The sequence below is a fragment of the Aquarana catesbeiana genome, linkage group LG08, assembly GCF_042186555.1.
Source record: "Aquarana catesbeiana isolate 2022-GZ linkage group LG08, ASM4218655v1, whole genome shotgun sequence".
Classification (NCBI taxonomy): Eukaryota; Metazoa; Chordata; class Amphibia; order Anura; family Ranidae; genus Aquarana; species Aquarana catesbeiana.
Genome location: NC_133331.1, coordinates 256,429,224 through 256,657,232, shown reverse-complemented (window position 1 = coordinate 256,657,232; position 228,009 = coordinate 256,429,224). Strand labels below are relative to the sequence as shown.

The following is a 228,009-nucleotide window of genomic DNA, read 5'->3' as shown; positions in this document are numbered from 1 at the left end:
TCTGCTGCCTGAGCTCCAGGTATTCATCCTCAGACACAATCCTGGTGTATGCTGAAAGGACGATCTGCAGCAGCCCCGGGAACACTGATGTCAGGTCCATATCTCCGCTGGGGTGACCGAAGTCTGCTATCCTGATCTTGGATGCAGGTGGAGGTTTGGATATCCCAGACTGTAGAAAGCGTCCCACTGCTTGCCACCAATTGTGATGTAATGTCCCACACTCCGCTTGAGTGCTTCCGTCAGTAGATCGCTTCCTAAGTCCTGGAACACTAATCCAATGGATCTGGCTATAGTAACCCCCAAGAACCAGACAAAACCAGTCTTGGAGTACATCAGGAATAGCCTTTTATTTGAGATCTCACACAAATATATACCGCAGGATGACAATGCAAACTGTAAGCAGAAACCTAATTAACATGAGCCAATTATCTAATCCTTTAGACAGCCCAGGTGACTCAGAGACATGAACTTTAGGACAGACTTGCCGTCTTTTAGCTCAGAAGACACAATCAACATTATCATAAATAGAAACACAGAAAACCTTCACACAATAGCAGAGTTAATTAACACAAACAACAATGGGTGAAATACTCTTAGAGCCCACACTAGCCTTATTTATAATAAATACATTATAGCAGACAACAGGTGGCTGGAGTTGATGACATCAGCATCTTCTATGAGCCCCAACATTATGAATCAGTCACTATTTATAATATGGCATATACAGGGTTCCCAGAGTTTTGTGTTTTGGTGGGACATGGACTTGAATCCAAAGTAACATTGGCTAGAGGCTAGTATTCAGTCCTCTCCAAAAGCCTCTGTCCCAACTAGGTCTGTCACAATGATTATTAACCTGTACTTGATGAAAATAGTGTAAAATAAATTAATAAAAGCTGCTGTGTCAGACACCCTATGATGTCAATAAACACCTCAAAATGTATACATCATAAATATATACAGGACTAATTACATACTGTATATCTTAATAAAGTGCAACATTTAGGACAATCAAAATGAGCAGTGTTTTATTGCTTTATGTTATAAATTGGGGGGTTTCATCACCAGATAGTTAAATTTTTTTGGAAAGGGACAGGTTATTTATCAGATATTTTACATGGAAAATCAGGTTGTTGACCCTTCTCTCTGTTTACAGACGTATATTGAAGGTATTTCAGTTTGGTAAATATCACCCAAGGTTTTTTCTTTATACTCTGTTTGGAGACGTGTATCCTTGCACATAGCGGAGGAGAGTAAAAAAAATCCCACAAAATTCTTTAAGTACATAAATAGTAAGAAAGGGAGGTCAGATCATATTGGTCGCATAAAGAATGATGAAGGGAATCTGGTTACTAAGGATGGAGAGATGGCGAAGGTATTGAATTTATTCTTCTCCTCAGTTTTCACGAGGGAATCGGGGGGCTTCAGTGACCAAAACTGCAATGTTTATCCTCATGGCATGTCACAGGAAGCACCCTCATGGCTAACAGAGGACAGAATTAGAAATAGACTTGAAAAACGTAACATTAATAAGTCACTGGGACCAGATGGCTTGCACCCGAGGGTCCTTAACCACTTCAATACAGGGCACTTATACACCTTCCCGCCCAGACCAATTTTCAGCTTTCAGTGCTCTCACAATTTGAATGACAATTACTCAGTCATGCTACACTGTATCCAAACAACATTTTTATAATTTTTTTTCTCACAAATAGAGATTTCTTTTGGTGGTATTTTATCACCGCTGGGTTTTGTATTTTTTGCGATATAAGCGAAAATAAAGAGCGACATTTTTTAAAAGACTAGTTTTTTTTAGTTTCTATTGTAAAATTTAGCAAATACGTAATTTTTCTTCATAAATTTGGGCCAAAATGTATACTGCTACGAATCTTTGGTATAAAAACCCAAAATAGTGGATATTATTTAGTCTGCGTAAAAGTTATAGAGTCTACAAGTGAAAGAGTCTACAAGTTATGGTGCAAATCACTGAAAATTCTTGATCACATCTGATCACACCTGATGTACTGAAGGCCTATCTCATTTCTTGAGAAACTAACAATCCAGGAAACTACAAATACCCCCAAATTACCCCTTTTTTGGAAAGTAGACAGTCCAAGGTATTTAGTAAGAGCCATGGTGAGTTTTTTGAAGTTGAAATTTTTTCCCACAATTCTTGGGAAAATTAAGAAATATATATTTTGTTTTTGTTTTTTTTACACAAACTTATTGTATTGACAGGTTATTTCTTGAACCCAGCATATGCATGCTTGCAACTACACCCCAAAATTCATTCTACTACTCCTCTCACATGTGTGATGCTTTTACACAGCCTGGACACATACAGAGGCCCAACATTGAAGTAGCACCTTCAGGCGTTCTACAAGCATAAATTACACATCTAATTTCTCAACCCCCTTTTAAACTTTTGAAGACCCTGGAGCATCAGGATAATAGAAACGCCCACAAAATGACCCCATTTTGGAAAGCAAACACCCCAACATATAATCTATGTGGCATATTGAGTCTTTTCAACGTTTCATTTTTTTCCAGAAGTTTTCGGAAAACATGGGAAAAAAATGAAAACGCATTTTTTTTTTTACACAAAGTTGTTCATTTATAAGATATTTCCAAAACATAGCATGTACATAGCAAAAATTACACCCTAAAATACATTCTGCTACTCCTCCTGAATATAGCAATTTCACGTGTGTGAGACTTTTACACAGCCTGGCCATATACAGAGGCTCAACATTCAAGTAGCACCTTCAGGCATTCTAGGAGCATAAATTACACATATAATTTCCTGACTACCGATCACATTTTTGAAGGCCCTGCATATTTCTAACACAGGGCATGTATATACCAAATAACAAAAGATTACCTGTGGTTTTAGTAGTGCACAGGTCCACAGAGGAGAGCATCGGTCCAGGCAACAGGCAGGGATGTGGTCAGCGACAGCAAAAGCAATCATACAGGCAGCAGGCAGGAATAACTATGTCCATAGTTAGTATAGGCAGAGATACTGTCAGCACAGCCAAAGCATTGGTCCAGGTAGCAGGCAGAGATATCCAGGCAGAAATACTGTCCATATTCTGTTGAGGCAGCAGACAGAGATATGGTCAACACAGCCAAAGTATTGGTCCAGGCAGCAGGAAGAAACATAGTCCATAAAGTCCTGGGTCATTACTTACAGCGATATGGTCAGCATAGCCAAAGTATTGGTCCAGGCAGCAGGAAGAAACAGTCCATAAAGTCCTGGGTCATTACAGGCAGCGATATGGTCAGCACAGCCAAAGTATTGGTCTAGGCAGCAGGAAGGACCATCAAGCTTAGGGCCAGGGGGACAGGGGTAGAGTCTTCTCCCACCCAAATCTCTTTGAAGCCTCAGACCCTGTTCTGGGAGCACAGAAAACCAAAAACAAATTTTTTCTACTCAGAACGCTATTCTGGAGCCCCTCACATATGTGAGACCCCTGTGTACTAAAGTAGAAGGGCAAAAGGTCAGTCCAAGTAGTAGGCAAAAACATGGTCAATTAATAGGCCAAAGTCGGTGCACGTGGAAGTTAGAAACGTGGTTGAAACAGCAGGCAAAGGCATCGTCGGTAAACAGGCTAAGGTTGGTGCACATGGAAGTTAGAAACGTGATTTAAACGGCAGGCAAAGATATCGTCGGTAAACAGACCAGGGTCAGTTAACATGGTAGGTAGAAACATGGTAGCAGGCGAAATGATTCCACACAGGTATTTGAAATGGGGAAATGGCAGTCTGTTACTAATAAGGGGAACTAATATCTGATGGATGTGTGATAATTTTTGAAGCAATCACCGATACACAAGCCTTGTTGGGAGGGACATTGGGGACAATAATAACTTGTATCTCTTCTAACTTCTCCACTTGTGCATACACGACATCTCTTTTGGTGTCTTCTTCTGGATTCTGCGGGGGGAATGTTATAGGGAAAATGTCGCTCTGAGTCGACTCACACTATCAGAGCGAATGCTTCCTGGAGCGGGTCCTTGCTGTTAAATCAGGGTAGTGACGATGTCTTCAATATATTTGAGGTAGGTGGTGGGTTGGTTTTCGGGTGATTTTTGATAACAGACAAACGAATTGAACAGGGCCATATGAAACAGATGAAATGCAACTTTCTTATACCAATAACGGGACTTGTGGGTTGACAAATATGGTTGTAGCATCTGATCATTTAAATCCACCCCCCCTCATACAGATTGTAGTCATGGACACATTCAGGCTTTACTATGGGGCCACGTCTTCTCTGAATCTCCACCAAGGTGTCATTGTGGATGGTAGTCATCATGTGAACATCTTTCTTGTCCCATCATGGCCAACACCTCCCCATTCCTCATGAATTCCCCCTTTTGTAGCCATTTTGATAGTAAACTCTGTAGGAAGCCCTTCCTATTTTTTGGAAGGTACCGCAGGCCAGGGTTTGTTTACGATACAGGTGACGGAAAAGGGGCAAGCTGCTGTAATAATTGTCTACATATAAGTGGTATCCACAGGGGGTATGCAAGGTCCCAGACAATTTAACCACTGGTTCCTATATATGTGGGGCACTCAAGGGGCTGGGAGTCTTTGTAAAACTGGGTAAACCTACCCAGTGGCTCGATCACACAATTTGTTCAATTTCAACCCATACCTGGCTCTCTTACTTAGGATATACTGCTTGAACTGCAGCTGGCCAGTAAAATGTATAAGGAATTAGTCTACACAAATATTTTGGTCGGGGATAAACACTTCAGAAAATCGTTTGGTAAAAGAATTTATTAGGGGGCAAATCTTATACAATTTATCATGGTTGGGATGATCTTAGGGAGGGCACTATGAATTATCGTTAAAGTGTAGAAAACGCATAATCATGTCGTACCGTGTCCTGGACATGACAGCAGAATATATCGGCATGTGGTGGATGGGGTTGGTGGACCAATAGGCAAGCAGTTCGTTTTTCTTTGTAAACCCCATATTATATCTAAGGCCCAAAAACAATTTGAATTCGTCTAGTGTGAGACGTCGCAAATGGAACATACGGGCGTAGGACGAATTGGGGTTGGCAGCAATAAAAGGCTCTGCATAGAGATTTGTTTGGTCCACCATGTACTGCAACAAATCTAAGGGGAAAAAAAAAAAAAATTGTGAAAAATTTGAACGGTTGGGCTGCACACCTGGTTGTGCGGTGAAAGGGGGGATTATAGCGGATCCTGAGTTGGCAGGCAATCATAAGGGGTTTGCCAGGGCATCGGGAAGGTAGGACTGGGCCTGAATTCTTCGGGTTGGGCGTGTACTTCCAGTACTGGTACTGGGCTCCTCTTCCTGGAGTCTGGCGCTGCTGGTGTTAGGCAGGTCTTCTGATCTTGGTCCCGATCTTCTTTTTCTTTAAGGCCCCATTCACACTAGCGCGTTTTTTGATGCATTTTGCATTTTGCAGAAATGCACGGGAATTTTTTAACATGGGTTCCTATGGAACATGTTCACATCAATGCTTTTTTGTATCTCAGCGTTTTTGGAAAGGGTCGGGGACTTTTTTTCATGCAAAAAGCAGCGTTTTGCATGTAATGGTTTTCAATGGACAAGCATCAAAAACGCAAGTGCTGCGTTTTTGCTGCGTTTTTGATGCGTTTTTGATGCGTTTTTGGTGCGTTTTTGCCGTTTTTTTTTTTTTTTTTTTTTTTTTTTTGTAATTTTTTTTTAAGACTGTAAAAAAAAATGAAAAAAAAACAAAAAAACGCAAAACGCAAATCGCGGCAAAAACGCCGCAAAAACGCTGCAAAAACGCGGCTCAAAAACGTGGCAAGCATGAAAAAAAAACCTCCAAAAACGCTCAAAAGCAACATGCATAGGTGTGAATCGAGCCTTAGGAGGGACGGTTTCCTCCTCTGACTTGGACTCCGATCCACTACCCTCCACTGGCTTGTATTCCGAACCAGAAGCAGATAATGGGAGCTCCCCACTGCTCTCATCATTCGACATGGTAAGGATGTTATATGCCTCCTCAGCTGTATAAACTCTGAGACATGATGGCGGGCCTGTGTGACGAACTGCTGGTGCTACTAACAGCTCACTGATGGCAGGCCTGTGTGACGGAACTGACAGGTTACTGATGGCCTGTGTGACGGTATTTATGGCGGGACTGTGCAGCAGTACTGATGGCAGTACTAATGATGGGCCTGTGTGACGGTAGTGATGGCGGTACCGATGGTGGTGTGACAGATGGGCTGTAACAGATTCAGATGGTACTGATGGCAGCCTGTGTGACAGATTCAGGTGATGGCGGTACCGATGGCGATACTGGTGGTGGCCTGTGTGACAGATGGGCTGTTACAGACAGTAATGTAGGAAAAATGTTCACTTAAAGATCACAGATCTCTCCTTCTCTCTCCTCACAGGATCGGTGTGTGAGGAGAGAGAAGGAGAGATCCCTGGAAACCGCGCACAATGTTTATACTTGTGACCGGCTGTGATTGGACACAGCCGATCACGTGGTAATCAACCAATTTAATTGGCTGTTTACCCTGAACAGGAATACACTGTGTCCGAGGGACACGCGCGATCCCCGGCGGTGCGCATTGCGCGCGCATCTTCTTTGTTTTGACATGTGACCGGCTGTGATTGGACACAGCCGATCACTTGGTAAACAGCCAATTTCATTGGCTGTTTACTCTGATTGGGGATGCGCTGTGTCCGAGGGACAAGCGTCATCTCCGATCACTGCGGCGCTTCCTGACCGAGGTCATATGACGTCTGGTCAGGATAACTGAACCACTTTGCGCACATCATTTTGTAATATGCCAGGCGGGAAGTGGTTAGGGAACTCAGTCAAGTAATTGCCAGACCATTGTTCCTAATTTTTGCGAACACTCTACTGACTGCAATGGTACCAGCTGATTGGAGAAAAGCCAATGTAGCACCAATATTTAAAAAAGGACCGAGATACATCCCTGGGAATTACAGACCAGTTAGCCTAACATCAATAGTATGCAAGCTATTGGAGGGGACGATAAGGGACTATATACAAGATTTTAGTAATTACAATGGCATCAGCAGTAAGCAGTATGGATTCATGAAGAATCGTTCATGCCAAACCAATCTATTAACCTTCTATGAGGAGGTGAGCTGCCATCTAGATAAAGGAAGGCCCGTAGACGTGGTGTATCTGGATTTTGCAAAAGCATTTGATACAGTTCCCAATAAACGTTTACTGTACAAAGTAAGGTCCGTTGGCATGGAGCATAGGGTGAGTCCATGGATTGAAAACTGGCTACAGGGGTGAGTTAAAAGGGTACTGATAAATGGGGAGTACTCAGAATGGTCCAGGGTGGAAAGTGGGGTCCCCCAGGGTTCTGTCCTGGGACCAATCCTATTTAATTTATTCATAAATGACCTGGAGGATGGGGTAAACAGCTCAATCTCTGTATTTGTGGACAATACTAAGCTAAGCAGGGCAATAACTTCTCCGCAGGATGTGGAAACTTTGCAAGAATATCTGAACAAATTCATAGGGTGGGCAACCACATGGCAAATGAGGTTCAATGTAGAAAAATGTAAAATAATGCATTTGGGTGGCAAAAATATGAATGCAATCTACTCACTAGAGGGAGAACCTCTGGGGGAATCTAGGATGGAAAAAGGACCTGGGGGTCCTAGTAGATGACAGGCTCAGCAATGGCATGCGATGCCAAGTTGCTGCAAGCAAAGCAAACAGAATATTGGCATGCATTAAAAGGGGGATCAACTCCAGAGATGAAACAATATTTCTCCCACTCTACAAGACTCTGGTCCGGCCGCACCTGGAGTATGCTGTCCAGTTCTGGGCACCAGTCCTCAGGAAGGATGTACTGGAAATGGAGCGAGTACAAAGAAGGGCAACAAAGCTAACAAAGGGTCTGGAGGATATTAGTTATGAGGAAAGGTTGCGAGTACTGAACTTATTCTCTCTGGAGAAGAGACGCTTGAGAGGGGATATGATTTCAATGTACAAATACCGTATCGGTGACCCCACAATAGGGATAAAGCTTTTCCGCAAAAGGGAATTTAATAAGACACGCGGCCATTCACTAAAATTAGAAGAAAAGCAGTTTAATCTTAAACTGTGTAGAGGGTTCTTTACTGTAAGAGCGGATAGGATATGGAATTCTCTTCCACAGGAGGTGGTCTCAGTGGGGGGGCATCGATAATTTAAAAAAACTATTAGATAAGCACCTGAACGACTACAACATACAGGGATATACAATGTAATACTGACATAAAATCACACACATAGTAGGCGAGGTTGAAAAAAGAAAAAAGTCCATCAAGTCCAACCTATGTAACTATGCAACTTTATCAAGGCACTGTATTTCTTCACCAGGGTTCTGACACACTATAATATTAATTTATTTGCAAAAGAATGTACTAATATATATATACACATTTGTTGTGCTGCACTATGAAGGTATAAATTATTGTTTTGTGTTGTGAGATCACTAAGTGTTCAGCTTTCAACAGTTTTGAAATTATTTTGAGCTACTTATCTGAGTTATATAGTTTTTTAAGTTCACATATGTTGAGATATTTTTGATTGTGCTGATTGTCACTATATACTTGGTTTTAATAAACACACACTCACCTGTCCCACGATCCAGCGGTGCGCACTCACCCCAGTCGTTTTCACCTTGTGTCCTCCCTCGGGGGTGCCACCATCTTTACTATAGGCACCCAGCTGTGACAGCTTGCGGATTCACAGCCGGGTGCCCACTGTGCATGCGCGAGTGGCGCTATGCTCTGTGACTGGTCCCAAAGTCTTCTAGGACCTGTCGTGTAACAGAAGACTTTGGGAGGGAGGGGGGAAGGAAAACTTCTGCTTCCAGTGGGAGCGGGTACCTGTCAAAATCGGGTACCCACTCCCCACCTCCTCCACTTTTGGGTGAAACTCCGCTTTAAGCTACGCAGCAACACAGGCATTGAACGCGTTCAATTGAATGGGTCATGTTCAGCAGGCAGTACTGCCTGCTGAACACAACAGAGGGGATCATTTTTGCAAAGCCATACAGCATACATCTACACCTAAACAAAAGCAGAAATTCAAAAGACAGTCTTGTTAAAGAGCTGTATAAATTATGTATACACACACACAGGGCATCCGCAAAGCATTCACAGCGCTTCACTTTTACCACATTTTGTTATGTTGAAAATTAATCCAAAATGGAATAAATTCATTATTTTCCTAAAAATTCTACAAACAATACCCCATAATGACAACGTAAAAGAAGTTTGTTTGAAATCTTTGCAATTTTATTCAAAAATGAAAAACAAAATCACATGTACATACAGTGCCTTGAAAAAGTACTCTTAACACCTTGAAATTTTCCAGATTTTGTCATGTTACTACCGTAAATGTATTTCATTGGGATTTTATGTGATATGTGCCACTTGGTCTAATTGTGTCCAGTTGGTCTAATTGTGCAGTGGAAGGAAAATGATAAATGGTTTTCAAAATTTTTTACAATTAAATATGTGAAAAAAGTGTGGCATGCATTTTTATTCAGTCCCCTTTACTCTGATGCCCCTAACTAAAATTTAGTGGAACCAATTGTCTTCAGAAGTCATCTAATTATTAAATGGAATCCACCTGTGTGTAATTTAATCTCAGCATAATTACAACTGTACTGTGAAACCTTCAGAGGTTTGTTAGAGAACCTTAGTGAACAAACAGCGTCATGAAGGCCAAGGAACACACCAGACAGATTAGGGATAAAGTTGTGGAGAAGTTTAAAGCAGGGTTCGGTTATAAAAAAATATCCCAAGCTTTGAACATCTCACGGAGCACTGTTCAATCGCTGAATACTTTTTTAGGGCACTGTAAGTATTCACAGCCTTTGCCATGACACTCAAAATTGAGCTCAGGTGCATCCTGTTTCCACTGATCATCCTTGAGATAATTCCACAACTTAATTGGAGTCCACCTGTGGTAAATGCAGTTGATTGGACATAATTTGAAAAGGCACACACCTGTCTATATAAGGTCCCACAGTTAACAGTGTATGTCAGAGCACAAACCACGCCATGAAGTCCAAAGAATTGTCTGTAGACCTCTGAGACAGGCTTGTATTGTGGCACAGATCTAAGGAAGGGTACAGAACCATTTCTGCAGCACTGAAGGTCCCAATGAGCACAGTGGCCTCCGTCATTCATAAATGGAAGATGTTGGAACCACCAGGACTCTTCCTAGAGTGGGCCACCTGGCCAAACTGAGTGATCAGGGGAGAAAAGCCTTAGTCAGGGAGGTGAACAAGAACCTGATGGTCACTCTGCCTGGGCTCCAGCATTTTTCTGTGGTGAGAGGAGAACCTTCCAGAAGAGAAACCATCTCTGCAGCACTCCAACAATTAGACCTGTATGGTAGAGTGGCCAGACGGAAACCACTCTTCAGTAAAAGGCACATGACAGCCCACTTGGAATTTGCCAAAAGGCACCTGAAGGATTCTCAGACCATGAGAAACAAAATCTCTGGTCCGATGAAACAAAGATGGCGTGAATGTCAAGGGTCATATCTGGAGAAAACCAGGCACCGCTCATCACCTGGCCAATACCATCTCTACAGTGAAGCATGGTGGTGGCAGCATCATGTTGTGTGTATGTTTTTCAGTGGCAGGAACTGGGAGAGATCTGAAAATGGCTGTGAACCGATGCTCCCCATCCAATCTGATGGAGCTTGAGAGGTCCTGCAAAAGAAGAATGGGAGAAACTGACCAAAAATAGGTGTGCCAAGCTTGTAGCATCATAGTCAAAAAGACTTGAGGCTGTAATTGGTGCCAAAGGTGCTTCAACAAAGTATTGAGCAAAGGCTGTGAATACTTATGTATAAGGGAATTTTTCCATTTTTAATAAATTTGCAAAAAATTCAAACAAACTTCTTTCACATTGTCATTATTGGGTTTTGTTTGTAGAAATTTGTGGAAAATAATTAAATTAATCAATTTTGGAATAAGGCTGTAACATAACAAAATGTGGAAAAAGTGAAGCGCTAAGAATACTTTCCGAGGGCACTGTATATTGGGTAAAGTTGGCGAAGAGAAAACGAAACCAAAGTGATGTTTTTACTCCATTAACCAATTCAGTTCAATATTTTATTCTCTTGTAACAAAAATGAATAAACAGCCAGACTGGTAGTTTATGTATTTTAGTTAATTTTTTTTTTAAAAGTATTTTTCATTTATATATAGTATAATAGGATATAATTTAACTGCAGTGCAGCTCTGATTCTGACCATTTGTTCAGGGCTTCCACTCTTTCTATGCTGCACCTACTCTGCAGCACATTATTTCTGTGCTTGTTATATATATTAGATGAATAGATGTATATTTTTTCCAGGTATTTGTGGGATTTATTATACAAAACAGTGGTGGTAAAGTTCTGCAACCATCTGAAGTTGAAGTTCATGTACTTTGCCCCACTCCAGAAAGACCACGACCCAGCTTACATGGCACAAAGTGGGACCAAGAACGTAACAGATTCCCCTGATGTGTGAACTGAATAATTGCTCAACAATTCATTCACGTAAAGGATAAGATTGGCCGCTCACCTCATCAATATGACCCCTGTGTAACAGGATGGTCAATAAGCGTTTTTTTTCCCTACAAAGGAGATGAGATAGACCTTGTTCCTGGTGGAGGTAGTGTACTGGTTATTGACACCAGCATGAGAGAGTGGAATGCACATCTTCACAGCAGCTGTTATCTCCGTGGTTTCTTCAGAAATAGACTTTATGTGGACTTTTTAGCTATGGATTTTTAATCTGAATTTTATTGCGCTACACTATTGTTTGAGTGTTCCTTTTTAAAGTGTTGTGTTTTGGCCTTGAAGTGTAAGTAAACCCCCCCTATCATTTTCAGCCATTGAAGCTGCAATCTTTGCCTCTGTTTAATTTACAACTGCCATGATGCTGCACATGTGATCAGTTATGACCCCAGCCATTGGATGATTTGACAGTTTGGTTGAGAGCACAACCAATGGGAGTGTTACATTTCCGGCACGTGCCGTAAATAAAAATGTTTTATGGATGGGTTTACTTCTTCTTTAAGTGTTCAACTTGAATTTATATGTCTCAGGTTTGTTTGCGCTGAATATTTACATACATTTTTAGTTTAGGTTTTAGTATTATTTTTTTGTTGCAGGACACTTTCCTGTGCCCTGGAAAGTTGTGTGAAATTTTGTGGAAAAGGATATTGGGTTTTTTGGATGTACTAAATTTTCTGTAAAAATCTGTAATGTTCAATAAAAAAATTTTGAACACAATAAGCAGTTGTATGAAGTGCATTCAACAATATCGTGCCCACAACAAGAATAAAGTGCTTCCAAAATAAAGTGTCCACAGTGACTAAATTAATAAAGTGCTTTTGTTGTCCTCCAATCTCGTGCAAAGTTTCAATAACCAATCTCTTCCACATGCCAATCCCAACGCCCAATACACTTGTTTCCTCGGTGAACCACATCCAGGGCCAGTACTGCAGTTTCCTCTAGATTCACCTTAATCATATATACCACAGAAGGAATAAAACTTTACAGCTTCCTCAGTAGGAGGTAGCCTATTGGAGAGTGCTATGCATCTAGGAAGGAGAATCCGAGTCTATGACATCGCGCTGCCACCGATGTGTACGAGGAGAGTGGTGAGCTAGCTAATTGTAGATTTGTTACAAGTGCTTTTTACTCTTTTATCTTGTAAGTGTATTCCATTGGGAGTTTCAATAAATAGTTAAAAACGGGAAAGCCCTAAGTACCTGCCTCTTTGTTTCCTATGGTCTGGTTGTTGAACGTGAACACAAGGGTGAGAGATAACCGAGACTCAAGAGGAAAGACAGCAGTTCTCCCCAGGAGCAGAGTGATATTTGATGACGGGTCTGATTATTTATATTTTGAGGTGAGCAGGTTTTTCACCTGGTGTTGGGAGCACATGCAACACAAAAGGAAGGGTTTATCACTGAACACTGTTGGTGGAAGACGAGATTTAGATGTTGTTGTAATCTATAATCTATATTATTTATTTATTTGCAAGAGAATGTACTTGTGTATATATATATATATATATATATATATATATACACACATTTGTTGCGCTGCACTATATAGTTACATAGTTAGTCAGGTTGAAAAAAGACACAAGTCCATCTAGTTCAACCAATAAAAAATAAAAATAATACAATCCCATATACACAATCCTTCACCTACAGTTGATCCAGAGGAAGGCCAAAAACCCCAACAAAGCATGAACCAATTTGCTACAACAATTTGCTTCCTGATCCCCCGAAAGGCAATCTGACTTTCCCTGGATCAACTTCACCTTTAAATGTTAGGACTCAGTTATATTATGTACATTACGGAAAGAATCCAGGCCTTTTTTTAAAGCAATCTACTGAGCTGCCCAGAACCACCTCTGGAGGGAGTATATTCCACATTTTCACAGCTCTTACTGTGAAGCAACCTTTCCTTATTTGGGGATTAAATCTTTTTTCCTCTAGATGTAAAGAGTGCCCCCTTGTCCTCTGTGATGACCTTAAAGTGAATAACTCCACACCAAGTTCACTATAAGGCCCCCTTTATGTATTTGTTCATGTTGATCATATCCCCCCCCAATCTCCTCTTCTCAAGAGAGAATAAATTCAGTCTCTTTCCTAACAGCCGAGTTCCTCCATGCCTCCTATCAATTTGGTTGCCCTTCTCTGCACTTTCTCCAGTTCCCAGATATCCTTTTTGAGAACTGGTGCCCAAAACTGAACTGCATATTCCAGATGAGGTCTTACTAATGATTTGTACAGGGGCAAAATGATATCTCTCTCTCTGGAGTCTATACCTCTCCTACTACAAGAAAGGACTTTGCGCGCTTTGGAAACCGCGGCTTGGCATTGCATGCTATTATTAAGCTTATGATCTATCAAGACCCCAAGATCCTTCTCCATTATGGATTCCCCCAGTTGTACTCCCCCTAGTATGTATGATTGCATGCATATTCTTAGCCCCCAAGTGCATAACCTTATATTTATCAACAATAAACCTAATTTGCCACACAGTTGCCCAATTAAACAGTGCATTAAGCTCAGTTTGTAAGTTGAAGACATCCTGTAAGGACGTTATTCCGCTCCATAGCTTGGTGTCATCTGCAAATACTGAAATGGTATTTTTAATCCCAGACCCTATATAATTTATAAAGATATTAAATATTAAAAAGTAAGGGTCCCAACACTGAACCTTGGGGCACCTCACATAACCTTAGAGTCTAGACCATTCAGAGTAAGAATCATTAACCACTATTCGTTTTTTTTTTTTAGCCAGTTTTCTATCCATTTAAAACTGATCTTTCCAAGCCTGTAGACTACCTTTCCTAGCAAGAACTCATCTATGTGGTATTTTATTAAACTCTCCAGTATCTTCCCGACTATAGAAGTTAAACTAAGAGGTCTATAGTTACTTGGTAAAGACTTTGATCCCTTTTAAAATTTGGGCACCACATTGGCCCTACGCCAATCCAGTGGTACTAATCCAGTCATTATTGAGTCCATAAAAATTAGAAACAATGGCTTTGAAATGACAGAGCTCAATTCTTTTAGGATACGTGGTTGGATGCCATCTGGTCCAGGTGCTTTATCCACCTTTATTCTGTCTAAATATTTCTGGACCATATCACTTTTGAACCATTGTGTATCATTTGTGGCTGTGTCACTACCACCCCCATTATGGGCATGAGCATCCCCATGCTCCTTTGTATACACAGAGCTGAAAAAAGTATTTACAAAATAATCAGGAGTGGGTGACTGGGGACAAAGAGAAGGCAGTTTTTTTAACCACTTCCCGCCCGCCGGCCATTATATGACGTCCTTGACTTTGAGCGGGGATATCTGAATGATGCCTGCAGCTACAGGCATCATTCAGATATCGTCTTTTTAGAGCCAGCGCCAGCACCATAAGAATGATCATAGCAGCTATTCAGCCGCTTGATCCTTCTTACGAGCGGCGAGAGGGGACGTCCCCCATCCCACTGCCCTCCGGTGCCATCGGTGAGCCGGATAACGTATCCGCCAGATGTTGACTATAGAGATTTCTGGCAGACCAGATGGTCCCCGGAGTCTCTATGATTGTTCGGACGCCGGGCACGATGTTATGACGTCACGCCCGGCCTCTGCATTCGAAAAAACGGCGGCGCCTCGGCTGGGAAGCTGAGATCGTTTCTCTTTTTCTTTTTTGATTTCAGGCTTTCCAGCCTAGAGGTGAGATGTGGGGTCTTATTGAGCCCATATCTCACTGTAAAGAGGGCCTGTCATGCTTATTCCCATTACAAGAAATGTTTACATTCTTTGTAATAGGAATAAAAGTGATCAAAAAAAAATGTAAAAAATATAAAATAAAAATGTAAAATAAAAAAAAAAAATAAACGTAAAATTAACAATACATATATATATATATATATATATATATATATATATATTTTTAAAGTGCCCCTGTCCCCGTGTGCTCGCACGCGACGCGAACGCATACATAAGTCGTGCCCACATAGGTAAACGGTGTTCAAATCACACAGGTATCGCCGCGAACGTTAGAACTAGAGCAATAATTCTAGCCCTAGACCTCCTCTGTAACTCAAAACATGTAACCAGTAAAAACATTTAAAGCGTCGCCTATGGGGATTCTTAAGTACCGAAGTTGGGCGCCATTCCACAAGCATGTGCAATTTTGAAGCGTGACATGTTAGGTATCTATTTACTTGGCGTAACATCATCTTTCACATTATGCAAAAAAATTGGGCTAACTTTACTGTTTTGTTTTTTTTAAAGCATGGAACTGCTTTTTCCCCAAAAAAAACACGTTTGAGAAATTGCTGCGCAATACCGTGCAAGATAAAAAGTTGCAATAAACGCCATCTTATTCTTTAGGGTGTCTGCTAAAAAACATATATAATGTTTGGAAGCTCTATGTAATTTTCTAGCAAAAAAAAAATGAGGATTTTTACATGTAGGAGAGAAATGTCAGAATTGGCATGGGTGGCAAGTGGTTAAAGGGCCTACATGCTCAGACCTGACCTTTTTACTATTAATATGTTTGAATTTTTGGGGGTTTGTCTTACTATCCTTTGCAATCTGTCGTTCGATTTGAATTTTTGCGCCCTCAATTTCCTTTTTACATATTTGGTTATATTCTTTATAACATTTAAACGATGATGGCGTTCCTTAATTTTTATATTTTTTAAAAGCTCTTTTCTTATTATTTATAGCTTTTTTAACTTTGGCCATGAGCCACGTAGGTTTTATTTTTATCCTTTTAAACTTATTGCCCATGGGAATATACTTTGCAGTGAGTTCACATACAGTCTTTTTGATGAATTCCCATTTCTGTTCTGTGTACATCGATGCCAATATTCCCTCCCAGTCTTGGAGAGCAGACCTCATCCTTGGAAAATTTGCTCTCAAAGTTGCGTTTTTACCTTTCCTGTATGTGTTTGTTGCTTACAGCTAACATTAAATTAAATCAGGTTATGGTCACTGCTACCCAGATGTTCTTTTATATAAATATTGGTAATAAGCGCTGCATGGTTTGAGATTACCAGGTCCAGCAGAGCGTCATTCCTAGTCAGGGCCTCAATAAACTGGACCATAAAATGGTCTTGTAATAGGTTTATACATTTTTGCCCTTTAACTGTCCCAGAAGTGCCATTACTATCACTGTCCCAGCCCTTTCCATCTATGCAAGGAGCTCAGTCTCCACCCCCTCATTAACACTGGGAGGTCTATAACAAACACCAATAACCTTTGTAGGATGAACACCCATGTACAGTTCCAGCCATAATGCTTCAGACTCATCGCACTCCATCAACTAGGTCCTCTTTCACACTTGCTTTGAGATAACTTCTCACATAGAGACAGACACCACCAACCCTCTGTTTTTCCCTGTCTTTCCAAAAGAGAGCATATCCAAGAATATTAATAGCCCAATCATGTGAAGAATGAAGCCAAGATTTCAGCAATACCAATTCAATCATAATTCTCACGCACCAGAGCTTCCAACTCACCTATTTTGCTACGTTATGTACACCATCCACAATAACACCTTGGCAGAGATTCACAGAAGACGCAGCCCCATTGTAAAGCCTGAATGTGTCCACGATTATAATCAGTTCATGGGGGGGTTGATTTAAACGACCAGATGCTACAACCACATTTATCAACCTGAAAGTCCTGTTACTGGTGTAAAAAAGTTGCATTTAATCTCTCATATGGCCATGTATAAATCGTATATCTGCTATGAAAAGTCAACAGAAAGCCAACCCAGCACCTACCTCAAATATATTGAAGATATCATCACTACCCTGATTTATCAGCAAGGACCCACCCCAGGAAGCATTCACTCTAATGCCCCGTACACACGGTCGGATTTTCCGACGGAAAATGTGTGATAGGACCTTGTTGTCGGAAATTTCGACTGTCTGTGGGCTCCATCGCACATTTTCCATCGGATTTTCCGACACACAAAGTTTGAGAGCAGGATATAAAATTTTCCGACAACAAAATCCGTTGTCGGAAATTCCGATCGTGTGTACACAAATCCGACGGACAAAGTGCCACGCATGCTCAGAATAAATAAAGAGATGAAAGCTATTGGCTACTGCCCCATTTATAGTCCCGACGTATGTGTTTTACGTCACCGCGTTCAGAATGTTCGGATTTTCCGACAACGTTGTGTGACCGTGTGTATGCAAGACAAGTTTGAGCCAACATCCGTCAGAAAAAAATCCTAGGATTTTGTTGTCGGAATGTCCGATCAATGTCGGACCGTGTGTACGGGGCATTATTGTGTGAGATGACTTCATGAGCAAATTTTCCCTATAACATTCCCCCTCACAGAATCAGGAAGAAGATGCCAAAAGAAATGTTGTTTATGCAGCAGAGGAGTTAGAAGAGACACTAGTGATCATTGTCCCCAATGTCCCTCCCAACCTGGCCTATGCATCGGAGAATGCTTCAGAATTTATCACAAATCCATTAAGATCCCCTTATTTTTAACAGACTGACATTTTCCCATTTCAAATACCTGTGCAGATTATTTGCCTACTACCACATTTCTACCTTTCATGTTAACTGACCTTGGCCTGTTTACCGATGATGGGCTTGCCTGCCGTTTTCCAAACACGTTTCTGACTTCCATGTGCACCGACCTCGGCCTGTTGATCGACCATGTTTTTTGCCTGCCACTTGGACTGATCTTTTACCCTTCTACTTTAGTACACAGGGGTCTCACATATGTGAGGGGCTGCAGAACAGTGTTCTGAGTAGAGAAAAACTTTTTGGTTTTCTGTGTTCCCAGAACAGGATCTGGAGCCAGAAGGCTTCAAAGAGATTTGGGTGGGAGAAGCCTCTACCCCTTGTCCCCATTCTTTCCTGACAGAGGCCCTAAGCATGATGGTCCTACCTGCTGCCTGGACCAATACTTTGGCTGTGCTGACCATATCTCTACTGATTATGGACAGTATTTCTGCCTGGATTCCTTTTGCTGCTGCTGACCACATCTCTGCCTGCTACCTGAACCAAAGCTTTGGCTGTGCTGACAGTATCTCTGCCTGTACGGACTATGGACAGTATTCCTGCCTGGACGATTGCTTTAGCTGTCACTGACCACATCCCTGCCCGCTGCCTGGACCGATGCTTTCCTCTGTGGACCACTGCACTACTAAAACCACAGGTAATCTTTTGTTTACCCTTTGCTCAGCAGAATGTATTTTGGGGTGTAATTGGTATGTACATGCTATGTGTTAGAAATATGAAGGGCCTTCAAAAATGCAATAGGTTGTCAGGAAATTAGATGTATAATTTATGCTCTTAGAACGTCTGAAGGTGGCTACTTGGATGTTGGGCCTCTGTATGTGGCCAGGCTGTTCAAAAGTCTCACACACGGGGTATCGCCATACTAAGGAGTAGCAGAATGTATTTTGGGGTGTAATTTATGCTGTGTACATGCTATGTGTTAGAAATATCGTATAAATTGACAACTTTGTTTAAAGAAATTTTTTTTCCAAGCATGAGTGGAAAAAAATGACATAATGCCTCATAGAATATACGTTGGGGTGTTTGCTTTCCAAAATAGGGTCATTTTGTGGGCGTTTCTATTGTTCTGGTGCTCCAGGGCCTTAAAAAGTGTGATAGGTCTTAATGAAATTAGATGTGTAATGTATGCTCCTAGAATGTCTTGAGGTGCTACTTACTTGGATGTTGGGCCTCTGTATGTAGCCAGGCTGTGTAAAAGTCTCACAAATGTGGTATCGCCATACTCAGGAGTAGAATGTATTTTGGGGTGTAATTTTTGCTAAGTACATGCTATGTGTTAGAAATATCATATAAATTGACAACTTTGTTTAAAAAAAAAGATGCAATTTTTTCCCACAAGTTTTTGGAAAACTTGGAAAGAAAATGAAAACATGTTAAAAAGACTCATAGCGCCTCATAAAATATACGTTGGGGTGCTTGCTTTCCAAAACGGGGTCATTTTGTGGGTGTTTCCATTGTCCTGGTGCTCCAGGGCCTTCAAAAGTGTGATAGGTCATCATGAAATTAGATGTGTAATTTATGCTCCTAGAACGCCTGGAGGTGCTACTTGGATTTTGGGCCTCTGTATGTGGCCAGGTTGTGTAAAAGTCTCACACATGTGGTATATGTGGCCAGGCTGTGTAAAAGTCTCACACATGTGGCATCACCATACTCAGGAGGAGTAGCAGAATGTATTTTGGGGTGTAATTGCAAGTATGCATATGCTGTGTGTGAGAAATAACTTGTTAATATGACAATTTTGTGTAAAAAAAAAAAAATTTCTTTATTTTCCCAAGAATTGTGGGAAAAAAATGACAACTTCAAAAAACTCACCATGCCTCTTACTAAATACCTTGGATTGTCTACTTTCCAAAAAAGGGTCATTTCAGGGAGTATTTGTACTGTCCTGGCTTGTTAGTGTCTCAAGAAATGAGATAGGCCATCAGTACATCAGGTGTGATCAATTTTCAATGATTGGCACCATAGCTTGTAGACTCTATAACTTTCACACAGACTAAATAATATACACTAATTTGGGCTATTTTTACCAAAAATATGTAGCAGTATAAATTTTGGCCCAAAATTTATGAAGAAAAATGACTTATTTGCAGAATTGTATAATATAAACAAAAAAGTGTTTTTTATTTTTTCGAAAAACGTTTGCTTTTTTCGATTATTTTGCAAAAAAAAAACAAAAACCCAGCGGTGATTAAATACCACCAAAAAAGCTCTATTTGTGTGAAAAAAATGATAAAAATTTTGTTTGGGTACACTGAGTAATTGTCATTCAAAGTATGAGATCACTGAAAGCTGAAAATTGCTCTGGGCAGGAAGGGGGTATAAGTGCCCTGTAATAAAGTGGTTAAAAGTAGTTTGGTTCTTACTGAAAGCAACATGATTAATAATTTTTGTCCAGATTTATGTTAAAGGGACTCCGTCACTACCCTAGGCCTATTAGGATGCTATATAAATCTACTTACAAAAATATTGCTGCAACAGCCTCTTTTTTTACATTGTGTGCTTATAATACACAAGATATACACAGATGTTATTCTTGCAGGTGCCCCAAACAAGACAAATGAGAGCAATTTTTACAAAGACCACAATTCCAAGGTTATAGAGAAATATTCCTGAGAGGAAACATTAAAGCTGCCATAGGTCTCATTCTACAAATGCAAGTATTCTGAATGTTATGCTGAAGCTCTGGCTTTATCAACCCAAAACAGGTATTTAGATTACGACAACTGGCTTTACTCTGACTTTTAAGAATACTTGTTCAGCTCAGTAAGTCAGTTTTGAAACCAAAGGATTAACATAAGTCAGGCAATTAGCATTTTCAGATGGTCAGCAATGGGAGTACTTCTATTTCACTTTGGAAAGGTTTACTTTAAAAAGGTAATGAAAAGGCCTTTAGGGAAAATAAGATTAAATGGAAAGCTCACCTAACACATATTTCAATGGATGCTGGTGAGTATAAACATATCTCTCTCAGGGTATTTGTTGCTGTGACCCTCTTTCTGAATCCACAACTCTACCCCCAATCTAGTGTCCACTTTGGCAAGCTACCAGGCTTTCCTGGAGTTTATGATATCACTGTCCCCCACTTGACAATGTTCATACCTGGTGATTGGCTGACCAAGCCCAAGCACTGGTACATGGGTCACATACTTCGTTATTCCCAGAATCCTTCACACCCTTAAAGCAATGGAGTAGTGAGAAGGTGAGGAAGTGTGGATGGAAGAGTATACCTTTCTGGGGTGGCACTGTCTTGAACGGGCAAAGTGACAGTGGCTCTTTATGTATCTTCCTTCCATTTACACTTTGAAGCAATCATGGAAAAGGTCTACAGGAAGAGGCTGCTGTATAATGGGCAGAGCTGGGAACACAGTTGTGGTTGTAAAGCTGGCCAGATACTGATCGAAATTCAGTCGGTTCAGTAGGGACTAGCTGAATTTCGATCAGTGTGTGGCCATCCCTATTCAACAGAAGTGGATCAAAGAATCGACCTTCTGTTGAAGTGACTTGTTAAGAAAATCTTTCCAGATCAGACAGCATTTAATACATGACAGTGCTTCTAACCCTTCACCATTGTCTTCAAAAGTAAAATTAGTTTTGCCTAAATTTGGGCTTTACCTGTGCTGGGCCCATGCAGATCAAAAGCAGAAAGTTATCTTTAAAGCACATCTAAACCCTCCTAAAAATGTAATTTATTGCAGCTTAAAAATCCTTAGATGTGACTGCATCAGTTTTATATTTTTAGGCTTTCCCCTCCCTTTATTTTGACCTGATGACCAAGCTAGTAAAAAACTTCCTGTCTTGGCTAAACTCTATGGAGGGGCAACTGAGCCACCCTTGGACAGAAGCATTTTCAAAGGACAGAGAGGGTAGTGTTAGATTGAGTAGAAAACGGTGTAGAAGGTAGTGTTAGATTCAGTGGCAAGTGGTGGAGAGGGTAGTGTTAGATTCAGTAGCAAAAGTTCAAAAGCCGTCAGTGTTGAATAATTTGTCTCAACTCTGTAACTGCCACTTTTGCTGGACAGCCTGGTCTGTTAGGCCCCTTTCACACTGGGGTGGGGGCGGCGTCTGTGGTAAAATGGTGCTATTTAGTTTTAGCGGCGGTATTCGGCCACTAGCGGGGCAGTTTTAACCCCCGCTAGCAGCCGAAAAAGGGTTAAAACTGCCCGCAAAGCACCACTGCAGCAGCGCTATGCCGGCGGTATAGCCGCGCCGCCCCATTGATTTCAATGGGCAGGAGCGCTCCTTCACCGCTCCAAAGATGCTGCTAGCAGGACTTTTTTCAGCTTCATGCCAGCGCACCGCTCCAGTGTGAAAGCCCTCGGGGCTTTCACATTGGAGAGACTGCAGCGGCTGTTTGAGGGCACTTTGCAGGCACTATTTTTAGCGATGTAGCGCCTGCAAAGCGCCCCAGTGTAAAAGGGGTCTAAGAGGAGGTTGAAAAATAACAGACTTATTGGCTGGATCACTATGTAAAAAGAAACAAATCCTAAAAAAGAATAAGTAATGCAGCCACTACCTTTATGGATTGGTAACCTGAAATATATACATTTTTTGCTTTTAAGTTTAGATATGCTTTGGGGTCCTCTCCCAAGAAACACATACTTCACTTTTATTAATTCTGTTCAACCACCAGGAGTTATCACCTTTTTCAACTGGATATGGGAGAGTCAGTGACTTGTTATTCTGCCTGTCATGTGACAACACTAGTGCTTGGGGATTGGCCTAGTGCTGTCACATAGGAATGGGAAGGCTACACAGCCCTGTGTGTGTATGATTGAAGTGACTTGGAGTTTAAGCTGGGTACCCACGGGCTATAAATCAGCCGAAAACAGTCAGTTCGTCAGGAACCGGCCAACCTTCACCCCGTGTGTACAGCTCCTCATCCAACAGAAGTGGTTGAACGGGGGGAGGCAGTCCCGCTGTCAGAACACAATAGCTCAATGGAGAGATCCGCCGCACAAACATCAGATGTGTTAATACGGCGATCTGTTTTTTTTTTTTTTTTTTCATTCACCCCGCTGAAATGAATGAGAAAAAAAAAAATATCCTGTGTGTACCCAGCATTACAAAGAGCCTGCTTTTCTTGATTCCAGGAGCTGAATGGAGTAAGGTGGGGTGAAGCATGTTCTGCTGGGGACAGGGGCATTAAAGTGAACCTGTTTCTTTTGCCAGATTCACTTTATAGCAAGTTCCAGAACCTTGTATCGTTCCATAATAAATTCTCACACAGAGCTCACGTTGAACAATATCTACAGGAAAACAAGTAAAGTCAGTCTCTCTCTACCAGCAAGTAAAACATTCAAAACAAGGAAAACAAATCTAATTTTTTTTCAAGTTTAAAAAGTGAACAGGAAGAATAAGTGCAAGAGGTCACGTGTAGAGTGATAACAGTGCATAGTGCAAAACAAAAAGGACTGCAAATCCTATGATCACTATTCGTGCAAAACAAGATGCAAAGAGCAGGTGTACAAAAGAAAAGCACATGGCTGACTGTTACAGTGCAATGGGAGTTGTAAGGGCAAGATGTCTGAAATGATCTAAAAGAAAAAGCGGCGCCCTTGCCAACTGCTTAGCTTTTGATTTTTGTTAATCTGCTATAAAACAATGAATTATAGATGTCAAATTGGGTGCTGTGGGCAAAACAACTCTTCAGGTACTTCAGAGGCCTAGTCCTCCTAAAACTCATGAAAGAACTACTAGTTAAATTCAGGAAGTGAACTTGCTGTACCTGGGTTCCCAGCTCCTCCCACCTGCAAGAATTGCACTGCCTGGACTACAAGGCAGTGGAGGTTTTCCTGTTTATCTGACATCATAAAAAAACAAAGTAGGCAACAAGACTCTCGCCAGTGGCGCTACTGCGTTTTAAATTTAATAGTAAGCTTTCGCCACTAAAATACCCAGGATATATATAAGAGGCTGATGGGGGATTTAACCAGCTAGTACCTGCTCAAAATTAATATATATATATATATTTTACTGGATGGACTGACCCCTTCATGGAATCAACTTTTAAACATTTTATATTTAATATACATCTGAATATGATCTGCTTAAAATTCATATTATTTCAAAAACTTTGCCTCTTATGTATTTTTTTTTTTTACATAGAGATGTTCAGATGTTTTTGCTTCATAATACTAAACAGTGATTGCGCTCTACTGTCCCTCGCTCTCAATAAAAGTGCATCAGTCCGCTCAGACTGATGAGAAACGACAGGCTTTGTGCAGTTAATGGATCTTATCTCAGCAGTCATGGAACATGATAGCTAACTGGGCTCCTATACAGGTAGCTGCTAGAGGTAGAAACCTACAAACCTGCGCATGAAATGCAAAATATAAAAACAGCAAGCATGTGAAAACAAGTCTAATCAAAAATAACTTTCAGGTAAATGTTACAAGGAGGTGGTAAAATTTGTACCCACTGAAAATACAAGGCTTTTTCCCTTTTAGAGCAAGAGGCCCATGATGTCCTGAGCTATGAGCACTGCACAATAACAGCTGTATTTGTGAAGGACAGGAGAGTGCTTAGCGTACGGTGGGGGCTGGTGCAAACAAGTGAAAGTCAACCAACAATTACAGGTGGAAGCAAGCAAACAGAGCATTTAGTGACTGGACACAAGCTGAAAGAAAACAATTTTAGATATTAAACTGCCCTCTGAACATCACTCTAAAGTGCAAAGATTTACTCACCCAAAACTACCAACTTAGTTCTAAGAGGAGGAGGATTAAAGAATAAACATGCTATATGGCCCCACTGCATCAAACTTCCCTTCTCTAACACAGATCTTGGATGGAGACGACATATGCTCCCATTGCTCAGGTGTACATCAGTTAGGACAGAGAACACTGGCTGTCTGCTCTCCATCTGGGTGTACTCAGGACGACTTTTTCCCTTTAGGACAGTTTAGGTAAAAATTTTATTTTTCGGTCAGGTTTTTTTTTTTCTGCATGTGACCCTTTTAGGGTTTTTTTCCCTTGTGACACACATCAAAGAAACAGGAGGGGTTTGGGTGGTTGTCACTGGCAACGACAGCAATAAAAATGTCAGAGGTTCTAACGTTTGTATCTCTCAAATAGTCATAGAAAGAATTTTGACTTAACCTGTAAAAGGTTGATATCCTGGAGTACAGTACAGGACACAGGTTAACCACTTCCGGACCGCCCGCCGTCGTTATACGTCGATACTTTGAAGAGGATTATCGCTGTTATGGCAGCAGCCAGCTGCGATAACCCCGGTATTCTCTTCTTTAGTGAGCGGTCAGCTTCAAGGTAAAAGTGGTCTCTGAGATCACTTTTAACAGCGGCGGGAGAGGCCCTCCTGCTGCGCTCCAGTGCCTACCGGAGCTGTCGGCAGCGACGGAGGTGATCGGATCCTTTCCCTAGCCTGACATGGAGACGAGTGAGGGGAAAATGGCCCCCACCCGTCTCCATATCATTGCAGGTCGGAAGCGACGTCAAAACGTCCCTTCCGCCCATAGCTCTTAAAGGGCCATTTTTTTTTTTGTATTTTTTTAAATGTCGTTTTTTTTTTTTATTGCATTTTAGTGTAAATATGAGGTCTTTTTGACCCCAGATCTCATATTTAAGAGGTCCTGTCATGCTTTTTTTATATTACAAGGGATGTTTACATTCCTTGTAATTGGAATAAAAGTGACATTTTTTTTTTTTAAAGAACAGTGTAAAAATAAAAAATAAAAGGTAAAATAAATAAGAAAAAAAATTAAATACATTTTAAACACGCCTCGTTCCGACGAGCTCGTGTGCAGAAGTGAACGCATACGTGAGTAGCGCCTGCATATGAAAACGGTGTTCAAACCACACATGTGAGGTATCGCGGCGATCGGTAGAGCAAGAGCAATAGCCCTAGACCTCCTCTGTAACGTAAAACATGCAACCTGTAGAATTTTATAAACGTCGCCTATGGAGATTTTTAAGGGTAAATGTTTGTCGCCATTCCACGAGCGGGCGCAATTTTGAAGCGTGACATGTTGGGTATCAATTTACTTGGCGTAACATTATCTTTCACAATATAAAAAAAAGTGGGCTTTACTGTTTACTAACTTTACTGTTGTCTTATTTTGAAATTCAAAAAAGTGTATTTTTTTCAAAAAAAAAGTGCACTTGTAAGACCGCTGCGCAAATACGGTGTGACAGAAAGTATTGCAATGACCGCCATTTTATTCTGTAGGGTGTTAGAGAAAAAAATGTATAATGTTTACGGGTTCTAAGTAATTTTCTAGCAAAAAAACATGTTTTTAACTTGTAAACAACAAATTTCAGAAAGAGGCTCGGCCCTTAAGTGGTTAAGCAAGTATTCATAGACCCTGGGTTATAGGCTGATACTTGCAGGTTATTGGACATTGGCGTAGCTTTGAGGACACGCCCACTGGGCATCCCTCCTATACCCTACATCATTCCATGAGTAGCTGAGTATTCATAGACCCTGGGACATAACCAAACAATATATGAGGGCAACAACTAGGCAAACAAAATTGTGCCAACAGACCCAAAAGCACGGGTCAAGCGACCCAACTTCAGAGTGCTGCTACAGGAACCTTTTTACCAAAAGCTGTGTCTGCAGAAGATTGGACACCCACCTGGTAAAAAAGTATACCAAGACAAAAAATACACACAAAAGAACAAAAATAGCAGGTGCGCTGATCAACAGCTTGGTATAGCCCTCCAGCTGGCTATTGGTTATAGACAAGTCAAAGGGTGCTACTGCTCTCTATGGATCCTCTGGGTGGCAGGAACACATCTAGACAAAACACAAAAGAAGAGAGCGCAAAGCCGCCCTAAAGTAACTTGGCTTTAATGTGGTAGAGTTAAAAACACAATGGTCAAACTCACATTGTGTGACGATAGATACAGCAAAATGATTCCACTCTTGCCGCACTCATATAAACACCTCAAGATCCCGACAAGGGAAGGGGAAGCCGTGGACTTTAACCTAGCTGCCTGGATCCTGGCAGCACATCGAAGGCTATCCACCAGCACGCTCGACGTGCAGATCCTAATGCGCATCCACAGTGGAATCCTTATGCTGTATCTATCTTCACACAATGTGAGTTTGACCATTGTAGTATTTTTAACTTTACCATATTAAAGCCAAGTTACACTAGGGCAGCTTTGCGCTCTCTTCTTTTGTGTTTTGTTTAAAAAAGTATACCACCTGTAGAGTGATCTAACATCTGGTCATCCACCTGAGACTAAGCTCTGAGTGGTTGAGCGGTCAAGTTTTTTTGACCCTGTCTTCTCACTACATGTTGCTGGATCTGTATAGGGTCCAGGCTTCGTCCACCATAGTGGGCATACCCTCCCGGAGAGGTCTTCAGGGTCTGGGTTCCATAGGGATGGACCATGGTCCTAGACCTATATAGCACCCTGCAGCTAACTACATGCATTGCATAAAGAGCCAAGGCGAGTGCCCACACAGGATTCAGTGTCCAAAACCATATTAAAGCCCTTCCCCACAGAGTGCGGTCGAAATATGGCTTCCATTGTATTACCAAGTTTGCACTCATCTGGATATACTGTTTCTATAATTGATAGGACACTAGTAAAAAAACGAAGGACTCACAGAATGGGGTAGGATTATAGGGGGAACACCCCAGGGTCATGTCAAAGCTTTTCCAGTATCTAATTACCTGAAGGTACCAGCCTATAAGCCAGGGTCTATGAATACTCAGCCTTTGTTCTGTACTTTACTGTAAGACTAATGTCCTGTACACACGATCGGACATTGATTGGACATTCCGACAACAAAATCCATCGGATTTTGGGCCAAACTTGTCTTGCATACACATGGTCGCACAAAGTTGTCAGAAAATCCAATCGTTCTGAATGCGGTGATGCAAGACACGTACGTCGGGACTATATACGGGGCAGTAGCCAATAGCTTTCGTCTCTTAATTTATTCTGAGCATGCGTGGTACTTTGTGCGTCGGATTTGTGTACACACGATCGGAATTTAACCGATCGGATTTTGTTCTCGGAAAATTTTATATCCTGCTCTCAAACTTTGTGTGTCGGAAATTCCGACGGAAAAAGTCAGATGGAGCCCACACACGATCAGAATTTCCCACAACACAATCCGATCGCACTTTTTCCGTAGGAAAATCCGACCGTGTATATAGGGCATAAGATATGTTGTTTTATCTGCGTCCCCATTAGAGAATCTTCCAATCACTTCCTGTCCTAATAAAAAGTAAGGCGGACTCTCCCCACTGTAAGGGGACAAGTGACAACAAAATCCTGACAGAGGTTCTAACCCTTTCTAACTTTATCCAAACCAAAATAAAAACTTTTGGCTGGAGTTGGGTCTTATAGCCTGCTGTGGTCAAAGGGGAGGTAATCACTGGTCAGTCTCACCCAACTTGGAGGCACTGGGAGTATATATTGTCCCCTTGGGCGGTTTGTGCTATTCAGATCAATTATAAATCAAAGGTTGTTAGACTTTAAAGGCATAAAATCATACCAGTCTTCATAGCATCAGAGACAGATTATAGTAGAATGGCGCAAAGTAGAAGCTTTGCAACCCCCATCCCTTTAATGGACTTTGATAAGGACTGCAATAGACCCAGAAAAAGCCCCCTCATCTACATCCCCTGTACTGGCATGCCCCATCAGACACCAACTGCCTACAAGCCAGGCCCTAGTCTCCTGCCTATGACGCTTGATCCAGCTCTGCATTACACTAATAATTTGCCACCGCAATATTACTTCTGTAATCTTCTTCACCTGACAGAGCAACAGAATGTTTATTACTGAAGTCAAAAGTCCTCACACAGGTCTGCCAGACACAGTGAAAACAGCATTGGGGAAAGGAAGTCAGAAAAACAAACGTTAGAGAGCAGTGCGGTTTAGAGGGAAAAACCTCCACCACATGATCCCATTACCTTCTGCTTAGAACTAAATTATGAGTTTTGGGTTGAGCTCTCCTCTAATGGGGTATTCCAGAGTAAACTAAAACTTGACCTCTGTTGGAGACTCCATGGACAGTAGGTTACCTTCATTTTAACTCCTCTTTTCTAAGAATCAACTGATTTTCATGGCCAACTACTGAGCTCAAGCAGCATTATTATACCCTGTAGATATAAATACCAAGTTAAGGCGACCCTATTTTGTTCTTAAGAGGTGCAGAAGGGGAAATATATCTCTCTAAAGCCAAAGACATACCCAATTCCTGATCACTCAATACCCCCAGATCTACTGACACGTGCCAACTTTTCAACAACACGCTGCTGGTCGTCAAGAGGCTCTGACCATTTTAGGGTAAAATGTTGGGATGGAACGAAGTACAGGGTGGTCCCTTTATCTTACTACATGGAAGGGTCCACTTTTTTTTATTATTACAACCTGGAATATCCCTTTAAAGGATAAGTTCACCTTGATAAAAAATTATAAACGCACATTTTTTTTGCAGGTAAAAAAATTGCATTTACTATTTTTTTGAAGGAGCCTGGAAAGAATTGCACCTGTGATTAGAAGATTGCGAGTGCAATGCCGAGCTCCTATAGACTGTCAGTGTAAACTGTCGGCTCGTACCTTGTAGGGGCAGGCAGTTACACAATGACAGAAAGAATCAATGAACTACCTAGAGCTCTCAACAGTGCCCTGGCAGTTCATTGAAGACTACAAGCAGTCAGCAGCAAAGGCTGTTGTTTTTGTGTAGTTCATTCATTGACAGAACTCTCATTTCAAATAGTGACAGCAGGTGTGGGGAAAAGATCCCCTGCCCGCTGTCATAAGGAGGGGGAGGAACGGAGAGCGGCAGCAAGAGTGGGAACATGTTCCACCCCAAAAACGGGTGGAATATGCAACATGTTCCCAAAGGTGAACTCATCCTTTAAGAAGTGGGAAGGGCTGGTAATTCACATATTACAAGAGAGACCGCAAGCAGCGCTCCAAGTAACACCAGCAGCTTTGCTTGGGGGACAGGGTTCCATATGAGACAGAACAGCTCAGTTTTATTCTTTAAACATATTATATACAGTGAAAGTGCAGGGCACAGCACCCAAAGAGAGGAAAAGGAGACATGATGGGGCATAGAGAAAAAGGAAATTAAACAAACAAAAAAAAGAGGTAACAAAGGACTGAATAGATTAAAAAAAACATGATTTAGAGGAAAGCATAACTGGTTAATGGTCAGAATTATGAAAGAAAGTCAGAGAAGTCAAAGAAAAATGTTGATGGCCCCAGATGGGTCAGATCTTTGTGCCTGGTCATAGCCTATGCTGATATTACAAGGAAAGAGAGAGAAAGCATTGGTAGAGTGAGACAGCCAGCCAGCTGGGAGGGGAACAAGGAAACAGTCTAGGTGCTGTGCAGAGGGATCAGATTCTCCCTTCTAAGGTCCTGCAGAGTCCGCATCCTCAATAGGAACCTGTGTGTTAGAAGCCAGTCCTCCTGCTGACTGCGTAGAGCAAGCCACTAAAATCTTAGAGCTGGAGGTGGTGTAGATGGTCTGGGGTGGTGCTGGCTCTTCCTGGGCCTCTGTGGTGGCTGCATCGGAAGCGACAGAAGCCACAAGAGCCATGGGGGCATCAAGAGCCATGGGAGCCCCAGGAACCAAGGCAGCCGGGTTCTCTGGCAGCAGCAGTTCATTGTTGGCGGTGATGAGAGCGCCAGAGTTGGCCGCCAAGGCTTCGGCTAATAGGATCTCAGGATGGCTCTTGGCCTTGTGGGCAACAACACTGTCCTTCTTCTCAAACTTCTTCCCGCAGATGCCACAGGAGAACTGATAGAAGGAATCAGCGTCATGTTTCTTCATGTGCCAATTCAGGGAGGCCTTCTGTCTGCAAGTGAACCCGCAGAACTCACATCTAGAATTAGGGGAAGGAGCAAAAAAAGATTGGTAAGTGCAAGCCGAGGGAAGTATGCAAAACTGCAACACATCAAGAGGGGATTTCAGCACTCACTGTAAGGGCTTTTCTCCTGTATGGATCATGCGGTGCACAGCCAGGTTGTGAGAGCTCTTAAATGCTCGGGCGCAGTATTCACAGATATAATCTCGCTGGTCTAAGAACAAAGATAGAAACAGAAATTAAAGTGGTCTCTCCAACAAACAGACAAGAGACACCTGCTTGGTATCCCTGAGTAGATTAGTAAAATCTTATGTGGTTTAAAGGTACAGCTATCCCTTTATGTCTATAGTATTTTAAATATGTCAATATAGAATATGTTGATGCGCTTATCAAACTATCCCCATCTGTTGGAGTGGTGCTTATATATAAAATCCTAAACATAAGAATACCCTGATATCATAATCAGTAAAGTGAATAAGTGCAAATAAATAATCAATCAATAAAGTGAATAGATGCAAAAAAAAATGCATCAAAAAACATATACCCTTATATCACAATCAGTAAAGTGAATAGGTGCAAATAAATATATCAATCAATAAAGTGAATAAATGCAAGTAGATGCATCAAAAAACATATAAGGGAACACACATCCCTAGATATATGTAGACGGAAAGAAAAAAAAAAGCAATAAATAGCGTCTGTTTGTGTTAATCCAGGTCTAAATGTCCAATCAATTGCCTTTGATGAACTTGCTTATATTTCAATTCTCACAGATCACAGTTGCATGATGAATTACATTTGAATTACATAGCCACGCCCCCCACAGTTAGAATCACTCCCTAGGACACACTTAACCCCTACACTGCCCCCTAGTGGTTAACCCCTTCACTGTCATTTACACAGGAATCAATGCATTTGTATAGCACTGATTGCTGTATAAATGACAATGGTCCCAAAAATGTGTCAAAAATGTCCGATGTGATTGCCATAATGTTGCAGTCCCGATAAAAATCACAGATCGCCACCATTACTAGTAAAAAAATATTTTTTGGGGATATTTATTATAGCAAACACTAAAACATAATGTGCTTTTATCAAAATTGTCGCTATTTTTTTGTTTATAGCGCAAACAAGAAAAACCGCAGAGATGATCAAATACCACCAAAAGAAAGCTCTATTTGTGGGGAAAAAAGGGCGTAAATTTTGTTTGAGAGCCACGTCACACGACTGTGCAATTGTCAGTTAAAGCAACGCAGTGCCGAATCGCAAAAAGTGCTCTGGTCTTTGGCCAGCCAAATGGTCCGGGGCTTAAGTGGTTAAAGGAAAATGCCACTTTACAGATGTAGCATATATAACTACTACACCAGTCTCTTCCTTGCAATAATACTGAATTTGCAGATGGGACTTACTGTAAGCCGAATCATTTTTCTCATGTATATAACACACTGCTTTTCCTAGGACAAATGTTCAAAGTTCAAATTAAAGGCATCCACCACAATGTATAGAACTTGAAGTTTCAACTTTAATGAAATGTTGGCTCAAAGTGCTATTCTACATGCCATGTTTATGATAGCGTGATTGACTTTTCCCCTTAAAAAACAAAACAAAACACGTTAGCCATGTAAAAATAATTTAAAAAATGGAATTTGAATTCAATTCCTTATCTTGGAACAGTACAGGACACAGGCATTGCATTCATAGACCATGGGATGTACCCTAGCAATAAACCCACGGTTGGGCAATAACAAAGCAAACAAAACTGAAAACAGGCCCCCCCCCCCCCAAAAAAAAGGTCAAGGAACCTGAAAACACTCTGATGACAGCTTGAAGCACCCTTGTGCCTAAGCTTGCATCAGCCAAAGCCCGAAACGCCACATTGTAGAACCTGGAAACGTGTGAACAGAGGGACCAGGTGGAAAGCCTTAAAAATCTGGGATACAGGGGGGCGTGGCCTGGAGATGCATGACGTAGGGCGTGCAGAGTGAGAGCTCCGTCTGAGAAATCATCCTTTACATTGATCCTGTTGGGTAATTCTCCCTTTAATACACTGACAGGCTGCCCGTAGTGTCTCCCTGCTCTCATGTCACCTCCGAAGCGGGTCTCCGAAGCTCTGGCCAAGCTGGATAAATATCGCCATGAGGGACGAGAACAGGCGGAGGAAGATGGCGTCGCTCCCATTCAGGAAGCAGAAGAGCTACCCTCCGGAGACACGGCCAGAATCCTTGAGGGTTTCTCCCTGTGCCAAACTACCCTCACTTTTAAAATAAAGGAGGTAAAGGTCGACATCTCTCTCATCCACCAGGACATCCACAAATTGAGGGAGAGAGCGACAGACTGAACGCAGGGTAGGTTGCATGGAGGCTAAAATCCCACCATTGCAAGTGACCACTGAACGGCTGCAGCATCAGCTCAGTGTCGTCCTAAGTAAGCAGGACAACATAGAGAACAGACTCCGCAGATGCAATCTCCGCTTTGTGGGTCTGCCCGAGAGAGCAGAGGGCTCTGAACCCCCCACATTTCTTGAGAACCTGCTTATAAAAACTTTCAGCAGAGAGGCCTTCTCTACAGCGTTCGTGGTGGAGCGTGCTCATCGTCTGGCCGCTCGCCCTCCGCCGTCTGGCGCCCCGCCGATCACCTTTATTTTGAAAGCTTCTAAACTACCGTGACCTAGACACTGTTCTGCATCTAACCCGCGAGAGAGGGCAACATCCCATTCGGCAACGTGACTGTCGCTGTGTTCCCGGATTTCTCCGCCGAAGTACAAAAGAAGAGGGCACAGTTCACAGTGGCTAATTGACAACTCCGCATCCACCACCTAACCTATGCAATGCTGTTTCCAGCAAGGCTCCGCGTAGTCTGTGACGGCAAGGCCCAATTCTTTGAAGATCACACTGCAGTCCTGTCATTGCTGGAACATCGCAACGCGGCTGGCCCTGCAGCTGCCTAGGTCTCCAATCAACTTCCCTCTTCCTCCGCATATGAACAGGTCCTCTCGATTATGGCCCCACAGTTTCGGCTCCGGGCCGGTCAATTATCCACGAACCGTGAGTCAGGCACTGCCTGTTATTTCTCCCCCCGTGCCCATTTTGATCCTTCTCGGCCAGTCCTGAAGCTATCTTGTGCCAGTGTTGTAATCTGGATCACCACCCCATCCCCTTCTACTCCCTACTCTATTGATCCTAACTGTCCTCAGACGCACCGTCTGCACCCACCTGAACTGTCGGTAAACCTTCCATCCCACACCGTTGTGCGCTTTTCAGTTACTAGCCACCCCCCTAAGGTCACACTTAAATTCATGTTTCCTTTTTCTGACCTGGGGAATACTGAAGCTTTTTCAAGTTTTGTTTCCCTGGCCAGCCGATACCCCACGGCCGTGGCTAATAGTCGTTTGTTTATTCTGCCACGCTGGTCCAGTGTAGGCAAAGTTCATGTGTTCTGTGTTTTAAGTTACTTACATGTGACTTACCTCATACCTTAACCTCACTGTATCCACTATATACTGAATTCTCGTGGTCATTTACTACCCTCCTTGGCTCTCTGTGCAACCAGTACTAACAGACCTTTGGCCCCTGTCGTCTGCTTGCACAGACCGGCCGCACTTGCATATCTAATGCTTTTTTTCTTGTACTGCATGCTGTTGTGCACTGTATTTGAAATGTTTGACTGCTCTATAGGAGGCTGCTCCCTGTGGGTCTGACTGCATGCCCAAATACCTCCGAAACTGCCATGGCTTCTCTCAAATTAGTTCTCTCAAGTTAGTTATTAGTGGAACGTGCGCGGACTACGCGCTAAACCCAAACGCATATTTGTCCTTTCCCACCTCAAACCTTTGCGCGCGGACGTCTATGTCCTTGTTGAGATTCAAATCACAGGATAGATGCAGATGGCGCTCAAAAAACCCTGGGTCGGCTGGCTTTATCATGCCCCCTACACCTCTAATTCCCACGGAGTAGCTACTCGCTACTCTGATCGCTAAATCAGTGCAGTTCCAACTCCACTATCTGCAGTCGGATCCACAGGGTCGGTCTCTATTTCTTTGCGCCACATGGGTGGCTTGGAGGTTCTCATTATGGCATTTTATATCCCACCTCTGTTTCAGTTTGCTATCTTGCAGGAGGGAATAGCCTTCATGGCCAAACATCCCACAGTGCCCACTATCTGGATGGGTGATTTTAATATGACGATTAACCCCAGCCTTGATAGACTTAGCTCATCTGCCCAGATGTCATCCCAGCTATCCCTCATCAGATTTGGGAGGTTTCTCTCAGAGTTCGCCATGATAGACACTTGGAGACACAAACATCCAACCACGATAGCCTACTCCTGCTTTACTCTCTCACACTCTGCCATGTCCCGCATTGACCTGCTGTTGATCTCCCCCGTCCTAGTGCCCGACCTCCTGGATGTGGGGTTCGGCGTTAGGGTGCTCTCTGATCACACCCCTTACTGGGTGACTCTACACATACCAGCCGTCCCCTTGGTCGGCATGTGGCGACTGAACCCGTTTTAGTTCACCATCATGTCGGACCTGGATGCTATCCAGCGGGAATGGGTCTTTTTTCACTCCAATCTGAACTCGGCGTCGATCGGGGCGGTGTGGGAGGCTTTCAGGTTACATGCCCGCATGATCCTATCTGCACGCTTTAACAGACATAAAGCCTCATCCAAACTTGTACTACAACAGGCTGAGGAGCATCTGAGCTCCCTCGAATAGGTATTCCTCGCGAAGCAGGGAATCTTTTTTTAGCAAGCAGCGCATTTTCGAACATGGCGAACGCGCAGGTAAATTGCTTGCCTATATGGCCCACCTTGACCATAGGCCCCTGGTCATGGTTCAGCTCCAATCAGCCTCTGGAGATACGATCACAGACCCTGTCCAGGTGGCGGACGAATTCAGGCGGTTTTACACCGACTTATACACTTCCACTGCTGGTCACACACAAGAGGTACTGACCCTGTTCCTCCAGGACATAGACTTCCCTACTCTCACCCATTCTCAAACTGCTCAACTAGAAGCGCCTATCACCACAGACTGCATAGTAGAGGCATTGGCGCACCTCCCACCCTCAAAGACACCTGGTTCTAACGATCCCCCCCCTAGAGTTTTATAACCAATTCCAGGAGGTCCTTATCCCCAAATTACAAGCTCTGTACACCCACATCTTCGATTCTGCTACACTCCCATCATCCATGGGTGAAGCTCTCATTGTCCTAATACCCAAACTCGGCAAAGACCCTCTCTTCCCAGAATCATACCGCCCTATCTCTCTCCTACAATTAAACGTTAAAATCCTTGCTAAAATCTTCGCCCTGCGGCTAAATAAAGTGATACTTAGTTTAATTCACTCAGATCAGACCGGGTTCATGCCCAACAAGAACACAGCATTCAATCTCTGAAGACCCTTTATGAATTTACAGGCCGCACTGGATCCATTGGATCCAGGGTAATGGTAAGCCTGGATGCCGCCAAGGCGTTTGACTCAGTGGAGTGGAACTAACTGTGGGAGTGCCTCCGCAGGTTTGGCTTTGGCCCAAAATTTGTCAAATGGCTCCAACTCCTTTACCAGGCCCCCACTGCCCGGTTCCAAGTTATTGGTAGGATATCTGACTCATTTGTGCTATCTAGAGGTACCTGCCAGGGTTGCCCTATATCCCCCCCTACTGTATGCCCTAGCTGTGGAACCTCTCGCCATTGTCATTAGGGCACACCCCCCACATTAAAGGCCTCCGCATGGGACAGATGACCGAGGTTCTCAGTCTCTATGCGGACGACATGCTTCTCTCCCTTGAGGATGCCTGCCCTTCCCTTGTGGTGGCTCTACAGTTGACAAAGCAGTTTGTAGAATATTCTGGACTGCAGATCAACTGGTCTAAATCACAAATCCTCTCATTGGATGTAAATGCACTCCCCCTGGTCAGAGCAAGCCGGATCAAATATCTGGGTGTGCAATGCTCAAGAACCCCCACGGACTACATAGGCCTAAATTTAGAGCCCCTCTTTGACCTTCTTAAAACCAAGACCCAGGTCTGGTCCCGACCTCCCCTTGGAATTATGGGCCGTATTAATTTAGTAAAAATGATTCTCCTCCCCAAGTTGCTCTACCTGTTCTGGCACGCCCCTTAATACATCCCCTCCCGTGTCTCCAAGTCTGGAATCTTTTCTTAATACATTTGTGTGGGGCTCCTCCCGTCATAAACTTTTGTGGCGAACTCTGAAATGCCCTGTCCATCTGGGCGGTACTGCCCTTCCCGACCTTGCCCTCTATTATATTGCCTCGCAGCTGCCCCACTTTTACTACTATAATCAAGTAGATAGAGATCGGTATTCTACTCTGGTATGCTCCTCTGTTACTAGCTTGGTTACCCATCTGTTTCAGGTTCTACTGAATAGCACCCACTGGTCCCTACAGGTGGGCACTAGAAGCCATATGGCGTTCCATCACTGCAAGGTATGGCAGCTTGCCATGGATATCACCAAGGCCCCTGCACTCCACACACCATTGTGGAACAATTCCCAACTGCCCGAACTGCTTACCATCCCTGACCATAATCTTTGTATTGCCAAGGGGGTCTTGTTTGTCTCACAGGTCCTGGACAGTGGTACGGTTAGGTCATCCCAAGCCAGGATGATTTTGGTCTACCTAATCGCATGTTTTTCCGCTACCTCCAGCTCCGTCATGCCCTTAATTCCCAATTTGGAGACTCCATTCCCAAACTGGAGTCGATATTCCTGATGGATGTGGTTCTTGGTCAGGACCCCAAGAAGTTGATCTCCTCTTTCTATAATCACCTCATGCTACCTACGGCCACTTCCCATGCTTACCAACTGAAATCCAAATGGGAGACAGACCTGGGGTTGTGGAAGACGAGGACTGGGAGGATCCGCTGGCCTCCTGTAGGACGGTTTCCCCCTAAACTATCAGACTGACTCACATACCACTATATCCTTCATAGATCTTACCTTACCCCGATTCATCTCTCTAAATGTAAACCTGACTACAGCCCAACCTGCCCCAAGTGTGGGGACCCAGTGGTAAATTTTACTACCTACTGTGGACTTGCCCTCATCTTCAGGAATACTGGTCGCAGGTGGTCAAGTTCCTCCACGACCGCGTGTGCACCCCCCTAACCCTGTGCCCCTCCGTCAGTGTTTTGAGCTGGGAACATATCAGCTATCTTGGCTGTATGCCCAGGCTTCACTGCAGTGCTAACCAGGGAGAGAAAATCTAACAGGATCTGAACTTTCTAAACAGTATATAAAGCTGAAGACAGCAGATAGACATGTAAAACTTATGTAGGGAGATTTGTTTCATCCCTGTGTATCATCTGAGGCTGTTCACTTCACTGAGTATATGTGAGGGTTTACATCCACTTTAATTGTATAAGCTGACTAGCTAGCTAACTCCCATGCACAGCTGCACAAAATTTTGTACTCTCCAATTTTAGTGAATCAATCCCAATGTCCTCATGGAGGTGGAAGACAGAGACCACCTAGAATGGTAAAGAAGGTCTTGGTCTCAGAACCACCTTGCCCTGTGCAAACTGAGAAAAAGCTCTTTACATGTAAGAGCTGCCAGCTCAGAAACACACCTAACAACTGTAATGGACATCACAAGGAAAACCTTACATGTGAGGTCTTCCAATGGGATATCGTTAATTGCCTCAAAGGGGGCATCTCTGAAATCCAAAGAGCACAAGGTTAAGATCCCATGGCAACACAGGGGGCTGAATCAAAAGATTTATATGAGCAATTCCCTGGAGAAAAGCCTTGACTATTTTGGTTTTAATACCACTTTAAGGGTACTCCTGAGATACCCCTATCCTTCAGAACCTCGGTTTCAAACGCCATACTGTTAAGGTGACCGACAGAGAAGCAGGGTGGAACAGGGGGTCTTGTGGCCAAGGCTCACCTGCCAGTCTGAGCATTTCTGTGTGCATCTTTCTGGGCCTATTCAATGCAATGAGGATCACTGGAACCTTTTCCTCTACATTTTGTGTAGTGGTCAAGGGAGAATTTTTTTAAGAGCAAAGCCATATATCAGCTGGAATAGAGTCCAAGGAATCACCAGGGCATCTACTGTGAAGGCCAAAATATCCCCAGTACTTGCTTTAAATCTGTTCAGCTTGTTGTTGAACCTAGAGGTCGGGATGACAATAGGCTTCCCCCACCTTTGACAGAGATTCTGGAATATCTCAGGTGCAGATACCACTCCCCTGAGTCTAGGCATTGGCAGCACAGAAAGTCCACCTGCCAATTGTCAACACCAGAAATGTGGATGGCAGAGGAGGCTGGAATGTAAATGTCCACCCAGGAAAGTATCAAGTCAATTTTAATAGTTCTCTCCACTTCTGATGCCTCCCTGATGGCACTGTCGAACTGCGCCCTGACTGGTTAATCTTGTAGAAAGGTCCAGTGTTGTGGAGTTAATTTGATGTCTCTAAGTTCCAGAATGTTGATGGGGAGTCTTGACTCTTCTGAGGACCAGTACACAGTAAACGAAAATGCAATTATTTTAGTAAAGATAAACTGCTAAAATACCTTATGTCATCAGCAGTATATAGAAGTATTGTGACTTCAGTTGTCTGATTAAAGCTTGTAGGAGTTTTCATTCTACTCCGACTGTCCTATGAGGCTGCAGGACCCCTGACCCTCTGTCTGGACAATGCTGATTGGCCCTGCATGGATCATATGCACCTCTCCAAAGAAAAACTCTCTAGCAATACACACCAAACTGAGCATGTGCAGAGTGACTCCAAAGGTTCTGTGCTATCAGGAGATGGATTGGGGACAATAAATGAAGGGGAGGATCAGAGAAGACAGGATCAAACCGCCTTTTTACGCAATGCAGAGGATTAACCCCTTAGGTTACACAGTGAGTATTAACAAGCATGTTTTACTACATATTCAGACTAATTTTACTATTGTGGGTTTAGTAACTCTCCCTCCAGCCTTTAAAGCTGGCATCCATGGTCACCAACTTCCAGGCCATGGGTAGGAACAACTTTCCCAACTCCAGGGCAGAGTTGGAGATCCACCAAGCCAGGAAGCCATTTGGCTCTATAGACTCATAAAATAATCCAGAGAGTGGATCTACTTGTTCCATAGTGCGGGAATGTTGAGCTGAAATGTCCCAAGGTGAAACTGAGTAAAGAGAGCTGTCTCAAAAGAGGCTACCTGCAAAAGTGTCCAGAGGGATGCTTTTTGGATTTTAAGGTCCACTTGTGTTATCCCTTTGCTGAGCAGAGGTAGTAGCTGTAGGAGTAGGAGACATAGTCTTCTTCTAGTGGGGTAGAAGCACGTTTTCCCCCAGGAACTTTCTTTATTAAGTGGTTAAGCCAGGGCCCCTAGAATGACAGGAATGTCTTCTCGCTTTATCCTCCAACAACTGGGGTAGGAGCTTCAGGGGAGGGAAGGCATAGATCCTTTAGTACCTGTCCCATGGAGCCACCAGCACATACAACCAGACATTCCTCATCCTGCCCACAAACCTTGGAACTTTCTGATTGAGTCTGGATGCAGAGACATTCACATCTGTCTTGCCCCAGCATTGACACATCCAGTCAATCCAGGTGTAGAGACCACTTCCCCGATCCAGACATTGACGACTGAAGTAGTCCGCCTGCCAACTGTCTACTTCCGAAATGTGAAGAGAACAAGGCTGGGCATGGAGTTTGTCCAATTAAGGATCTGAGCTACCTCAAGCGCACCCGCCAAAATCTTTTTACCACCCTGGTGATTGATGTAGGCCACAGCCATGGCGTTGTCTGACTGGACCTAGATCAGGTAACCTGGTCTAATGGGAGAAAGAGTGGAATCACTGAGTTCCAGGAGTTGATAGAAAGTCTACTCTCCTCCAGGCACCACGGGCCTAAACCGACAGATAACCCATCACCCCCCCACAGCTGAAAAGACGCATGTCGTGATAATTTTTCAACACATGGGAAGAAAGGACTTTTCGGACAGGAGAAAGGGATGTGAAGCCACCAAGTTAAAGACGCGATTGATAAATGAGACAGATAAATGATCCTGTCAACAGACCCTGACGCCTTGTTCCATTTGGTCAGAATCTCCTGAAGACGACCAGAACCCTCATATGCCAGTGGAGGAAGACCATCCATAGAGAACATGATGCCAAAGCTTCTGAAGTTTCTCTGGTAAAATAAATACCCTGGCCACCCAGGTGTCCAAAATCAGGCTTAGGTGTGAAGATTTAGGATATATCCAAAATTTTCCAGCAAAAGAACTGTTATAACAACATTGCGTTCCCATAAAAGTACTACAATACTGCTTCTTCCACTTCCTCTATTTTCCAACTTTAATCTGCAGATCAACTTCTGTGTCTGGGAAGGGGCCTGTATTCTAGGTACAGCCTGTACGCAGGGCCCCAACTTCTGGCCTAGTGGCGACAAAGCACCTTCCCTGTTACAGAGTCATCAAATGGCAGATCATCTCATCAGTGGCAAGGAGAGGCTCTGCCACTTGACAGTTCACTGACAGGGGAAGGGTCATAGCATAAGGGTGTGCGACTTAGATATAATGATTAAGGTAAGCAGTACAAGATTCCTGTATTTCAGCTGTGGTGCAAAGCTGGCCACACACTGTTGTTGTTGTTTTTTTTTTTTGGGGGGGGGTCATTCAGTCAGTGGGTCAAACTAAAAAAAACATAAAGATTCCACCATCCACACAAACAAGGTGGATGGAGGAATCCAAACAGGGAAGGATCCTGAAAAAGAGAGGTACTCTAATAGATCCAGGTAGTTTGACTAAAACATTACTTTATTAAAACAGTATTAAATAAAAAATGGTTAAATGATAAATGCAAAGTAGCAAATGCCAATTTTGCAAAAACATCCACCCAACACCATAAATGGCAATGGCAACGTTGTCAGTGATACCATTTCGCCTGCACAGTTAACGCAGGCTTCTTCAGGAAGTCCTGAAGAAGCCATTGTTAACAGTGAAGGCGAAATGTGTTGAAGCTAGGCTACAGTGTCATCTAATCCGGATGGTTGGACTGCTCTTTTGACTGCTGCTAACAGATCCGGAGCGGCGCCACCTCATAAGTGTGGTCGGCACTCACATCCAGGCTTCGGAGAGCTGGTGTTGGCAGGAGTGAGAGTAGGAGCGAGAGCAAGACCGCCCGATTGAGAGTTCCCCTGAGCATACTGGTAGAGGCAACAAATCTGTAAGATAATTTCATCTATACATCATCCTGAGGTCTCTTTACTACATTAGCCTCCCAGTATTACATTCTGGAGCCGTGTATGTTTACTTCATGTTACCTATGCACGTGGCGGTAGCCACATCAGTGGAACTCTTTACTTAATACAGCTCTGACAGGGCTATCCTTACACGGTCTAACACAGGGTGGATAATTATGCTGCAGTCTATGTATGAACCGCTTTCATGCTAAAATCGCTCTTCTGCTTGTGGCTCTTCACCGCTCTTAATTTTTTAGTCAAACTACCTGGATCTATTAGAGTCCCTCTTTTTTCAGGATCTTTCCCTGTTTGTACACAGTTCTACTTTAGGTACTAGATCCACAATGTATATCAGTGATCTAGTGGACTTTATTAATATTCTCCTATTGGTGCCGCCTTTCTTAGTGACACGTTTTTACTATTCCTCTGATTTTGGATGGAGGAATCCCCCCCCCCCAACTGAGACATTGTGTTCTGATAGCTGCACCAACTGCTGTCAGAATACACTGATCAGCAGCTGCAGCCGATCAAATGATTAACTTCTGTAGAGCAGGGATAGCCAAACACTGATCAAAATTTAGCCACTCCCTGCCAAACTGCCCAAATTTCAGCTTTAGATTGGGTACTTTTCAGCCCAAGTAAATTTACTTTAAAAATAGCTCCAAGAAAGAATGATTCTTAAGCTCTGTAAGTTTGTTCACCTCCAGTCTTCTTTTCATATGCAAAATGTGTAATATTTACCTGTGTGGTGCTTTGCGTGGCGCATCAGCTGCTTCTGCAGACGGAACAGCCTCCCACAGGAGGGATGCGGACACACATATTTCTTCTTTAAAAGGTGCTGATATTTAATATGGTGCTAAAGACAAAAAGGCAACAGTGTCATGTTCAAAGTCCTCTCCAATTTCCCCAGTGATTCATCCAATCCCCCATAACTACTTACAGGTGGTTTACACTTTCACGTAAGAAAAGCTAATTAAAGCTGAACTCCAGCCCTACCTTTTTCCGCCACATTTGTAGCAAGTCATATCCTGTGTAAAAGTAGGAAGAGATAGCCTAGCTACCGCACACCTCGCCCAAGCCGGGTGGTTAAAAGCAGCCTCAGCTTGATTCATTCAAGCCATGCTCCCCAATATGTTTTTCCCCTGCCCCCCCATGATTAAGCCCCAGGGGCAGGGCGAAACATGTTGGGGGCATGGCTTGGATAAATCGAGCTGAGGCTGCTTTTACCTGCTAAACACTCGGACGAGGTGTGTGGTGGCCGGGCTATCTCTTCCTATTTCTGCAGCGTGCTTTGGGTCTGGATGAACCTTTCCCCAGCCTGCACCCTTACTAGTCAGCTGCATCCAACTCACGGGACCTTGTTAGCCTGAGCAGGGGCCACTAAGCATTTATCGCAAGTCTTTTCCTGTGTTGAAACTGTTTGCTCTCATTTCCCTGGAAACTTGCATCTCCACAATATAACCCCCTTGAAGCTGTAGTAGCTATTTTGAACATGGCTTAATTTTCTGTTTGAATTACGTTAAAGTGATTGTAAAGGCAGAAGGTTTTTTTATCTTAATGCATTCTATGCATTAAGATAAAAAACTTCTGTGTGCAGCAGCCCCCCCCCCCCCAAAATACTTACCTGAGCCCCTTCTCTATCCAGCGATGTCTACAAGTGCCTCAGCCGTCCGGGACTCTCCCTTCTGATTGGCCGAGACACAGCAGTGGCGTCATTGGCTCCTGCTGCTGTCAATCAGGAGAGAGAGGGGACAGGGCTGAACCGCAGCTTTGTGTCTGAATGGATACACGGAGCTGCAGCTCGGCTGGGGTGTCCCAATAGCAAGCTGCTTGCTGTGGGGGCACTCAACAGGAGTGAGGGGTCAGGAGCTCCATCCAGGGACCTGAGAGGAGGAGGATCTGGGCTGCCCTGTGCAAAACCAACTGCACAGAGCAGGCAAGTATAACATGTTTGTTATTTTAACCCCTTCCCGCCGACCGTACGCAGATGTGCGTACTTGGCTTTCCGGGGTTATACCGGGATGATGCCTGCAGCTGCAGGCATCATCTCGGTACCGTTGTTTAGAGCCGGCGATCGGCTACCCGAGTACAACAACCGATGCGGCTAAAAGCCACTCGGCTGTTATACCGGAGGAGCGGGAGGGGACATCCCCCCTCCCGCCGCTCTTACCGGGCCTCCCGTGCGATCGGGAGGCCCGGTGTCCAATCGGCTGCCTTCGGCGGCTGGGGGCGGGCTGGAATGAAGCTGTGGGCGGCTTCGTTCCAGCCTACTCATTGTAAACGCGGAAGCAACGTCATGACGTCACTTCCCGTTTACTCGGCTGCCAATGGCGCCAGTTTTAAAAAAATATACAGTGTTCAGAATCGCCGTTTTCGGCGATCTGAATACTTTGAAGTGCAAAGGAGGGATCGGGGGTCTTTTAGACCCCCGATCCCTTCATAAAGAGTACCTGTCATCATGTATTACTGTCACAAGGGATGTTTACATTCCTTGTGACAGCAATAAAAGTAAAAAAAAAAAAAAAATTTTTTAAACACAATTTATAAGTATAAAAATAAATTAAAAAAATTTTTTTTTAATGCGCCCCCGTCCCCGCGCAGCGAAGAAAACGCATACGGAAGTCGCGCCCGCATATGTAAACGGTGTTCAAATCACACATGTGAGATATCGCCGCGATCGTCAGAGCGAGAGCAATAATTCTAGCCCTAGACCTCCTCTGTAACTCAAACCTGGTAACCGTAAAAAAAATTTAAAGCGTCGCCTATGGAAATTCATAGGTACCGTAGTTTGTTGCCATTCCACGAGTGCGTGCAATTATAAAGGGTGACATGTTTGGTATCTATTTACTCAGCGTAACATCATCTTTCACATTATACAAAAAAATTGGGGTAACTTTACTGTTTGGATTTTTTAAAATTCATGAAAGTGTCCCTTTTCCAAAAAATTGCGTTTAAAACACCGCTGCACAAATACCGTGTGATATAAAATATTGCAACAATCTCCATTTTATTCTCTAGATTCTCTGCTAAAAATATATATATAATGTTTGGGAACTCTAAGTAATTTTCTAGCAAAAAATACGAATTTTAACTTGTAAACACCAAATTTCAAAAATAGGCTTAGTCATGAAAGGGTTAATAGACTTTACAATCACTTTAAGCAATCATTCTGCCCTCCTACTGAACCACACTCTCACTGACTGCCTCTCACAGCTATTAGCTTTCTCTAAAATCAATCATTTCCTGAGCATTAAGAACAAATCCAGACATCCCTTCAGATGTGTATGTGCAGCTGATCAGCAGATTGCACAGCTAAACTCTGCAGCACCAAACTGGCCAGCAGAGAGGGATATGCATGTCTAAAGAAGGGATGGCAAGAATGTGTTCTTTCAGATAATGCTATTGAAAGAAGATATGAGGCAGGGTGCTGTGACATTTACCTAAGCCTGCCAGGAAAGTACCTTACACGCCACCCTTAAAGTGGATGTAAACCCGATTCATGAAATTTGACCTAGGCACATATATTTGTAGTGTTTACTTATCTCTCGCCAAAGCACTGTGTCTTGCTTCTGCTCTGTTCCTCTGTTATCAGCATGATAACTTCTGACAAGTTCTCTGACACAGGAGATAAAAGCAGCTGGAAATTTGTGTCGGGGTGGGTGCTATAAATAGATTAGCAGAGAGCTTGTCTATTTACAGCACAGCTCTGCATGATTCCTCGTTCCTCTGCCTATGTGATTGGGGGGGGGGGGGGGGGGGGCAGGTGCCTTTCCTCTAATCAGCTCACACACAGTGTATGCCAAGACTCCCCTTCCCCCTCTGGAACAGGAAGAAAAATTCTAACATGATGTGCACTGGAATATAGCAAGCTGAAGACAGCAGATATACATGTAAAATGTATATATAGGGAGATTTTTTTCATCTCAGTGTATCATCTCAGGCTGTTCACTTCACTGGGTATATGTGAGGTTTTACAAGTGTTACTAAACCCAGTAATATGAAAATAGTTCATCCACCCCCACAGTGCCCACAGCTTATAAATCTTTTTATATTAAAATACTGCCACTATATACCTTTTGGATGATCCGTATACCACGGTGATTAACTGCACAGTTTCTCCAGTGCTGAGAGTTCAAGTAGGAGGGGATTTCCACTACAGCCTGTATACACACCCACATATGTGATGTCAATATCATGTGACCTGGCTAGCTCTGAGAAGTAAATGTTCTTTCCAGCATAAAAGACACAACTGAGCATGTGCAGGTCGGCTACCCTGCCTGTGTTAGCTGGCCTTCCCCAGATAGTGCAGGAGGGAAGGATCTGTGCATACAAGATAAAACAGCCTTTTTACACAATGCAGAGGATTAACCCCTTAAAGTGGTTGTAAACCCACTTTGAAAAAAGAAAAAAAACTAACACCTGCAAGACAAAAGCGCAATGAGCTAGTATGCACAGCATACTAGCTCATTATGCAATACTCACCTGAGATCAAAGCCCAATCTGCGGTGCCCGTACACTGCTCCGGCGGCCATCATCACTCCTGAGGGTAACTTCTGGGTATCGCGGCTCCGGCGCTGTGATTGGCCGGAGCCGCAATGACGTCACTCCCGCACGTGCACGCGGTAACGGCACACTCACTGAAGCAACGGCACATAGTTGCTTCAGTTTGTGTCTGTGCGCATGTACAGATGACGTCGGCACATGCAAATACAGGGGATATCTCCTAAACCGTGCAGGTTTAGGAGATATCCTGGGTAGCTACAGGTAAGCCTTATTATAGGCTTACCTGTAGCAAAAAATAGGATGTTTACAACAGCTTACCTGTAAAATCCTTTTCTTGAAGTACATCACGGGACACAGAGCCATAATATTAACTATATGGGTATATAGGCACCTTCAGATGATGGACACTGGCACACCCAAGACAGGAAGTTCACTCCCTATATAACCCCTCCTCCTACCAGGAGTACCTCAGTTTTTGTGGCAAAGCAATACACACAAATCCCAAAAGAGCGGAGGGACCTCTGTGTCCCGTGATGTACTCCAAGAAAAGGATTTTACAGGTAAGCTGTTATAAAAATCAGATTTTCTTTATCGTACATCACGGGACACAGAGCCATAGTATTAATTATATGGAACGTCCCATAGCAATGCTATTTGAGGGGAGGGAGACACAACCGGCAGGGCACCCCCAGGCTTTAGGACCTATACGGCAGAAAACTTGGACGAGGACGTAACATGACCCTGTCCTCGTAAATAATCAAATATGGCTTTTTACAAGAAAGAGCAGCCAATTCCGAAACCCTCCTTGCTGAGGACATAGCAACCAAGAACACCAACTTCCTTGTCAGCTGAGGCTCTGGGACACCTTTGGGGACAGCCGCATTGGCAAATCTAGCACTTGAACTGCTTTGTTCCAAACAGACAGGATACTGTTTTGCAACAGTCTCAAATCGAACTGGGCATAGGGGACCGCTTCGAATGAAGCCACAATCTTTCCTAACAACCTCATGCAAAGGCGAATGGAGGGATCTCTTTTCGACCTAAACATCTGCACCAGCTCTCTTATGGCGTTGATGTTTGCCTGTGGCAAGAACACTTTTTTCTGGGCTGTGTCTATAATCAGACCCAAGTACTCCAGCCTTTTTAGTGGTTTTAAGGAAGACTTCTCTAGGTTGAGAATCCAACCTAGATTTTTCAGGTATTTGGTTGTAATGGGCACACTTGGCTCCAAACGGGCCACCGACTGGTCTATTAGCAATAGATCATCCAGGTATGCCAGGATTGAAATGCCCTGCGCCCTTAGCCTTGTTAGAGGAGGAGCCAGAACCTTTGTAAATACCCGGGGTGCTGTAGCCAGTCGAAGGGCAAGGCTACAAACTGAAAATGATGCTGTTCTACCTCGAACCGCAGAAACCTTTGGTGAGCGGGGAATATAGGAACATGCAGGTATGCATTCCTGATGTCGATAGAAGTTCTCCTCCTTGTAGGATAGAAACCACCGACCTGATCGACTCCATGCAAAAAGAGCGTACCTTCAGGAATTGATTTAGATCTTTCAGATCTAGAATTGGTCTGACATCTCCATTCGGTTTTGGTACCGTGAAGAGGTTTGAATAGAACCCCAACCCTTGCTCTTCTGTGGGGATCTGCATGATCAACCCTTGAGCCAGAAATCGGTCTAATGCCAGAAACAGAGATTGCCTTTTCCCTGGATCTTTGGGAACGTTTGACCTCAGAAAACGAGGCAGTGGAAATTCCCAAAACTCCAGTTTGTACCCTAGAGCTATCGTGGAGATGACCCATCTGTCCTGAATTTCCTCCTGCCAGACTTCTGAGAACTTCCCCCCACCCTGACGAGCGGGGGTGCCCCTTCATAATGAGGCTTTAGAATTCTGTTTTGCAGGTTTCCGCCCCCAGGACTTCTTTTGTTCCTGGGCCTGACCCTGAGGCTTTCCTCTAAACTCTGACAGCAGATGCCGTCGCGACTGCCTACAGGCAGATGTCCCTGGCGCTGGAGAAAGAGCCCGCTTAAATGAAGGGCGTTTATTCCTTCTTTTGACTGGTAAAAGAGTACTCTTCCCACTTGAAATCTTTTGGATGTATTTGTCCAAATCATCCCCAAATAGCTGATCCCCATGAAAAGGAAAACCAGTCAGGAGCCTTATGCATGGTGCTTCAGCTAACCAATTTTTCAACCACAGGATCCTACGCATGTGTACTAGCACAAGCGCAATGCGAGACGCCTGGTGAATAGAATCTTTAATGGCGTCTATAGCAAAACATAATGCTCTTGGCAGTTCGGCCAAATCCCGGGCTTGTTGTACAGGAACCTCCTTAAGGGCTTGTCTAAACCGGTCCTTTAGGGATTGACAGATGCCTATTGCAGCGACTACAGGCTGAGTAACTGCACCTGCCAAAGAAAAAGAGTATTTTAACAGGAATTCCAACCTTTTATCTGTTGGATCCTTAAGCATTTGAGCATTGTCTATTAGACAAGTTAGACTTTTATTCATACTGGATATAGCAGCGTCAACTGCCGGTACATTCCATCTTTTGGTGAATTTCTCCTCCATGGGATAAAGTACTGCAAATCTCTTTGGAGGGAGAAAATGCTTACCCAGATGATCCCATTCAGCATAAATAAGCTGTTCTAGTAATGCATGGACGGGAAACGCATGCAAAGTCTGCTGAGGTTTTAAGGAACCCAAAGAAGAAACGGAACTTTCAGCTGACTCAGTTAGGGGCAGCAGTTGCGAGGCTGAAAAGGGTTCATCCACCCTTGTTTCCTTCCGAAGAGGAGTCATTGGATTGCCTTTCCTCCTGATCCCCTGAGGGTAATACCTCATCCTCAACCCACTGTTCCCTTGATAAAGGGTCTGAGTTGGGGGAGAGGGATGGAGGATGCGATTAAAGCCGCTAGTCTTTCCTCTAGCCCTAACAGGGCGGAGGAAAACGCATCTTCAGTCACGTATACAGGGGCTGAGATGTTAGAAGCAGCTGCAACACCCACAGGTTCCAATGACTCACCCTGGCTAGCCACTTCTGGTATTTCAGAAGACAATGTGGAGACATGATTAAAGTCCTCAGCGCCTAGGGGTAATGATTTAAGAACCTTTTTTGAGGTGTTTGCACTGACCTTTTTGGGAGGCATAGTCCTAAGCACAAAAGCAGAGGCACTAAGTAAATGCATGTCATGACCTTGCAGTAATACATTCATGACCTGTCTGTCTCTTACCTGGTCTGTGTATCAGCCTTGAGGCTTGTACTCTCACACCTGCATGCTTAAGTAATCTTCCCTCTGTGTGGCTCCACCCTAGACTCAACAGGAACCACTATTTAACACCGTATTCTCCAAGCCTGCCTTGCCGTGCAATATTGTGTGTTTGGCTTCCTGTTTGCCGTGTGATCTGAGTTTGTCTCTGTTACCGATCTTGGCGTGTTCCCGACTATCCCTGTCTGCTTGTGACCCTGACCTTTGGCGCGTTCTCGACTATCCCTGTTTGCCTGTGACCCTGACTTTTGGCGTGTTCTCTGTTATCCTTGTCTTCTAGTCGCCCCGACATTTGGCTACCTCCTTACTATCCCTTGCTGTCCTGGGCTGCTGTTTCCTCTCCATCCTCCTGTAGCCTACCGTGAGCGTGAGCTGGGAGACCCTGGGGGCCGCGACCTGGAGAAAGTTGCAGCCCAGTCCATCCTCACCACTAGAGGCTCTGGTGAACACCTGGTGGCTCTTAGACTCCACGCCCTGGGGAATCTATGCTCTAACTCACTGTGGGATCCGTGTTGGTGCTCCAGGGGACCTGCCTTCCTGAACCACCCCGAGTTCCGTCCGCAGCAGTCAGCCTTAGGCCACTATCATAGCTGTGCACTCCTGACCCCAACGGGGTGCATCTGTCTCCTGGATACAGGTGACCTGACAATGCACTACTTGCTGAACTATAGTCTAGCAATAGAATGACACTAATAAAAGTTCAGCCTGGTGCTGAGTAAAATTCGTTTTCCTCAATTTGGGAATGCCTGCATGCAGTGCCTTATGTGCCCCCTACGCTCCTGTGTGATTAACATCTGTACTCTCCAGCTGCTAGCTGAGGAGAGTCTGCTTTCTGGGCTCCGCTTCCCCCGCTCTTGCACCGTGTGTCTTCGTGGACGCTATGTCCCGCACACGGCGCCGCGCCTAGGCCACGCCCCCCCCATTCGTCACCCGCCCTCTCTCCTGCTTAAAGGTCAAAATAGCTTGTACGTGCAACATTCGGGACTGCCAATGGCAGACCCAGCAGGCGGGGAGGGAGGAGAGGCCGGCCTTATGGTCTTACATGACCTGTGTGGGGAAATATAGAGCAAGGGGAAGCCGCCGCACCCCCTGCGGGAGGGGGGGGTTGTAGGGGGAGTACCAACTACTGTTGAACCTCCCAGCCCCTTAGTCCCCCCAAGCAAATCTTTTCCCTGAATGAGGAAACCCCCCTGAGAAATGCTACTGGCCGAGCCCACACACATGCTATCATCTGTGACACTGAGCTGAACTGAGAGACAACTTACTAAGGTATGTGCATTTACTCCCTCTAGTGGAGACTTTAAGGCATGACAACATTTTACCCAAGGAAGAAAAACCATAGGTGCACTTTTTACAGTTCCTAAGCTTCTTCCCTTACCTTATCCCCGCCGCAGGATTTCTGCTGATATCAGACAGATCCAATCTTCACCCATCACGGCGGGCTGTGTTTAGCAAACTTTCAAGGACCGGGTCCCTTTTTATTGGGGTACCACTCCCTTGGACCCGTATAGCACCCCACCAGGAAAAACTTATGGTAATGTGAGAATGACCAAAGCACTGGGTCCCGGGGTCCAGTTACAGGCAAAACCTTGTTCTTCTTATACGAAGTCCGGGAACCATCCACCTTGGCCTCAGTGGCACTTTGGATGGATCCGGTCAGTGGAGGCTGTTTAAATCCAATAGAGAGCACTCCAGCGGAGCTCATCAGAGAAAATCTACACTCGTGACCAACACCTTAGACACTGGCGAAAAAACTGTGGTACTCCTGGTAGGAGGAGGGATTATATAGGGAGTGAACTTCCTGTCTTGAGTGTGCCAGTGTCCATGACCTGAAGGTGCATATATAACCATATAGTTAATACTATGGATCTGTGTCCTGTGATGTACGATAAAGAAAGTGGTCTGTAAGGGTTTACAACCACTTTAAGTTCCACAGTGAGTATAACAAGCATGCTATTCTGCATATACAGACTGATTTTACTGTTGTGGGTTTCGTAACACTTTGAGTATCTTCCTTGTTCTGCTCAATGGGGCTCACTATAATAACAAATTTGTTTCCCATGTTCATTCCTGGTTATGACACACTATAACCTGTCCCTCAAGACACCTCAAATCACATACAATACATCTGGCCATCCTTATGACCGTAGTCCTGGGCCCACCGCTATTCCAGCAGAAATTACATCAAAACAGTGGAAGCAGCGCAATCACAGATGTCAGTATTCAAGCAAATAGGGGTTGACGTGGGGCTGGAACCGCTGTTAAAAGGTAGCCAATCATTGTATGGCATCAGTAAGGTCTGGGGGTGGTGTAAAAAAAAAAAAAAAAACTCTTTGAGTTACACATGTGTGAAGTTGGAAAAACCCTGTTGTGGCTGGAGCATATAATTCCATCGTCTACTCCCATTTAGAGACCTACCTACCTCCCTCATGATCCGGGTAACTGAAACCTTTGTCACCAAACAGAAAATACTGGAGCCAGAGAATCAGCAACACATCCAGGAAAATCACAAGAAATCATCTAGTTCTGCCATTATCTGTTTAAACCTCTAAACCTCATTCACGCACTGCTTTGCATGCCTCTGGTAATAACTATCACAGTCGCCGGTACACTTCTGTCATCTCTCAAACAAACTTTAAGCCCTCAAATGGCTGATGTCAAAACCGATCGCATGTGCAGCACCATGGCAAACTGCAGTCTGAATAAAAGCTCAGGTGGCGCCCTCCTCGGTTGTAAAGGAAAGGAAGGTTTACTTCTACTTTAAATAGGTTTAGGAGGGGCTTAAGGGAATCCTGTACTAAGAAAGCATGGTGGCTGTCATTGCTAACCTTTTCTTTTCAGAATAATACCTGAGCAGTTAAAGGTTTAGGCTGACCATAGATGGATAGAATCTCGGTCAGTTCAGCAGGGATCGGCTGAGATTCGATCCATTTATGGGCAGGCCGTTTATAATTAAGTCAATCCATGGATCGACTTCAGTACAACCAACCTGCTTTTTTTTTTCATACAATCATTGTTTGTGGCTAAAGCAGCCAGGAGTGATCAGTGTGTTAGACTGGCAGGAAAGGCGTCTCGCAAGCAGAACACAACAGCGCTGTGGGAGAGATTCCACCCCATCAACGTTAAATCAAGCGAAAATTGTATAATCTATGGCTTGCCTAAATCTACCTTTAAAACCATGTTACACCCATATTTAGGGTGTAACACGGTGCCATGCAGACAGCAACCACCCTACCCCAACAGCTTGCAGAGGTTCTTCTTCCCTGCAGCACCTGTCAGATTTGAAATGGACATAATATGCAGAATGTAAAAATCTGAAAAGAAATACATTTCTGTTTTCTGCTGTCACTCCTGATTGGGGAAGAAGCTAATGGTGTGCAAAATCAACACTACAAGAATGTTGGTATTTTGCAGGATCTTCAGTCGCCAGTTTCTCTCTGCTACTGCAGAGATCAGTGGCACAGGCAGCAGAAGAGGTGAGAATTCTATGTATTATTTGCAGGGGGCACTTTAATTAGAAAGATTTATTTTTGTGACAGAATCGCTTAATTATTACTCTGTGAAGAGCATCTACTTACCTGTAAGTATCTAGGGTGTGCCAGAACTGTGCCACATCCTTCCATCTCACAGCGCACATACTGAAGAGGGGGCTTCTTTCTAAACAGGGCAAAAAGGAAATAAAAAAAAAAAAATCTGTGTTAAAAGAAGAACGCTGGCAAAGCAGCCTAAGGGCTAAAAAATAAACGCACATATTTATGCAGGAAAAAAAAATTGCATTTATTATTTTTCCCACAGGAGCATGTAAAGCATTGCACCCCCAAGGTACTAGACATGCTACAGGTTACATCCTAAATACCAATATAACATGCAGGTGAACTTATCCTTTAATACACACACAATGCTTTGTATAAGCATTCACTCTTTACCTTGGACTTTTCCAAGGTTTCTTCACAGTAAGAGCTGTAAAAATGTGGAATAGACTCCCTCAATAGCTGGTTCTGGCCAGCTCGGTAATTGCTTTAAAAAAAGATTCTTTCCTAAATGTACATAATATACCTGGATACTAACATTTATAGGTAAAGTTGATCCAGGGAATATCCGAGTGCCTCTCGGGGGGTCAGGAAGAATTTTTTTCCCCTGCTGAAGCAAATTGGATCATGCTTTGCTGGGGTTTTTCACCTTCCTCTGGATCGATTATGTGTATAGGATTGTGTATACAGGATTGTGTATAAAGGATTGTATTTTTTTTTCCTTTTATCGGTTGAACTAGATGGACTTGTGTCTTTTTTTCAACCAGACTATGCAACTAAAAGCACGTTTATGTCATAAGCACGTTATACTAGGCAGGTTTTTCATTTTTTGTTTGACAATGTTCAATCCTTCTTTAGGTGGCAGCATATAATGAAGGTGAAAGACATTCTCTCTGGAGAGGAGACACTTGAGAGGGGATATGATTTTAATTTATAAATACCGTACTGGTGACCCCACAATAGGGATAAAAAATTTTCGCAGAAGGGAGTTTAACAAGACACGTGGCCACTCATTAAAATTAGAAGAAAAGAGGTTTAACCTTAAACTACATAGAGGGTTCTTTACTGTAAGAGCGGCAAGGTTGTGGAATTCCCTTCCACAGGCGGTGGTCTCAGCGGGGAGCATCGATAGTTTAAAAAAACTATTAGATAAGCACCTGAACAACCGCAACATACAGGGATATACAATGTAATACTGACATATAATCACACACATAGGTTGGACTTGATGGACTTGTGTCTTTTTTCAATCTCACCTACTATGTAACTATGTAACTTCCTGTGTCCCTCAACAGACAAGAAACAAAAAAGCTTACTGACTAGGAGTCAAAACTCAGCCTGCCTAGGCTCCTCCCTCTAATGTGTTTACCTCTGCAAAAAAGAGTTTAGTCGCAATGACATTGATTTCTAGTCAACTAGTCAATAAAGTTTTACTTCTAGTTAATACTTTTTTTTTTAAGCAGAATTAAAACCTGAAGTGCGTGTCGCATGTCTCTGCATGTGGAGGATTTAGCACACTGTGACATTGTCTCTAAAATTCCCATAAGTTCTGTTTTATTCACACTAAGGGCTGTGTAAATGATACATTTTGACGGTGTGGTATTTTCTTGCATGCTTTTTATACACAAGGTCAGCTAAAACATTTTTCTGTGACAGACCTATCACAATTTTTTTTTCTCTGTGGGGTGAACTGGATGGACCTGTGTCTCCTTTTCAACCAGATTAAGGTATGGTTCACACATCTGTGGGTGATTCCTGCTGCGGGTCCACACCTGTTTATGCAGCTGCAACCACCCGCACAGAAAAATGCAGGAGATGCACATGGGTGCCAATAATCCTACTGGAAATCGCAGCAGCTGCTTCCTGCTCTGGAAACTGCACTGCACTTGTGGCTTCCATGCAGGCTGCGATTTAAAAAATGATGCATGGACCTTTTCCCTGTGCAAAGTGTGGCCCCTGCAGTAGGGTGAACCAGACCTAACTATGTAGGTCTGTGAAGTCTCAGGAAGCACAGCGTGTGTGCCATGGCATACTAAAACTGCAGTTCAGTTCATTTTCCCACACAAGCATCTACTCACCTCCTCTTTGGGAGCTTTGGAGTTTTGTCATCCTTGCGCTTGCGCCCCCTCCTGTGAGAAGGGATGCAGGATAAAGAAAATTTGAATTACCAATATAAAAAGACTTTAGGATGCAGGTAAACACTAAAGTCTTGACACCTACAAAAGCTTTCTAAAGTGATACTAAAGTCTTTTTTTTCCCCTAAAATAAAAACACGTTATACTTATCTGCTCTGTGCAAGGATATTGCACAGAGTAGTCTCTTATCTCCTTTTCTGTGGTCCCCTGCCAGTGCTGTCCACTCCTCCTCTTTTCCAAGAGCCCCCCCAACGTGCTGTGCTAAGGGGGCACCTATGTGGGCACGCTTCTGAGCCAGGTTGCATGCGCCCATAGACACACAGAGCGCGGCTTGGCCACGTCCCCCTTCACAGTATTTAACTGACTGCAGCAGGAGCCAATGACTCCCACTGCTGCCTGTGTTTCCTGTAAGAAGAAGGGGAGGAGCAGCTAGGGAAAGATTTTTTTTTACCTTAACGCATAAACAAAAAATGTTTGACTTTAGAACCACTTTAATGTTGTACAAGTGGAAAAAAGCATAAACTAACCTTTCCTGCCAACCCCTCCACCGCCGATCTGAAAATCTTTCCTGTGAAGTCTTGTTACAGAAAGCAACACTTCCAGGAATGTCCATCTTCTGTAGACCCTGATGCGTGCTATGGTTCCTCTCACTGATTCCCATGTCGCTACAGGACACAGTGGTGATGTAGAAGTTGGTGTGAGGAATGGGTAGGCATGGCAGAGGACCAGTGGTTTACTTCCCCTGGACAACTGAAGGCAGTATGATGGCTCCAAGGGCTAAACCTGCTCTGAATTCAGCTGTGCTGAGGTAGAATGGATCCCAGAGTAATTGTTCTAGCTTTAAAATTGCCATAAACATTCTTTTCTTACTGGCAAGCGGTCACGTGACCATTTCTTCTCTCTTGGTGCTTAGCCTTGCCAGGGCAGTGGGTGAGCAGTAGCAGCATCATAAAGTTGCATAGGTTTACCTGTTGGAGTCATCACATAGTCTTGTAGTACAACAGCAAATGTGTAGGCCAAAAAGTGACATTTCCCCTATGTTTCTAGCAGGATCTGTTTAGTAGTAGTAAAGCAATGGCTTCAAAAGCACTTCAAGCTACAGGGCTTTCTTATTTTACATCACGTATTATTTTGATCCTGCCTGTGCACACATGTCAAACCAATAAGTTGTACAATCTGCATGTAACGTACCCCCTCTACCATACAGACATTTGTGAAGTGCTGTACATCTCTATGTCCACAACCCACTAGGACACCCTCCTTAAAGTGGTTGTACAGTCTATGGCTCTGTTCACATCTAGGCATTGCTATTTTACAGGCATTTTTGCAGTTTTGCAGTGTTTTTGTACAGGCGTTTTCAAGGTTAAAAGATCGTCAATGTAAAAGCAGTAAAACGCCTGTAATCTGCCAAAAGAGAAGCTCCTCTACTTTTTTGAGCGATGGGCGTTTTGCTTCAGGTGACAGAACGCTCAGATATGAATAGGGACCATTGAAATGAATGGGATTTATCTTGTTAGGTGTTTTTAGAGCTGAGGCTTACAGCAGAAAAATGCCTAGATGTGAACGGAGCCTCAAGGTTTTATACCTTAATGCATTCTATGCATTAGGGTGAAAAACCTTCTGTGCTGCAGCTCCCCCCCAGACCCCCATTTTTCTTACCTGAGCCTGATTCGATCCAGTGATGTGCACAAGCACAGCAACTCCACCTGCTGTCTCTCTCCTCATTGAACAGATTAATAGCAGCAGGAGCCAATCAAATCCTGTGAAACGGGGGTGAGTCCCCGTCAAAGGATGCAAGGGCTCAGGAGCGAGCCCATGGGGGCACCCATTGGAGAGGAAGGGCCTAGAGCGCCGTTGGGGACCCCAGAAGAGGAGGATCGGGGCTGCTCACAGCAGGTTTGGTTTTTTTTATTAAAACAAAAAGAATCTAAAGGATTACAAACACTTTAACTTGGTTGACATTTTTCCAAAAAAACTACTGCCAATAAAGCCCAACCAATTCCTATAAAAACACTCCACTCTTTTTTATAACCATGAGTGCAAAATGCAACACTAAAACATCCATATCCATCCATAACATTTGCTCCTTTCCATCCAGTAGGCTTTACAGTTTTCTCACATCATTCTAACATTAAAAGGTTCCTCCCTATGAAATGGGCTTTAAACCACTCACTTTCTAGGTGCTTCTGGGCCTGGAACTGGATTCTCCTCCTTCACTTCCATCTTCACTTCCACAGTACCCGACTCTTTCCTGCTGCGTGGACCTCTGCGCCTGGGTCCTCCAGATGACCTAAGAGAATACATAAATGTTACTAGGACAGCCAGAAAGAACCAAAGAAGCAGAAGAGAATGCAGGGTAACTTTTCTGCTTCAGGTCACCTTTGCAAGGTTCAGGTGTAATCGTTGGCACAGTATTCATTGCGGCCCGTGTCTTTGTTTTTGGCACTGGGAGTATGGCGCTGATATTTCAGCATCCAAAACGAAGCGGTCTCAAAATGTTCCTAAACTCTCCAGTACTTCTAGTCATTAGTCCGACCCTAACCTTTAAAAATGAATTCCTAGAATTTAAGTGAAGTTTAACACGTATGCGGAACTCAGAACAAAAAAGCTTTTATTTAAATATTTTCAAAAAGATATAAACCCGCTTTGTGCGCACCCAATGACTTTGCAAACCTAGATATTACCTTGTTATTAATAGCAGTGACATCATCATTGTGCTGCACATAGTCTGTGCAGAAAGTAGAGTTATAACAGGAACCCAGCAGGCTCACCCTTTACAGCCTACAGGGACCAGTCACCCTGTGTAAAGAGGCTTTGAGGAAGCTGCTGGGTATAGGCAAGGTGTACAGGGCCTTGAAAAAGTATTCATACCCCTTGAAATATTCCACATTTTGTCATGTTACAACCAAAAACGTAAATGTATTTTATTGGAATGTTATGTGATCAACACAAAGTGGCACATAATTGTGAAGTGGAAGGAAAATTATAAATGTTTTTCAAAATTTTTTACAAATAAAAATCTGAAGAGTGTGGCGTGCATTTGTATTCAGTCAAAACTTTGTAGAATCACCTTTCACTGTAACTACAGCTGCAAGTCTTTTTGGGGATGTCTCTACCAGCTTTGCACATCTAGAGAGGGACATTTTTGGCCCATTCTTCTTTGCAAAATAGCTCAAAATAGCTCCAGCTCTGTCAGATTGCATGGAGAGTGTCTGTGAACAGCAAGTTTCAAGTCTTGCCACAGATTCTCAATTGGATTTAGGTCTGGACTTTGACTGGGTCATTCTAACATATGAATATGCTTTGATCTAAACCAATTGCTCCAGAGCAATGTGAAAGACTCATTACTAGTTATCGCAAACGCTTGATTGCAGTTGTTGCTGCCAAGGGGTGGCACAACCAGTTATTAGGTTTAGAGGGCAATTACTTTTTCACATAAAAAGCCAGGCAGGTTTGGACAGCTTTTTTGCCTTAATAAATGAAACATCATTTAACCACTTAAGGACCAGCCTCGTTTTGGAATTTAGGTGTTTACATTTTTAAAACAGGTTTTTTTGCTAGAAACCCCCCAAACATTATGTATTGTTTTTTTTCTAACACCCTAGAGAATAAAATGGCGGTCATTGCAATACTTTTTTTCACACCGTATTTGCGCAGCGTTCTTACAAGCGCGCTTTTTTTGGAAAAAAATTCACTTTTTTGAATAGAAAAATAAGACAACAGTAAAGTTAGCCCAATTTTTTTTTCTATTGTGAAAGATAATGTTACGCCGAGTAAATTGATACCCAACATGTCATGCTTCAAAATTGCGCCCGCTCGTGGAATGGCGTCAAACTTTTACCCTCAAAAATCTCCATAGGCGGCGTTTAAAAAATTCTACAGTTTGCATGTTTTGCGTTACAGAGGAGGTCTAGTGCTAGAATTATTGCTCTCACTCTAACGATTGCGGCGATACCTCACATGTGTGGTTTGACCACCGTTTTCATATGCGGGCGCTACTCATGTATGCGTTCGCTTCTGCGTGCGAGCTTGTCGGGACAGGGGTTTTTTTTTTTTTTTAAATTTATTTTTATTATTTATTTTACATTTTTTTATAAAAAAAAAAATTGTGTCACTTTTATTCCTATTACAAGGAATGTAAACATCCCTTGTAATAGAAAAAAGCATGACAGGAACTCTTAAATATGAGATCTGGGGTCAAAAAGTCCTCAGATCTCATATTTACACTAAAATGCAATAAAAAAAAAAAGAAACATTGAAAAAAATGTGCCTTTAAGACGTATGGGCGGAAGTGACGTTTTGACGTCGCTTCCGCCCAGCAGTGTCATGGAGACGAGTGGGCGCCATCTTAGCCTCACTCGTCTCCAGGCACAGCACGGAGAAGGATGCGATCGCCTCCGCCGCTACCGACGGCTCCCGTAAGCGGCGGAGGGCACCGGATCGCGGCGGCCCTCTCCCGCCACCGATAAAAGTGATTGAATGTGATGAATCCTCCGCAGAGACCACTTTTATCTGAAAGCCAACCGCCGCACGAAAACGGGGATACCGGGATTATGGCAGCTAGCTGCTGCCATAACAACGATATCCGCCGGCAAACTTTGGACGTACATCGGCGTGCAGCGGTCGGCAAGTGGTTAAAAGGATTTCTACATGTTATTATACTATCTGCATTTGGACTTTTTCCTTTCTTTGCTGCACTTACTCCTATAGAGACTATTGCTTAGCATTTGAAGTCACATTAGTCATCCCTGTGAATTTTATATACTGTATATACATTCGAGTATAAGCCGAGTTATTCAGCACATTTTTTTGTGCTGAAAATGCCCCCCTCGGCTTATACTCGAGTCAAGCACTTTTCTGCAGCATAGAATGACATTTTCCGAACCGACTTTGGGCCCCCATATCCCGGGGCCTATTGGGGCTAGGAACCCCAAATTTGGTGTGCAAAGCAAACCCAGTGGAACTAGCACTACAACATATCCAAAGCTGGGGTTCCTAGCACCAAGTGGCCCTGAGATGCAGGGCCCCAAAGTCCGTTCGGAAAATGTCAAGCACTTTTCTGCAGCAGAGAATGACATTTTCCGAACTGAATTTGGGGCCCTGTATCTCGGGGCCACTTGGTGCTAGGAACCCCAGCTGGATATGTTGTAGTGCTAGTTCCCCTGGGTTTGCACACCAAATTTGGGGCTCCTAGCACCAAGTGGCCCCGAGATATGAAAATAAAATCGGTCAACTGTGTCCATCTGCAGCAATGTCATTTCGGGACCCTTTGGGTCCAGAGACCCCAAATTTTGGCTGCAGCTAGGGGGCATCTAGGAACCCTTAACTACTGAGTTTGAAGTTCGGGGGACCTATGGCTGCAAATGGGCACAGTGAGGCTGCAAATGGGCATTGTTGACCCTCTTTTGCACTTACAGTAGCTGCGCTTTTCTCACCCTCGTCTTATACTCGGGTCAATAAGTTTTCCCAGTTTTTTGTGGTAAAATTAGGTGCCTCGGCTTATATTTGGGTCGGCTTATACTCGAGTATATACAGTATATTGTTTTGATGTCACTATTATTGCATTTTTTTTGCATATTGAGAAGTGAGATTGATATAAGCACTTTATTATTAGCACTTTAAACTGTAAGATTGGTCCAGAGATACTCGGGAATAGTATTAGCACTTTATCATTATTAGTAATTTTTTATTTATTATTTTTGTAGAGGTATTTAGCGCTGCTTCACCACAAATTACATTTACCTTTGGTGCTGGCAACACTTCAGATGTCAGCTGCTTTATATTTATCTGCTGCACTTGGGCACTTTACCACTTATATTGTTTATACGTTTAGTGGCGCATTAGTACTTCACGTTTTACATTTAAAAACTGCATTTTGTATTTGCTCAGGGTACTTTGTGTAATAATAACATTTTTTTGATGATCTATGTCATTCAAGTGTGACAAATATGCAAAAAAAAAAAAAATCAGAAAGGGGGCAAATACTTTTTCACACAACTGTATATTATGTGTACGTTTGCGCAATAAAAGTTCCAGTTTTGCAGCCAAACGAGTCCTGCCCAGTTCTTGGTTGCAATATGCAAATAGAATATCTGATATCTATGTTCAGACAGGAGGAAGCGGTATACTGACGGAAGCACTCAAGCAGAGTGTGGGACGGGTCCATCACAACTCCCAAAAAAAGAAAGCTAATGCAGCCACCACATCTTTGAATTGGTAAGCTGCAATTTAAAGTGGAACTAAACCCATCTTTTCAATGGTTTCAAAGCACAGTTACATTTCCACATGACGGGAATGTAATAGTCACATTTGCTTATGCTCTCAAGCAAACTGTCAAATCATCAAATGGCTGGAGTCATAACTGATCACATGTGCAGCTTCATGGTATTTGCAGATCAAACACAGACTAAAATGGTAGCTTCCTTGGCTTAAAAGGATAGGAGGGTTTAGTTGTGCTTTAATAATTTTTTGTTTTTGGGTTTAATACTGCTTTACCTTTCATGGGACAAACTCGGGGCTCTATGATTTCTAAAACCAGATCTAAAATAAACCGTGGCAAGAACTGGTTAGAGGGTTTGTCCACCTTAATGACTTTTGCTAAAATCCTGCCTATGTAATACCATGTATTCAGGAGATTAACATGCAGAGCTCAGTTTTGCAAAGGAATGCTTAATTTTTCAGCTGCCTATTTCATAACCCCCCCCCCCCCGCCCAAGAGGATTAGCATAGTAGCAGGGCAATTTGTATTTTCAGATGATGATCAGCAACAAAAGTCTGCGTATGTCTGTTATAAATAAACAGAGGGCTGCTTATCACTGAACACTTGTCCCATTAGAGGTTTCCTCTTGATTAAAAAACATTTTCTGCTTCTTTCAACCCTGGCTGCCAATTGAATGGACTGTCCTACTCAGAATACCTACCTATACCAGCACTGACGACCCATATGTTTTCATTGTATGCTCTTAAAGTGTTACTAAACCCTGGAGCCCGCATTCACTATATCTGGTCTCCTACAGTACACAGAACATGCAATTATTTTCGGAAATATAAGTAGCTAAATACCTTTTCTCATCAGCAGTATATACAGTTATTTCCATAAATATTGGGACATCGACACAATTCTAATCTTTTTGGCTCTATACACCACCACAATGGATTTGAAATGAAACAAACAACTGCAGACTTTCAGCTTTAATTTGAGGGTATTTACATCCAAATCAGGTGAACAGTGTAGGAATTACAACAGTTTGTATATGTGCCTCCCACTTTTTAAGGGACCAAAAGTAATGGGACAGATTAACAATCATTCATCAAACTTTCACTTTTTAATACTTATTGGCAAATCCTTTGCAGTCAATTACAGCCTGAAGTCTGGAACACATAGACATCACCAGACGTTGGGTTTCATCCCTGGTGATGCTCTGCCAGGCCTCTACTGCAACTGTCTTCAGTTCCTGCTTGTTCTCGGGGCATTTTCCCTTCAGTTTTGTCTTCAGCAAGTGAAATGCATGGTCAATCAGATTCAGGTCAGGTGATTGACTTGGCCATTGCATAACATTACATTTCTTTCCCTTAAAAAACTCTTTGGTTGCTTTCGCAGTATGCTTCTGGTCATTGTCCATCTGCACTGTGAAGCGCCGTTCAATGAGTTCTGAAGCATTTTGTTGAATATGAGCAGATAATATTGCCCGAAACACTTCATAATTCATTCTGCTGCTTTTGTCAGCAGTCACATCATCAATAAATACAAGAGAACCAGTTCTATTGGCAGCCATACATGCCCACACCATGACACTATCACCACCATGCTTCACTGATGAGGTGGTATGCTTTGGATCATGAGCAGTTCCTTTCCTTCTCCATACTCTTCTCTTCTCATAACTATGGCACAAGCTGATCTTGGTCTCATCTGTCCATAGGATGTTGTTCCAGAACTTTGAAGGCTTTTTTAGATGTTGTTTGGCAAACTCTAATCTGGCCTTTCTGTTTTTCAGGCTCACCAATGGTTTACATCTTGTGGTGAACCCTCTGTATTCATTCTGGGGAAGTCTTCTCTTGATTGTTGACTTTGACACACATACACTTACCTGAAGGGAAAATGCCCCAAGAACAAGCAGGAACTGAAGACAGTTGCATTAGAGGCCTGGCAGAGCATCACCAGGGATGAAACCCAGCGTCTGGTGATGTCTATGCGTTCCAGACTTCAGGCTGTAATTGACTGCAAAGGATTTGCAACCAAGCAACCTATGAGGCTGCATGACCCCTGACTTTCTGTCTAGACAGTGCTGATTGGCCATGTGCTGATCACATACACCCTCCCAAAAAAAACAAAAAACACTTGAGCAAAATACACCAAACTGAGCATGTGCAGAGTGCCTCCAGGGCTCTGTTCTATCAGCAGATCAATTGTAGATGGTGAAAGAAGGGGAGGATCAGAGTAGACAGGATCAAACAGGCTTTTTACACAATGCACAGGATTAGCCCCTTAGGTTCTACAGTGAGTATAACAAGCATGCTTTACTGCATATACAGATCAATTTATCTGTTGTGGGTTTAGTAACCATTTAAGATCAATAATCTTTCTTTTTATGCACTTGAGATCCCATTACATTTACAGTAGATGAGTTCCTAGGCTTAAATGATCCCATCTGACACTTTTTTCCATGCTGGCAACCAATGCATTTCGAAAAGGGGTCTGTTACGTCCTAAAGATGCTCAGCAGTGCTGCCAAATGCTGGCAGTCTCAATTGTGCAGTGCTAGGTGAATAGCTAATCTGCTGGGTTACGCTGCTGACACAGAGGCTTCTCTATGTACCCACATCAAGTGGAAAGCTTACTTTACTCTTTCTGAAGAAACGCTATAAAGAGAACCTGTCAGGATATTATACCAGCTGCCAGTGCTAACTTGTTTATGAACATGCAGCAGGGCCATCTTCCTGATCCTGGCTTCATTGACCTGGAACAAGCAGCCTGCAAAGCCTAAACTGCCAATCTTCATATCCGATCCATGTGTCACTAAGAAGTAAAGCCAGGATGATCCTAACAGGTTCTCTTTGGGAAGCAGTAAAAGATGAACACATGAGCACTCTACCTGTTCATCTGGGGTCTGTAGCTCTTGTCTCTGGGGTCGTCTTTATAAATTTCTTCCTCACTAAAGATATCCTCATCGTCTTCTTCATCCTCACTGAGGAGGAGCAAAGGAGAGAAAAGAAGCAAAGTGAAAGGGGTGGAAAGGACCAAAAAAGGCCCTGTCAATTTAGAGATTAATTTATAAAATGCCTGGCGCTAAATATTCAAAGAGGGAACCTGTTACCTCAACTATTCAGACGTATCTTCAGTTTATTATATTTTATTTTACAAGTGTTTTTGGTGGTTCTCCATTAAAGGGAAATTGGGATTATCACCACTCTGTACCTAGTAGGTTAAACATACATAGTGTTTGGCCACCAAGACCTCCAATGGGGAGAACGTGCGCAACCCTGTGAATGCTCTAATTTACAGAGCTTTCTCGTGTTGCTCCCGATGGCTGAATGGAAAAGTAGGAGAGCAAAGGAAAGAATACGTGCATCTGGGGTGGTACAAATTAAGTGAACCTGTACCGGTTCTCAATTTACAGTAAATAAGAAAGACAATAAAATATACATGTGAGCATCTGCAGGTGCTTGAACATACCTTAAGATGAACTCCATAGCACCAAGGGGTAGCTAAAACTGGAGTGCTCAATTATAAAGACAAATATTTTAGGTTATTAAAGCCGAACTCGGTTTAAAAAAAAAAAAGTACCCGTGCAGCGTAGAGGAATAAGATGTAATACTTTTTACAAATATTTACCTTTTTCCTTACTCCGGCAGGCTTCCGGCTTTCTCCTCTTCTCTCTGACGATTCAAGTTGTGGGTGGGCCCTCGCCATCCTCACATACAATGCAGGACTATATATCCTGCATTGTATGTAATAACGTCAGAGTGCAGCTGCCAAGCATGGAGGAAGCCTGCTGGAGCGAGGAATAAGATAAGTATTACAGCCTATACCTCTACCCCTATACTTATCGAGCTTTTAACCCTTGCAGTGCAGGGAGGCTCCAACTGCAGCTGCGTATTTTTCTGGACTTTAACCACTTCTGATATTTCTCTTCTACATGGAAAAATCTAGAAAATTACTCAGAACCCCCAAACATAATATATATTTTTTACGCAGAGGCCCTAGAGAATAAAATGGTGGCTGTTGCAATTGTTTATGATGCATGATATTTGCGCAGCGGTTATTCAAACGCAAATTTTCTGGAAGAAATACACTTTAATGCATTTTAGTGAACACATACACAATACCCAATTGTTTTGGAAAAAATATAACAGATGATGTTACGGCAAGTAAATAGATACAATAAAACCTTGGATTGCGAGCATAATTCCTTCCAGAAACATGCTTGTAATCCAAAGCCCTCTTATATCAAAGAAAATTTTCCCATAAGAAATAATGGAAACTCAAATTATTCGTTCCACAACCATTTATTCATAGGTCCTTCAGTTTAAGGTCCATATAAAAAGATTATAGCAATGTGACCAGGTTGTGTAACCATAAAATGTCCATCCACAAATGGAAGCCTCCACAAGGGGATTAGAAGCAAAATCCAGCAGGAGCTACAGAGTATAAAAGAGGAGAGAGGTGCCTCTAAGTGTACCAATATGGTTACATTTAATGAAGGTACAACATTTAGTAACTCACATGGTTGATGATTAAAAAAGAAGCACATGTAAGTATGCAGGCATCCGGGGTAAAGCTGTCCACATAGGTCATCCTCCGCACCACTATTTCTCACCGCTGTAAGTCTGCAATCGTGGCCGGGAAGACTACCCTGCAGTAGAGCGATCTGAAAGCAAGGCTTGAAACGCTCGTACAGCACAGTGTGGAAGGGATGACGTCGATGGCGGTGAGGAGGACGGTCTATGTGGACAGCTTTACCCCGGATGCCTGCATACTTAGATGTGCCTCTTTTAATCATCAACCATGTGAGTTGCTAAATGTTGTGCCTTCATTAAATGTAACCATATTGCTACACTTAGAGGCGCCTCTCTCCTCTTTTATACTCAGTTGTGACATGACTCTACTTGTATATCAAGACATCACTTGTATATCAAGTCAAAATTGATTAAAAAAATGTTCTTGTCTTGCAAAATGCTCTTAAACCAAGTTATTCTCAAACCAAAGTTTAACTGTACCAAACATGTCATGCTTTAAAACTGCGCACACTCGTGGTACAGCGCTAAAGTACAGTACCTAAAAATCTTCATAGGCAAAGCTTTAAAAGCCTTTACAGGTTACCAGTTTAGCTATACACAGGGAGGTCTGGTGCTAGAATTATTGCTTTTGCATGGACGTTTGTAATTATACTTCGTGTGGTGCGATCGCCATTTACATATGCATTTACGATTCATGCATGAGCACAGGGGGATTGGGGAACGTCACATTAAAAAAAAATATATATATTATTTATTTTTACACTGTGCCTTCATTTATTTATATATTTTTTGTATTAACTTTATCATAAGGAATGAACAACATCCCCTGTGATAGCATGGGCCATGACAGGCTTGTCAACAAACAAACCCAAACCGAAAGTCACAGAACAGGGGCGGGAACATCTGTTCCCGCCATTCTTACCAGGGTATGCAACCAAACTGGTCACATAGTTACCAGGTTTCCTGATGGGAAAGCCTGGTAAAGGTGGTGGCAGCAGGAAGGGGGGGGGGGGGGTAGACCTCCTTCTGCCACCTGTTGAAGTGATCCAGTGGCTGTATAGCCACTCAGATCACTTTTACATAACAGAGAATCGCCTCCAGAAAAAAACAGTAGTACTGGGGATTTTCTATATATATATATTTATATTTATTTATTTATTTTTGAGATGGTTAAAGTAGAACCCCACCAAATTCGTTTTTAAGCACCTCACCCCTGGAAGATTTACCCCCCCAATGACCAGGCAATTTTTTGCGATACAGCAGTGCGACAATTGCGTGGTCGTGCGACGCTGTACCGAAATAAAATTGACGTCCTTTTTTCCCCACAAATAGAGCTTTATTTTGGTGGTATTTGATCACCTCTGCGGTTTTTATTCTTTGCGCTATCAAACTAAAAAAAGATAGACAATTTTGAAATCAGTTTAGGCCAATATGTATTCTTCTACATATTCTTGGTAAAAAAAAAAAATAAAAAAAATCGCAATAAGCGTATATTGATTAGTTTGCGCAAAGGTTATGGCATCTACAAAATAGGGGATATATTTATGGCATTTTTATTATAATTTTTTTTTTTTTTTTTTACTAGTAATGGCAGTGATCAGCGATTTTTAGTGAGACTGCGACATTTCGGCAGACAGATCGGACACTTATGACACTTTGTTGGGACCAGTGACATTTATACAGTGATCAGTGCTATAAAAATGCACTGATTACTGTAGAAATGACACTGGCGGGGAAGGGGTTAACACTAGGGGCGATCAAGGGGTTAAATGTGTTTCCTGGGAGGTGTTTCTAACTGTGGGGGGAGGAGACTGACAGGGAGTAGAGAGAGATCACTGTTCCTAATCACTAAGAACAGATGATCACACTGTACTCCCCTGATAAAACGGGGATCAGTTTGTTTACATTGACAGATCCCCGTTCTGACTCTCTGTGGAGCGATCGCAGGTGGCTATGGTAATATGGTTGCATAAGTGTGCACACCCTTAAACTAATACTTTACTGAAGCACCTTTTGATTTTATTACACCACTCAGTATTTTTTGGGTATTGATCTATCAGCATGGCACATCTTGACTCATCAATATTTGCACACTCTTCTTTGCAAAAACACTCCAAATCTGTCAGATTGTGTGCACAGCCCTCGTCAGATCGTCCCACAGATTTTCAATGGGATTCAGGTCTGGGCTCTGGCTGGGCCATTCCAAAATTTGAATCTTCTTCTGGTGAAGCCATTCCTTTGTTGATTTGGATGTATGCTTTGGATCGTTGTCATGCTGAAAGATGACGTTCCATTTCATGTTCAGCTTTCTAGCAGAAGCCTATAGGTTTTGTGCCAATATTGACTGATATTTGGAACTGTTCATAATTCCCTCTACCTTGACTAAGGCCCCTGGTCCAGCTGAAGAAAAACAGCCCCAAAGCATGATGCTGCCACCACCATGGTTCACGGTGGGTATGGTGTTCTGTTGGTGATGTGCAGTGTTGCTTTTGCGCCAAACATCTTTTGGAATTATAGCCAAAAATTTCAAGCTTGGTTTCAACAGACCATAATACATTTTCTGACATGCTTTTGGGAGACTTCAGATATGTTTTTGCAAAATTTATCCGGGCTTGGATGTTTTTCTTTGTAAGAAAAGGCTTCCTTCTTGCCACTCTACCTCTAGCCCAGACATATGAAAAATATGGGAGATTGTTGTCACATGTACCACACAGCCAGTACTTGCCAGATATTCCTAAAGCTCCTTTAATGTTGCTGTAGGCCTCTTGGCAACCTCCCTGACCAGTTTTCTTCTTGTCTTTTTATAAATTTTGGAGGGACGTCCAGTTCTTGGTAATGTCACTGTTGTGCCATAATTTCTTCACTTGATGATGACTGTCTTCACTGCGTTCCATGGTATATCAAACGCCTTGGAAATTATTTTGTACCCTTCTCCTGACTGATACCTTTTAACAATGAGATCCCTCTGAAGCTTCAAAAGCTCTCTGAAGACCATGACTTTTGCTGTAGGATGTGACTAAGAAAATGTCAGGAAAGACCTACTAGAACAGCTGAACTTTATTTGGGGTAAATCAGAGGCACTTTAAATGATGGCAGGTGTGATTGCTTAATTCTGAATACAGCTACATCCCCAGTTATAAGAGGGTGTGCACACTTATGCAACCACATTATTTTATTTTTTATTTTTACTTCCCCTCCTAAAAGATTTCCGTTTGTTTTTCAATTGAGTTGTACAGTTTATAGGTCACATTAAAAGGTGGAAAACGTTCTGAAATTATTAATCTTTGTCTCATATTTTTACATCACAGAAACCTGACATTTTAACAGGGGTGTGTAGACTTTTTATATCCACTATATATATATTTTTTTTAATAAAGAATTGCCATATTTATGAATTGTTTCATTTGTCACTTTGTTGTACTTCAAGTCCTTATCTAAGGTGCCCCTACTGTATGGTGGGCACCTGCGTTCTGAACACAAAGCTTTTTCAGATCCAGCTTCACTTCCAACCTAATTTAGCAATAAAAATCTGAAAGATGTTCTAACATGTTTTAATTGATGTTGACACGCCATTGTTTATTTCACCTAAAAAATGCACATATACGAATATAGGTTTAAAAAAGGTACTATCTGCTTCCCTAAAATGAAGGAAGATGCAAACAGGAGGAGATGGAAGAAAGAGTGATACGAAATGAATGGGACATACCATACCTTTCTAACTGAGGAGGCCTGTATGTCTCATCAGTGGGGTCATCCTTGAATGGAACGTCTTCCTCACTTATTAAGATGTCTTCCTCCTGGTCTTCTGTCTCACTGAGGTAAGGAGGAAAGGACAAGGAGGTGGATGAAGAGGAAAGAACTGCACACTTAGTGAAATGATTGTACAATTTTATATAAAAATAATCCCAATTCTGTGCTCATACATATCCTTCTCTAAATTTGTCCCAACAAAAAAAAAAAAATGTAAAACACGATCAAAAAGCTGCTGTGTTCGTGAATCAAATAAGTGAAAACAAACAATGTGACAGCATTCACTCCTACATACTGTATGTGAGCTTAGATATACTACTACTCATACTATTGCTCCTTGCTCCTTAGCAAACTATCTATTCCCATTAACTTCCAGATCTCCAAAACTGCAGACTACACGAGTACATATAAATGCAGCGTGATGATGTCATTGACCCCCCTCCACTTACAGTGTTTCCTCATTAGAGGCTCTCTCAAGAGTGTGCTTTAGACCTTCTATATATGTAGAGGTCCTTATCACCTAGTAAGTGCCTGGCCACATGGGAACATGGTGAGAAGTTGCTAAGCATCAAAGACTGCACTTTTATGCTTTTTTAATTATAATCACTGCATCTCTGCATGTGATATAGAAAGTCTCAGTGGATGGACTGGAATAATTTATATATACTTTTTTATTCATTTATGTTGCTATTAATTGGTTGATGAATTGTAATTTAATTTATTTTGATACAAATTTTATTAGGAGAACTGACAAGGGAAGTCACGTATGTGGGAGTGAGCTCTGTTTCAATATACACACATAGCTTGTTTGCACTGCTAAAATTTTGCAATGCATTCAATAAAATAATCAAAATCCATTAACAATTGTTAAAAGAGAAGTATGGCCAAAGCTTTTTTTGGGTCTTGTGGGTCACTGGAGTGCTCCCGTGATCCAGATTTGACCAACAATGGTCTGTAATCAGCTAAAGTGGCAGCCACTCCAGGCTCTGGAAGGATCCCAACCATACTGTTGGGATACACCTAACTGCCTGATTGACAGCTGGAGAGCTGAAGCCAGCTGTGCCGCCTCATCTCCAGCCCGGCGCTCCAATGGCACAGTGGTGTAGTGGGTAGCACTCTCGCCCAGCAGTAAAAAGGGTCGCTGGTTTGAATCCCAACCACAACACTACCTGCCTGGAGTTTGCATGTTCTCCCTGTGCCTGTGTGGGTTTCCCCCGGGTACTCCGGTTTCCTCCCACACTCCAAAGACATGCTGGTAGGTTTATTGGCTTCTGTCCAAAATTGGCCCTAGTATATGAATGTGAGTTGGGGACCTTGGATTATGGGCTCCTTGAGGGTAGGGACCGATGTGAGTGTGCGATGTAGGTGTGCTGTGCTGCGTAAAATTGACGGCACTATATGGGTACCTTAAATAAATAATCATATAATAGATGAGCATCTTAATGGGATACAATGTACATGGATAGGGACAATTGTAGACACCTACCCACACTCACTCAGGTTGAACTGGATAATTGCTCAGTTCTCAGCCTTAGAGCTGGTGTGAGTGTCAGGGCTGGGCTCAGCCCTTTCTTCTCTGAGCTGGCCGCTCAGCTGTCGGCTAATTGCCAGCTCCCATCTCTCTCCACAGTTCCCCAGCTGTTGTTGATTCTGCTCGTTAGTCCTGCCTACTTAAAGCCGTCCAGCTCACTTGATCTCTGCCTTCGCCTTTGTCAACATAACAGAGACTTTCTCCTGCGTTCCTGTTGAAGACTTACTTGGCTGAAGTCCCTTCGGTTCCTGATCCTGCTTGCTATACTACTACATTCATCTCTGGCTCTCTGACATTGCCTTGGCTGACTACCCGATCCGGTTACTGAACTCTGGCTTGTTTTGACCACGCTTACTCTGTTTACCTTTTTATTATTACTATTAAACAAGTGTAATTTAACTATACTTCTGTCTCGGTCTGATTCATGGTTCCTGATAGTGAGGACAGCTGCATGCACAAACAACAATTGAAATTGTGGCGCAAACAAATGCTAATGCACCATCCACATGACTTAGCTTCTACCCACTGGATAAAATGTGAAGATACACTTGTGTAGCTTGGGTAGTTCAAAAAATGTTCATAAGACGTTCATAAAAATCCCAATATGTTGTACTTCCGTATATAATTCAGAATAAAAAAATCTATTTATGTTTGATTATACAAGTGTCATAGCAAGCGATTCTGAGTCGGCGCATCATATCTGATGGTTGCATGCATGGGCTGTATAAGGCTAAAAATATGCAACAACTTAATATATAATGTTTTGTCAATAAATCCTCAGAGAGACAACCCTTTTTATCACTGGATCTGCATGCTTACAAAACAATCTAAAACATTGTAAACCCAACTTGCGCAAAAGAAACCACAGATTGCATTCAATACCTGGAGGGACAGGCTTACTTTAGGAGTTTGATTTCTCACCTCATGTCAGCTGTGTACGATGACGGTCCCTCATCTATCTCTGCAAAACACAAAACAAGAATCATGAACTCACAAGCATTCCTTCATAGAGCAAACCAAAGTATTGTGCATTCTACTATAGTAGTAAAATACATTTTAAAGGAACGTTCATGTCCGTGTCATGTCAGCACCAGCTGTACTTTCGCCATGAATTAACATAGTATTTTTACCTTACACCACAGCGATCTAGACCTGGTATAAGCAATATTAGGAGATCATTTGTTTGTAAACACCTCAGTTTATAGAAATCCAACCGATAAGCCCCATCTGTTGCCAACATCCCAAATTGAACAATATTATATAAAAAAAAGGTTAGTATAGCCCCACTACGTACATGTTTTTCACAGCTCTGGGATGCAATGCTGCATCCTAAGAAAAATTAGCTGTCACACTTAGAGCTTCTGCCTGTTTACCCTAATGCCGCGTACACACGAGCGGACTTTACGGCAGACTTTGCCCGGCGGACTTTTCAACGGACTTTCCGAATAAACGGACTTGCCTACACACAATTCACCAAAGTCCGTCGAATTCGTACGTGATGACGTACGACCGGACTAAAACAAGGAAGTTCATAGCCAGTAGCCAATAGCTGTCCTAGCGTGGCTTTTTGTCCGTCGAACTAGCATACAGACAAGCAGACTTTTCGACCGGACTCGAGTTCGACGGATTGATTTAAAACATGTTTCAAATCTAAGTCCGTCCAACTTTTGAGAAAACAAAGTCCGCTGGAGCCCACACACGATTGAATTGTCCGACGAAATCCCGTCCGCCGTAAAGTCCGCTCGTGTGTACGCGGCATTAGGGGAACTTTCATCTTTTGTATGACCCTCGGATTATTATATATACCATTCAAATTCACTTACCTTGACTCTAAAGCAAATATGCATGGTACTCTTAATCAATGAGCACCAAATGCTTTTCCTATGTTAATATTGTCTTGGTTTGCTTGTATGGTTACATATTTACAGGCATTGTATTTATGAAATATATTTGTGCTTTCTCTTAGGGTCCCTGCTCTCCCCTAAGGGCACTGATTGATACCATCATCACACAGCAGCACTGTTCGGGTCTCCACTGTGGGTGCAATAGCGTTTTTTCCCCCTACTATCTTTTAAAATTTTTTCTTAGGCCCTGTACCTACCCAAGACCTTTTTGCAGCAGCCGTGCTTGTTTCTACCTTCGGCCACACCACATGTAGCAGTTTTTTGTTGCATTTTTTTCTATTTGACTGGTATGTTTGTTTTTACTTGACTTCAATGATGCTCATTCCTCTGACCTCGAATATGTATCTGATGTGTGACTTTGTTTCATTGCAGAGTATAAGTATAGCAGCACTACCTTGTATGAAATGTCCTTGGAGAAAGGACTCTGCAGAAACGTGTTGGGCTTAACATTGAAGGATCTGCATCTTTATATTTGTTATATGATTCTGTTTATGTCGTATTGTGCAATTTACTGTTGGTGTTGTATGCACCATATATTTTACATTAATACATTTCTATATTTTTTTTCTAAAAATTTGCTGATTAGTTGCCTCAAAAGTCCCTTAGTATTTCCTCGGGGGGGTAATTGTTATATAATTTTGTACACACCTAAAGTCACAAAAAAAAAAAAAAAAAAAAGAAAAAATTCCTGGGAGCTCCACAGTCCACTTTCATATTTCTATTGTTTTCGATGTAGGCATTGTAAATAAGCCAGTGCAATGCTCAAAGCTGCCAATGGAAATTGTGTTTCTGTCTATCCAGTTCTGAGATCTACACAGCTCTTTCACACAGTACAGCCCTGTCTTTTCTGCTGCCATTTTACTTTAAGAGGTCTCTTCTCCATCCCCAATCTTTTCTCCAACTGTTTTCTCACTAAAGGGGACCCTACTTTTCATGCATTTGAAAAAAAATCTATATTCTTCTATATAGTCTATCAGAGTTCACTTGCACAGTTTAAGAGATATTCACTATATACACTGCTGCCGATGTCATCCGCGCATGTGCACTGAAGAAATGGCCCGCTGGTGCAGTTTCTTCAGAACTTGTGCCGTAAGCTGCGGCTCCCGCACGAACCCGGAAGCAACTCCGGTGAAAGATGTCGGCCAAGGGAGCGGAGTGCGGGCGGCACTGCAAGGCATTAATCTAAGGAAAGTATTTCATAATGAGCTAGTATGCGATGCATACTAGCTCATTATGCTTTTGTCTTGCAGGTTTTTTTTTTTTGTTTGTTTCGTTTTTTCGGAGGTTTACAACCTCTTTAAGTAAGTATGTGGACATTCCTCTAAATGATAAAGCTCAGGTGTTTTTTTCAGTGTGCTGTACTGTTAATGCTACAACATAAAATACATTTTAGACAATTGCGTACTTTCAACCATAACCCCTTGTCCAACAGTGGGTGCCAACACCGGGGGGGGGGGGGGGTGTAGGTGCCTTCCTGATCAGGTGATCACTGTGATAGGCTGTCACATGTTCAGGAGCCAGTCCCGCTGGTCCGCTGGTTCCTGACCAAAGTGACCAGCAGCTGTCAGTGATAGCTCAGCCAGTGTGCTGTGAGTGCTCTCATAACAGAATCTTGGAGCCACATTACCGCATATGTGCAGAAGCTTGGCAATAAGGCCCACCCACCTGCAGCATTTAGGCCTTACACCAGTGACACAAGTCACAGCATATGCTTTTATTTTATAACCTCAGTAATGCAAAAAATTGTTTTTTTTGGCATTCCAATTTATGTTGTGAGTGCTTGCTTATCTGTTGCCCATCTCTTGCGATACCTTCCTGGATTGAAGCCACTTCTGCTCATTTCTCTCCTTTCACTTTCTAAGCACTACATATCCGTTTTGCCTACAAGCAGTGATGACATGTGGTGTGTTTCCTGCAGTGACTATGCCTCCTGAAACTCTTCCTCTTCAGCACTTCTGCAGTATAGTCGGAGTTCGGACAGCAAGCCCAGTGGAGTAGGTGACACAAAAGCACAGGAATACAAATGCGCTTTTGGTCAAATGAGCCCAAATTCCCATACACACACTTGTGGAAAGCCTTCTCAGAAGAGTATGCACACTAGGAGCAGAAAAAAAAAATGCCAGAACCTCTGGCAAAAAAATGTTCACGGTGGCTCATATTGCACAAGACTTTTAGGAGAGTCTATGGGGATTTGTTTTTAAGAGCTTTTTTCCCCCAAAACATTCCCCATTTGCTCACTTGTCACTATAATCAATGCACACTTGAAAACGCTGAGTGCTCCTAAACGTGCGTGTAGGATCCATGCACACTAGCTTAAAAAAGTTTACCCTTTTTCATGTAGAAGCAATAGCAATTAATGTTATCCTATGTGTCTATGCACATCAGGTCATCTAGAGGCGCTTTTTTAAGCTCAGCATTTGGAGGAAAAAAATAAATAAATAAATAACCTTCTTTTTTGCGTTTTTGAGAGTGTTATTCTGGCAGAAAATAAATGCTAACTGCTCCTAAACTCTAGTACAAATAACATTCAATATTAGAATTTTCTTGCCAAGAGCACTGCCATTATTTTAAGCTAACGTGCATGGAGCCTTAGGCATGTTTATGAACATTTAGCATTTTCTGCCAGAAAACACCTCTCAAAAACGCACTTGTGATGTTTTTTTTTTCTGCCTCTAAACTCTCCCCTTGAAATATGTCTCCAAAAGCCATAATGTGCATGGACACATAGGATAACATTGAGCTGCTTCTACAGGCAGGAGAAAAAAAATAACGTAAAACTCCTGTAGAAGCAGTGTTTTTTTTAAGCCCAGTGTGCGTGGACCTCTTAAGTTAATGTTCAATAGATTTAGTTATTGAGGTGAGGCAAAGTGAAAATTAACCCATGTGCAAGAAAAATAATAAAAAAAAAAACTGTATAGTTTCACTGACCAAAGTGAATTTTCACGTTGTAAAGTGGATGTTGACGTAACTTATTAAATGTGGTGAATCTTTAATGACTGCAATCATCCAATCAATATGCAAGCAAAAATTCTGTTTTTTTTTTTTTTTTTTAATTTTCCTCATGATATCCAGAATGACCACAGTTTTACCTCATTCACGAAGCTAAGTGAAAACTCCCTTTGCAATGTGAATATGCTCTACTCCTTTATTAAAAGAGAAGTTTGGGCTTCCAAATTTTTTTATAAATTGTATATACTGATATATATATATATATATATATATATATATATATATATATATATATATATATATACACACACACATATATATATATATATATATATATATATATATATATATATATATATATATATATATGTATATATGTATATATATATATATATATACATACATATATATATTTATTTATTTATATTCATCTAGGTGGATGCAGCATTTGTCCCCCGCTGCCTCTGCACTGAGGACTGAAGATCAAACACAGTTGACTGCTCAGCCCCCCCCCTCCGCTCTGAGCAGAGAGCCGTGACTGTCAGCCACCAACTCTCTGCTCTGCCTCTCCAGCGATCACTGGAGTGCTGGGCTTTGGAGGGGGTGGGAGCGACTGTCTCCCAGTGGCTCTCTGAGAGGCTTAGCCAGCTGCCAGTCTAGGCTTCTGGATGGATCCCAGCTGTAAAGTTGGGATCCATCCAGAGCCTGGAACGGTTGAGTGATGACAGCCAACAGCGGACTTTAGCCCGCTGTCGGCCAAAAACAGGAGAGCAGAACAAACTCATTCCTGTGATCCACAGAAGTACAGCGAAAATAGCTTTGGCTATACTTCTTTAATTTACTCCAATGGTTTCCCACCTCTCTCTGTTGAAGATATCAATGGTTCTTCAGTCTCCTGGTGCACTCTGTCACAGGGGACCCAATTTCTGTAAGTGTAAAACTAAGCCTTGTACACATCTTACCTCAGGTCCAATACATGTGTCTCAGTGGTTAAAAGAAAACTCCACTTTTGTAAAAAAAATAAAAAAAATAATGATATACAATATCTCACAAAAGTGAGTACACGCCTCACATTTTTGTAAATATTTTATTATATATTTTCATGTGACAACACTGAAGAAATTACACTTTGCTACAATGTAAAGTAGTGAGTGTACAGCTTGTATAACAGTGTAAATTTGCTGTCCCCTCAAAATAACACAACACACAGCCATTAATGTCTAAACCGCTGGCAACAAAAGTGAGTACACCCCTAAGTAAAAATATGTCCAAATTGGGCCCAAAGTGTCAATATTTTGTGTGGTCACCATTATTTTCCAGCACTGCCTTAACCCCCTTGGGCATGGAGTTCACCAGAGCTACACATGTTGCCACTGGAGTCCTCTTCCACTCCTTCATGAGGACATCACAGAGCTGGTGGATGTTAGAGACCTTGTGCTCCTCTACCTTTCGTTTGAGGATGCCCCACAGATGCTCAATAGGGTTTAGGTCTGGAGACATGCTTGGCCAGTCCATCACCTTTACCCTCAGCTTCTTTAGCAAGGCAGTGGCCGTCTTGGAGGTGTGTTTGGGGTTATGTTGGAATACTGCCCTGAGGCCCAGTCTCCGAAGGAAGGGGATCATGCTCTGGCTCAGTATGTCACAGTACATGTTGGCATGGTTCCCTCAATGAACTGTAGCTCCCCAGTGCTGCAGTGCTGGCAGCACTCATGCAGCCCCAGACCATGACACTCCCACCACCATGCTTGACTGTAGGCAAGACACACCTGTCTTTGTACTTCTCACCTGGTTGCCACCACACACACTTGACACCATCTGAACCAAATATGTTTATCTTGGTCTCAGGACATGGTTCCAGCAATCCATGTCCTTAGTCCGCTTGTCTTTAGCAAACTGTTTGTGGGCTTTCTTGTGCATTATATTTAGAAGAGGCTTCCATCCATGGCACAGCCATGCAGACCAATGTGATGCGGTGTGCAGCGTATGGTCTGAGCCCTGACAGGCTGACCCCCTACCCCTTCAATGTCTGCAGCAATGCTGGCAGCACTCATACGTCTATTTCCCAAAGACAACCTCTGGATATGACGCTGAGCATGTGCACTCAACTTCTTTGGTTCACCATGGCGAGACCTGTTCTCTGTGGAACCTGTCCTGTTAAACCTCTGTATGGTCTTGGCCACCGTGCTGCAGCTCAGTTTCAGGGTCTTGGCAAACTTCTTATAGCCTAGGCATTCTTTATGTAGAGCAACAATTATTTTTTTCAGATCCTCAGAGAGTATTTTCCCATGAGATGCCATGTTACATAGTTACATAGTAGGTGAGGTTGAAAAAAGATAGTCCAACCTATGTGTGTGATTATATGTCAGTATTACATTGTATATCCCTGCATGTTGTGGTTGTTCAAGCACTTATCTAATAGTTTTTTGAAACTATCGATGCTCCCCGCTGAGATCACCGCCTGTGGAAGGGAATTCCACATCCTTGCCATTCTTACAGTAAAGAACCCTCTACGTAGTTTAAGGTTAAACCTCTTTTCTTCTAATTTTAATGAGTGACCACATGTCTTGTTAAACTTCCTTCCGCAAAAAAGTTTTATCTCTATTGTGGGGTCACCAGTACGCCATTTATAAATTGAAATCATATCCCCTCTCAAGCGTCTCTTCTCCAGAGAGAATAAGTTCAGTGCTCGCAACCTTTTCTCATAACTAATATCCTCCAGACCCTTTATTAGCTTTGTTGCCCTTCTTTGTACTCGCTCCATTTCCAGTACATCCTTCCTGAGGACTGGTGCCCAGAACTGGACAGCATACTCTAGGTGCGGCCGGACCAGAGTCTTGTAGAGCCGGAGAATTATCGTCTTATCTCTGGAGTTGATCCCCTTTTTAATGCATGCCAATATTCTGTAACTTCCAGTGACCAGTATGAGAGTGAGAGTGATAACACCAAATTTAACAGGCAGATGTGTGAAAATGTATCTATAATCTGTGTGATGAAATGACTATGCTATCTATATATGTATGAATATATATATATATATATATATATATATATATATATATATATACACACATACATACACACACACCGTATCTCACAAAAGTGAGTACACCCCTCACATTTTTGTAAATATTTTATTAGGTCTTTTCATGTGAAAAGTATATATATATATATATTTTTTTTTTTTATTAGGTCTTTTCATGTTGCTACAATGTAAAGTAGTGAGTGTACAGCTTGTATAACAGTGTAAATTTGCTGTCCCCTCAAAATAACTCAACACATAGCCATTAATGTCTAAACCGCTGGCAACAAAAGTGAGTACACCCCTAAGTGAAAATGTCCAAATTGGGCCCAATTAGCCATTTTCCCTCCCCGGTGTAATGTGACTCGTTAGTGTTACAAGGTCTCAGGTGTGAATGGGGAGCAGGTGTGTTAAATTTGGTGTTATTGCTCTCACTCTCTCATACTGGTCACTGGAAGTTCAACATGGCACCTCATGTGAGGGGTGTACTCACATGTGAGGGGTGAACTCTTTGAGGATCTGAAAAAAAGAATTGTTGCTCTACATAAAGATGGCCTAGGCTATAAGAAGCTTGCCAAGACCCTGAAACTGAGCTGCAGCACAGTGGCAAAGACTATACAGCGGTTTAACAGGACAGGTTTCACTCAGAACAGGCCTCACCATGGTCGACCAAAGAGGTTGAGTGCACGTGCTCAGCGTCATATCCAGAGGTTGTTTTTGGGAAACAGACGTATAAGTGCTACCATCACTGCTGCAGAGGTTGAAGGGGTGGGGAGTCAGTATGTCAGTGCTCAGACCATACGCCGCACACTGCATCAAACTGGTCTGCGTGGCTGTCATCCCACAAGGAAGCCTCTTCTAAAGATGATGCCCAAAAACAGTTTGCTGAAGACAAGCAAACTAAGGACATGGATTACTGGAACCATGTCCTGTGGTCTGATGATACCAAGATAAACTTATTTGGTTCAGATGATGTCAAGCGTGTGTGGCCACAACCAGGTGAGGAGTACAAAGACGTGTGTCTCGCCTACAGTCAAGCATGGTGGTGGAAGTGTCATGGTCTGGGGCTATATGAGTGCTGCTGGCACTGGGGAGCTACAGTTCATAGAAGGAACCATGAATGGCAACATGTACTGTGATATACTGAAGCAGAGCATGATCCCCTCCCTTCGGAGAGCGTCGTTATCCAACATGATAACGACCCCAAACACACCTCCAAGAGGACCACTGCCTTGCTAAAGAAGCTGAGGGTAAAGGTGATGGACTGGCCAAGCGTGTCTCCAGACCTAAACCCTATTGAGCATCTGTGGGGTATCCTCAAACGGAAGGTGGAGGACTGCAAGGTCTCTAACATCCACCAGCTCTGTGATGTCTTCATAGAGGAGTGGAAGAGGACTCCAGTGGCAACCTGTGAAGCTCTGGTGAACTTCATGCCCAAGAGGGTTAAGAAAGCGCTGGAAAATAATGGTGGCCACACAAAATATTGACACTTTGGGCCTGATTTTGGCATTTTCACTTAGGGGTGTACTCACTTTTGTTGCCAGTGGTTTAGACATTAATGGCTGTGTGTTGATTTATTTTGGGGGGACAGCAAATTTACACTGTTATACAAGCTGTACACTCACTACTTTACATTGTAGCAAAGCGTAATTTCTTCAGTGTTGTAAAAATCAAAAGTAAATAATAAAATACTTACAAAAATGTGAGGGGTGCACTCACTTTTGTGAGATACTGTATATGTAATATATATATATATATATATATATATATATATATATATATACATACATACATACACACTGTCTATATAACATACATAGTTGACACATAAGCTATTTTTTTTTTTTTTTTAATTTACTGCATAGTACCTTTTTATTTTAATCTGCAATTGTTATAATTTTCTGAAGCTGTCAACAGGCGTTTCCTTCCAATATGACAACCTGAAAGCATGCCACACATCATTGGTGTATGGAATGCCTGCATAAATGTAATTTCTAGCTAGTTTTCCAGCTTTGTTTTCCTAAAAGTATGTACTGAGATATAAGTCCCATTTTAAGAATCGTGTGCAATAGAAGTTTTATTTCTGGTGAGATTCTCCCTAAAGCTAGTTCTCTTCTTTAATCAGGATTCTGTCTGAAAAGAACACAGTGACAAAAATGGCTATTATTTCATTACAAAAAAAGGTAGAAATCTGCAACAGTGCTAATGGCTGAAATCTTTGAAATGTATACCAAGAGGGGATTGGGTTTTTCTTAACAGTGAAATTACACTTTAACCCCTTTCGGACCGCCCCACTCATATATACTGCGGCAGGGTGGCCCTCATGGGTGAAATCATGTACCTGTTCGCGATTTCTAGTTCCAGGTCTGGGGCACGCACGTGCGCCTGCGGCCCGCTCCCGCTGTGATTGGACACAGCAGGAGGCAATCTGTGAGAGGGGAAGATGGAGATCTTGTGTTTCTGCTAAAAGTTAAGCAGTTAGAAAGCACTCCCAAGGAACATATTTAATCCTTTGATCGCCCTGATGTTAACCCCTTTCCCTGTCAGTGTCATTTGTACAGTGACAGTGTATTGTTTCAGCACTGATCACCGTATTCGTGTCACTGGTCCCCAAAAAGTGACACTTAGTGTCAGATTTGTCTGCTGCAATGTCGCAGTCCCGCTAAAAATTGCTGATCGCCGCCTTTACTATTTCAAAAAAAAAAAAATGAAAACAATAAAAAAAATATACATCTATCCCATAGTTTGTAGACGGTATAACTTTTACTCAAACCAATCAATATACACTTATTGGAATTTGTTTGCCAAAAATATGTAGCAGAATACATATTGGCCTAAATTGATTAGATTTCTTACATTTTGTTTATAGCTCAAATAAACAAAAATAAAATGCAGAGATGATCAAATATCACCTAAATAAAGCTCTATTTGTGGGGAAGAAAAGGACAAATATTTTATTTGCGTACATTGTCACAATTGTCAGTTAAAGTAACGCATTGCCTTATTGCAAAAAATGGCCTGGTCATGAAAGGGGTAAAACCTTCCGGGGCTGAAGAGGTTAAGAAAGTTGTTCTTATTTGAATAGTAGAATGACTGGTAGGCAACGCCTTAGCTCAGACATCACAGAACAGAAGATCGATTTTATCACTGATCAAAGAATAGCATTCTTAACCACTTCCCACCCATAGGACATCATATGATGTCCTTAGGTTGAAGTGGTAATGTGTGAATGATGCCTGCAGTTACTGGCATCATTCAGATATCTTTTCTTTTCAGCCAGCGATTCCATTTTCAGCCCCTGGATTGCTTTTACAGGAAGCAGGAGGGGCCGTTTCGTGTTCTCCCATGCGATCAGGTTACCTTAGAGCTGGCCATGGGCCGGATGGTCCCTGGCCATCTCTATGACCCTGGGAGGCCAGAAGCGACATCATACGGCTCTGGCAGATGTAAACACTGCCAGTTTTTTTCCTGGAAAACTGAAATTGATGTTTTTATTTTTTTGATTTAATGCTTTTCAGGGTAGAGGAGATGTCTCCATAAAGAGGACCTGTCATACCTTATTCCTATTACAAGGGATGTTTACATTTCTTGTAATATGAATAAAAATGATCAAAAAGAAAAATTAAGGGGATAGTGTAAAAAAAAAAAAATATTATATATATATATATATATATATATATATTTTTTTTTTTTTTAAGCGCCCTCTTCCCCTTGTCCTACGTATGCGAACACAGAAGTAGGTGGCGCCTGCATATGTAAATGGTGTTTGCACCACACATATGAGTTATCGCCACGAACATTAGAGTGAGAGCAATAATTCTAGCACAAGACCTCCTCTGTAGCTCTAAACTGGTTACCTGTAAACATTTTTAAAGTGTGGCCTATGGAAATCTTTTACGTACCGAAGTTTGGCGCCATTCCACAAGTGTGCGCAATTTTAAAATGTGACATGTTAGGTATCTATTTACTCAGGATAACATCATCTTTCACATTATACAAAAATTGGGGTAAATATTGCGTTTGAAAATTGCTGCGCCAATACCGTGTGACAAAAATTGCAACGATCGCCATCGCCATTTTATTCTGTAGGGTCTCTGCTAAAATATATATATATATATATATATATATATATATATATATATATATATATATATATATATATATTTATATATTATACACACACACACACACACACATATATATATTTATTTATTTTGGGGTTCTGAGTAATTTTCTAGCAAAAAAATTATGATTTTGGAAACTGACGCCTACTCATGAAGGCATGTGATATTGGTAAACCTCTTCCCAAGAGCCAATCCACTGCTTGCATCAGGGCTCTTGAGATGAGTCCTGAGGCAGATTGCTGTGATGTTTCAAGGAATCTATGTACAGTACCCTGTCAGTCCCTCCCACCAGCCATGATCTGACTGGATTGCACAGAGAAGCAGAGAGATGTCACAGGGTCTAAAACGAAATATGAGATGAAAACGGAACAGTTTTATTTAAACATTTTATTAGCATGTTGATGAGGGGGGATGAAAGCAATCAGAGAAAGCAAAATATAAGCAGAATAAATTTCAGTTTAACATCTTCAATCTGCTATAAACCGGACGGGACTTTCCTCCTGAGTGGACGTCTGACCGGCCCCACTGTCAGTGTCATGTGATTGCTGTGACCTATTACAGCAGATCACATAGCAATTGTAAACAATGGATGGCTTCCTTTCAAGCCATCCATTGTATACAATTGTGTTGCTAGCTGTGATTGGTCACAGTGATCACATGGCACAGACAGGCAAATCACAGCCCATCTGTACCATGTGATTATCTGTGGCCAATCACAGCTAATCACAACAAAAGACACTGAATGAATCAGTTTCATTGCGTAAAAATGGTTGCTTATACCAATGAAATTCATTGGTATAATCAAGAAAAACGTGTAATAAAAAAAAATCCTGATCACTTCACTGTACAGAGAAGCATGATCATAAACACAGTGGAGTGTGACCTGTGTCTTTCAATGGACTTCAAGAAAATTAATTTACGTATTTTCTCTCGTCTATTGAAGGACACAGGAAGACTTAACTTTCGGACATCCAAAATCAGTGAGGAGTAGGCAACACAGCAATTCTTAACAGGCCCAATTAAAAAACAACAGAAAGAAGAACTTGAATGCTTGAACAGAAGGTGGCTGCCTTACAAGTCCAAAAAGCACTTAGGCTAGGGTCACACATGTGCGGCTCAGTGCTGTGCCTCCTGAAACGCAGGGAAAAGGTCCCTGAGGCATTTTAGAAATCGCGGTCCGCACGGGAACCACATGTGTGGTTCCCAGTGCGGGTGCAATTTCCAGTGTTTGCGGCGTGTCATTAGGATTAATGGCACCCACACGTATCCAGCGCATTTGCGGGGTGGTTGCGGCTGTTGAAACAGATGCAGACCCGCAGCGGGAGCCACCCGCACAGCAGTGAACCTAGCCTCACAGAACTGGTAGAGTGCACCTTGACTGGAAGCCAATCCTTGGCACCAGAAGCTTGAATGTGGGCTCAAGCAACATAGGGACATCTAGCGAGAAGCTAGGACGCCTTTCAAGGGGCCATTTAAAATGACAAAAAAGGGAATGTCTTCCTAAAAGATGCAATGCCTGAGAAGTAGACTGACAAAGCTTGAACTACATCCAAACAAAACAGAAAAAAAGCCTTCACAGTTACATAGTCTGGTTGAAAAAAAGACATAAGGCCATAAGCAATAAAAAGGGGGGGATTTGTTTTTTACAATACTTTTTGAAGCAATCTACTGAGCTGGACAGAACCAGATAAGCAGGGAACAGACAGGAGTACAGTGGAACAATATCCTGGTTAAACTGAAAGGCAGAGACTACCTTAGCCAAGAAGGTCTCAATATCACCTAATATGCAAGATCAAAAGAGCTCTTTGCAAGAGGACACTTCAGATACCCATCTCAAAGAGGTGATAGCTACATAAAAAGCAACCTTGTGGGTGAGAATGAAGTGAGAAATGTCTCTAATGGGTTAAAACGGCAGCTTGTGAAACAGAGAGAACCAGATTAAGAAATCAATTAGTCACAAGAAAATGGATGGTGGGGACTGCATGGGACAAAGGTCATAGTCAAAGAGTAAGGATGGGCTTGGGCCTGTTCGCACACTCCACGCGCAGAGCCCACCAGGAAGTCGGCATGGCGCTGTGCTAATCACAGGCAGTGAGACATTTTCCCGATGTGCGGCTGCAGAGATCGGGAAATGTCTCACTGCCTGTGATTAACGCAGCACTGTGCCGACTTCCTAGCGGGCTTTGCACGTGGAGTGTGCGAACACGCCCGAGCCCATCCTTATCAAAGAGTGAGAGGGCAACTGTCTCTGAAACAGAACAGAAAGATCAGAGACTTGACCCTTGAGAGTCTCAACACTCTGGTCTAGACCCAAATACAGCAAGGAGAGGACTCGCCCCATGAAGAAGCTTCTGGGGTTTAAAGCCCCTAGACTTACACCAAGTGAAGTAAAACTTTTAAGTCCAATGATAGACCTTGCTGGAAGCAGACTTCCCAGCCTGGAGATTCATAGTAATCATAGACTCAAAGTCGTACCAGATCTGTTTACCATATCTGCCAACTTGGAGCAATAAGGATCACCAGAATGCCCTCCATCTCGATCCTGCAAAGTAGGCAGAAGTTTCAGGGGAGGAAAGGCATACCTGTGGAGCCCTGCACCTGGAAACAAACCCTGTCTCTTATATTATTAAAAGTTCTGCGTAGCACATGATAATCACGTTGTGAATGAAATGAAACCAAATATTATTTACCCCTTTCACTGCTAGGTCCATACATCGTATGGACCTGACAGCGGGGGGGTTTTACACACATTCCCGATGTGTGTGTGTATATCTGACAAGCTGAATCCTGCCTGTCAGATGCAAGCATTCTGGTGGCTTCGCTGCTGCCCCATTGCTTTTATACCCCCCCCCCCCCCCAGTAATGTACATGCATGCCCCCTGACATCACACAGGTGACTTTTTTTTCCCCCAATGTGATGGGAAAAAAAAAAAAGTTAAACTTTTTTATTAAACCGTAAAAAAAAAAAAAAAAATTAAAGCTACACCCAAGCACATAAAATCCACCCCCACATATACACACACATATGAATGTATACGCATGCATCGGGGGCATCTACGCATAAAAACGTTGAATGCGATACACGTTACATATCGATGTGCACGCCAAAGCGAGAGCAAAATTTCTAGCACATACTTCCTCCATAACGCTAAACTGATGACCTATAGGGAGCTTTTTAAAGCATCGCCTATGTAAAATATAGGGTACTGAAGCTTGTCAACATTTCACGGGCGCACGCAAATTTAGGGTTTGACATGTTGGCTATCTATTTACTCGGTGCACCCTCTGACTTTTATATTTTACCAAAAAACTGAATAATTAATTGTATTTGTGTGCCCCAAAATTAACTTTAATGCATTTTTTACTGAAACTTTGTGTTTCATAGATCTGCGGTAATATCGTGTCACATAAAATACTACTACTGTTTTTTTTCTCTATAACTGCTTTCAGAAAATATATGTTTTGGGGGTTTTATGTAATCTTCCGGCCTAAAATGATTTTTTAAATGTGTGCAAAAAAAAAATGCAAAAACAGCTCTGGCAACGAAAGGGTTAAAATAAGCCACTATGTTTGTATCAACTTGAATCATAATAAAACAATTATACATGCAATTGTGTTAAAATCAACAATAATTATCTGTTTAGTCCCAAGAATAACTGTGCAAACATCACACGGTATTAAAAGTCCTTTGCCTTCACATTAAGCAAATACTTGACATTATGTGCTGGTGCTAATTATTATCCTTTGCTCCGTCACCTTTTACCTTGTGTGGTGTTTGCACAATTATTCTTGGGACTAAACACAAATAATGACTATTGATTCTAGCACATATGCATGCATATATGTTTTTTTATGATTCATACAAACATAGTGGTGTTTTGTATATAATATTTAATTTCATGTCACTAACATTGTGATTATCACATGGTTGTGCAGCACTTTTATAATATAAGTAACTAGTGGATGTGGGAGCACATATTAGTGTTAGCGGCAACTATAGGATACATATATAGGTTTTATATAGTAAGGCACCGATTGCGCAGAGGGTATTTGGTTACCTTATAAACCGGTTCAGTTTGTTGTTGAACACGAGGGCCAGGAGGTCCACATACGGCGTCCTCCACTAGTCTGCCTGCTAATTGTCTATACCTAGAATGTTCATGGCTGACGAGGCTTCTGCCCAAGACAGTGTTTGTTCTACCTCTCTTGCCACAGCTAGACTTTTGGTTCCTACCTGATGATTGTTGTTCCCTATTGCCGTGGTATTGTTTGACTTAATCTGGATCTGATAACACTCCTTCTGGGGAAGGAGCACTATGCCCTAAGCCATGTCAGGATCAGACCCAGATACTTTCAAGTAATGAATAAGTTCCAAAAATTATTTCTGAAGACTCAAGTTACATATTACATAGTAGGTGAGGTTGAAAAAAAGACACAAGTCCATCCTGTGTGTTTTTAATTATATATGTCAGTATTACCTTGTATATCCCTGTATGTTGTGGTCGTTCAGGTGCTTATCTAATCGTTTTTTTAAACTTTCGATGCTCCCCGCTGAGACCACCGCCTGTGGAAGGGAATTCCACATCCTTGCCACTCTTACAGTAAAGAACCCTCTACGTAGTTTAAAGTTAAAGCTCTTTTCTTCTAATTTTAATGAGTGGCCACGTCTTATTAAATTCCCTTCCGCAAAAAAAGTTTTATCCCTATTGTGGGGTCACCAGTACGGTATTTGTAAATTGAAATCATATCCCCTCTCAAGCGTCTCTTCTCCAGAGAGAATAAGTTCAGTTCTCGCAACCTTTCCTCATAACGAATATCCTCCAGACCCTTTATTAGCTTTGTTGCCCTTCTTTGTACTCGCTCCATTTCCAGTACATTCTTCCTGAGGAATGGTGCCCAGAACTAGACAGCGTACTCTAGGTGCGGTCGGACCAGAGTCTTGCAGAGCGGGATATTTATCGTTTTTTCTCTGGAGTTGGTCCCCTTTTTAATGCATGCCAATATTCGGTTTGCTTTGTTAACAGCAGCTTGGCATTGCTGCTACTAGGCATCTACTAGGACCCCCAGGTCCTTTTCCATCCCAGATTCCCCCAGAGGTTCTCCCCCCAGTGTATAGATTGCATTCATATTTTTGCCATCCGAATCCATTATTTTACATTTTTCTACATTAAACCTCATTTGCCATGTAGTTGCCTACCCCATTCATTTGTTCATATCTTTTTGCAAGGTTTCCACATCCTGCGGAGAAGTTATTGCCCTGCTTAGCTTAGTATTGTCTGCAAATACAGGGATTGAACAGTTTATCCCATCCTCCAGGTCGTTTATGAACAAATTAAATAGGATTGATCCCAGCACAGAACCCTGGGGGACCCACTACCCACCCCTGACCATTCCGAGTACTCCCCATTTATCACCACCCTCTGAACTCACCCTTGTAGCCAGTTTTCAATCCATGTACTCACCCTATGGTCCATGCCAACGGACCTTATTTTGTACAGTAAACGTTTATGGGGAACTGTGTCAAACGCTTTTGCAAAATCCAGATACACCACGTTTATGGGCCTTCCTTTATCTAGATGGCAACTCACCTCCTCATAGAAGGTTAATAGATTGGTTTGGCAAGAACGATTCTTCATGAATCCATGACCCACCTCAACCGCAGTAACATTTGCATAGTTAGAGATACACTGTTCAGCAGAGCCCTCGTCGACTGCTTGCTCAACAGTAATCAGAGTATCCTAAAAAAAAGATGCCATGAGTATGAAACAAGGCCAACAACTTGGTGAAAACCTGAGGGACCAAAGATAGGCTAAATGGCAGAGCTGTGAACTTGTACTGCAGTGGTCCTACAGGAAACCTGTGTGCTGGAAAGATGGGGATATGCAAGTAAGCACTTTGATATTCATAGAAGCCAAAACATCTCCCTGATGAAGGAAGGCAATGGCAAATCTAGTGGATCCCATTAATCACCCCATCTTTGATGTCCAAGATGGGGTGACCCTTTTAGTTTTAGGAAAGTGGACAGGTTGAAGTAAAACCCCCTGGAATCATTCAACAAGAGGGACTGGAGCTATGACACTTATCCAGAAGGCCCTAAGGAACCTAATGGGACTAATAATAATAATAACTTAATGAGCCTAATAATCATCTGTCAGTCTGTGAGGAGGCACAGGAAGGTTTAAAAGGAAAATGCTAGGAGCAGGCAGGGAAAGAAACTTGAGTTTGAAGCCCTGGGATACCACCTCCCACTACCAACCATCTGGAATGAAAGATGTTCAAGTGTCAGCAAAAAGGTCAACAGATGTCCCCCATCTTTGAAATGTAGGGGTGCACCTTCATGACAAGAAAGTTCTGTATGAGGATTTGGTAGACTTGCAGTGCAAGACTCTGCAGTTGGAATAAGAGTCAAGCTTGTGAGGTCTCAATGCTGAAGTCAAGGGAAAAGGAGAAACGAAGGGGATGTTTCTTGATAGAGAAGGAAATTACTTTGTAGTCTGCTCCTTAAAGGGTCAGTTTGCCTTTACCAATAAAAACTGCCTATACAGGATAAGGGGAATGTGTAGATAAAAACAAGCTGTGCAGCTCTGACCAAAATTTAATAATGCCCTTCCTATAGGTGTAGGCCATTTACGTACCTCATAAAGCCTGACTGGAATACTTCTAGGACGTTCAGAAAGAACTCGGTCCTGTGCCGATGTAACATTAGGCTTCTCTTAGCAATGTCCTTAGCAACATCCTAGAAGTAGTCCAGTCAGATTTTATGAGGTATGTAAATGTCCTACATCTAGAGCAAGGGCATTATTAAACGTTGGTCAAAGCTGCACAGCTTGTTTTCATCTACAGACGTCCCTTATCTGCATAGGAATTTTTTGGTAAAGGTGAACTATGCTTTCAAGCGCCTTCCACTAGAGAAAGGAAGTGCTTTTATCACCAGTAATATCCTTGACAAGAATATCTAGAGGTAGTACAAGGAGGCACTGTCCCTCAGAGGCGAATCAGAGTGCGAATCAAGCACTTCTTACAAGTCAGTTCTGCAATCCAGGACATTAGCCAAGGTGCCCTATACATGTGCATCAACAGGATACTCACACGAGCGGAAACTGAATGCTACAGCCATCTGCTCCACATATTTCACAAGCAGAGAGTCAACAGCAGTTATGGACAGATCCTTTTTATGGGATTTTGACCAGTTAGACATTGTCTGAAAAAGTAAAATCAAAGCAAGAATTGGGTGCGAGGTGCAACCCAAATTTCTGGAAAGGACATCCAGTGACTCACTGATAGGGCCTCTAAGGCCCCTTTCACACTGAGGCGTTTTAGCGCTAAAATTACCGCCTAAATACTGCATGAAAAACACCCCCCATGTATCTCAGTGTAACCTTTCACACTGAGGCGCTGCGCTGGCTGTGCGTTGGAAAAAATCCTGCAAACAGCTTTTTTGGAGCATCTTTGGGGTGCATAAAATAGCGCTGTAAAAACGTCTATTCAATTGAAATGAATGGGAAACGCTGTAAAAACGCGGTAATAACATGGTAAAAACGCTTTAAAACCACCCAGAAACTGTGGGGAAGATCACATGACCGCATGGTCACATGGTCAGGTTTGCTGACGCTAACGCTTAAAAAACGCTATAAAAACGCGATTAAAACGCATGGGCGTTAGCGCTATTTTTACCGCTAACGCGGTAAAAACGCGCCAGAAGCGCGGTAATAACGCTCATCGTTTTTACCGTGGTTTTGCAACGCCTCAGTGTGAAAGTAGCCTAAAGCAGGTACACCCCCCACTGGAACAGTATTCGCCTTGTCATGTGAGACATGGTCGGATCCACAGAGGGAACAGACCACTTGTCAATAACATCCAAACCAAATGAATACAAGGCCAGCAAGGGCTTAGGGGAGAAAACAACCAATCAGGACACATCCAATCTTCATATAAAAACAGTTGGAAAATTGAGTGCAACGGAAAGGGCTTTGCTTCCTTAGAGCCCTTTCACACTGGGGCGGTTTGCAGGCGCTATTGCGCTAATAATAGCGCCTGCAAACCGACCCGAAAGTGCCGCTGCTTTCATTCCAGTGTGAAAGGGCTCTTATTGGCCCTGTACAACCCAAGGCTGGAAATGGCAGTAGAAGTTGCAACAGATTGATATTTTAGTTTCAGAGTGATGGGCACTGAATCTTCAATTCAACAGGGATTTAAACAACTTAAAATCACACACAAAATATGTGAGTGTGCTTATTGTCCCATTATAAAGAATAATTTAGGTCATAAAGTCCTTCATGACCGTAGAATAAAACCTCAGCCGAGGGGACAAAAGACCCCGTTACACCCGACAGAGCCAAAAAGAACCCTGAAGACGAAACCAACAAAATTGAGTGAGCTTCCAGTGCTCAGCCTGACTAGTCCACTTACTGAGTTTTCAGAGACAAGGCAAGCACAGTGGCAATGTCAGTGGCTCTGGACCTGAGATGTACTCTGCAGCTGACATTTACCACAACAAGGTCTGGAAAGCGCCCCACACGAAACCCAGTGCCTGAAGGGCATTCAGTATTGCCAACCTACCAGATTGAAATTTACTGACACAACACCCAAACTGTACTGGCTCCCCTTGGGTAAACTCTTGAGTTGCATGAAGTTCAGAGTTTTGCTGCTGTTGTTGCATCATGAGCCCGTGGGCGTTTGTGGTTTGCCTATCCCACAGTGAGATTGCTTGACCAGCTATAGGTTAAAGTGGTGTCACATTTGACACCTTTCAGGGGGGGAGAAGATACCTGTCTAATACAATAATCGATAGATCGCCGCAGTCTGGCCCCTCCTCCATCCCAGGTCTCAGAAGACAGCAGGGACCAGTCAGGATGCGCAGCGCGACTCGCGCATGCGCAGTAGGGAACAAGGCTGTGAAGCCGCAAGGCTTCACTCACCGATTCCCTTACTAAAGATGGCAGCGCCTCCATCCGGGAGCCGAGGGGCAGGTCGGCTTCGGGTGAGGACATCGCAGGTGCCCTGGACAGGTAAGTGTCCTTATTTAAAAGTCAGCAGCTGCAGTATTTGTAGCTGCTGACTTTCAATTTTTTTATTTTCGGCGGAACTCCGCTTTAAGTAATCCCACAATACATCCAAATCTAGAATAGCACACTTTGAAACAACAGTTACTAAGGTAGCCAGAACAACTATACCTAGTTCATTAGATGCCAACAAGGGTAGAAGGCGCAAGCGCACTATTGACTAAAGTTAATTCAGGGAGCCCACTATACAACTGTGCTGCAGCCACTGTAAGTAATTGCTGCACGTTCGACCAGCAGCATCGGAACACTGTGGGCATCTTATGCAAAGGTGTTAACCGACACAAGAGTCAGGACAGCCAAACAGATCCTCTCATGGCAAGTTTCTTCAGCACTATTAATGGGCTCAGTAGTGCTCACTACAGCTAACTTTGGCGGGAAGGTGGTTGCTTACTCACTTTCTCATAATATAGGACTTGCTTATGTTTCCTACTCTGTTAGCTAGTGTTTGGTCTACCAAATGTATGCTGCCATGTTGGTACCAGGTTGTATCACATACTTATCATAATTGTACTTTCCTGGCCCTAATCAATGGCAGGATACTAAACCCACCCAGTTTGTTCCTAGCATTGTACTAGGAATAGGTTGTTGTGTGGGTGTCAACACTTTATAGCCCTGCTCTGGGGTGGAAGTAGCAAGGATACTGCAGCAGCATGTATGCTGCCATGGATTGGGACCAGGAAAAAAAAATGTACAGTATTTGATCCAATTTTCCACTTTTGTACTGACCACATCTATGATCCTGAGACTCTCACCTATTTGACAGTGTTGGGCCAAGCAGCCATAGAGGTGTGTGAACTAGGACTTCAGAGACTTGTAGCTTACACTAGGCCTTCCTTTCTCTCCCAGTGGCTGAAAGAGCGAAATGAAGGTAAGCATATACACCAGTGGAGGTCTGCGGGTAAAGGTAACCGATTACTTTGCCCAGTATGGTAAAAACATACATTAACTTTACCCCTTTCGTTGTCTGCCATTTCTTACTTAAGGTTGCTGAACATTGCTATTTTTTTTACAAGTTAGCTACGGCTTGAAAGGCTTTCTCGAAAATACGTACAAGACACTTGCAACTTCCAAAACTGTAATTTTGCAAACTACCATAATAGGTGTGCAAATGTTTATGAAAGTTCATAGAGCACTTCTGCATTGTGGACCCTTCAAATGCTGAGGATAGAATACGCTGACCAAATAGCTGGAAGTAGCACTAAGGCTGCACTTCTAAAAGTAGAAGAAAACTCTGGCGGGAAAGAGAAGAAGGTGCCCCCAAGTGCAGAACACCAGCGATTTATTATAAAACTCAGTATAAAAACACTTACAAGTAGCAAAAAATCATGATCATAATCTTTCTCCTGTTGCTCTCTTCTCTCGCTGTGCCGGCCAGCAGCTGCAGGGGGAGGCAGAAGCGCAAAGTAAAGGTGTCTGTCGCAATTCCAGGATCGTGGAGCGCATTCCGTCTGCGTGAAACACCATACCAGTGTCCTAATCGCTGCCATACCAGTGTCCTGATCATTGCCATACCAGTACCAGTGTCAACAGAGCAGGTGTTCGCAACTGTTTCCACTATTCTGATGCTGCAGGGCCTCCAAAAATGTAATAGGAAGTCAGGAAATTAGATGCATAATTTATACACCTAAAAAGCGTTAAGCACCTTGGATTTTGGGCCTCTCTGTGTGGCTAGGCTGTAAAAAAGTCTCACACATGTGGTATCCTCCTACTTGGGAGAAGTTGTAGAATGTGTTTTGAGTTGTAATACTAAGTATGCCTATGCTGTGTATAACAAATATCTTATTGACAGTTTTGTTTTCTTTCCACATTTTTCAAAAACGTGTGGCAAAAAAAATGTTTTTTTCAAAAGAATCATTATGCCTCTTGGGAAATACTTTGGGGTGTTTTCTCTCCAAACTATGGTCATTTTGTGTTTCCACTTTCCTGGTGCTCCAGGGCCTCCAAAAATTTGATAGTCAGGAAGCTAGATACGCAATTTGTGCGTAATTTATGCCCCTGGAAGGTTTGAAGGCGTTTCTTGTGTAAAGAATTTTTTTTCAATCTTTTCAAAAAAATTCACCATGCCTCTTAAAAAATACCATGTGGTGTTTTCTCTCCAAAACTGGGCCATTTTGTGGGTGTCTCTACTGTCCTGGTGCCCCAGGGCCTCCAAAAATGTGATAGAAAATAAGGAAATTAGATGTGTAATTTATGCCCCTAGAGAACTTGAAGGTGCTCCTTGGAAGAGGTCCCTCTTTGTGGCCAGGCTGTGAAAAAGTTTCACACATGTGGTATTGCCACACTCGGGCGGAGTAGTGGAATGTGTTTTGGGGTGTATTTCTAAGTATGTCTATACCAGGGATCTCAAACTGGCGGCCCTCCAGCTGTTGCGAAACTACAAGTCCCATGAGGCATTGCAAGGCTGACAGTTACAAGCATTGCTCCCACAGGCAGAGGCATGATGGGATTTGTAGTTTTGCAACAGCTGGAGGGCTGCCAGTTTGAGACCCCCGGTCTATGCGCTTTTGTACAAAGTAGCATAGAAAATGCCTCCTGTGCATAAATGTGATAGCCCAGTACAAGATTTGGAGATTACTTCATGTCACGGGAATACAACTTCAAGCTTTGCTCCTATCTAGGACTGACCAGAAGCCACTACAAAAAGCGAATAAAGGAGGGAGCACCAGCCTAGTGCATCATCCCACATTTAATAGGAAATTTGTCATAAAATATACTCACAAACAGGTGAAATAAAAACACTCAGTGGCTCAGATGAAGAAGGTGCTGCCTTTGAAACCCATCAGCCAGTTTGGACCTCAGCAAGGTCCCCCTGAACCCTGGAGTGTACTCAACCTAGGACTTTAGGGATATGGACTCATTTTTAATTCAAATGTTTGCGAGTATATTTTATGATAAATTTCTTATTAAATGTTGTGGGATAATGCACTAGGCTGGTGTGACCTCTTTTGGTAGTTTTGTGTAGTATGGCAGTTTTTTTAGAAATATCCTATTATTTGACAACTTTGTGTTAAAAAAACATTTTTTTTCCCCTACATTTTCCAAAAACTTTTGGCAAAAAATTTGTTTTAAAAGACTCACTGCGCTTTTCAAAAAAAGCCTTGGAGTGTTTGTTTTTCAAAATGGGGTCATTTTGTGGGTGTTTCCATTGTTCTGGTGCTCCAGGGCCTCCAAATATGTATTAGGTAGTCAGGAAATTAGATGCATAATTTGTGCGTAATTTTGCCCCTGGAACGCTTTAACGTGCTCCTTAGATTTTGGACCCCTCTATGCATCTAGGCTGTAAAGTCTCACACATGTGGTATCCCCATACTCAAGAGGTGTAATAAAATGTGTTTTGGGGTGTAACTAAGACTGCCCATGCTGTGTGTGAGAAATAGCTTGTTAAAATGACAACTTTGTGAACCACCAGTTCACAAAAAGTATATTGGGGAGCTGCATACGATGGCGGGTGCATGCATCTGACACCGGAGGATCCACACGGAGGGAGTCTTTGGCTTATTACATGCCTGATTTTTGAAACTAATATACCCTAAGATTTATCTCAAAACCTGAAGACTGACACATTTTTATGTATGCCTCTGACACTGTGGTTTCTATTAAGATTACACACTCTGGAGAGTCTCTCTATACAATTTGAGTGTACATTCCTTTGTGCGACATTCGTTGCTGCCCTATTGGGGGACTTGTGTGGATGTTTGGTGACCCATCCGGTACAACAAATGTCCTTGTGACATCAGTGGTGTATGTCTGCGATGCTATTGCTGCCCCCAGTTCAGCAGTGAACTTACATGATGACCATTCAGATGTAATTCCTTCCTGACTATTGCCCCTGACGAAGGGACGCTTGTGTCCTGAAATGCGTTGGGCCGTCTGGACCATATGGGAATTTCATCATCATTGTTATCTATTTATAGTGGTTTGATATTTCATATTTGTGTATATATGTATATTTTGGTAAATAAATTATATTGTATTTTTATATTTTGTTGCTGTTAAAGTCCCAGTTTTTTTTGGGGGGTATCTCCTTTTCTAAATTAAACTGTACAAGGGATGTTGGTAACCTCAAATTGGTATGGTTGAATGTTCTCTTTTTATGTCTATATTGGGGAACTGGAGAAAGTGCAGAGAAGGGCAACCAAACTGATAAGAAGCATGGATGAACTCAGCTATGAGGAAAAATTAGAGGAACTGAATTTCTTCTCTCTTGGGAAGAGGAGATTAACTGCTTGCCGACCGTCCGCTGCAGTTATACTGCAGCAGAATGGCACAGGCAGGCGAATCGCCGTCATTCGATCAGGAACCGATCAATCCCCAGGCCCAGGCCAATGATATCTGGCCTGGACCTGGCAATCGGTCCTGACGAATGAGATCCTTCCCCTGTCTGTGTAACTGTAAACACTGACGGGGAAGTGATGTCATCTCTCCTCTTGTCGGTCTCTTCGTTCCAGACCGAGAGGAGAGAAGACATACAAGTGCACCAACACTACACTGACACCAGGTCACGTAGGCACACAATTCACCCCCCGATCAACCCCTTTACCACCTGTCACTGTGTCACCCAGTTGAGCAATCAGATTTTTTTTTGATCGCTGTACTAGTGTCATTAGTGACACTAATCAGTGTTAGGGTAATTAGTATTAGGCTCATATAGGTTTAGGGACCCCCCCAATAAATGTTTAACCCCTTGATTACCCCATCACCTGTGATCACAGTATAAGTGTCCGGGTGACGCAGTTTTGCTAGATTTTTTTTTATAGCGTCAGGGCACCCGCCGTACGTTACCCATTAAAGGTTTAACCCCCTGATCACCCGGCGGGTGATCAAAGTTAGGTTTTAGTGTCAGATAGGGTCTGCGTCGCCCCAGGCAGCATCAGATCAGTGCCAGTACCGCTAACACCCACGCACGCACCATACGCCTCCCTTAGTAGTATAGTGTCTGAACAGATCAATATCTGATCAGATCTATACTAGTGTCCCCAGCAGTTTAGGGTTCCCAAAAACGCAGTGTTAGCGGGATCAACCCAGAAACCTGCTAGCACCTGCATTTAGCCCCTCCGCCAAGCCCAGCCCACCCAAGTGCAGTATCAGCGATCACTGTCACTTACAAAACACAACACACATAACTGCAGCGTTCGCAGAGTCAGGCCTGATCCCTGCGAACGCTAAAAATTTTTTTAGTAGCGTTTGAATCAGTCGCTAACAGTCAGGAGCTTTTTTGCATGCGAGTCTCACTACTGTACCAGTAAATTTAGAGCCCAAAATGGCAGATCGAAGGTACAGTAGTGAAGAGCCTACACGTTTCTGAGCATGACAGATAGTGAAGAGGAAGTCACTCATCTGTCAGGTTCAGACTCAGAATACGATCCTGTAGACGACAGCGGCACCCTGACAGATAGCTCTGACAACGGAGTTGTGGTCCCTGCCAAGGTCAGGCGTACCGGGCCCCGATTTTCTTCTGCTGTCGTTGAGGTGCAAGAACCACAGGTCCCTCATATGGAGCAGAGAGCCAGTACTAACGCTGCTATTCCTTCTGGTGAACTGGCAAGCACCAGCGGCCTAGTACACCCTGGTCGTACATCCAGCACTGCAGTAACACTTGGTGACGTGGCGAGTCCCATAAGTGCAGTTCAAGCTGGCGAGGTGGCAAGCACGAATAGTGTCCCGCTGCCACCAAGAAGACAAAGACAGGCCCGTCGAGCCCATAGTGCCCTTCCTGCTGCATTCGCCAATCCTAATTGGGAACCCACCATTTCTGCAGCACCCGTACTTTCCCCATTCATTGGCCAACCCGGAATTCAGGTGGAAACAGTTGATTTTACGTCACTTGATTTTTATTCGCTGTTTTTCACCGAAGATCTCTATAGATCTATTGTGGACCAAAGCAATTTACATGCTGGTCAGTTCATCGCCACTAATCCCCAGCTGACCCTTGCCAGAGATTGGAGACCAATTACGGTCTCCGAATTTAAGATCTTTCTGGGCCTATCCCTCGACATGGGCATAGTTAAAATGAGTATGTTGCGGTCATATTGGTCCACTGACCCAATTTACCATATGACCAGGTTCTCTGCCTCCATGACCAGGACACGATACGAGCAGATCTTGCGGTTCATGCATTTCAACAACAATGAACTCTGTCGTCCTCGGGGTGACCCTGAATTTGATCGACTCTACAAAATTTGGCCCCTTGTAAACCACTTCAACCAACGTTTTGCAGCCTTGTTTATTCCCCATCAAGCTGTCTGCGTTGAGGAGTCCCTGATTAAGTTTTCTGGCCGCTTGTCATTCAAACAGTATCTTCCCAGCAAGCGTGTCAGATATGGGGTCAAGATGCATAAGCTCTGTGACAGGGCCACAGGCTATACATGTAGTTTTATGGTTTACGAGGGAAGAGATAGTTCCGTAGAGCCGGAGAACTGCCCTGACTACATAGGGAGCGCTGGTAAGATTGTGTGGGAATTAATGTCACCCTTATTTGGAAAGGGGTACCACTTGAATGTGGACAATTATTACACAAGCGTGCCACTTTTTAGTCACTTGTTTAATCATCAAATTGGCGCATGTGGCACCATGCGATCTAATCGCCGGGGCTTACCCCAGAGGCTTGTAGATTCCCGTCTTAGGCTGGGGGAGAGAGCCTGCTTGAGATTAGAGAGAGTAATAATTTGCTCGCTGTGAAGTAGAGGGATAATAACAATGTTTTCGTTCTTGCCTCCCTTCACGCAGACACGACTCTCCAAATCACTACAGCGACTGGTGTTGTGGGGAAACCCCTCTGTGTCCACGAATATAACCTCAAAATGGGAGGGGTGGACCTCAACGACCAGTTGTTGGCGCCGTACATAATTGCCCGTAAGGCCAGACGCTAGTATAAAAAAGTGTCTGCATACTTATTTCAGTTGGCTTTGCTGAGATTCAGGACGAACTGGATCCTTCCTTAAATTCCAGGAAGAGATCATCAGAGCCCTTCTGTTTCCAGAGGGTGCTCTGGCCCAACTTCCCAATGCAAATGCAGTAAGCCGGCTGCATGAGAGGCATTTTCCGCATGTCCTCTCTGGTGCCCCTACCCAAAGAACACCCCAAAGAAGATGTCGTGTCTGAAGAAAGCGCGGATTTAGGCGTGACACCCGCTTTTATTGTCCCTCCTGTCCTGACCAACCTGGTCTTTGCATTGGTGACTGTTTCAAACGCTATCACACACTAGTTGAGTATTAGCGTAGGCTACAGCACCACACAGTCATAGGCACATGTACACAGGGTCTCGAAAGATGTGATGGCCATTACATTTTGAGAGACCCTCATCTGCAACGTTCAGTTTATAGTTTTTTTTTTAGTTTTTACAAAAGTGAATAAAAAAAATAAAAAAACACACACAAAAACACAAAAAAAAAAAAAAAAGAAAAAGCCAAAAATAGTTGGGGTTGTATTTTTCTTCTCTCTCTATTGTTCTCTCTCTTATGTTCGCTCTCAACTTTCCACTCTACTGTTCGTTCACTATTGTTCTATATCTATCGTTCTCTCTTGGTTTTATTTTTACTATGTTTATTGTATTTGCTTTGCAGGTATTGTATGTTATACTGTAATGTTTGTTTTATTGTTAACCATCATTTGCTTAGCAGGTACGCCATTCAGCTGCAGCGTGGATTTATTTATCTTGACAGCAACAGCGTTTTTTCCCACGATAGATAAAGCCGTGACTCTAGCTCTGTAGGAGGTGATTTCACCACCACAATTAAAAAAAAGAGCATATATGCCGAAGCATGGGGGCAGCAGGGGTGGAGGAGTGATTTTCTCCTAACTTTTGGGGTGGATGCCCCCATGCTTCAACATATATATATTTTTAGGCACAGATTGCGTTAAAAATTTTTAAATTTTTTTACTATTTTTTTTTATTTGCTTTGCAGGTATGGTATGTCTTACTGTTATACAGTAATGTTACTTTGTTTTATTGTTAACCATCATTTGCTTAGCAGGTACGCCATTCAGTTGCAGCGCGGATTTATTTATCTTGACAGCAACATCGTTTTCTCCCACGATACATAAAGCGCTCCAGCGCTGTAGGAGGTGATTTCACCACTACAGTTAAAAACAAAATGGTGCCCCCCTCCCATCATCTTCCATGGTTTTCTCTGGCTCTCCTGTCCCAACTGTAAACCTGAGAATGTAGCCGATGGTTCTGCCGGCTAACCATAGAGCTGATCAGAGACCAGAACGGTTCCAATCATCTCTATGGCCAAGAGACCGGAAGCTACAAGAATTTCATGACTTAGATTTCGCCGGATGTAAACAGCGCCATTGGGAAATTGGGAAAGCATTTTATCACACCGATCTTGGTGTGGTCAGATGCTTTGAGGGCAGAGGAGAGATCTAGGGTCTAATAAACCCCAATTTTTTCAAAAAAAGAGTACCTGTCACTATCATAAGGGATATTTACATTCCCTGAGCGAACAATAAAATGATAAAAAAAAATTTTTTTAAAAAATGAAAGGAAAGGAACAGTTTAAAAATAAGATAAAAAAGCAAAAAAAAACTAAAAAAACAAAAACAAAAAACCACTGTCCCCCCCTGCTCTCACGCAAAGGCGAACGCATGCGTCGGTCTGGCGTCAAATGTAAACAGCAATTGCACCATGCATGTGAGGTATCACCGCGAAGGTCAGATCGAGGGCAGTAGTTTTAGCAGTAGACCTCCTCTGTAAATCTAAAGTGGTAACCTGTAAAGGCTTTTAAATCTTGTGATAGGTAGTGAGGAGTGAAATCAAAAATTTACGCCCTTAGAAATCCTGAAGGCGGTGATTGGTTTTCGGGGGCGGCTAGGCTCCCAAAAAGTCCCACACATGTGGTATCCCCGTACTCAGGAGAAGCAGCAGAATGTATTTTGGGGTGTAATTCCACATATGCCCATGGCATGTGTGAGCAATATATCATTTAGTGACAACTTTGTGCAAAAAAAAAAAAAAGTTTGTCATTTTCCCGAAACTTGTGGCAAAATATAAAATATTCCATACTACTGAGAGTACTACCAGAAAATTGGACTTTGTAGGCCAGGTAACAATAGAGAGATGCCAAAAAATATACTTCATCACATTTATTGAAAAAGACAAAATATAAACATAATTCAAAAAGGGATAAAAAGCATAGTATCCATGCATATGTTACAATTTGTACAGTGAGCCCTTGTGTGTCTACGCGTTTCGCCATTAGGCTTCTTCAGGACACGACCAAGGTTCAAAGATATAACAAATAAGAGACAAGAGAACGAATCTCACTATCTTAAATTTGGAGTACGCTTAATATGCTGAACCCAAATAGGCAGAGAATTTTTTTGTCAAAATTGTGAACTACTAGTAAGTGAATTAAGGTATTTGAACAGGGGCAGGTGAGACCTTCACTCCAAACAAGTAGGGAACCAGCAAGGCAGTAATATAGATGGTCCAACATACACAGAGGGAACAAGCAGTGCTAATAGCAAATAGAGCCTACACTAGCATGCTATACATGGAGGATAAGGCAGATAGATGTGCCCCTGGGAGACAGCCAAGTGCTGCACTCGGCTGTCTATTTGGGTTCTGCATATTAAGCGTACTCCAAATTTAAGATAGTGAGATTCGTTCTCTTGTCTCTTATTTGTTACGTCTTTGAACCTTGGTCGTGTCCTGAAGAAGCATAACGGCGAAACGTGTAGACGCACAAGGGCTCACTGTACAAATTGTAACATATGCATGGATACTATGCTTTTTACCCCTTTTTGAATTATGTTTATATTTTGTATTTTTCAATAAATGTGATGAAGTATATCTTTTGGCATCTCTCCATTGTTTCCTGGCCTATAAAGTCCGATTTTCTGGTAGTACTCTCAGTAGTGCTCCCTTTTTTTCAGCCTAAATCTACGGATGTGGCAATTTAGTGCTTCTTTTTTTAAATTTACGGCCTTCAAAGCTGTGATAGGTATTGAGGAATGAAATCAAAAATGTACGCCCTTAGAAATCCTGAAGGCGGTGCTTTGTTTTCAGGGCCCCGTATGCAGCTAGGCTCCCAAAAAGTCCCACACATGTGGTATCCCCATACTCAGGAGAAGCAGTAAAATGTATTTTGGGGTGCAATTCCACATATAACCATGGCATGTGTGAACAATATATCATTTAGTGACAACTTTTGGTAAGAAAAATTTTTTTTTTGTCATTATTCAATTACTTGGGACAAAAAAATTAAATAAATATTCAATGGGCTCAACATGCCTCTTAGCAATTTCCTTAGGGTGTCTACTTTCCAAAATGGGGTCAGTTTGGGGGGGGGGGGGTTGTACTGCCCTGCCATTTTAGCACCTCAAGAAAGGAGATAGGCAGTCAAAACTAAATTCCAGAAAATGTACCCAAGTTTGTAGACACTATAACTTTTGCGCAAACCAATAAATATATGCTTATTGACATATATGCTTATTGAATAAATATATGCTTATTTACCAAAGACATGTGGCTGAATACATTTTGGCCTAAATGTATGACTAAAGTTTCGTTTATTGGATTTTTCTAATAACAAAAATGAGAAAATATCAAATACCATCAAAAGAAAGCTCTATTTGTGTTTTAAAAAAAAGATACAAATTTCGTTTGGGTACAAGATTGCATGAACGCGCAATTACCAGTTAAAGCAGCGCAGTGCCAAATTATAAAAAGTCCTCCACTCATTGAGCTGTCAAATGGTCCGGGGCTGAAGTGGTTAAGAGGGATATGATCAACATCTATAAATATATAAGGGGTCCATATAGTGAACTTGGTGTTGAGTTATTCAGTCAGTCAGGCTGCACCTTATCTAGGAGAGCACGGCTTCTTTCCCCTACCTTCCTTCCATTGGGTTGTCCATAAGAGGTATTGGCCTTTTGAGCCCTCAAAACTTTTCCCTCTTTGATTACTGGACATCAATACCCACTGACCCTAAAAACAGTGACATCTATCCAATCACATTACTGTGATAGACTATCCTTTATCAGTGTGTGCTCCCTACTATGCTCCCTGGATTTTGTGCTCATCAGCTACATATGGTGTTGAATATTTGCCTGCATTAACTACCCAATATTTTTTTGATTATCTGGGACAACTTGGTTGACCAACATCTTTACGCAGTTTTCATGTTGCGCTTTGAAATTGTTTTGTTATATCTACAAGCTCCTGAAGAAGCACACGTGTGCGTGCAACATATAAAGTAAACTCCCTGTATGACCCCACACTGTGACTCAACTATTCCACGCACTTTATTTCCATTGGATGCTACTACTGGTTACCCTTTTTTTCCAATTGCACCAATTTGGATTCATATATAATTTTTGGAGGTGTTATCTGAGTCTCAGGTGTTGTTGAATAACATTATGTTTTTTAAAATGTGTTTGTAAACCATGTTTTTAACTTTATCCAATTAAAAAACTTCAATTGTTTTTACCTATCCTAAGCATGTGCCTAAAAAGTCCATCTTTCATTCTCTTAAATTTCTCTCAACAATAATTAGGACGTTGGCACACATCTATTTGTGTAACCCTGTGAGGATACAATTCAGTTTGTATATTTCCCATATAGTGAACTTGGTGTTGAGTTATTCAGTTTCAAGGCCATCACAGAGAACAAACTGGCACGCTATTACATCTGGAGTAAAAGAGATTTCGTCTCCAAATACAAAAAGGTTTCTTCACAATAAGAGCTGTGAAAATGTGGAATAGACTCCCGCTAGAGGTGGTTCTGGCCAGCTCAGTAGCTTGCTTTAAAAAGGCCTGGATTCTTTCCTAAATGTACATAATATAACTGGATACTAATATTTATAGGTAAAGTTGATCCAGGGAATATCCGACTGCCTCTTTGGGGATCAGGAAGGAATTTTTTCTGGAGCAAATTGGATCATGCTTTGCTGGGTTTTTTTGCTTTCCTCTGGACCAACCGTGTGTATAGGATTGTATGATTTATTTTATTTTTTTATTGAACTAGACGGACTTGTGTTATTTTCAAACTATGTAAAAAAAAATGTATTTAATTTCTTAATTTTCAAAAAAACTGAAAAAATGTACAACTTCAAAAAACTCACCATGCCTCTTATTAGGGGTCATTTGGGAGGTTATTTGTACTGTCCTAACATTATAGGACCTCAAGAAATGAGATCATCAGGCCATCGGTATATCAGGACTGATCAATTTTCAATTATATATCAAAATAGTTTGTAGGCCCTCTAACTTCAGACTATCACAGACTAAATAATATAAACCGTTTTAGGTTATTTTTACCAAAAAAATTTAGATGAATACATTTTGGCCTAAATTTATGAAGAAATAATATTTAGGAAATAAATAACAAAAAACGTATTTCTTTTAAAAAACGTTCAGTACTTTTTGTTCATATAGCAGAAAATAAAAAACCCAGTGGTTAATTAACCACTTGCCCACCGCTACACGCCGATATACGTCGGCACAATGGCAGCGGTGGGCAAATGGCCGTACCTGTACGTCCCCTTTAAGAGCCGGGGATAGCAGGGGCGTGCGCGTGCCCGCTGCGTACAGCGTGACTGTGCCTGCGGAATCGGGGGACTAGATGTCCGCTGGTCTCCCGGCGAATGTGTCACGGAGCCTCAGAACGGGGTAGTGCCTATGTAAAGAAGGCATTTCCCCGTTCTGGCCTGTGTCATGACAGAGATCACCGATCCCTGTCATCGGGAGCGGTGACCTCTGTCATGTGACTTGAAGCCCATCCCCCCCCACAGTTAGAATCACTCCCTAGGACACACTTAACCCCTTCATCGCCCCCTAGTGGTTAACCCCTTCAGTGTCATTTACACAGTAAACAGTGCATTTTTTTTTTAGCACTGATCGCTGTATAAATGACAATGGTCCCAAAATAGTGTCAAAAGTGTCCGCTATAATGTCGCAGTCCCGATAAAAATCGCAGATCGCCACCATTAATAATAAAAAAGAAAATTTTTAAAAAAATGCCATAAACTATCCCCTATTTTGTAGACTCTATAACTTTTGGGCAAACCAATCAATATACGCTTATTGCGATTTTTTTTTACCAAAAAATATGTAGAAGAATACATATAGGCCTAAACTGGGGGAAAAAAAAACGTTTTTATTATATATTTTTGGGGGATATTTATTATAGCAAAAAGTAAAAAATAATGCGTTTTTTTCAAAATTGTCGCTTTTTTTGTTTATAACGCAAAAAAAAATAAAAACCGCAGAGGTGATCAAATACCACCAAAAGAAAGCTCTATTTGTGGAGAAAAGAAGGACCTCAATTTTGTTTGGGTGCAATGTCGCACGACCGCGCAATTGGCAGTTAAAGCGACGCAGTGCTGAATCGCAAAAAGTGCTCTGGTCAGGAAGGGGGTAAAATCTTCCGGGGCTGAAGCGGTTAAAAACCTCTATCTCTGTAAAAAAAAAAAAAATGATATAAATTTACTTTGGGCACAGTGTTGCATGAGTCAATAATTCTCTTTCAATGTGCGACAGCTCTGAAAGCTGAAAATTGGCCTGGACGGGGGTGAAAGTGTCCGGGCTTGAGGTAGTTACATTTTCTTTTTTCCATTTAATTTTTTTTTACTTCACTTTATTACTGTTACCAGGTGGCTCCTGTACACAGCAGGTGATAGGTACAATTTAAAGGGCCATCAGGAGCCCCCCTTGTGTAGTAGTAGACAATCATTGACACAAATCCTGAATCTAGATTTCCTGGTCTGTGCAAATACTTAGATCACTTCTACGTTCAGTGCAGAGACCACAGTTTGAAATTAAAACTAGATTGCTTTAAACCGTGAATGGTCACATACATACGTCGCTGGCCATTTGAGTGAGGTTATATTTAATCCACATGCACAAGTCCTTGGCAAAGGACACAGTTTGTTGTCACAGCGATATTCTGAAGTGGTGAATGACATTTGCGTCTGTCGCACGCTTTAACTAAACCGATACTGTTGCCATAGTAACAAGAAAGTTATGTTTTGTAATCATGTTTCTTGTGTTAGCTGACAGCATAGTGCATAACAATAGAGCCATGATTGGTTTAGAGCAGGGGTCTCTAAACTTTCTAAAGAAAGGGCCAGTTTATAATCTATGTGTGTGACCTATAATCACACACATACAGTAGGTTGGACTTGATGGACTTCTGTCTTTTTTTCAACCTCACCTACTATGTACTGTCCTTCAGACTTTAGGGGGGTTGGACTGTGCCCAATGGGAGTAAACGATGCCTGATCTTTGATATTAGAGGGAGACATAGTTGGTGTCAATGGAAGGAATTATGCCCCATAGTTGGTGTCAGTGGAAGGAATAGTGCCCCATTATTAGTGTCAGTGGCAGGAATAATGCCTCCAGGGCCGACCACTTGTTTAGAGTGATGCTCCACTCTTTCCCAGTCTGACTGATGCTGTGCAAGGAATTACAAGTCATATCAAGCCAAATTTAGGAACGAATTTGTGTTCTATTTAAAAATATATTAAAATAATTTACTTATGAATACATGATTTCATTAAATTGTGATTTTTGTTTTTAAACCAGCCTGGAGTGTTAAAGGAAACCTGGTCTGATATGAATACAAAGGTTGTCATTGCAGATTTCTTTCTGAAGATGCATTCTTGTCTCAGACCACAGAATCAAAAGAAATTAAGACACAGGGCCAGCCTGAGACGTTAACAATGGCAACCTCCATTTTTCTCTTACTGTGCATTTCTTTTAAAGCTGGACTCCAGGTAAACAGATTCACATATGAAACACTAGTTCTATTAAAATTCCGGTACTTACACTAGTTGTATTTAAAATACAATTCATTATTTTAATGCATTTAAAACCATTGATTAACAGTAGGGCAGAGTATACTGTCTACTTTCCCCACAGCATTAGTTAAAGCGGATCTTCACTGCATCCGAGCACCACAAACCAAAAACGCGAATTAATTCATTTTTATTATTCAACGCAAACCCCCCCATCCATCTACGTCTCCATGCTTTATTTTGGTGAGAAATCAACTTGAAAAACACCCCCTAGGATTTCTGGCCGTGGCCATCTTGAGTAAGGGCAAATGATTCATGTAGCATTTACTTCCTGCCCCTTGCTCAAGTATGCATTCAGGAGAGTGTGATTAGCTGAGAAAACCCCTTCTCCTCTTCTGAAGACTCCTGGGATGTATGACATTAATTTGCCTAGGCAGGAAACGAGGAATTAACTTAAGAAATGTAAAAAAAAAGTTTAAAACAAGTAAATATGATATACTTTCCTATCTATTTACTAATGCTAGCAGCATGAGGATAAAAAATAATCAATGTTGATTGGGAGAGTGAAGTTTCACTTTAACCAATAAGTTACAGGTGTTTTCACATGTGAAGAGACCAGCTCCCACCTCCGCTGGACAATGATGATGCATTCTGTGCTTACCGTAAACCAAATCAACCGGATTAGGTTCAGATTTGCAGATGAGCTCCAGCGTAGGAGAATCAGATCGCGTGCTACGCAGGACCCCTTCCCTCACCACCGCACGGTGCTCCACCACTTCTATGTGCTGATCCTGAATTAAAACCACCGGCTCCATCTGCTGAACCCCGACTTCCTCCACCTCACACTTTGGTGCTGAAAGGTAGAAGGAAATAGGGTTAGGTTATAGAATGGGCAGGAAAGAAAACCTGTTGGAAATATGGTACCATGTTAAGATTACTCTCAATTTGGTAACTATTTTGGGTCAGCATGATCTAATTTAACTTTTCATGCTGTTATATAAACATGTTAAAGATTAATTCTGGGAAGCTGGATTTGCTGAAAGTCTGATGTGGGGGGAGGTGTCGATGGGGACAGATATATGCTGTAAACCAGGGGTTAGAGATGTGAGCTAAGTGGGGCTCCAGTGTGTCATATCATCCACCTGTCTTGCTCACGCAGCGTATGATTGGGATCTCCTAGAGCCAGGCAGAGCAGAGGTGTATGGGAGGGAGAGAAGGATTTCAGGTCACCTGGTTCCTTTGCATGCCAACCCCAGCACCTTGGCTTTCAGGAAGCTTCAGGAGCTTTGAGGAAGCCCAGGATTTGTGCAGCAGAGAGCCAGAGAGAAGCGCGGCATAGATGAATGTGCAGGAAAGCCAGGAGTCAGGTTTGGTGTATGTTTAGGGGTACACTAGTTGTGCTCCTCCAACTTGGAAACGGCAGGTCATTAAGGATGGGGGGTTGGTGGGGCAGTCTCACACCGCAATGATGGAGATCAGGGGCGTAGAACTTTGAGAAGGTTTATTGCTGGGAGGGGAGAGGAGCTAAAGCAAGGAGTACTGCCGAGAGGGGAATTGAGCTACAGGGAGGTGTACTGCTGGGAGACAGGTGATGGTGCTGGTCAAACTCTTGCCTGTTAGGGCTAGGGAAGTGCACAAAGTACCTTTCTGCTTTGTTGCCTTAGGACCTGCAAAACGAACACAATGTTACATTTGTCTCCATTTTCATTCTCCCAATTGCAAAATTGATGTAGTACTTAATTATTATATTAGGGATATCATGCTAGACACAGCCTTTGGTTATTATTAAAGTCTATGACTAGGGTTTTTTTTTAATTCTATATAGGACTATAGGATTACACACTTCTACACACACCTATGTAATCCAGCGGCCCTAGAAGGTATTAAAAAACTGGTAGCTTTGTAAAAATGGTCAGTGATATTATTGTCATACCTAGAAGCTATTTGAGCCACAATGAAATCTGGGCAAAAAGATCCCAGAAGTGTCCTGCCTTTTTGCAAGGATTTGAAAACCATTGGACACTCACGCACTACAGGAGTGAACACCAAGGGGCAGGACAGGGGATGGCCATCTGGGAGTCTTTCAACAAGGTTTCAGGGGCATCCAAATGGCCTACAGCAGGGATAGGCAACCTTTGAGAGATGGAGATCCATCTGAATAACATTAAACAGATTGACGATCACCGGGGGTTCAGTGCTTTTTGTTTGTTTGTTTTTTAGAAATTAACTTGCAAGGCCTAACTAAATAGTATGGAAAACTTAGAAAAATAACATTAAAAAACTCCCAGCCATGACATTACCTGCCTGGAGTTTGCATGTTCTCCCTGTGCCTGCGTGGGTTACCTCCGGGTACTCCGGTTTCCTCCCACACTCCAAAGACATGCTGGTAGGTTAATTGGATCCTATCTAAATTGTCCCTAGTATGTATGTATGAATGTGAGTTAGGGACCTTACATTGTAAGCTCCTTGAGGGTAGGGACTGATGTGAATGTACAATGTATATGTAAAGCGCTGCGTAAATTGATGGCGCTATATAAGTACCTGAAATAAATAAAATAAATAATAAAATAAAAAAATCCAAACTTGACCTACCTTAAAAGTGGACAGTGTCAGGGAGTAGAGCAGTGGACAGTGTCAGTGGGGCAGAGTACTGTGTCATTTTTTTTAGATTATTTTCTACAATTTTTTGGGCAGTCCTGTTGGGGGGCTTTGGTGAAATATCAGGAATCTAAACAGACCCCTGTTGTCTCACTTTTGAGACAAAGAAAAGAGATTCTGGACTGTGTTCTCGGCTGCACAACAACGTGAACGGCAACAGGGGCCCATACACTACTAAAGAAAAAAAGAGTTTTTACTTCAGTCTGAGTTGCTTTCGGCTATCCCCCCCTCACCCCTGTCTGGTGAGAACGTTGTCACAGGACAAAAAGTGAGGGGAAATCTGTGTAAAGGAGCCCTGGATAGCAGTTTAACCACTGCGTACCTGGGCCAATTCTGACACTACGCTCCTGTAAAAATGTACTTTTTTTGGTAGAAAATTACTTAGAACCCCCAAATATTATATATTTTTTTAGCAGAGGCCCTATAGAATAAAATGGTGGTTGTTTTTTATAATTTTTTATGTCACACGGTATTTCCGCAATTTTTTTATTTTAATACAGTTGCATTGAAAAAACAAAAAAACAACAGTAAAATTAGGCACATTTTTTGTATAATGTGAAAGATGATGTTACGCTGAGTAAATGGATACCGAACATGTCACGCTTTAAAATTGCATCTGCCTGTGGAATGGTGGAAAGCTATGGTGCTTAAAATTCTCCATAGGCAACGCTTTAAATGCCTTTACAGGTTATAGGTTAGAGTTGCACAGGAGGTCTGGTGCTAGAATTATTATTCCTGCTCTGTCGTTTGTGACAATACCTCACGTGTGGTGCAATCATCGTTACATATGCATGCGGGAGTAATGCGTGCATTAGAATTTGCGCGTAAGCATGGTGGGACAGGGGCGCTTTAAATTTTGATTATTTATTTTGTATAAAATGTTTTATTTTTTTTTTCAACTTTTTTTTGCTGTATTAACTTTATTGCTATCACAAAGGATGAATAACATCCCTTGGGACAGCATGGCCCGTGACAGGTCCTCCTTATGGAAAGATCTGGGGTTTATTAGACCCCAAATCTCTCCTCTAGTCTCCCGTGCAGCCGATCAGATACAGATCGGTCTAATCGACTGCTTTCCTGGATACTAGTGGCCAGGTAAACAAAGAGACAGAACCAGAAATGACTAAATACTCGTCACTCTCGGTTTCCGGGGTAACAAAGAGAGAGGAACAACGTCAATTCCTCTCTCTCTGTTCTGTGCAGCAATCGCGCACGGCCTCCGCGCTGTGATGGTAAAGCCAGGGAAAGGCGAGCCACTTGAATCACTTCTGATAGAAAGTGAATCGCCGGCTGAAAAGATCCATACCAGGATGATGCTTGTAGGTGCAGGCATCATGCCGGTATAACTACTGAAACCCGAGGACGAAATCCTACACGACAGAGGCTAATCATGCTAATCAAATTTTATCATGCCTTTGCCTCTAGGAGTCATACCTGTGATTGTCAGGGTCTTGCAATGTCTCATGGGACTTCTAGTTTCACCACAGCTGGAGGGTCGAGGTTGCCTACCCCTGTTCCAATTCTTCCCCACTCTATTAAAAAATGCTTTGGAAACCATGATCGTTTTAGATCAAATTTTTTTATGGATACAATCTATAAAGATACTATCTAGATTTTTTTTAAATCACTTTTTTTTTTTTATTTACACATACACACAGTCTTTGTTTTAAAAATATTATTTATTACAAGGCGCACTCATGAAACACGTTTCCCAAAGCAGATCAGAGCAGAAGCTGTTTTGTTTCAGGCCCTCTTTCTCTAATTGAATGCCCCATACAAAGAAGAATGGAGGGGGAGGAGCCACTGCTCTGGCTGCTCTCTGTATGTAAACTTCAGTTTGATGTACTGATCTCTATTAGATTTTTCATCATGAGGAAAAGAGCAACTGAAAACATGAAAAAGTCTGAAGCTCCCCCTGGAAATGAGAATACTAGCAGACAATGTTTTACAGTTATAGTAGAACTCTGGTCAAACAATATTGCCTTGCCCAACATTCTCCAATTTTTAAAAACAATAAAGGTTCTTTAACCCAGTAATACTTACCTTAATTCACGGTCTTGTGATCTTCTGCCTTGATGGTTCCAATCACCAGTCCGCTGAAGACATTCTGCACACTGACCAGTCTTGCTCCTTGCCCCTATCACGGATGTCATCACACCTGCACTGTAATCTGTACAGGTCCAATGTCAATGTCATCCAGATAAGACTGCCATAAGCATCTGCCCACATTCCAAGCTGTTGCAGGACTATGATTTAAAGGCTAAGCTCATCTTTTAGGAAAAAATAATAAATGCATATATTTTAGCAGAAATAAAAATGTGCATGGATTACAGGACCTCTAAAGCATTGCACCAGCGATCAGTGAAAGAATGCATTTAAACAACTGTGGTATCAAGCTGAAACATAACAAAATTTTAAAAAAAGTGAAGGGGGTCTGAATACTTTATGAATGCGCTATGTATGATGTATGTATGTATGTATGTATGTATGTATATATATATATATATATATATTTTTTTTTTTTCTTATTTTTTTTCCCCCATATACACAGTATACATAATTTTTTTAGATCGCTGTGGTTCAGTTTTTTTTTTGTGACTGTAATAAAGAAAGAAAATCTACACACACCACTGTACACACCTTTTACCCATTTCAAGGCTGGTGGTTGGGTGGCCCTCTAGCGGTAGACAATTGTTTACAATGTATTTCTATAATATGGCAGTTTACAAAAATAATACATTGTGCTTTTAGCTGTGAAATAAACAAGTACACATACAGTGGGGAAAATAGTAATTTTATCCCCTGTAGATTTTTTGCAGAAGTTTGCCCACTTACAAAGAAATGAAGGGTCTATAGTTTTTGTGACGGGAGGGCCCGTGAAACTCAGAATCCCTTGGAAAGTAGGGGATGCCCTTGTTTCAGGTCCCCATACACCTCTTATGTCTAAGTCACCCTGTGCTATGCTGGCACAGGGTGAGTGAGAAAATATATCTTGGACTACTTAAAATGGGACAGTAATATTTGTCCACAATATCTCCCAGGATGTATGTAGAGACTATTATTGGTTTGTTTGATTCTGAACTTAACCTGTTAATTGAGTGAGCTGGTCACATTAGCCTCCAGGACTGGCTAGGAGACGAACAGTCTAGTCTTGGCTTACCACAGGTTCTAAGGGTATTCCACACATTGTTGTTTGTTCTAATTAACCCTGTGTTGATGTTTATGGTAATGTGTATTGAATAGTCACCTAGTCTGGGTAAATGATTTAGTAAACTAGCTCATGTTAATTAGGCTACAGTTGTATTGTCAGAGGAGGTTCCAACGGCATATAAAGTCTTGTAATTTTGATTCTAAATAAAACAGTCCATGTTAGCATCTAAGCAAGTCTTGTCTTGTTTTGTGCTTGGGAGCGGTTGGAATATCTGATATCTGTATCCAGACCACAAGGAAGTGGTATACTGACGGAAGCACTCAAGTGGAGTGTGGGACGTTCCGTGACAGTTTTTATCATAGGTTTATTTTAAAGCGGTTGTAAACCCTGTAAAAAATAAATAAATAAAATCAAAAAGACCTGTAAAACAAAGGCATAGTGAGCTAGTATGCACCGCATACTAGCACATTATGAAATATTTACTTTAGAATGAAGCCCTGCAGCGGCGTCCGGTCACCTCTGAGGGGGCTGACATGCTCCCCCGGCATTACTTTTGGGTTCCTGGGCTCCGGCGCTGTGAGTGGCCAGCGCCGCAATGAGCTCACACCCGCGCATGCACACAGTAGCCCTTGGTTCCGAGCAAGAAGCTCTGAAGTTCCGGCACAATATGCCGGACCTTCAAAGTGCATGCGCCGCTGACATCAAAGGCTGTATGCAGGGTGAATATCTCCTAAACGGTGCACATTTAGGAGATATTCATTTTACCTACAGGTAAGCCTTATTATATGCTTACCTGTATGTAAAAATCATGAAGCGGGATATACAACCACTTTAAATGATAGAGACAGAATATCAACCAAAATTCCAGAAAAAACACATGATACAAATTTATTTGTCATGCTGGAAGACCCATCCACGACCCATCTTCAGTGTTCTGGCTGAGGGAAGAAGGTTCTAACCCAAGATTTTACAATACATGGCCCCATCCATTGACCCTTCAATGCAGCAAAGTCAGCCTGTACCTTTAGCAGAGAAACAGCCCCCAAGCATCATATTTCCACCTCCGTGCTTGACTGGTGTTCTTAGGGTCATAGTCAGCATTTTTCTTTCTTCCAAACGAGTCGAGTTAATGCCAAAGAGCTCAATTTTGGTCTCAACTGACCACAGCACTTTCTCCCAATCCTTCTCTGAATCATTTAGATGTTCATTGGCATGACTGTACACGTGCCTTCTTGAGGAGGAGGACTCGCCGTGTTTGGAGGAAGAAAAATGCTGTCTATGACCCTAAGAACACCATTCGTACAGTCAAGCAGGGAGATGGAAACATTTTGCTTTGGGGCCTTAATCCTATAGAAAATTTACGGAGGAAGTTGAAACTTCGAATTGCCAAGCGACAGCCAAGAAACATTAAGGATTTAGAGAAGATCTGTAAAAAAAAAAAAAAAAAGTGGACCAAAATCCCTCCTGAGATGTGTGCAAACCTGGTCACCAACTACAATAAACGGCATACCTCTGTGCTTGCCAACAAGGTTTTCTCCACCAAGTACCAAGTCATGTTTTGCTTGGGGATCAAATACTTATTTTTCTTACTGAACTGCAACTCAATTTATATAACATTTGTATCGTGTTTTTTCTGGATTTTTGGTTGATATTCTGTCTCTATTATTTAAAACACACCTAAAAATTATAGACCCTTTATTTCTTTGTAAGTGGGCAAACGTACAAAATCTGCAGGGGATCAAATAATTATTTTCCCCACTGTACCATTAAGCCCGGATTCACACCGGTGCGGTATTGAAATCACGCTACTTTGGCGTGATTTCAAAGCGAGACATCAGTACTATTTGCACTGCCGATTTCATTGCGACTTTAAAAGAATTCTATGCAAGTAGCAATAAAATCGGTAAAAAGTAGTGCAGGAACCTTTTTCATAATTGCTGTGACATGAGTCGCGGTGATATGAACGGTTCCATTGCCGGCAATGGGGTGCCACTTGTCATGCAATTTGGAACTCTCAAATCACATGACAAGTCGCACCAGTGTGAACAGGGGCTAAACCTGTGCTTTTCCCTCATTATCTCAACACTAAAATTAGCTTGTTGATACAATGCATGGGGAAATGATTTATAAATGATACGAAAAAGTGTTATTCTTAATTTTGTAGTCTTGCAAAGCACACCACAACATTAAAAAATTTGGTAAATTTAAAAACAACAAATCGGGAGGGGAAAAAACGTAAGGAGAGGAAGAGGTTAATATGGGGTTATACAGTATAAGGTTAAGTGGCTGAAACATATAGTTTAATAAAACTGAGCAGTTACACTGAATGAAGCCTGCAGCAGGCTGTTGAAGTTATCATTCAAGCTGAAGCCACACCAAATGGCTCCTGCTTCTAAACTGGGACCCGGGTGTGCCCAGGAGTGCACACACAGTGGAAGTGGAAGAAGGGAGTGCTTGTATCCAGGGGACTTAATGTTTACCAGTCACAAGAGAAATAGAGACTGCCATTGCTAACTCACACTTTGGCCATTCAGGTCCTCTTGACAACCCAATCCAAGCTGACCTGCTGATACTAACTTACCACTGTAGTTCTCTTTGTCTATGAGATCTCTGGGACTAATCTGTGTGTAAGCTCAGTGTCAGGGGTTAAACAGAGTTACAAACCTTCTCTCCTGTTTGGGCCTGGCAATTGGCCATTTAGGCCCAAGCACTGTATCCTAATAGGAACAGGAGGTGATCACGCACTCTCTCATACCCAGAAGTCTTGGGTATTTCTGAGGGTTTTTGGCAGTTGAAAAGAGCAGAAATGGAACGCAACAAAAAGGTATCAGTGGGGTGGTAAGGTGGGCTGTTGCATGTAAATGGACTTTTGACTTGAAAGATATTTAAAAGCAAAACAGTGATCTGTATCGGGGATCAGTCTAAAGCTGAATATACACTACTAGAATTCTGTGTGAACTTTTTCATTTTAGGAACATTCGTTTTTCTTTTCCAATGTATTTATTGAATATATTCCAAAAAAGGTACAGAAGAATCGCAGATTAGTTCAGACAGCTCAATACAACATTCTTTCAGTATAGTTAAATGGGTTTTAAAGGGTTTGTTTTTTTGTTTTTTTTTTAATAAACATGTTATACTTACCTCCTCTGTGCAAGGGTTTTGCACAGAGCGGCCCCGATCCTCCTCTTCTGGGGTCCCCCAGCTGCGCTCCTGGCTCCTCCTCTTCTCAAGTGCCCTCACAGAGAGCTGCATTCCATGGGGGGAACTCATGCGGGCGTGCTCCCGAGTCTTGCTGCTGCGTCTATTGACACAGACAGGACTCAGCCCCGCCCCCGTGTCACTGGATTTGATTGACAGCAGCAAGAGCCAATGGCTCCTGATGCTATCAATCTATCCAATGAGGATCCGAGACAGCGGCTGAAGCTGCTGTGCTCGTACCCGTCACCGGAAAGATCGGGTTCAGGTAAGTACAAAGGGGGGCTCTGGGGGGCTGCTGCACTACAGAAGGTTTTTCACCTTAATGCATAGAATGCATTAATGCATAGAATGCACGCTGTAGCCACCTTTTGGCTATAAATAATGATATTTGAAGCGCTTCACAATGTGCATGAAAATGAATATATAAGAATAAATATAAATAGTCAAATAAATCCAGCGGTGAGTAAAAATTCGTGTGCCTTATAATGATAAAAAAAAAAAGTCACGTGACTGTGATGTAACGCGTGGGAGGAGCCAAGGAAGCTCTGTGCAGATCAGCAGTTTCACACAGTGTACTGCACTGAATCTGCTCCTGTCTAAGGCGGCTGACTGCTATAGTAAAACCTGCATATGCCTTATCATTATAAGGCACACGAATTTTTACTCACCGCTGGATTTATTTGACTATTTATATTTATTCTTATATATTCATTTTCATGCACATTGTGAAGCGCTTCAAATATCATTATTTATTCTTTTTAAGTGACTCTGAAAACACTCTCTTTTGATAGCAGCCTCACTTGGTTTTATGTGTAATTATCAGCTATTTAGCATCACAGCGCTTTGTGTTTTATATATATTTTTTCCACCTTTTGGCTATAGCACAGACGTGAGAAGGTTTATTGTGGAACAGAACCAGTCGGAATGACATCAGCACTGAGACTCTGTCCCAACTAGTTTCGTCCAAACAAACATTCTTAAATTGATTAAGAAGGCTCGGTTTTTTTTTTGTTTTTTTTTTAAAAAACAAACATGTTATACTTACCTCCTCTGTGCAGTTGGTTTTGCACAGAGCAGCCCAGATCCTCCTCTTCTCGGGTCCCTCTTGGCTGCTCCTAGCCCCTCCCTCCTTTGAGTGCCCCTCAGCCAGCAACTTGCTACAGGGGGCACCCAAACCAAGTCAGAGCTCCGTGTATCCATTCAGACACAGAGCCCCGACCTGGCCCCGCCCCCTCTCTCTCCCCTGATTGGCTGAGAGAGCAGCAATGCTATTGGCTCCCAAGGCTGTCAATCAAAGTCAGTCAGCCAATCTGGAGGAGTGTGCTGGATGGCTGAGGGGGATAGTGGACATTGCTGGAGAGAGAAGGGGCTCAGGTAGGCAATTAGGGGGGGTGCTGGGATGGCTGCTACACACAGAAGGTTTTTTTATCTTAAACTGGAACTTCAGTCATTTTTTCATCTTTCCATCTATTAAATCTTCTGCCCTTGTTGTTTTAACCTTGGATAGTAAAACTTTTTTTCTGCCAGTAAATACGGCCCACTTCCTGTTACTTGTCTGATAAAAAGCCTAGGCTTATGACATCATACACAACTCTCTCACTCCCAGGAAGGGAGGGGGGATGAGTAATAAGAGGGCCAATGAGAGCTGCAGAGCTGGAGGTGTGCCTCTGTGTAAATGCAGGTATTGAACAGGCTTCAGCTGCCCACAATTAAAATGGATGCAGCCAGACTCAGTGGAGGGAGATTTCTGCAGCATATTTGGCAAGTACAGAATTACAGTATATATAAAATAATATGCAAAGTGGTTGGAGGGAAGCTTCAGAATGGCAAAGATGTTTTTATTACAAATTATGTGACCAGACTGCAGTTCCTCTTTAATGTATAGAATGCATTAAGATAAATAAAAAACCTTCTGCCTTTACAACTCCTTTAAGGGAGAGAATGTTAGTTTGGACGAAACTAGTCGGGACAGAGTCTCAGTGGTGACATCATGCCTCTGTACAAGAATGTCCATTTGGGCTAAACTAGTTGGGACACAGCCTCAGTGCTGGTGTCATGCTGCTGTACAATTCTAGGTCGTCAACAGCTTTCTTAGTGACTTTTTATGTTTTTTTCGCTGTCACATTGTTTTAACTGGATGACTGGTTCTGTTCCACAATAAAACTTTATTTAAACTACTACACTATCACTGGCTTTATGTTGGCTCCTTGGCGAGCTCTATCTGTTCCAGTGGGAGTTGCCCTTTGCTATTACCTAAGTGAAGTGATTCCAGAGTGGAAGTGCATACACCTGGGAAGAAGTGCCCAAGAAACGTGTTGTGTCCACTGCACCAAGTGCCGGCCACCCCCCCCCTAATTCATGCACCCGGCCCCTAATCTAGATGCAGGATGCCGGACATGGGGATTTTTATGAGGTTTTCTTTTTTGAAGCACACGATTAGAGCCTGAGGCTGGGAGTCTTAGGACGGTAGTGCAGGATAGGGGGGCAGGTTTGTTTGCAGCCCCCCCCCCCCCAAAAAAAAAATATTGAGCACCAGCCGCCACTGGCTGTACCCGTTACAGCTCATGATCTGGTGAGTGTGCATTTGGAATAAGGTGGTGGCACTCAGTGTTTTCCTTACACTACAAAGATCTGCTGGATAGTGGAAGATCTATTTTATTTGAATATATATGGACTTTAAGTTAAGAGAGACTTCACACTTGGCACATTGAATGCTGCTTATTTATTTTTTGTACATTTTTATTATATTTTCGCTGGCACTGCATCATTACATATTAAAAATCTACTAGTGTATAGCCAGCTTTAGTTCAGTTTGTGATGCGTTATTGACTTGTATGGAGGAATAAATACAAAGAAATGAGGTCACCACAGCCCTCCCTAAAAACCATGGTACTTTTGTGTATGGAGATGCATCTGCCACCCACCTGCCTTGTCACTGTGCAGCACTGAGTGCCCAGTCACCAGGTCCCAGAGGGGCATCATACTTGTAAATTACTATTTAAGCCTCAATAATAGAATTTATGATTTACACTTTGCATTAATAAATAGGACACTGCATCGCTTTTGCTCTGGCTGCAAGGCTCACTGTGGGTGTTTTATGTCATTAGAACCTGCAAAGTATATCATTACAAATATTAGCAGACTGTGCACAAATTTGAAAGCGCTATACAACTCAAAGCTCCACAACCAAACCAGTAGGCCCCACCCCTTGTAACCACGCTGTCATGGGTACACCCCAAACTACTATGACATACAGTACCCATGATTGTGTCAAAGGAAAGAGATGCCGCTGTTTGAAAAAAAATCCTAGAATTGCACAAGTGACAAGTCAGCTGTTTAACCCCTTCCTGCAAATTGTAAACATATGCAGAATAATGGAAGTGGGTCTTTATCCGTGGGGCTGCATATACAGTATGTGTACCTGTGTTTGTGCTGAGAACATGCTGCACAGCTTGCTTCCAGCATAGAGACCGGGCTCTCACTGAGAGCCCTGGATCCTGTACTAACAGGAGGCCCTGTTCCTGATCACTGTGATAGCCTCTGATTGGCCTCTGATTGGCACAGTGATCAGTCACTGTACTGCACGTCCCTGTGTTTTTTTTGTCCTCTTAAATGGAGAAAAATATCATTTATCTTTTTCTCCTTGCTAGAGGAGAAAAATGTAACGAAAGAAGTGTGTGTAAAAAGTTTTTTTTAAAAATTAAAATAAAAAATAGGTAGATCAGGGTTTGATCTATTTCAGTGTCGGGGTCAAGGTTATTATTATACAGGATTATTACAGTGCCAACAGTTTGCGCGGCGCTTTACAACATGAAGGCCCTGCTCGTTAGAGCTAACAATCTAGGAAAAGTTAGGTTCAGAAATCATTGTCAGAGTCAAAGGTCAGTGTATTTTAGGTACGATAAAAAAAAAAAAAATAATATTATTATCAGTGTCAGTGTGTTTAAAGTATAACTAAAGGCAATTTTGTTTTTTTTTAGTTTTGGATAGAGTGAAGAGAGATTAGAATACCTGTCAGTTTTTATTGCTGTCAGGAGATTCAGCCTCTCTTCTCCTGTTTACTATTATCACTGAAAGTGAAATAAAAGAAAATCCCAAATTTTGGGTTGTCCCCAGAAAAGTAATAGAAAGGAAATCTTCTCATGGGGACACGAATTCTGAAGACCTGGGGTTCCCTAAGAAATTCCCTTAATTTGCAGGGATTTCCTCTCACTTCCTGTTTGGCTATGGGACAGGAAGTGAAGGGAAACCTCCACAATGGGACACAGATGGCCAAAAAAAAAACAAACTGACAGGAGTTATAACCCTCCTTTACTCTATCCAAAATGAATAAAAAAAAAAAAGAAAATAGAATAAAAAAAAAAAAAAAAAAAAGCTAAATGTGCATTATTGTTTCTGGGCCCTATTGTAGGAACAAACAACATAGACATATGTGGTATTGCTGTGATGGTCAGGAGCAGGAGAATTTATCCTTTGTCCTTTGGCGGTAGTTTATGGTAACTGCAAGAAATATACAGCTACATTTTTTTTTTTTATTATCTTATTTTTTTTACTATTTTGTGCCAGGTTTCATTTGATAATAAAAACAAATAAGGAGATATTAGGCAGCACAGTGGTGTACAGGCAGTCCCCGAGTTTTGAACGGGTTAGGGACTGCCTGTTTGTTCTTAAGTCAGATTTGTTCATAAGTCGGAAGCGCATGCGTAGAACGGCAGAGACATCGTTTTCTGATGTTCTGTCAAGTAGCCGCGCATGCGCAGACATCGTTTTCAGATGTTTTCCGCTGTGCCTGCCGTCAAAAAGTGGCCGTGCATGCGCAGAACGTCACGCCACCTCCCGTTCGTAAGTAGGAGTTGTTCGCAAGTCGGAGGTTCGTAACTCGCGGACCTCCTGTAGTGGGTAGTACTCTCACCTAGCAGCAATAAGGGTCGATGGTTCAAATCCCAACCATGACACTACCTGCCTGGAGTTTGCATGTTCTCCCTGTGCCTGTGTGGGTTTCCTTCAGGTACTTTGGTTTCCTCCGACACTCCAAAGACATGCTAGTAGGTTAATTGGCTTCTGTCTAAATTGGCCCTAGTATGAATGGGAGTTAGGGACGTTAGATTGTAAGCTCCTTGAGGGTAGGGACCGATGTGAATGTACAATGTATATGTAGAGCGCTGCATAAATTGACGGCGCTATATGGGTACCTTAAAAAGTAATAATAATAATGATTACTATTTACCACCAAAAGAAAGCGCAATTTGTTCTGGAAAAAAAAAACAAACAAAAAAAAAAACACGGTATAATCCACCTGGATACATAATTTGTTGCGATGAAACAGTTTTATAAACGCATGTCAAAGCTGCAAAACTGTGTTCAGACGTTAAGATTTGTTTTAGCTTTGTCACAAAGGCGTTAAAGGAAAGAATTTTAGCCGTTTTGCTCACTTTTTTATTGAATTTTTCTTGACTACAGATCTACTTGAAATAGACCTAAAAAAAACTGGTAATTAGCACAAACTTCACAACAAAATACAAGTGCTGTTCCATCGCGCAACATGTAACTTTAAATGCAATGTAATCAAGCAGCGTGCAAGTCTTGAGGGTGGCTATACGAGACTGATCTGTCAGACCTATTTTTAGCACAGTTAAGTGAAGCGGTACTTTAAGTAGTTCAGCCAAGTGTACATTCTTTAACAGGTGGGAACAAACAAGCAGGGTTTCCGCTGCTTTACAGTGCATTGATTGCCACCGGAGTCACAGCTGCACATTAAAACGCTGATCAAACACACCTACCTTTATTAGCCAGGATCTCTTCCTCCAGGTAGCTGCAAAGGTAAATGAATTGAGTTAATTAATATCCCACAATGCTTTGCTAAATGCTAGAAGCACAGTGCAGACAAGCCCACTTCCTGCTCTAGACAAACACAGGAGTCTCCATGTCTAATCAAACTTTTGGCTGGATTGTTAAGCTAGGTACACTCAGTTTTTTTTTTCAACCCAGCAGGCGGAACGGAAAAACGGAGAGATCGCCATACCAATATAAGCAATGTTAGTTGCGGTGATCTCCTCCGCCGTGCTATTGTATTCCGTCAGCGGGACCGCCCCTTCCCTCACCAGAACACAATGATCAGCGCTGATCACTGATTGGATGCAGGTTGGATGCTGGAGACCTCCGCACAGAAACAGAACACAGGAGTTGTTTCATGCAGGATTACTACAGTGATCTGAAGGAAATACACAATGAGCACCAAGATTTGGGCTAGGTTCACACTATTGTCAATTGGATGCGGGTTTCTTCGCATGATGGGAGAGTGTGACCGGCTCTCAATGGAGCCGGTTTACACATCTCCAGGGCGGTGGCAGAGCACACTGCAGAAAAGTCCTGTGCATCTTTGTCTTCATTTCAGGCCTGAATTCAGCCAAAGATTCGGACCTAAAAACGGTGAACGGGGACGCACCAGACCCCCTGCTGCGAGCCGCGCCGCACACAGTGTGAACCCAGCCTCAAGTAAGCCTTCTATGTTTTTTAGTAGTGAAGGGTTAAACCCCCATGAAGGTATTTTTTCTGTATTCCATTGGAGAGATTTTGCTTCACTTCCTATTCTGGAGCATCACTAGAACATTTGTCCTCATTGGATGATTTACCCTCACCTCTTTCTCTGGCGACAGGCGAGGTGAAATTTTGGCAGTAAAATTTGACAAATTGCCTAACCCTTCCCCTTCCCTATCTGAAACCAACAAACAGGTAAGCCTTTACATACACACTCTAAACATACCCCCAACTAAAAGCACCTAGTATTAGGTCACACAATGAAGAGGGAGTACCTTACACATCTGACACTTATGTATGTAGTGCTAGTTAGTGACTACCATCAAGGAAAACCAAAGTGTAAAAGGCTTTACAAGACTACGTTTGCTTTAAATTGTTATAATAATTTAAAGCCGAATTCCAGGAATTCGGCTCCTTTGTAAAAAATGAAGGCACACTGAGTTAAAGTGGAGGGCCACCCTGAAAAAAAAAATGCACCAAAAATCCTAAAAAAAAAAAAAAAAAAAAAACATTTGGAAAAAAAAAAATGTTAAACTTACCTAAACCCTTGTTGCTAGGCAGTCTTCCTAATCTGCCTGTTCCTATTGCGTGTTCTGCTCCTAGCTGAGCGGCCCCGTTGCCTTCTGGGAACTGTGTGTGTCCCCAGAAAACCACGGGGCCATTCACAGATCGCCGTGCCGCTCGCGCGTGCGTGCACAGTAGGAAACTGGCAGTGAAGCCGCAAGGCTCCACTGCCTGTTTCCCTTACCTAGGATGGCAGTGCCGGGACCCGAGAGCCAGGTCAGCCTCGGGCGGCTGACATCGCGGGCACCCAGGACAGGTAAGTCTACTTATTTAAAGTCAGCAGCTACAGAGTTTGTAGCTGCTGACTTTAAAAAAATTTTTTAGCTGTCCGGAATCCCGCTTTAAGTCCAACGAGGTGGTGTATGACACCTCCTAGGCTTAGCTCTATTATTTATATTTGACAGCTTTATAGTACCTCCAGAAGACCAAACCCTGATCCTTCTGAGCTCTGCATCTTAAACAGGAGAGTCGCTGCAGCTGCTATATCCGCCCCTCTGCTCCTCCTGCCCATTTACAGAAGCCTTTGAATACAAAGGCTTCTGTGAATGGGCAGCAGAGGGGAGGGACAGGCATAGCAGCTCTGTGTGTCTCTCTCCTAGCCCTGAACTGTAATTCCTGTTAAAGCAATAAACCTGTCAAATATAAAAAAAATTGATATAAGCCCAGGGGGTGTCATGCAGCTCTTTGGACTTAACTTATAGCGTGCCTTCACTTTTAACAAAGTGGCTGAATTCTTGGAATTCATATTTATTCTTACTGGTCAGGTATAGCTATTTGTCTTATTATTCATCTGTTTTCTTTCCCTCTAAGGGAGGCACTTTAGCTCTGAAAGTCAGCTGTCCAAATCCAGTGCCAATACGAAACACTTTGCAGGCCAGCTGCTGTAGCAGAAAGACTATTCATGAAACCGTCATGACAAAGCATTCTAATTTTTGCTGAGCCTTTGTTTTTAAATAGTTCTCTAAATGCTTCCCATCCTATGGAAGCTTACAGAGAGCTTACCTGTTATTCACATTACGTTCAGGCAGGAGGTAGGACAGCCCCTGTGAGCACTTACAGTTGACTTTCAGAGCAGCAATGCTACCTTTAGAAGGAGTGAATAGAAATAAATAATGGGACAAACAGCTATCCCTGACCACTGAGGCTGCACATTTATAACAATTGATGAGCGGAAATAGAGATTAAATATGCTCTCTAACTGGTAAACTGTTCCCAGGACTCGAAATTAGTCACCTTAAGGCTCCTTCCACACTGGGGCGGGGGCGGCGGTGAAGCGCCGTTATTTTTAGCGGCACTTTACCGTGGTATTTGCGGAGGTATTCGGCCGCTAGCAGGGCGCTTTTAATCCCCACTAGCAGCTGAGAAAGTGTTTAAACCACCCGCAAAGCGCTGCTGCAGCAGTGCTTTGCCGGCGGTATAGCCGCGCTGCCCATTCATTTCAATGGGCAGGAGCGGTATACACACAGCTCCAAAGATGCCGCTAGCAGGACTTTTTTTACCGTCTCCCCAGCGCACCGCTCCAGTCCACCCCCTCGGGCTTTCACACTGAAAAGACAGGAGCGGCTCTTTCAGGGCACTTTGCAGGCGCTATTTTTAGCGCTGTAGCGCCTGCAAAGCGCCCCGGTGTGAAAGAAGGCTAAGAAATCTTGAGCAGCCCAGAAGCTCTGAAATTTGGGGTGCTTGCTTATGTAGATCTCAATTTTGAACCTCTGAAGACAGATATTTAATCATTCCCCTTCCACTATTGGTGAGTAAGGTTGCACACCACACCGAGGGACTAATAGTGCCTTGCAGAAAAAGCTGATACCAGTTTGACATAGAAAATTGTGACGGCGTAGCAAACAATAAAAAAAGGTAGTATGGCCCATTAGTCGAAATGCAACCTCTTCAATTCTGAAAATATTCTGTTGGCCGCATGTTTTTCCCACCACACGCAATTGTTCCTTCCACCAGCTTGTGTGTGTATGTATGTATGTATGCATGTGTATATATATATATATATATATATATATATATATATATATATATATATATATATATATATATATATATATATATATATATATATATAATCCCAATAGTTTTTATTGGATTTATAACAATACAGATAGACAAATACATCTGGTAACATGGCGGATGCCGCTGCCAACAATTGTACTATATATTGTGTCTACAAAATACAAAGGCTATTCATATGTAAACGAATAGACCAGCTCGTAGAGCTGCACGATTCTGGCCAAAATGAGAATCACAATTTTTTTGCTTAGAATAAAAAGATCATGATTCTCGCGGCGTAAAATCTTTCACATTATACAAAAAAAAAAAAAAAAGAAAAATGGGCTAACTTTACTGGTTTAGTTTTAGTTTTTGTTTTTTAATTCATTAAAGTTTATTTTTTTCCCCAAAACGACTGCTGCGCAAATACAGTGTGACATAAAATATTACAATTTTGTTCTCTAGGGTCTCTACTAAAAATATATATATAATGTTTGGGGGTTCTAAGTAATTTTCTAGCAAAAAAAAAAGATTTTAACTTGAAACCAACGAATGTCAGAAAAAGGTTTAGTGTTTAAGTGGTTAAACTTCTCTCATTTAGGCTTCATGTACACGGGACGTTGTTCAACCTCTCCTGAATGATTTAACTTGGCAGCTAGAAACCGGCGTCTAAAAATGGCCGTTTAGGCGCGTTTAGCCACGTTTGCGTCTAGAAGCGTTTGAAAAAAATGTGTTTTTTTTCAAAATAGCCTAACATTAAAAACGCCTGTAAAAGAAACGCGGCTAAATGCGAGTTACCGTGTTTAGCATTTGAAATGCCTCTAAACACAGCATCTGAAGTCATTTTTTTGGGGTTCCAAAAAAGCTTCTAAACACAACTGCCTAGAAACGACTATAAATAACCCTGTGTACATGTACTGATAAAATAACAGAGGAGAGCTCAGGGGCAGTTGAAAAAAATGCCCAACTGCTCCTAAACGTTTACCAGCAGCAGTGTACATGAGGCCTTAGGCTCGGTTCACATGGGGGCGACTTGTCAGGCGACCTAGCCGCCTGACAAGTCGCCTCCCCTTCTGTACAATGGAACCGTTCTAATCGGAGCGACGCAAGTCGCTCCGACTTAGAAGAAAGGTTCCTGTACTACTTTGGGGGCGACTTGCATAGACTTCTATACAGAAGTCGTCTTGCAAGTCGCCCTGGCAGTCGTGTGCAGGTCGCCTCGGTGAGGCGACCTGCAAGTCGTGCTGCCTCTGGTGTGAACCGAGGCTTACACACCAAAGTGTATTCCTTTGATCTAAAGAACAAATTGTTACAATGTTTATACTTAAGTTCCACTGCTAAAGAATATTGTGATTCTTGGCAGACTGCCTGTTTTTTTTTTCCCTTTCGTTTGACGGCTGTCGAGTTAAGCAGAGCAGAGAGAATTCGCTGCATAGAAAGAATCGGGAAATACTTTGTCAAGATTGCAACAAGGAAAAAAAAAATCGCGATAATGATTCTTAACGATTAATCATGCAGCTCTACCAGCTTATAAATTTTATAGTGACACATGAGCCAGCAGAAGAAACCACTGTGACCAATGGCGGAAGTAGGTATTCCATACACCCAGAAGTGTGGAATAATGAAACCCGTCTTATGCCCCGTACACACTGTCGGATTTTCCGTCGGAAAATGTGTGATAGGACCTTGTTGTCGGAAATTCCGACCGTGTGTAGGCTCCATCACACATTTTCCATCGGATTTTCTGACACACAAAGTTTGAGAGCAGGATATAAAATTTTCCGACAACAAAATCCGTTGTCGGAAATTCCGATCATGTGTACACAAATCCGACGGACAAAGTGCCACGCATGCTCAGAATAAATAAAGAGATGAAAGCTATTGGCCACTGCCCCGTTTATAGTCCCGACGTACGTGTTTTACGTCACCGTGTTTAGAACGATCGGATTTTCCAACAACTTTGTGTGACCGTGTGTATGCAAGACAAGTTTGAGCCAACATCTGTCAGAAAAAATCCTAGGATTTTGTTGTTGGAATGTCCGAACAAAGTCCGACCGTGTGTACAGGGCATTAGAACAGCAAAAAAGATAGTGTATCAACAATCAAACCCCAGAAAAATAACTATACATTTTTTCATTTTGGAGGGGTTCAGTATATCCCATCAGGTTTTTTTTCTGCCATTTACATAGGTTACACAGTAGGTGAGGTTGAAAAAAAGACACAAGTCCAACAAATGTGTGTAATTATATGTCAGTATTACATTGTATATCCCTGTATGTTGTGGTCGTTCAGGTGCTTATCTAATAGTTTCTTGAAACTATCGATGCCCCCCGCCTGTGGAAGGGAATTCCACATCCTTGCTGGTCTTACAGTAAAGAACCCTCTACACAGTTTAAGGTTAAACCTCTTTTCCTCTAATTTCAATGAGTGGCCACGTGTCTTGTTAAACTACCTTCCGCAAAAAAGTTTTATCCCTATTGTAGGGTCACCAGTACGGTATTTGTAAATTGAAATCATATCCCCTCTCAAGCGTCTCTTCTCCAGAGAGAATAAGTTTAGTGCTTGCAACCTTTCCTCATAATTAATATCCTCCAGACCCTTTATTAGTTTTGTTGCCCTTTTTTGTACTCGCTCCATTTCCAGTACATCCTTCCTGAGGACTGGTGCCCAGAACTGGACAACATACTCAGTCTTGTAGAGTGGGAGAATTATCGTTTTATCTCTGGAGTTGATCCCCTTTTTAATGCATGCCAATATTCTGTTTGCTTTGTTAGCAGCAGCTTGGCATTGCATGCCATTGCTGAGCCTATCATCTACTAGGACCCCCAGGTCCTTTTCCATCCTAGATTCCCCCAGAGGTTCTCCCCCCAGTGTATAGATCGCATTCATATTTTTTTCCACCCAAATGCATTATTTTACATTTTTCTACATTGAACCTCATTTGCTATGTAGTTGCCCACCCCATTAATTTGTTAAGATCTTTTTGCAAGGTTTCCACATCCTGCGGAGAAGTTATTGCCCTGCTTAGTATCATCCCCAAATACAGAGATTGAACTGTTTACCATCCACCAGGTCGTTTATGAACAAATTAAATAGTTAGGCCAACTGGTCTGTAATTCCCAGTGATGTATTTTGGGCCATTTTTAAATATTGGTGCTACATTGGCTTTTCTCCAATCAGCTCGTACCATTCCAGTCAGTAAAAATTAGGAACAATGGTCTGGCAAATACTTGACTGAGATCCCCAAGTACCCTTGGGTGCAAGCCATCTGGTGATTTAAATGTTAAAGTTTCCCAAGTATAATTGTAATTCTGTCCTCTGTTAACCATAGAGGTGCTTCCTATGATGTGTCATGAGGATAAACACTGCAGTTTTGGTTACTGGAGCCCCCCCCCCCCCCGATTCCCTCATGAAGACTGAGGAGAAGAATAAATTCAATACCTTCGCCATCTCCCCATCCTTTGTAACCAGATGACCTTCCTCATTCTGTATCTGTCCTCCCTTTTTTTACTGTTTACAAACTTAAAAAATTTCTTGGGATTTTTTTTTGCTCACATTTGTCTCACATCGGGGAGATTTCCCTTCAATTCCTGTCTCATAGCCAAAACAGGAAGTGAGAAGAAATCCTTTAAAAAGTGAGGGAATTCCTGGATGTCACCAAAGTCATAAGAACTTCCCCCTCTATTCCTATTCCACAAAGACAATCCAAAATTTTGGATTTTCTTTCAATCTTGGTATCAGTAAGCTGGACAGATAGAGCACAGTAGGACATTAACATTTTGACAGGTGTTCTAATCCCTCTCCACTATCTAAAACTAAAAAAAAAAACAGTTCTGCATTTACTTATGCTTTAAAGGTTAGCTAGCCCCCCTGCGGATGCCATTACAAAGATGGTTCTCCGACCCCCCCCCCCCCCATGCTTACCTCTGTCCTGGAGCTGGACCCACAGAATTCCAGCGACTGTTGACCCACTACTTCATCCATGAGTCACGGTGACAGACTAAACCTGCTTGTATGGGGGCAGGGTGATCAGATAATCTATAAAAATCCAGTCCTTCACCATCACTAACAGACTGATCAAGAAGTCAGACAGCAGCTGTTGGGACTCGGACAAGGGTCAGGTAAACATTTATTGGATAGAACTAGGTTGAAATTTCCCGTCAATTCCCATCCCATAGCCAAAACAAAAAATCTCTTCAAAGTAAGTGAATCACTGGTTGTCATCAAGGTCATCAGAACTTCCCCCTTTATTTCGGTTCTGAAGACAACTCAACATTTAGGACATTTTTTCACATATAGAGAACAGTAAGACAAAAAAACCTGACAGGTGTTTAAATTTCTCTCCAATCTATCTAAAACAAAGTTCTATCTTTAGTTATAGTTTAGGGTCAACTAGTCCCCCTGAAGATGCAATTACAAACGTGGTTCACCAGACCTCCTAATGCTTCCCTCTGTCCTGGAGCTGGACCCCCAGAGTCCCAGGTCTGTTGACCCACTACTTCTTATGTTAGTCTCAGTGATGGACCAAACCTGAATGTATAGAGGCAGGGTGATCTTATTGCCTGCCTCACCTATTCCATACAGATCCAGCCCTTCACCATCACTAACAGACCTAGCAGAAAGTGAGGCAACAGCTGTTGGGGTTCTGAGACTAGGGTCAGGTAAATGTTTATTGGGGTTAAGGAGCCAATTTGGAAATATATAGGGAAAAGCAAGTTTAAAATCTATATCTGATTTGATATTCAGTGGAAGGGTTTTTAGTTCCTTTCAGCCCACCTCACCATAACGTTACAGTTATATTTTCTTGATATTCCAACAGTGAGATTTTTCTGCCATTAGTCCCAACTATGTTCCTGTCCACTTGTGAGTGTTACTTGTTTCTGCTCACTAATTTAGCCCAGAACTCTCCTAATACTAATAATAATTCTGCATATTGTTGATAAAGATGAACAGGCCAAAGGTAAATTTAGTATTAAATCAAAAACATGACTTTGGACACCAACCATCTTAGCAAACACGTATTGATTACTACTGCAGGCCTAAGAGCTCTTTTCATGGGAACACCCTGCTTTGAAAAAGGAACTTCAGACAAAACTTTGTTTTTCAGTTCTAGGCCTCTTTTACATGAGCGGACCGTTCAGGTCCCCCTGTCAGTTTTTTAGGCGGACCTGAACGGACGCTCAATGCAGGTCTATGGAGCAACAGATGTCAGTGGTGACATGTCCGCTGACATCTTACCCGCTCCGATCTGCTAAAGTGTGATGGATGGAAACCCTATTTTTTCCATCTGTCTGGCGGATCGGATGAAAACGGACTCTACGGTCCGTTTTCATCCGATCCCCCATAGAGGAGAGCGGCGCTCTGACACGTTGGTCCCTGCACAGTATGCAGAGACAGACCTGTCATCTGCCTGCTTAGCGTGAATTGACGGAGCGATCCCTGCTGAGCAAAGCGGAGCTAGTTCACGAACACGTCCATGTGAAAGGGGCCTTAGATGTACAGGGGAAGGGTTAGAACCCCTGTCAGGTATTTACTGCTGCCTGGGACACCCTTTAGGGAAACCTAATCTCGAAAACAAGAGGGGAACCCTACAGTGGTCACTGAAACATAAGTATCGGGGTAATCTAGGAATTTAGGGCAAATCACCCCAGTGGGGGTACCTACAAGAAAAACATGAGGTTCCAGCCCTTCCACACTATATCCATAGACAAAACAAAAAAGTGCAGGTGCTTATTTTGATGCAACATTGTGCTTTTTTGGCCCCATAGTCAATGAAAGTGCATCAAAATGCAGACGCACAAATGTGAACCTAGCTTTAGACATCTGCCACCGTAACTGGTGTCCACCACTGAAAGATAGCCCTCTATTCCGGTTCTGGAGACAACTCAAAATTGCCCTCACTTACAGTTCCTGCAACAATGGCCATGAAAAATACAAAGGCTGAATCTACCAAGCAGGGACATAGCAGAAAAATATCACAGGGGTTCTAGCACCATACCATCCTATACACAACTATAAAAGAAAAAGAAAAAACAGCTTTAAACGAACCTTTAACGTGAACCTGTCTTGAGAGAAATACAAGTTACTGTGGACCTCTGCCTCAAAATGCTAGGTGCCTGGCTGTTATGCTAACTGTACAAACACTTACCAAGTCTTCAAACTAAAATTTTCAGTTCAGAAATTCCCAAATCTCTGGCTGTATTCCCTTATACATTTCCTAACTGTTGTCATGCATAAAGGAATGTGACACAACCAACTGCACCTGTCAAATCTGCCAATACCAAGCAAATAAAGCAAACATCTTCATGACACACCCAGAAGGTTTAACGCATGGCGTCCTAACAAGTGGGAAATCATACTGATGGGTTTAGTATTGCTTTAACAGGTGCAAGTTTCAGCTAAGCAGTTCAGACAACCTTCAGGAAGCTGCTGGTTGCCTTAAAGGGACCCTGTAGATTGTATAAGATAATCCAGGCAAAGGGACCCTGTAAACAAAGAGGGTTACGATTGGGACTCATGCACACAGGTGTATGATTTTACATAGGATCTTGCTGGCAGCTTGTCCTTACACTGTACACGTAACATTTGAACTTTTGTTACATACAAAGCATTCCAGGTTACTCCTACCTCTTAATGTTCTTGGTTGCTAGGATGCCGGCCACACCTACCTCCTAGGGTCCGTGGTTGCTAGGATGCAGGCCACTCCTTCCTCCTAGTACCTCTGGTTGCTAGGATGCAGGCCACACCTACCTCCAAGTGTTCTTGGTTGCTAGGATGCGGACCATGCCTACCTCCTAGTGTCCTTAGTTGCTAAGATGCAAGCAACTCATACAGCCTAGTGTCCCTGGTTTCTAGAATGCAGGCTACACCTCCCTCCTAGTATCCTTGGTTTCTAGGATGCAGGCCACTCCTACCCCCCTAGTATCCTTGGTTGCTAGAATGCAGGCCACTCCTACCTCGTGTTCTTGGTTGCTAGAATGTAGGCCACTCCTACCTCCCAGTGTCCTTGGTTACTAGGATGCAAGCCACTCATACCGCCAAGTGTCCCTGGTTTCTAGGACGCAGACCACTCCTATCTCCTAGTATCCTTGGTTGCAGGAATGCAGGCCACTCCTAACTCCTAGTGTTCTTGGTTGCTAGGATGCAGACCACTGCTACCTCATTGTGTCCTTGGCTGCTAAGATGCAGGCCACACCTACCTCCTAGTGTCCTTGGTTTCTAGGCTGCAGGCCAATTCTACCTCCTAATGTCCATGGTTGCTTGCATTCAGGGGGGCATACAGGACTAATACCATACATTTGTGCTAAATGCTGAAGCACAAACATTTTAAATGTGTAAAGCATTAAATATGGTGCATATGCAGGACCATGGACACAGATTTTTCGAATTTGTTCCCCGCACAGCTGATCACAAATTACAGAGCTGTGCACATCTGTGTGTCTGGGAACATATAAAAAAATATAGCTCTATTTTACAGATCTTACAGCGGTAGTAAACTTTACTGCATTTTTTTTTTTTTAACAAAATGAGCCCCTGCAGTGGTATGCCATTATGTGCTAGTTTCCAGGCAAACCTTCAAATCGGAGCCCTTCAGAGCTGTGCTGTCACCGCTGCTGACAATTCCATCCTTGCCTGGTTTTCCTTCCGGATTTGCACTCTTTTGCCATTTGAATTGCCGGCCCTGATGATGTCATTCCCAGGCATGTGAATGGGAATCATCATTGCGGTATGGTGCTCTGCAATCACGGCATACTCAGTGTGTCCTGAATACAGAATGTCACTGAGCATGCGCAGTGACATCATCAGTTAGTGCCGATGTGAATATCTCTTAAATGGCGTAAGTTTAGGAGATATATCACAGTAACTACAGGTAAATTATATTATAAAATTACCCATAGGTACAATTTAAGCATGAGAGTTTGCTACCACTTTACCGCAGCATATTTTAGACCTGTGTGCATGAGCCCTAATATCTACCTCTTCTCAGGCAGAACACTGTTAGTATCAAATACTTCACAGTGTGATTCTTCCAGCAAGCGCTATGTCACTACAGGACACAGTAGCAACCAGTGGGAAGGCCAACAGTCCCCATGTCAAAGAGGAGTAATAATACTTAATTGTTCATCGGGAAGTGACTTCAATCTCTGACCTTTTGCTGAGCTACACCAGCTATAGTTGCTACAGCATCAGATGCATGAGTATCCGGTTGTAATGGTGTGATTCCACCCACCAGCTGCTAAGTCAATACAGTTCTGCAGCAACGCAGTGATGACGCAGCGGCCAACAGATGGAACCACAATGCACAGCAGGGGCGGTGGACAGCCAACATGCCTGAAATGCTCAGAGGCGCAGGTGGTAGATCCATCAGATGTGCTGGCAATGAATCCTTTAGAAGCATGGGCGGTGGGAACCATCAGAGGCATGGGCGGTGGGAATCATCAGAGGCATCAGCAGTGGGAACCATCAGAGGCATGGGCAGTGGAACCATCAGAGGCATGGGCAGTGGAACCATCAAAGGCATGGCTGGTGGGAACCATCAGAGGCATGGGCGATGGGAACCATCAGAGGCATGGGCGATGGGAACCATCAGAGGCATGGGCGATGGGAACCATCAGAGGCATGGGCGATGGGAACCATCAGAGGCATGGGCGATGGGAACCATCAGAGGCATGGGCGATGGGAACCATCAGAGGCATGGGCGGTGGGAACCATCAGAGGCATGGGCGGTGGGAACCATCAGAGGCATGGGCGGTGGGAACCATCAGAGGCATGGGCGGTGGGAACCATCAGAGGCATGGGCGGTGGGAACCATCAGAGGCATGGGCGGTGGGAACCATCAGAGGCATGGGCGGTGGGAACCATCAGAGGCATGGGCGGTGGGAACCATCAGAGGCATGGGCGGTGGGAACCATCAGAGGCATGGGCGGTGGGAACCATCAGAGGCATGGGCGGTGGGAACCATCAGAGGCATGGGCGGTGGGAACCATCAGAGGCATGGGCGGTGGGAACCATCAGAGGCATGGGCGGTGGGAACCTTCAGAGGCATGGGCGGTGGGAACCTTCAGAGGCATGGGCGGTGGGAACCATCAGAGGCATGGGCGGTGGGAACCACCAGAGGCATGGGCGGTGGGAACCACCAGAGGCATGGGCGGTGGGAACCACCAGAGGCATGGGCGGTGGGAACCACCAGAGGCATGGGCGGTGGGAACCACCAGAGGCATGGGCGGTGGGAACCACCAGAGGCATGGGCGGTGGGAACCACCAGAGGCATGGGCGGTGGGAACCATCAGAGGCATGGGCGGTGGGAACCATCAGAAGCATGGGCGGTGGGAACCATCAGAGGCATGGGCGGTGGGAACCATCAGAGGCATGGGCGGTGGGAACCATCAGAGGCATGGGCAGTGGAACAATCAGAGGCATAGGCGGTGAAACCATCATGGGCACAGGTGTTTGATCCATCAGAGACAAAAGTGGTGATCCATTAGGGGTACAGGAGGTGAATCCATCAGGAGCGTTGGATCCATCAGGCACACAGGATGGTGGATCCATCAGAGACATAAGTGGTGGATCCTTTAGGGGCATGGCGATAGAACCATCATTGGCGAGGGTTATGGATCCATTAGAGACACAAGCAGTGAATCCATCAGGGGTGTGGGTGGTGGCTCCATCAGGGGCACAAGCGATGGATCCATCAGAGGCATAGGTGTTGGAGCCATCATGGGTGCGGGTGTTAGATCAATCAGAGACACAAGGGGTGGATCCACCAGGGGCAGTGGGTGGTTGATCCTTTAGAGGTACAGAAGGTGGATCCATCAGAGGTGAGGGGTGATAGATCCATCAGAGGTGAGGGGTGATAGATCCATCAGAGGTGAGGGGTGATAGATCCTTTAGAGGTGAGGGGTGATAGATCCATCAGAGGTGAGGGGTGATAGATCCATCAGAGGCATAGGCGATGGAAGTATCGTGGGTGTGGGTGTTGGATCCATCAGGGGTGAAAGTATTGGATCCACGAGGAGCCCGGGCAGTGGCACCATCCGTGGATTCACTACTAGGCACTGACATAGAAGTAGATTAGGGTCTCTGCCATCTCTTGTTTTGGGTCCATGTTGCTTTGGGAACATCAGCCAGATAAGGAGCATTTTCAGAAGGATGGGTCAGCAATGTCAGTCCAGGTATTTCTCTCAGGTCAGACAATGTCTGGTGTTCACACATAAATAAGAGGTAGTCACAGGAACAAGGTGCCCTCTATTATCACAGGCCCAAGATGGGAAGAAGGCCACACCTCATCTACTAAGCAGTAAGACACCGCTGACACTGACAGACATAGCCACTCCCACTTGCTAATTAGTAATTTGACTCCGCCCACTATGTAAATAAACTTACTGCCACGCCCACTCCAACTTTTTCTCCGCTCTCCCCCCCCCTTCCCAGTTAGTAATGTCACGCCCACCCTCCTCTCAGCCCACCATAGCTTAAGCGCCCCCCTCCCGACCCCGCCCCCATTTCGTGACGTCATTCACCTGGGCCTTCCCCCAAGGCCTAGCTCCTCCTCCTCCCCAGGCATTTCCCGGCGGCTTCTCCTCCTCCGCGGACACTCTGCCTTCCTCCTACGGGAGGAACCCCCCGTCACAACCTCTTCTTCCCCGGCCGCCCCCTCGGCCCCTGGTGCCCGGTTCGGGCGGACCTGCGGCTCCGGCCCTCCCGGCATCCGTCCGTCAGCCAGTCCGCTCTCCACTGTGCGGCACTGCGCAGGCGCGGAGCTCCCTCTCCGGGTTAGCGCTTTGACGTCACTCCGGCGTACGCACCCCCTGGCGAGGATGACCGGGCAGGAATGCGCATGCGTAGCCTGGTACCTGCCAGCTTGCGCGTGCCCGATAGCTCCGTCCACACACAGCGTGATTAAAACCACGCCCACGTCTGCTTCTTTCTAGCTTGTCATTGGTCCGCGGGTGAAGGTGGCGACACAGTGCGCATGCGCAGCGCTGGCTCAGCGCTTATATGGAGTTCGGGATTTGTAGTTTGGGCACAATTTGGATTCGTTTGAAGAAACTTTATTACTAAATAACATTCTGCTGGGGTCGTGGAATACGTATTAGCCGCTGACAGCCATAGGGAAGTCATGGAAGTTGTAAGAAGTCAGCTTCTTGAGGAGGCGGCTTTAGAATGTTCTCCTGGACACTACATGTCATAGGAGACTGCGAGCACAGCTGTGAGGGGACTACAGTCCCAGCATGAGATGTTCCCAAACCTGGAGTGACTACATGCCTTGTTCCCAGCTGTGGAGGAACTACCAATCCCAACATGCTGTGGACCCAGGTGTGGGGGGACTACAAGTCCCAACAAGCCTTGTTCCCAGGTGTGGAAGGACCACAAGTACCAGCAAGCCTTGTTCCCAGGTGTGTGTGTGGGACTACATGTCCCAGCATGCCTTGTTCCCAGGTGTGTGGGGGACTACAAGTCCCAACAAGCCTTGTTCCCAGGTGTGGAAGGACCACAAGTACCAGCAAGCCTTGTTCCCAGGTGTGTGTGTGGGACTACATGTCCCAGCATGCCTTGTTCCCAGGTGTGTGTGTGGGACTACATGTCCCAGCATGCCTTGTTCCCAGGTGTGTGTGGGGGACTACATGTCCCAGCATGCCTTGTTCCCAGGTGTGTGTGGGACTACATGTCCCAGCATGCCTTGTTCCCAGGTGTGGGGGACTACATGTCCCAGCATGCCTTGTTCCCAGGTGTGGGGGACTACATGTCCCAGCATGCCTTGTTCCCAGGTGTGTGTGGGGGACTACATGTCCCAGCAAGCCTTGTTCCCAGGTGTGTGGGGGACTACATGTCCCAGCATGCCTTGTTCTCAGGTGTGTGGGGGACTACATGTCCCAGCATACCTTGTTCCCAGGTGTGTGTGGGGGACTACAAGTCCCACCAAGCCTTGTTCCCAGGTGTGGGGGACTACATGTCCCAGCATGCCTTGTTCCCAGGTGTGTGGGGGACTACATGTCCCAGCATACCTTGTTCCCAGGTGTGGAGGGACTACAAGTCCCACTGAGCTTTTTTCCCAGGTGTGGAGGGACCACATGTCCCAGAATACCTTTTTCCCAGGCGTGGAGGGACCGCAAGTCCCACCATGCCTTGTTCCCAGGGGGGTGTGGGGGGACTACAAGTCCCTGCAAGCCTTGTTCCTAGGTGTGGAAGGACCACAAGTCCCAGCAAGCCTTGTTCCCAGGGGGGTGTGGGGGGACTACAAGTCCCAGCCAGCCTTGTTCCTAGGTGTGGAAGGACCACAAGTCCCAGCAAGCCTTGTTCCCAGGTGTGAAGGGACTACAAGTCCCACTGAGCTTTTTCCCACGTGTGAAGGGACTATATGCCTTGTTCTCCAAAGCGAAGGGACTACAAGTCCCAGCATTCTCTACTGGTCACTATGAAAGGACTACAACCCCCAGCATGGTCTGTTCCCAGCTATTAAGTGTTTAGATTCCATGTGTCCTTTGTTATCTATGGAGGAACAATAATTCCCAGAATGCTCAGTAACCCCGCAGTGTGGTGGAACATTCAGTTGCTAACTGATGGGTAGATTGCAAGTCCCAGCATTGTCTTTCTTCAGAAGAACCCCAGGTTACTGCTCCTCTGCAAGTAAGGCTGTAACATTTCCTGCGAAGGAAGGGTTTGGGCTGTCTCCTGTGTTTTGGCCATACATATATACACTATACTACCAAAAGTATTGGGACGCCTGCCTTTATACACACATGAACTTTAATGACATCCCAGTCTTAGACCGTAGGGTTAAATATTGAGTTGGCCCACCCTTTGCAGCTATAACAGCTTCAACTTTTCTGGGAAAGCTGTGCACAAGGTTTAGGGGTGTGTCTATGGGAATGTTTGACCATTCTTCCAGAAGCGCATTTGTTAGGTCAGGCACTGATGTTGGACGAGAACGCCTGGCTCACAGACTCCGCTCTTATTCATCCCAAAGCTGTTCTATTGGGTTGAGGTCAGGACAGGCCAGTCAAGTTCCTCCACCCCAAACCTGCTCATCCAATTTTCATTTAATCAATACAATTTTCACCTGAAAATACAATATAGATACAATATGGTACATTACATCACTTCCAAAGTTGTATTCTGCTGTGCGAGAATTTTCATAAATTGAGTAACCTCTTCATTTTCGATATGAGACTAGCATGCAAAAAAAAAACCTGATGATCATTCGTTTGATATTCTCATCGTGTGTACGAGGCTATAGTCATCATTTCATCCCTCTCCAGCCTCTTTCAGTCTCCCAATCTCATCAAGTGACAATCTAATGCTTAGTGGTGATGCCTGACAAGCCCCAGTGGGCATTTTTGAGGGTGAAAATGATTGGGCAGTTTGGAAAAAAAATACCCTGCCCTCTAAAATCCTCAGGAAAGGGTCCTTACAGGAAAGAGACTCTTGTGACGGGAGGGCCCGTGGAACTCAGAATCCCTTGAAAAGTAGGGGATGCCCTTGTTCCAGCTCCCCATATACCTCTTATGTCTAAGTCACCCTGTACTATCCTGGCACAGGGTGAGTGAGAAAATATATCTTGGACTACCTAAAATGGGACAGTAATATTTGTCCACAATATCTCCCAGGATGTATGTAGAGACTATTCTTGGTTTGATTCTGAACTCAACCTGTTAATTGAGTGAGCTGATCACATTAGCCTCCGGGACTGGCTAGGAGACGAACAGTCTAATCCTACTATAGTTGTTGATGACTAGGCTGAGGAGGGGGGAGATTGTTGTTTGTATTGTTAATTGTAATTAGCTCCTGCTATTGTGTTTATACTACTGTGTGAAGCTCGGTGCCCACAAGTCTGTGTCCTACAGGTCATGTTTCTGAGTCATCTGGTCTGGGTAAATGATTTAGTAAACTAGCTCATGTTAATTAGGTTACAGGTGTATTGTTAGAGTAATATGAGCAGGAGGGGGGAACCTCATCTTCTACTGTATATAAGACTGTATTCTGTTTCTAATAAAGATAGTCCATGTTAGCAGTGAAGCAAGTCTCGCCTTGTTTTATGCTTGAGAGTGGTTGGAATATCTGATATCTGTATCCAGACTGGGAGGAAGTGGTATTTGACGGAAGCACTCAAGCGGAGTGTGGGACGTTCCGTGACATTGGTGGCAAGCAGTGGGAAGCTTCTGGCAGTCTGGGAAATCTAAACCTCCACCTGGATCCAAGATCAGGATAGCAGACTTCTGTCACCCCAGTGGAGATATGGACCTGGCATCAGAGTTCCCGGGGCTGCTGCGGATCATCCTTTCAACATACGCCAGGACTGTGTCTAAGGATGAATACCTGGAGCTTAGGCAGCAAATTCGGTTGGAGCTCTGGATTGGAGCCCTCCAGCTCGCTGGTATAAAACAGGGCAAGTGCTTTCCAACCCAAGAGCAACGGGCCAGTAACCAACGGGCATTGCGGATGGCATTCCTGGGAGAGCGGCCCCAGGAGCAATGGGTGACTGAGTTGGACAGGCTGGTCCAGCAGGAGATAGAGCTGGACAATCATTATCGGGCTCTGCAATGGCACGCAGAGGAGGGATATTTGGGGGAGACAACAGAATGCTCTCTGGAGGGATATGACTTTGGAGGCACTGGATTGCTGTGGGAGAGCCTTACAGATCATTTTATGTTTGGCGATGAAGGGGAACCTGACCTTGAGGACCTGCGAGAATATAGAGAGGCTATGCTCGGTCTTGCAGGGGTCTCAGAGGTCAAACCTGATCTGGACCATTTGCTAAGGAAGGAACAGCATCTGGAAAGGGCATACAGGAAACTGCTAGAACACGTTCAGCAGCATGCCAGAGAATCGGCAGTGGAAAATCTGAAGATTGCCGTCCCCAAACCTGAAGTGCTGACCACAGGGCAAAGCTCTGCTAACCTCTGTCTAGCACTGATAACATCTTCTGGGTTCCATGGACAGGAGATGGTGAACCTCTATCCCCAGACACCCGTTATAGAGATAGGGGATTTAATAGACTTTTCTGCTGAGGAAGAACAACCTGATGAGCCTCCAGCAGAAGAGCCGGTATTAGGGCCAAACTTCACTGTGCTCTGCCCAGCACCAACAGCAGTATCTGTGGAGTTACAACAAACTTCTCCAGCTGAAGATCTGGTAACTGAACAGAGGGTCCAAGAACTCTGCCCCACACTTTTAGCGATTCCAGAGACTGGGGATTTAATAGACGTTTCTGTAGAGGAGGAACCACCTAGCAAACCCCCAGCAGAAGTGCTGGAAACCGGACAGAGGTTCCAAGACCTCTGCCCCACACCTGTGGCAGTTTCGGAGGCCCAGGGTTAGAAGGTGGCAATCACTTCCCAGCAGCAGATACAGGGGGAAAAGGGAGAGGAGGTGTGTGTTGTCCCTCCCCAACAGTTAGCCGGAGCAGATGGTGTGGGGTTTCCAGCAGAAGGGCTGGCAACAGGGCCGAGGACTGCTGGACTCTGCCCTCGACTAACAGAGGATGGATTTCCTGTGAAGGTGGATGGGACTTCAGTCTCCATCTGTATAACCCAGGGATGCTGGGCAGTTGGCCCAGATCCCCAACAGCATGACGGAGTGAGCCCAGTCACCCTGTCTTCTCTCCAGCGGCAGAAAGGACTCCAGGGAGAAGGGCCAGTCCAGGCCTCTCCCCAGCGGCAGATATGTTCTCTGTGAGAGGCAGATGTTGGCTGGGTGAGTAATGCTTTGTTTGGAACAATTTATTTGGGGTACTGTGTGGGTACAGGCATTAGAGGACTGGAACTACTGACTAACTTCGGAGTCAACCCGTCTGGAGTCTCCTCCTGTGTTAGTCTTCTACTGAAAGGGGAGAGATGTGACGGGAGGACCCGTGGAACTCAGAATCCCTTGAAAAGTAGCGGATGCCCTTGTTCCAGTTCCCCATACACCTCTTATGTCTAAGTCACCCTGTACTATCCTGGCACAGGGTCAGTGAGAAAATATATCTTGGATTACTTAAAATGGGACAGTAATATTTGTCCACAATATCTCCCAGGATGTATGTAGAGACTATTCTTGGTTTGATTCTGAACTCAACGTGTTAATTGAGTGAGCTGATCACATTAGCCTCCAGGACTGGCTAGGAGACAAACAGTCTAATCCTACTATAGTTGTTGATGACTAGGCTGAGGAGGGGGGAGATTGTTAATTGTAATTAGCTCCTGCTATTGTGTTTATACTACTATGTGAAGCTCGGTGCCCACAAGTCTGTGTCCTACAGGTCATGTTTCTGAGTCATCTGGTCTGGGTAAATGATTTAGTAAACTAGCTCATGTTAATTAGGTTACAGGTGTATTGTTAGAGTAATATGAGCAGGAGGGGGAACCTCATCTTCTACTGTATATAAGACTGTATTCTGGTTCTAATAAAGATAGTCCATGTTAGCAGTGAAGCAAGTCTCGCCTTGTTTTATGCTTGAGAGTGGTTGGGATATCTGTATCCAGACTGGGAGGAAGTGGTATATGACAGAAGCACTCAAGCGGAGTGTGGGACGTTCCGTGACAACTCTGGATCAAAAATCCTTCTCCCTGATGTTATAGCCAAAAGAAAGGGCATTTTTAAGTAAATCAATTTCAGAGAAGCCTCATGCAAAGGCTCAAAAGAAGCCCTAGTCAGAGCATTTAATACTAACGACAGATCCCAGGGAGGAATCTAAGCTAATAAAGGGTCTGGAGGATATTAGTTATGAGGAAAGGTTGCGAGCACAGAACGTATTCTCTCTGGAGAAGAGACGCTTGATAGGCAATAGGATTTCAATTTATAAATACCGTACTGGTGACCCCACAATAGGGATACAACTTTTTTGTGGAAGGGAGTTTAACAAGACACGTTGCCACTCATTAACTCTAGAAGAAAAGAGGTTTAAGCTTAAACTACGTAGAGGGTTCTTTACTGTAAGAGAGGCAAGGATGTGGAATTCCCTTCCACAGGGGGTGGTCTCAGCGGGGAGCATCGATAGTTTCAAAAAACTATTAGATAAGCACCTGAACGACCGCAACATACAGGGATATACAATGTATTTATATTGTAAAGCGCTGCATAAACTGTTGGCGCTATATAAATCCTGAATAATAATAATGTAATACTGACATATAATCACACACATAGGTTGGACCTGTGTCTTTTTTCAACCTCACCTACTATGTAACTGTGTACGTCTAGATCTGGCTGAAAGGAACCTCCTGATCAAGGGGTTCTTGGCTAGTCTTTTTTTCTGCAAAGATAGGGCAACAACCTGAACCCTAAGGATGCTGACAGAAAGTCATTTCTCCACTCCCCTCTGTAAAAAATCTAATATATGGGGAGTAGAAAAATAATATATTCCTGTCTTCTGCCAGGAAACAAAAGTTTTCCAAACTTTCCCATAGATCTTTCTTGTGACTAACTTACGGCTGTCCAGGATAGTCTCAATAACCCTCTCTGAACACCCTCTTAGCTGTACGATGCGCCACTCAGCCTCCAGGCTGTCAAATGGAAAGTCTGAGTTTGTGGACAGCCCCTGACGGAGAAGATGCCTCCATTCCGGCAGGAGCCAGGGGGGTTCTATTGAGAGAGCTCTCAGCGAGGAGAACCAACTCCTCCTGGGCCACCAAGGGGGCAATCAGGATAACTTCTGCTTGGTCCTGAATAATCTTCCAAACTACTAGCGGTAAGAGGGGAAATGGAGGGGAGGCGTAGGCCACAGTGAAATCCCACGGGAAGGAGAGTGCATCTGCCCCTAAGGACTTCGTCTCTCTTTCCAGTAAGAAAGCCAGTAGTTTTTGTTGGAAAAAATAGAACACTGGATAGCCGCACTCCAAAAAAGTTCACCTTTGTTAAAAAAATGAATATCAAAACATCACAGGGCAATACAGACTAACTGCACAGCTCCTGACGCGAGTGCGGCTATCCAGCGTTCTATTTTTCCATTATCTCTGTTGCAAACAGAGCCAGCACCCTTCCTGATTGCGGAGACAGCTGTTCTTAGGATAAGTGATCGCTTTGGAGTGGTGCACTCCCAGTTTTTTGTTGAGACTGGATGCAAAAAGATCCACTGTGGGAAGACCCCACCTTAGCACAATCTCCTGGAACGTGTCCCAACTGCTGGCACTGATGTTTACACTGCTCAGATAGTCCGCCAGAACATTCCCACTGATGTGCACCGCCCTGACTGAAGAGACATTTGTCCTCTGCCCAGAACAGAATCTGCTGGGTTAACAATAGAAGAGTATCCAAGCGAGTGCCCCCTTGCTTGTTTAGGTGCGCCACGGTCGTGGCATTGTCTGAAAAAATCAACAGGTCCTTTGAATTGACCCTCTCCTCCAGAGCAATTAAAGCCTTCCCCACTGCTAATAGTTCTCTGAATTCCTTCCCTCCCTGCAGATGTTCCCGCTGCTCCCACCAGGACAGATTGAGAAAGTCCTCTCTTGGAAGCTGTACAAGCTGATACAAAGAACTTTTTCTGCAATCCTAATGGCACAGAAGAAACGCCTGAAGGGGCCTGGAGTGCAATTGGGCCCATGGCTCCCCCAGGATGGCTGCAGTCATTAAGCCCAACAACTGCATGATCTGACAAAGGGAGGCCTGCGGGAACAACTTGAAGCTCTGCACGGAGAGAAGAATCTTTAAAATCTTTTCTTCCAGAAGAAAAATCTTTTGGGCAACGGTGTCTATTAGGTAACCCAAAAAGGGCATGTTCTGGGAGGGAACCAGGCAAGACTTTTGCTGGTTGACCTTCCACCCCAATTTCTGAAAGGTCCATAAGATCAATTGTAGATCCTGAACAAGGGTCTCTTTCGGGAAAAGATCAGAAAATCGTCTAAATATGGAACAATCGATACCCTCTGTATTTGAAAATAGGCCATGATTTCGGCTATGAATTTTGTGAAAATCTCTGGTGCTGTCGAGAGACCAAAAGGGAGGGCTTTGAACTGCCAATGACCTGGAAAGTTCTCCATGAGAACTTCAAATCTGAGGAACTTTTGATGACTCCGGCAGATTGGTACATGAAGATAAGCGTCCTGAAGATCCAGGGTTACCATGAAAACCCCCGGTAACAACAGATTCCTTACAGAATAAATGTTTTCCATCCGGAAACGTCTGTAGACTATGAATCTGTTCAGGACGCTTAAATTGATGACCATCCGAAACCTGCCGGAAGCCTTCCTTACCAGAAAGACATGAGAATAAAATCCCCGGAATTTTTGATCTTCCGGAACAGGAGAAATAACCCCCTCCGTTTCCCACATTGTAATCAGATTCACCATGGCCTGCCGTCTCTCTTGGTCCTTCGGCAGATGGGTAAGAAAAAACCCCTGGAAAGGGGGGCTTTTGAATTCCAACCTGTAACCTCTTTCTATCATTTGGAGGATAAAGGAATTGTTGGAAATCTCTGCCCATTCCTTGACAAAATGGGACGGTCTCCCTCCTACCCCTGCTCTGGTGTCACTGGGGATTTTTGGTAGGGGCTGAAGGAGCAAAGAGTGCCCCCACTCTTTCTTTGCCTGTTGCCTATTGGCCTTTAAATTTACTTTGTTTTGGAAGCCTCTTATTGCCTGCTGCCTATTGGCCTTTAAATTTACTTTGTTTTGGAAGACTCTTTTCTCGGAGGAACGAGCTAGGACTTCCGCTAAGGAAGAACCGAATAAGAGCTTGCCCTCAAAGGGTATCCCACAGAGTTTATTCTTGGAGGTAAGATCACCGTCCCAAGATTTCAGCCAGATGGCTGAATTAATGAGTGCTGAAGTTCTGGATACAGATTTTACAGAATCTGCCACCTCATCAGCCAAAAAAGCAACTGACTTGGCAATAAGGGGAAGAGAATCCCTGATCTCCTCTATGGGGGTGTCGGAGGAAAAAAGGTCATCCAGACGTTGGACCCACACATCTAAATTCCTAGCCACACAGGTGGATGCTACAGCTGGCCCCAAAGAAAAAGCAGCAGCATCCCAGGCCTTGCGTAATAACGAGTAGGCCTTCTTATCCATCTGATCCCTAAGGACTCCAGAGTCCTCAAATGAAAGATCTGACTTTTTGGACACTTGTGACATAGGAGCATCTAATCTAGGACATTTGAAGAAAACTTCCTCAAAATCGAACTGAAAGGGAAACCTTCTTTTATGCCCTCTAGACTGGAACAACCTTTTTTCAGGTTCTTTCTGAGTGGAACCTGAATCATGTCCTTGAGTGAATGATGCAAAGGAAAAGATCTATACTTCCGTCCCTCTAGACCCCTGTACATTTTATCCTGAACAGATTGGGCTTGCTGAGGCATCTCGATTTGTTCAGAAGTATATACAGTATTGACTTTAGTAGTTCGTCAATATCTTCAACTGGAAAAAAGATACCTAGTTGAGCTACCAGTATCCTCATCCTCTGATGCAGACTCCTCATCAGATGAAGATACCAGATTCTCACCTTCCAGGTCACAAACATTACGTGAACTAATGGTCTTTGAAACGAAAAGAGACAGAGACTTAGCTGATGCTGAAGGCTCCTGAGTCACAGGCTTAGACGTGGAAGGTCCTGGCCCGGCTACTCTGTCGTTAAAGGACCTAAAAGAGCCCACTACCTCCTTCATAGAAGTCATCAACTTCTTAAAAGAAGCAGTAGACCCAGAACCAGCCATTGATGGAATACAATCTTCACAAAATATTTTTTTACAACTATCAACCTGGCTCTACAGTTCCCACATTTTTTCTTTACAGGTTTGGCAACCTAGAAAAAAACTGAACACAAAGCCATAAAAAGTCTTGTATAGACCCCCCTGCTGCAGTAGATCTTTATCCACAGACAAGGGCTTACCTTGGGGGCAGTATTGGACCCGGATGCTACCGCTTGCTCAACTCGAGGGGGTGCTCCATCCTCAGTCCTATCCTCAAGTTCCATAGAGGAGAACGAAGACCAACTGGAGAGACTCCTCTGACTGCTGCTGCACCGCTAAACTAGCCTGTCCTGTGTCTGGCAGACTATTTCCAAAGCAGCGATTCCCCTGCATTGTAACACGCTGAGATCCCTTAAGAAACAGCGTCCTGGAAGTGCGTCATGTGACTTCCGGTTCTGGCGCAATCTTGCCGGGTCACCAGAAGTCCTCCGACGCCGTTTTGGTAAACCCAACGCGGGGAAGACGCAAGGAAGATGTCTCTCCACACAGTTAGATGCTGGACATGGAAGGGAGTTGCCGCAGCTAAACCACCAGGGAAGGTAAGTAACCTAAAACATACAGTGGGCCCTTCTTCGTCTAAAAAATATAGAAAAACACCCCAGACATGGCCACAACCAGTCCTGGATATTACTACTGAAGGGGGGTCCACCAAACACAGTTACCAGACCTATGAAAAATAACAAACATTACGGTGTGCTCCTGGGGGGTCTGGAAACACAAAACAACGTAGGGTCAGAGGAGAGGGAGGGGCCTTTTTTGGCGAAGCCAATCATCTCTCAAGTAGCTGTCCTGGAAGATGAGGGGGGAAATATACATACCTACTTATGTACTGTATAAAAGCTCTCCTTAGCACTTCTAATTTCTACCTTTTTTACTTTAGCTCTGGTTCACACTGATGCGATTTTTGTCAGGGATGGGCTCAGCCCTTCCTTCTCTGAGCTGGCCGCTCAGCTGTCGGCTAATTGCCAGCTCCTATCTCTCCACAGTTATGCACCTGTTGATGATATCCTGCTCATCAGTTCTGCCTACTTAAGCCGTCCAGCCAAGAGGATCTTTGCCTTCACCATGGTCAACATCACAGAGACTATCTCCTGCGTTCCTGTTAAAGACTTGGTTGGCTGACATCCCTTCTGGCTCCAGATCCTGCTTGCTGTTCCACTACACTGATCCCTGACTTTCTGGCTTAGCTGACTTGAGACTGGAGTTGGCGCCCTTCTGTGTCAACGTCCTACCTCTGAGAGCGCTATGCATCCTTGTGGCTACTTTTCCAAGAAATTGTCACCTGCGGAGTGCAATTACGAGATTGGTGACAGAGAGAGCTGTTAGTAATCATTTTATCCCTGAAAGAATGGAGACCTCTCCTCGAAGGTACCACTGTGCCGGTTCTCATTCTTACTGACCATAAGAATCTCACATTCTTGTCTGAGGCTAAACGCCTCTCTCTCAAAAGGGCGCGATGGGCTCTTTTCTTGTCAAGTTTCAATTACCTTGTCTCATTCTTACCTGGTATTAAGAATGTAAGGGCTGACGCTTTGTCACTACAATTTTCCTCCACTTCCAAGACGGAGTTGGTTCCGGTTCCTGTGATTCCTTCAGATCGTATTCTGGCTACGGTACGCACCAGTCTCACTTGTCCTTTAGGTGACAAAATTCTTGTTGCTCAGGTCCGTGCTCTTCCTGAGAAACCTTGTGACTGCTGCTTTCTCCCAGAGAGTCTCTGTACTGCCGTGTTCCAGACTTACCATTCTCCCAAGGCTGCTGGCCACCCTGGGAAGAATCAACTCTTTTGGGCCATTTCCCAACAATTCTGGTGGCCTAGTCTACGTGCTGATATAACCGCCTTTGTAGCTGCCTGTTCCATGTGTGCTCACAGTAAGACTCCACGACACCTTCCAGTGGGCCTCCTACAACCCATACCCAATGGAGAGAGGCCCTAGACCCACCTGTCTATGGATTTCATTGTGGAGTTACCCAACTCCCAGGGCAACACAGTTATCCTTATGGTGGTTGACCGGTTCTCAAAGATGTGAGATTGTATTCCATTTAAGAAGTTGCCCACTACTAAGGAACTGGCTTCCGCTTTTGCTCGGGAGATCTTCGCTTACATGGGCTACCCCAGGTGATTGTCTCGGACAGGGGTAGTCAGTTTGTGTCCCGGTTCTGGCGAGCCTTTTGTGCACAGTTGGGAATTCAGCTTGCTTTCTCCTCTGCGTATCACCCGCAGTCTAATGGGGCCGCAGAACGAGCCAATCAGTCCTAGGAGCAATTCCTATGTTGCTATATTTCTGACCATCATAACAACTGCTCAGACCTGTTACCGTGGGCAGAGTTTGCTCACAATAGTGCCTTGAATTATGCTTCCCGATTGTCCCCGTTTATGGCGAACTATGGTTTCCAACCTTCTATGTTGCCTGACTCATTTGTTCCGCAGAGTATTCCTGCGTTAGAGGAGCATCTCCGTGGTCTCCGTTCCACTTGGGCACAAGTCCAGGAGGCTTTGCAACATGCTAATGATAGGTACAGACTCCATGCTGACCTCAGACGCCTGCCTGCGCCTTCCTACCAGGTTGGGGACAGGGTCTGGCTGTCATCTCGCAACCTCCGACTTCGTGTTCCCTCTCTGAAGTTCGCACCTCGGTTTATAGGGCCTTTCCGTACTCTTTGCAGGATTACCCAGTGGCTTACGCGTTAGACCTTCCTACTGATATGCGTATCTCAAATGTATTTCATGTCTCCTTATTAAAACCTTTGGTCTGCAACCGCTTTACCACCTCGGTGGCACGTCCTCACCCTGTACAGGTTGAGAACCATGAGGAGTATGAAGTATAGTCCATTGTTGACTCCCGTAGGTTCCGTGGACGCATACAGTACCTGGTGCATTGGAAGGGGTACGATCCTGAGGAACGCTCTTGGGTCTCATCCTCGGACTTACATGCCCCTGTCCTCCTCCGTAATTTGCATAGACATTTTCCCCTCAAGCCTGGTGGTCCTCCGAGGGGGAGGGGTCGTTGGGGAGAGGGTACTGTCAGGGCTGGGCTCGGCCCTTCCTTATCTGAGCTGGCCGCTCAGCTGTCAGCTAATTGCCAGCTCCTATCTCTCCACAGTTACGCACCTGTTGATGATATCCTGCTCATCAGTCCTGCCTATTTAAGCCCTCCAGCCCAGAGGATCTTTGCCTTCACCATGGTCAACATCACAGAGACTATCTCCTGCGTTCCTGTTAAAGACTTGCTTGGCTGATATCCCTTCTGGCTCCAGATCCTGCTTGCTGTTCCACTACACTGATCCCTGACTTTCTGGCTTGGCTGACTATCTGTTCCGGTTACCGAACTTTGGCTATGTTTTGACTACATTTGTTCTGTTTACTTTTATTATTAAACAAGTGTGATTTAACTGTACTTCTGCTAGGTCCGTGGCACTTTTTTCTCTATAAGAAGAAAAAGAAAAAAGTGCCATGGACCTAGCTGCTATTACAGATGCTGTTATAAGTTCCTGGGAGACCTCCATATTCCCTGTGCTTGTTGAGACCACCTTTGGTGGTCACCTGTAGTCAATGTTTTCAATGTTATTTAACTTTTCTAGCGCAGCGTTAACCTTTGGGTTTTTTATGTATTAACTGTACTTCTGTCTCGGTCTGATTCATGATTTCTGACAAACTGACAGTTCAAAATCGCATGACAAGTCACACCCCAATGAAGTCGCAAGCTGCAATGAAATTTGGAGGTGCAAATCACACTAATCTGCAGTTTTGAAATCGCGCTGAAGTAGCGTGATTTCAGAGCCACACTGGTGTGAACCAGGGCTTACAGAAGAACTTTTCTATATAATTTGTATTGTTTTTAAATCTTTTAGTGGGTTTAGGAATAAAGTAAAAGCAAAATGCTTGCCTATGCAGGAGCCAAAGGATCAGAAAAGTCGTATTTGAACATCAAGGTTGTAACCGACAAATCACCTAAACATAAACAACTGTCAGTTGTCGCAAAACAATCTCTTGGTTTTTAACCCAGAGATGAAAGGTTTACAGTATAAGGACTTTCACACATTCATTGAAAATCGGCAGTTAGGTCGCTTTGGTAACACTTCTCGACTGTCTAGCAACATTACTGAAAATTGTTATAGGGAGCAGATGGAGGTGTACACACTGCAGCGTTAGTGTTGCCTTACAGCAAGGTGAACATAATGCTGCCTGCAGAGGTGGCAGATGTTGACGCTTTGCAACTACCTCCATTCACTTCTATTGAAACATGCCGCAAACCACACCATAAATGCACTGTAAACGCGCCTATGGTGTTTTCCCCACGTTTAAGGAGTGGTTACAAACCATCAAAAGCAATCATTTCTCATTTTAACCTTGAAAAAGTAAAAAACGTTTAAGGAACACTGCCTGATGCAACTTGAATGCCTGTGCAGCGCATCGAATATACTCATTAACCACTTCAGCTCCAAAAGATTTTACCCCCTTTATTTCCAAGCCATTTTTTGCTATTTGGCTCTGCACTGCTTTAACTGCCGATTGCACAGTCATGCAGCTATCCGGAACGCCTAGCTGTGAACGTAAATAGAAGAAATGGCTGCACACCACTATGATGATCCAAAATCCTTTATTAAGACATCCCAAAAAGACACTACAGGAACAAAACAGAATGCCTGGTAGATGCGTTTCACACACTAACGATTAAGCGCACCTGAACTGTGTGAAACACGTCTACCAGGCATTCTGCTCTGCTCCTGTAGTGTCTTTTTGGGATGTCCTAATAAAGGATTTTGTATCATCATAGTGGTGTGCGGCCATTTCTTCTATTTCTTTTGCACACAGAGGCGAGCCGGGGCGGGCGCTCACTGGATCCATCAGGCTTCTCACCTGGAGTGGCGAGTTCTCCTTGTTTAGTCTTAGGTGTGAACGGAGCCTGACACTGCACTAATGACACTGACTGGGAAGGGGTTAACATCTGGGTCAATCAAAGGGTTAAATGTGTGCCTAATTATATTTACTATGTGTAATGTGTGCTCCTTTTATTAAGGGATGTGCCGGTTTTTATTCCCTGCTTTACGGGGAAACAAAAACCAGCACATCGCCACTGTCAGAAAAGAGCTTTGTGGTGTTTACATACAAAAAGCTCTCTCCAGTCATTCTCTCCGAAGAGTGCCGACTCACGGCCATTAAAAATTGGCTGGGAACCTGTGATCGACATATGCTGGAGCCAGTGATAGCGTGTGCGCCCCCACCTGGAGATGCAGAATCACGTATATATATATATATGATCCTGTGCACCGGGCCCGTAAAACTACAGTGCGCTTTTGGCAAGTGGTTAACACTATTGGTGCATTAATATGCTTTAAAGGCTGCTTTAGAATTCATCACCTGTGTGAAAGCCATAAGACAATTCATTGCAGAAACGACAAGTCAAAAGGGGGAAAAGGGACAGGTGTTTTTTTTTAACCCACGGTAGTGTGCAAATGACGCCTATAAATGAACAAAAAAAGTGCATGTGAAAAATATAAAAAAGGGCACTTAGGGGTGTGTAGCACCCTCCTAGATAGGTGCTAGGTTAGGTAAATTGAATTACTGGCTCACTGTAATTAGTTAAGTTGCATGTGATTGTTTTGGTCTGGTCTGTGTTTCACTGGCTGCAGGGTTGACTGCTTCCCCTTGTTTGTCTGGAAAGGTTCTAGAAAACTGTGGGCAGCTATATATGCAGCCTTGGCCAAACTCTGGGGAGAGGTGCCCAGATGGTGGCTGGGAAAGCACATAAATACTTGGAGCACAGGGGTTCTTGTCTTAGAGGAGAAGATCCTGGCCTGGAGGGCTACTACGTTCCTTGGCAGGCTTGCCATGTATCTGCTGTTCATTGAGGTCCCAGCTAGGCTGGGGGGGGGGCTTTTCTGATAAAAATAATTGCTGGAGCTGACTGAAGGACTTTCATCATCTGGTGATCTGGTCTGGTATCACTGGAGAGGGGTCTGGAAAATATTGGAAGGAGGCATCCAAATATCCGAAGACATTAGTGAGTACATTGCTCGTGCAAGGACTCTGCTCAGAATATTAGGAGAAAGATTAGTGTCCTTAAGTTGCTGCTAAAGTTACTGGACTATCCCACAGTTACCCTACTCCTATCCAAGATCAAGTTCTGCAATAAAGCATCATAAAAGCATACCCCTAGACTGTTCATTGAGCCAAAGGAATGAATATGACTGTGTGTCTAGCTGTTGGTGCAACTACGGAAAAAGACCCTCAGGACCTTAAATTGCAAGCTCCTGCAGGAGACTGCTACATGTGGGGGCTCGGTCCTGGATTTTCTATGGCGTATGCAGCTGTTGTTATTACTGGAGGATCAAATTGGGGGACAATCTGTGAACTGTACATTGAGTGCAAGAGAAGATCACTGCAGTCATATGCTACAGAGGAGAGTGCCTGCTTTACGGTGAAACAGCTACCAGTGGAGGCGCAATTTATACTAGTTTTTTTACTTTCTCTCCGTATCAACTGTGGGTATATATAGGATTGTGTATATGGGATTGTATGATATTTTTTTTTTCTTTTTACCATTTATAAATTTAACTAGATGAACTTGTGTCTTTTTTTTCCAACCTGATTAACTAAACAGGGCCTACAGCTGTAGTCAACCAGAGAGATTTTCAGGAGAAGTCCATTGCCCCCGCATGGAGGGAGCCAAATGCCTGTGGGGAGCGATTGTGGTGGAAAAACAGGGTTTGGCAGGCAGCTAACCCACCTACAGTCCAATTCAGTCAAGACCTGTGACTTTGATTTTAGAGGCAGCATCTCCACGTTTCTCACAGACAAGCAAGCAAGGTATAAATGCTTTGTCAGTTCCTTTGACCTGAAAGATTCATCCCACATTGATGATGGTGAATCATACATGGAGACTGGCTGCAGGAGAGTTCACGCAGAGGCGGCTCTTTAATTAGGCAAATTAGGCAATTGCCTTAGGCCTCGCCCCCACAAGGGCCTCGCGGGCCGCGGCTGCCTAATTTGCCTGACAAGATGGGACCGGGAGTGCAGGAAATAACCCCCATGACGTGACCGTGTTGTAAACAATGCAAGCCGGCAGTGTGGGGTGATGAGCGAGCCGAGCGCTGCACGACTAACGCTGTCGCCGGCACCGCCTGTGTGAGCTGAATGACTGTGAGCCTCCGCGGACTGCTCTCGGCTCAGTCAGTCGGGTCAGGCTGCATCCTCCGTCCTCTTAGCCTGTCCCCCCTAGTGCATGGCGGCGGGAGTTGTAGTTTTTCACAGCACAGACAGCCGCCTCTGCCTCTGGTGCCTGTGCTGTGCAGAGACTACAACTCCCAGATTGCACTGCAGCCTGCAGAGAGCTTGAAGAAATCACCTGTCCAGCTTCTCATGCTGCTTGTAGAAGAATAGGGGACCGAGGAGCAGGTATAGTGTACTGTACACTCTACTAAATGCTGTCTGTACGTTACCCTGTCTTCTATGGTCTCATGGTCTTTACCCTGTCTGCAGTCCCCAGTACCCTGTCTGTCCCCAGTACCCTGTCTGTCCCCAGTACCCTGTCTGTCCCCAGTACCCTGTCTGTCCCCAGTATCCTGTCTGTCCTCAGTATCCTGTCTGTCCCCAGTACCCTGTCTGTCTTACGGTCTGTCCCCAGTACCCTGTCTGTCTTACGGTCTGTTCCCAGTACCCTGTCTGTCTTACGGTCTGTCCCCAGCACCCTGTCTGTCTCACAGTCTGTCCCCAGCACCCTGTCTGTCCCCAGCACCCTGTCTGTCTCACAGTCTGTCCCCAGCACCCTGTCTGTCCCCAGCACCCTGTCTGTCTCACAGTCTGTCCCCAGCACCCTGTCTGTCCCCAGCACCCTGTCTGTCTCACAGTCTGTCCCCAGCACCCTGTCTGTCCCCAGCACCCTGTCTGTCCCCAGTACCCTGTCTGTCCCCAGTACCCTGTCTGTCCTCAGCACCCTGTCTGTCCCCAGTACCCTGTCTGTCCCCAGTACCCTGTCTGTCCTCAGTACCCTGTCTGTCCCCAGTAGCCTGTCTGTCCCCAGTACCCTGTCTGTCCTCAGTACCCTGTCTGCCCCCAGTACCCTGTCTGTCCCCAGTACCCTGTCTGTCCCCAGTACCCTGTCTGTCCCCAGTACCCTGTCTGTCCCCAGTACCCTGTCTGTCCTCAGTACCCTGTCTGTCCCCAGTAGCCTGTCTGTCCCCAGTACCCTGTCTATCCCCAGTACCCTGTCTGTCTTACGGTCTGTCCCCAGTACCCTGTCTATCCCCAGTACCCTGTCTGTCTTACGGTCTATCCCCAGTACCCTGTCTGTCTTACGGTCTGTCCCCAGTACCCTGTCTATCCCCAGTACCCTGTCTGTCTTACGGTCTGTCCCCAGTACCCTGTCTGTCTCACAGTCTGTCCCCAGTACCCTGTCTGTCTCACAGTCTGTCCCCAGCCCCCAGTCTGTCTTACGGTCTGTCCCCAGCACCCTGTCTGTCTCACGGTCTGTCCCCAGTACCCTGTCTATCCCCAGTACCCTGTCTATCTTACGGTCTGTCCCCAGTACCCTGTCTGTCTCACAGTCTGTCCCCAGCACCCTGTCTATCCCCAGTACCCTGTCTGTCTTACGGTCTGTCCCCAGTACCCTGTCTGTCTTACGGTCTGTCCCCAGCACCCTGTCTGTCTCACGGTCTGTCCCCAGCACCCTGTCTGTCTCACGGTCTGTCCCCAGCACCCTGTCTGTCTCACGGTCTGTCCCCAGCACCCTGTCTGTCTCACGGTCTGTCCCCAGCACCCTGTCTGTCCCCAGTAGCCTGTCTGTCCCCAGTAGCCTGTCTGTCCCCAGTACCCTGTCTGTCTTACGGTCTGTCCCCAGTACCCTGTCTGTCTTACGGTCTGTCCCCAGCACCCTGTCTGTCTCACGGTCTGTCCCCAGCACCCTGTCTGTCTCACAGTCTGTCCCCAGTACCCTGTCTGTCTCACGGTCTGTCCCCAGCCCCCAGTCTGTCTTACGGTCTGTCCCCAGTACCCTGTCTGTCTTACGGTCTGTCCCCAGTACCCTGTCTGTCTTACGGTCTGTCCCCAGTACCCTGTCTGTCTTACGGTCTGTCCCCAGTACCCTGTCTGTCTTACGGTCTGTCCCCAGTACCCTGTCTGTCTTACGGTCTGTCCCCAGTACCCTGTCTATCCCCAGTACCCTGTCTGTCTTACGGTCTGTCCCCAGTACCCTGTCTGTCTTACGGTCTGTCCCCAGCACCCTGTCTGTCTCACAGTCTGTCCCCAGCACCCTGTCTGTCTCACGGTCTGTCCCCAGCACCCTGTCTGTCCCCAGCACCCTGTCTGTCCCCAGTACCCTGTCTGTCCCCAGTACCCTGTCTGTCCCCAGTACCCTGCCTGTCTTACGGTCTGTCCCCAGTACCCTGTCTGTCTCAAAGTCTGTCCCCAGCCCCCAGTCTGTCTCACGGTCTGTCCCCAGTTCCCTGTCTGTCTCACGGTCTGTCCCCAGCACCCTGTCTGTCCCCAGTAGCCTGTCTATCCCCAGTACCCTGTCTGTCTTACGGTCTGTCTCACAGTCTGTCCCCAGCACCCTGTCTGTCCCCAGTACCCTGTCTGTCTTACGGTCTGTCCCCAGTACCCTGTCTGTCTTACGGTCTGTCCCCAGCACCCTGTCTGTCTCACAGTCTGTCCCCAGCACCCTGTCTGTCTCACGGTCTGTCCCCAGCACCCTGTCTGTCTCACAGTCTATCCCCAGTACCCTGTCTGTCTCACAGTCTGTCCCCAGCCCCCAGTCTGTCTTACGGTCTGTCCCCAGCACCCTGTCTGTCTCACGGTCTGTCCCCAGCACCCTGTCTGTCTCACGGTCTGTCCCCAGTACCCTGTCTGTCTTACGGTCTGTCCCCAGTATCCTGTCTGTCTCACAGTCTGTCCCCAGCACCCTGTCTGTCTCACGGTCTGTCCCCAGCACCCTGTCTGTCTCACGGTCTGTCCCCAGTACCCTGTCTGTCTTACGGTCTGTCCCCAGTACCCTATCTGTCTCACAGTCTGTCCCCAGCACCCTGTCTATCCCCAGTACCCTGTCTGTCTTACGGTCTGTCCCCAGTACCCTGTCTGTCCCCAGTACCCTGTCTATCCCCAGTACCCTGTCTGTCTCACGGTCTGTCCCCAGCACCCTGTCTGTCTCACAGTCTGTCCCCAGTACCCTGTCTGTCTCACAGTCTGTCCCCAGCCCCCAGTCTGTCTTACGGTCTGTCCCCAGTACCCTGTCTGTCTCACGGTCTGTCCCCAGTACCCTGTCTGTCTTACGGTCTGTCCCCAGTACCCTGTCTGTCTTACGGTCTGTCCCCAGTACCCTGTCTGTCTTACGGTCTGTCCCCAGTACCCTGTCTGTCTTACGGTCTGTCCCCAGTACCCTGTCTGTCTCACGGTCTGTCCCCAGTACCCTGTCTGTCTTACGGTCTGTCCCCAGCGCCCTGTCTGTCTCACGGTCTGTCCCCAGCGCCCTGTCTGTCTCACGGTCTGTCCCCAGCGCCCTGTCTGTCTCACGGTCTGTCCCCAGCGCCCTGTCTGTCTCACGGTCTGTCCCCAGCGCCCTGTCTGTCTCACGGTCTGTCCCCAGCGCCCTGTCTGTCTCACGGTCTGTCCCCAGCGCCCTGTCTGTCTCACGGTCTGTCCCCGGCGCCCTGTCTGTCTCACGGTCTGTCCCCAGCGCCCTGTCTGTCTCACGGTCTGTCCCCAGCGCCCTGTCTGTCTCACGGTCTGTCCCCAGCGCCCTGTCTGTCTCACGGTCTGTCCCCAGCGCCCTGTCTGTCTCACGGTCTGTCCCCAGCGCCCTGTCTGTCTCACGGTCTGTCCCCAGCGCCCTGTCTGTCTCACGGTCTGTCCCCAGCGCCCTGTCTGTCTCACGGTCTGTCCCCAGCGCCCTGTCTGTCTCACGGTCTGTCCCCAGCGCCCTGTCTGTCTCACGGTCTGTCCCCAGTGCCCTGTCTGTCTCACGGTCTGTACCCTGTCTCAGTGCTGTGTCTTGGCCTAGGCCAACAAGGCCCAGGCCGGCACTTTGCAGGGGCGGCAAAAAAGCCGCCCCGCACAAAAAAGTCCCCCCCCGACCCATCATCCCGAATCCCAGCTCCCGCGGCCGCCTCCTGCACAAATACAACCCAGGCAGGCGGGCGGGCAGCCGGCTTGCTGTATGTAGCGCCGCACTTGTAAATATTATGGGCATGCTTGGCCGGGGGGACTGGTGCCACCATAAGCGGCTGGTGAATCTCCAGACCGGCTGCACGTAATTTGTCCCTTGGCAACATTTGATGGGCACAGTGGTGGCATTTGAGGGGCATAGTGAGGCTGCATTTGATTGGGCACAGTGAGGCTGCATTTGATTGGGCACAGTGAGGCTGCATTTGATTGGGCACAGTGAGGCTGCATTTGATTGGGCACAGTAAAATCACTTTTTGCATACTTGTTGTTACATTAAACAGGTTATGTGCAAGAATATGTTGTAAAATGATTTTCTTTTTGTTTTATACTTTGTTGACAAATTTATTTCACATTTAAGAGACAGCACCGAGGATAATGAGCAAGTGTGTGTGTGTGTGTATATATATGAGAGATATCCTATGTTTAATGATATTTGAATAAAGAATAATTGGTCAGAGAAAATTATAGAAACTGAGTTTGTAGGATTTAAGGCTGTTAATATATGCATTCATACAGTTAATTTTTATCACCTATATTATTTTTCCCATTATGGGAGTTAGTGGGGCCTCATGTCTAAGTTTTGCTTAAGGCCTCACAAAGTCTAGAGCCGCCTCTGAGTTCACGATTACTAGTGCTATGTGGCAATGCTTCAGGTTCTCGACACAAAGGTCTGTGCAGATGAACTTGACATTGTTTTCACTGTTCTGTCCATTCTGTGGAGCCATGAGGAACTGCTATTAAAGCTGGAAACAGTTCATTCAGAAAAAAAAAGGAGAGAACAAGTTTCTCTGTTTTCTGCAAGGGGAAGGACCCTCTGTAGTATCACAGCTACTAAAGGTTACTTTAAGTTTTGTTGGGCTAAACTGAACTGTTGCCTAGAATAGAAGGCAACTACATTTTACAAAATCCTTTCCTTTATGCAGTTGTTCCTATGGCCGAGGGCAAATTCACTTTGCACTATAAGTGCACTGAAAGTGCACTTGGAAGTGCAGTCACTGTAGATCTATGGAGAACCTCTGAAATGAGGGGAAGCTCTGCTGATTTTATCATCCAATCATGTGCAAGCAAAAATGCTGTTTTTTATTTTCCTTGCATGTCCCCCTCAGATCTACAATGACTGCACTTCCAAGTGCACTTGTAGTGAAAAGTGGATTTACCTTTCGTAAATAACCCCCATTGTGTTAAAGTTTGTTGTTATGAACTGAACTGTTGCCCAACATAGGGGGCAGCCCTTTTTGTTATCTGAAGAGGAGCCTTCAGCTACTTGCTGAATTATGAGCTGTTGCTTTGACACTGGGCAATGGCTCATGGAAAGAACACTACCATGAAATCTCTGTGTTTCACTCTGCAGTGAAAGGATCCTATGCAAAAGTATTTCTTCTCCAAGAATCTGGAAGGTTTTTTGAAATTTTTGCTCTGGTCAAGGCAACACTGTACCACTTTGAGAAAGAGGAGTTCATACTCCTGATGCGGCAGGAAGGGGGTCATCTGCTAGTGTTGGTTGACACAGCATTTGTTCACTGGGTTCTATGAACTTTGATTAGCAGAGCCTGTCTTGAATTTAGCTACTATAGATTTTTCTAATCAGTAAAGATCGTTATGGAATGTGGAGAACATTCTAGGAGGGGACACCATTGCTCCAAAGAGCTCACGATCACCGATAGTGTTTAATTTTACTCTGCCAAGGAAAATGGGACTTTGTGTGAGGAAAGTGACAGCTGAACAAGACAAAACATATATAGTGATTAAATGACTTTATTCACATAAATGAGGGTATAGAATCACACTCAGTATGGGGTACATTAAACGCCACTACACAGTGTAAATGTTGAAAGAAGTACAGTTCATAGACATATACTGTAAATGGGAAATATAAAAACATATTCAGGTAGTTCATGTATATACAACCTTAAAACCAAAATGACAGCACATTCCAGTTAACAAAGTATGGAGTGTGTACTCCGTGTAAGAGAATAACAAATAATAAGTGGGGTTGATGATAATTACAATGGTGAATAACTAAAACGATGTTGCATCGTATCAATACTTAGCGCGTTTCGTGTAAAGACACTTTGTTAGGAGCGGATGCATGCCGTTGGTCTGTAAAAAATGTGGAGATAGAAAGCGGTAAGTTCTGGTCAGCAGAGAGCGGACTTCAGCCCGCTCTCTGTTGAAAATGGGTCACAGGAGTGCAAAACGAATTGCACTTCTGTGATCCATAGAAGATGTCCAGCCAAACAAGCTCAGGCTGGACTTCTCCTTTAACCCTCTTGGGCATGGAGTTCACCAGAGCTTCACAGGTTGCCACTGGAGTCCTCTTCTACTCCTCCATGATGACATCACGGAGCTGGTGGATGTTAGAGACCTTGCGCTCCTCCACCTTCCATTGAGGATGTCCCACAGATGCTAAATAGGGTTTAGGTCTGGAGACATACTTAGGCAGTCCATCATCTTAAAAAGCAAAAAAAAAAAAAACCCAAGGGGGCAACGCTGCGCTAAGAACAATACAAATTGTAAATAAATAATATTGTTAGCAAAACTAATAAATAATATTGCCAAAAAGAAAAACTATTGAATAATAATTATGAAAAAGAAAAAGCAGCCAGTATCAAAAAAGTGCAGTATGCAAACTTCAAACAAATTGTAAAAGGGTGATGTAACGACGTCACCGTCATAGGCTCCACCCTATGACGGAGCCTATGACAGTGACGTTGTTACGTATTTTCTTTTTGAGGCGGTGGATGGCTTGTTTTGAATCAGGAAATAGAGGGAGGCTCGTGGAGACACCGCGATTCGCTGATATTTGAACTACTACATTGTAAGTGCAATACTTATCCTTTATTAAACTCATTTGTATATTTGACATATTACACTATGGGAGCTTCTCTTTTATATTTTTGACCAACATGATCCATTAACTGGCGACATTAGGAATCATCCCTTGGAGGCTTCAATCACCACCCATGTTTTGGGGAAACCATTAAATCCCTATGCTGGGTGAGACTGCCATAGCAGTCATTGCCATCTGGTAAGCAGAATATTATATCACTTTGGGTGTGTGGAGCTGGATGCACTACACTTTTTGTGTGTGAAAATTGTATATTTTCTATTTTTCATGGATGGACTTTAACCACTTGCTTACTGGGCACTTAAACCCCCCCTCCTATCCAGACCAATTTTCAGCTTTCAGCGCTGATGCACTTTGAATGACAATTGCGCGGACATTCAACACTGTATCCAAATGAAATTTTTATCATTTTTTTCCCACAAATAGAGCTTTCTTTTAGTGGTATTTGATCACCTTTGCGTTTTTTATTTATTGTTAAAAAAAATGTAAAAAGACCACATTTAAAAAAAAAAAAAAATTTTTTTTTATATTTTGTTATAAAATTTTAAAAAAGGTAATTTTTCTCCTTCATTGATATACGCTGATGAGGCGGCACTGATAGACACCGATAGGTGGCAGTGATGGGCACTGATGGGTGGCACTGGTGGGCACTGATAGGTGGCACTTGTCGGCATTGATAGGTGACACTGGTGGGCATTGTTAGGTGGAAGGTGGCACTGGCAGGGGGTACTGGTGGCACAGAATTGCCTCTTCCTCTTCGGGACCGATGTCCCTTGCTGATAAGCGTAAGGAGAAAAAAAAAACAATCACAGAGCTTTTGTTTTGATCATGTGATCAGCTGTCATTGGCTGACAGCTGATCACATCGTTAGGCCCCTTTCACACTGGGGCGGTTTGCAGGCGTTATTGCGCTAAAAATAGCGCCTGCAAACCGCCCCTAAACAGCCTCCGCTGTTTGTTCAGTGTGAAAGCCCGAGGGCTGGCAGGAGAAGGAAAAATCTCCTGCAAGCCGCATCTTTGGAGCGGTGAAGGAGCGGTGTATTCACCGCTCCTAAACCGCTCCTGCCCATTGAAATCAATGGGACAGCGCGGCTATACCGCGGTAATACCGCGGCTATAGCCGCGCTATACGAGGGGTTTTAATAGCGCTGTTTTACCGCCGACGCCCCCTACCGCCCCAGTGTGAAAGGGGCCTAAGGGGCCGGGACCGGCCCCTTACTCGGAATGGTGATCACCCGAGTCTCAGTGACTCGGTGATCACAGCGCGCTCCGCGCGCGCCCTGCAGGGCGCGTGCACAGGGGAGGCCGTCATATGACGGCCTCCTGGAAATTCAGGTCCGCGCTGTAGCCGTCATTCGGCTATAGCGCGGATGTCAAGTGGTTAAACAGACACTCATGGATTTTTTTATGTGATGGGACTCGGCTTTAGTTTTTTCTTTTTTCACTTTTCTTCATTTTGTTTTTCACAATAATTTCTCTGATCATATTTATTCTAGCGCTGTACCCACCCTTTTACAGTCCATCTTTACCCTCAGCTACTTTAGCAAGGCAGTGGTCGTCTTGGAGGTGTGTTTGAGGTCGTTACCATGTTGGAATACTGTCCTGTGGCCCAAACTCCGAAGGGACTGGCCTGGCAGCACTCATACATCTATTTCCCAAAGACAACCTCTGTATTTGGCGCTGAGCGTGCACACTCAACATCTTTGGTCGACCATGGCGAGGCCTGTTCTGAGTGGAACATGTCCTGTTAAACTGCTCTATGGTCTTGGCCACCGTGCTGCAGCTCAGTTTCAGGGTCTTGCCAATCTTCTTATAGCCTTAGGCCATCTTTATGTAGAGCAACAATTCTTTTGTTGAGATCCTCAGAGAGTTCTTTGCCATGAGGTGCCATGTTGAACTTCCAGTGACCAATATGAGAAAGTGAGAGCGATAACACAAAATTTAACACACCTGCTCCCCATTCACACCTGAGACCTTGTAATACTAACGAGTCACATGATACCGGAGAGGGAAAATGGCTGATTGTGCCCAATTTGGACATTTTCACTTAGGGGTGTACTCACTTTTTTTGCCAGTGGTTTAGACATTAATGGCTGTATGTTGAGTTATTTTGAGGGGACAGCAAATTTATACTGTTATACAAGCTGTACAATCACTACTCTACATTGTAGCAAAGTGTTTTGTGAGATACTGTACATAACCAGGAACAAGCCAGAGATCAAGACAGGCAGCGGATAATGAGAAATTAGCCAAAGGTTGGTACACAGGAATCAATGGAGGATACAGGCTGGATAGCAGGCAGATGTAGAGGAACTCAGCAGCTAGTTTGCAAAAGCATTGTGCCGGTAGGAACCTGAGAAGACTCGTTGTCGCTGTTAACAGATTCCCCTTTTGGATGCTATGCAGTAAGGAGAATTTTGTTAAGCTGTTTTTGCAGTGTGGATTTATTGCTCTTAGAGCTTCTGGTCATCATGTTCAGCACTAACATTAACCCTGTTAATGCAGTATGGTTTAACACAGTCTTCCTCAGGATGTAAAAAAAAATCCTCAGTTAAGGTAGGGCTTGGAATTTACACTGAGATCTGAGATGCTGAAAAAAGACTGGTGAGCTACCAGGTACAGTAGCTTGAAGATCAGTAGGATAAGGCATCATTCAGGCAGGCTGACCCCAGTATTGGGTAAACAAGGCCTTTGTTTTTGTGGCATGCAGGCAGTCTATGAAAATGAATGCAGATTCAGCATCTCCACAGACACACCTGCATGTCAAAATTTGACAGGGGTGCAGGAGCAGGTGATGTCCCCCTTGTCCCTGACCACTTCTCTGTCCAAGGTACTGGTTACTAGTTGTGTTCTGACATCATAGGTTGGACTTGATGAACTTGTGTCTTTTTTCAGCCTCACCTACTATGTAACTAGCTCTCAAGCCCCCCATGTTGTTTTTCCCCTCTTACATGTAGTGCTACGTTCAGTTCAAAACACATACCTACCCCTACAGCAAATCCGGAGTTGTCCTACTACAACCAGCTGTTCGTGTGACGTACGCCGGGTCCCACGCAGCCATCTTGAACCTCTTCAGCATGCTGCCTCTTCCAAGTGCACGTAGCCAGCTACCGATGATGCGCCAGTTCCACTCTGTGGCCTAATCATGCAGCTTCCTGGAAGATGTGATCCATGTATCCCTGGAGGCTGAAGGGAATAATTCGGGAGTATGGGCCCCACCCCAGACTCACCAAGAGAAAAACGGCAAGTGGACTATTGCGGTACATATACAGGAGGTATAACTAATAATACAAATCACTGGTAAAATTTCACAAAATGTATTCATACAAAAATATCAAAAAGACAGCAAAACGTATAATTTAAAAGGGTTAAGATGACATGGAATTTCAACATGTTTCGCGGGTTTACCGCTTTGTTCCACAATAGTCCACTTGCCGTTTTTCTCTTGGTGAGTCTTGGGTGGGGCCCATACTCCCAAATTATTCCCTTCAATTAATTTGGACGATGGTACATTTCATTGAGATATACCCTGCTTATTTTGTATTGTGAGGCTATATACTTTCTATCCCTGGAGGCTGCAGGACCAGGTACACGTCTTTTTGGCCTGAGCCAGAACAACATTTAAAAAAAGATCTAAATACAGAGAAAAAAATGTAAATTCTACCTGGGGGAGGAGGGTTTAAAAGGAACTAAATTCCTTTTGAGAGTAAAGTTCCACTTTAAGAGTCCATTAACACTTGTGCAACTTCCATTGCGGCTTTACCCTACGACTTTATGCAACTTTTTTACGACTTTGCCTTTGACCAATTCGATCGTTTTATTTTTGCTCTACAAAGTCATTAGACATGTGCAGAACTGAAATATTTGTTTTAGTTTAATTTGGTTTCTTTTTTTTCTAATGAATTCCAAATTTTCAGAACGATTTGAATTTGCATCGGTCAAAAATTGATAGACCGATTTGAATTCTGTGTGAAGAATGGCAGGAAGCCCGGCTGCCGCATCGTTAACCACTTGCAGACCGCCGCATGTACATATACGTCGGCAGAATGGCACAGACAGGCAAATGGGCGTACAGGTACGTCCCTTTAAATTTGCCGACGTGTGGTCGCGTGCGCGCGCGACCCTGCCGCGAGCTCCATGAGTGTGATCGCGGGTCCCACGGTGTCAGGAAGGTACTTACCGAGGCCGAGATGCCAAGAGCGGTTCACCCTTGCAACTAAGCGCAGTCCGCCCCCTGGAGTTGGAACAGGAAGTGGATGGCACAAAGAGGCACAGGCTACCCAGCAGGCAGGAGAAGACTTGTGTGGTAGTCCTTGCAGGGATGAGCAGCTGTGCAGAGACTGGCAGATGGAATGGCTCGCTGGAGTAAGGTAAACAGAAAGTCCAGAACCAGGCTTAGGGTCAAACACAGAAGAACTGGATATTCAAACACAGGCTGAGGTATGGTGTCTGGGAGACACAAGGCAAGTCCAGGTCACAAGCAGAGGTTCAAGGGCAAGGAGACAGGAGGCAGGTCAGGGTCACAGGCAGAGGATCAAACACAGGAGACAAGCGGAATCCGTTAAACAGGCCGAGGGTCAGGTCCAGGAGAAGAGAGGAAGAGTCAAGATCAATCCGGGTCACAGCAGGCAATCAGGTATAAGAAACAGGATCAAGGTACAACAGGCAGCTGAAGATGAACCAGCAATTTGTCTGAGCACCAGAGCCACTTTTATAGGACATCCTAAGGGGCACATTGTGTGCGCGCCAATGCGCGTGTGCCGGGCCGCGAATGCGCCGGAGTGCCATTCCGCCACGCATGTGCGCAGGAACATGGCCAAAGCGCCTGGAAGAACTATTCTCCTGACACGCGGACTCAATGTCCGCGGGGATACCCACGATCATTTCACGGAAAGGAAGAACGGGGAAATGCTGATGTAAACAAGCATTTCCCCGTTCTGCCTAGTGACACTGACACTGAATTCCGGCAATGAAAAATAAATGAAAAAAATGGCGTGGGGGACACGTGCTTCCGGTCTGGTATGCATTTTTAAGCGAGCCCCACACCAAAATGTAAAAAAAAGGGTAGGGTCCCCCCTAAAATTCATACCAGACCCTTATCCAAGCATGCAGGCTGGCAAAGGGGGGGATGAGCAATCGCCCCCTCCCCCCTCCTGAACCATAGCAGTCCATATGCCCTCAACATGGGAAGGGGGTATGAGCCTCCCCCAAAGCATCTTGTCCCTATGTTGATGGGGACAAGATCCTCTTCCCCACAACCTTGGCTGGTGGTTGTGGGGGTCTGTGGGAAGGGGGCTTTAACAAGGGGGCCCCCAGAATCCAGCCCCTCCCTATGTGAATGAGTAGGGGAACATAGTACCCCTACTCATTCACCAAAATAGTGTGAAAAGTAAAAAAAACACACAAGTTTTTGAAAATTCCCAAAATAAAAAAAAATTTCCCCCGGTGTAGATTCATCTACACTGCCCGCTTGTGACATCATCAACTGAGGGCATGCTGGGTCGGTGACATCACAAGGGGGCGGTGCCACACGGTAACAGCCCTCGGTGGCCCCGCCCCTTAAGTTATTTAAAAGCTGTCACATGCTGGAGCTGGCAGACAGCAGGAGCTTTCGTCGGGCCGGAAGTTTAATTTTTTCTTTTTTTTCAGGTCGGCGGTGGCAGGTGGCATGATTAATGATGGATCTACACTGGGGGGCATTTTTTTTAATACAGGACCCCATACTCATTCACTTGGGGGGGCAGGATCTGGGGGCCTTGTTAAAGGGGCCTTCCAGATTCCAATAAAAAAACCCTGCACTCAGGCCCCCACAAGCACCGGCCAGGGTTGTGGGGGAGAGAATCTTGCCCTCATCAACCAAAGCACCCCCCCATGTTGAGGGCATGTGGCCTGGTATGGTTCAGGAGGGGGGAGAGGATTTTGGAGAGGATCCCATGCCATTTTTTAAAAAATTTTGGCGTTTTTGCCCTTTTTTTTTTCGTTGCCGGCATTCTTTTTACAAGTCGCACCCAAATCGCTTCTATATCATGCAGGTGCGACTTTCATGCCACTTTTGAGGGTTTAAATTTAGGTCTATGGACCTCACGTTGCATGAAAGTCGGAACAAAGTAGTGCAGGAACTTGAAGTTGCTGTAACTTGAAGTCACACAGATATGAACGGTTATCAATAGGAAACATAGGGGGTTATTTACGAAAGGCAAATCCACTTTGCATTGCAAGTGCACTTGAAAGTGCAGTCGCTCTAAATCTAAGGGGTAGATCTGAAATGAGTGGAAGCTCTGCTGATTTTATCATCCAATCATGTGCAAGCTAAAATGCTGTTTTTTATTGCATGACCCCCTCGGATCTACAGCGACTGCACTTCCATGTGCACTTGCAGTGCAAAGTGGATTTGCCTTTAGTAAATAACCCCCACAGGGTGCGACATGTCATGCGACTAAGTCGCAAGACAAGTCGCACAAGTGTGAATGAAGCCTAAGTGCAACAAGGAGTTCATGAAGGGGGGAAAACTTATTTTGTTTTGTTTTTTAGTTTTGGATTGGGTAAGGAAGGATTAGAAACACTGTCAGGTTTTTGCTGTAATGCAAAACTGTCATAGAGAGATTTTCCTTAATTTCTTGTGCTGGTGTCACTAGACAATTTTCTTACAGTTCAACTTAAAGGACATAAACCCATGAGAAGAGGCTGAAGCTGGGCTTTGTATTCTGCAGTGAACCTGTTCTCTTTTCTATCTCCTATGTCTTCATACTTCCTCTTTAAATTTGTGGCCTGATTCTGCTTTTGCCTGAAGAGGAACCGGCCCATGTATGGCAGGCTGCAAGCTCCTGGCTCTATACTTCCTTAATAACTCCTGCACTGTCAGCACCCAAGAGGGATTTCCCAGGGAGCCTTTGCTGGGTAAGTGCATTTTGCACAGGGTTTGAAGAACAATTTCTGGGAAAATGCCAAATGTAGCAAGAACTATGTCAAGTGAAAAGAAAAATGCTGTTTTTCATTTGTGCTATTTAAAAGTAATAGTAATGCTCCACATTAAATCCCATCCGCAGCCGAATTGTGTGTTTAGGCTTTGGAAAGAGTTAAAGTGTCTTTTTTTTTGTCTGTGATTTAGATAGGAAGATTGTCCCTTATTTCCTGTCCCTGTGATAGCCAAAGAAGAAAAGTTTATAGACAGGGGTCACTCTGTTGCTTCTTTAAAGCAGTTGTAAACCGCGGATGTTGTAGAAAAAAAAAACCTGCAAGGCAATGGCATAATGTGCTAGTATGTATCGATGTATCGTCAAAACGAGTTACCCCCTCCCACCCAAAATATGCCAAACGCGGCAGTGAAGGTGGGGTGGGTGCGAACAAGCGGAGCTTCCCCTTTTGGGTGGAGCTCTGCTTTAAGACTGACGATCCTCTTTTAAATCTTTCCAGGAAGGGGAATGATTTTATTTCCTTCCTGGTAGTATCCTATGTAGCACTAACCCCCGAAGGAGCTGCTGATTAATTATTATATCCGTAATTCACGTTTACCACCTAGCCCATCGCAGCCCATAAATTAGAAACAGTCAATATTGTATTTTTCTCTTGCTTTTATTTGCGTAACATAAACTGGGATAGGAGAAGGGTTTTCTGAGATGCTCTTTTGTTGCTTCATAATCTTTTCTTTGCCTCTCATGCAAAGACTTAGAATCATTGCGGATAATAGGAAATCACTCTGGATGATTTCTTCATCAGGGAAGATGGAAGTAGATTTGATAGAGAATATTTGGTAAAGAGTCACTCTGAATAACTTCTTCACCTGCAGAACTTACCAAGAACAGTCGTCTGTATCTCTATATGTGTACTAGTAGCTTTACCGCCACCTTTTTACCACTACTTCCCATCTGCATGGTACTTCCAAGTTGAGCTAAAGAAGAGATTACTCTGAATAATTCCTCCCGCCTGACTGATTGGAATCCCGGGGCATTGTTGAACCCAAAGTCACAGGCCATCACCACCTGTCTCACTGACCTGCGTACCAACATCCCTCAGCCTCTGGTAGTACTCTTCCCTTGGGCTTGCACTCACTTGATCAACAGTCCCTGTGCCACTCATAAACGATCGATCGCCCAGTTGTCTTCCACTTAGTTTCTACTTCTTCTGCAATGATTTCTCCATCCCTTTCCTTCTTTCTGGCACGCTCCCTTCCCCGCAGGGGCGCCCAGCGACTACATGCTGGACGGTGTCACCAACTCTTCTGCGGGTGCTGGTCCCCCACCCTCCCCGCAGGGGGGGGCCTCCATTGGCTCCCTGGAGGGGGAACCTCTCCCCTCCGGGAACCAGGCTGGGCTTCTTCTCCGAACTACGAACCCCCTCCGACCATATGACCCCAGCTTTTATATGAGAGTCCCGCCTCCTACCAAACAAATTAATGATTGGCCAGAACTCACACACAAACTGCCTGTCACTCAGATCCCAAATAAACAAACAGGCCTGTTATAATGGTACAAGCCTGCCTAAATTTACCTGAAACTGTAAACTAGCGAAAAGAGTCACCTACATGAAAGTAGGTGCCCGCTACACCTATATACAGTGAGGGAAAAAGTATTTGATCCCCTGTTGATTTTGTACGTTTGCCAACTGACAAAGAAATGATCATTCTATAATTTTAATGGTAGGTTTATTTTAACAGTGAGAGACAGACTAACAACAAAAAAATCCAGGAAAACGCATTTCAAAAAAGTTATAAATTGATTTGCATTTCAATGAGTGAAATAAGTATTTGACCCTTTCCCAAAACATGACTTAGTACTTGGTGGCAAAAACCCTTGCTGGCAATCACAGAGGTAAGACGTTTCTTGTAGTTGGCCACCGGGTTTGCACACATCTCAGGAGGGATTTTGTCAAACTCCTCTTTGCAGATCCTCTCCAAGTCATTAAGGTTTCGAGGCTGACGTTTTGAACCTTCAGCTCCCTCTACATATTTTCTATATTTTCACCCAGTTCTCCTCTGAATCATTTAGATGTTCTATAGCAATCTTTAGCATATTGTATTACCGATTGTTTTCTTGGGGACTATGGTCCCAGCTGCCTTGAGATCATTGACATGATTCTCCCGTGTAGCTCTGGGCTGATCCTCACCATTCTCATGATCATTGAAACTCCACTGGGTGAGATCTTGCATGGAGCCCCAGACCGAGGGAGATTGACAGATGTTTTTTCCATTTGTGAATAATTGCACCAACTGTTGTCACCCTCTCACCAAGCTGTTTGGCGATGATGCTGATTTTACAGGTGTTTGACTTTTTTTTCTGCCTATAAACACACCTCTATGTGTCCATGCACACATAGGCTTTTACGAGCAGATAAAAATATTGATTATCAGCGCATACGGAAGAGGATCTTTGGGGCAGAAAAAAATACGCCTGACACTCCTAAACACTAGGTGCATTTAGCGCTTGAGCATTCACTCATTCCAGTGGCCAGAATAATTTGTTTATGCCATTGGCCATAGGAATCCATAAGTGCTGAAATGCTTGAGGCGCCTAAACGTGTATGTAAAACACAGCTTTAGGTGCGTTTTTTTAAGCAGCTTTTCTCTTGCCAGGAGAAAAAGCACTGAAGGGAGCCGAGCAAACGGTGAGTGTGCGTGAGGCTTTATGCTTCATTATATCTGGGATGGGCACTCCTGCTACTGGGCACAAAAAGGAACACTGCCACACCAATTGGTACTGTTGAATACCAATAGAAGAGATGTTGATTTAATGGACTTGTGATGAGAACTGTTACAATAAAAGTTAATTGGACCGAGCTTAGAGCTGCTTTGTGTCTCTGGGTATTGGTAACTGTAAGCGCAAACACACAAGTCCATATATAACAGGAAATATAAAGGGCTGAGCAACTTAGTCCATAGGGGACAGGCTGGAAGTTCAAGGGTTAAGTGGTAACCGGTAATGTAATGGTTAAAGTAGGCTGGTAGGCTAGGTGGCTGCTGAGTGTAGTATTAACAAATGATGTTTAATGACACTAGGTAAAAACATATAAAAGGCTCATCTGTATAGGTATGTGGTCCTCGGTGTTCCCTCTGATCCTGTGGTGGTGACGCTGCAGGGATGCTGGGCTGCAAAAGGTGGATTACCAGCCGGGAGCTCCTTCTGTGGCCATCAGGAAGAGACTAGGGGCCGGCGTGGAGCGCATGTGGAGCGTGCATGACGTCACAGGTCGGTCGGTCCACTTCCGGGTTCGGTAACCAGGGGAGGGATCGTCCAGGGAGGATGGCTACGCGCTCGGAGCTACTGCTCCTTCAATAGGCCTCTTGAAGGAGCAGTGGCTCCGAGCGCGTAGCCTTCTCTCAACCTCCCCGCTAGCCCTCCTCCCTGGACGATCCCTCCCCTGGATACTGAACCCGGAAGCGGACCGATCGACCTGTGACGTCATGCACGCTCCACGTTGGCCCCTAGTCTCTTCCTGATGGCCACAGAAGGAGCTCCCGGCTGGTAATCCACCTTCTGCAGCCCAGCATCCCTGCAGCGTCACCACCACGGGATCAGAGGGAACATAGAGGACCGCATACCTATACAGATGAGCCTTTTAAATGTTTTTATCCTGTAAGTGTGTTTTTACCTGGTGTCATTAAACATCATTTGTTAATACTACACTCAGGTGGCGCTTCCTTCTCTACCCCTGCTTCATGTCTCTGAAGTGGATCCTTAGTAACCTTGCTGTTAAGCATTAGCTAGTCTGTACAAATCATGAACTACCCAGACAGAGAAGCAGGATCCTGGTGTACCCAGCTCTGTACAAACATGGTTGGGCTAGAGGATAATAGTAGCTAGGAAAGAAGGAGTTCTACCCTGGAACCAAGTGAGGAACCTGGGTCCGGTGCAAAAAGGGTCCCCAGCCTAAATGGTGTCATTGACACAGGTGACCAGAGTGTGTAGGCAGGTGCCAATCATAGTGCTGGACTGCCCATGTGCGAAAGAGTTATTGCGGGTTCTGCATTTTCCCAAGCTTTTCTGGGTTCTGCCCTCCACCCTGTGATACATATGAATTGGGGGAAGGCTGGACTCAAGGAGAGGAAGCAGAGACTGCATGGAAAAGTGGAGAGAAGTCCAGCTATGAAGAAGTAACCAACAGAAATCCGTGAGCTCCCTGCATGGGAATTCACCTCTCAAGGACTCCACCAGTTATTCACTACTACCTGGAAAGGTATGCCTGGGCAGCCTGGGGCTAGGTAGTTAGAGGAGAACTTTGTGCATTTTGGAGTGTATTATTGCAGTATGATAAGTAAAGCTGTTACCTGTTCAAAAGCCTGGTCTGCAGTTATTTATAAAGGGTGCAGGTTCCCCAAAAGCAAAAGGTCCGAACCCTCAGTACGGAGACTCAATGAACCTAGCCACATGGTATGGGAGAGTTGAAGGAGTTAATTAAGTGCACTGCACACATGAGGTCCGTGCTTAGTGCACGGCGGGACCCCAATCTGTTATCGGGAGTGAGGTGAAGAAACCTGGACTGGTGAAGTGGGACACGAGCTCGGTGATGTCCCCCTCTAAATTCTATGTTATGGAAGCTATGGTGTACAGCGAAATGGGACCAAGTGTTACACAGAAGGGATCTGTATGTTGCTAAACAGCTGCACACAGTGTATGGCTCATCTCTAAACCGGCATTCTACTTTAATGTTGACTTTCACATGATCGTGGCCCCACCTGGTCCCGGGCATTGGTGAACATAGAAACGCAAGAGGTACCTCCCCACGTGCATGGCGAGCAGGCTGTGCCCACAAATGTGTGTATTGGGTGCACCCTGTCTTTGACACACGTGTAGGTGTGAAAGAGATATGGAGCACTAAAGAGCTGTGGACTGACAGTATGGCCAGCGTTAGGTCTGAGCGAGTCCTAATACAGGCAGCTCCCTGGAGAAATACCTGGGTGATTCAGTCATGTTTTGGGACCTGCCCACTAGGGACGGGCCAAACAGACCCCTGTTCGGTTCGCGCCAGAACTTCTGAACACCGTTAATGTTCGGACCCGAATAACGAACCCCATTAAAATCAATGGGACCCGAACGTCAAAAATCAAAAGTGCCAATTTTGAAGGCTTATATGCAAGTAATTGGGCATACAATGGTTATAGGGGTCCGGGTCCTGCCCTGGAGGACATGTATCAATTAAAAAAAGTTTGTGAAAAATGTCATTTTTAAATGAGCAGTGATTTTTTGATTTTTAAAGTGAAAACCTAAAAATGAAAAATTCCTTCCAATATAGTGCCTGGGGGGTCCCCTTAGTCTACCTGTAAAGTGGCAGATCTGTACCATGTCTAGAATCTGCTGCAGAAATAATTGCATTTATAAAGCCAAAAAAAATGACATTCTCCCTGCAAATTGCCTTTATTTTGCTCAGCAATAACTGGGGAGCCAGTGTGTTGATGAGGCCACAATGTAGTGCACTGGGAACAAGATTAGAGATTTTTTGGATACATTCTGGTGTCACTTTGACTTTGGATAGAAGTAACGGGTGCGTAAAAATTGGTCTTTGGGTGTCGGTGGCGCCTTCCACCGTAACCCTATAGAGGTACTCTTGATGAAAGCGAGAATTGGCCTTTCTATAAAAGATTGCAATGATATGCACCTGTCAAACAGATGCAGAAAAATTACTCTTTGGGTGTCGGGGCGCCTTCCCACCGTAACCCTATAGAGGTGCCCTTGATGAAGGCAAAAAAAATTGCAATGATATGGTTGGTGTTTTTGCCACGTTTGATGTGCCTGTGACACAATTTGCAGATAGCAACAGTGCGAGTTGCTGCAGATGTGTTGAAAAAGGCCTAGACAGCTGAGCTTTGGGGAGTGGGTCGGGAGATAACAGCTGCAGAATGTGATGGAATAGGGTGGCTGCTCTCTACTCTTTCTTGATGGCGGCCTCCTTGGGGTTGTGCCACCTCACCTTCAGTTTCCTCCTCTGCTCAATCTGGCACCCAAGTCGCATCAGTGACCTCATCATCATCATCATCTCCATTGCCTCCATCTTCATCATTACCACTTGAGACAACTTGGCAATACGCTGAGGCTTGGGAAACATGAATGCCAATTTGTCATCCAGTGTTCCTCCTTCTCTCTCGGCTCATGTTCCTGTCATCCTCAACCTCAGGACCAACATCTGAATCCAGTGATGGCTAGGCATCATCAAGGTGCAAGTGGCTGATGCTGTGGTCAAATAACTCAGCTGACTCCTCAATGGCTGATGTTGGGGCTATGGCAGGAATAGATGTGGACAAGGAGGCAGGTTTATCCACTCTGGCAACTGCAGGGGACTGCACACTTGTCTCTGCTTGCGTGACAGAGGATAAGGAGGATGAGAAAGGTTTAGTAAGCCAGTCCACCACCTCCTCTGCATGCTCTGGTTGGATAGCATGGGCAAACTCACTAAACATAGGAAATGGTGCCCTGCCTGAGGACTGACCACCACGTCCACCTTTGCCTGTGGACACATTTGTTGCTGGCCCCCTTACAGTGCCAAGGGAACGTCTGCCTCTCCTTGTTGTCCTCCCAGACATTATTGGGAGCGAGGGGGCGGTGCTTATAAGCAAATGTAAAGAAGAAGTTGAAATATGTACGTAGATGCACTTTAATCAATGTAAAGAGCTGTTTGGTGCACTTTAATTTGAGTACTCACACTACACAGACACACTCCACAGATACACTATAATATACAGCAATATAATGCGCCAAACGTACAGTGACGCACAAAACTATATGGCGTTAAACTGGCAGTAACGCACACAAAAGTAAATGGCGTTAAACTGGCAGTAACGCACAAAACTATATAGCGTTAAACTGGCAGTAACGCACACAGAACTATATGGCATTAAACTGGCAGTAACGCACACAGAACTATATGGCATTAAACTGGCAGTAACGCACACAGAACTATATGGCGTTAAACTGGCAGTAACGCAATCACTACACTGACACTATCTGAACTGTCCCTACTCTAGCTATACACTAATGTAAAGATTACTCACACGGTCTCACTACACTACACAGAAATTATCTGTCCCTACTCTACACTAATGTATGTATGAATGACACAGTCTCACTACAGTACAGTGAAACTATCTGAGCTGCCCCTACTATAGCTGCACACTATGCAAAGCTGAATGATGGTCCTCCTCACTACACTCACACTATCCCTAGACTGACACTAAACTAATATTCTACACTGACAATTGAAGAAAAATAGCACAGTATAGCACACTAACTCACTAATAGCACTGAACAGAGCCCTGTTATATCTCTCTCCATGCCAAAATCACACTGAAAATGGCTGCCATTGAAAGAATACTTTTATACTGTGGGGCGGGAATGAGCCATGATTGGATAAAGTCATGATGACAGTGTCCAATCATGACTCTGACAGTGCTCTGTGCCCTGATTGGCTGAAGCTTTCACTGTTTCAGCCAATCACGGTTTGCAATGCACTATTCAGAGCCACAATGCATTGTGGTCGGTTCGGGGGGGGGGGACAAACGGTCGAACGACCCGTTTGTTCAGCTGTTTGGCGAACGTCCGAACAGCGAAAGTTCGGCCTGAACTTATGTTCGGGCCGAACCGTTCGCCCACCCCTACTGCCCACAAATGGTCATAATAGGAACAAGAAAAGACAACAATAAAAACATGGTCAGATGCTCTATCTAGCCCTTCCTTGTCTAAGAGCCCTTTCACACTAGGGCGGTGGGGGCGGTAGCTATAAAGCGCCGCTAGTTTTAGTGGCGCTTTACCGCTGTTATTCAAGCTGTTATACCACTGTTATTCGGGCGGGAGCAGGGAGCTTTTAACCCCCTAGAAGCACCCATGTAGCGGCGCTGCTGAAGCACTTTGCAGGCTCTTCGGCGGCGCTGCCCATGCATTTGAATGGGCAGGGGCGGTGGAGGAGCGATGTATTCACCGCTCGCAAACCTCCACAAAGATGCTGCTTGCAGGACTTTTTCTAACATCCTGCAATCACACCACCCGAGTGTAAAAGCTCTCAGGCTTTCACACTGGGACTGCAGATGAGGCATTTTTCAGGCGCTTTGCCGGCGCTATTTTTAGTGCTAAAGCGTCTGAAAAACGCCTCAGTGTGAAAGGGGTCTAACTCATTATGTTTTTGTCGGTGCCCCCATTGGGGAGATTTCATATTATTTCCTGTCTTACAGTAAGCAAGGGGAAATATCACCAACAGGGACACGGACATCCGTAAAAATTTAGAGGCTCTCACCCTTTTCTGCTCAATCCAGAAACCAAATAAAAAGTTTTGGTTGGAGCTTACCATATTACTACCTTACACTTGACTGTACATTTTCTACAAATTGATTGAACAAATTAGGTAGGTGTCTATATTGCATAGTTTAGGTAAATCTAAAGTTGATTGTAATGTGTATGATGACCCTTCTGAGCACCCCAGGACTCTTAAACCTAGAGCGCCATAGGACTCCTGAATCAAGAGTACCCCCAGATCCCTTTAACCCAGAGCACTCCAAGATCCCTGAACACAGCACTAGAAGATTCCTAATCTCTGGGTTCCCCAGGATCCCCAAACTCAAAGCACCTCAATATTCCTGAACCTAGGAATCTGTACATGTGATGCCCTTGCACACTGGAACATTGTGTGACAGTTTATTTATGGTAAAACTCAATGTGGTTGAAGATCCTTGAACCGAGGAATCTTGGGGTGCCTTGCGCTTAGGGATCAAAGTGTTTTTCTGTGTTTCAGTGGGTTGGAAGGCCCATAGTCTAAGCAATGACAACCCAAAAAAGCGCATGTAATGTGTTTTGATAAATTAGCAACAGGTATTAAAGTGGTTGTAAACCCTTACAGACCACTTTTACCTACAGGTAAGCCTAGATTAAGGTCTAAACCTACACGGTTTAGGAGATATTTGAAAAAAACAGGCACCGATGTCTATGGCGCATGCGCCTTAGACAACGGTGCGCAGGCGCACTGAGCGTGCCGTTTCTAAGGGCGATCATGCCGTTAGTGGCGGCTCTCGCGCGCATACGCGGGACTGACGTCATCGCGGCTCCGGCCACTCACAGTGCCGGAGCCGCGATACCCGGAAGTCACTCCAGGAGATATGGCGGCGACGGAGGAGGGGAACGAGGACAGCTTTGGGGGCTTCGATCTCAGGTAAGTAATTTATAATGAGCTAGTATGCTATGCATACTAGCTCATTATGCCTTTGTCTTGCAGGGTGTTTATTTTTTTTTATTTTTTTCCAGAGGGTTTACTTACTCTTTAACAAAGCTTGGTTAATGGCGGTCAACTCTATTCACTCCAAAACCTAAAGTTTGACAAGCATGACAAGACACCTGCTTAACACTGTAAAAAAAAATGCACCTGTACAAACATGCATAGATCTAAATGGACCCTAAAATTTAAAGGGGTTGTATACCCTTGTTTTTTTTTTTTAAATAACAAACATGTCATACTTACCTTCACTGTGCAGTTTGTTTTGCACAGATTGTCCCCGATCCACCTCTTCTAGGGTCCCCCGGCGGCACTATCAGCTCCTCCCCGCATCGGGAAACCACCTAGGAAAAGCGCTCTCCTTGGGGGTCCCCGTGCGGGCACGCTCCCGAGTCCGGCTTTTGCATTCATAGACACAGAATGCCGGACTCGACCCCACCCCAGGTAGAGCACGTTTCTGCCATGGGAACAAATGGGCTCAGGTGAGTAAAACAGGGGGCCTAGGGGGCTGGTCAGTGTCAAAAGTTTTTTCACCTTAATGCATAGGATGCATTAGGGTGAAAACACACGATGGTTTACAACCCCTTTAACCTTACACTTAACCCTCTTATCCTAATTCCAGTCTGAACACATGACCCTAACATTATCCTCAATCGAAACCCTAACCAGAGTCGTGCTGCCCTAGTTGCAAATGGAAGTTGCCCTGTGCTGAAATGGGCGCTGAAAGCTTCCTGTCCTGCACCAATATCCACCAAACCGCAATCTCAGCTTTGAGAACTGATCTGGTTCAGAAGGACAATAGGAAACTAGAGTGGTGAAGGCACCTGTATGTGAGATGCTCAGATATCATGTACACTGAGAACATTGGGTTTGATTTACTACAGGCAAATAGACTGCATGCTTTGTATGTGCAGTTGCTCCAGAGCTTAATAAATGAGGTGTAGCTTCACTATGCAAAAAATACCACATGCACACACCACATGTCACATGCAAGGAAAATAAAAGCATTCTTGCTTGTACATGATTATGATGAAAGTCAGCAGAGCTTCCCTCATTTACTAAGGACAGGGGCACCTGCAAAGTGCACAACCCAATGTAAAAGTACTGTGTAAATTGTCGGCGCTATATACAGTATCTAACAAAAGTGAGCACACCCCTCACATTTTTGTAAATATTTTATTATATCTTTTCATATGACAACACTGAAGAAATGACACTTTGCTACAATGTAAAGTAGTGAGTGTACAGCTTGTATAACAGTGTAAATTTGCCATCCCCTCAAAATAACTCAACACACAGCCATTAATGTCTAAACCGCTGGCAACAAAAGTGAGTACACCCCTAAGTGAAAATGTCCAAATTGGGCCCAATTAGCCATTTTTCCTCCTCGTGGCCTGTGACTCGTTAGGGTTACAAGGTCTCAGGTGTGAATGGGGAGCAGGTGTGGTAAATTTGCTGTTATCGCTCTTACTCTCTCATACCGGTCACTGGAAGTTCAGCATGGCACCTCATGGCAAAGAACTCTCTGAGGATCTGAAAAAAAGAATTGTTGCTCTACATAAAGATGGCCTAGGCTATAAGAAGATTGCCAAGACCCTGAAACTGAGCTGCAGCACGGTGGCCAAGACCATACAGCGGTTTAACAGGACAGGTTCCACTCAGAACAGGCCTCACCATGGTCGACCAAAGAAGTTGAGTGCACATGCTCAGTGTCATATCCAGAGGTTGTCTTTGGGAAATAGACGTATGAGTGCTGCCAGCAATGCTGCAGAGGTTGAAGGTTGGGGGGGGGGGTCAGCCTGTCAGTGCTCAGACCATACGCCGCACGCTGCATCAAATTGGTCTGCATGGCTGTTGTCCCAGAAGGAAGCCTCTTCTAAAGGTGATGCACAAGAAAGCCCACAAACAGTTTGCTGAAGACAAGCAGACTAAGGACATGAATTACTGGAACCATGTCCTGTGGTCTGATGAGACCAAGATAAACTTATTTGGTTCAGATGGTGTCAAGCGTGTGTGGCGGCAGCCAGGTGAGGAGTACAAAGACAAGTGTGTCTTGCCTACAGCCAAGCATGGTGGTGGGAGTGTCATGGTCTGGGGCTGCATGAGTGCTGCCAGCACTGGGGAGCTACAGTCCATTGAGGGAACCATGAATGCCAATATGTACTGTGACATACTGAAGCAGAGCATGATCTCCTCCCTTCGGAGACTGGGCCGCAGGGCAGTATTCCAACATGATACCGACCCCAAACACACCTCCAAGAGGACCACTGCTTACCTAAAGAAGCTGAGGGTAAAGGTGATGGACTGGCCAAGCATGTCTCCAGAACTAAACCCTATTGAGCATCTGTTGGACATCCTCAAACAGAAGGTGGAGGGGCGCAAGATCTCTAACATCCACCAGCTCCGTGATGTCATCATGGAGGAGTAGAAGAGGACTCCAGTGGCAACCTGTGAAGCTCTGGTGAACTCCATGCCCAAGAGGGTTAAGGCAGTGCTGGAAAATAATGGTGACCACACAAAATATTGACACTTTGGGCACAATTTGGACATTTTCAATTAGGGGTGTACTCACTTTTGTTGCCAGCGGTTTAGACATTAATGGCTGTGTGTTGAGTTATTTTGAGGGGACAGCAAATTTACACTGTTATACAAGCTGTACACTGACTACTTTACATTGTAGCAAAGTGTCATTTCTTCAGTGTTGTCACATGAAAAGATATAATAAAATATTTACAAAAATGTGAGGGGTGTACTCACTTTTGTGAGATAGTGTAAATACCTGTAATAAAATAAACTAATGTCTGCATTTATTTTATAAAGTGCTGTGCAAATAATATAATAATAATAACCCCAAAGTGTGACAGTCTATCTAGGGTAAAAGTATGATACAAACTTTACAAAAACTAGTCGGCCAGTCCCACCTAGTGTTTGAAATAGAGTATTACATGTATCAGGATTTACAAGAACCTTTTAGCATTCAAAGGGGGGATTTGTATCCCAATATGAACCCCTCTAAAGCATTCTTTTACCTTACAAGTTTTTAATTGGAGTTAATTCTTCTTATTTAAACCTGAGGCAGGGAATGAATCATTTAAGAGGATAGTACCTTGAAAGTATATCTAAAGGCAAAACTTTTTTTAAGTTTTGGATAGAATGCAGAGGGAGTAGAACACTTGTCAGTTTTTATTGCTGTCTGTGTCCCCGTTAAAGGAGATTTACCCTATTTGTCATGTCAGTGAACGTAAAAGAAAATCCCCAATTGTGGGTTGTCCCCAGAAAAGTAATAGAAAGGATATCTTCCAATGGGGACAGTAGTTCTGGTGATCTGGGGGGCCCCAAGAAATTTCCGTTTAATTTGCAGGGATTTCCTCTCACTTCCTGTTTGGCTATGGGAAAGAAAGTGAAGGGAAATCTCCTCAATGAGACACAGATGGCAAAAAAAAAAAATCTGACAGGGGTTATAACCCTCCCTTGCTCTATCCAAAATGAAAAAAAAAAGGTTTTCCTATAGTTTTACTTGAAGAAACATCTTTGTTTAGTAGTTACATACATAGTTACATAGTAGTAGTGCCTAATGCTTCTGCATTACACCAATCAGCTGTAACTTTATGACCACTGTCAGGTTACGTGAATAACATTGATTATCTCGGTACAATGGCATCTGAAAGTGGGTGGGATATATTAGGCAGCAAGTAAACATGTCCCTGAAGTTGATGTGTTCAAAGCAGAAAAAAATGACATCACCGTTTGCGATGTATGGGCCCGCGTAGCAGCAGACCAGTCAGGATTTCCATGCTGACCCGTGTGCACAGCTAAAATGCCTACAACACGCACCTGAGCATCAAAACTGGACCACGGAGCAAGGTGACCTGGTCTGATAAATCATGTTTTCTTTTACATCCTGTGGATGGCTGGGTGTGTGTGCGCATCACTTACTTGGTGAAGAGATAGCACCAGGATGCAGTATGGGAAGAAGGCAAGCCGGAAGAGGCAACGTGAAGCTTTGGGCAATGTTCTGCTGGGGAAACCTTGTGTCTTGCCATTCATGTGGATGTTACTTTAACATGTACCACCTACCTAAACATTGTTGGTGACCAAATACACCCCTCCATAGAAACAGTGTTCCCTGATGGCAGTGGCCTCTTTCAGCAGAATGATGCACCCTGCCACACTGCAAAAATGGTTCAAGAATGGTTTGAGGAACACAACAACAAAGTCAAGGTGTTGACTTGACCTTCAAATCCTCCAGTTCTCAATCCAATCAAGCATCTGTGGGAAGTGCTGGAAAAACAAGTTCGAACCATGGAGGCCCCACCTCACACCTTACAGGACCTAAAGGATCTGCTAATGACAGCTTGGTGCCAGATACCACAGCATACCTTCAGAGGTCTAGTGGCTTCCATGCCTCGACAGGTCAGAGCTGTTTTGGTGGTAAAGAGGGACCTTCTCAATATAAGGTGGGTGGTCCTAAAGTTATGGCTGATCAGTGTAGGTTAAACTAGATGGACCTGTGTCTTTTTTCAGACTTATCAACTGTGTATCTATGTAAAACAGTTAGGGATAGCCTGGTAAACATCTTAAAAATGGGCATAAAATTAGCATGTAATATATGATATTTACTTGACTAAAAATTGACAAAAATTTTGGTCTTGAGCATAATAAATAAAGAAAAATGTATTATACATTTTCTTCAAATGTGACATTTATTTTTTACACAGCCATACATCAGACCTGAAAGGGTAATGGTGTAGAGCAGGGATATGAAATTAGCGGACCTCCAGCTGTTGCAGAACTACAAGCCCCATGAGGCATAGCAAGACTGACAGCCACAAGCATGACACCCAGAGGCAAAGGCATGATGGGACTTGTAGTTTTGCAACAGCTAGAGGTCCGCTAATTGCACATCCCTGGAGTAGAGGACAAAGGGCCTTTTGAGAGTGCTGTTTTTACGGCTAACCCGATAAGGCAGGGTACACAGGATTCATATTGGGATTGCTGGGGATATAGTTAGGTTGTGGAGAAGCTGCATTCATTCCTGGATAAACCAAAGACCCCTCTGGCATTGTGTACTCTCCTTTTCTTGGTTGATTTTGGTTTAAATTTCCAACCGAGATCGCTGCTGGGTTCTGGTAATCATTTGATATTACAATTACCTAAAAAAAAAACCAGCATGAAAAGATAAATTATAATGGGTTTTTGGTCTTTTTTTTAACTTAATTTTTATCTTCTGATAAATCTAATATAGAAAACAAATGTAGCCTTTATCAAGCTTGTGTAATAGATAATAAGGAACAAAAACAGGAGGTGTCTAATTATATTATATAAATATATATATAGAGAGAGAGGGGGGGAGGAGTCTCTGCTTTGCATGTTTACATTTCACCTTCAGCTTGAGCTATTTAGCTCTCTAAATACACAATTTTTAAAGGTGAACTCCAGGAAAGAATACAGAAATGAAATGCATATATGGAATGTATATACAGTATGTACTTATTACCCGTCCATCAGAAATTAGATACATATATGTTTATAATTCCTTTCATCCAGTCCTAAAACTTGCACAGCTCTGCCGCACCTGATCTGCTTCTTGCATTGCAACACACCTGATTGGCTCATTATGCTTCTCCCTTCCCCTCTCTAAGCACTGCTGTACAGGGACTGCAAGAGGCTGAAACCACCAGTTTTTGACGGGTACCCTTCCCCACTTCCGGGAGGCGGCGCTGTCCCTCGGAAGTTCGGCCCCCCTCCTCCTACCTCCGCCACCGGGCCAGTTAGAAAGCACAGCATGCTTCGCACATGCACCGTAGGGAACCGGCTGTAAAACCGAAAGGCTTGGTTTCCCTTAGTGGAGATGGCGGCGGCAGCACCCGACAACCAATCCAAAAATCAGCTGGGGTGCCGACATCGCTGGACTCCTGAACAGGAGTCCATATATTAATAGTCAGCAGCTACAGTATTTGTAAAAAGAAAGAGGGCGAGCTGGCCTAGTGCATTATCCAACAAATTTATTAAAAATATCTGCTAAAATCAAAAAGATGTCTACTCACAAACATAGACTTGTAAACTCGCTCATCGAGCCACATGAGTGGCCAGTCTCTCTCAAATCGCTTGGACTACCAGACCAAGGTAGGGGGTCTATGTTTATGAGTAGACATCTTTTTGGTTTTAGCAGATATTTTTAATAAATTTGTTGGATAATGCACTAGGCACAGCCAGAACAATCCCAGTCCTAGAGGGCAGCAAGGCATCCAAGGAATGATCCATTTTTTGACCTGGTTATAGAGTACCATGGAGTCAGTTCACTGATGCACAGGAGTGTGGTGCTACAGTATTTGTAGCTGCTGACTTTCCCCAGGCAAAACACAGCTTTAAGAAAAAGCTGTATGTTCAATTATGTCCTTGAAGTACTGATTCCTGAATGGGAGTGTCTGTGTTCATAATAATCAGCTGAATCACTTGCAGTCATCTAATAAGAAAAGATGTAGTGTCTGCATCCCTTTAGATGTAATTAAACCTTAGGAAGTATCTTACCAAAAATATAATTCCTATTGCGAAGGATGCCTAAAATTTGACTTGGATCTTAGTGCAGACTTCTGGGAAAATCAGTGAGCCAATCACACAAGCAAGATATGTGACTCATTAGAGAGATACACTCTTTCTATCTGTTCTGGTGACCATCATCCCGAGGACTGAAAATGGAGGCAAAACCAAAATTTGTGAGTTGTCACCAAAACAGGAACAGTGGTGAAGTCTTCCAATGTGGGCTCCTTTTCCGATGACAAATGTCTAAGAGGGGATTTCCCTCACATTGGAGAGATTTCTTCTCACTTTCTATACCCGTGTCCTGTGACACTTGCTTCTTACATTAGAACTTCCGAAATCTATTGCTAGGCGAGAATTGTAAAAGTGAGAGCAGATACCTGTCAGAAAAGGGTACCTGCTCCCAGAAAAAAAAAACATGCCAGTAATGGTGGGGGAAAAGGGAGGGGGGGGGCAGAACCTTCACTTTTAAGTGTAGAGGATGTGTATGAGAATAAGGATATTAATTGTAAATCAATATTTACTGTACATGTAAAAGATAAACTTAGATATTTCTGCAGAATGATTCCCCCTCTATTTCAAGCACAGAGCAAATCTATATTGCTGGGAAATTGGTATCCTAATCCAGGTAGGTCATGAAGCAGCATAGTTGGGAAATCAGGCTCACCTTGGCTCTCAAGCGCCTAGGTTCTCCCTAACAAGGAGTCCATCTTTTATAAAAAGTCTCATAGAACAGCTCTCAACCAATGTGTCAGCATAGAGTGAAGCTTAGGTTATCTCCTAATATAAGATGGCAGAATCACATAGACCATAGCTGTGTAGGCTTATCCAGAATGGAAGATAAATCATCCATACTTACAGTAAAGAACCCTCTACGTAGTTTAAGGTTAAACCTCTTTTCTTCTAAAATAATGAGTGGCCACAAGTCTTGTTAAACTCCCTTCTGCAAAAAAGTTTTATTCCTATTGTGGGGTCACCAGTATGGTATTTATATATTGAAATCATATCCCTTCTCAAGCGTCTCTTCTCCAGAGAGAAGTTCAGTGCTTGCAACCTTTCCTCATAACTAATATCCTCCAGACCCTTTATTAGATTTGTTGCCCTTCTTTGTACTCGCTCCATTTCCAGTACATCCTTCCTGAGGACTGGTGCCCAGAACTGGACAGCATACTCTAGGTGCGGCCAGACCAGAGTCTTGTAGAGCGGGAGAATTATCGTTTTATCTCTGGAATTGATCCCCTTTTTAATGCATGCCAATATTCTGTTTTCTTTGTTCGCAGCAGCTTGGTATTGCATGCAATTGCTGAGCCTATCATCTACTAGGACCCCCAGGTCCTTTTCAATCCTAGATTCCCCCAGAGATTCTCCCCCCAGTGTATAGATCGCATTCATATTTTTGCCACCCAAATTCATTATTTTACATTTTTCTACATTGAACCTCATTTGCCATGTAGTTGCCCATCCCATTAATTTGTTCAAATCTTTTTGCAAGGTTTCCACATCCTGCGGAGAAGTTATTGCCCTGCTTAGCTTAGTGTCATCCGCAAAACAGAGATTGAACTGTTTATCCCATCCTCCAGGTCGTTTATGAACAAATTAAACAGGATTGGTCCCAGCACAGAACCCTGGGGGACTCCACTACCCACCACTTCCATTGTTGACCTGGATTGCTCCTGACCTTGTAGTGCGAATTCTGGATCCTGACCTCGGCTTGTCTATGATGACGCTCTGCTGTTTCCAGTGCTGACCTTGACCCCATTGACTTGTGTATGTAAATGTCAGCTTGCACTATTGAGCTTCATAAACAGCCATTTTACAACAAGTGGCAAGATACAAAACATGGAGTCAAGATCTCCACTCTGCTGGCTGCCTTTGAAAAAAATAATTAACCCTACAAAATATTTTATTATTCAGTTCTTTTCATAATAAATACAAAAAATGATCTGCAAAACCACTATACATTCCCTTTTAATGTTGTTTAGATACTGGGTGTGATTGTGATTTGATGGGATCAGACCATTGTTCACCTGAGGAAGAGTGGAGTGATTTTGAAGAGAGCGCCCTCCGAAGACACTGAGTGATACAGATACGCAAAACTCCAAAAGGCTGCAAAGGACCAAAAAGCCAAGGGCCAACTCCCTGAGAATCTGCAAGATGAAGATTCAAAATAATGAACTGATTTACCGCAATGCAATTTAAAGAGCGACATAAAGCACGTTAACAAAAGTAATGTAGTGCACTGCAACAATCTGAATCTGGTCTAATGATTTCCCCCCATCCACTCCTTGTAAGCTACATACTGTACCTTAATCTTCAACCTGCTTGGGGCCTTTACACAAAAAAAAAAAAGGTTGTGCAAATGTTGTACAGTGCCCTACCCCCTCCATGTGGGTTACATGGAGTAGGTGGGGGAATGATATAAAGAGAAACTTCACCAAAAGTAATACTTACAAAAACTTCATCATGGTAGATACCACAGAGATCGTAACATGGGGGATTGTAATTATGTATGTGATGTGCAATATCGGCACAGTATAGACCAATGGCTGCCAAGGACACCAGTGAACTAATAATATTCATGGCCAAAGCTCCTTGCACCTTAAAAAATAAGCAGACATTCGGGTTATGTTCATTTCCATCAGCAAAGAGACAATAGAGTAATATATGTATAATCAAACTACCATTTCAAGCTGTACCAAAATCAACAATAGTCTGAAAAATCCTAATAATAAACTTTGCTTATTTGCTCCATTTAGGTTTAAATATGTAGCGACTTGTTATATATGTTTGAGAAGGGCAAAAAAAACTGTTGATCCTATCAAAAATTCAAAGCTGCCCTGTGTCCTCTACACACTTCAATGGGTCTATGTATATAAAAATTGCTGTGCTGATATCTTAGGTATTAACACAAGCACAATGCATGATCACTGTATTGTTTGTAATACAATTATTTCCTATGATTGTCAGCTCCATCTACTGGCCATAATGCGGTAATTTTTTTTAGACAAAAATACTGCATTATAGCCACTAGATGGAGCTGATGGTAATTGGAAATAATCATAATACAAACAATACAAGTGATCATTCATTAGGCCTGTGAATACTCATGGGATGTAAAGGAATTTTTCATTGTTATTGTTTCACTTAAAATAAAACACATTTAAATTGACTCGCAGTTGAAATTGGCTACTGTATTTAAACAAAAATAAAGAAAAAAAAAACGACATGGGGTCCTCCCCCAATCTATACCAGGCCCTTTGGGTCTGGTATGGATTTTAAGGGGAACACTATGTCAAATTTTTTTTTTTTTTAAACGGTGTGGGGTCCCCCCCAGAATCCATACCAGACCCTTGGGTCTGTCATCGCGGGTGGATATTTTTTTTTTTCGTGTCCGGCGATGTGGATCTACATCAGGGGACATTTTTTTTTCATTTATTTTTTTTATTTTAATAAAAGATTTGTCAAAAACGTGTGTAGTGTTTTTACTTTATTTTTGACACCTTTTTTGGTGAAAGAGTAGGGGTACAATACTCAATCACATAGGAGGGGGGGGGGCAGGATCTGGGGGCCCCCTTGTTAAAGGTGGCTTCCAGATTCTGGTAAGCCCCCTGTCCGCAGACCCTCACAACCACCGTCCAGGGTTGTCAGGAAGAGACCCTTCCCATCAACATGGGGACAAGGTGCTTTGGGGTGGGGGGGCTCACTCATCCCCCCCTTTCCTGGCCTGCCAGGCTACATGCTCGGATAAGGGTCTGGTATGGATTTTGGGGGGGCCCCAAGCCGTCTTTTTCTTTTCTTTTTTTTTTTCAATAGCTGGGTTCCGGCAATTGCAACCGCGAGTCAATTTAAATGTGATTTAACTCCGTTTTTTTTCTTTAGAGACTTCATTTTTGCTGCAACATGTTCTATGCATGCTACAGATGCGGGTCTTTACAGGCAGACTAAGGGGACCCCCGTGATGTACAAAGTACGCCGCTGTTACTAAGTGACTTAGTTAACCACTTTACGACCGCCTCACGCCGATATACGTCGGCAAGGTGGCACGGACAGGCAGAATCACGTACATATACGTGATCTGCCTTCCGCGGGTGGGGGGTCCGATCGGACCCCCCCCCCAGTGCCCGAGGCGGTCGCCATTTCTTCCCGGGCGATGAGAGGTGAGTGGGAGGCCATCCATTCGTGGCCACCCCCTCCCGATCGCTCCCGGCGAATGAAAAGCTTCCTTTCCCTCTGTAATGTAAACAGAGGGAGAGGAAGTGATGTCATCCCTCCTCGAGCCGGTCTTTTCGATCCGGCGCTGAGGAGAGAAGACATCCAAGTAAGTGCACCAACACTACACTAACAGTAGAACACGCCAGGCACACTTTTCACCCCCCATCACCCCCCAATCACCCCCCTGTCACACTGACACCAATAGCAGTTTTTTTTTTTTGCATTGGTGTCAGTTTGTGACAGTTATAAGTGTTAGGGCAGTTAGGTTAGCCCCCTTTAGGTCTAGGGTACCCCCCTTTAGGTCCAGGGTACCCCCCTAACCCATCCTAATAAAGGTTAACCCCTTGATCACCCCCCGTCGCCAGTGTCGCTAAGCGATCGTTTTTCTGATCGCTGTATTAGTGACACAGGTGACGCTAGTTAGGGAGGTAAGTATATAGGTTCGCTGTCAGTGTTATATAGCGACAGGGACCCCCATATACTACCTAATAAAGGTTTTAACCCCCTGATTGCCCCCTAATTAACCCTTTCACCAGCGATCACCGTATAAGTGTTACGGGTGACGCTGGTTACTTAGTTTGTTTTTTATAGTTTTAGGGCACCCGCCGTTTATTACCTTATAAAGGTTTAACCCCCTAATTGCCCGGCGGTGATATAAGTTACGTTTTTAGGATCAGATAAGGTCTGCGTCGCCCCAGGCAGTGTCAGGTTAGCGCCAGTACCGCTAACACCCACGCACGCAGCATACACCTCCCTTAGTGCTATAGTATCTGAACGGATCGATATCTGATCCGATCAGATCTATACTCCCCAGCAGTTTAGGGTTACCAAAAATGCAGTGTTAGTGGGATCAGCCCAGATACCTGCTAGCACCTGCGTTTTGCTCCTCGGCCCAGCCCAGCCCAGCCCACCCAAGTGCAGTATCGATCGATCACTGACACTTACAAAACACTAAGCACACATAACTGCAGCGTTCGCAGAGTCAGGCCTTATCCCTGCGATCGCTAACAGTTTTTTGGTAGCGTTTTGATACAGTCGCTGACAGTCAGGAGCTTTTTTGCCTGTGAGTCTCACTAGTGTACCACTAAATTTAGAGCCCAAAATGGCAAATCCAAGGTACACTAGTGAAGAGGCCTACACGTTTCTGAGCATGACAGATAGTGAAGAGGAAGTCACTCATCTGTCAGATTCAGGCTCAGAATACGATCCTGTAGAGGACAGCGGCTCCATGACAGATAGCTCTGACGACGGAGTTGTGGTCCCTGCCAAGGTCAGGCGTACCAGACCCCAATCTTCTTCTTCTGTCCTTGAAGTGCAAGAACCGCAGGTCCCTCGTATGGAGCAGAGAAGTACTAGTGCCGCTATTCCTTCTGGTGAACTGGCAAGCACCAGCGGCCTAGTACACCCTGGTCTTACATCCAGCACTGCAATAACACGTGGTGACGTGGCGAGTCCCATAAGTGCAGTTCAAGCTGGCGAGGTGGCAAGCACAAGTAGTGTCCCCCTGCCACCAAGAAGACAAAGACAGGCCCATCGTGCCCATAGTGCCCTTCCTGCTGCATTCGCCAATCCGAATTGGGAACCCACCACTTCTGTAGCACCCATACTTCCCCCATTCACTGGCCAACCCGGAATTCAGGTGGAGACAGTTGATTTTACGCCACTGGATTTTTATTCGCTGTTTTTCACCGAAGATCTCTATAGATCTATTGTGGACCAAAGCAATTTATACGCTGGTCAACACATTGCCGCTAATCCCCAGTCCTCCCTTGCCAGAGATTGGAGACCAATTACGGTCTCCGAATTTAAGATCTTTCTGGGCCTTTCCCTCAATATGGGCTTAAATAAAAAGAGTAAGTTGCGGTCATATTGGTCCACTGACCCAATTTACCATATGCCCGTGTTCTCTGCCTCCATGGCCAGGGCACGATACGAGCAGATTTTGCGGTTCATGCACTTCAATGACAATGAACTCTGTCGTCCTCGTGGAGACCCTGAATACAATCGGCTCTACAAAATTCGGCCCCTAGTAAGCCACTTCAACCAACGTTTTGCAGACTTGTTTACTCTCCATCAAGTTGTCTGCGTTGATGAGTCCATGATAAAATTTTCTGGCTGCTTGTCATTCAAACAGTACCTTCCCAGCAAGCGTGCCAGATACGGGGTCAAAATGTATAAGCTCTGTGACAGGGCCACAGGCTATACATGTAGTTTTATGGTTTACGAGGGCAAAGATAGTCACGTAGAGCGGACAAACTGCCCTGACTACATAGGAAGCGCTGGCAAGATAGTGTGGGACTTGGTGTCACCCTTATTCGGAAAGGGGTACCACTTGTACGTGGACAATTATTACACGAGCGTGCCACTTTTTAGTCACTTGTTTGATCAGCAGATTGGAGCATGTGGCACCGTGCGACCCAATCGCCGGGGCTTTCCCCAGCGGCTTATAGATTCCCGCCTTAGGCTGGGGGAGAGAGCCTGCTTGAAGTGTAATAATTTGCTCGCTATGAAGTGGAGGTATAATAAGAATGTTTTCATTCTCACCTCCCTTCATGCAGACACGACGGTCCAAATTACTGCGGCGATGGTGTTGTGGAGAAACCCCTCTGTGTCCACGAATATAACCAAAATATGGGAGGGGTGGACCTCAACGACCAGTTGTTGGCGCCGTACCTAGTTGCCGTAAGGCCAGACGCTGGTACAAAAAAGTGTCTATTTATTTCAATTGGCTTTGCTGAATGCTTATGTGCTATACAGAGCTTCAGGACGTACTGGATCCTTCCTTAAATTCCAGGAAGAGATCGTCAGAGCCCTTCTGTTTCCAGAAGGTGCTCCACCTCACCATCCCCAACCAAATGCAGTAAGCCGGCTGCATGAGAGGCATTTTCCTTATGCCCTCCCGAGTACCCCTACCCAAAAAGCCCCCCAAAAAAGATGTCGTGTCTGCAGCAAGCGTGGATTTATGCGAGACACCAGGTGTTATTGTCCCTCCTGTCCTGACAATCCTGGTCTTTGCATGGGTGAATGTTTTGAACGCTACCATTCACTAGTTGAGTATTAGCGTAGGGTACAGCACTGCACAGACTAGGCACACTTTCACAGGGTCTCCCAAGATGCCATTGCATTTTGAGAGACCCAAACCTGGTACCAGTTACAAAAGTTAAAAGTTACTAAAAAAAGGTGTAAAAAAAAATAAAAAAAAATAAAAAATTAAAAAAATAAAAACACAAAAAAAATATAAAATAAAAAAACCAAAAATAGTTGTTGTTTTATTGTTCTCTCTCTCTCTATTCTCTCTCTATTGTTCTGCTCTTTTTTACTGTATTCTATTCTGCAATGTTTTATTGTTATTATGTTTTACCATGTTTGCTTTTCAGATATGCAATTTTTTTATACTTTACTGTTTACTGTGTTTTGTTGGTAACCATTTTATTGTTTTCAGGTACGCCATTCAGCTGCAGAGCGGATTTATTTATCTTGACAGCAACAGCGTTTGCTCCCACGATCTATAAAGCCATGACTCCAGCGCTGTCGGAGGTGATTTCACCACCACAGTTACATACTTTAGCATATATGCCGAAGCGTGGGGGCAGCAGTGGGTGGAGGAGCGATTTGCTCCTGCCTTTTGTGGGAGGATGCCCCCCATGCTTCGGCATATATATATTTTAGGCACAGGTTGCGTTAAATGTTTTATTTTTTACTATATATTTTTTTGTATTTGCTTTGCAGGTATGGTAAGTCTTACTGTTATACTGTAATGTTACTTTGTTTTATTGTTAACCATCATTTGTTTAGCAGGTACGCCATTCAGTTGCAGCGCGGATTTATCTATCTTGACAGCAACAGCGTTTGCTTCCACAATATATAAAGCCGTGACTCCAGCGCTGTCGGAGGTGATTTCACCACCACAGTTACATACTTCAGAATATATGCCGAAGCGTGGGGGCAGCAGTGGGTGGAGGAGCGATTTGCTCCTGCCTTTTGCGGGAGGATGCCCCCATGCTTCGGCATATATAAATGGTGCATGTATGCCCATCATTAGAAGTGGGTGGATGAAGGGAGGTATTCTAATGGTGGGCATACCCACCGGTCAATATCTTTTTTTCGTTCAGCCCACAGGCTGCATGAAAAAAAAGTTTACAATATATGCCCAACAAGGACCAGCAATGTACTGGTATGTTGTTGGACTTTGAGTGGTTATACCAGAATGATGCCTGCAGGTTTAGGTATCACCTTGGTATCATTCTTTTCAGCCAGCGGTTGGCTTTCATGTAAAAGCAATCCTAGCAGCTAATTAGCCTCTAGACTGCTTTTACAAGCAGTGGGAGGGAATGCCCCCCCCACCGTCTTCCATGTTTTTCTCCGGCTCTCCTGTCCCAACAGGGAACCTGAAAATGCAGCCGGTGATTCAGCCAGCTGACCATAGAGCTGATCAGAGACCAGAGTGGCTCCAAACATCTCTATGGCCTAAGAAACCGGAAGCTATGAGCATTTCATGACTTAGATTTCGCCGGATGTAAACAGCGCCATTGGGAAATTGGGAAAGCATTTTATCACACCAATCTTGGTGTGGTCAGATGCTTTGAGGGCAGCGGAGAGATCTAAGGTCTAATAGACCCCAATTTTTAAAAAAGAAGAGTACCTGTCACTACCTATTGCTATCATAGGGGATATTTACATTCCCTGAGATAACAATAAAAATGATTAAAAAACATAAAAATGAAAGGAGCAGTTTAAAAATAAGATAAAAAAATCAAAAAAATAATAAAGGAAAAAAAAAAAAAAAAAAAAAAAAAAAAGCACCCCTGTCCCCCCTGCTCTCGCGCAAAGGCGAACGCAAGCGTCAGTCTGGCGTCAAATGTAAACAGCAATTGCACCATGCATGTGAGGTATCACCGCGAAGGTCAGATCGAGGACAGTAATTTTAGCAGTAGACCTCCTCTGTAAATCTAAAGTGGTAACCTGTAAAGGCTTTTAAAAGCTTTTAAAAATATATTTAGTTTGTCGCCACTGCACGTTTGTGCGCAATTTTAAAGCATGTCATGTTTGGTATCCATTTACTCGGCCTAAGATCATCTTTTTTATTACATCAAACATTTGGGCAATATAGTGTGTTTTAGTGCATTAAAATTTTAAAAAGTGTGTTTTTTCCCCAAAAAATGCGTTTGAAAAATCGCTGCGCAATTACTGTGTGAAAAAAAAATGAAACACCCACCATTTTAATCTGTAGGGCATTCGCTTTAAAAAAATATATATAATGTTTGGGGGTTCAAAGTAATTTTCTTGCAAAAAAAAAAAATAATTTTTTCCTTGTCAAAAGAAGTTTATTGAGTATACAATGTTATAAAGATACATAAAGTAAGTTTACAAGGATCTATAAAGTAAGCTCATTGTTTTACAGTAGGGTTTATATAGGTAAATATCATGAAATTTCAAATATTAAACATTGGGTTCACGTAAACCTAAATTAAAGATATATATCATTTCCTTAGTTACTTTTGTAGGTATTTAAATGATTTATACCTACTATACATTTTGTTTACAAGTAGAGTGTATATAGGTCAAATAAATTCTGATAATGAGCTTTAATCGTAAGGTGGAGAAAAGGAAAGAGAAAGAAGAAAAAGGGTTGAAAGGTAGAGGTATGGTCCACAAGGTTGTCCCGCTCGTCAGTTTATTATTCTTTTTAGTTCTCTTTGAAGCCTTAGAATGGGTGTCTCTGTAAGTCATTTAATCTGTTACCATGGCAACAGGACAGAGTCATTGAAGTTTGACAGGAACTGTTGTTTTATCCAAGGATGCCAAAGTTTTTCAAATTTTGGAATTTGATTTTGATCGATGGCTACCATCTTAGCATGGGACATTGTATTATTCATTCTGTGAATTGTTTCTGCTAGTACCAATGTAGGAGATTTCCATGCCTTGGCCACTGTTTGTTTTGCAGCCGTTATTAGTTGGATCATAAGTTTGAATTGAGAGAGTGTTAACCATTCCGGTTTTAGATTAAGTAAAGTTAAATATGGATCTGGTTGTATTATTTTTTTAAATATTTTAGATGCAATCACGAAGACTTCCTTCCAGAAGGTTTGGATTACTGGGCACGTCCACCATATGTGTAAATATGTGCCTATTTCTGGGCATCCTCGAAAACAAAGAGCTGAGGTATTAGGTGAATATTTTGCCACTCTAGCGGGTACAAGGTACCAGCGAGTTAGGACTTTATAATTTGTCTCCAGTGCTAAGATGTTGGGTGAAGATGACTTAGATGTGAGCCATATGTTAGACCAGTCCGTGTCTTCTAAAGTTCGTCCCAGGTCCTCCTACCACCTCTGAACGTAAGAGGGTCAATTAAGATTTGCTACTCCATATAATTGATTATAAAGTGATGAAATTATAGCAAATGGATCTTTTGTACAGATTGATTCAAAAATGGATAATTGGGATAATGGTGTATCCCCCTTTAGGAATGGTGTATAGAAATTTTTGATTTGGAGATATCTAAATATCTCAGAGTTTGGTAGATCATATTTTTCTCTAAGCGATGGGAATGAAAGGAATGATTTAGATGCTATGAAGTCATTTAGTGTCTGAATGCCTGATGTTGTCCAAGCTTTAAAAGAATTTGGGTAGATCCATGCCGGATAAAAGGCCGGATTTCTGATAAAAGAAAGGAGAGGATTGTGTGGAGATTGTAACTGATATTTGGTTTTTAGTTTATCCCAGAGAGATAAGAAGTGTTTAGTTATGGGATTATGAATTTTAAAGCGGTCTTTAGGATCAAGCCATAATAAATTTGATATTAATAGAGGGTTATTTTCTGAAGCCTCTATAAATACCCATAATGGGATTTCCTGTTTTGCATGGTATTTGGACAGACTGGCCAAATGTGCTGCTCTGTAGTAGTTAGTAAAATTAGGGTATCCCAGGCCTCCTTTATTTTTGGGAAGATGTAGTGTGTGTATAGGTATACGTGGTTTAGAAGAGCCCCATATAAACGAAGTTGCTCTTTTTTGTACTATTCTCAAAAAATAGGAAGGAATTGGAATAGGGAGGACTCTGAATAGATAAAGCAATTTGGGTAGAATAGTCATTTTGATTGCATTAATCTTCCCTATCCAGGATAAAGGAAGTTGCGACCATTGTTTTATTAGATTTGTGATCTGTCTTAATACAGGAGGATAATTGGTTGAGAATAAGTCAGAATGAGATGCTGTTAAATGAATTCCAAGATATGGGATTGATTTTTCTGCCCATGTGAATGGGAGTGCAGCCCTAGCCGGGATCAATTCCATGTTTGTGAGTGAAATATTAAGCACTAGGCATTTCTTAGGATTAATCATAAGGCCGGATAGGGCTGCAAATCCATCAAGAGCTGGTATTAAGTTAGGACCAGAGACCTGTGGTGATGATAGAAAAAGTAATATATCGTCTGCAAATATACATAATTTGTGTGTAATACCTCCTACTTCAATGCCAGTTATAGTTTGGTTTGTTCTGATGTATTGGGCCATGGGTTCGAGTATAAGGGCAAATAATAAGGGAGATAATGGGCAACCCTGTCGGGTACCTCTTTCAATATTAAAGGCTTCAGATTTGTATCCAGCATATTTTATATAGGCTTTGGGTTTATTATATAATGCTTTGATCCATGTTAAAAAGTGGGGTCCAAAACCCCATTTTTGTAATGAATATTGCATATATTGCCAGGATACTGTGTCAAATGCCCTCTTAATATCGAGAGATAGAAAACAAAAAATAATTTTTTCATGTAAACAAAAAGTGTCAGAAAGGGCTTTGTCTTCAAGTGGTTAGAAGAGTGGGTGATATGTGACATAAGCTTCTAAATGTTGTGCATAAAATGCCAGGACAGTTCAAAACCCCCCAAATGACCCCATTTTGGAAAGTAGACACCCCAAGCTATTTGCTGCGAGGCATGTCGAAACACATGTGGTATCCCTGTATCCCCGTACTCAGGAGAAGCAGCTGAATGTATTTTGGGGTGCAATTCCACATATGCCCATGGCCTGTGTGAGCATTATATCATTTAGTGACAACTTTTTGTAAATATTTTTTTTTTTGTCATTATTCAATCACTTGGGACAAAAAAAAAATATTTAATGAGTTCAACGTGCCTCTCAGCAATTTCCTTGGGGTGTCTACTTTCCAAAATGGGGTCATTTGCGGGGGTTTTGTACTGCCCTGCCATTTTAGCACCTCAAGAAATGACATAGGCAGTCATAAACTAAAACGCTATAACTTTTGCGCTAACCAATATATATACGCTTATTGACATTTTTTTTACCAAAGACATGTGGCCGAATACATTTTGGCCTAAATTTATGACTAAAATTGAGTTTATTGGATTTTTTTTATAACAAAAAGTAGAAAATATCATTTTTTTTCAAAATTTTCGGTCTTTTTCCGTTTATAGCACAAAAAATAAAAACGGCAGAGGTGATCAAATACCATCAAAAGAAAGCTCTATTTGTGGGAAGAAAAGGACGCAAATTTCCTTTGGGTACAGCATTGCATGGCCGCGCAATTAGCAGTTAAAGCGATGCAGTGCCAAATTGGAAGAAGTCCTCTGGTCCTTAGGCAGCATAATGGTCCGGGGCTAAAGTGGTTAAAGCAGATGAACATTGTATACCACCTGTCTAAACTGGTGACCACTGTTTGCTTTTGTTTTTCAAAAATTGTCAAAGAAAATAAATAAAAAAATCATCTTTTTTGGGAAGGGGGGGGGGGGGGTGTCCCTGAATGGCAGTTTGGAAATGTGGTCACCCTACCTCATGTGATATCTCAAAGAGGTTGAATTAGGCAAGTACGCTCTTCACTTTGCAATGGAATATATATATATTACCTTGATATGCGTATCAAGCCCTGCAATAAGGCTATATACGCTAGTGTTGGGAAACCTGACATGGTGTCTATTCCACTTTAATAAATAAAGTTTATTCAGTGCCAACTAAGATGGGGTGCTGATTCGCTTGTATTTGTAACTGGGGGACAGGACAAGCCATTTAATTGTCTCACAAAAGGGCTTTAAAATGGAAAATTTTTATCAAATACTTACCGTAATTTTCCTTTGCTGATGGACTCCATGGCAGCCTACGTGTGGGTTAATCCCGCCCCCTCATACCTCATAGGATCCTTCTCCCAGAAATCTTTGCTCCGGGTCATGTTCCATAATTTAGCCTACTCCAGCCACTGGGAGGGAACTCCTGCTGCCATAGAGTCCATCATGAAAGGAAAATTACGATAAGTATTTGATAGAAATTTTCAGTTTTCCTGACAGACTCCATGGCAGCCTATGCGTGGGAAATAACTAGCCATACACACCCGGGTGGGCAAAGTGCTGGACCAAAGAAAAAAGGTTTAATTGGCACCATCAACAGACAAGATACATAAACCAAATTTAACAGAAGAAAGAGGCTGGCTCTACGCAGTAGTGCGCCATTAGCATGTTGATTGAAGACCACAAGGCCGATTTGCAAATAACTTCTGGAGCCACGTGACGTGAAGCCGCCCATGATGTAGACACACTTCTGGTTGAGTGAGCGGTCACCGCTTCTGTAGGCACCAAACCCTTAGCTTTGTAGACCCACTGAATGGCCTGAACAATCCATGCTGTGATAGATCTGGAAGAGGCACGCATTTCCTTATTCTTTCCATGAAAAAGAACGAACAGGTGGTCGGACTGACGGAACGGAGCTGTAGCTTCTACATACTGACTCAGAGCTTTCCCTGACATCTAGGGAATGAACTCTTGTAGATCTAAATGTTGGAAGAGCTATCTCCTTATTGTCGTGAAACACAGATGAAACTTTGGGGTTTGAACCCAACATAGGAATCAAAATTACCCCATCAGGAAAAAAGGTTAGAAATGGCTCCTTGCATCCCAGAGCGCTGATTTCGGACACCCTCTTGGCCGATGTTATAGCCACCAGGAAGGCAACTTTTAGAGAAAGTTCCTTAATAGAGGACTGATCTGTATCTTCCATCTCTCTTCCTGAGAAGAAATTTAGGACAAGGGGAAGATCCCACTTAGAAAATCTTGGCTTTTTCTGAGGTCTGAACCTTATTGCTCCTCTGAAGAACTGCCAAATAACAGGGTGTCTAGCACAGGAAACACTCGTAAAGGCAGAAATTGCAAGAGACTTGAACCCACAGTGAGCTGACTGACAAGGAGAGATCCAAGCCCGAATGTATGAAGCCCAGGATATCGTGTATCTTTGGATTATTGCAAGACCCTGCAGTGGAAGAGGTGTAGTCTGCAAATTTTTTCCAAATCCTCTGGTAGACCCTGTTGGTACCTGCTCTTCTGACATTCAATAATGTGGAGATGACCCCACTTGGACAGCCTAGGACCTCCAGCTTTCCCCTTTCAAAAACCAGACCATCAGATGTAGATGGGCCGGGCATGGATGTAGAGTTGCTACTTGTGATAGGAGATCTGGTCTGGAGGGCAGAGGAACTGGGTCCTGGAAGCTGAGTTGCATCAGCAGGGAAAACCATGGCCTGTTAGGCCAGTACAGGACTATTGCTACTATCTCTGCTTCTTCCATCCTGAGCCTCGACAGAAACCGGAGAATGACAGGAACCGGGGGAAAGACATAGGCCCTGTGGAATCTCCAATGGTCTGTCAGAGCATCTACCCCGAAAGCCTGGGGACAACGAGACCTTGTGTCGTATCTCTCTAGTCTGAAGTTGCACGGGGCAGCAAACAAGTCTACTTCCGGAAAGATTTCCAGGGACAGGACCCACTTGAAGACTTCGGGGTGGAGAGTCCACTCGTTGTTGTCTAGAGAAACTCTCAACAGAAAATCTGCACACAGCCAGGCCTAGATTATGGAAAAAACATAATCTTGGTCCTAGGAGGAGGACAAAAAAAGGAACACGGCGTCTGGCCCGGAGCAAAGATTTATGGGAGAAGGGTCCTATGAGGTATGAGGGGGTGGGATTAACCCACATGTAGGGTGCCATGGCGTCTGTCAGGAAAGGGTCTGTTTTTCATTTTGAATAATTTGGGAATTATCAGGGGAATTCAAAAAAGTTATAAGGACAATTTTATGGCAGTAATTTCCCCTAAAGTGGAACTTTGGAGTGCAAACAGGCAGGATTTTTAATGCAGAAGAGAAATATTATGTTCTTTCTGCATTAAAGTTGCTTACCTGCATGCGCGGCTCAGTGCACAATTTCACAATGCCAAGATGACAGCAGCCGGAGGGGCGCCAGGACAGCTCAGCGCTGGATAGAAGGTGAGTATAATTCCGCTTTAAGAACTACCTGAGCCTAATTCAGGCCAGCGTTCAAGAAACCAGTTCCCCATCATGTCCTCTTTAGTTTTGATTTGCAGCAGAAAGCAGCGGACAGATTTGAAAGCCGCTTTTGCGCTGAATAGCTTCTAAGGCTCCGCCCACTATGTTCACTGTCAATCATCAGTAATCTCTCAGTTTCCCATAAGTCTCAGCCCGTCCCTAGTATAAAACTCCTCATCCACGCACTGGTCAGTGAGACGGGCACAGTAACAGCGGAGGAAGGAGTGTCCAGTATGGGCCTTCATGAATACCTGACTTACCTCACAAGAAGACCGCTTGTGCCCAGCTGCTATCGACAAGGATCCTGAAATTATATACTGCAGAAAACACAAATGTTATTATACATGTCCATAATACACAAGTACAGCCTATAAACATATATTCATACCGATCAGTCATACCTTTATGACCACTGACAGGTTAAGTGAATACCACTGATTATCTCATTATAATGGCATCTGAAAGTCGGTGGGATATTTTAGTCAGCAAGTGAACATGTTATCCCTGAAATTGATATGTGGAAAGCAGAAAAAATGGGCATCGTAATTTGTTGTGAAGGGGCTGCATAGCCGCAGAGAGGTCAGGGTACCCATGCTGACCCATGTCCACAGCCACATGCCTACAATGGGCATGTGAGCATCAGAACTGGACCCCGGGGCAATGGAAAAAGGTGGCCTTGTCTGATGAATCACATTTTATTTTACATCATATGGATGGCTGGGTGTGTGTGTGTCACTTACCTGTAGAAGAGATGGCACCAGGATGCAGTATAGGAAGAAGGAAAGCCGGGGGAGGCAGTGTGAGGCTTTGGGCAATGTTCTACTGGGAATCCTTGTGTTCTGCCATTCATAAGGATATTACTTGACACGTACCACCTACCTAAACATTGTTGCTGGCCAAGTACACACCTTCATGGAAATGGTATTCCTGATGGCAGTGGCCTTTTTCAGCAGGGTAACACACATTCAGCCACTGAAGTCAGAATCTTTGATCTACAGTGCCTTGAAAAAGTATTCATACCCCTTGAAATTTTCCACTTAGTCATGTTACAACCAAAAACGTAAATGTATTTTAATGGGATGTTGTGATGATGCTTATCTTCAGCAGGTAAAGGGAAGCTGGTCAGAGTTGATGGGATTATGGATGGAGCCAAATACAGCACAATCTTAGAAGAAACCCTGTTAGAGTCTGCAAAAGACTTGAATTACACAATACAACAGACCCCCTCTTCTCCCCAACAACAGCCCAAAAATACACATCCCTCCAAAACATCTATATATACACAGTAAATGTAAATGTATTTTATTGGGATTTTATGTTATAGACCAACACAAAGTGGCACATAATTGTGAAGTGAGAAAAAAATGATAAATGGTTTTTAAATTTTTTTACAAATAAATATGTGAAAAGTGTGGCCTGCATTTGTATTCAGCCCCTTTACTCTGATACCTCCAACTAAAATCTAGTAGAACTAATTACCTTCAGAAGTCACCCAAATTAATAAATACAGTCCACCTGTGGGTAATTTGTTCTCAATTTAAATACAGCTGTTCTGTGAATACTTTGTAGAACCAACTTTCGCTGCAATTACAGCTGCAAGTCTTTTTGGGGATGTCTCTACCAGCTTTGCACATCTCGAGAGTGAAATTTTTGCCCATTCTTCTTTGCAAAATAGCTCAAGCTCTGTCTGATTGGAGAGCGTCTGTGAACAGCAATTTTCCAGTCTTGCCACAGATTCTCAATTGGATTTAGGTCTGGACTTTGACTAGGCCATTCTCATTCTAACACGTGAATATGCTTTAATCTAAACCAGGGGTAGGCAACCAGTAGCCCTCTAGCTGTTGTGGAACTACATTTCCCATGAGGCATTGCAAGGCTGGCAGTTACAATTACTCCCAGAGGCATGATGGGGCTTGTAGTTCTGCAACAGCTGGAGGGCCCCATGTTGCCTACCACTGATCTAAACCATTCCATTGTAGCTATGGCTGTATGTTTAGGGTCGTTGTCCTGCTGGAAGGTGAACCTCCACCCCAGTCTCAAGTCTTTTGCAGACTAACAGGTTTTCTTCTAAGATTGCCCTGTATTTGGCTTCATCCATCTTCCCATCAATTCTGACCAGCTTCCCTGTCCCTGCTGAAGAAAAGCATGCCCACAATGACATGCTGCCACCACCATGTTTCACGGTGGGGAAGGAGTGTTCAGGGTGATGTGCAGTGTTCGTTTTCCGCCACACATAGCGTTTTGCTTTTAAGACAAAAAGTTACATTTTGGTCTCATCTGACCTGAGCACCTTCTACCACATGTTTGCTGTGCCCCCCACATGGCTTCTCGCAAACTGCAAACAGGACTTCTTATGGCTTTCTTTCAACAATGGCTTTCTTTTTGCTACTCTTCCATAAAGGCCAGATTTGTGGAGCGCACGACTAGAAGTTGTCCTGTGGACAGATTCTCCCACCTGAGCTGTGGATCTCTGCAGCTCCTCCAGAGTTACCATGGGCCTCTTGGCTGCTTCTCTGATTAATGCTCTTCTTGCCCGGCCTGTCAGTTTAGTTGGACGGCTATGTCTTGGTAAGCTTACAGTTGTGCCATACTCTTTCTATTTTCGGATGATGGATTGAACAGTGCTCCGTGAGATGTTCAAAGCTTGGGATATTTTTTTTATAACCTAACCCTGCTTTAAACTTCTCCACAACTTTATCCCTGACCTGTCTGGTGTGTTCCTTGGCCTTTGTGATGCGGTTTGTTCACTAAGGTTCTCTAACAAACCTCTGAGGGCTTCACAGAACAGCTGTATTTATACTGAGATTAGATTACACACAGGTGGACTCTAGTTACTAATTAGGTGACTTCTGAAGGCAATTGGTTCCACTAGATTCTAGTTAGGGGTATCAGAGTAAAGGGGTGAATACAAATGCATGCCACACTTTTCACATATTTTTTTGTAAAAAATGTTGTAAATCATTTATTATTTTCCTTCCATTTCACAATTATGTGCCACTTTGTGTTGGTCTATCACATAAAATCCCAATAAAACACATTTATGTTTTTGGTTGTAACATGACAAAATGTGGAAAATTTCAAGGGGTATGAATATTTTTTCAAGGCACTGTACATACCTGTCCTACGTCAGAGATAAAGTATTGAAGCTGATGGACCAGCATGACAGCCAGGCAACTAGCATTTTAGTTTAATAAAAAGGAACCTACATATTTCACAGCTGACAGGATCATAGCATTCAGTGATGCTGACAGTAAGCTGAGGGACTATTTCACCATCAGGTCTGCTCCCCTTGTGATTGACAGCAGGCAGCGCAGGTATTACTTAGCTAAAGACAGCCTGCTATTGGCTATAAAATATGCCCACTGCCTGCTGTCAATCTTAAGGAGTGAGCAGACCTGATGGTAAAATATGCTAGGGGCTTGTCAGCTGTGAAGCCAACCCCATCCTTCACAATCAGTGACATATGGGGAGGGGATAGGAGCAGCAAACTTGCCACCTGCTATACAGCGTACAGAGATGGGCAGTCTGCCTGTCTCTGTACACCAACATAGTGTTGGTCTTAATTACCTCCAGTTTGGTTATCTTTTAAGAGAAGGTCATTCTTTCTGAATTTAGCAAAATCACTTTGTAAAAGAGCATTGTTAAGAACTACCGGAATCTGCTGCACATGTCGGTAAAGCCAAAGTGCATAAAAGTTGGTTTTCAACATAAAGTAGTGTTACGAGCAAATGTACATAGCGGTGTCACAACTAGTCAACCTGACATGTGGTTGTGTTTATCGTGTCCCAAAAATGGACAATATTGAGGAAATAGGACTCTAGTCCTAAACATTCTAGTTGGATGTGGAAGGTATACTCACAAATGCTGCACCCCAGTAGCTGATCCCGCTGTATGTACCGAAAGACACGTAGCTGTCTAAGGTGAATAGCAATACCGTGCCCAGAGAGACGTACAGAAGGGCCACCATGATCTGCATAGTCTGTGTACAGAAAACAGGAGTAAGAAAAAATTACTTTACATGGTGCCAAGATAAGTGCCATCAGCCCAAGAGGAGTAAAGTGGAGCTCTGCCACAGGCAAGCAGCTAAATACGCAGATGGAATATATATACAATATATTGTCAAAAGTATTGGGACGCCTGCCTTTAAACGCACATGAATTTGATGACATCCCAGTCTTTAGTCCGTAGAGTTCAATATTGAGTTGGCCCACCCTTTGCAGCTAGAACATCTTCAACTCTTCTGGGAAGGCTGTCCACAAGGTTTAGGAATATGTCCAGTGGCGGCCGGTCCACAAGGGGCACCACCCCCCCAGCTAGAACAATCCGCTCCCCTAGCCTGCGCAATCAAACATAGGTGTGCACTGTGTGGGGTGCCGGACCAACAGGTCTCTACCAGGTCCATCACACCCTTAAAAGCAGGTGACCAGAGCCCGGGGCCCCAATTGTTTAATAAGGGGACGCAAGTGATATAAATATAACCATAAAGTGCATGTGCTCAATAAGTCATAATGAATGTGAATATACTATAAAAATAGCATCATAAGTTTCAACGAAATTAAATATTATGAGAAAGGATGTGCATCAGTAAACAGCCAGCATATAAATGGTGCTCACAGCACATCATGCACTTGATTGCAGATAAATCAATACCAAGCTACCACAAATGTGTGGAGTACTCTGGACTGCTAGAACATCATAAAGTAAAAACACCAACAGTTCAAAAGTGCTATGTGCATTAATAAGCAGAAATATATATATACAGTGGGGCAAAAAAGTATTTAGTCAGCCACCAATTGTGCAAGTTCTCCCACTTAAAAAGATGAGAGAGGCCTGTAATTGTCATCATAGGTATACCTCAACTATGAGAGACAAAATGTGGAAACAAATCCAGACAATCACATTGTCTGATTTTTGAAAGAATTTATTTGCAAATTATGGTGGAAAATAAGTATTTGATCACCTACAAACAAGCAAGATTTCTGGCTCTCACAGACCTGTATCTTCTTCTTTAAGAGGCTCCTCTGTCCTCCACTCATTACCTGTATTAATGGCACCTCTTTGAACTTGTTATCAGTATAAAAGACACCTGTCCACAACCTCAAACAGTCACACTCCAAACTCCACTATGGTGAAGACCAAAGAGCTGTCGAAGGACACCAGAAACAAAATTGTAGACCTGCACCAGGCTGGGAAGACTGAATCTGCAATAGGGAAGCAGCTTAGTGAGAAGAAATCAACTGTGGGAGCAATAATTAGAAAATGGAAGACATACAAGACCACTGATAATCTCCCTCGATCTGGGGCTCCAAGCAAGATCTCACCCCGTGGGGTCAAAATGACCACAAGAACGGTGAGCAAAAATCCCAGAACCACACGGGGGACCTAGTGAATGACCTGCAGAGAGCTGGGACCAACGTAACAAAGGCTACCATCAGTAACACACTACGCAGCCAGGGACTCAGATCCTGCAGTGCCAGACGTGTCCCCCTGCTTAAGCCAGTACATGTCCATTCCCGTCTAAGGTTTGCTAGAGAGCATTTGGATGATCCAGAAGAGGATTGGGAGAATGTCATATGGTCAGATGAATCCAAAGTAGAACTGTTTGGTAGAAACACAACTTGTCGTGTTTGGAGGAGAGAGAATGCTGAGTTGCAACCAAAGAACACCATACCTACTGTGAAGCATGGGGGTGGCAACATCATGCTTTGGGGCTGTTTCTCTGCAAAGGGAACAGGACAACTGATCCGTGTACATGAAAGAATGAATGGGGCCATGTATTGTTAGATTTTTAGTGCAAACCTCCTCCCATCAGCAAGGGCATTGAAGATGAAACGTGGCTGGGTCTTTCAGCATGACAATGATCCCAAACACACCGCCTGGGCAACGAAGGAGTGACTTCGTAAGAAGCATTTCAAGGTCCTGGGAGTAGCCTAGCCAGTCTCCAGATCTCAACCCCATAGAAAACCTTTGGAGGGAGTTGAAAGTCCATGTTGCCCAGTGACAGCCCCAAAACATCACTGCTCTAGAGGAGATCTGCATGGAGGAATGGGCCAACATACCAGCAACAGTGTGTGACAACCTTGTGAAGACTTACAGAAAATGTTTGACCTCTGTCATTGCCAACAAATGATATATAACAAAGTATTGAGATGAACTTTTGATATTGACCAAATACTTATTTTCCACCATAATTTGCAAATAAATTCTTTCAAAAATCAGACAATGTGATTGTCTGGATTTGTTTCCACATTTTGTCTCTCATAGTTGAGGTATACCTATGATGACAATTACAGGCCTCTCTCATCTTTTTAGGTGGGAGAACTTGCACAATTGGTGGCTGACTAAATACTTTTTTGCCCCACTGTATATATAAACTAAATATCCATATATTGAGTCAAGTATTCAGATTTTTCACACCATCACCACTACCAATTGATGATTTTTGATAGAACAGCATCCAATGAATATAGGTAAGTATCCTACTTACCAAACCGCCATGACCTCTTTAGTTAAAAAGGAAGGTCAGGTGGGACTTTGTTAAGACCGCGATATGTGGTCTTACTGGTAGCAGGTGGATAATCCAGGAAGGGCTCTGCAAGAATGTTGATTCAGAAAAAAGATGGAAAAAACAATACCATCGTATAATTCCGTTTTATTAAAAAAGCATATAAAAACAATAGGCCAAATGGCCGCTTACTTAGTAAGTGCCTTTCATCAGCACTGAAGGTGACAGGCTTAGCAATGTTAGGTGGAGTGTGAGACAGCCATTTCGCTTGCTCCCGCTTGTGGCGAGTGGCATGCGTTCCACCACCTAACCTGCCGAAGCCGAAAGTGGCCGAAAGATTGCGTGACCGGATATGCCTCGACATACGTTTCGTCGTGTGACGTCGTCAGGAAGTGTACCAGTCACTGAGTAATGTGTGTTTATATATCTCCTGATGTTATAGGATTGGTCGAATTCTAATTGGAAGACTGATGCCATCCAGTGGGCGATTCCTGAACTGAGATCAGTCGGATAGTCATTATAAAACTGGTGCCATCTAGTGGATAGTAGAATTAATTTTTTTCGCCTCAAGCGAATGCAAACACTACACTTCACACTCCACCTGGGTGTAGCATTGATATAAATACATTAAAAATATATATATAAAAAAAAAATAACAAGCACTTTGAGGGGAGCAGCTTCTAATATTTTATATTCAATATACCTCTTCTATTTTTAAGTTATTTTCACATTCACTATAGCGCAGAGTTCTTTCTTTTCTACGGGGCCCCAATTGGCCTGTTTCATGTTGTCCTTGGGGCGCACATCACTGCGAACCCTCCCACCCTGTGATACCGGCTAATCAACACTCACTATCAGCTTCCCGCTCCAGCCAATCAGGAAAAGAGGCCAAAGACCCAGAAACCGGAAAGAAGACTGGGTCAGCACAGAAGCTGCGGCACCGGGTACCAGGGGTGTCGTGACCGCCGGAGGAGTTGCGGAGTTAGGACACAGCCTGTCAAACGCCTTTCTTTTGTACTGTATGCTTGCAGGAATATTGCAGAGAGCGTGATCTGTATAGGAGCTGAGCTGGGATTATGGGGCAAAGTGTCAGAAAACAATGCACTGACTTCAGTTATAGGAACTTGTGACAGGCAAACATGTTTGCTTTAATCACAGGCAGAGGTTGGTGCCGGTCTCCAGGTGAAAGCGTTTTTAGCTTGAGGGGCCCAACCACGCCACCCAAAATCATCCAGCACAAGCCGCCACTGAATGTGTCTATTGGAATGTTTGACCATTATTCCAGAAGTGTATTTGTGAGGTCAGGCACTGATGTTGGACGAGAAGGCCTGGCTCACAGTCTCCGCACTAATTCATCCCAAAGGTGTTCTGTCGGGTTGAGGTCAAGACTTTGTGCAGGCCAGTCAAGTTCCTCTATTCCAAACTTGCTCATCTATGTCTTTATGGACCTTGCTTTGTGCAGGGGTCAAAATCATTTGGTGGAGGGGGGATTATGGTGTGGGGTTGTTCAGGGGTTGGGCTTGGCCCCTTAGTTCTAGTGAAAGGAACTCTTAAGGCGTCAGCATACCAAGGCATTTTGGACAATTTCATGCTCCCAACTTTGTGGGAACAGTTTGGGGATGGCCCCTTCCTGTTCTAACATGACTGCTCCCCTGACCTCAACCCAATAGAACACATTTGGGATGAATTAGAACAGGGACTGCAAGCCAGGCCTTCTTGTCCACATCAGTGCCTGACCTCACAAATGCTCTTTTGGAAGAATGGTCAAACATTTCCATAGACACACTCCTAAACCTTGTGGACAGCCTTCCCAGAAGAGTGGGCCAACTCAATATTAAACCCTACAGACTAAGACTGAGATGTCATTAAAATTCATGTGCATGTAAAGGCAGGTGTCCCAATACTTTTGACAATATAAGTGTATGTCAACTAAGCCTGCCAAAGGATTCCTATTTCTGCCTATCCAGTCCTGAGACTTATACAGCTGTACCTTACAGCACAAGGAAAGGGACCTGATCTTTCTCTGCTGCAGTTTCACTTTCACTTACCCTCTTGACCTCCACCTTGTGACTGAACAGTGAAAGGGGAAGCAGCTTGATAATAGATTCATCTCTCTGTCACTCTGCTCTATCCCCTGATCAGCGTGGATCTTTGTACTACAGCACACCTGAGTGCCTCACTGTGCTGCTTCTCCCTTTCCTATTCTGAGGTCTGCTGTACATGGGACTGAAAAATTCAGATATTAAATTCAGGTACTTACACTGCTTGCATTTAAAAATGCATATAATGATGTGATAATGGATAATTTGTATTTTTTATACTTGCCTGGAATTCAGTCATACGTTTTGGATGCAGTGGAAGAGGTTCAACCTCCTTCATGGTTTTACTGCTGTCTGTGTCCCCAATGGGAAGATTCTCCCTCATTTCCTGTTCTGGTAATGCCTGTCCAGTCAGTTGAGAAAGTGTATTGTTTCCAGCTATGTTTTATTGATAGAGCCTCACCTCTGTCTACTTTTTTTTTAGTTTATGGGCTCATTTACTTTTGTGTTTGGGGGGCAGTAAAAAACAAAAACAAAGACATATGGCTGAGCAACGTTTTAACCCCCATTTTTCCGAACTGCTCCCCCTATTGATGCAAAGGTAGCAGGAGGGAAGTACATATACATACCTCCCAACATTCTGAGATGGGAATGAGGACACCTACTAGCAAATGTATGTAGGCATAGGACACGCCCCCTGCCACACCCCCTTCAATGAGAATTAACCAAAAAAAAAGGTTAATGAAATCCACAAGGGCTTTTTTTTTACCACTACTATTACTTTATATTGGCTTTTGGAATTTACAAATGCAGCAATTTAGAAATTGGATGAAAGGATTAGCGCTGGGAATCACTTTTCGAAAGATAAAAAGTGCATTTTATATACATCTATATAGATCAGACCAAAATGGAGGGACAAATGAGGAGGAAAGAGGAACAGAGGGACATTGCTCCAAATCAGGGACAGTCCCTCAAAATCAGGGACAGTTGGGAGCTGTGCATATGCAGTGGTTGTGATGGTTTGCATGTGCTTTTCATGTGACCACTTTGACCAATCGGAATCTCTCTGTCCCGGTTGCAGCCTGGGAAAGGACCAAGCTTGCTGGGAGCAGCAGAGACTTGTGGGACATGTAGTCTCCAGAGAGACTATACCTGGTGTTATAGAGTGTTTTGGAATTACAGATCCCTGAATTACCAAATCTCTACAGAAGAGGAAAAGAAAGGACTGTTCCTGGGCTCCAGGCAGACATTGGGAGGACATTGTAGAGAGTACACTATGAAGCAGGCTGCTGATGAGACAATTTGCTGCAGGGCCAGGGATGCAGAGAGGCAGAGTCACTAACATCTTCTGGTCTATGGAAACGCCACTGTCAGGTCTGGTGTTGCCTCCTGGTCGGGCTGAGGAAATCACAGCAGCTTGCATCACTGATTCTTGGACAGAAAGCGGGAGGAGACAAGTCATTATTCTTTGTGTCATGAGAGGCTGCTGGCCATACCCTCTGCACACTAATTAAAGAAACTGTATAGTCTCTTGGTACACCATTTAGGAACTTATATACATCTGAGTTTGTGGTACTCACATTTGAGTGCTCCAACGCCATATTTGGGCCCCAACACATTGGCCAGTAGGAGTTCCCCACTGACCAGTCTGCATTGCCCTTTAGTTAGGACCCCTTAGTGTAGGGATTAGGGATAAAGTCATTGGTTAGCTTGGCATTTAGTGAGTCACACGTTATTTTGTAACTGTTTTTGTGTACTTGTTAATTACTGCTTTTCTGTCCTTTGGTGATTGTTTTTATTGTCTGGGCTGGGCTCAGCCCTCCCTTCCTCAGCTGTTAGCTAATTGCCAGCTCCTATCTCTCCACAGTTACTCAGCTGTTGTTGATATCCTGCTCGTCAGTCCTGCCTACTGAAGCCGTCCAGCCCAGATAATCTCTGCCTTCGCCTTAGTCAACATCCCAGAGACGCTCTCCTGTATTCCTGTTAAGAGACTTGCTTGGCTGACATCCCGTCTGGCTCCAGATCCTGCTTGCTGTTTTACCTCGCTCATCTCCCTGACGTTTGGCTTGTCTGACTATCCGTTCCAGTTCCTGAACTCTGGCTTTGTTTTGACTACATTTGTTCTATTTACTTTTATTATTAAACAAGTGTGATTAAGCTGTACTTCTGTCTCGGTCTGATTTCATGGTTTCTGACAACTGTGTGCTGCACAAAAAATTATTTTCTCTTTAGCCTTGGTGTGTCAGAGGGTGTGGCATTCCCGGGAAGGTTATTGACATCCAGAGTCAGGGAGCCCAAACATCAGAGGCTTCTTTGGGGCAAGCACTAGAAATACATACCTACTATCTAATTCTGAAAACACACCCAGACGAACAAAAAAGAGCACTTACCCCCAAAGCTTTGGGATGGCCTTTTAAAAACTCTTGATATGATCTGGGTTTCTGTCCCTGCGCAGCTTGCACTGGTGCAGGAAGTACGGTGGGCAGGGTGTTCTGAGGTATGACAATATAAGGTCCATTGGCTAGATTCATGTTTGCTGCCATGGTTCACGCTGGAAGAGAAAAACATAACAAATTATACTCATTTCATTTTAGGCGTATTTTATTCTTTTTGAATTTTAAAGGAGTTGTAAAGTCAGAAAGTCTTTTATCTTAATGCATTCTATGCATTAGGATAAAAAAAACTTTCTGTGTGCAGCAGCCACCCCAGCAACCTCTAATGCCATTGGCTCCCGCTGCTGTCAAAGTCACTCAGCCAATCAGGAGAGAGAGGGGGTGGGGCCAGACCGTGGGTCCGTGTTTGAATGGACAGAGGGAGCTGTGACAAGGCTCGGGTGTCCCCATAGCAAGCTGCTTGCTGTGGGGGCACTCGACAGGAGGGAGGGGCCAGAAGCACAGAAGAGGGACCCGAGAAGAGGAGGGTCCAGGCTGCCCTGTGCAAATCGACTGATCAGAGGATGTAAGTATAACATGTTTGTTATTTTTATTGAAAAAAAAAAGACTTTACAAGCATAGAATAATATTACCTATTATTTTGTCCAGTTGTGTAATTAGTTGAATCCATGTCAGCCAATTACAGTGCCTCTGTAGTGTATCAAAATGCATGTACTTTGAATAGGCACTACTGTGTCGAAGAATTCACAGAGCCTGCCTTATGAACTGGAGTCAGTACAGGAATCACTGCTTGGAGGCAGCAATGTACCATGGGATATGTAGTCCGTAGAAATTGAAAGAGAAGATGTAAAGCATGCAGGGAATTCTTGAAGTTGTAGAAAGAGATGGCCAACAGACAGGCAGAACTCCGGAGGTAATTTTTCAAATAAACATAATGGATTGTCAAAAATAACTATTGCTTGTATTGCTATTACAATGCTGGTGTTTTAAAATGAAAGTGTATGCTGTAATCATAGATCTCCTTTAATGATCAAACACAGATATTGCAGGGTTTGATGGATGTTTGAGCGTTAAACTACCTGACATTGACTCTATTGGTGAGGTCTCAGCATTGAGTTCCTTGCTCACCACATCTGCTCTGCCAGTTATAAGGGGTTACACCCTCTCCATTGAATTTGTATTTATTTTATTATGGAGAATGTAACAGGAGGAGCTGATGCACACAAAGATGGGTGGGAAAACCCAAAACTCCAAGATGGGCAGGAACAGGGTCAGGAATTATAGAGGGGAGATATGTTGATATACCCATAACAAAAAAGAAGCCAGATTCAGACTTAGCCCACCAGGCTTCACTTAACCACATGCTTACTGGGCACTTATACCCCCTTCCTGTCCAGGCCAATTTTCAGCTTTCAGCACTCTCTCACTTTGAATGACATGCAACACTGTACCCAAATTAAATTTTTATCATTTTTTTTTCACACAAATAAAGCTTTCTTTTGGTGGTATTTAATCACTGCTGGGTTTTTTATTTTTTGCTAAAAAAACGACTGAAATTTTTAAAAAAGAAACAAAACAGTTTCATAGTTTGTTATAAAATTTTACAAACAGGTAATTTTTCTCCTTCATTGATGTGCGCTGATGAGGCTGCACTGATGGGCACTGATAGGTAGCACTAAAGAGCACTGGTGGGCACTGATAGCTGGCACTGATGGACACTGAGTGGTGGCATTGATGGGTGTCACTGATGGGCAGCACTGATAGGTGGCACTGATGATGAGGCACTAATGGGCACTGATAGGTGGCACTGGTGGGCATTGATAGGTGGCACTGGTGGGCATTGATAGGTGGCACTGGTAGTTGGCACTGATATGCACTGGTGGGCACTGGCAGGTGGCACTGGTGGGCACTGCTTAGCAGCAGTGGGTGTCTGTGTGCGGACCGATTTCCCTCTGACAGAAGCTGGTAATTGCCTTTTTTTTTTCTCCTCATGCTGGGAGGGATGGAGGAGCTTTTCATTTTTACATTTTTTTTCCTATTTATTTTATTGTATTTTTTTAATTGTAATAGTGACCTCCTTATCTGGTATGGTTGATTGAGCTGGATTAGTATGCTCACCCATACCGAGGATCCAGCACTGTCCAGCTGTGATCCACTGAAAGCCACCACACTTGGGGTCACGTGCTGCCATCTTCCTTGTGACATCATCAGGAGGCTGGCTGTCTCTTCTGGTTCCTAGCACCTCCTGATGATGTTCACTGGATTCTACACAGTCCAGAAGCCTCCTGGGATCCGTGACATGAGTATCCCAGGAGGCTTCAGGCAGGGGGATGCCATTCAGGCCTAGGCCACAAATGTGGAACTGTAGGCTCTGTTCTGCAAAAAAAAAAAAATCTGCTGAGAATTACAGAAAGGGAGAGGAGAAATGCATTTAACTAACGTTTAAAAAAAATACAGTAAGTTAAGTTCCGCTATGAGTTATTAAAGATGCAAGCTTTCAGAATGCTATAGATCCCTAGGTTTTATACAATTCTGAAAATGGTTCTGAAACGCACGTATTTAAACACGGTATTATGAGGAGTCCTTTTGAAATGTCCATACACCAGAGAAGCAACGACATACAACAGTTGATGAAATACAACTATTTTCCTTGACATACTAATGATTATTGTAAATACTTAGACTATATCTTTAGTTATCAGAGCTCATTGGGCTAAATGACAAAGAGATAAGTCAATTAGCGTAATAGGCTCTGATAACTGTAGTAACCCTGTCACGTTTTTATTGTCACCTGTGTCCCTACTGGGGAGAACTTTAGACCTTTTCCATTCTATTCAAAGTCTGTATCTAAAGTCAAACCTTTTTTGCTAATATTGAATAAGGTGTCCTCTCTGGAGAGATTCTCTCTCTCTCTCTCTCTCTCTCTCTCTCTCTCTAATTATCCAGGTGACCACTACCACTGGGATTTAAATTGAATGAGAATGCAAAATATTGGAGTAGTCACCAGAACAGGAAAAGAGAGGAAACCTTCCAAAGGGACACTTCTTGTGGTGGTTAAAAATAGGATTTTTATAACCGCTTACCTGTAAAATCCTTTTCTTGGAAGTACATCACAGGACACAGAGCACCATATTAATTACTAAATGGGTTATAGGCCACCTTCAGGTGATGGACACTGGCATAATTAAAGACAGGAAGTCCCACTCCCTATATAACCCCTCCCATCCAGGGAGTACCTCAGTTTTTGTAGCAAAGCAATATACATATATCCCAAAAAAGAGGGGAGGGACCTCTGTGTCCCATGATGTACTTCCAAGAAAAGGATTTTACAGGTAAGCTGTTAAAAAATCCTGAAATAGAGCTAGGGGGTAAGGGGGATATTTGCGGTGCCAGTAAGAGTACACAAAAAAAGCTAGTAGCTTAAAAGCTACTAGCTTTTTATGTGTACTCTTCTCTTACTGGCACCGCAAAAATCCCCCTTACCCCCTAGCTCTATTTCATGATTATTTGGGATGAGGTGCCTATTTGAAGGGTGTTGTACCATGAACCAGACCTAATCCTTTGCTCTATGTTAAAAAATCCTATTTTCTATTTCATACATCACAGGACACAGAGCATCATATTAATTACTGAATGGGAAGTCCCAAAGCAATGCAATCTGAGGGAGGGGGACACAAAAAAACAAATGCAGACCACCGCCAGACGTGAGGACCTATTCTGCTGCCTGCAGAACACTGCGCACAAAGGCGGCATCCTCTTGCTGACCTACATCCATTTGATAGAATTTTGTGAATGTATGTACTGATGACCATGTTGCGGCCTTGCAAACCTGGGCCATGGAGGCTTGATGATGCACTGCCCAAGAAGCACTAACTGCCCTGGTAGTGTGCGGTGTGTCATGGTTATGCAGTAATGTGTGTCTGTCAGCTTACCTCTCTCCATGTGTTCCTTTAGAGGCCAGACACTCTCACTTGACTGCATATATAATCTTCCCTCAGCATAGTTCCACCTCAGTCTCTAATTAGGAACACTATATTAACCTGTGCATTGCAAGCCAACCTTGCTGATCAACCATTGTGTGTTTGGCTTCCTGTTTCCTGCTTACCGTGTGCTCTACATTAGTCTCTGTTACCGACCTTGGCATGTTCTCGACTATTCCTGTCTGCTCGTGACCCTGACCTTTTGGCGTGTCCCCGACTATCCCTGTTTGCCTGTAACCCTGAACCTTTGGCGTGTACTCTGTTGTCCTTGTCTGCTAGTGGCCCCGACCTTGGCTTACTCCCTTACTATCCTTGTTGTTCCAGCCTGCTGCTTTCTTCCTCTATCTCCTGTAGTCTACCGTGAGCGTGAGCTGTGAGACCCTGGGGGGCCGCGACCTAGAGCCAGACTGCAGCGCAGTCCATCCTCACCACTAGAGGCTCTGGTGAACACCTGCTGGCTCTTAGACTCTGCACCCTGGGGAGTCTATGCTCTAGCTCTCAGTGGGATCTGTGTTAGTGATCCAGTAGACCTGCTTCCTGAACCTCCCAGGGTTCAATCCGCAGCAGTCAGTCCTAGGGTCCACTACCTGACTCCCATGGAGTGCATCTGTCACCTGGTCTCAGGTGACCTGACAGTTTGATCAGCCATGGACCCGGCTGATGTGCCGCTACCCGCAGATGATCCGTTGCAGGGCTTAGCTCGCAGACTTAAGACTTCAGGATTTGGCATCCCGTTCAGGCCTCATTAGGACCCCCGGTTCAACAACCTCAACCGCTATCTGCTGCTGCACCTATTGCACCAGTCGCAGCCACACATTTATTACAACTGCCAGCTCCGGCCCGTTTCTCTGGGGACTCAAAGGTTTGCAGGGGGTTCCTTAGCCAGTGAACAATTCATTTTGAACTCCAGCCCCAAACCTTCCTGTCCGATCGGGCAAAGGTAGCCTATATTATATCCCTTCTGTCCGGCGAGGCCTTAGCCTGGGCTGCCCCTTTGTGGGAACTGAATGATCCAGTGGTTTCTAGCCTGTCTGATTTCTTGAAACTTTTTCAGAATATCTTCGAGGAACTGGGTCATGTCTCCTCAGCGGCCAGCGCTCTTTTACGTCTCCGTCAAGAGTCCGCTTCTGTGGGACAGTACGCTCTTCATTTTCGTATTTTGACTGCTGAGCTGAGCTGGAATAATGAGGCCCTAGTTGCAACCTTTTTACATGGCCTCTCTGATAGAGTGAAGGATGAATTGGCAGGAAGATCTCCCTGCTGATCTGGACGGTGTCATCACCTTGTGTAACCACATCGATATTCGCTTTCAGAAGAGGGCCCTGGAAAAAAGACGCCAGCACTCCCCGTCCTTTAGGCAGCCTGAGCTTCCTGTCCCTTCTCTTCATTCCGAGGAGCACCTCCTGCCTGCTGAGGAAGCTATGCAGCTGGGCCGAACCAAGTTATCTCCCGAAGAACATGCTAGGCGCAGAACTCTGGGACCGTGCTTACCACACTCTGATCTAGCACTTCTACAGACTGATCTATCAGCAGCAGGTCATCTAGGTATGGCACTACTGTTATACCCTGAGCTCTTAGTTTTGCCAAAGGCGGAGCCAGGACCTTTGTAAATACCCGAGGAGCAGTGGCCAAGCCGAAGGGCAAGGCTACAAACTGAAAATGTCGTTGTTCCACTGCAAATCGCAGGAATCTTTGATGAGCGGGGAATATTGGAACATGGAGATATGCATCCTTGATGTCTATAGACGCCAGGAGTTCTCCTCCCCGAAGAGTGGATACCACTGAGCGAATTGTTTCCATGCGAAACGAGCGAATATTTAGAAATTGGTTCAGACCCTTGAGATCTAAAATGGGTCTGACATCCCCATTCGGTTTTGGCACCGTGAAGAGGTTTGAATAAAACCCCAACCCCTGCTCTTTTAAGGGAGTCTCTATGATCACCCCCTGAGACAGTAACCGGTCTAGTGCCTGAAATAAAGACCTTTTTATTGGGACCTTGGGAATGCTTGATCTTAGGAAGCGAGACGGTGGAAATTCCCGAAACTCTAGTTTGTATCCTAGAGACTCTGTGGAAATTACTAATCTGTCATGGAATTCCTCCCGCCAGGCTCCTGAAAATTCCTGGAGCCTTCCTCCCACTCGATCGAGCGGGGGCGCCTGTAAGGGCTTAAATAAAGGTAAATAAAGGTAAAGGGATTTCGCGCATAAAATCTATCATAGAAATGGTGATCACACCTAACGCTAATCATGAATAAATGAATGTGAATATGCAGGATGACACATCCTAAATAAAGTGCATCAATAAAAGATAAAGTGCAAAAGACTGTGCTAGAAAATCATATGTCCTAGTAGCACATCACAGTAAATATCAAAATCAGATCGCATAAATGTGCAAAAATGCAAAAACTGTGCTAAACATTCATGTGTCAAAAAAGCAAAACAATAAATGTCAAAAAATAAATGTCAAAAAATGAATGAAATAAAATCACATAAATGTGCAAAAATAGCAAAACCTGTGCAGCAAGTGTGCAAAGCTGCAAACAGCGTGGTAAAGGATACTTCCAATAAATAAAATTCATAAAAGTGACAGTAGAAAGTTCATATGAAAAATGACAGTAGAAAGTTCATATGAAAAATGCTGGTAATAGTGATGAAACTCTTCATAAAACCACTGGCGGCTCAACTAGGCTCTCTAAACTCTCACCTCAGAGCAGGAAAAAACAGGCATCAATGTATGTCTTTCTATGTGATGATGATTAGATCAGATGATGGATGCGTTCCCCTCTGCTTAATATCAGGCACCTATAAAGATAAACTGGGAGTTTTGCCACCTAGGCTATGACAGCCCGGTGGAAGGAGGGGGAGGAGAGAGGAGGCCACTGATGGTGTAGTATTTCGAAAATATATTTATTAAGTAATAAAAACAGATGGTCTTTTACATAAAAACAATTCAATATAGCAAAAAACAGGAAGGAGCGGCGTCCGAGGCGCCTCCTTACGTGACTTCCGGTATAGTCAGCTCTCTGCCACGCCCTACGCGTTACGTCACCGCTCGTGACTTCAGCCTGTAAGGGCTTACCTTGGTTGGAGTCCATAGTTTAGAGATGTATGCTCACCCTTGCAAATACACACAGGCCACGGTAACAAGGTAAGAAGCTACCTGGGCTGTGAATCTGTGCATGGGGGCTTGACAGGAATTTGCCAAAAGATAGTCAAGGTAAAGCCGTAGTCAGGGATGCCAGAAGTCAGAATAAACGATAAACAGAGCCAGGGTGAAAAGCTTGGAACACTGGAACCTTTGGCAAAACAAGAGACACAATGAACTGACACAGTCCTCAGAGTAAGGCAGTGTTTTATACCCAGCTGATTAGGTAAACTGCCTCAGCTGAACCAGGAGTGCCAGGTTCTAAATGCAACAAGACCCAGAGTATAGCCCTAGTACTTCATGCAGAACTAGGCATAGCGGGAAAGCAGACTGAAATAAGAACTGAGGTGTGGCTCAGAGGCAAAGCGACAGGAGCAGTAAACAGAAGGTTATAGGCTCAATACCACCTTGAGCCACTTGGGGCGCGACCACGCCTGGCTGTCTGCTTGGCACGGAAGGGACTGTGACAGCGCCCCTTCATAAGGAGGTCTTGGAATTCTGCTTTGCAGACTTCTGTCCCCAGGGCTTCTTTTGGTTCTGAGGCCTTTAAGGGGTTGACAGGGGAGGCCGTTGAAACTGCCTGGAGGCTGTTGTCCCTGGAGACGGGGAAACAGAACGTTTGAAAGAGAGACGTCTACTCTTTCTCTTAACAGGAAGGAGAGTACTTTTTCCACCCGACATTTTCTGGATGTATTTATCCAAGTCATCCCCGAACAAACGTCCCCCATGAAAGGGAAAACCAGTCTGCAGTTTTTTACAAGGTAGCTCTGCTGACCAATGCTTAAGCCATAGAACCTTTCGCATGTGTACCAACAGAAGGGCAAGGCGGGACGACTGATGAATAGAATCTTTAATAGCGTCAACCACAAAACAAAGGGCCCTGGGTAGTTCTGCTAGGTCTGGGACTTCTTTCCCTTTGACAACTTGTGTCAGCTTGTCCTTAAGGGACTGACAAACTCCAATTGCAGCAACCGCAGGCTGTGCAACTGCACCAGCCATGGAAAAAGAGGCTTTAAGCAATGACTCCAGTCTCTTATCTGCTGGGTCCTTAAACACCTGAACATTGTCTACTGGGCAAGTAAAACTCTTATTCAGAGAAGAAACAGCACCATCTACTGCTGGTACACTCCACTTCTTAGAGAACTTCTCCTCCATAGGATAGATTTGAGAGAATCTTTTAGGAGGAACAAAATGCCTATCTGGGTGATCAGTCAGAATAAATAAGCTGTTCCAGCAGCGGGTGCATAGGAAAAGCGTGTGAACTCTGAGGAGGTTTCAGTGAACCCAAAGAGGAAAAGGGAGCTTCGGTCGTTTCTGATAAGGGTAACTTATAACCAAAACGCACTGCTTCAATGAGTGATTGGATTAGCAACCTTTGCGACTGTGAAGCTAAAAAAGATTCCTCTGGGACAGAGCCCTCAAATGAGGAACCATCCTCCTGCACCTCTAGTGGATCCCCCAGAGGTACATCCGAATCCTCTACCCACTCCTGATCCGTGGATGACGGATGCAGGACAGGGGAAGGGGACCTTTCGCGCTTCCTCCCAGCCTGCAAACAAACTAGCTATCTTTCCCTCCAAACCAGCCAGGGCTATAGCGCTCTGCCAAGCAACCTGTGGTATAGAAATGTGACCAAGGTGCTGGATCCCAGAGCCCAGCTCTCCTTAAGAGAAACGTTACAGGGAAAACCTTGTTCTTCCGTATCGAGGCTCGGGTACCATCCACTTTAGCCCTTTATTATTGGTTCTTTTGAATGGATCCGATTGCGTAGCTCCTTTGACCCAGTCAGGACCATCCAAGGAGCTTTTTTTTAGCACAAACTTAACAGTGACCAACACCTTAGACACTGGCGAAACAAACTCCCGGGATGGGAGGGTTTATATAGAGAGTGGGACTTCCTGTCTTTAATTATGCCAGTGTCCATCACCTGAAGGTGGCCTATAACCCATTCAGTAATTAATATGGTGCTCTGTGTCCCGTGATGTACGAAAAGAAAGAGAATTTCCCTAAATTTTAAGATTTTTTTTATGCATTCGTTATTTATGGTTTTCAACACATTCTTAAACAAGAAGCACAGTACATAGAGAACAATATATAACACATTTATCATCCCAACCAATAGTAATGGCAGTATGTAATCCAATCAGGTAGAAAACTGTCATTATATGAGGCGATTGGTAGAGATATGAGAACCCGAGAGTTCGGATACTTTCAAAATTCACCTACCAGGCTGGGAAGATGCACTAAGGCCCCCACAATAAAAGGCCCTCAGTGTGTCATTATGTTCAGTTTCAAAGGGTCAAAGATTTACACATCTGTATGCCTGAGTTTGATGTCCAAAGATAAATCAGAATGGATAGCAGTAAGTAGAGGGGGAGAACAGAACCATGTGGGAACTGGGAGGGGGGAACAAACCTGTATAGAATGTGAGAAACGGGGGGGGGAGGGGGGCAGGGCCGGATTTCCCAATAGGCCTTCCCTTCCTAGAGGGGCGCCCATTCGTATGAGGTTTTTTTTTTCAGTTTTTTTTTTAACCCTTATGCTGTCCGGTCTATACGTTGTACGGACCTGATAGTGGGTGGTTTCATATGCAATTCGGTGGCTGCAGCCACCAAGATTGTGTGTAAAACTGACAGGCAGGAGTCTGATTGCTTCCACACACCTCCGGTGCTGGCGCCCTGCACGTGTGCCCCCGCCATATATTCCGGGCTTGGCTTGTCAATCTGCGGGCCTGGGACCTACATGGCGGGTGCCAGTAGGTGGAGGGGAGTGAGAACAGTGGACACACATCAGCTCTCCTACTCTTCTTGTTGGTGATGTGTATGACGTCACTTCCGAGGTCACCATGTCAGTTTCCCCAGGTAACATAACCAAGAAAGGATGTATTGCAATGCAATGCGCATTGCAATACATTCAGTGGAGCCCAGAGGAGATATGCAGAGTCTTTTAGACCGTGCATGTCTCATTAAAGAGAACCTGTCACCTAAAAATCATTACATAGGGGACTTTTTTGTCTCCTATGTGATGAAAAAAACGTAAAGCAAAAAAAAATATTTTTTTTTTGCAAAAGAATAAAGTTACACCCCAGCACATAAAATCTCCCCCCCTCAAAATTTTTTTGGGGGCCTCCCACATATACGCACGTCCAAATGTAAACGTATGCGTTGGGGGTGCCTACACATGAAATTGTTGATTTGATACACATGTTAAATATTGCCATGTATGCCAGAAGGAGAGCAATATTTCTAGCCCCAGACCACCTCCATAATGCTAAACTGATCTTTTAGGGGGCTTCTGAAGCATCGCCTATAACAAATAAAGGGTACTGAACACTGAAGTACTGTATGTTGCCATTTCATGGGCACACAAAGATCTATGGCTTGACATGTTGGGTATCTATTTACCCGGTGCAACGTCCTCTTTTATATTTTACCAAAATTTGGGAAGATTATTGTGTTTGTCTGCCCTAAAATTTAGCTTTGTGTGTTTTTTACTAAAATTTTGTATTTCGTAGATCTTTGTGGTGATTTATCAAGAAAAAAATTTGTAGGTGTTACTGTCTTTTTTTTTTGGGGGGGGGCACTTCAGAATTCTCTGCCTATAGGCTCCTGAGGTGTAAATCTGGTCCTGGGAGCAGGGTGAGGGACAAGGAGTGCTTCAGGCAGGGGGCTCAAATCCCTTAAGAGGAATTAAATTTAAGTAAAAAAGAGCAGATAGAAACCCAGAGTTAGGCAGAGTTGGAGATTAGGCAAGAAAGGAAGGTTCGGGAAGAAAGAAGCTATTTGAACTCATCTGCGAGGTAAGTCCAGTAAAATCAGATAGAAAATTTGGAGTGCATGTCTCGTTTTTAGCTAGTTAGGCTTTCCATAAGCCTTTTGTCTTCTACTCCTCTAATCTGTTTCTGTACTTTCAAAGGTGAAGAGGATTTCCACCATGATGGGATGGATGAGTGGGTTGTGTTCTTTAAGGCTGGGTTCACACTATTGCAAAACCCGCGTCCAATTCACATGTCAGGAGATTGTGACTGGCTCTCTATGGAGCCGGTTCACAGATCTCCTGGGCGACTTCTGTGCAAATTGCACAGGAGTCCTGTGCGTGTTCTGGTCCGTTTCAGGTCCAAATTCAGCCAACCATTCGGGCTGAAATCAGACCTGAAACAGTGAACAGGAACACACCGGACCCCTGCTGTGAGCTGCTTCGTGCTGCGGTGTGAACCCAGCCTAAGTGTCTAATCACTACAATTATACAAGCTTTCATGAGTACCTTGTTGTGGTGCAGGGAATACTGTATATCACTAGCATTTTTTGGGATCCTTTGGCCAGTACATTTTTTGACTATCTAATAGATCTGGGATATGAAGGCTTGTAAGGCCAGCCGGACAGTTAGGAAAGTAAGGGAAAATTTCCCAATTGGGCAGTATTAACCTTTCCCTACTCTACCAAAAGTAAAAAATAGTATCGGCTTGATATGCCAGCCTGCCCAGACAGTTGATATACACAGGTTTTAGGTTAGTGACTTACAAGGTTGTGAAGGGAGAACTGAGATAAGAGCATCAAATCTTGTACCTTCAAAAACAAGCCAGCGGCGACAGCTGCTATATACTGTATACCTGCCAAAGCACAACCATGCAGCAAAGTTTGGCATTATAAGAGAGATGTCCAACATGCTCCCATTACAGCGAGAACGTAAGGGGCCTATATGAACTCCTGATCTTAATCCACCAAGAAATGACTAGGAGCCTGGCATTGGTGGAGCCTGACAGAAGCTTCTACAGAAGCAGATTCTACTAGCAATGTTCCAACATCCAGCGGAAATCCAGAAGCTGTTATGGCACCTTAACGAAGCACCAACTATAGTAAAACCCACTGAACACGCAGGAGCCCAGTTGACCATATAGTAGGGGTCGAAGTATGGTGAAACAAAACTATTTTCCTAAACTTTAGGTCATATAGAGAGAGAAGAGCCCAGCTCTAAACAGTGCAACAACAAAGGTACAATCTTATAGACTTACGTACGTCTTGCTTGGTCTCTTCCCTGTCAATGTAGATAGATGTCTTGCTAAGTCCAGTGTCTTATTGAAGTTACTGTACCCAGTTCTTATCAGCAGTAGCGTAATTTTATGGCCATATGTTCCTACTATTGCATAAACATTAACCCTGTATAAACGAATCACCTCTGATGAGTCTTGTGTTACGTTACCAGAAATATGTATAATTAACATATTTTTACAGAAATATAATAATCAACACAACCATGCATTATATTGATTCAGTCCTCTTTTAGATTAAACAAAACAGTAAATCAATAAGACAGTACAATATATGATCCTTCATCAAGGGATTAGCCTACACTAGAATATGAAATGTGGGATTGTGGGGCCTAAATAATGCCATTTCTCTGAGATCCTAACTACATTGTCAAGCTATTGCATGCTAACTCTACTGTACTAAACATGTAGATTGCTGTTGTGGAGATGTTTATCTCATCTATACAAATCCACCGCACATTCTTGCCATGTATTTATTTATATGTACAGTATATATTCATTATAATAATGTATTATACTGTTTATGCATAATGACTTTTTTTTTTTAATAAAAGTTGACTCTAGCTATTATAATGTTGTGTGATAATTATTATTTTTATATAAATGCATTTATATGAGCCCTTAGGAGAAGCTGACTATAACTGCCTGGATTTACGTCCATATATTTCTTTCCAAATTCTATGTTCCTTTAGAATGTTTTAGTTTAAATTAGCTAAATATTTTCCAGGTGCATGAAAACAAAAAGGGTGCAAAATCTTACATTTTGTTTTATATAGAAATCAGCCACAGCCTGAGTAGAATAGCCTCCTGTTAGCGTACTGTATGGAAGGACCCTTGCACTCTGTGTGGAAGCAGTGGTCTCTCTGCAGAGGTCTACCATTCCTCCTGCTTAGGGTTGCCACCTCATCCCTTTAAACCCAAACATATTTTAATTACACAGGTTCTGAGGCTAATTTAATGCAGATAAGGCACCAAGTGAATTTAATTACCACCTTAATCAGCCACAGAACCTGTGTAATTCATATGTGTTTGGTTTTAAAGAGATGAGGGGGCAACCCTACTCCTGCTGTCAGAACAATAAGCTCAGCAATCAGCAAAGATAATGCTCCTTGGATTGGAGTGCCCATAATCTGACTCAGGGACAGGGCCGTCTTTAATATTGATTGGACCCAGGGCAAAAATCCACTTATCAACTATTTGCAGGCAGCGTGGGCTCAAGGGGCAGCTGCTTTGGGCCCCACATTAATGACTGGGCCCGGTGGAGCTGCCCCTTTTGCTCTGTGTTAAAGATGTCCCTGCTCAGGGAGTGCGTCAAACCTATGGAGAGAGACCTCTGTTTCTACCCAGAGAGAGAGGGTCCTTTTCTAAAGTATGCTGGCAGGGGACACGTTTCTCACTCAAGCCATACCCTTTGCTTTGATGCTCCTGGAACTTATTTAGCTAAATAAATTGACATGATGCTGAGGAGCAGTTCTCTGTTGGAGCATGGGAAGCACCGTTTGCTGGTAGAGTAAAGTATCAGGGATGTAAAAGCGCTTCTGCTCTTCCCTAGATAAAATTGAGCAGTTAACCCTTGCAGCCTCACTGCAAGGATATTTTTTAGGTTTCTGAGAGTTGGGCTTTAAATAGTTCAGCTCTACTGCAGCCACCTGCTTGTGCGGGTTTTCTTCAGTAAACTCCCAGCTTGAAAGTGATTTCACAGTGCATTGTTTTCTTTTTTTTTGCCATAACCCCCATTTTCCCACACACATGCGCAAATGCATGCGTAGGGTGCACACGCAAATTTAAACCTCTGGGATCTTCAGAATGAGAGCAAAAATTCTAGCACAAGAGCTCCTAGTAAACTCTAAACTGATGAGCTGTAACGGCTTTTAAAGTGTCACCTATGGAGATTTTTGGGTACCGTCGTTTTTTGTGATATGGGCGCACACAATTGCAAGACTTGGCATGTTTGTTATCTATTTAATTGACACAACCTCATCTTTTATATTTTACCAAAAATTGGTATTACAGTATACTATGTGTGTTTGCACTAAAATTCATTTTATTATATTTTTTCCTGCATTCAATTTTGCATTTAATAAACAGTTGCACAAATATCATGTGATAGAAAAATGTGCAACTACCATCCTTTTATTCTACAGGGCCTTTGCTTTCAGAAAATACATAATGTGGGGGCGTGGCCTGCAACGGAGCTGAATGGCTGCCTGAACCCAGAGCTCCGGCCAACCGGCGGACACAGCGGCTGAAATCGGCACAAGCAACCCCGGATTTTTCTTCCCCTAGTTGGCAGTCCGGTCCGGGCATACCAAGAGGGCATGATGGGCAAGCGAAAAGGCACATCCAGGCCTCAACGGCTGACGGACTATTTCTCACAGCCGCTACATGGAGGTAGGCAAGATGGCGCCGGCCATTCACCCACATTGCCTCACAAAGACGATCCCGCTCCACACACTGCCACCTCATCCCCCAAAAATAATATATCATACAGCAGCCAGCAATCTCTCCCCTCCTCCTCACCATCTGGGAGCCCAGCAAAAGCTAAACTAAAGCTGGATGGAGGAGGATGCAGCCCCGCATTGAGCCCTGTAACGGAATCAGGGGATGATACCAGGGAGCTCCCAGAATCCATTAATACCTTCCCCACTATGAACCAGCCTGTCCTGGACACTGTGCTAAAGGACATGCTGGTATCTTTGAGAAGCACCATCCAAGCAGATATGATGAACTGTATACATAGATTTAGTGGGGAGCTGAATGCAGTAGAGGCCAGAATAGAGCATGTTGAAAACAAGATGGGGGATTTTGCCTCCACTATAAACGATCTAGTAGATGCAAACGAAGATAGAGAAGAAGAATTCGCCTGGATTAAAAATAAAATCGCAGATATTGAGGACAGGTCCAGGCGGAACAACCTCAAGATTAGGGGGATCCCCGAATCAGTCCAAACATCAGAGCTACGAGCATATGCGACAGACTTATTTACTGCTCTTCTGCCTGACCTCTCTGCAATAGATGTCACCATTGACAGAATACATCGTCTGCCAAAACCCACATATCTCCCAGATGCGGTTCCCAGAGATGTGATCCTGCGCCTGCACTTCTTTCACGTTAAAGATCAGCTAATGCAAACAATGCGCAAACAAGGAAATGTTCCATCCCGCTTCCAAAAATTACAATTCTATGCTGATCTATCTCAGCATACACTGCAAAAAAGGCGCAACCTGAACACTATTACAAAAGTGCTCAGGAACCACAACATACCCTATAGATGGGGTTACCCTACTAAAATTTCAATCATCAAACAAGATAAAATGTATGTTGTGGACTCCCTGGACAAAGGCATCTCATTACTGAAAGAATGGAACATTCTTCCTAACCCAGAAGATGAAGGAAGTCTTACGACCAACCGACGCTCATCTAACCCTGACTGGAAAACCGTAACGCACAAAAACGCCAAATCGCATAAATAACACCATTTGCGAATCCGGAGTAACCTTATGTCCAGTTTAAAAATGCCAGAGTAACCATTAACAGTTGGGCTAGAACTCTTCCCCTAAGGTACTTGAGCAGCAGTTAGCTGCACACGGCCGACCCTAAATAAGTTCCATATGAAGGAAATTTCCCTCATGGTTAACATAGCAGTTTATGAAAAGTTGCATTGTTGCTTCACTTGTTATGCCTTACAAGTGTGTTTTCTTCTCTTCTTTTGTTTTTTTTTTCTATGTATGGAGCATTACACCCGCCTTTTAAATATCCAGCTTGTCGCGATAAGATCTATTCAACCCACTGAACTCTCTCAGCGTACAGATCAACAGGATAAAGTTTCTACCAGGGTCACAGTGAGTACCAACCCTACAAACATGGAAGACCACATATTCAGATTTTCACATGAAGGAGCACCTCACCGGTGCGATCCTACGGAGGCAGCGTGATGCTCCCCCCAGTCTGCGTGCCGGACAACTATCTGTGAAAAAACATCTCTGCTGGTGATCGCTCTTCTTTGCAGCTATTAGTGAACCTTCTTCACTTGTTTATGATGCCATCCCCACTTATATGACAATATTTGCCGTTATACTTTTATGTTCCAGGGCCACTCCTTAAACTTTATATTCCCCTGTGGTCATAGCATGGCAGCGATACCCCTCATATATGATAACTCCTTGGTTTGAAACCAGCAGCAGTACTGTCATTCCATTGAAGCATTTATATCGGATCAATGTGCTACAGCCTGAGTCCGCCACAATCATTGCCTCTAAACTCCTGAAGAAGCTCGTATTAGAGCGAAACATGTCGAGAGCGGCTGATTGTCTTGGCACCTTTAAGTAGTTGCTTCTTGTTGCATTGTCTAAATGTGATAATGATCTTTGGGTGACATTGTCTATGTCATATTGTTCTTATTAACATGTCTCACTCGTGAAGTGAGGCATAAATATTTTAATGTGATTTAATACAAATAAATATCAATTTTTACTTAGTATGATTGTACAGTATTTTTTGAATATATTGTCTATTAAATAGCACCTTAAAAGTCCCTGGGGAAGATCTTTTCCCCTCCCCCCCCCCCTTCTCTAGGCTAAACAGCCTTTAGTTTCTGTTCCTTACCTTACTTCAGTCTACATGCGAATCACAAACGTCACACCTAAACAACCAATCTCATGGCTATCCAATTCATTTCCATTAATTCCAAAGGGCTTAATCACCCAGCAAAGAGAAAATCCCTCTGGAAAGAAGCATTAACAAATAAAGCTGACATACTATGCGCCCAAGAAACGCATTTTTGTGGCACATCCGCCCCAATATGTCAAAACAAGAATTTTCCACACATTTTTTTTGCTAATGCAGACTTGAAAACCAAAGGAGTAATGACTGCCATAAGAGATAGTGTAGCGTTTGTACTACATACAAAGCTTATGGATGCACAAGGTCGATATTTGGTGTTGGTGTGTGATATCAACCAGGTAACATACACTATAGTGAATGTATACGCCCCAAACAAACACCAGGTTCGTTTTTTCACAAACTTATGCACAAAGTTAATTCCCTCAGAAAATACATAATGTTCTGGGGGATTAAGGTGGAGTTCCAGCCTCTAAACAAAAGATGTAAAAGTCAGCAGCAGGGATCCCGCAATGTCAACCCATTGAAGCCGATTTTGTCCATCGGATTGGGTGCAGGCTCCGGCAATGCAACTCAGGGAAACCGGCAGTAAAGCCTTCAGGCTTCACAGCTTGTTTCATACTGCACATGCGCGAGTCGCGCTGCGCTTCGTGAAATGCCCCGTCATTTTCTGAGACACAGGTCCCAGAAGGCAGCGAGGGGAGGGGCCGATGCAAATCCAGAGATGACGTACCTCGCCACGGTAGGTAGGACAGAAGGCCAGACGGAGAAATACAGAAAAAGTACAAAACGGCAAAAAAAGGAAAAGTATAAAAAAAACGAAGGAGGGGGGGGGTTCTTGCTCGATTGTTCTGGAGCTACTTTCATCCTAGCCTGGAACTTAGCTTTAAGTCATGTTATTGCCAAAATTACCCAAAAATTTTGCATATGAACAGTCTTTGAATAAGCCATTATGCTTGATCCTTCAGTGTTGGGAGCATACTTGTACCATCTAGCTAAATGGCAGCACAGGGGAAGGGGGGTTGCCTACCTTAAGCTGCAAATGGCACACTTGAAATTTTGGCACCTGTTTGCAATCCAGTAACTTTACACTTTTTGAGTAATAAATTAGCTTTGATGTATACAGTCTCCTCTGAAGGTGGGTCATTGTCACTCATTCATTGAGAAATTATCATATGGTGGATGTAGTTTTTCCAATAGCCTGAGAAAGTCATATGACCCATCGAGTAGATTACACCTTCTCATACTCAGAAGAATATTTTCAAGGGCCAAAGTGCTTCCGAGATAAGCTGACAGTTTTAACGCCCCATGGAATACATTACAATTTAACAGTTTTACATTTGTAACTGTCCCTACCTCTGGTAGCTTACATTAAAAAGTTCTTAAAGGGAATCTGCACTGATAGAAACATGCCGCAGGTGCTCTTGATGCAGGACTAGGTTTAGTGGTAAAGGATAAGTTCACATTTTTAGAAAAAAATAATAAAAGCCCATATTTTTGCAGAAAAAAAATATGTGCATTTATTATTTTTTCCTGCCGGAGCCAAGTGGAGCCAAGTGCCAGAACTTGCTCCAGCACTGGGCTCCAGGACTCAGCCCGGATTCATGGGACGCTGGGATTTTGTTTAAATATCAGGAAAGGCCCATTAAAACTGGGACAGTTGGGAGGTTTGGATTTGTATCAGAAGGGATGATTTGTGTTTGCGGGGGAAAAGTTTGTATGGCAGGGGGGATTTAGGTGGGAAGATATGTGATGGAACTGGGGAGAGGACTTGTGTAGGAGGGGTTTGAAGGAAAGAGGATTTGTGCTGGAGAAGATGAGGGGAGAGGAATTGTTACAGGATGGGGAGCATGTTGTGCTGGAAGGGGGGAATTTGTGGGAGAGAATTTGTACTGGGAGGAGGATTTATGCTTGGGGGATGT

The 228,009-nt window shown here is 43.8% G+C and overlaps 1 protein-coding gene across 4 annotated transcripts; it reads right to left on the bottom strand.

The window, feature by feature from the left end:
• Positions 1 to 23,383: 23,383 nt before the first annotated feature.
• On the bottom strand, positions 23,384 to 136,244 carry ZFP91 (ZFP91 zinc finger protein, atypical E3 ubiquitin ligase). Of its 4 annotated transcripts, XM_073597053.1 has the most exons (13): positions 135,960 to 136,240; positions 122,124 to 122,155; positions 108,980 to 109,003; positions 107,998 to 108,189; positions 72,459 to 72,498; positions 69,968 to 70,069; positions 64,612 to 64,704; positions 57,694 to 57,810; positions 55,464 to 55,514; positions 53,434 to 53,512; positions 42,823 to 42,937; positions 30,994 to 31,093; positions 23,384 to 30,897 (listed from the first exon to the last, which is right to left on the bottom strand). In XM_073597053.1, exons 1-13 carry the CDS (start codon positions 136,145 to 136,147, stop codon positions 30,423 to 30,425), a joined length of 1,608 nt encoding a protein of 535 aa, XP_073453154.1. In that variant the 5' UTR covers positions 136,148 to 136,240; the 3' UTR covers positions 23,384 to 30,422. The 4 variants fall into 4 exon arrangements, with proteins under 4 accessions (XP_073453154.1, XP_073453156.1, XP_073453155.1 ...); XM_073597055.1 differs by lacking the exon at positions 64,612 to 64,704 and having other exon boundaries at positions 135,960 to 136,244; XM_073597054.1 differs by lacking the exon at positions 108,980 to 109,003 and having other exon boundaries at positions 135,960 to 136,239.
• Between the last annotated feature and the right edge of the window lie 91,765 nt (positions 136,245 to 228,009).

Excerpts from the sequence above, each read along its gene's own strand:
- ZFP91 (XM_073597053.1), bottom strand. The coding sequence starts at position 136,147 with ATGCCGGGAGGGCCGGAGCCGCAGGTCCGCCCGAACCGGGCACCAGGG. Across the intron at positions 122,156-135,959 it reads GGCCTTGGGGGAAGGCCCAG|CTACCTGGAGGAAGAGATCC; the intron begins GTGAATGACGTC and ends TTACCTTTGCAG. Across the intron at positions 57,811-64,611 it reads TACAGACCCCAGATGAACAG|GTCATCTGGAGGACCCAGGC; the intron begins GTAGAGTGCTCA and ends GTATTCTCTTAG.